Source organism: Oreochromis aureus, linkage group 20, assembly GCF_013358895.1.
Source record: "Oreochromis aureus strain Israel breed Guangdong linkage group 20, ZZ_aureus, whole genome shotgun sequence".
In the NCBI taxonomy this organism is placed as follows: Eukaryota; Metazoa; Chordata; class Actinopteri; order Cichliformes; family Cichlidae; genus Oreochromis; species Oreochromis aureus.
The window spans coordinates 30,678,442-30,964,670 of record NC_052961.1 but is presented as its reverse complement, the minus strand read 5'-3'; the positions used below and the strand labels follow the sequence as shown (position 1 = coordinate 30,964,670).

At 40.7% G+C, this 286,229-nt stretch overlaps 8 protein-coding genes across 10 annotated transcripts; 6 read left to right on the top strand and 2 right to left on the bottom strand.

Annotated features, from left to right (window-relative positions):
- The first annotated feature begins 5,946 nt into the window (after positions 1-5,946).
- On the top strand, positions 5,947-11,377 carry krt8 (keratin 8). Its single transcript, XM_031733953.2, has 8 exons — positions 5,947-6,452; positions 8,118-8,326; positions 8,954-9,014; positions 9,275-9,370; positions 9,658-9,822; positions 9,912-10,037; positions 10,122-10,386; positions 10,518-11,377. The coding sequence occupies exons 1-8, from the start codon at positions 6,066-6,068 to the stop codon at positions 10,769-10,771; spliced, it is 1,563 nt and encodes a 520-aa protein (XP_031589813.2). The 5' UTR covers positions 5,947-6,065; the 3' UTR covers positions 10,772-11,377.
- Positions 11,378-41,677: 30,300 nt separating this feature from the next.
- Positions 41,678-46,240, top strand: krt5 (keratin 5). The gene is made up of 9 exons (XM_031733951.2): positions 41,678-42,339; positions 43,594-43,802; positions 43,902-43,962; positions 44,074-44,169; positions 44,284-44,448; positions 44,537-44,662; positions 44,796-45,016; positions 45,137-45,195; positions 45,328-46,240. Exons 1-9 carry the CDS (start codon positions 41,794-41,796, stop codon positions 45,564-45,566), a joined length of 1,722 nt encoding a protein of 573 aa, XP_031589811.2. The 5' UTR covers positions 41,678-41,793; the 3' UTR covers positions 45,567-46,240.
- Positions 46,241-50,062: 3,822 nt separating this feature from the next.
- zgc:171775 (STKc_p38 domain-containing protein) lies at positions 50,063-63,329 on the bottom strand. The gene is made up of 12 exons (XM_031733950.2): positions 62,998-63,329; positions 61,352-61,481; positions 60,467-60,525; positions 57,733-57,844; positions 55,013-55,042; positions 53,224-53,271; positions 52,995-53,109; positions 52,807-52,878; positions 51,956-52,035; positions 51,694-51,772; positions 51,273-51,446; positions 50,063-51,108 (listed from the first exon to the last, which is right to left on the bottom strand). The coding sequence occupies exons 1-12, from the start codon at positions 63,129-63,131 to the stop codon at positions 51,047-51,049; spliced, it is 1,095 nt and encodes a 364-aa protein (XP_031589810.1). The 5' UTR covers positions 63,132-63,329; the 3' UTR covers positions 50,063-51,046.
- Positions 63,330-97,109: 33,780 nt separating this feature from the next.
- LOC120435230 (ribosomal biogenesis protein LAS1L-like) lies at positions 97,110-100,270 on the top strand. The gene has a single exon (XM_039604348.1). It carries the CDS (start codon positions 98,240-98,242, stop codon positions 98,933-98,935), a length of 696 nt encoding a protein of 231 aa, XP_039460282.1. The 5' UTR covers positions 97,110-98,239; the 3' UTR covers positions 98,936-100,270.
- Positions 100,271-109,143: 8,873 nt separating this feature from the next.
- Positions 109,144-111,714, top strand: LOC116311204 (kinesin-like protein KIF1B). The gene is made up of 7 exons (XM_039604695.1): positions 109,144-109,254; positions 110,286-110,419; positions 110,520-110,581; positions 110,676-110,821; positions 110,980-111,057; positions 111,151-111,301; positions 111,528-111,714. The coding sequence occupies exons 1-6, from the start codon at positions 109,144-109,146 to the stop codon at positions 111,157-111,159; spliced, it is 540 nt and encodes a 179-aa protein (XP_039460629.1). The 3' UTR covers positions 111,160-111,301; positions 111,528-111,714.
- A 25,379-nt stretch (positions 111,715-137,093) lies between these two features.
- plxnb1a (plexin b1a) lies at positions 137,094-209,999 on the top strand. Of its 2 annotated transcripts, XM_039604342.1 has the most exons (40): positions 137,094-137,202; positions 137,328-137,433; positions 168,223-168,328; positions 168,968-169,832; positions 171,082-171,321; positions 172,566-172,748; positions 176,466-176,594; positions 178,506-178,606; positions 178,771-178,903; positions 179,077-179,233; positions 179,575-179,683; positions 180,195-180,303; positions 180,638-181,366; positions 183,402-183,500; positions 183,695-183,817; positions 184,156-184,249; positions 184,386-184,555; positions 188,179-188,330; positions 188,415-188,520; positions 191,467-191,603; positions 191,685-191,858; positions 192,533-192,767; positions 192,875-193,117; positions 194,590-194,766; positions 194,888-195,036; positions 195,137-195,237; positions 195,320-195,537; positions 195,849-196,027; positions 196,120-196,186; positions 197,201-197,347; positions 198,312-198,486; positions 199,912-200,015; positions 200,180-200,264; positions 200,823-200,995; positions 203,646-203,806; positions 204,851-204,998; positions 205,892-205,956; positions 206,485-206,560; positions 206,785-206,859; positions 207,639-209,999. In XM_039604342.1, the coding sequence occupies exons 4-40, from the start codon at positions 168,978-168,980 to the stop codon at positions 207,741-207,743; spliced, it is 6,483 nt and encodes a 2,160-aa protein (XP_039460276.1). In that variant the 5' UTR covers positions 137,094-137,202; positions 137,328-137,433; positions 168,223-168,328; positions 168,968-168,977; the 3' UTR covers positions 207,744-209,999. The 2 variants fall into 2 exon arrangements, with proteins under 2 accessions (XP_039460276.1, XP_031584120.1); XM_031728260.2 differs by having other exon boundaries at positions 137,094-137,433.
- A 6,163-nt stretch (positions 210,000-216,162) lies between these two features.
- si:ch211-220i18.4 (SRSF protein kinase 3) lies at positions 216,163-224,761 on the top strand. Its single transcript, XM_031728255.2, has 12 exons — positions 216,163-216,507; positions 217,030-217,133; positions 219,823-219,931; positions 220,108-220,195; positions 220,394-220,481; positions 220,655-220,761; positions 222,259-222,421; positions 222,799-222,875; positions 223,406-223,513; positions 223,751-223,820; positions 223,944-224,036; positions 224,147-224,761. The coding sequence occupies exons 1-12, from the start codon at positions 216,458-216,460 to the stop codon at positions 224,332-224,334; spliced, it is 1,245 nt and encodes a 414-aa protein (XP_031584115.1). The 5' UTR covers positions 216,163-216,457; the 3' UTR covers positions 224,335-224,761.
- Positions 224,762-231,882: 7,121 nt separating this feature from the next.
- LOC116311203 (LHFPL tetraspan subfamily member 4 protein-like) lies at positions 231,883-268,157 on the bottom strand. 2 transcript variants are annotated; one of them, XM_031728253.2, is made up of 4 exons: positions 267,739-268,157; positions 245,196-245,432; positions 239,069-239,085; positions 231,883-236,997 (listed from the first exon to the last, which is right to left on the bottom strand). In XM_031728253.2, exons 1-4 carry the CDS (start codon positions 268,145-268,147, stop codon positions 236,944-236,946), a joined length of 717 nt encoding a protein of 238 aa, XP_031584113.1. In that variant the 5' UTR covers positions 268,148-268,157; the 3' UTR covers positions 231,883-236,943. The 2 variants fall into 2 exon arrangements, 1 of the variants encoding a protein (XP_031584113.1); XR_005609590.1 differs by lacking the exons at positions 245,196-245,432; positions 267,739-268,157 and adding an exon at positions 242,919-242,973.
- Between the last annotated feature and the right edge of the window lie 18,072 nt (positions 268,158-286,229).

Sequence of the window (286,229 nt, the reverse complement as noted above, 5' to 3'; positions counted from 1 at the left end):
AAATATTGTCGGGCATAAACCGGTCCGTGAGGCAAAAAAGGTTGGGGACCGCTGACAAAGACTAATGGACCTCTTTAAGATTTCGTTTGATTGTGGATAGCATAACTCCACATCGCTTCAGCCTGAACTATTCAACTAAAATTGGTGCAAAATTAACATCATTAACATCAACATTAATCACTTTAATCACGGGTGACTTAAAGGATTATGAGGAAACTGCAGCTGTGTTTGTAGTGTAGCTCATCCTCATATCGGAAGATTGGAGGTTTTCATCTATCGTTCCATCCAGTCTCTTTGCCTTATCCACTGATCTGGTACTTGACGACAGTGGGAAGGAAAAGAGAACCGAGCTTAGGAAGGGGCAAATCCTCAGCTCCTCCACACTGAGGTATACGATTTCATAGCTATGAATCAATCTGCTGGGGGCATTTGTGCATTTTACCATGCATTTTACCATGCATTTTACCATGCATTTTACCATGCGAACCAGTTTTACCATGTCAAATGAGTCTGAATCCTGAGCATGCATCAATATTTAAAACTTTGGTCATATTCTGAAACAAACGAATGGCAGAAGAGGACAACTTTAACATTTAAATCTATCTGATACTTACTGGTTGCTTACTAGTGAAGGATTAGCACTACATGCGCATTACAAACTACACAGCATACATGCTTGTTGCCATTACATTACAGGGAAGAAAACTGAATGTGTTGACACTTTTTCCAAGAAAAATGACCAAAGTCACGATTTGTGGGTTAGAGTTAGGGTTATATCTATTATTCCAAGTTATACCATGGAAAACACTGGTTTAACTGTGCAACAGATTATTGTGTGAAGGTTTGCAGTATGTCCTAGACTCCTGACACTTTATATTGTGGTTCACTGCAAAACCTAAGTAGAACTGAAACATTGTTAATATTGATACATTGGTGGTTTCCCTCCCTGACCCTCAGACTCTCTTGATCTGCAACCTTTGATGAGTCTGTGCACATTGTCACTAGTTTCTTATTGTGCATACCTATCGAATCGGCCTGCAAACACTGGTTAAAACATACTACAACTAACATACTTGAACATTTATTGCTTAGCAGGCTTGTGCTGCAAACTTCAGAGGCCGCTTTCTTTAGTTGTGTTAAGACACCCCCACCCCCCGACTTTTCCAGAGGGAACTCAAGTGAAACAAACAGGTTTGTGCAGTCTGACAGGGAGGGTCCTGTTTAACAATTTATGGTATAGAAGGTTCAACTGGAAAACAATGCTCCCTGAAAACACAAAGGGTGGTTCAAAGTGCAAGGCGAGTGCAGGGTATCCTGTCAGGAAGGACTGGTGTGCATTAAGAGTGAAGACAAATCCTCCAGTTAAAATTTTTAAAAAAAGCCAAAAATCCAAAACACAAGTTACACAGTTGGTAAATTTGATTTTTAATGCTTTTAGTGGTGTAACTGTACTTAATGCATTTCGGTGCCGAGTCACAAGTTCACCCTGTAATTCCTGCATCTTTTAAGATCTTGCAGGATGAGTAAGTTTCTCCTCCACCCTGTGTGTCCTTTAAGGTCAAGAGGCACATAGGGGCGAGAGAGTTACACCCATCAACCTGCCCACACACACCCACACACCGAAGTAGCTTGTGACACACTTAGACACGCCTTGTGACAGCTGCGGCTGATGTGACAGCGACGGGTCCATTGATATGTAAGTAGAGTGTTGCAAGTGTTGGTGTAAAGGTCCACCTCTCTGTGCTCTCATTCATCCTGGTGAATGCCTTAGTCCCAGTCAAACCAGAAAATCAGCTGCCTCAATGGCATGTGATTAGCTGGCAGACACAGGGTCAGTTTCACAATGTTGTTGTTTTTATGACAGATGGTGAAAAAAACTTCAAGCATATGCTGGTGATGATGAAAGCATCATTACATCTGGCTTAGGTTGACGGTGTGAATGACAGGCGTAGACTGAAACCGCCTTTTCGTTAAGTAAATAAAACTCAAAATCAGAAAAACGTGTTGCAATTACAGTGTTTTACCGATGTGGGAAGAGAATGAAGCCTTATGATTACCCTCTGTGAGAGGTTTCACTGCAAACAGGTATCTGCTGATGCTGACATTCTATGCCTCTCATTTATCTCTCAGAAGACCAAACAAATGTCAACTGGACTGATCAAAGCGGAAATAGAAAAATCCTCTGTGTTTCAGGTGTCATGTGATTGAAGAAAGAGCAGTGCTGAAATCATCTCTGATGAAGAGGACACTGATCAAATTATAGCTACTCAAAGCTAGTAGGAGTGACACTGAGGAGCAGTCTTAAAGTGATTACAGGAAAGCTGTAAACATCCTTTTTACATAGAAAGTTTTCTTTGTTTTTTGGACTATATTTTTTAAATTTAACATTTTACACAGTCCTTATGTAACAATATTACCTGGAAAACTAATCCATTTATATATAAAGTCAGTATTTTGGGTGTAAATATTTTTTTGAGTGAGGACAGAACATGAAGACTGATCCCTTTCAGTCGATTTGATACAGTTTAGTATCTCATCATAAAGATAATAAAGATGCGTGTAAAAGCATCATTTATTATGCTCCATATATCAGGAATGCTTTAACAAAACTTTAAGTATACTTCATGAATAACTTTACTTATCAGCCAGTTTTATAAGAATGTTAACAGCTATCAAACCATTAAATTTTCCCTGTTATATTTATTGATTTGTCTTAGTGTCAGTGCCTGCAATTTTACATTTCTTTTACCTATTAACAAACAAACAAATCCCTATGACATCACCGTGTGTTATACGGGAATCCTTCTTCATCATGCATGAATTTTTTTTATTAAATGATGGTATGCTAATTTAACACCAGAATACATACGGAAAACATCACGTGGGCAGGTGTATAATGTTAAGAATATTTGCTGTAGAAAAACTCAATAACTGTCGACACCCTCTTTTAGTCAAGGTTTCCTGCAAAACGTTTGGTGGTTAAAACTAGAAATTGAAATAAAATCAAAACCTATGATGCTGAAAAACTTTGGAAGGAGGCAGATGTTTGTCAGCCTGCAGCAACACAGAATGATGTGATTGTGAATGACCCCACTCAGTCACTTATAGTAAAAATAGTACCAACTTGATACAGTTTTCTTGTACTGCTGTTTGATTTTTTGTTGTTGTATTTAGTCACATGGAACCACTGAAAATGAGGATTTTCCTTCTGTTGGTTTTCCACTGTTTTAAATAAATAAAATGATTCGAGTCATACGGCAACCCAACGAAGTTTCATAATTCATGGTGGAATTTACTGAAATTCAATTTACTTCCAGGCGGTCTGAGAGAAAACTGTGACTCACTCCTGTCGATCAAATCGGCATCCTACGTGATTCATAATCTGCTGATACTATACGAGAACTATGATTTCACTGCTGTCATATGACGTACACAGAGCCAAACAGGAGTTCCCTCTTTAGTTTGTATTTGTCGCTTAACAGATTCACCAGCGTGACAACAACAGCAACTCACAATACCATGGCAACATTGCCACATAGCACTTCAGTCCCTATGTGCTTTGCAACTTGGTAGAGTTCTTGAGCTGGCATCGATTTGGCATTTCAAAGATGGTGATGGGACCGCTGTGTTTTATTTCTGCATGTTTCCATGACAGTTATGAGGCCAAGAGGCACTGGCGGGAAAAAAGAAGGCTACAGAAGATGGAGGAGAGAGGGTATGGTAGAGAGGGTTGAATCGGTAATGCCAAGACTCATGACTCATTGTGGCGAGGCACTGAGGGAGGAAATGAATGAGGGAGGAGAAGAACGCAGGGTGGGTATTGGTGGATAGACTTTTGACACAACATCCTGTCCTGTAGCTTGGTAAAAACTGGAAGTTACTGTACTCGCGTTTACACAAGCTCTCTCAGGTAGCAGCTGTGAATTGTGGGAACATGTTTAGAGAGAACAACAATGCATCACAACTGTTTAGCTGAGAAGCATGCACATCATTTAAACAGATGTTAATGTATAAGAGCATGCATGAATAAACTGTCAAGCACTTGTATTCATTGTTTTTAAAAGCCTCAGGCTTAGTGGCGTTAACCTGACATACCTCTTGGTGGATGGTAACAAAAGCCTGCTGGTTTGTGCAGTTAACCTGGTTTGCAGATGAAAGTACACAGACCTGTGATGTGTGTTATGCTAAGGCACACACTGGGGATTGCATACAGGTTCCCTGTAGCTGCAGAGGATCTTGAGCCCTGATGAAAATATTAGAACTCTTTCACTCTTGTTTAAAACAAGGCTGGATTTTCAAAAATGGAATTGTCCTGTCTATTCGTTTTATTCATAAACCACCAATAAGCACCTAGGTGCTTTATTTTGTAAGGTAAAGAGGCTACAATGTTAGAGGGAAAACCCAAACAATCAGTCATTTACCACAACCAGTTTTGGGGTTAGGGGACAAGGACAAACCATAAATAAATACAAAGACCCATCAAAGTGACTTATCTATTAACCTACACTTTGTTGTTGTTTTTTTTGTTTTGTTTTTTTATAAATCACAGTAAGAGCATGAAAGCAATTTTTGCTGGACTCTGATGGTGATGTCTGCAGCAATAGTGATTCAACAGGCCAGCTTTCCACTATTAATAATACAGAAACTAAGTTTTGCTGTATTGCTCACGATATCGTCATAAAAATGTTACTATATTCAAGGTATGCTTTTAAACAATGTATAGTTTTACAAACTTGATTCAAAGTGGGCCAGCTGAGTGAAATGTAAGACTACAGACAGCAGTCGATTACCTTAGCTTAACAAAAGGCCAGGCTAGCCTGTTAGCATGTAAGCTAGGTAATTGTTTGCTGGTAATCTTTGATTTCTGTACAAATTAAAATAAATATTAAAAAAGAAAACATTTCTTATTGAAACTAATAAGAGACCCTTTATAAATGGTTATGCACTGGCCTGTTAGTTAATATTTTACTAATGATTTATAGGTCATGTATCAGAGTAAGGAAAACTTTCAGTTGTATAAGGAATGCAAGCTAAGCTATCACTAACTGGCTGCTGACTGTTGCCGGCTAGCTTGAGGCGTGGGATTAGTGTAAATCTTTGCTGCTAACTCAAAGTAAGAAAATAAAAAGGTCTAACTCCTACAAGGCTGAATTAGAGATGGCCAAGTTTTGAACTGCATGCACAACAACTTGTAGTCCAACCTGTAATATGAATATGTTATAATGCAAATTTACAGTGTCCTGCTAAACTGTGTTTTGGACAGACATCAGAAAGATGTGTACACAGACTTGGTGGAGCTGAATGATCTGTGATGATGTGTTATTTGTGTTGAAGTCACAGAAAGGAGGGTGAAGGAATTCCTTGCAGAATAGACACTGAGCAATTACCAAAATCATCGCAGTGCATCCCAGTCTACATTCCATATTCATTGTTTGTTCCATTAAGATGACACCTCCCTTCTTACACATACCAGTTCACAAATGCCTTATCAATGAATTATAACACATCACTTTTTGTTGTACAGATGTAACTCACGTACATGTGCGAGAACTGCTGAGCTGCTTATCAACCACCAACTCAGCAACCAGCCCCCCCCAAACTAATGCTGCAGTTTTTGTCATACAAAGCTTCAACTAGAATACAATTATTATTACTAGAAAGGATTTCATTTGTAGTGTGCTTGAATACTTTTACTAGGAAAGAGACAGACTGAGGAGAGAAATATCTCCACATTCCTCAAAAAGAAAAGTTTTTTCTTACAACCCAGAGAAGCCTGTAGAAAGGGCAGGTAATGGTTTTGAATGACTGGACAGTGTGTCATAGAAGTGTAGAGTTACAGCCCAGCCCTCCCTGTCATAGACCTGCAGCCAATGGCATCTAAAGCCTGAAGTCACTGAAGTCCCCTCCCACTGGGGAAGGCTTTAAAACTCTTCAGTAGATTCTCGTCTTTCTATCCACTCTGGTCTCTCCCCACTGCTGGCCTGCCTGACTGCCTGCCTTATTTACCGAGCCACTTGGTCTGACCTACCCAGACTCGTTTCATCCAAAAGAAAAACTACTTCACAATGTCTTACAGGACGACCGCGATGAGTTACAAGAGCTCTTCTGCTCCAAGGAACTTCAGCAGCAGTTCCTATGGTGGACCAAGCATCACTGCCAGCAAGAGGTACTCCGTCAGGAGTTCCTATGGTGCTCCTAGTCAGTTGGTGGGTGGTGGCATCACCAGGTCCTCTGCCTACAGCGTGAGCTCAGGCATGGGTGGCTCAGGGGGAATGGGTTTTGGCTTCGGTGGTGGTTTGGGTGGCCAGACCCCCATCACTGCTGTGACTGTGAACAAGAGCCTTCTGGCCCCCCTGAACCTGGAGATTGACCCCAACATCCAAGTTGTCCGCACCCAGGAGAAGGAGCAGATCAAGAGCCTCAACAACCGCTTTGCTTCCTTCATTGACAAGGTAAGAGTTGTAGTAGTGGTCAGATGAGTGTGGCTCAAAGTCTCGGGCTGTTTTATTCTTCTCAGGCAAGAGCTACTTTAGTTGCACTGAAAGCTGAAAGCTTGGGCAAAATGTGCTAAAAAGAAAGAATGCTGTATTGTATGTAATTCAGAGCTGTTATGTTAACACTGTTATGCAACATTTGAGAGTGAGACCCATATGTTCGCCACATGTCCTGTAATGCTGATTTCCTCACTTTTGCTGCATGGGGAAATTTGATTTATTCCTCTCTTTGCTTCCCTCCCACAAACGCTACAAAAGGCAACTCGGGGTTAGGCTCTCATATCTTTTGGCTCTGGCTGCCCTTTTATAGTGATGAAAAACAGACGTGTAGAATGAGAAACGAAGACAAAGAGAGAGAGAGAAGAGAGAAGCGAGAGAAAAAAGTTCAGGGTGTGTCAGGGCAGAGCTCAGGGCTTGTGATACGAGTTACCTTGGGAATGGTCCCTCCCTTTGCTTGGGGTGTGGCTCTCCCTGCTGGCCCCCACCCCTGCCAAATACACGCATACAGTCAGTACTGAGTGCTATTGTTACCTTTGTGACAATGGCGTCTTTCAGAGTGACACACTGTATAAAGAATGCCCACCGGGTGTATCAGCAGATGAAGTTTTTATCTTTCTAATCAGCAGTGAGATCCATGAAAGTTTGTGTGACACTCAGTAGAGTATTTGTCCTCTGAGCTCTCAGGAGTGGGTTAATATTTAAAAAGGCCAGTTGGTTTCATGTTCTTGCCAGTGCCAGCTGACTGGCTGCATATCGACTCTGTTACTCCCAGAGCAATGATTAAGGAAGCTAGAGTGCATTTTGCATGCTTTGACACCAAGCAAACGAACTTCCGCCCACATGTCTTTTATCTTATGTGCTGTATTTGGAGTCATTTCTGTTATCTGATTTCACTCCAGCTCTAATGAAGACAACAGGAGGCTGTTAGGCCTCAGCTTTAGAGCGCACTGTCTCATGGTCCAAGGTCCAATGAGTCACACATCTGCTTTCACTGTTTCTCTTTTTACTGTTCAGACGTATGCAAACCACACAGCTCTTCACTTTGCCCGGTCTAGCTCCCTCTCGCTTCATGTTCTCTCCCTTCATCACATCCATATTGCGTGGTTAAATATTGACCTTTCTTCGTCTGCCTGCTGACAAAACTCAGCTTCACCCCCTTTTTTTATTTGTCACACAAAAACAGGAAGACATGCGGGAGAATGGTCAGCTAAAGCTGTTCCTCCATCACTGCTTTTTTCCAACCCCCTACCTCCTGTCAGGATGCGAGCATGTCATGCGTACCTTCCTTTGGAAAAACAGAACAGCCAGTCTGGCAACAGAGCAGCTTGCAAAACACCAAAGATAGACAAGAACAACAAAGACAATAGGTGGCAAATGGCGAGGTTGATGGTAACTGAATCCTTAGATAAAGCTATTCTATTGCATCAGGGTCCCATTGACCGCACACTCATACTTTACAAGGAAGTTTCATAATAACTCACATGTCTAACAACAAGCAAAAATGTAAGTGACTGACTTGTTGAAAGCCTGTTTCATTTACTGCTTGCTTATATTCATCCATATATGATTGTACACAGTCAGATGCATAACCCTGTCTTTTCTGCCTCTTTCTGTGAACCTCAGGTCCGCTTCCTGGAGCAGCAGAACAAAATGCTGGAGACCAAGTGGAGCCTGCTGCAGGGACAGACCACCACCCGCTCCAACATCGACGCCATGTTCGAGGCTTACATCGCCAACCTTCGCAGACAGCTGGACGGGCTGGGCAACGACAAGATGAAGCTGGAAGCTGACCTGCACAACATGCAGGGCCTGGTGGAGGACTTCAAGAACAAGTGAGTGTGGAGGGAGTGGGTCAGTGAGGGCAAAGAATGGGCCGCTTCAGTCCTGCAGGGCTGATACGTATGTTTTATGTAGGATTCATCTGTTTCCATTTAACTAATATGGAAAAGAAGCCTTACATCTGAGTGAGCTGTACAGACTACTCCCTACATCTGTCCGTTGTTTTGCGTCACACTTACTCGAGGGAATTACAACACTCAGGAAGCATGTTCCAAACACACATTACATTACGTATGAGTGGAGGTAAAGCTCATTGCTAGTGAGTTGGCTGTCAGCAGACCTGTCTATAGCATTACACAAGGGGGAAACAAGCTTGATTGTGCCCATGCTGGCGTGCACATCTCCATCAGAGGACAGCAGTGCTGCATGTGCTCGTTAGTTGTCTGCAGACAAATGGGGCACATCAGCTGAGGGGCTCCTGAGGGAGAAATATCAGCAACACCTCTTGGCCCAGAGTCAACAAACACTGTGTGAGGCAAATGTCCCAAAGGAGTTCACCAATCAGTGATGGTCTTCTTGCACCACCTAGTGTTACTTTAGTTTAAAAACACTGAAATATATTGAGTTATTTCTGGATTTTCAAAATGGCCTCATAAATACTATTGTCTTTTTCCTTTCAGGTATGAAGACGAGATCAACAAGCGCACAGAGTGTGAGAATGACTTTGTCCTGATCAAGAAGGTCAGCACTGTTTTTTTTCTGCTGGGCCAGGGGTTGGGGTAGACTGTTGTTTGAGCCACAGCAGAAATTCAGAAACTAGGACATGTTACATTTCAAATGAAGTCTCCTATAGTCTTTCTGTTAAAAGATTAACCGTTTGGTGTTCTATAAAAAAAGACTCCAACCCTAGGTGGGTTGGAGTCAATGTTAAGAAGGTACAACTTTTCTTAAATTAGCCTCCTGTTCTAACAAAAGTTTTGCTTTTCTTTTTTTTCTTCCAGGATGTCGATGAGGCCTACATGAATAAGGTTGAGCTGGAGGCTAAGCTGGAGAGTTTGACAGATGAGATTAACTTCCTCAGGTCGATCTATGAGGAGGTACGGCACAAAATCAGCGTGACTGCATTGTTTGTTCCCTGCTTCCCTTTTGGCTTCAAAACCTCCAACCACTAAACCACTTGCTGCTTTCATCAGCATTTATCTTCCCTGTCATGGCATTCTTATGATGTTTGTGGTATCCCTTTGGAATATGTTTTGCCTTTGCAGCAATCTTGATTTTTTCATCTGTTTAGCATCTTTTCTTTGAGTGTGTAAGTTTTATGTGTTTCATCACGGGGTTTACATGACTAATCTTTCACCTCTTCTTCTCTTTGCCTTTTGACTAGGAACTGCGTGAGCTCCAGAGCCAGATCAAGGACACGTCAGTCATTGTGGAGATGGACAACAGCCGCAACCTGGACATGGATTCCATCGTGGCAGAGGTTAAGGCACAGTATGAGGACATTGCCAACCGTACCCGTGCTGAGGCAGAGACATGGTATAAGACCAAGGTAACGCATGGTTCCTTTGACGTTTATCAGGTCGTTCTCATGAGAGACTTTCTGGATTTTAATATCTTGCTTTATCAATGTTCATTTAGTATGAGGAGATGCAGACATCCGCCAACAGATACGGAGATGACTTGAGGGCTACAAAGACAGAGATCGCAGACCTTAACCGCATGATCCAGAGACTACAGTCAGAGATTGACGCCGTCAAGGGACAGGTATTTTCAGCCACCACAGTTAGCCTAGTCATTTACTCCCAGTTGATTGGACAAAGTCTTATTTTTTTATCAATCATCTGTTAGCGTGCCAACCTGGAGGCCCAGATTGCTGAGGCGGAGGAGCGTGGCGAGCTGGCTGTAAAGGACGCCAAGGCCCGCGTCAAGGACCTGGAAGATGCCCTGCAGAGAGCCAAACAGGACATGGCCCGCCAGATCAGAGAATACCAGGACCTAATGAACGTCAAGCTGGCTCTGGACATTGAGATCGCCACCTACAGAAAACTCCTGGAGGGAGAAGAGGACAGATTGGCGAACGGCATCAAGGCTATCAACATCTCCCAGCAGAGCAGTAAGTTCCCTTCAGTGACATCCTGCAGCAGTTGTAGGTTGGATTCTCTTGTAGTTTTCAGGTTTAACAGAGTTGAACCAGTTTAACCTATTAATTGAACATTTTTAAGTTAAAGTATTGTCTCTCAACAGCAAGCTACAGTGGATTCCCCATGGACAGCATGAAGAGCAGCTACTCGAGCACCTACTCCAGCGGTTTCGGCAGCGGATACGGTAGTGGATACGGTAGTGGATACGGTGGCGGATACAGCAGTAGTGGCTTCAGCAGCGGCAGCGGCAGTGCCGGTGGATACAGCACCCAGACTAAGAAGAATGTTGTGATCAAGATGATTGAGACCAAGGATGGCAAAGTGGTGTCTGAGTCCTCCGAAGTCATTGAGGATTGAGCGGTCTAGTCTAGAGGTGTAGCTGCCTGTCTGCTATGATCTTCTCTGCCTCTATGGTAGTTATATAGTCACAGTTCACCCCCACCCCAAACAAGTCTGAAACAAAAAGCTTGCCAGCCACTCTTCAGAGCCTTAACATGTTCTTAACCAAGCAATAAATGATTGTAACACTACCAAAGATTTGAAAGGGACCAAAGGATTTTGTTTTGTATGTCTGTTTTCTGACAGTTTGTACTAAAAATAGTTGTTTGTTTGAAAAAGTCAGATAAAACCTGGGCCTACTTCAGCTAGGAATAAAACACAGATGTGTCATGCTCCCTTGAAATCTATGCAACTGCTGTTCCATGCTTAAAGTGCCTTTGCGGTGCATCAAATAGACAGTGGTGTTGTCAGAGGAATGTGAATGTACTGACACAGTGCTCCAGTGTTCATGGTCAAATAATGTCGTAAAATTGCCTGCTACAGTAGGTAGTGCATGTGTCTCCTGTGCGTGCCCTGTAACTGAAACTGTTTGACCCCTTAGGAGGCTGCCCACACCAACCTGTTGTCCTGAGGTGCTGTTTTTGCTACCAATCCAAATAAAAAGTGTTTACTGAAGTTAAAAAATATGTTTGTTTGGTTTTTAAATAAATAGTGGTCCAAAATGAAAAATAGAAGGAATAGTAGTGATAGTAGAGTCTAAACAGTCTCCCTTGTTTCACTGCCCAACAAGTCACAGTAGATTGTTTCTCCTCCATGAGCCAGTGGGTCATCCTTCCCTCTCTTAAACATAAACTGGGACAATAAAAAAAAAAACTGTAACTGCACACCTATGGAGCTTTACTATCATACTGTAACATAGAGTATGGATCATCCTGTCTTTATATGGTCACAATGGCTTAGAAAATACTAAAAGTAATTTTTGATAATGGTAAGGATAAAACAAAAACACAGTATGCATACACATATATGCACAATTACTGACTGGAGCTAATATAACACTGCAGATTTATAAACACTTTGGTTACTAAACAGAATACAATATTGACTAAAAAGATTAACACGCAACTTTTACTGCATATAAAAGTTGTCCTATGTTGAAGATGTAAAAGCTACAAACTCTCAACATTAGCTAGTTATTCTAGTAGTTATGAAGTTTGCATTCACTCCTCAATACCATTAATTTGATCCCAACATATTACCATAAGAAAATAGATATCATATACAAAGTTACTGATTAGATATTCTTTTTATATTCATGCCTAATCTATCTTTTCATTTTGATTATCTGATCTTATAACAAATCCTTTAATTACTCTTTGACTCTTTTTAAGATATAACACTGTTATGTTTATAAATGCATACCATTTTTGTAAATCTATATATTTACAATTTTCAATTATTTGCACATGTACAAAGTGAATATGTAAACATATAGTATTATTTACATACATATAAAGCCTGTTATGTAAACAGGATATCCTTTGGGGTAATTTAAAAGAAGGATTTGTATAGCTTTTTTATTAAACTGTTAAATAGTATATAATAATGAAGGAAGAAACATAAATAGTACACACTGTTTAAATGTAAAAAGTAAGTAGAGATACACTGTAGTTTACCCAGAATCTTAATCATATCACTAAGAATAATCTAAATGTAACTATTTTCTTTCTAGCTTCAGTAATTCAGATACTGTAACAAATCTCTTACAAAGTAGCCAGTTTGACATGGAATAACAGGTAAATAATAACTGCACTAACTATGGCTCTATACAGTACCTTCATTAATGTTATTAGTAATACCTCAGTCCATCTACTGCTTCATTTTAAATGGCTGTTGTAGTGACCTCCCCAACAGTGTACAGACACAGTTTTTCTTAGCATTAAATAATTCCACTTTTGATTATTCTGACATACATTAGCCCATAAAAAGTCTATTAATGGACAAGAAACAGGGTGTTTCAAAGCATTATACTGTGTTGCAGATTAAGGATTTGCTTTAAGGATGTGGAACCGTTCAGTTTCCCCCAAAATATTAACTGTATATGGAAGAATATATTTACTTTTTACAATTTTTCACAAGGAATGTTTATTGGCTACTTTGTGGCATTGGAACATGACTGTATTGCAGTAATAATATTGCACAGTCATTTACTTTAGTTCTAAATGGTTCTAGATTTTGGACCTGGATATGTTAGTAAGTCAGAAGAGAATGCCCAGACTGCAAGTCCAAGGGTTGTATGCACCACCATCAATAGACTCATAACTCCCACTCAGTCTGGTTTCTCTGCCATGTCGTCTGCTCAATGTGAAAAATGTCTTAATATTTTGGCTACATGGTATTAGGTCACATGATTTAAGGCTGGATTCTATCGACCTGTCCAAGTATCTCACCCTACTCTGTTGTCTGAGTTTTCTCTGGTTTCAATGACAGTTCCATGATAATTTCTTAATTATCATGGAACTGTCATCTCCCTTGGCTTCTCTCTGTTCTCTGTAATGTGGTTGCATTACAGAGAATGCAACCACATTACACAGGTCATCGTAGTCCTTTGACTACGATGACCTGGATGACTGAGAACCTTCACAGACATACCAGATTAAAATAGCCAGCATCATTCGTATGCTTAAAAACCCTCCCTAGATCCCATTGCCTTAGGCACAGCTTAAGAAAGCTGTCTCATTCGCTACTTGGACTGGTCAAAAGTAGAAGACCGAATATCTTTGATAAATTCCAATCTGTCTACTGAAGAAACAACAGGATTACTGAAAACTACCCATGATATTCTTAAATGCTCAAATAAAGTGAATATTTGACTTTAGTACTGCTTCACTAAGGGACTATGTGGAGTCCCTCAGGCTCGAAACTTGGTCCAATTCTGCTTTCTATATATGCACCAGTCAGGAATAACATTATGGCCACCTGCCTAATATTGTGTTGGCCCCCCTTATGTTTCCAAACAGCCCTGAACCAACAAGGCATGGACTCCAATAGATCCATGAAGTATGTGGCACCAAGCTAAGAAACACTTAGTTTATCCTAATCCTGCTGAAAGAGGCCACAGCCACCAGGGAACACTGTTTCCATGAAAGGATGTACATGGTCTGTACATGGGACTGTACTGTATAGTATACAGTACTGTGCAAAAGTTTTTCGCAGGTGAGAAAAAATCCCGTAAACGACGAATGCTTTCGAAAATGGAAATTATCAATACAGTGAATGAACAAAAGAGAAATCTAAATCAAATCAATATTTGGTGTGACCACCCTTTGCCTTCAAAACAGCATCAAGATGTATTTTTTTGTGGACAGTGGCAGCAGAGTTCAAGGGGTTTCTAGATACTGTAGTTAGAACTGTCTGGGCTCCCACCACATATTCACACATTCCTGCAAAGACAGCCACGTTACTGGTATTTGATGAGGAGTCAGTGTAAAAGTAGGACCAATATCTGTGGACCAGCGGTCTTTCATGCCTCCAATAGAGTACTAGAGCCTTAAATACTTGACGTCAAGGTCCATTGAAGCTACTCTAGTGACACCTGGTGGCCCATCATCTTTTTTTTTCCGTCTATGGTTATATCGATATCCTATGTGTTATATTGTAACAGACAACAAAAGGAAAATGACTAATTGCACCTCGTACATGTGACCTCTCATCCAGTTTTCTGGATAAGAAAATGTAGGGGTGGATATAGATGTGTTATTGCCCTACACTCTGACGTAATCCAGGCTATTAGATTGGAATCACCATTCTACACTTTACACTTCTTTTGTATTGTTATGGCAATGTGGATATTTATATTTCTTTTTCAATCTTTTGTTGATCTTCTTTTATTTACTAAGTGCTTAAAATCCTGCAATTTGATTTATACACACGTCACAGATAACTACAGAATTTTTACTGCCATTTGACTTCTATACGGTGACACTGAGAGGTCAAACACACTGCAATTTAAGAATACACCTGCAAACAGAAAAATGCTGCAAAAGCACGCAAAACACAAACAGTTCCTCACACACACACACACATGCACACACACACACACACACACACACACACGCACGCACGCACGCAAATGAGAGCATCTCAAAAAACAAGACAATAACACGACCAGCTGCAGAAGTGACAAGGTAACAATAAAAGGCTAATAGCAAACATGTGTCTACAGCATTACAGTTTATGAATCATGTGATTAAAACACACATTATTCAACTTCAGTTGTATTTTGTGTGACTTTGTAGCATTTTTCCATTTCCTCATGTTTTCTTAAATTGCAGTTTATGTGACCTCTCAGGACCACCATACTTAATTTTTATGTATTTATTTGCATGTGATTGCATAAGGCATAAATGTGCATAAACTAAAGAAAACATCAAATATCTCTAAACGATCTGTGATGGACCTTAAGGAGTTTACTTTCACAGTCAATCAGCTGAATTCTGCCTCCCACAGAGAGTTACCTGATCAATTATGTTCCAAAAATGTGTTATAGTGTACCTTAGAGGAACCTTAGAGGAACCTTAGAGGAAAAACTCAAATATCTACAGGTATGTATTCACCAATGCCTCTACTAAATGTGAGATTGTTAAGTGGGAGAGAGCACTCCGAGAGCAAGACTGGAACCAGACCTGACATATAGAACCACGGCTGAGTGGGAGTGACCGGTCTGCATTTCTTATAGAGCTTTTCTAGCCTTATGGAAGACTCAAAGTTTGGGTGTTCAGCATCAGGCCTATAAAAACACTCAAACTCCTGAGCCACAGACCTTACTCTTTTTTTCCCACAAGTTACCACCAGGGGGCAACATCTCATCACTTGGCCTGCAGGTCACTGACTACTTGAAGAGCAATGAGAGTTGATGCTGGGCACACCCTGTGTATGTATATACGGTATGGGTATGTGGTTGTCTGTGTGCATATACTGCTGGTATGCTGAGCAGAACAAAGGAACTGGAATGTGGAACTAAAATGCGAAACATTACAGATCCTGCTTGTTCTGCTCTCCTGCACAGTATGTTCTCCTTAGGGTTAAGTAATATCAAAATACAGCCCGAGCAAAAGCAGCTTAGTTATGGAAACTTTCCATAGTTGTGTAAAAAATAAAGTAGATTTTTCAAATGTGCCACCAAATGCCACCATAATGCCAAATACTATACCATGAGGTTAGTGTTAGTAAATTACAATTACATTACAAGCTTTTACACCAAATATCCACACAAGAGATGTGACATAGATGTCAGACCATACATGTTAATTCTGCATGTCAGGCTTAAGCTCCATTTTGAGACTAGTTATCTCTCTTTTGATGTCCAGACTCAGAGAATGTCACAGGAGTGAGACACAACGGCAACTAAGTGTGTGTACATGCATGTCTGTGCGCGTGTGTGTGTGTGTGCGTGTGCGCCTGTTTGCTTACTTGGCATACTGACTCACAACACAGGTAGTCGAGCTGTCTCTCAGTGACCCTCTGCAGTCCTTCTCCGCAGCTGAAACAATGCACAAATGGAGCAGAAAAATAAGCTCAGCTCATGTCAGCAGCCCTGTAGTCTTACACATTTATTTGCACAGTGTAGTTTCAACCAAAATTATTGCACTTTAATGAAGAACATTCAGCAGGGTGGGGCAGGGATGGCAATCATCTCAGCATGTAGCGACCTGAGATGGTGTTGATTTGGCACGTCACCATATGGAGGCACTGTTTGCCTGTTAGCACAATTGCTCCGTTTTGTATGAGGATTACGTGACTTTTCCATTCTTAGCGATCATATCAAGTTTCATTAACTGTAGTGGAGAAATACAGATAAATTTAGCTCAAAGTAATTCATTATTAGATATATACTTATTAGAAATCAACATTTTACACACCTTTAGAAAAAGTGTGAATCAGATGCAACAGTTCCACCCTGAATGTGATCATTGAGGCCATGAAGTGAATCATAATCATTTACGGGCATGCAGAGTGGGCGAGGTGGCTAAGCAGGGAGGAGAAAGTGTTAGCCCTTTCTATTACCTTTTGTTTTTAAAGTCTGAATCATCTCCTCTGTCTGCAGATCTTTGAACATGCACAGATGTGCAGAGACTTAGTCTAGCCAACATCTATTGTCAAATGATAACACTCATCCTGGTATGGGTGTAGAGGAGAAATGCATGACTGCTGAGATTTTGGAGCAGTGCATGTCACCTTCTCTGCCAGCCGTAGTACCAAAACGAACAAAATACCCAAGTTGAATGTTGAATGTTGCAGTGAAATACTAGCACATGCATGTCTGTACACACACACATGCATGCATATATATATAATATATATATATATATGTATTATATACATATACATTACATATATATATATATATATGTATATATATCTCATCCAAGGTAAGCCCATGTGGGTGTGACCCGACTTTTCCCTGAGAGAACTCGTTGGCTTGGTGTTAACCTCAGCGTAGATGAGGGTGTGGACGTTTAGTAACCACCCTGAAAAAACACATGCAGCATTAATAACCATTACTGTCCTTCACTGAACTGGCATACAAAAAATGATCTGTATGTCCAAGATGGAAGTGTTATACTACTTTTACAGCTCAGGTATTTCCCATGCACTTCACCCATGCAGAGGATTTTCACATCCAACAAGAAACAAGAACTGCAGCCAATCAACTACGTGCCAATGCTCAAGAACAAAGGAAAAGCAAACAGGAACGAAACGCGAGATGACAGTACATGACAGCTGTTTTGTTATGCGGCCACATACTATTTCCACAACAACATTTGTTGAAATAGGACATGCACGACAACAACTTTCACTCACTTGACTTTTGCTGCAACATCAAAATGTGCTCAAAGTAGGAGTTTGATTAAACGAATGACAGGATCGCACCATTACTGATACATTACATGTAAGTAGGAGTTTAACGTCGTAGTTGGTTGAGACTATATATTAATATAATGGGATGTGGTATTTAGGGCTTCATTTATTGACTGTGCTGCCATAAAGCCGGTGAACAAGCACAGGAAATCAAGCTGATCCCTGGATTTTGGGTTTGTACAGAAGTGAGGAAGGGAACAAGCCTAAAAAGGACCACTCTCCATGATTAACACTAGTGCTGTACAATACTGCAAATTTTGGTAATGAACGGATACCAAGCCAATACAGGGTCAATCTTGCTACAGTATTGCAGTACTGTACCGATACTTCTGTCTTTTATAATTAAACCTTTATGACCCACCATAGAACCAAGTCCGCCAGAGCTTATATTATATTTTTACATGCTGTAGTGCCATTTTTGGGAGCATTTCAAGTTGCTATACATCAATACAACCATTACAGCCTAAATTTTAATAATATGTATGCATTAAGTGCATAGTAATTACATAAATTGCAAAAAAGTGCAATAAACTACAAAATAATTGAAAATCGTTTTTGTTTTTTTTAACATATATTTCTACTTAGAGAAATTTAAGAGGCTTACCCCTCAAAACTGTAAATACAAAAAAGTTGCACAAAATAATTTCCCACCACAGGAAATTTATTTTGAGTGTCTTCATAGTTTTATTTTTGAAATACACCAATTTTTATATACTGCAGGAAAAACGAAAATAAATATTATAGTGCAAATTTGCAAAAAAGCAGCATATGCATCAAAATAAACTATTTCCAGCAGTGCAATATGAGTCCTAAGCATCCCAGAAACGACACAGGAAGTCATAAAGTCAAACATAAGTTTTAAAAACACCAGTATAGGCTCATGAGGCCCTGATGGTAAAAAACTACATTTCCGCGAAAATGACGTCACTTCTGGTTTGGGGCAGGTCATGGCGGACATGCGATAGTTGCGCTGACGTCTATTCCAACGTAGGAAGTGTTATGAACAGCTGATCGGATCGGCAAAGCGTGTTTCTGGAATATTATGTTTTTGTTGCTGCAAGCGCTTTTTATGCAGTTTTTGCAAAGCTATATTTGGAAGGAAACTGTGACCTAGGACAAGCTGATGGCATAAGATGTAAGTACAACTCCTCCGGTTTCATATGCAAAAAAAATTATTGCGCTAACTTTGCTACCGGTGTTCTGAGAAACCATCCTAAACACCGGGATTTAAAAGTAGTTGCACAAAATGGAGCGTGCCTGCTCTGACCGGTTTTAAAGGGTTAAGCATGGGAGAGCAGTGTGTCAGGACTTATGACATTAATCAATCAATTATCAATTTGCAAATGCAATTGTGCCTGTCTCTAAAGCACTATGGGTCAACTTCCGTTGTTTAAATGTGCTATAGGCTATAGATAAAATAGATGTGACAGTCAACACAGAAAGGCTGATTTCATAGTGCATGTTTGAGATATATTATATTAGATAGATATATACACTCTTCCCTCCATCAGGGAAGGGATAGCTCAGTAGGTAGAGTGGTCGCGCCATGATCGGAAAGTCGGAAAGTTGGGGGTTCGAATCCGCTGAGCGGCTCCCCTGATGTACCCCTGAGCAAGGTACTCAGGTGTGTGCGTACAGTAAGGTCCCTTACTGTACGCACTGCTCTCCGGGCGCCTGCTTAGTGGCTGCCCACTAAGCAGCACTACTTGCCCACTACTTCACTGAATGAATGGGTCAAATGCAGAGAAAGTAAATTTCCCCACAGGGATCAAGTATAAAGTATACATAATTATTATTATTATTATTATCACGGACATTTATAGCACCCGCTCCATCCACAAAGCCACCAGCATTGTGGAGGAGCCCTCACACACTCTTCACCCTGCTGCCTTCTGGAAAGAGGTACCAGAGCATCCGGACCTCACTGCCAGACTGCAGAGCAGTTTCTTCCCCCAGTCCGTCAGACTCCTGAACACTCAGTGACTGGAATGACACACACACACGGACCTTCAGACACAAGTTACTTTTTGCACAATACTCAGTATTTTGCACATTTCCATTGCACTGTCTTGTGTCGTCCTGTTCTGTCTAGTGATACACTGTCTTGTCTTGTTTTTTTGCAATTTTTGCACATTGCACTTTACGTAGTCCTGTGTTTGTCTGTTATATGTCTTATGAAGCACCAGGGACTCGGAGGAACGTCGTCTCGTTTCACTCTGTACTGTACCACTGTACACGGTTGAAATGACAATAAAATTGAATTTAGAAGCTAGAACTAAAATATCACTGCTAGTATCAATCCAATACCATTACCAGCACTAGTATTGATATTATCAATATTTGGATTAATTTGCCCAACTCTAATTAGCACTTTAACTTGAGGAGATTAGAAGTGCATGGTTATGCTGAAACATTTGTACTATTAGGATACTTAAGTAGGATTATGGGTTCTACTTAAGTAAAGAGTATTAATACGCTGGTTTAGCAAAATAGTCAATGCAAAACAATAAGTGTCACAATACCTTCGTACAGAAGTTATTGTGTGATAAAGTACTGCAGATCGAGTAGTCTGACTTACTGTGCCCCTTCGCCCCACCCTTCACCTGACTGGCTGCCCCTCCCTGTGCCACACCGCTGAAAAAATTCAGGACACACCCCCCTCCCCCTCGGGTGACGTCACCCTGACTAGGTCTATGCTCCGTCCTCAGGGGGCTTTTCCATGACAACAGCATATGTTTTCAAATACATTTCTCCCTCTGTCACAAACATACGTTTTTATGGCGGCGTTCAGCAGAGGTCAAAGTCTCTCGTTGTGTCGTGTGCTATTCATCTAGTCTGTAATCCTAATCAGTGGCTGCACAAGCAGCTAGAATTCTTCGTTTTTTTGTGTAACATATTAATCACTCTTTTTTCGCCTGTTCTCCTCTACATGTTTGGGCCTGTTAGGTTGTAGGCTCCAGGTTGACTCCAGCCCCCCACCTCCAAAAAAAGAGAAGAAAAAATAGAGTGAACTTAAACTGAGGGGCTTCTCTGTGCTGATTCCTGGAGATTTTCACTCAATCTTCTCTACTTGCTTGCTCTGTTCTGATTGGTTGCTTTAGGCAAGGCTCGTTTTAAACCACTGCCAGGAGAAAGCAGGTTCGGGCAAGGCAGCAGCATAACTCACCGAGTACAAAACAAATCAGATTTGACTCCATATTACAAAAAAGAGAGAGTCCGCCTTTTAAAGGAGTTACCAGTAGGCTCAGATCTTGTCAGAGCCTGTCTCCATGCATACGTTTCTCTGAGCTGTACAGACTGTTCAAAACAAAAGATGAACCAAAACTGCTCATCAAGCCTCAACCAAATCTCACATGATCTAACTTCACCGAATAATCAACCACACAGATGAAGGTTTGGTTCTGCTGGGGTTGCGCTCGGAGCAGTCTGAGCATGTAGTGGGGCTGTGGGTTTGAAAATGACGTGGTGAATCAAAACCTCAATGAATGCAACTTCATTCAGATGCAAAAGCTTTTTTTTCTTCTTCTTTTTTTTCTTCTGCACGTTTGATTATTTCTCACACCAGTAAAAGCTGAAGGATGTCATTTAAAAGCTGGGAGTAGTTTCAACACAGAAAGCTGAACATTTGATCACATGGGTCTGCTTATATTCACTTATGGTACAGTGAGAAGATTCAGAGGTCAGAAGATTTATTTTTCAGTTCACATCAGAAGTCCACAAAAAACAGAAAGGAAACAAATTACATCATTTCATTCATTTTTATCAAATTTGCTGCACCAAGTCTCTTCTTTCATGCATACTGCTCACAATTGTGAGCATGCAGCTAGGTTTCACCCTGCATGTATCATATGTGTGCAAATAAGTGCCCAAAAGCAGACTCTGAGGCTGAATTTGGCAAGCAAAAAAACCCCACAACCTTATTCAGGTGGAGCAGGAAGTCAGTAGAAACACACAAAACAGATAAGCTATTGCGGGGCACACACAATCTGACACTGGATAGAAGGGTGATTGGGACAAAGTGGAAATTAACAAGACATGGGGAAGTGAAACTTAAGCATGGCACCAGAGACAAATTACTATCAAAATAAGGCCGAAGGTAAGAAGACATAAAGACTGCCTACCTAATATGAAACAATAAAGCTGGAGGATGAAGGCTAACCTTTTTCCACTCGATAAAAGTTAATGTGAGGGTTCCAGATGGTTAGAGACAAATGCAATCACATGGCCGGATGCTGTAAATGGACCAAACTGCAGTCAGGAGAACAACTGAGATAATCCATCCTCAGTACGAGGTTAGTCATTAATATACTGCTGCATGGCCTGGGCTATAGTTACATCATAAGGTTTCAAAAACTGAGCTTGGGTTTTGGACAAGAAGGAGTTGCACCACCACTTGGTGGTACAACTTTGAAAGCAAGGCGGTTCACCACCTGTTGCATGTTGTTTGACTTTTTTTTTCACGTTTACATGTGGACGGAGATATTATTTCAAAACTGCACATGTGGACAGGATTGTTTTTTTAAACGAAAACGTTTACAAAAATACCCGTGTACGTGTGGACATAGCCTAGGACTTAACAGGATACAAAGAACAAAAGGACTTAAATATGAACTAACCACACACAACCATGAGTGGAATTCAATAGCTAAAGGTTTCACACAAATCTCAAACTTTGCACAAAAACCCTCTGCGCTCTGATACAAGCAGAGTGACTCTGCAAAAAGTAAAATAAGAAAGTTAAGAAAAGAAATATCTACCAACCCATGGATGATGTCAAGATGGCAATGTTCCTTTCTCAACAGGTTGTGGTATTACTTAAACAGTGTGTCATAAAGCAGACAACACAAAACTGGAGAGTTAAAACAGCAATTGAGGCAAAAGGAACTTTCGCTTGTTATTAGTCACTCGCATCCCACATCATCCTTTCTTCTTCACATCAATTACTTTTTCTTTTTAATGCACTTGTTCAAGATAATACATCTTCATTCTGTACACTGCATGTGAGTTGGCCAGCCCGTTCTCACTCCCGAGGCGTAATATACTGACCATTTGTCAAGTCCCGCGGCGTTCCTGAGGAACGCGAAAGGTGACCTTATGCTACATGCCATGTATTCCAGCCCTAACCCTAACCTTATCCCTAACCCTAACCAGCACTTTAATGATGTTAGATAGTGTTTTCCAAAGCGATTTAAGTAAAACGAACACATGTGTAGATTCATTCCAAACGGTTCTCGTGTTTCCTGATTTTTCCGATCTCGTAATATAGGGACGTAAAATATTACGCTTTGGGAGTGAGAACGTGTTGGAGTTGACACTACACAAGTGATAGCAAATTTACCTATGTGTACCATTTTATGAGCCAAATGAGCAAAGTTCCCATAAGCGGGATTAAAACAGCAATAATATGACCTTTATATATACCTTAATTTTCAGGAAATATAACATCTGTTTTCATTCTTATGCCGACGACACTCAGATATATCTTCGGCTAAAGTAACACCTCCGCTTCGCTGGAATCCTTATTTCAGTGTCTCGGCGAAGTTAAGACCTGGATGGCCTCAAATTTTCTTAATTTTGATGAGGAAACAACTGAAGTGATCATCTTTGGACCAAGCTGCAATTCTAGTACCCCAGATCTTGACCTGTGCAGTGTAGCACCTTTTGTTAAACCACATGCAAAAAATTTGGGGGTTATACTGGATAGTAAGTTTACCTTTGAGAAACAAATTAACTCTGTTGTACAGTGGTCCTTTTTTAAATTGAGGCTCTTATCCAAGGTAAGATCATTTTTATCTTTTAAAAACCTGGAACGGGCAATTCATGCTTTTATCTTATCTCAACTACTTAATTCTCTATATGTAGGTGTTAGCCAGTCTTGTCTAGCAGGGCTCCAGCTGGTCCAGAATGCTGCAGCTCGTTTCCTGACACGTTCGAAGAGACACGAACATATTTCCCCGGTGCTCGCCTCACTTCACTGGCTCCCAGTCCGCTTTAGAATTAAATACAAAATTATGTTCAGGGGTGCACGTAAGTGGTCCGCAGGTGCGCATTCGGTGTTGCAACGCACGTTTGCGTACATAAGATTTTCTGGAGGAGGACAGACATTTGTTTAGAACTCTTAAAGATGTCGAAGTAGCAAGCTCCTTTAAGCAATTACTTTGGTGTTCCTCCACCTCCAAAGAAATGTCAGAAGGAGTCCGAACCGCAAAAGAAGCGCGTATTCTCGGAAAAGTGGTTGCAGGAGGTGAGCTGGCTTCAAACAAATGATGAACGCACAGAGATGTGGTGCAGAATATGCCGTGAAAATCCCACTCTAGTGGACAAAAACAGTGCCTTTTATATGTATGCAAACGCGCGCTGCAACTTCTTATTTGGTGCGTGTCTTTTATTTTGCACCTGCAGACCACTTATGTGCACCCCTGATTATGTTGATGACTTATTAAGCGCTGAACGGTCAGGCTCCAGAATATCTGTCTGACTTACTGCAGCCATATATACCCCTTAGAGCTCTAAGATCAAGTGATCTCTCGCTCTTGGCCACTTCTAAGTCGAGGCTGGTTCACAGAGATGACCGGGCATTTGTGGTTGTGGCGCTGAAAATGTGGAACGATTTACCTCTCCACATTAGAAAGGCCCCGACCGTCAATCTTTTCAAATCCCATCTTAAAACACATTTTTACTCATTGACTTTCAAACCGCATGAGAGTTACCTACCTATCCATCTAGTCATCTGTTACCAGGTAATTGTTATTGATGTTATTTGTTACTGTGTAATTTTTTTTATTTTTTCTTATTTATTTATTTATTTATTTAATCTTTGTACGGCACTTTGGCCAACATTTTTTTGTTATTAAATGTGCTATATAAATAAAGTAAAGTATATATGAAATCACCAACTTATCCTTGGAAGATGTCATGCGTGCCATTCATCATGACCATAAACATTTAAATAACTGAATGGGGATCTCGATGAAAGTCACCCCAGTGGCAGGTTTTTAGTTGCTTTCTCTCTGTTGTTGAATCTGGTTGACCTGTTCAATTGTAGTTTAGGTGGCAAGAATCACTTAGGCTTGGAGTTCTGCTTTAATGTTGATGTGGATGTTCCTTGGTACTGCTCCGTTTGACGCCCCAGGGAGCCAAGCCTTAACATAGAGGGTAGGGTGAGAAAGAGAAAGGAAAAGTGACCATAAAATATTCAAAGTATACATTTCACAGAGATGACACGTTAAAAAGAGTGAGTTAAGGTGTGTATGTTGATATCCCTGCAACACAGATACTTTCCCCTGAAAAATGATTGTTTACCAAGTATCAGTCAGACTGTATAATTTCACAAAACCTCCCTCCAAGTTTTTTTTGTAGCAGTCAGTAAGACTGGAGAACAGGAAGAGAACATGAGGATGCTCTTTGTGGGCTACAGCTCACCGTTCAACACCAGACCCCTACTTTACGACCTGTACATATATATATGATTGTAACCCACCAAACCAACATCATCATCAAGTATGCCGATGACACTACTCATGACACCATGGTTGGGCTCTTCTCTGATGGAGATGAGACAGCATACAGGGTGGAGGTAGAGAACTTGTCTTGTCCTCAGAAAATAACCCGAAGCTGAACATCCTTAAAACCAAAGAACTCATGATGGACAGGCACAGACAGATCCACTCCCCCCTCATTATAAATGGAGAACAGGTGGGTACCTCTGGCGCCGGTGCCCACCTCTCAATTGTAAATCCATGTAGACATTGAGGGTTCTCGGGAGGGGCCGTGCTAACACCTGCTGCTCTCTGGCAGCAGCACCATGCCCTCCCTTGTTTTAAATGCACTTTAGAACAACACGCAGCAACACTACACATGAGCGGGAGGAGGGAGGTATGGGGTCTTCACACACCCCCGTTCTCTACTAGCCATCGGGGCGGGGGGCTGGGAGGAGGTGTTGGCTGTCCGATTGGCCTCCCTGCTGCTGCTGCTGCGGAGCCTGGGGCGGTCTGCTTGCCTCCACCCCGGGGGAAAGGGTCACATCTCTTGGGTCTGGGTGCCGTTTCCCCCTCTGGGGGCGAGGGTACCTGGACCCGGGGCATAGAGTATGTTTGGGGAGTATGATTGTGGGTACATGTCTATGTATGTCTATCCCTACGTTGGGTGAGTGCTGAGTGTTTGTATATGTGTGCATGAGGGTGGGAAAGCATGTTTATGTCTGTGTGTGCCTGTTTGTCTGTGTCTATATGTCAGGTCGGGTCTTAGACTCCACCTCCCTGGGTACTCCCAGGCCCTCCAAGTGTGGAGGCCTATCTCCCCTCACCACACTCCCTGCTGGTAACTGATGCCCTCAGGGGTTGGTGCATTGGTGGTTCTTGGTGTCTGGGGCTGGGCGCTCAGGTATGCACCAGCTCACTCCCGGTGGCTACTTGGCGGGGCCTGGTGCCTATCGCTCGGTCAGGCCTCTTCCGGGCAAAGGGGCCCTCGGGCCTCCGGCCTCGGGCCTGCAACCGGTTCACTCTGGCACAGCTGGCTGCCGGCAGAGCCGGCGGGCACGCCGGTGCAGCCCCTCTGGCTTCTGCTCCGTGGCTACTGGGTGACCCCTCGTCTGGGGATCTCCTCAGCCCTTCCCAGGAGGGTGGCACGGATGCCCCTCCGGTGGTACTCCTTGGGCTCTCGCACTCTGGGGCCTCTGGATGTCTGGAGCCTGGATCTCCTCCATGCCTGCTTCATGCCCTGGGGACGGGGCTATGGGCCTCCACACCCTCTAGCAGACTGTTACATGGGGAAACCTTTTTTTGTATACAAGCGTTGATCCACACAGGTGTGCACACGGGTGTTCACTGTTCGTAGACATAAACTACACCTTTCTTAGCTGCTACTTCAAAGCACATTGTACGCTGTCTGTCCTGCGTGCTGCACAACAACTTTCAATATTTAGTATTTACTGCTGTTCACACTCAGCTAGATTAACGTGATGGTGTTGTGTTTAGTATGTTGCTTTGTTTTTGTTTTTGTTTTTTTGCTTGTCTTCTCTTCTTTTTCTCTCAACAGGTGATCCAGGAGATTTTTTTTTTCTCTTTGTCTTTGTAAGTGCCCTTTCTCACTGTCCCTTTTCCCTTCTGTTTTTCTTTTCCTCCCTCTCTTTCTTTCTCCCTTTCCTATCCCCCCGTCATGTCTGTCCCATCTGTAACAACTGAAAATAAAATAAATAATAACAACAAAGTTTGATCAAATGGACCAATACGGCAATGCCATGATGATCCATTTGGCAAAATAAATCCATTTGGTATCCTTGTTGGTCTTCAGACAACAATTCTGACGGCTAAAGAACCAAATGGGACAGACAAAAAATAAAAAATAAAAAAAATAAATGGAGAACGGGTGGAATCTGTCTCCGCCTTCAGGTTTCTGGGCACCAACATCTCTGCTGATCTCACCTGGACCCACAACACCAATTCACTGGTAAAGATGGCCCAGCAGTGGCTGAACTTCCTCTGTGCACTGGAAGCTGCTGCTGGCCTTCTACCGCTCCTCAGTGGACAACATGTTCTCCTGCTGACCAGGTGTTTGGTACACAGGGGTCAATTTAATTCAATTCATTTACACAGCGCCAAATCACAAGAACACTCGCCTCAAAGCGCTTTATATTATCAGGTAGACCCTGCAGTACAATACATAAGAGAAAAACCCAACAATCATATGACCCCCATTGAGCAAGCACATTGGCGACAGTGGGAAGGAAAAACTCCCTTTTAACAGGAAGAAACCTCCAGCAGAACCAGGATCAGGGAGGCGGCCATTGGGGTTGGGGTGAGAGAAGGAAGACAGGATAAAAGACGTGCTGTGGAGGAGAGCAAGAGATTAATAACAAGCAATGATTCAATGCAGAGAGGTCTATTAACACATAGTGAGTGAGAAAGGTGATTGAAGAAGAAGTGCTCAGTGCATCATGGGAATCCCCCAGCAGCCTACACTTATAGCAGCATAACTAAGGGAGGATTCAGGGTCACCTGATCCAGCCCTAACTATATGCTTTAGCAAAAAGAAAAGTTTTAAGGCTAATCTTAAAAATAGAGATAGTGTCTGTCTCCCAAATCCAAACTGGAAGCTGGTTCCAATGAAGAGGGGCCTGAAAACGGAACACTCTGCCTCCCATTCTACTTTACTCTAGGAACAACAAGTAAGCCTGCAGGCAGAGAGCAAGGTCCACTAATAGTTCTACTATGAGGTCATTAAGATAAGATGGGCCTGATAATTCAAGACCTTGTACCACTTCACTTCTGAGAACAGAAAGGCTGCTCAGAGGGTAAATTACCGCTGCCCGAAAAACATTGGCTGCCCTCTGCCACTCCTGGAGACCATCGCCATATTCTCCTGTTTTAGGAAAACTAAGGGCATCACAGGTGACCCCTTGCACCCCGCCCATCACCTGTTTGACCCGCCTCCCTCTGGCCGACGCCTCAGGTCAATCAGGTCCCACACCTCCAGACTCACAGCTTCTTCCCCTGGGCCATTCGGACTGTCAACAAACACTATCCCTCCACACTCCACCCCTGCCTACCTACCTCTCCAATCTGAGCCATGGTCTGAGTAACCATCACTCAGGCCACTCACACACCAAAGTGCTTGCACTGCTTCTAAGCACTTTGCTCTTCAATGTGTGCCTTTCTACTGTTTTTTTTTTTATATATATATATATATTTCTCTAGACTGTATATATCTCTTTTGTTTGCTATTTATTCCTGATGTCTTTACTTTTTAGACAGCTGGTGTGGAGCACCCATAATTTTGTTGTACAGTGACAATAAAGGACTCTTCTTCTTCTTCTTCACTGCACAGCTTGCTGTAATTTTCTTATATACTTAGTGCAAACAGCTAAGTATTTACTTTTTAGTCCTTGCTTCACTGGGGTTTGATCTGAGTCAGTGTGAAAAAGCGATATCAACAGAATGCATGACAATGACTGACCCGTCAGAGGCTCACAAGTCATGAAGTAAAAACGAGGGAAATGTCTGGACAAACCGATACTGTGGTCCAGCATCGAGCTGCAGACGCTCAGCATTAGTTTAGCAGCAGGTATACCACCGTGTGCTGACCCTTAAATGGTGTGTTAAGCTTACCTGCGATAGTTTGAGGTAACAGTTGTGAGTTTTGTGGGAGAAATTTTGATGAGCTAACCGCTAGATCCCTGGGGCAAATAAGGTTTCAGGATATGTTCATGTGTTTACATGATGTGATAGATCATGACTCAGTCTTTCAAATTGTAAAAAACAAGTAAATTACATCACAAATGTAACATTTTATTTTTCATTTCTGCAGCACGGTTTTATAGTGCAGCGAACAGTAAACATCTAAAACCTTTGATTCCTGGATTCAAAGGTTTATTGTGGACCTGCCATGCTATCTGCAAAGCTAGAAACCAGCTTTACACCCAAGTGAGGGCAGAATACATCCTGCGTTCTCACTATAGAGAGAATGGCTGGGAGGCATGCGGCAGGCTGAAGCGTCAGCCCAGGAGGGCATTTAAATAACAAGGCATCAGCTTGTCAACACCTTAAGCGTCTCTATTTTGTCTTTGTGAACTGAACTCAAGAAATGTGCCAACAATAACAAAGATGCATTGTTTGTTGGAAGCAACTCCAATAACAGGGAAATCACAGGGATATATTGTTTTACCCCTTAAAGATTCATTATCTATATGTGCCAAATGGTCTGTAAGCACAGTTTCATCACCAAGTATGACTTCATTAAATGTTAAACTCTAAGTTTAGGAAAAACAGATTCTATTTTATTCTATAAGTTCTACTAAAATATTAATACCATCTCGCTACTGGGAGCATGAATGTACCAGCATATAGACATAGCCAGCACACCTCTCATCCTTCTAAACTGAACTCAACAATCTCACCACAGCGGACCAGGCTAATTCTTTAGAGCAAAAAATCCAATTTTTCTCCTTTATGAAAAGTGCACCATCAATTTAGTCTGAACTAGTTATTTGTGTTATGTGTGTAGAGTGTTGCAGCCTTTGCATCATCAGCATTTCCACTAATCTCTGTAAACAGATACCAGCAACAGAACTACTGCAGGTGTGTAACTGTGAGGCAGCAAAACATTTAATAAGAAAGTTCAAAGACTGATCATCTGTAAGACACATTCAAACCAGTAAACTGGTACAGCATCTGGAACAAAGGGGCATTGCATATTTTCAATTAAGCCATAATGTCCACATAATAGCGGCGATAAAATAAAAAAAAAAAAATACAGGTTAATGTAACACTAGACATTAAATGGATGGGTACTTATGCTACAAGCCTCATTCAGCCAATCATACAAGCACTTTTTTGTCTAGCATCCATCCACACACACACACTCACACTCCAGTGGTTGCACGATCACCTCAGGGCTTAATATCTTGTATCAGGAAGCATTGATGTGCAGACTAGAGTAGTTGGTTGATTTTTGTTCCTGTTTTTTCTAGAATTTCCTAGATTTCTCTCTCTCTCTGTTTCTGTCATATTATTTTGTTTGTGTTGACTGTGGGTTATAAATGGTTGAGAACTAAAAGATAAACTATCACCACAAACACCTCATGCCAAACAAAGTGAAGCACGGTGGTGGAGGAGTGATGATTTGGCCTTATTTTGTAGTCACAAGACTTGGGTACAATGCAGTTATTGAGTTTAACATGAACTCCTCTATTTAACAAAGTATTCTAGAGTCAAATATGAGGACATCTGACTGCTAAAGCTTGGTCCAAACTGGGTCATGCAACTGTGCACATCTGACCTTGCTACACAAGGAGATTACTTCTGATTGGATCACTTCCAAACTCGTCCCACCTCTCTACATTTCCAGATAATTTTCATCTCGTTTGGTTTGTTGACGAACTTTTACATCTAGCTTTTATCAGACAAAGAAAGGTTGTTGACAAAAACTATTTGTAAATAAAATTAACATTGGCAAAATCAAATGACTGAAACATAAAAGGTTCTCCAAGACAATGTGAGAGACTGATATAGTCATGCAGAAAATGATGACTTGTTATTGCTACTTGCTATTGCTGATTTATCAGCCAAGCTAATTTATCTTCTTAGTACCAATTGTCTAAACAAATACATTTCTGAAAGTGCTACTGACATGAAATTCTCACCAGATGTCTGTAACAACCCATCCAGTCTACACATGCAAAGAGATCAAATCACAGATGTCTATAAATTCAGTTGTGTAATAATGACAAATGACACATGAAGTAAGGGAGGCGTAAAACAGGCACAGAAAGTCATGACACCAGCTGAGTAAGCTTAGTAATTAGAAAATAATCTTCCAACTTAGTACAAATGAGTAAAATTCACAGAGAGTTGGGGAATGTCTGTGGAAGAATGGGCCAAAATCACACTTGACCGATGCGTGCACTAGTTTCTCCATACAGGAGGTGTCTTGTAGCTGTCATCACCAACAAACAAAGGCTTTTACACCAAGTGTTACATACATTTCTGTAAGCGTGTTCAATACTTTCCCCATTGATAATTATTACACATAATTCATGGAGCTCTATGGTTGGAGTTCTTTGTATTTGTGGATTGGATGCATTGTTACTGAAATCTGGTGAGAATTTCATGTAGATAGCAACTTTAGAAATATATTTACTTAGATGTGTACTTACTGAAGAAAAAGGATGGGATTTATCTGAATATGAATGCTAATAAAAGAATATTGTGAGTAAGCTATATACACAGATGCATAAGACATGCAAAAACTGAAGCAGTTAGTTGCATACTGCAGGCTTGCAAGCGTCTACACAACATGCATTATTTGCATTTACAGTGGTGTGAAAAAGTGTTTGCCCCCTTCATTATTTCCTATTTTATTGCGTGTTTGTGACACTAAAATGTTTCAGATCATCAAACAAATTTAAATACCAGCCAAAGAGAACACAAATAAACACAAAATGCAGTGTATAAATAAAGATGCTTATTATTAACATAACATTAACATAAATGAACTGTGATATATCATATCTTTGGAAGCCTGAGTTTTAGTGTTTTAATGAGGCAAATATCTCCAAGTCAATACGCTTTCTACATCCTGAGTGACCTTCAAGCAGAACCTTATTTGAATTTATGTGTACAAGTAACAACATTCAGAATGTCACATCAAATCCTTTGAACTCTGGGAGGGAGTGACATAGTGACAACCTGGAATTAATAAAACCACGTAAGAGGACTGATAAAACTGGCTGTGAATGTTCACAGTGAAACCCAGAGTCTCTCTCTCATGGGTGAAGCATGGCTCCGGGGCTCTAGAGAGCGCTTTAATTATCTAACGGCCAATGAGGAAAGGCATTATATAACAGCTGAACAACGGCAAGTAGACTCATGCACTGAGAGCGAGCAGAACATAAAGCTTTCTGTAACTCATCTCTAGGGTACACGTCAATCATCTACACACAGACGCATAGAAATGAAGAGTTAAATAAATGATTTCCATCTGTAGTGTGCACATTCTTGGTAAAGTTTCATGCAGTGTCCTGACCTACAGTGTGTGTATAATTTATGGTTTGGAACATGCCTGTAGGATTGCCTGAGGTGGTGACACTGCACACCTGTGATACTTCTTATGACAACATGTCAGTATGTTGGTATTGCCTCTTTATGTTGTTATATCTGGCATTTATGCATTTGGAGCTCACTTTTTAAAAATCTCCTCTCCATAACTCTCTGCAGCTTGCACTGATGCAAGGTTGCATTTTCCTACATTCAGTTCACTTTTTGGAAAACTTGAAACACATCTGTGCCTCAAGGCAGTGAGTAAAATTTGCCCGCAGGACTTTCTGCCATAAAGCTGCTCGGGTGTACAGTGGATGATTGGATCAAACATGACTTTTAGTTCACTTCTTTTTTCTGCTTACTTACATATGGAACTGCACTTTACACAGGTAGAGTCAGTACCTGATATTTATAATGAATATATGTTTATATGATGAAACAACAAAAATCCACTAGTACATCAGAAAGATGGCTGTGCGTAGTGAATGGCTGGACAAAGCTGGACTGAAAGACAGCACAGAGGCTCTAATCATGGCAGCACAGGAATAAACTCAACACAAGACTGATAAAGACTGGGACATACATGGAACGCCGTAAACACACAGGTACATCTGTGCCAAGTATGGCCTGGAGTTCCTGAGGTCAAACTGGGACACACCGCCTAGAATGGTTTACAGTGACCGACCTAAGATCCTATGGGACTTTCAGATACACACGGACAAACTGGTGATGGCTAATCAGTAGTGGTGGACAAACAGAGGAAGACGGCTGCTGTGTTAGATGTAGCTATACTGAGTGATAGCAATATCAGGAAGAAGGAACACGAGAGAAAGAAGCTCAAAAAATACCAAGGACTGAGGAGGAGCTAGAGAAAATGTGAAAGGTCAAGCCAACAGTGGTCAAACTGGAGCACTTGGGCAGTGATCCCAAAGCTGGGCGAGTGACTCCAGCAGATCTCAGGAACAACATGTGAGATCTCTGTCCAGAAGGGCAGTCCTAGGAACAGCAAAGATATTGCGCAGGACCAATATATCACAGCTGGAATACTGGAAATTGTGTTGGGTTGGTGTTATAGTCACTCATTTGAACATTTAGTATTACATTATTAGTAAACAATCTTTTTTTTTAAAGGAAAGAAAAATGCTGAGTGTAGCAAATATGTCGGTGTGTTGGTGTGTTTTTCCGTGCCTGCTCTGGTTCTCTGATATCCTTCGATATGGGATCAGAAGCTTGTTTCCACACCTGCATCATCCACCTGCGATCCATCAGCGGCAATCAGCAGGCCGTGATTTAAGACCAGCTGAGCCTTCCACTAACCTCCCATGGTGGTCACGTGCCTCTTACTGCTCTTGTTGTTATGTGCCTCGTCTTTTCTGATTGCGGTTGCCTCGTGTGTCCAGTTTTTTTGCCGTTCCTGGAACAACTCTGAACTCACCTGCAGCTTACTCGGCTGGTCGTCTGCCACTACTCACCTGCTCAGGCTGCATAATCATCGCTGGCTATCTGCTATCACTCCTCCACTCAGGCTACACCTTTCGGCTACCGACTAGAAACTAGAATTCAAAATAAAGAAATTTCCTGATAAGATGAGAATTTTTATTTTTTAATTTACAGCCAGAATTACTAAATAAGTTAATTAGGCTTGTTTGAATCTTTGTTGATAAAGAGTATCATTATGTGGAAAGCCCACGCAATTCCATATTACTGGGAGGGACAAAGTATTCTGATTGTCAGTCATGATATTAATTTTCAGACTAAATGCCTTCCAGTCATCTTGTTCGTTGTTTTGTTTTTTGTCCGTTATTAAAGAACACAAGTTCTGTTGATCTAGAGTTCAATAGAAACCCAAAATCTTTGCACAAACTGCAGGTGCACCGCTTCCAGGGTGTGGTTTGCATTTCTCTTTAACAGACTCTGCCTGCATGTAAACTACAAATCTAAAAAAAAATACACGTTTATGCGTTTTGTACCGTGTGACGTTCTTTACTCCTACTTATTCCCAATTACCTTCACCTAAGATACATAGCTAAATGCATCACCCACACTTCAGGTCAGCCCTTACCTTAACAGGTAAGGTCTAGTCTTAACTAAAGCCAGGTGTTAAACCTCCAGTGGCCCTTTCAAAATAAAACGACAAAATGATCTCACTTTTTGCAGCCCTGTTTCCAAAAAGGTTTTAAAATGCAAATAAAAGAAGAACAGAGTGATGCAGAAAAAAAAAAGTCTTGGGCAAGAAAGTTGCATCACCTCTTTTCTGTACGTGCTTTTGGGGAATAAACGCAACAGAAATCTGTAGTTTTAAAAGATTGTTCTTGTTACATATAGTATTTGAGGTGTTCGACAGTCTGAGGCCTCCTTTGTTGTGTTTGTGCTTTCATAATGTGCCAAAAATATTTCAGTGGTGACAGGTCTCGAGTGTTTACACGAGTTAAAGCCCTGACTCGATTGAAATATGTTTAGAAGGTGGTTTGGCATTGTCTTGTTGTAATAACCAAGTTGTTATGCACGCTGACCTTTTGGCCTCGTTTTGGAAGAGCTGTCTTTCTCTGTGCACCACGTTTGTTTTCAGGCTTTTCACACCTTACTGCCTGGCCTCCACCACGCCTGAATGTCACCACAGCACACGCTCTGATTGTTCAGTGGTGGGGCTTGCATCAATCATTGCAGTTTTACAGCTTGGCTTTGTGCTCGATGCTGTGATTCAGCTTCATCTTTAATATTGCTCAACATGCGTTCCCTGAAATGAATGTGTTGCAGACCTGCTTTTTCTTTAAGGTAGAATAGGCTTTGCAGTGTTTGTCTGGCAGTGTATGTTACAGGCCATGTCCACACTAATACATTTTTGTTTGAAAACGCAGATTTTTCTCTCCGTTTTGGCCTTCCATCCACACTGAGACGGAGTTTTCGGTCAAGGAAAAAGCAGCGTTTTGAAAACATTTGAAAACGCTGTTTGGACACTGGACAGCGAACCCAGAACCTTTTAGAAAACGATGACACATTTTAGTCATGTGATGCAGTCATGTGACCAATTAAACAAAGATAGCGGAGGGCATTATACAGCGGTTGTTTTGTTTGCTCTCAATTTTGACAGCCCCATTAAAGATTAATATCAGTTTGTACATGCTCCAGATGGCTTTTCTTCAAATTCTTTAATTCTCACTCGCTTTTGCAACTTTGTACTTTTGTGTTACTCGCAGCAGCAACTCCACCTCATTGTTAGTCCATTTAAAAAACTCGGTGCTTTTCCTCAACATTTTGCCGCAACGTTTCAAAGAGCCGGAAAGTAAATAGACAGATACGAGGCAGTTCGTCTTGTGTTTCACACATGCGCAATACTGGAACATAAGCGTTTTCAGCCGTTTCAGTGTGGACGCACAGCTCTGAAAACAACTGAAAACGATGGTGTGGGCGCGGAGCGTTTTCAGACGAAAACCCCGTTTTCAAATTTATCCGGGCTAGTGTGGACGTAGCCACAGTTTTTACTCGTTACTCAGGCTTTAGAGGCCAGAGTAACCTCCACTGGCCACTTCTATATTTCACATTAAAGGTTGTAACACAGAGCCACCCTTGAAAACCATCTCACCTGTGGCAGTGATAACAAGCCCGCTCCTGGTCCCTTTCCTCTTTAGTCTGGAGGGCATGCACGATGCAAGAATTTTCCTCATCTTCAAATTTTAATTTGCATTTGCATAAAATGCTCATTTACTCTTTTACTAAGTCACAAATTTCTTCACATATGTATCTCCACCTCAGCCTCTCAGGCCTGTTTCACTCCCAGTCATGTAACTAAGCTGTGATGTGCTCTGTCTGATATGTTTTATGAAGCATTGCACACATTTTCCAGTCTTTTTTATTTTTGTTTTTTTAAGGCGTTGTTGGCCTTCAAATCCAAAATGAACATTCATGTTTCACAAAAGAAAGATAAAAAAAACAGAAATTCAAATTCAGTTACAGTCAAGTTTGATATGTTGTCTTTGCAGCCTAGGAATGTTTAAGTTTGTGTTCTGCGCTGATACCCACAGGTTTAACCTTGGCTCCACTGTGCCAGTTTGCCCGGTGGCTGTTGTAGGACTGGGTGTGGTTGCGGAGGACTGGAACTGTAGAGAGGTGGAGCTGAGTGAATGGCATTTTTTTTTTGTCAGATGCTGCTTGTGCAGCAAATTTGTGGCTTGCTAAAGGAGCTGTAATGCTGTGAGTTATGTGCAGCATTCGTGCAGAGCAATGGTGTGTTTTAGCCCGCTCTGCAGTCTTTAAGTTTTGAATGTAGAAAAAAATAAGTTTATTAATTTATGACTATCTAAAATGTGCAATACACAGATAGTGGAAGACACCTGCATCTCTCCCTGCGTGATTCCCTCTGCCACAACTTCATTTTATTTATATAGTGCTAAATCCCAGCATCAGTCACTTTAAGGTGATCTATACTGTAAGGCAGAGACCCTACCTTCCTGTTTTGACCTTCCCTGGCTTTGTTTAATTGAGTTTGCTCCTCACTGAGCGACATCAAAGGAAATAATTTTAGTCTAAAAATAAAGCTGCAAGGGACTGATTCCTAATTGTTGCATTTTCATTGAGTTGAACTGGTAAAGGCCATGTGTCCTTCAGGGACAGAACATTACCCTCCCTGCATTCGTCCTCATACTGCATCTTCCTAATTCATTTTAAGGTGTGGCAGCTAGCTTAATCTTTCCATTATACAATCTGGTAGAATTCCCCTCTGGCTTGATGGACTCACTCCACTAACACTCCCTTGTAGTGGCTTTTGTAGAACAAGCATGTGTACGTGAAAGAAGATTAGGGAGTAGTAAATCTGTGTGCAGATTTAGTCAGAGCCACACCTCAATCACAGAAATTTACACCAAGGGCTGAGTAAGACTTCTTTTTGTCCAAAATACCGTTTTCTCTTTGCACTTTTACTGTTTGTCTTACTCCAACAGCTGTTTCATGTACTGTCACCTTTAGTGCATTGCTTTAAGCAGTGAATGGCATTTTTGTTTTTGTTCTTTTGACTGACTAATGTGAACAAAACTGACTTAAAACACAGACAATATGCTGCCGTTTCTATGGTTGTGTGATAGAAAAACAAAGTGATTGCCAGAGAGTTTTGTGCTTATACAACTGATCAAATCCAGTAGCGTGCATCAGCTGAATGAGGTGGATAGACTATATGATGGGTTATAATAATGCAGTTCATAGATCTCTACTTCTAGGTTTCAGGGTCTTTCTTCATTCCTGCACATGCAATGTCTCAGTAATTAATCTTTCATGGACAGATTATGGGAGCAAGAAGCAGGGCAAAAATCTTAAAGTTAACTAGTGCCAGGCACTGTGACATATGTATTCCCCTTGCTCTAAGGCCGATAACAAGGAAAGAGTTAGAGGTCCTCTGCTTTTTTTTTATTTATCTCTGTGCTTGCAAGATAATGCAAAAAACTGCAAATCTAATGTACATTCTCAAAACTTCTTGTATAATCTTAGGAAAATGCTGTTTTGAGGTAGATGCAAAAACTTTAAATGAAGTTTTACCTTATTTCAAATTTTTGTATCTATCAAGTTGTTTTTTGGTTTTTGCTGGATGTTTTAAAAAAAATTTGATAAAGTGCAAAATTCCCCTCTAGTTAGTGCAGCCCTAAGTCTCATTTAAAGCCTGGGACAGATGACATTTACTACATTTAAAAAGAGAAATATATAATAATAGGAATAATAGAATCCTGTTGTAATGCATATGAAGTTGTTTTTCCTATAATATTATTTTCTTTTCCTAACATATTGCAGGCCTATGCAGGCAAATACAAATCTGGCATCTGTCCACCGTTTGTCAAACACTTTATGGATGTCAGTATTAGTGTGAGAGAACACTAAATACTTGTCATATATTAAGCAGAGGAATAGACTGGGATACTTGTCATTGTGTTTTGTATAGGTTCAGGTTCAAAAGGCAGTTTGACTATTTGATTTAGCTCCAATATGTCAGTTCATGAACTTCTGACAGTTTTAGTAAAGTTTAGGTTTTGATTCGACCCCACACCGACTCTTTCTAGGTGACATCTTCAAACTATCATTTTAACCAGACGGTATGATGCCTGACTCACCTGATTTTATCACTAAAGTGTAAGGAAGTGTAAATAACTGAAAAACTGTTCATGTTTTTGGAAAACTTAACAACAAGACCTTTTTACTAAAGTTCAGTGGTGAAGGTTGCCAGCAATTCAGATCCGAGATACAGTTAGGTGTAAATTGTTAAGTTTCAATGTTGTATAATACAAAAGCTGTCCTAATTGGCACCTGAAACTTAATTATGCTTTCTTCCCCAGCGGTCCCTCTTGCCAAGTTTCAGTAGAGTAAACTCCCATCTCAAGCTTGGTTCTCACAGAGTAAATGAGCTTGTGAACATTCCACTACATGTGCTGACTAGAAAGCTTGAAATACCACCCGTCACATCATCTGAGATGAAATACAGTCTTGCAGAGTGTAGGTGTCACTGCCCTGAGTTTAGTTTTCATTTCAGAATCCAGTCTCTGTCAGTGTAGTTTATTCTAATGATGGTCAGGGTTTTTTACATTTGATTTTTGCAGCTTTTTTAAGGTCTGGGTCCTCGTAGAGTTCTATAGCTTTTAAATAAATATGACCTTTCTGTTATCAAATATCCTTCTAATTTCTAACACAGTTTCTTAGTGTTGCCATCAAGAACAATAAATATGCTGTTAGGTGTGTGGTTTGGGAGATGTCAGATTTGTCATACTTTCTTCATGGTTTTTGATCATCTAATCAGTTACAAGCCTAGGCCAATTGAAGCCCTTTTTCCTGGAAGTAAGTTGTTGTTCGTTTTTGTTCTAAAGTAAGCAATACAATTTCATCTTAAATGATCCAATAAATCACTCAAAGACAGCATAAAGCTCATTTGATAACTGCTGCAGCTTGCACAGTGTGCAGCTCATCCCTACAGAGATAGGGAAAGGAGTTGGAGTCTTTGCCTGAAAGGAACCAGTTATGTTGGTCTGAGCATGTCTTTGCCTCCTTAGTGGCTTCAGCTGGAGGTTTTCCAGGCACGTTGAACTAAGGGAAGACTCATAACCCGCTGGGGAGTTTTTAAAATTTCCTATGGAATAACTGGCTTAGCTTGCTACTACTGTGAACTAGCTCTGGGAAAGAGGCAGAAACATGAAGGATGGCTTGAAGAAAGTTTCAAGTGGAAGTCCCCACGATCTGCACCACATGGGGAAACCAACAGCAAAACCTAAAATACTGCAGCTTTCAAATGTTGGGTTAACGTGTCTGACCTCATGGACCTCAGGCAACTAATTAGGCCGTGACTCTTGACTAGTAAAAATGACAAATACTATTATATTTGACCTGTCGTCATCGTGTTGCACTCTAAAATCTAAAACGGTCTATTTGGCAAATACAAAATATAAATTTACTGCTCAGGTAGTGAAGTTAAAATGGATAAACATTTGATATAAGATACGTTTGATAAGTTTCACTCTGTATTTATCTTGCATATTCCTGTACACTGATACAGCGATTAGCAGCATTGTCGCTAAAACAAATTTACCGCTTTTAGAGCGACTTATGGCCCCAACCAGAAACATCTTTTTCAGGGAAGGCCTCACATATTTCACCAAGGCGATGCTGTTTTCTGGAACTGTGATTATAAAACTAACGGCATTGGCAGTGCTAGAAACACACATGTGTCTACATATCAGATAAATCATGGGTCCTTACGGTTTCAAACTATTTAGACTTCACTTTGTAGAGTTGTGCTCTGTTGGAGCATTACATCATGTGACACACCCAGGTAAGATTGGATCACAGCACTTTTTGTGTGCTAACGGAACCTAAAGTTGAATACTTAGAGTGAAGTATGATCAGCTTTGCAGCTGCAAAATAAAGCTTGAAATAAATCCATAGTTATAACTTCCTTTTTCAGGTCTATTTGAGCATATGCAGCCTGCCATGACAAATTGGCTCATTCGTCATGGTGGTGGCTGGCGATGGTGGGAATTCTTGTGCCAACTGTTCTTCAGTTGATGCATAATGAAGTCCATGGATTGCACATGCAAACAGTGTTTGCAGCAAACATTTTGTAGGCACAAAAATATTTTTTGGCATGTTTACCTCCTGACTAATGCAAATTTGTGAATGTGCAGCAAGTGGCATAAGAGCATAGTTCTTCCACTAGACAGTGTTGGAAGTGAGAGTGAACCACTGGTATTTTAATTTGGGGTGTGACTCAGTTATGCCCTGGAGCTTGTTTAGAAGCTACTACAGTACAGAGGTTGGGAAGCCAACACCTATACTGGAGTTGTTAAGATGGTTTTAAACAGGTACCAACAGTTCCAGCTCTGTCGGAGCAAGAAATCGACTCTACTTTTGGCTTCTCGTTCTTTCAAGCTGACATTAAGTTAAAAAAAGGACTTGCAATGGCCCTTTTTCTTAAGATTGAAATGTCTAAACCGATGCAATACATTTACTCAACAAACCTGGTTGAGTAAAGAATGGTATGTGTATTGAAGGCATTGTGCACAGTAGCCTCAAGCACCCGCAAGCTGGAGGCCTGAGCACATAAGCAGCACGGTGGTTGATTTCTTTATATGTTCACTGTGTAAAATGTGCAACCCATGTTTCATCGAAATGACCACCATTTATTCTCAGATTAAGCTTTTCTCTGTGTGTATCTGTGGGATTTTTTGCAGTGGGTAAGTACTGTACTGTCTGCAGGGAATCTCCTGTAAAACCAGTTTGCTCGTCTCAAGGTCTCCACTTTATCTTGGAAAATCAGTTTTATCCTTCAGCCGACTACCCAACTAATTATCTTTATGTGACTTTGTTTTTTTGGTTTTTGGTTTTATTTTATGTATTTTTTTTACTCATACTTTGGTGCTCTGTTGCAGATCTTAAAACTCACTTTAAAGATTCTTTAAATTTAAGGTTTTCCTGTATATCTAAAAACATACCCAGGAGAATGTGCAATGCATTTTGACAAGCAAAAGCTGGTTAAACTGCTTGCTGAAACATTTTCAGCGTAGTTAAAGGGCAATTTCACACAACTTAATCCTATAGATAGCTTTGTCTTCATTTCATGTCCACAATCCCAGTAAAATACAAAGATGTGATCAAAGATACAGAGAAAAAATTCTTTGAAAAAGTCAAAACTTTTGTTGAATCTTGCCAGAAGGTGAAAAGTAGAAAGAAAAAAAAAGGTGGCACAGTGAGTATGCAGGTCCCCACCCTATACACAGAACACCCCTAGCTAATCAAGAAAACGAGTCTTTGCCAAAATGCCTTTCCTGCCCTCTCAGCTCTGGCTCTGATGCTGTTTCTCTACAAGCATCTGGGTGTGTCAAGCCCGGATCGCTTTACAGGGGTGGCACTATTACCTGTCTGACAGGCTGAGCCAATCTACACTGCCTGCAAGCTTACCTTCCAGGATCCAGGTAATAGGAGGAGGGTTGAGGGGAGGTGCAGAGGAGGCTGAGCTTACTGGGACCTCCTCCTTAGCTGGAGACAGATAAAAATCCATCGTAGACAGAGACAAGACACTTAGAGGGACTTGACTTTCCTCTTAGTGTGCTCCACTACTCTGCCAAACCTCTCTCTCTTTGCTCTTCTCTTTGAATCCTTCCTCTTAAGAAGAAACCAGCCATGTCGTCGTCTAGAGTGTCCACAAAAGTTGTGCGGACCAGCTATAGTGGAGGTGGTGGTGGTGGTGGTGCTGGTGGTGGAGGTGGTTTCAGCAGCCGTATAGGAGGAGGAGGAGGAAGAGCAAGTTTTTCCTCAAGATCTGTCAGTCTAGCGGGGCCAGTGACAATGTCATCGTCCTCAATGCTCAGGTCAAGCATGGGTGGCGGCGGCGGCGGTTATGGTTCTCATGGAGGTGGTTTCAGTAGTTATTCTGTTGCCTCTGGTGGTGGCGGTGGTCTTGGTTTTGGTGGTGGTGGTGGTGGTGGTGGTGGCGGTTTTGGTGGTGGCGGTTTTGGTGGTGGCGGTTTTGGTGGTGGCGGTTTTGGTGGTGGCGGTTTCGGTGGTGGAGGTTTTGGATCAGTCCCTCTGATCACAAGTGTCCAAGTCAACCAGAGCTTGCTGGCCCCCTATAACCTTGAGATCGACCCCAACATCCAGACTGTCCGCACCCAAGAGAAAGAGCAAATCAAGACTCTCAACAACCGCTTTGCAAACTTCATTGAGAAGGTGAGTGGCACTTTTCCTGTCTGATATTGAAAAAGGTTTTGTCTAGCTTTCATTTTAGTCTCACAACATGTCAGTAGAATGAAAGTCCTGTAGCTGGTTTCTGAATTGACCTCAACATATTAGAAAGAGATGCAAAGGCAGGCTTTTGTTAAAATGGCCCTTGAGCTCATTAAATATTATGCAGCAGCTCAACTAAACTTGGAAATGCTAAGTGAATGCTGATGAATGCCGAGAACTGCTGGGTGATTTGCCTATAATTCACCCCTCAAACTGAGCAACATGATGCTCCTTAAAATTTCATTATGAGCACAGCCTGCAAGCTGTCTCTGTGTAGAGTGAAAGCAGGGAAACAGTAGAGCGGTCATATCCAGTTACTGCTGCCTTATCAGGTGAGAGGAGCGAGGGATCTGGTTATCACCTGTTCCCATGGCAGCAAGAAGTGACAGGCTTTTACTTTAAATTCTCCCACATGCAGTTTCATGTTTAATTAAAGACGATGCATTGATGAGGGACCGTTTCTCTCAGGCAGTAATGACAGTCACTAACCACACCCTGTGTGAGAAAATGCTCAGCTAGCTCTTTCTGCTATGTCTACATGCCACACCTTATCTGTCTTCAAACAGGTAACCTGATCCCATCCTATGAAGACTCCTTATTTAAATCATTTTAAACAAAAAAATACTGCAATAAAGCATTAATAGCTGGAAAGAATGGCTCAGATGTTTAAAGAACATTTTTGTTAGGATATATATTTAAGTAAAGTAAAATGCGCATTGTACATTTGACATGATAGCTAATATCTTTAGGTGTGACACATTAATTGGTGAGGTTTGAGGCAGGCAAGTTCAATCAGTGAAAGTATGCATCCTGGAGGCGAGGGAACGCTAATGTCAAGTAGTTGGAGGAGGGTGCTCGGCTCGGGTGTGGCACTTTAAAAAAAAAGACCTTAAAGACACACCCAGAAATGGACTTTTGGGCTCTACTGTTTAATCAAACAACAGTGGATGGTCTATCTTCTAAGTCTCACAAACAAGCTCCACAGTGCAGTGTGTCTAGAACAGTCCTGCATTGTGAGGAATTTTAATATGACCGTTGGCATTGTTTTGCCTGCAAGAGTTTTTAATGTGGGAAGGTTACACATGATCCATGGACTGATGGATCACCAGAGAAAAACAAACAGGCGTAGGACCTCAAGGCGAGCGTTGCTAATCTGTGACTGCAGATCTAAAATTGTCAAATTCTTTTACCGTTTAGGTACGCTTCCTGGAGCAGCAAAACAAAATGCTGGAGACCAAGTGGAGCCTGCTGCAGGAGCAGACCACCACCCGCTCCAACATCGACGCCATGTTTGAAGCTTACATCGCCAACCTGCGCAGACAGCTGGATGGGCTGGGCAATGAGAAGATCAAGCTGGAGTCTGAGCTGAAAAACATGCAGGGACTGGTGGAGGACTTCAAGAACAAGTGAGTTCCCACGAGTCACGTCAATGAACAAAGCAGCTGACTTTCAATAGATGATGCCTGATCGTTCTCAGCTCATTTTTCTTCTGCTGTTTGCGACAGATATGAAGATGAAATCAACAAGCGTGCTACTGTCGAAAATGAATTTGTGCTCCTTAAGAAGGTGAGAATGGATGCGCCTTTAAAAAGTTGTTATAATGATGATAGATGATGCATGAATTATTATTTCCACATGTGCCATGACCAATGCAGTCTACTTTATCCTCCCTTACAGGATGTAGATGGAGCCTACATGAACAAAATTGAGTTGGAGGCCAAGGTTGATGCTCTTCAGGATGAAATTAACTTCCTCAGAGCTATCTACGAGGCTGTAAGAAAAAAAAACATTTTATGGCACTGTGGCACACACAGATGTGTTTATTTTGTACTATTTTTTAAATCTTTCAGTTCCATTTTTAAAAAAGAACTTGTGTCTTGTTCGCAGGAACTCTCTGAGCTTCAGGGACAGATCAAGGACACTTCTGTCATTGTGGAGATGGACAACAGCCGCAACCTGGATATGGACTCCATTGTAGCTGAAGTCAAGGCACAGTACGAGGACATCGCCAACAACAGCCGAGCGGAAGCTGAGAAATGGTACCAGAGCAAGGTAGGTAGAGAGAGTCTGCAGAGTGAAATAAAAGTGGATTGGTCTGTGGAATCTGCAATAACACTTGTTTTCAATCTGATTCCTTCAGTTCCAGGAGATGCAGGCCAGTGCAAACCAGGCAGGGGATGACCTTCGTAACACAAAGAGTGAGATTGCTGAGCTCAACCGCATGATTAGCCGCCTTCAGAATGAGATTGAGGCAGTCAAGGGACAGGTAATGCATGTTTCTGCATAGCTGATGAGATTATGCCTTACATATGTGTTAAACATTAATGCTTAACACATAGATAGCATTGTGAATGAGAAATATCACATTTAAAGCTTCTGCTAATTTTTCAACCTCCCAGCGTGCCAACCTGGAGTCCCAGATTGCTGAGGCAGAGGAGCGCGGTGAGCTGGCTGTGAAGGACGCCAAAGCCCGCATCAAGGACCTGGAAGATGCCCTGCAGAGAGCCAAGCAGGACATGGCCCGCCAAGTCCGCGAGTACCAAGAGCTCATGAACGTCAAGCTGGCTCTGGACATTGAGATTGCCACCTACAGGAAACTGCTGGAAGGAGAGGAATCAAGGTAAAAAATAAATTAATAAATAAATAATCCTCTAAAACACAGGTGAAGCTAAACAAAGTTTCCATGGTGAAAGTGACATTACCAGCTCATCAAATTGTTACATTTTGTTCTTCTTTGTAGGATTGCCTCTGGTGGTGGAAGCGCAACCATCCATGTGCAGTCCACAAGCACCAGCTTCGGTATGTATTAACATATTCAGCATTTTGGGCTTTTTGTTGTTGTTTGTTTTGTATTAGAGCTCCAAAGTTTTACCTTAAAAAAAACTAAATTTAAAGCCTTTCTCCTGACAAATGTGTTCTTCTCCTCACCAGGTGGTGGAAAAAGTGGCGGCGGCGGCGGCGGCGGTGGAGGCTTCGGTGGAGGCTTCGGCGGAGGCTTCGGCGGAGGCTACGGTGGCGGTTTCGGTGGCGGCTTGGGTGGCGGTGGCGGCCTGGGCGGCGGTGGCGGCCTGGGCTACGGCGGCGGTATTTCCGCGGGGGGCTTTGGCAGTGGCAGCACCTCTAGCGTCTCAAAATCAAGAGTCAGCACCTCCTATTCCAGCCGCCGTTAACAGAACCAGTGGCCATCTTCCAATCCATTTTTTCTTCTTCTCTTATTTTTCTTCTCCTCATCATGACCTCCATAAACCCCACCCTGTTGTTCCCTGCATGCACAGAGCAACCTCAGAAACACGTACGCTTGACAAGTCAAAGACAGCCGAGCCATGTAATGGCACCACATGCCCAAAGAGCGTTAGAGATATTAAATCCAAATTCAAGCAAAACAGTAGAGAGATTGTTGTGAGCAGCAAAGATGTGAGTCAGTCCTGTCTTTCTTTGATCAGTCAGCCTGGCTGTCTTTTAGTTGTTGGATGTGCTGTTGTGCAGACAAGAGGATCCTTGTAGTGTCAGGACAGAGAATCCCTACAAAGCAACTACCATTGTATACAAAATGGCACCACAGGAAGTTGGACAGGAAGTTGTCTAATATCTGTGATTTTGTTGTGCAGTTTGACATCATCAAAAGCAGCCACATGTAACACTCTCATATTTCTTCTCCTGTTTTAAGAGAAAAATGATTTCTCCACTGCAGTAAATAAATGGTGTTGTGATCATGCTTTACTTCCATTTTCACTCTGAATAATAAAAAATGTTTTAAAAAGGATCAGGCTGACTGGAACTGCCAGGTTTATTGGGAATTTGTACCAACAAAACTGAAATAAATCTGTGTTCACATACATTTGCAGATCTTCTTCCTGTGAATTTTTACTGGTGTAATATTTGAACATCCCAAACTTTTTACTCATGATTAGCTGTAGCTGAAACTGGTGAAATAATGCTGTTGATATAACATGACACTAATGTAGTGAAGCAAATAACAGTAAAATAGGGATGAACTAATGGAATATTATTTACATTACATTATACAAATGTAACTGGTTTTGCTCAGTTATTATAGAGCAACATAGTGTTAAGCTTCACTTTAATTGTAAAGTGAAAAGTGAAGTGAAGTATTAATAAATAAGAAAACATGTAGGTATAGTAAGAAGTATTAGTGGATAAGAGACTAGCAAGCAGAAACCTCCAAGGCTAAAAAACCGCAGAAGCACACACACACACACACACACACACACGTCTGGTTTGCTTTCTTCATGGGGACATCCCATTGACATAATGCTTTCCCTAGCCGCTTACCCTAACCCTAACCATCAAAAATGAATGCCTAACCCTCAGCCTAAACCTAACCATGACCTAATTGTAACCCTGACACTAAAACCACAGTTTGAGTGTGAAAAATGCCTTCAACCCCATGGGGACCTGGATTTTGGTCCCCACGAGGACTGTTGGTCCCCGCCAGTATAGTAAATGTCAGATATTGGTCCTCACCAAGATAGTAAGAACCCGTACACACATACAATGGACTCATTATCTCAAACTTGGGTCATATTAACACAGAAAAAACAAATAGGTTTCCTTTATAGTTTTTATAGTGATCTAAAAATGCAAAACAAAAAATCATTCAGCTCCGCAAAATAAAAAACTACCCAAATGACACAGTTGGAATTCTTTCTATTATGAGGACAATGATATGCAGTATGTGCATAATTATATTGTTTCACTTATCCTCCTGAAGGTTTTTACTTTACATACTGTATATCATGAGGGCACTCATTCAAGCCGATGGATGATCAATTGTCTGGCACCATCTGGGACAGATACATGCTAGAAGGATATGTTAAAAACTCATTAAGCTACATTTTCAGCAAATTTTGGGAAACCCTGTGAATATGATATGCGGCCCACACCTATGACACGGCAGATATGTGTAAGCAGGTCTGCCAAAAGTTTGAGTAAGGTGAGATGAATGCAACAAGCCCGTGCAGAACCGTGAAACAAGAGAGCACACAGGACTACGCTGGAGTGGTGACTGGGTGTGGCATGATAGATGTGTGTGTCTGCAGTGGAGGCTTGTATGGGGCTAATGGGGCTAATGGGGCTAAAAATCAGGAGAATCAGTAAAGCAGTCTGCAGCAGTTCATAATAGGAGTAAATCCCACAGTATCAGTAAAACACATTTGCTTTGTTCTTTATGTAAACTTTTCCTTGGCAGCAGCCAAGAAGATAAGGAGCACTTATGTTAACAAAGCTGCACTTCCTGATTGAAAGCAGTACACATGGCCCTCCACTACCTTCATTAAATGCTGTGCATTGCAACCTAGCTCTGCTGCAGCACTGCAGCACATATTAGACTGATTGGAGTTTCTTCAATTTCTCATGTTTTTTTTTTTAACTGGGAAATCCTGTGTGCCACATTTTCACTGCTTTCTTTTTATTATCAGGTTTTCAGCTTTATTCTGCACCACAGTGCACACACAGATCACATCTATATTTTAGTACTTACACTGTAACTTCAAAAGAGGTAAAACTGAAACAGTTTGGACTGTTGTGGGTTTTTTCATCTTTTTTTATGATCATGATTGAAGTTTTAAAAAACAGTGTTGTTGCTCTGCACCTCAGACTGTGGATTAAAGATGGAGGGAGCCCTCACCTTTTGAAATCTGCACTACCTGCACCTTTATAAGGAGGAAAATAAATCAAAATAAATCCATTTGTTTGAATTACACCAGTGCACGCACTCTTTCTGAACTGAAAACATGTGTGGCTTATTTTCTCTCCATCTCCACTGGCCCTCTTTTACAGCTGTTCCTCTGATGTACTGATGTTTCTAATGTTGTCTCTCCTCAAAATCTTAGCATCTCCAGCTCCACGTCCTTTCTAGCACAGCTTGGATTTCTAAATCCAATCTCTTGACTTCATACTTCATACAGAGAAGATATATCAAAGTCTGGCTCACAGCAAAGTTTTGTCTCTGGAGCAGCCAAGCACTCAGCTGTAAACCAAAACAGAGCAAACTCATAAACTTCACTTTGCTTCATGCTACAGCAGAGAGACTTGTCCTGAAAGCATTATAAAGAAAAATTGGGACATTATTGGGACAGGGTGGATGAGCATAGATATTGTTGTGTTTTGAATAGTGCTATGGCCAAAAGTTAGTGATGAATCAACCATAAGAGTATCGGGTATATAAACTGTTGGCTTTGATACCAGAGGGGGGGATTAAGTCAGACAACGCAAACAAAAACAAGTATATTGTATTTTTGCCCTTAAGGTCAGCAGTTACCTTAGCCTCAATGAGTAAGCTAAATAAAACAGTCGTGAATATATACTAGAAATATTCCTACAGAATGTCAAACACATGCTCGATCATCTCCATCAGAATTCCCTATGAAGGTGAGATCTGCAGCTTCTTGTTCCAACTTGTTGAATTGCTGTTATTCACCACGGCTGCAGTCTGTGACATCCTGCAGAGGGAAAGCTGTCCTGTGGCGATTCCCTGAAGAAATGTTACTTCCAAGATTGGTGGGATTTGCTCAACCCTCATTGACCAATGAGGGTGAGGTACAACAAGTAAGGTAAACTGCATGTTGGGCTGACCAGGAAATAAAGCTGCATTTAAATTTTTTTTTTTTTTTAATGGCCAGCACAGTGAGTTGAGTTAACTGCTACTTTCAGCTCTTTGAATAGAAGATCATTTTGTAGATCAGTCAGACATGAGGATGAAGTATTGGCTCACAATTAGAATACTTCATCACAAATGAGCTTGCAGTATCCCTCAGTTTTACGCAGTGACACCTGATTTTAAAATGTTAGCAGACACAATGTCCATCGTTTATATACATTCTATAGGAATACCTGCCCGAGGATGCAAGGCTCCTCCTCAGCTCTTTTCTATGAGGGTGGCGAGGATGCCCCTCTGGTGGTCCTCCTTGGGCTCTTGTGCTCTGGGGGCCCTCTAGATGTCTGGGGCCTGGTGGTTCATGTCCTGGGGAGGAGAGTTATGGCTCCCCACACCTTATATTAGATAGTTACATGAAGAAACCTTCTGAGTACAAGCGCACTCACGCACACGGGTGTTCACAGACACACACTATCTTCCTTGGCTGCTGCCTCTAAGCATATCGTCCGTTGACAGTCTTGTGTGCCACTCAGTAGCATTCAGTATTTATTATTTGCTGTTAGTTATGCTTATCTAGGTTGCTGCTTTGCTTTCCCTACCGTGTTGTTCTCTTTTTGCTTTCTTTTGTTTTCCAGCTGAAAACATCCAGCAGATTTTTAGTGTCTTTTCTCTCTGTCCCGCTTCCCCTGTTTTTCTTTCCCTTTCCTATCCCCCAACCATGTCTGTTCCAATTGTAATAATTGAAAAGTAAAAAATAAATAAATCAAATAAATACTAAAGATCAATCAAGTGGACCAGTATGGCAAAGCCGTAGTGATCTACTTGGGAAAATAAAATATGTTGGACATTTTTATTGTCCTTTAATTCTTAAACAGTGCTGGATGGGACAGGCAAAAAAGGGGGAAAAAGTATTATTATTATTAGTAGTAGTAGTAGTAGTAGTATGTGTAAGATATGAAACTTCAGGTATAGGCCACCATGGAGTAACTTTGTGCTTCGTACCTGTAATGCTATACTGCCCTCTACAGAAACCAAACTGAAACCACAATAGAAAACAGACAGCTCCTTTTATTTTTTTATTGAAATATTTTTTTTTCTTGAAATCAGAAGAGAAGTAACAAAAAAAACAAACATAAACACAACAGTGTAAATGATTCGGATCATTATGAAATGAAGAGAGTAACACTGCACAATATACCCATATTTGTTGTGAATACAAGACACAAAAACATACAGAAAGACAAATACACCCATGTAAAGTGACTGTAACTAGCTTTTAACCATAAACCTCTGTACTTATGAACCTTATCTTGACTTTGTCACACGTCTGTTCCCACTGACAATTCAGTGATAAGTGAAATAAATTGTTATTGAATGTGAAAGGAGTCTTGGACTGGATCTTCTAAACTTATTAATTAGCATTTCCTTTCCAAACATTCTGACACAGGACGTTTTACAGATGAAAACCTTGAATTAAAGCTATACGCCATAAAAAAAAAAAAAACCCCAAACATTTCATCCTTACTGAAATGAGCAGACACCGCTTCAGCGTAACAAACAAATGTTGCAATGTTGTTAAAAGGAAATATGTTAAGTATGAACTGCTTTTCATGAACTTGTATTTTATTTTGTTTGCCTTTCATTCTAAATGTGGTTTAAGTTATTACAAACACCACAGATCATTGAACAAATAATATCCACATGCACCAGTTCCAACATAACATTTTTGCATTTCCTAAAGCTTACTTACATTTGAATCACAAATGTATTTTACCTGCAGCAACACTTGCAAACACATTTGTTTTCATTGCATAGTGAAGGTACCAAAGCAATCCACAATGAAAGAATATTACTCTTATCGTTACTTCTTACAGACTCTATTGTCCTGTAGAGGCCGCCATACAAAATAAAGCTGCCCTGTATTGAAATGCATTTTAACTGCAATACACATCAGATGCACCAAAAACACGTTTAAGATGCTATATGACAAATTTTCACTTTGTGCATATATTATACCTAAACAGTTGAAGGGGTCTACATGGCCGTCATACTAGGGTGGTCAGGGTCAAAGGTCATGATCTCCATGTGGATCAGACCTGTTCGGAAAAAAGAAAGGAAAGCAGTGTTATGAAAATATGACTGAAATTTGGATAGTATTATAATTCTGTTCATTTCACACACACAGTACTGATAAATTATGTCTTCACATGTTGTCAAAGTTTCCATCATCTCCATTCTCCTACATAACACCTGCACTTACTCTTCCACTCGCCAATGGCGAGCTCCAGGCTCTCGAAGGAGTCGTCATAGGGCTCAGCGTCTGGTTCGCAGTCTGGGTCGTGATATTCAGCCAGGTAAGGGTGGGACAGTCCCTGCTTAGCTGTCAGCCTGGCCTCAGGATCCAGCAGCAACATCCCCTCCAGCAGGTCTATAACTGGATGTATCAAGACACAAAACACTTTAAAGCTGATTTTTTTTAATTCAAAGATTCACTGCAGTAAAATCTACTCATCACACATGTAAAATGTGCGTCATTGGATTCAGCAGCCACGCTCTCCATATACACATATGCATACATTGCATACTTTAAATATCTGGTTTGAGCTTTAATCTAAGTGGAGTGTGAGGGTACATCTTTGTAAAGAAAACTATTCAAGATTGAATAAAATAAAGCAGCGCACCACCGTCATCCAAGCCTGGAAACGCTTCCTTGAAGTTTTTCTTCTTTTGTGGAGGGAGACCTCGCACATATGATTGTGCCTGAAACACACATTTGTTTCCATGTTAGAGCTTTATAAAACAGAAAAGATCAGCAGCAACAGCCAAACTGAAATCTCTGCAACACATGGAGAGTGTAAAAAGTAAGGCACGCAGACAAAGCCCTTCCAGAAACAGCTGTCGCAGCTCCACAGCCTTTTAAAAACACCAGACTGCAAAACTCACATCTTTACTCTGCATCTTCTGCACCAGGGAGGAGTCTGGAGTTCCTGTTAGACGGAGGATCTTCTTCAGCTGATCGATACCTGAACAAGCTCGTTAAGAAAGGCCGTGAACATTCAACATGCACGAGGTAGATCTGTTGGCAGAGTAAGCTTGCCAGCATTAGCTGAAAGCACTCTCAAATAAATATGGCTCCAAAACACTAACATGGTGCTAGTGAAGCTTTAAAATACAAAGTCCAAAACAAATGGTCAGTAGCACGATGGCCACATCCATCCTTTATGTACAGTAGATCATTTATCTAAGGTAAAAACCCAGTTACCTTTAAGACTTCCTATTGTGTCCAGTTCTCTGGGAGCTGTTCATTAAAATGTTTAAGGGAAGTATTAAAGCGTGCTATGTTCTTCGAAGGGAGGCCAGATTTCATCATCACATACTCAAGAGTTCAGTGCTGTCCTTCCTCAAAAGGGACTATTAAAAAATATATCTTTGTTGTTCCCGCAGTCTTTTCTTCCCTTATCATTATTATTATTATTACTACCTTATTAAAAGTTTTAGCATTAGACTTGAGTGATGTAAGTTGGACTTAATAGATAAAAAACTGACTAAATATTCCTGCAAACATCACCAACTCTTGAGTCAAGATTGGGGCAATGACATAATATAGACGTAGATTTTAGCAATAACATACTCTCAGTTTTTTGGTCATTGAGACACCAGGAATAACAAACCTTTACAGTGCTTCACCTGACTTTTTTTTTATTTTCTTAACATTAAAATAACCAGAAAACATGCTGGGTTGTGTCTCCCATAACTGAGCATCCAGAGTTTCATTAAAATATATGTGTGGATACTGTCCTGTCCTCGGAAAAGCACCTGGCCAGTGATCATTTCAGCCAGTATACAGGCAGCTGACCAGACATCCACTGTGGAGAAGAGTTCAAAAAAGGACCTGAGTATTAGCACATCGTAGCATGTTGCAACAGTCTGTTTATATCTTAAACAAATTACTATTTGCTTTGAAGGTAGACAACATCATTACCTGTCTGGCTGTAGTGCATCCAGTTAAATATGACCTCTGGTGCTCGGTACCACCGTGTTACAACGTAACCAGTCATTTCACTCTCTGTATGTCTTGCCAGGCCAAAATCCAGAATCTGAGATCAGAGATATTTTGTTGCATCTTCATCTACAGTTAAAATGAAATGCTTTGCCTATTTTATTTTAACTCCTGATTTTGACTGTATACACATTTTTTTCTTTCATCTTACCTTTAATTCACAGTTCTCATTCACAGCGAGATTACCAGGCTTCAGATCCTACAAGACATTAAGTTAAAATAATACAAAAAAAAACCCAGTTCAACATGTTCAACACTCTGAATGGCTTCTTTACTTAGAGAGAAAGGAATGTTTGCATCCTTTTTGGGTATTAGCAGTTACTGTGGGCCTTTCTCATTTCTCTAAGATATAACTCCTTGTTTCCTCCATTGACCTGGAAATTAGTAAAGTCGGTGTGTGGTCATTAAAGATGTTCAAAGAGAAGGCAAATGTTAAAGGAGGAGCTATAATAAAGGATGCACAGGGATGAGAAAGTGGCCATGTTTGTATCAGGTAATGTTTTTCTGTTTAGTGGGTCATTCCAAGAGCTGTGTACACCTTGTACTTACAGTTTTACCTTAATGCTGGTAAAAAGCAATGACATCTCAGAAATGTCTACTTTTCATTTTCATGTGGAAGAAAATTATTTCTGAAACACTGCCAAAACACAGAGGACAATGTTTTTAAATGTAAACACAAAAACTGATTCACATGTTGCCTTGCAAGACTATTCGCATGAAATGAGTTACTCTCCCTCTTTTATTACTCTTAATTATTTTGCTCCATTTATTTTTATGTATACAAAATTGTGCATTGATACTTTGGGTTAGGTAGCTTCATTTTTAATGCCTTTGAGCAGATTTCAAAATGAACCTGAATTATTAGATTCCTCAAAGACAGTAGGTCTCAAAAATGAAAAATGTGCATTTTTTTCAGTCTGGCATGAAAGTTGAATGAAAATGGAAAAATAGTATTTTTTCTCATTTTACGTCTAAGAATTTCATGTTAAAAATTATTAATACAATACAACTTTATACCAAATTATCTTATACATCTTTTTTTAATGTGAAGTTTGTGCTCAAATGTCATTATCTATGTCTAAACTCTGGACTGTAGCTTTAAGGCTAACAGTGCCTGTGTGACAAAGAGTAAATATGCCAAAATCACTTCACTGGACAATTTTCAGAAACATAAAGTAGCTCAGTGTGAAAAGGGTTACTAAGCTCTTCTTGAAACTGTTTTCACACATGCACTCCAGCCCTAAACTTTTCTACACTTTACCCGACCCGATAGCACTGTGATTGTCCAATCCTGCAGTGTGACAGAAGGGATAACTGTGAAAAATATCTGAACCCGACCCCCCCCCCCCTCCTCCTCAAATTGTCAGGAGTTATATGTTAAAACGGCCTAAGGTTCCAGCGATCCACAAATTCACAGTGAAACATTGAAACATCCAAGGAGATGCAGGCCACTGTCATCTCAGTAAAGAGTTCTGAAAGATCTGAAAATAGGTTAGGAATTGTGATGAAGTCTACTCTCATGCGACTTTTTTAAATATTGTTTGATTCAGACACTGCTGTCATTAAAAATAGAGGTGTAATGTGTTAAAATCAAGTAGAAAGGCTGAGTTGTTAGACCACATACTACATGGGTGCTAACGCTATGAGCAATGAGTCCTACGTTTCATTATGCTGGCTGCAGGTCTCTGTCCTCTTTGCTAAAAAAGAAACAAAACAAAACAATGACACTGACCCAGGTAAGGTAGTTTCTGCTGAATATTTCCAATCTTTATGCAAAGCTAACTAAAGTGTTAGCTAGCTCGAACGTCATACTGGTCCAGGATGAAATTTAAAAAGTAGATTTCCCAAAATGCCAAACTATTCTTCTAACAGCACTTTAGAGGCAAACATGATTCTGAGAATGCAGCAAATCTAACATTCAGTAATGTTCATATACCCACCCGATGAATGATCCCTGCAGAGTGAATGTACTGTGAAGAAAGAGAAGAAACAGTTTACACCCACAGCATAATACAGCATGTGTAGATCAGCTGAACACAGACAGTAATGTTTAATATAGCAGGCAGTTACTACTCTGTAAACAAAGCCTCCACCCACACCCGCAAAACCCAGTTGCTGTGATGTCACAGAAGCACTGATAACAAGAAGAAAACATCTTGCTATCAAAGATTCTGGCAGTTAAATTCAAAGACACAAAGCTGGCATTGTTTCTCACTTTGAAACCAGAATTCACACAGGCTGGGTGTGCTCCTGAGTGTTTAAAATAAACACAGTTTACATTTAAATAATATAGACTGCAGAACTGCTATCTTAATTTGCAAGATTTATTTCAGTTTGTGTAGCGCAGAATAAAGATTTATCAAAGGTTTAACAAATATGCCATTAAGTGTTGAGGAGACATCATATTTATATACAGTCCTCCATTTTCAGTGGTGATTGGAAAATTTTCTGACAAGTAGTTCATGGCCAGGTGAGGCCGATTAAGCAGATCTGAATTTGATTCCAACTTGTATTTGATAGCTGTTCACTGGACTCCCAATATGAGGAAAAAAGAAGTAAAGGAAACCATCATTAGGCTGAACACAGCAAACCTGTCAGAGAGACATCGAAAACCAACAATCTGGGTCATTCTTAAAACCTAGGAATCCCCTCAGCTCAGTGACAGCAAAAGGCCTGAGAGGACGATGACAACTACGGTCTGAAGACATAGAGACTGTTCATGTTTCTCAATAAATATCTGAGAATACAGAGTTGAGCGAATACATTCATGTCGTCATGTTAAGAAACTGTCTTTCTTTTTCACTCTGCATGTTTCACCTTGTGCTGCTGCTGTTGATGCAGTCTTTTATTACCTTAAAGCATTCAGTTCAGACTTGTTACTTGCTGACTGCGGCACAGTGGTGCAGTGGTTAGCACTATCGCCTCACGACAAGAAGATTCATGCTTCAAACTGGAGCTTACACGTCCTCTCTGTGCTTGTGTGAATTTCCTGCAGGGACTCTGGGTTAATCCGACAGATCTCAGACATGCATGCTGGTCTAATTAGCAATCCTAAATTGGCCATGGATCTGAGGCAGATAGAGTGTTTGAAGTGTTTAGCCTAAAGCACTTTGACTGGTCAGAAGTACTAGAAAAGCAATATATAAATGTCAGTTTATTCTATTCCATATACTCCTAAGACCCAGCAATTCATTCTTGTCCTCTGTGAGCGACATGAGTCTGAAACCTCTCCATCAACCAGAAATTATGCAACGTATCAGAGTCCTACTGTAGTGTCAAGAGGACATCCTGGCTTTCCTTTTGATGCCACATTTTGGGGGGTTGGTGCAACAGAGCGCATCAACTTTCATTTAAAAATCATGAGCATTGCAGCTTCTGCATTTCATGGCTGCAAGGGAGGTTAGCTGATGGTTTCTTCAACCTTAGGTTCTTATCTTCAGTAGTATTTCAGCTTGTAGAGTAATTTAAACTCTTTCAAAACAAAACTTTTGTACAATGTCTCTTATATTGGTCAGCAGAACTTACTAACTCCTATTTGTGAGTGAGACAGATGTATAGCCGTCTGGGGATGATGTTGAGGAGGGCCAGAGCAAGAAGGTGAAAGCTCAAAGGACAAACCAGCTTTCAGGGAGACTGAGCAGGGTTAAAGTGACTGCACCCAGTGCCCATTGTGGATGAGAAGCAATTTGTGAGCAGGGACTTTTTCACAAGAAAACAGAACAACGCTAGCCACAACCACAATGACCGCAGGCAGTCTGATTACATCAGGCAGTAGTTATGCAACCAGGTTGCATAGTTAATTAAATAATAACAATAATAATAACAATGATAATAATAATAATAATAATAATAATAATAATAATAATAATAATAATAATCATAATGATAATTTGGCAGTCGATCAAAGTGACCAATCATCTTAATGCCCTTGATAAGGGTAAAAAGAATAATGTCTGCAGGGGAGTCAAACTTACAGCTGTCAGGTGAAGTCATGGAGGAGTAGGAGGGTGAAAGCTCAGAGGAGCTTACAACTGCATTAAGCTGTACCTCTCCTTTCTTTATCAATTCAATGTTAAACCTACTATAATTGAGTTTTTAACATGAAAACAGAACAACACTGCTTGCAACTAGCAAACCTGGTGATTTCATTAAAACACTAATTAGACAATCTGGCTTTTAAAAAGTCACAGCATACAAACCACAGAGAGGCGCTCATCTCGGAAAGCATGTTCATATGTTCATATCTATGGCATGACTTGGATCCAGATATACTGCATCCTAGTTATAGACAGTACAATAAGTTGAGACAGATTCTTCAAGATTAGGCCGTCTATCAAAGTAACAAATGAGACTGATGCCTCTGATGAAGGGAAAAAAACAGATGCGGAATTAGCCATTTTCAACCTGCCGTCATGATTTTACTAAGACGTCAGCATGGAAAGAAGTACACCTCAAAAAGCAGCACCTCACAGCTCACCTTTCCACAAGTGTTACACAACACTGGCACTGTCACTGGTTTCATCCCTCGCTGCTTGACTGAGAGCGAGATTACGCTCCAGTAAACACTTTCAGCTCAATGTATCACACTTAAACAGCCTCCCGACTGAGAAAATGTTATAGTCTTCATTAAGCCAGTGATAAAAATCAAGGAAGCACTCACCTTCAAGCCTCTTAGAAGCTGGTAGAACAGGTATGTGACGATGCGATTGCTTAATCTCTTGGTCTTCATAATGTGGCCCAGATCCTGGGCTACAAAGGGCATTACCATATAACTAGAGGGAAAAGAACAAGAGTGAGAGGCCAGTTGTTAAAAGCAGCGGTTTACAAATCATTTAAAGCACAAAGACAATGTAAACCAGCATGTGGGGGGTGCGACACATTTACCACTGTGTCGCACCCCCTCTTCCTGAAACAAATGTGTTTAGAAATGTGGAAACTGAAATGAACAGCAGTGACTTTGCAAAGTGAAATGTTTTTAAATTTCCCTGGCACTGTTTGCTGTGATGGGTTTTAGTCATTGTAATTTTCTTTCATTTCAGTTCATGCTTGGATGTTACTGTTATCTCATGACCTCAGGATCTGCGCCTTTTGCCTACCTTTGTCCCGTCTCTGAGTGAGTGTTTTTGTCCTCCTGTGTATGCTGTATAGTCATAGCCTTCGTGTCTCAGTGTTTGCTGTGTTTTGGTTATTCCCTGTCTGTGGCGGGGCGTGGTCCGCAGTGCCGCTGCAGGGGAGATAGATGCACCTCGCCAGCATAAAAGGCTGTGCTGTCTGTCAGTATGTTGTTGTTGTGGTGGTGTATGTGTCAGCTGTGAGCTGTGGAGCTGTAGCCGAGTGTGTGAACAGCAACCAGAAGAAAAAATGTGTTAAATGCTCAAAAGCATGAACGTGTGGTCATCGGGTCTGTCGTGGTATTGCTACACTGTCACACTTAGCAGGTTAGTTTTCTCTTGTCTGTACATCAGACAGACAGCAGTCAGTAAACAGGGTTTATCAGTTAAAGTTAAGTTGTAGTGAGATTTGGAACAGTACTGCAGCTGTAACTCATGTGTGTAATGTTATATGTTTTTATTTATTTGTTGTTTTGCATTTCATTGTATTATTTTGTGTATTTTTTTGTCTGGACTACATTGTTGTACATTGTCTGATGGTTTGCTCAATTCTTTATTTATTGTTTTTGAGATGAAAGGTAGCCTTCTGGCTAAGTCTGGCATATTTACATTGATTTGTGTTCAATGTTCAATAATATGCAACGTTTTTAAGCAGAGGTTTGCTCTCTGTTCATTGTCCTGCATTCATTGTCTTCACCTGTCGTTGACTGCTTTCAGCTGCGTCTTCTCTTTTGCATCAACTTTGGCCATTGGCTGCTTTTTCACATATTTTCAGTCCAGTCCTTATAAGTGACTGGACTGAAAATGAGCACAAAAGCAGAGGAATGCTTTTTTTGTTCGTTAAGACACTTAACACTGACCTATGAGTCATTCAGGCATTAAAAAAAATCTCAAACCAGGATGAATTAGTGTTGTGTCTACAGACAACTGAGCAAAGAACTCATTTTAAATTGTTATATGGACCAGCAGCCTGTCACAAAGTGCATTATATGCTCTAATGTTTTAGTTGGCCTAAGTTGGCTTACACAGTTTAACAGGCATAAAATAGTATTTCTGCACTAACAGGGTGAGTCCCAAAGAGCCTTTAGCTGAAATCCTGACATGATGTGCAGTAAGTCCTTAAAGTTTTGAAGAAACTGAACAAGTGGAGGACAAAGGACAAAGTATCTGAAAGCGAAGTCGTAGGAAAAAAAACACCAGCAAAGACCTGACACAGTACCTGAGAGATGGTGCTGTTTAAATTGATGGACTAGAGCACTGTGAGGGATCATTTTGACAGAGAGCAGAACGAAAGGCAGCCAATGTACAAAGAAGAGCTTTGAACGTCCTTCAAGAAGCCTGGAGAACTATTCCTGAAGACTACTAAAAGAAAGCTTACCTAAGAGAGGTCAGGCTGTAAATGCTGACAGTTTTTTTCATGTCTGTTGCTTAATAAGCCCATGCTCTGATTTCCTCTACACAGCTGTGCCTGCTTTAAATCTGCTTCTGCATGGGAGCCTGAAGATCCTGGCCATTTAATATTATTTTTCCAGTCCCATCCTTAGATACTGAGAAGTACCCAGACTCTCTGAATGATATTATGTACTGTAGATGATGAAACACACAAATTGATAGCAAAATACACTGAGGGACATTTTCTTAAACTGTTGAAGTTGCGTCTTACACAGTTTGTCACGATGGTGAAGCCCTTTCCAATCTTTACTCCTGACAGACTTGCACTCTTTGGGATTTTTTTTAACACAGTTGTGTTACTGACCTGTTGCCATGACAGTGTCAGATGTTTCACCCAGTATGTTTTTAACATTATAGATACATACTTTGCTGAAATGTGTTGCTAGTGTCAAAATCAGGTAATTCTTTCTTTTAACATTCATCAGGTCCCAATCAGCCCAAATAGCAAAGAGAAATTAAAGATGCATGCCATGGAAGAGTTCAGGTCTTAGGAGGTTAATAATCAAAATTACTTACTTTTAGCATCTGATATATTGTGTTTGTATTATTTTGGGTTTAAAACACAGGGTTTGTAAGTCACTGCATTCTGTTTTTGTTCAAATCAACGGAGCTGAATAGCGCATTTGAAGCTTTTTACATGTGGAGACACAGTTGGACAACTGCTAAAAAGACAGCCAAAACAAACAAGAATCAGCTTGCTCTCACACTAGCTTTTTTGAACTTTTCACACATCCATCCACACACACGCACATGCACGCGCACACATGCATGCGGGGTCTCAACAAGTTGCAACAACTAGCGGGAGAATGCTACTCCTGACTTTCAACTTACAAGGTTTGGAATTTCTCCAGTGTGGGGTCAGGTGTGAAGACATTAAGAAGGCAGATCACCTTTAAGGAAAAACACAGTGAGGAAATTAGTAAAACACCAATAGCTCAAGAACAGACTTACAGTGTATGAAACACTTCAGGAGCTCTATATTTGTCAGGGGGTCACATACAGTTCAGTGTTAGTAGTAGGATAGGTAGTAAAATCTACTAGTTCTGGGTTTTTGTGACTTTGTGACTCCTGTTTTCAAAGCTGTAAATAAAAGTAAAATCTTTGTTACAATGAGTCATTTAACATCAAAGGGATCCAACTTTGAACATCTTTGCATTATCTAAAAATAAAGTGTGATGGTTAGAAATTGTTAAAAAAAAAAAGCCCCTCTGTTGAATTAAAAACAACAACAACAAGTGATTCACATTTTTAAACATGTTTCCACATGTCAATGGAAGCAAAGCTGAAACTCATTTAAATGTTTTTCAAGGAAAATACTGAGCCATGAGGGTTCCACCAATACACAACAGTCTCAGCTCATCAAGGCCCACTGATGAGATTATGGGGCTTTTGTTGAAGGGTCAACAAAGTGTGCTTATCCTCAAAATTGACCTTTTTTTCCAGACAGGAGAAGAAAGAGCAAAGGTTATAAGTAACTCATCTGTATCTTTCCCAACAGAGTCACTTTGACAGCACTAATTTGATATACTAGAGTTCTTCTAATGTCATTCAAATTACAAATTTACATCTTAGAAAAATGACAAATTCAGATGTTTCTGTCATGCTAGAGTCTGACCTTCCTGTCTGAGTAAGGATTAAGCATAAACACCTACTGTATGACAGGGATTATAATGCTTCATGTTAATAAATCATCTTATTTTCATTGACTTTTCTTACATTTTCATGCTGTATGTGACGGAGCAGCCTGAGCTCTCTGTAGGCCCGCGTGGCGTGGATGAGGGACTGAAAAGGCCGGTAGAGCTTCTTGATGGCCACCTTCTCCTTGGTCTTCTGGTCGATGGCAGAGCTAAATGGGACCAACCACAGACTCAGTGATTGAAAACACAGTGGCCATTGTAATCTAGCACTGCTATTAATCTGTACTAATTTCGGTGCTGAATATTCTAATCTAATCTAAAAAAATCAGTGAGCTGATAAAGTCATTGAACTAATAGAGTCATACATTGACACAACAACTAATACAATACATGTATTTCATATGGCTGACCAATCCATTCATTAACTAAACACTGATAAGTATTGCTGCTTTTTGGAAATGAGCTCTGAATGAGCCATGAAAATTTCCCAAACATAGAGATGAATGTTTGGTCCATATGTAGCCCACATTTGCAGTTTCCTATGCAGGACATCTGGTTTTGACTGACTGTGGTTTAATTTCAATTCAATTCAATTCAATTCAATTTTATTTATATAGCACCAAATCACAACAAAAGTCACCTCAAATCCATTGCAGGTCTGCCTTATATATGCCAGCGGTCGGGTGTGTTGGGATATTTGGGCCACATGTGGTCCAAATAACACTTACCAGCGCTGTACTGCACCGTAAATGCCTAAAAAATAACCCAGAATAGGTCCAACCCTAACATAACTATCTTGTTACATAATGTCACCTTATGTCATGTTACCTTATGTTACATTACATTATGTTATGTTACATTAGATTATCTTACATCAGGTCATGTTACGTAATGCAACATTACATTGTTACGATGCATTGCATTAACTTACATTATGTTATGTTGCCTTTGATTATGTGACCTATTTATCTGTAAAGCCAGAAATGCAGCGTTCGAAAAGTATTCACGTATTCTGCAACACTAATCAAAATCTTTATGATAATATCAGTAATACGATTCTGTCTGTCAGTAGCTTATCATTAGCTAGAGCCATGTCTGGGATATCCTGGATTCCTGCAGGCTGGGTTCTTCTGTGTTAGTGGAGAGATTCTTGTCATATCAGAGAACCTGCATTGACTTGCTGAGTGGCCTCAGGGGGACAATTGTGTTTCTGTTAACAGATGAGAAAGCCAGCTAGACCCATTCAGGGAGCCAAACGAATTTCCAAGAAATTCAGAAACCTTAGTGAAAAACATTTCAAGAAGATAATTTAAATATATTCAGACTAAGCAGAGAGAAATGAAGCCACACTAAGCCGTTTTTAAAACGCAACATTACCTAATGGAAAATCATTATATTACCACACACTTTAACATGTTTACCAGTTTTCCAAATCATTTATGATTGTTGGAGTTGGATCTTTTTGTTATTTTTGTTGTTGTTGTTTTTACATTTTGTGTTTAAAAACGCCATAATAAATACTTCCCTAGAGGGGATGAATTCGTTGTTGGTACTAAACCACGTCAAATAATAGTTTAATATGTTTAGCCTTTTATGGCAGTTTTAAACTTAATCGTAGGCCACCAAAAAACACAACAAAAACAACTTTATAGTTTTCTGTACACAGTAGGGAAAGGAGCGATACAAATTATGTCTGCACTGTCGCCATCGCCCGGGTAAACTCACCACACTGTCCCGTAAGCTCCGGAGCCGATGGCCTGCAGGTTCGCGTATCTATGCGGGACGTCCCACGTCGTTTTCTGGATCTCCATTCTGTGGAAACCCGGTCTCACCGGGGAATCCTTCACTGGAGACTCCATAGCGCTGTTTTGTTTTGTTTTCCAGTCGGGTTTTGACCAAGAAAGTTCTTCACAGCCTCGGTCTTGCAACCTGACAGGTGAGCTCTAGGGTAGGATCCGCATAGAGACACGCCCACGCGTCCTAGTAGCCTGCCCCCGGTCACGTGAGCAGCTGAATCGAGGGTTATCTGCTCGTGCCTGTCTGACCTGAGCTGTAAAACCATATATACCTTTTCAGCCGAGCCAAATCTGGACCTTTATATATGCCACTGTGACACAGAGCACAGCACCCCCCAGGACGAGACAGAGATAGCGAGCATTAACCAGAAGTTCTTTGTGTAGCAGGCTGAAGCAAAAGGGGATTAACGGCATCTTTCATGGGTGTGTCGGCTTCTTTTTACCGCGCACCTGGAGGACAGGCCCACCAGTTTTTGCCTAACTGGCACCGAATGGAAAACCCACATACCGGCAGTGTTGCCAACTTAGCGACTTTGTCGCTATATTTAGCGAGTTTTCAGACCCCCTAGCGACTTTTTTTCTATAAAAAGTCGCTAAAAAAAGACGTGAAAGCGCGTATCGCTTTTACTCTCAACAAGCAGCGGGTGCTGTAACGCAGTCAGTTCTTCTTTTAATCTTTTACTCTTATGCTGTTTTGTGGATCACAAGGTTTAAAACTACTTATAAACACACACACACAAAGTAACTCCACCAGAGTGCCTATTTCGGGTCACTTTTGCCGGTCCAAGCCCGGGTAAAGGAGCAGGGTTGGAATTGTGACATTAAAAAAACAATAATTGCTAAAAGAAATTTAATTTGTAGTTCTAAATAAACTCTAAATGCATTTAGGACGTTTTTTACTCACTTTATGTCTCTTCCACGATGTTATTTCTCTCTCCAACGACATAGGTTACAATTATATTAGCGTGACCAATTATGCAAATTAGGTGATGACGTCATTTAGCGACTTCTAGCGACTTTTAGGACAGCCAATAGCGATTTTCCTTACTGAGGAGTTGGCAACACTGCATACCGGGTAGGCCATCGCCCGCTGAATTGATCAGAGTGCGCTGTAAGGGAAGAGACGGTGCTGCTCGTTGTAACAGATAACGGGGCCAACATCATCGAGACTGTTCGGCTTGTACCAACGCTTCTCAGCATGAGCAAAGAGCTGATGCGGAGGGCCAGGATGAAATGTGGATGGACTCTGAGTCAGACACAGAGTCTGAGGTAAGGGGAGCTCTCGGTGAGTGTTGTTATAGGAGCAAACACATTGTTGTTGTTTTTTTCTTTTTACTTATGTAAACTGTGCATTAATCAACAGCATTTGCAGCTATAATGTTCGAGTTCCCTTTTGGCTTTTCTGATTCATATGAATATATAGAAAAAATCTCTGCATGGCCCTTGTCTGAAAGGTGGCACCACCAACAAGTTCACAGTGGAAACCAGGTATTTATGAAGGATTCATGGTGAAGTGTCACAAACCTGTTTTCTGTAAAACTCTATCATCTTCCCTGTGCAGAGGAGCAGGTACTGTTGGCCTTGGTCTACCAATGGAAAGTCCATCTGAGGCCAAAATGTCCTGAACTGACAACAAGGATGGCAGCTGCAGTGTGGAGTACATCCCATATGAGGCTGGCACGTACAACCTCAACATCACGCATAGAGGACAACCTATCACAGGTGCTGAATGGTATTTTAGTAGTATTAAGAAATACAATTGTGAGAGAAGAGCGTCTTAAGTGTATAGTGTTGAAATGTACTCCATCTGCTGCTGTTAAAAAGGGGGAGGGGGCTTAAGTATTTCTTCTAATTTTCCCTCATGTCTTGCCTGAGCCCAAGAAGGCAAATATCCATTACAACCATGATGGGACCTACCTGGTGTGTTATGTGCCAGACATGACTGACAGATACACAATTCTCATTAAGTACGGAAGAGACGAGATCCCTTATTTACCCTACTGAACCAGGCTTCTGTATACCAGAGATGCCAGCAAGTGCACTTTCACAGGTATGTACTGGACAAATGGGCTTCTGCAGTCATAGCAGTTATAGAGGTTTTGTTGTTGTTGCTGTTGTTTTCTTTACTTTTTGTGGTTTTTCTACTAATTTGTCAAAGTCAGTTGTACTGCTGATCAGCTTCTCATTTCCGTAGGAATAATTAGTAAAACATAATGTGTGGGGGGGCAGCACGGTGGCACGGTGGTTAGCACTGTTGCCGCACAGCAAGAAGGTCCTGAGTTCAATTCCACCATCAGACCGGGGTCTTTCTGTGTGGAGTTTGCATGTTCTCCCCGTGTTTGCGTGGGTTCCCTCCGGGTACTCCGGCTTCCTCCCACCGTCCAAAGACATGCAGTTTGAGGGGATAGGTTAATTGGATAATCCAAATTGTCACTAGGTGTGACTGTGTGAGTGAATGTGAGCGTGAATGGTTGTCTGTCCCTGTGTGTTGGCCCTGCGACAGACTGGCGACCTGTCCAGGGTGTACCCCGCCTCTCGCCCTATGACAGCTGGGATAGGCTCCAGCGCCCCCCGCGACCCTGGAAAGGATAAGCGGAAGCGGATGGATGGATGGATAATGTGTGGAATACTGATACAAAATGCACCTAGATTTCAACATCCACATCTGATTCTTATAAACAATATATGCCCCTTTTTCCAAATGTTGCTTTCTATTGCTATTAAAGTTCTTGCAACCAGGAGAGATCAAAGGGTGTTTTGTGCTGGTTTTCACTCAGAGCGCAGAAATCCATAGTTGCTCATACAGGATGTAATATATTTCAGAAAATGTTAAACAGATTTACAAATGGGTAAATACCTATAAATATGTCTCTTTAGAACACGAGTAGGTATTTCTCAGACAGTATAAGTGGCTGGGTTAGTGATATGAAATTAACTCGCAGACTTCTTGAGCTGTTGTCCAGTTTCATACATACAATGAACTGAGGTATTCTCTTTGGTTAATTACTTGTTTGACAATGGCAACGATTGCAAGTATTCCTCCCCAACCACATCTACTAAGGGGACACCGAACTTATGCTCTCCAGAGATGATTATGTAGGTGTTCTGTAAGGATGACGAGTTTTGAAAAAAGTCATGTGATACAGATTTTCTCTCAGTATACCTGCTGCTCATATCTCATCATTTTTCTGTGCATTGGTATGTGGTATTCCTCACACTGTGCTCCTCAGTTACACCCCCTGCCCAATCCTCACACTGCTTCCTCTCTCATAACTGTGTGTCTCCATTTCCATTTTATATTGCACAAACTAATGGACTGACAGAGTAGGTAGGAAAGCGTGGTGAAATGGCACTTTGGCTAATCTAGCTTTCTGTTTATAACGGTTATACACCCTGTGCACGAGAAAATGCTAATTTCTTGTTTTAAGACCGGATGTAGGGTTGTACATTTCCAGTAGCTTTATTTTGCGGTCAATCGCTACTGCGAAGGTGGACTCCAAAATCATGTCCAAAATACGAAAACGGAGAGATCGCGTTAAGTTCAAAAGAGCAGGAGGTGTGCTGTGTCATAAAAAACCAAATGATCAATTTTGACGTTTGAAGCGTGTAGATCAATTGGTTGTTTACATTACTCAACACAAGCAAAACTGCATTACAAAATCAGAAGACACATCATCCACACTCAGAAGCACATCTCTGTATAGTGACAGTTCTTATGATTTAAAGAGGGAAATGTCCAGCATTCAAACTACAGATGAACAATAATCAAAGCCAGATGTTTCCCAGATGTCTCTATATATTTGTATTTACAAAGGGTATGTTGTGACTTATCTTCACAATTACAGTGGTCCCTCGCTATAATGCGGTGCACCTTTCACAGTCTCGCTGTTTCGCGCATGTTTTTAGTGCAATTTTGCATGCTTTTTTTTTTTTTTAAGCGCAGTGTGTCCTGATCAGCTGTAGATCACTGTCGATCTCCTCCGTGCCGTCTCGCCTGTACAGTACAGAATCGCTACATCAATCGCTAGCAGTGTGACTCTGAAGTGCTGTACTGTATGTTTGTAAGTTTTCTCCCCAACAAAAAACAATGTCTGCGAAACGTTTTGCACCGTCATAGGCAGCTGCGGTAGCACCCAAAAGGCAGAGGAAGATAAGCATCGCACAAAAAAAGTTGGACTTCTGGGACCATACGGCGCACCGGATTATAAAGTGCATTAAGCTGAAATTAAGCAATTAAGCTTAAAGTTAAATTGATTAGTTCTAAAATCCGTCATTATTATTTATAGAAAAAAACATATATACTGTATGTTTATTTTTCAAATAAATGTTTGGGACTGAAAACTGGTTTTGATCTTCGGTTTCATTCTATAATACTGGACTTTTTTTTCTTGAACTTTGAGAGTGTTTAAACGAGAGAGAAAAGTGGGACAATGTTGATGCCTGTCTGAGAAAAGTGTATAAAGTGTGTAGTGAGGGGTTTTACAGCCTTAAAACATATAAAATAATTGTAAAAAAAAAAATAATAATAATAATAAAGTTGGCTACTTTGCGGATTTCACCTATTGCTGGTTATTTTTAGAACATAACCCCCGCGATAAACGAGAACACTATAGACAAGTATCGGAAAAGTATCGACAAGTCGATGAACGTCATCTACAGATGTATTCGGTAAATGCTCAAGACATCTTGAGAAATGTAAATCACCGCTTGATTCATCCATTTGGTTGACTTTTTTGCAAAAAAAACAAGGTGCGAAAATCACACCGAAAACGAAGCGCCTTTATTCTTTTAAAGAACTTTATTTGACAAACAATGAGTATACAACCTATGAACAGATGAAGTATACAAAAGAACAGAACATGAACACACAAAACCAGGGGTAAAAAGAAAAAAACAATAATTATATGAATACACGCACATATATATCACAGATATATATTGTTTTGAGAGCCTTTTTGTTGGTGGAGTCTGATATTGATTGTATATACATTTCCACATCCTTAAGAAAATGACAGAAATATGGTGTTTTATTAGTAAACTTGCATTTATGGATAAAAAATTTAGCTAAAAGTATTAACAAATTTATTATAAAAAAACATTTATCATTCTTCTTGGGGAACTTAAAGAAACAGAATAAAACATTTTCCCATCATAAAGAAAACTCCCTCAAAATATGGACAATAACAAACCTGCTAAATTCCTTCCAGAATCTCTGTGTAGAAGAACAGTACCAAAAAATATGTGTCACAGTTTCTGGATGATCCTCACAGAAAGTACAATTAGTATTTATGTCTCTTTCAAATTTTACCATGTAGTGACTGGCTGGATAACATTTATGTAGAATTTTAAATGAAACTTCCTTCACCTTATTTACAATCAAATATTTATGGGGGATCATCCAGACTGTCTTCCACTTGATATCTGGAACATATCGGTTCCAGTAAGATATTACATATGGGAGAGAGACGATATCTTCTTGGAATAAACTACGTATTCTCTTATTGCTGTTACCAAGTTCCTGTGAAAAGCAGATTTTTCCCACTGCTGACTCAGCTGGATCAGGGAGAGTGACTGAGGTAGATATTGAGAGGTCAGTGTTTTTATATAACATTAAATTACTTGAGGGTATGGCACCAAGCACCATTGAGAATTCCTGAACACTGACTGGAAAATTATATAGTGCAAGAAATTCGTTGTAAGTAAGTAGTTGTCCCCCTTTATTAACCAGCTGAGCCACTAATAGGATCCCATTTTGGACCCAAATTTCCAGGAAAAGTGATTTATTTTTAAATAAAATATCTCTGTTGTTCCAGATGAGGTATTTGTGTGGTGAGAAGTTGTGTTTATAAATGAGGGTCCACGCTAAGAGGACCTGCTTATGGAAGGATGAAAGTTTTACAGGGAGTTTCTCAACATTGTAATTACAATTTAAAATAAAATGAAAGCCACCAAAACGGGAGAAAATATGATATGGTATAAAGTTCCAGATAGAGGTAGGGTTTTTAAGAAAATGTTTAGCTCAATTTATTTTGAAAGTGTTATTTAAAGTAGAAAAGTCTAAAAAGTTAAGCCCACCTGATTCGTAGTTATTCATCACAACAGTTTTTCTAATATAATGCGTACAGTTTTTCCACATAAAATTAAAGAGCATGCGGTCAATATCTTTACTAATTTTCTTATCCAGGTGTAAGGAGAGAGCAGCATATGTTAATCAGGTTATCCCTTCAGCTTTAGTAATTAACACTCTACCTTTCAAAGTTAAGTCCCTTTGCAGCCACTGGTTGAACTTTTTTAGGGTTGGAGTGAAGTTTGAAGAGCATTTTGATTTTTGGTCTTTGGATATTAACAGTCCCAAGTATGTGACTTCTTGTTTGACAGAAATATTACAGATAGTATTTGCAGGGCAGTCTTTATTTGCTAGTAACTCTAAAAGAAAAGCTAACATTTTTTTAGATTTAGCCATAAACCAGTGGCCTCAGAGAAATCACTAATCACACTAAGGGCTAGAGGGATTTGGTTTGCATTCTTCAAAAAGAGTGTGGTGTCATCAGCTAACTGGCTGATGATGAGCTCCTTATCAGCTATGGTGATTCCTTGTACAACACTGTTTGAAATATTAGTTGCAAGAATTTGTGTACAAAGTAAGAATAAATATGGAGAAATAGGACATCCTTGGCGAATACCACATTTCAGGTCAAATCTCGGGGTGGAGCCGTTAATCATTTTAATAGAACTATTGCCATTTGTGTATAAGGTTTTGACAGCTTTACAGAAAAACTCTCCAAAGCCAAATTTTTCCAAAGAGTGGAAAATAAATTGATGTTCAATTGTATCAAAAGCCTTATAAAAATCCAGGAAGAGAATGAAGCTATTGTCAGGTACCAAATCAGAGTAATCAAGTAAATCCAAAACCAGTCTAATGTTATTAGAAATGTGTCTATTTCTCATAAAGCCTGATTGTGTCTCATTGATAACTTTGTCCAAGACCTCTTTAATTCTGTTAGCAAGTATTAAACCCATAATCTTATAGTCATTATTGAGCAGGGAGATGGGTCTCCAATTATCAATAAAAAGTAAGTCTTTGTTTGGTTTTGGAATAAGTGTTATGAGACCTTGAGTAAGAGTAGGAGGGAGGGTGTTATTCTCTAAAAAAAACCCAAAGCGCCTTACAGGAGTTTCCCCACCGGAAGTAGCATATGCTAAGGTCAGTGTTGGGAAGGTTACTTTTAAAATGTATTCTGAATACATGCCCCAAAATGTATTCTGTAACGTATTCCGTTACGTTACTCAATGAGAGTAACGTATTCTGAATACTTTGGATTACTTAATATATTATCATGCTGTTTACAACTACGTGAATGTACTATTGCTGTGATTTATTACTGTTACTGAAGGTCCGCGGCTCCGAACCGTATTAAAGGGACCTCTGGCTAATACGGTGGGTTCCGTGTCGGGCTGGTAGCCGAAAACTAGCTTTACTTTGTTGTCTGGGTCAACTTTGCTTGCCAGAGACAGAGAGAGGCGTTGAAAGGCTGCTCCAACGGAACTTATTTTTTCCGGAGGAAAACACGAACACAGTGTACAGTTGAGTCTTAATAGCTTACTTACAAATGGGCTCGTCAGGCACTCTTCTTGGCTGCAGTGGTTATTATTATATTTACATGCTTCCAGCTCCCGCTTTTTGCTCCGTGACAGCTCGGACTTTTCCTTTCTCTCCTCCCTCGCTCACAGACACATAACGTGTATGGTAGTCCATTCTCGCTGCAGCACGGACTACACTGCCCATGAGGCTACATTCTTTAGGGCCATGCCTGTAGCATTCTGCCTTTAGCTTAGCACAACAACAACAACAAAAAGCGCCTCTCACCCAGGAAACACGCAGAGAGAGCGCGTCACCCTGTAACCATGGCAACCGTAACGCTGCCGCCTGGAACAACAGAACAGCTGTCAAACAAACCCAAACAGTCCTGACCCGCGACAATATGAAACAGGAAAGTACCGCCGTGTAATCCATTTATTTCAACAAAGTAACTGTATTCTGAATACCACCTTTTTAAACGGTAACTGTAACGGAATACAGTTACTCATATTTTGTATTCTAAATACGTAACGGCGGTACATGTATTCCGTTACTCCCCAACACTGGCTAAGGTGCACATAGTCTATTGACCGGTTTGTGAATCGAGTCTGGCTCTAAGGTCTCTGATTGTTGTGGTTATAATTGGTATGGCTGTAATTGACACAGGTGATGATATATATATATATCGCGGCCGGGGTTTACAGTCAGGAGGTTATTTCCGGTACGTGAAGGTCAGGCTGAGGAGAACTTCCGGTCATTTGGAATCGCTGGGGTTGAGCGAGGCTGTGGGGGGGTCATAACCCTCCAAACAGGTCTTATAGTTTTCTGAAAGTGGTTTTAATGTTTTTTCTCTATTACTTCTTTGTCTATTTCCCCAGTCATGTCTCTTTTTACTTTCCCTTTGTGTTTGTTAAGTCTGTATCTCTGTCTCCATGGTAGTTTCCTGTTTTATTTTTTCGATAGGCTCTTGTCCTGTTTGTGTTATGTTCTGTTTTGCTTCCCCTGTCATATGTGTCACTTGGTTCACCTGTATGGGGCCATTTGTAAACTGAAACATGCTGAAACTAACAATACAATAAAATACAACTTTATTTATAGAGCACATATAAAAACCAACGGTACACCAAAGTGTTTTACATAAAAGACAGAAAATAAGACATAAATATTATAAATATTAAATAAGACCACAACAAAGTGTCAAGTATGCTAACAGGTCAGTGTCACTAATACACAGTAATAGCATAAAATGCGTATCAAGTAAAATATGTTAGCACAAAGCCATAAAAGATATGTATAAAAGGTCAAATAAGTCTAGGGCTCAGATACAGGCATCAACGAGCAGGAAAGGCAAGGTTAAATAGGCTTTTAACCGTGATTTAAATGATTGGATAGAATCAGACGTGCAGATAGCAATAAGAAGGTTATTCCATAAATCTGGTGCAGCCAAGGCAAACGCCCACTCACCTCTCAGGGCTCTAGAGTGCGACCAATTTGGTCGCAAATGCGTCTCAAATCTCTGTTTTCTGCATTATTCATTTGCTTATTACCCACCAGTCTACCGTTGTTTACAGCGCTGTGTTTTCTTTTCTTTTCTTTTTTTCACTTAAATGTCCTCGGACTAGAAAGCCTAATTTCTGCTGTTCAATACTGAAGAAATTTAAACTTTTAAAATTATGCAAAATTGCAGAATATTTTTAAGGTTATCTGCTATAAAACGCCAGACCAGGAAAATCTCCTTCATGTTTTTCTGTGTTTTATTCTCAGTTACTTTCACACAAAGGCATCTGCTGTGATGTTCACAATTCTGATGAAGTCTCACATGTATCAGTACTGATAAATGATCAGAATTATAATATTTCTGACTGTCTGAGGAAAATTGAATCGAATCAGGACTTTGAGAACCGGAATCAAATGGATTATAGAAATCAGTGATGATACGCAGCCCTAGTGAGCAGCCTAGGCCCGACAGAAGTGGATGTAGCTGTGGGTAATAAGAAAAGATGAAAAGAACTATTGATAACTTTTGTGTCAAGTTAAGGCCTGATCCGTCTGAAATTCATAGCCAGCTCTGACACGGTGCCATCAATCTTTGAATGCTGAAAAAGCAGCAGTGTATCCAGAAAACACATTATATGCTGCAATAAATGCACTGCCCAAGTGTCCCTCTCCCACTGCCTTTCAGCAGCATGCAACAGCAAACAGGTCGTCAGAAGAGCCAAGATGATGATTAAGTTTAACATTTTCTACAATATTGACAAAGCACTTTAAGCACAAGATTGTTAGTTAATAATTTAGAAATGAATATTGTCTGTATGGACTGCAATTTCCCCAAAAAGTGCACATGTAAAACTGCAGTGTTAAGCGATGCGGTTGAAAAAATTTGAGTGCGCCTAACTTTTGTGGTGCGCCCATGGCAAAAAGTTAGTCTAGAGCCCTGCCTCTGGACATCAGCCAAGATCTTGGCTGCACCAGGAGTAACTGAGTAGATGATCTTAGTGCTCTAGCGGGAGTGTACGATCTGAGTAATATTTTTCCACATTCAGCAACATTTTTCCACATTTAGCTCAAAACCGGACAAAAACATGTGTTTTGAGTTATTTTTTACAACATTTAATAAAATATTTTCAACTTTTTATATTTAAAACACAATTTTAAATGTTAAATATTAAATCAAAATGTTAAATCTAAATATTATTTTTAAATCTAAATGTTAAATCTAAATATTATTTTTAAATCTAAATGTTAAATCTAAATATTATTTTTTAAATCTAAATGTTAAATCTAAATGTTACAGGAAACTAAATATTTAGCTAACATGCAAATTTATTGAAAGGGTCAAGGGAAATGCCAAAATAAAAGCTTTACAAAAATCTCCAGCCTAAAGTGTACCGGTAGTGGTCAGGTTTAAAACCAAACCCGACCTGGGAACGGAGAAAAATATATTTTCGTTTTGTTTTGCTTGCTTTATATGTCTTCTAGTTTTATTTCATTCCTTCTGTGATTTGGATACGATTAATGTATGCATATTCTGCACACACACAAACACACATGTGGCTACTACCCATTTCTTGTTTTTATACTTAAGATGGATTATTCTTGAATGAAGACATTGATCTGACACATGTAGTATTTGGCTAATTGACTTTATTGTTCCTCCATCATCTCTCTACCTTGTGTTCACTTTAACACAGGGTAGAGAGATGATGGAGGAAATGAAAAAGGTGGGTAAGGAAAAGGTAGAAGGGAGAAAAGAGGTGAAAAGAAGGGATAGAAAAAGGAAAGAGACAGAGGAGAGAAACCCCCAACAATCCCCTCTGAGCAAGCACTTGGCGACAGTGGGGAGGAAAAACTGCCTTTAAGCAGAAACCTCCAGCAGAACCAGGCTCAGGAGGGGCAGTCAACTGCTGGGACTGGTTAGGGGGTGAGGGTGAAAAGAGAGAGAGAGGGGGAGGAGATAGGAGAGGTGTTAGGAGAGAAAGGGAGAGGAGAGGTAAAATTAAGATGGAACAGAGGTTGAGAAAGATGAGGCTACATCAGGTGAAGAAGCAGCAGTGTCCCTCCTCCGGAACAAGCAGAAGCGTTTTTTCTTCTTTTTCAGTTGCTGTTCCACGAGTGCTTTTTTCTCTAGGATGAGGGTTCTCAATTCATTGATTGTTTCTGCATTTTGCATCTCAAGTTTCTTGCATCTTTGCTCCACTTCTTCTAATTTTGCTTGTTTTTCTTCAAGCTTTTCTTTCAGTTCTTTAGATGCCGCCTTTTGGGCCTGCATTTCAGTGTTTTTGCACTTTAAGTTGTTAGAAAGTTCTTCAAGCTCTTCTGTGTTTTTTCTCAGCATTTCATCGATCCTACTCTGCATCTCTGAGCATTGTTTTTCCAGTTTTTCCTTTGCTACTTCCAGTCCAGTTGTTTTGTCCTTCATTTCAAAATAAAATTCTTGCAGTTTTAGATGTTTCCTCATAAAGTCCTGGGAAATAATTTTTCTTCTTTCTGTATTTCTTCCTGTTGCGCTTTCTCTTGAAGTAACCCTTTCATTTTGTGCACTGTGTCATCAAACCTTTTTTTCCAGCACTTTGTATTTTCCTCCACGTGTTTGAGTTTGTCCTGCGTGCCTCTGTGCTTTATGTCCAATTCTTCCTTCTCATAAAGAATTTCTTTATTTCTTTCCAGCGCTTCATCAAAATTTCCTTGGAGCTTCTGATTCTTTATATTCATTTGTTGGAGGTCACACTGTAACTCCTTATTAATAGCTTCCCTGTCTTGAAGCTGCTTGGACATTTCTTTCAATTCAGCTCTTTTTGCTTGATTTTGTTCCTCAGGAACAGAATCTGCTCTTGGGCTTGTGTACTGTTGTTAGTTTGTTGGTCCTTGATGTTCTGAAGCTTGCGATCCATTTCTTTCTGTCTTTCTTGTCGTTGCTCGTTCTCATGAAGTAGCTGTTCATTTCTATGCAGTGTTTCATTAAGTTTTTGTTTGAGCTCCTGATTCACTGTGAACATTTGTTGGACTTCACAATGTAACTCCTCATTAAGAGCGTCACTGTCTTGAAGCTGCTCGCCCATTTCTTTTAATTCAGCTTTCTTTTGCTTGTTTTTGTCCATCAGGTTCATAATCCTCTCCCGGGTTTGACCAAATAAAATTCCCCAGCCTCATTAATAATCTTTATGTCAGGCTGGCGCCGCTTATCGTTAGTTTGTTGGTCCTCTGTGTTCTGAAGCTTGCGATCCATTTCTTTCTGTCTTTCTTGTAGTTGCTCATTCTCGTGAAGTAACTGTTCATTTCTTACCAGTGTTTCATCATGCCTTTTTGGAGCACTCTGTATTTTTCCACCATGCCTTTGAGTTTGTGTTCCACGTCGCTTAGCTTTATGTTCAATTCTTCCTTCTCAAAAAGAATTTCTTCATTTTCTTCCAGCGCTTGATTAAGCCTTTGTTGGAGCTCCTGATTATTTTTGTCCATTTGTCTACAGGGAGGAGAGTTAGTGTGAACTTTTGGTCTTTTCTGGTGTTTTCTCTGAGACATGTCGTGGTCTGTAAACAGTGACTCTGAAAACAATCCAGATGTTTCAAAATACTTCTTGAGCAAACCTTTGTTTTCTTCAAGCGCTTGATTACGCTTTAGTTGGAACTCCTGAATAATTTTTTCCATTTGTGTCAAGAGAGGAGAGTTAGTGTGAACTTTTGGTCTTTTCTGGTGTTTTCTCTGAGACATGTCGTGGTCTGTAAACAGTGACTCTGAAAACAATCCAAATGTTTCAAAATACTTCTCTGGTGAACCTTTGAAAGCTGCGAAAACAACTTCTGCTAATACAATTGCTGCAAAAATACTGACTAAAAGCTTGCCTTTCTACCCTATTTAAGGAAAATTTTCAAAGGACATTCCAGCACATCAAAGCAGCAAAGGTGATGTCACAAAGGTCCATATGACATCATCATTCCATAAGCCAATATTGTTGTCACATGACATTTTTGAATGGGGATTTTTTTTGCTTGGACAAATTATCAGTAAAGTTTCAATCACATACAACAGAAAATAAATAAATAAATAATTACAACAAAATAAAATGATACGAACAAGACAAAAACGGGTCTTTTGTAAATATAATAATAAATGTGAATTCACTGTGTAAATATTCCTTATTAGTAGCGTCCTCCTGAAATGTGCCAACAACATTGAGAGTAACATCCTCCTCTCTGCCCCTTAATGCTCTCTCGTCGCTATGGGACCGCTGTGGGCAGCTGGCCGAACAGGACACGTAGAGCTGTGATATTGATGCAGTTTAGCACTTTTTCTTCTCAGGCCTCAAATGGCTATTCAACACTTTCATATTTAATTTAAATATAGCTCGTAATGATGTTACCGCCGTGAAAAGCAGTTATAGTAGCAGCCGATTTAAATCAGCATTTGTTTGTCTTTTGTTAAGCTGGTCAAGGCCGAAATAAAGCGTGGACAGTCATTTTCTATAGAATATTGAAAGATAACCGACTTATCTTCACAATTACAGTGGTCCCTCGCTATAACGCGGTTCACCTTTTGCAACCTCGCTGTTTCGCGCATGTTTTTAGTGCAATTTTGCATGCTTTTTTTTTTTTTTAAGCGCAGTGTGTTCTGCCTCCTGGTCAGCTGTAGAGCATTGTCGATCTCCTCCGTGCCGTCTCGCCTGTACAGTACAGAATCGCTACATCAATCGCTAGCAGTGTGACTCTGAAGTGCTGTACTGTATGTTTGTAAGTTTTCTCCCTAACAAAAAACAATGTCGGCGAAACGTTTTGCACCGTCATAGGCAGCTGCGGTAGCCCCCAAAAGGCAGAGGAAGATAAGCATCCCACAAAAAAAGTTGGACTTCTGGGACCATACATTGTAAAATCTAATATTGTGTTTAATTAAAAATATTAAATGGGCTGAACTCAATTTTTATCAATTTGTTATTAGAACTCAATTTAAATAAGTTACCAGTACTTTTATGCAAAACGCTGATAAACTCAATTAATTTGAGTTGTCTTAACTTAGAAAAACTAAGTAAGCTGGAAGTTTTGCATCTCAGTGCGGAAGGATGAAAGATGTGTTTTGAAAATGCCACGTCACTACCGTCCTCCGCATTTTTATGGAATATGTTGAGCAAACCTGGAGAAGCGTCAGCTCAAGGTATTATTGTTGTCATTGCTGTGGATCTTTACCTGATACACTGACTTGGTGAGTAAATGTTTACTCTTATTCAAACTGATTTGTGGCTTCTCTTAGTTTAGCACCAGGTTTAAAATCTTGCTAGCTAGTTAGTGTTAGCCTAGTGTTGTTGCTGCCGCTGGGCTCATGTTACTTAAAAATTAACACCACAGCCTTAAAACCCTTATATATAAACTATGTCTGTGAAATTTTCTGTTGATTGTTTGAAATAAAAAGTGAGATAAGAGCCCAGACAAAATTCTTCGGGAGGTGTAGCCGTTAGGGGTGGGGTAGGTGTGGGGGTGGATAACAGAGCTCCTCCAGCGTGGAAGAAGCACTTTTGCAAATATGTGATATTTTGATAAATTAAGTAGATATTTGAGCATTACATAGCTACATTGTCGCCTGAAAATATCTTAAAAGGTTATTTTGTGACCCAGAAAGGGTAGTCTGGGGAAAAGGAGGATCGCATTTGTCGGCCTTGTAAGTGCGGCAATGGCGGAGGAGCACAGCTAAAAAACTTATTACTTTTTCTGGATCACAGAATAAACTTTTAAGATGTTTTCAGGCGAGAATGTAGTTGTGTAAAGTTCAAATATCTGCTCGATTTATCAAGACATCACATATTTGCAAAAATGCTCCGACGTTTTCAGAGACGTCCATTTTTTTTTTCATGCTTTGTGGCAGCTTTTGAACATCTGTGGCATCTATTAATGTCAAATCTAGCCTTTATTTAACAACATAAGCAAACTCTATGTTACAATGATTGCACAGCCATTAAGGATCAAATCAGTTTCTGAAAAATGTTCTGTTTTTTCTCCCTCTGCTTGCTTCTTACTGTCTTTGAGGCTTGGGACCAGCACTCCTGCTGTTGGACAGAAAGACATCAACTCAGTGGTAAGTATTTTGGTTTTCCAATATATTAGCAACTGTCAGTGACATTTATGCTGTTGCTGGTGACTCCAGTTAATTCTACAAGGCATGCTGTGTAAGTAAACAAACAACAACAGTTTGATCTTTCAAGAAATGCAGACCACATCCCCAAACTTAGTTTAGAGCAGGGGTCTCGAACTCCAGGCCTCGAGGGCGGTGTCCTGCAGGCTTTAGATGTGTCCTTGATACAACACAGCTGATTTAAATGGCCAAATTACCTCCTCAACATGTCTTGAAGTTCTCCAGAGGCCTGGTAATGAACTAATCATTTGATTCAGGTTTGTTGACCCAGGGTGAGATCTAAAATCTGCAGGACACCAGCCCTCGAGGCCTGGAGTTCGAGACCCCTGGTTTAGAGGGTCTACACTGTATATAGTGAAGTCTGCAAGTTTTCTAACAGCAAAATTTGTTTTGTGCCCAAAATCATTTTGCACATCATTAGAATGAAAGTTATTGGCCATGTTTGCATAGCCCTTTTAAAATGATGCTTTCATGACATTATTGTGTGTTGCGTGGTGGTCACGGCTATCCAGACTGACAATTTGGGACATTGAATGTCACCTCTCCGGTGGGGAGGGAGCCTGAGATTGTCTAAATTGGAGTCTGTTTTATACCAAATGCAGAAAAAATGTTTTAAGAAAGCAATTAAGTTCATGTTCCAAAAAATATGATTGTTTGCTTGCAGGACAACAGGAGAGATGAGTCCTCCGTCACAGATGGTGTGGTCAGTGAAGATGGTTGCCTGCAGGTTCAAGCTCATTGCATCTCCAACCCACATCCACTGCCACTGTACTTAAGGGAAGTTAAAGACTTTCTTCTGCACCTACATTGGATCACCTCGATCCATGATAGTCATTCAGGCAGTAATGCCTGGACTGGAAACAAGCATCCTTAAAATAATACAACATTCCAGCTCCTGTGTTGGAAGGAAAAACAAATGTGTTGTTTAAATTAGAGACTGCACTTGTGACAGAACAACAAATATTTTATTTTGATTATATAAGTAATGTAAGTACAAAACAAACTTGTGGTAGGCCTAAACTTATTTTCAGAATAATTAAATCTGAGACTTTGTTTCATTGTAAGATTATAACAGTGATGGCAATATAATTGTTTGTTGTTCAGCAGAACAGTGTCCGGTATGTTGGCTGTTATACCTTGTGGTGTTTGAAAATAAAAGTTGGGCTCATTTTAACATCATTACAAAAATTGTTGTTAATTATTTTTAATCATATTCATGGTACCACAAATTGTTTTTTCATTTAGTTGAACTTGAAATGTTTGTCAGTAGGTAAACAATTAGTATTGTACAGTCAGAAATACCAAGTTATTCTTAATACTGCAGACTTGCAATGTATAAGTTGTCCTAACAGTCATCTTAAGTAAGCTTTACTTAGTTTTTTGAGGCAACGAGTTTCCATAATTTTTTTGAGTTCTGGGAACTAACAAGGCTGTACAGTGTACTCAAAATGAGTAAGTTGCCCTAACTTGGTCATCTTATGTAAACTTGATCCAATTTTTTTGAGTTCTGGGAACAAATGAGCTTGTACAGAGTACTCAAAATGAATAAGTTGTCCTAATTCAGTCATTTTTAGCTAAGCTTTACTAAATTTTTTGAGTAAAGGGGTGTTGCTTTACTCAATTTTTTGAGTAAAGCAACACCCCTCCCCCACATTGGACAATCGGACCATCTCTCCCTGTTCCTCACACCTAGGTATTCACCACTCATCCAACGTGTGAAACCTGCTGTGAGGACAATTAAAGTGTGGCCAGAGGGGACAGACGCAGTGCTCCAGGACAGATTTAAAAAAACAGACTGGAATATGTTCACCCACACAGACCTGGACCAGTACGCCTCATCTGTACTGGATTACATCTCCAAAACCACAGACAGTGTCACCACCCAGAAACGGATCACCATGTACCCCAACCAGAAGCCTTGGATGAACCGGGATGTTCGTCGTCTCCTGAAGGCCCGCAACACTGCCTTTAGGTCAGGAGATGCACACGCCTACAGTACAGCCAGGGCTAATCTAAAGAAGGGCATCAAAAAGCCAAACACCATTACAAAAGAAGGTAGAAGAACACTTCTCCAACTCCAACCCCGACGCATGTGGCAAGGACTCCAGACCATTACAGACTACAGGACCACCAAACCCTCCCCCACATCCTCTGATGTCTCCTTCCTCAACGAGCTCAACAACTTTTATGCTTGTTTTGAGCGAGGGAACCCCACAACCACAACCAAAACAGACATGACGCCAGACCACCAACCTCTGACTCTCTCCCCCACCGATGTAGGAGCGGTGCTGAGCAGGATCAATGTCCACAAGGCTGCAGGTCCTGATGGCATCCCTGGGCGTGTTCTCAGAGCTTGTTCTGGGAGCTTGCAGGAGTGCTCACAGACATATTCAATCTGTCCTTGGCCCACGCTGTGGTACCGGCCTGCTTCAAATCCACCTCCATCGTCCCGATACCCAAAAACTCCAACCCATCTAGCCTCAATGACTACCGCCCAGTAGCACTCACCCCCATCATCACTAAGTGCTTAGAGCACACTTCAAATTCTGTCTCGACCCCCACCGACATGTTTTTGCACATGTCGAGGATCGTGTCAGGATACATTTCACTGTGTGTTATACTTGTATAACTATGCATGTGACAAATAAAGAACCTTGAACCTTGAACCAATTCGCATACCGCCAGAACAGGAGCACAGAGGATGCAGTCTCCATCGCACTGCACTCTGTCCTCTCACACCTGGACAACAACAACACCACCTACGCCAGAATGCTGTTTATAGACTTCAGTTCAGCATTCAATACAATCCACCCCTCCCCTCACAACTCATCAGGAAACTGACAGACCTGGGCATCAGTTCCCTCATCTGCAAATGGTTACTGGACTTCCTGACCAACCACCCCCAACATGTCCGGCTGGATAACCGCTGCTCATCTACAATCACAATGAACACCGGTGTACCACAAGGCTGTGTGATGAGCCCTTTCCTCTACTCCCTCTTCACCCATGACTGCAGACCTGCTGATGGTTCCAACACCATCATTAAGTTTGCAGATGACACCACGGTGATTGGCCTCATCAGTGACAACGATGAGACCGGCTACAGGGAGGAGGTGGATCGTCTGGCTGAGTGGTGCGACACAAACAACCTGCTGCTTAACACCGAGAAGACTAAGGAGCTCATCGTGGACTACAGGAATGCTGACCCACATCCACCCACCCATCCACATTAAGGGGCGGCTGTGGAGCGTGTGAGCAGCTTCAAGTTCCTGGGAGTCCACATCTCCGAGGATCTCATCTGGACGACCAACTGCTCCAAGCTGGTCAAGAAGGCTCACCAGTGCCTCTTCTTCTTGAGGACTCTGAGGGAGAACCACCTGTCCTCAGACATCCTGGTGAACTTCTATCGCTGCACCATCGACAGCATCCTGACCAACTGTATAACAGTCTGGTACGGAACTGCTCTGCCTCGGACCGGAAGGCGTTGCAGAGGATCGTGAAAACTGCCCAACGCATCACCGGAGCACCACTTCCTGCCATAAAGGACATCTACAGGAAGCGCTGTCTGAAAAGGGCTGGGAAAATCATCAAAGACCCCAGTCATCCAGCACATGGAGTCTTCACCCTCCTGCCCTCTGGGAGGCGCTACAGGAGCCTCCGGACTAAGACCACAAGGTACCGAAACAGCTTCTTCCCCACAGCTGTCAGACTCCTGAACTCTACCTCCTGACATCTGACCCACATTAAACTCATGGTCTGAACATACACACACCCACAACCACCTACACACACACACACAATGGACAACTGTACCCTCATACACACAATCACACTCACCCATTTATTTCAACAAAGTAACTGTATTCTGAATACCACCTTTTTAAACGGTAACTGTAACGGAATACAGTTACTCATATTTTGTATTCTAAATACGTAACGGCGGTACATGTATTCCGTTACTCCCCAACACTGGCTAAGGTGCACATAGTCTATTGACCGGTTTGTGAATCGAGTCTGGCTCTAAGGTCTCTGATTGTTGTGGTTATAATTGGTATGGCTGTAATTGACACAGGTGATGATATATATATATATCGCGGCCGGGGTTTACAGTCAGGAGGTTATTTCCGGTACGTGAAGGTCAGGCTGAGGAGAACTTCCGGTCATTTGGAATCGCTGGGGTTGAGCGAGGCTGTGGGGGGGTCATAACCCCTCCAAACAGGTCTTATAGTTTTCTGAAAGTGGTTTTAATGTTTTTTTTCTATTACTTCTTTGTCTATTTCCCCAGTCATGTCTCTTTTTACTTTCCCTTTGTGTTTGTTAAGTCTGTATCTCTGTCTCCATGGTAGTTTCCTGTTTTATTTTTTCGATAGGCTCTTGTCCTGTTTGTGTTATGTTCTGTTTTGCTTCCCCTGTCATATGTGTCACTTGGTTCACCTGTATGGGGCCATTTGTAAACTGAAACATGCTGAAACTAACAATACAATAAAATACAACTTTATTTATAGAGCACATATAAAACCAACGGTACACCAAAGTGTTTTACATAAAAGACAGAAAATAAGACATAAATATTATAAATATTAAATAAGACCACAACAAAGTATCAAGTATGCTAACAGGTCAGTGTCACTAATACACAGTAATAGCATAAAATGCATATCAAGTAAAATATGTTAGCACAAAGCCATAAAAGATATGTATAAAAGGTCAAATAAGTCTAGGGCTCAGATACAGGCATCAACGAGCAGGAAAGGCAAGGTTAAATAGGCTTTTAACCGTGATTTAAATGATTGGATAGAATCAGACGTGCAGATAGCAATAAGAAGGTTATTCCATAAATCTGGTGCAGCCAAGGCAAACGCCCACTCACCTCTCAGGGCTCTAGAGTGCGACCAATTTGGTCGCAAATGCGTCTCAAATCTCTGTTTTCTGCATTATTCATTTGCTTATTACCCACCAGTCTACCGTTGTTTACAGCGCTGTGTTTTTCTTTTCTTTTTCTTTTTTCACTTAAATGTCCTCGGACTAGAAAGCCTAATTTCTGCTGTTCAATACTGAAGAAATTTAAACTTTTTAAAATTATGCAAAATTGCAGAATATTTTTAAGGTTATCTGCTATAAAACGCCAGACCAGGAAAATCTCCTTCATGTTTTTCTGTGTTTTATTCTCAGTTACTTTCACACAAAGGCATCTGCTGTGATGTTCACAATTCTGATGAAGTCTCACATGTATCAGTACTGATAAATGATCAGAATTATAATATTTCTGACTGTCTGAGGAAAATTGAATCGAATCAGGACTTTGAGAACCGGAATCAAATGGATTATAGAAATCAGTGATGATACGCAGCCCTAGTGAGCAGCCTAGGCCCGACAGAAGTGGATGTAGCTGTGGGTAATAAGAAAAGATGAAAAGAACTATTGATAACTTTTGTGTCAAGTTAAGGCCTGATCCGTCTGAAATTCATAGCCAGCTCTGACACGGTGCCATCAATCTTTGAATGCTGAAAAAGCAGCAGTGTATCCAGAAAACACATTATATGCTGCAATAAATGCACTGCCCAAGTGTCCCCTCTCCCCACTGCCTTTCAGCAGCATGCAACAGCAAACAGGTCGTCAGAAGAGCCAAGATGATGATTAAGTTTAACATTTTCTACAATATTGACAAAGCACTTTAAGCACAAGATTGTTAGTTAATAATTTAGAAATGAATATTGTCTGTATGGACTGCAATTTCCCCCAAAAAAAGTGCACATGTAAAACTGCAGTGTTAAGCGATGCGGTTGAAAAAATTTGAGTGCGCCTAACTTTTGTGGTGCGCCCATGGCAAAAAGTTAGTCTAGAGCCCTGCCTCTGGACATCAGCCAAGATCTTGGCTGCACCAGGAGTAACTGAGTAGATGATCTTAGTGCTCTAGCGGGAGTGTACGATCTGAGTAATATTTTTCCACATTCAGCAACATTTTTTCCACATTTAGCTCAAAACCGGACAAAAACATGTGTTTTGAGTTATTTTTTACAACATTTAATAAAATATTTTCAACTTTTTATATTTAAAACACAATTTTAAATGTTAAATATTAAATCAAAATGTTAAATCTAAATATTATTTTTAAATCTAAATGTTAAATCTAAATATTATTTTTAAATCTAAATGTTAAATCTAAATGTTACAGGAAACTAAATATTTAGCTAACATGCAAATTTATTGAAAGGGTCAAGGAAATGCCAAAATAAAAGCTTTACAAAAAAATCCCAGCCTAAAGTGTACGGTAGTGGTCAGGTTTAAAACCAAACCCGACCTGGGAACGGAGAAAAATATATTTTCGTTTTGTTTTGCTTGCTTTATATGTCTTCTAGTTTTATTTCATTCCTTCTGTGATTTGGATACGATTAATGTATGCATATTCTGCACACACACAAACACACATGTGGCTACTACCCATTTCTTGTTTTTATACTTAAGATGGATTATTCTTGAATGAAGACATTGATCTGACACATGTAGTATTTGGCTAATTGACTTTATTGTTCCTCCATCATCTCTCTACCTTGTGTTCACTTTAACACAGGGTAGAGAGATGATGGAGGAAATGAAAAAAGGTGGGTAAGGAAAAGGTAGAAGGGAGAAAAAGAGGTGAAAAGAAGGGATAGAAAAAAGGAAAGAGACAGAGGAGAGAAACCCCCAACAATCCCCTCTGAGCAAGCACTTGGCGACAGTGGGAGGAAAACTGCCTTTAAGCAGAAACCTCCAGCAGAACCAGGCTCAGGAGGGGCAGTCAACTGCTGGGACTGGTTAGGGGGTGAGGGTGAAAAGAGAGAGAGAGTGGGGAGGGAGATAGGAGAGGTGTTAGGAGAGAAAGGGAGAGGAGAGGTAAAATTAAGATGGAACAGAGGTTGAGAAAGATGAGGCTACATCAGGTGAAGAAGCAGCAGTGTCCCTCCTCCGGAACAAGCAGAAGCGTTTTTTTTCTTTTTTTCAGTTGCTGTTCCACGAGTGCTGTTTTTCTCTAGGATGAGGGTTCTCAATTCATTGATTGTTTCTGCATTTTGCATCTCAAGTTTCTTGCATCTTTGCTCCACTTCTTCTAATTTTGCTTGTTTTTCTTCAAGCTTTTCTTTCAGTTCTTTAGATGCCGCCTTTTGGGCCTGCATTTCAGTGTTTTTGCACTTTAAGTTGTTAGAAAGTTCTTCAAGCTCTTCTGTGTTTTTTCTCAGCATTTCATCGATCCTACTCTGCATCTCTGAGCATTGTTTTTCCAGTTTTTCCTTTGCTACTTCCAGTCCAGTTGTTTTGTCCTTCATTTCAAAATAAAATTCTTGCAGTTTTAGATGTTTCCTCATAAAGTCCTGGGAAATAATTTTTTCTTCTTTCTGTATTTCTTCCTGTTGCGCTTTCTCTTGAAGTAACCCTTTCATTTTGTGCACTGTGTCATCAAACCTTTTTTCCAGCACTTTGTATTTTCCCTCCACGTGTTTGAGTTTGTCCTGCGTGCCTCTGTGCTTTATGTCCAATTCTTCCTTCTCATAAAGAATTTCTTTATTTCTTTCCAGCGCTTCATCAAAATTTCCTTGGAGCTTCTGATTCTTTATATTCATTTGTTGGAGGTCACACTGTAACTCCTTATTAATAGCTTCCCTGTCTTGAAGCTGCTTGGACATTTCTTTCAATTCAGCTCTTTTTTGCTTGATTTTGTTCCTCAGGAACAGAATCTGCTCTTGGGCTTGTGTACTGTTGTTAGTTTGTTGGTCCTCGATGTTCTGAAGCTTGCGATCCATTTCTTTCTGTCTTTCTTGTCGTTGCTCGTTCTCATGAAGTAGCTGTTCATTTCTATGCAGTGTTTCATTAAGTTTTTGTTTGAGCTCCTGATTCACTGTGAACATTTGTTGGACTTCACAATGTAACTCCTCATTAAGAGCGTCACTGTCTTGAAGCTGCTCGCCCATTTCTTTTAATTCAGCTTTCTTTTGCTTGTTTTTGTCCATCAGGTTCATAATCCTCTCCCGGGTTTGACCAAATAAAATTCCCCAGCCCTCATTAATAATCTTTATGTCAGGCTGGCGCCGCTTATCGTTAGTTTGTTGGTCCTCTGTGTTCTGAAGCTTGCGATCCATTTCTTTCTGTCTTTCTTGTAGTTGCTCATTCTCGTGAAGTAACTGTTCATTTCTTACCAGTGTTTCATCATGCCTTTTTTGGAGCACTCTGTATTTTTCCACCATGCCTTTGAGTTTGTGTTCCACGTCGCTTAGCTTTATGTTCAATTCTTCCTTCTCAAAAAGAATTTCTTCATTTTCTTCCAGCGCTTGATTAAGCCTTTGTTGGAGCTCCTGATTATTTTTGTCCATTTGTCTACAGGGAGGAGAGTTAGTGTGAACTTTTGGTCTTTTCTGGTGTTTTCTCTGAGACATGTCGTGGTCTGTAAACAGTGACTCTGAAAACAATCCAGATGTTTCAAAATACTTCTTGAGCAAACCTTTGTTTTCTTCAAGCGCTTGATTACGCTTTAGTTGGAACTCCTGAATAATTTTTTCCATTTGTGTCAAGAGAGGAGAGTTAGTGTGAACTTTTGGTCTTTTCTGGTGTTTTCTCTGAGACATGTCGTGGTCTGTAAACAGTGACTCTGAAAACAATCCAAATGTTTCAAAATACTTCTCTGGTGAACCTTTGAAAGCTGCGAAAACAACTTCTGCTAATACAATTGCTGCAAAATACTGACTAAAAGCTTGCCTTTCTACCCTATTTAAGGAAAATTTTCAAAGGACATTCCAGCACATCAAAGCAGCAAAGGTGATGTCACAAAGGTCCATATGACATCATCATTCCATAAGCCAATATTGTTGTCACATGACATTTTTGAATGGGGATTTTTTTTTGCTTGGACAAATTATCAGTAAAGTTTCAATCACATACAACAGAAAATAAATAAATAAATAATTACAACAAAATAAAATGATACGAACAAGACAAAACGGGTCTTTTGTAAATATAATAATAAATGTGAATTCACTGTGTAAATATTCCTTATTAGTAGCGTCCTCCTGAAATGTGCCAACAACATTGAGAGTAACATCCTCCTCTCTGCCCCTTAATGCTCTCTCGTCGCTATGGGACCGCTGTGGGCAGCTGGCCGAACAGGACACGTAGAGCTGTGATATTGATGCAGTTTAGCACTTTTTCTTCTCAGGCCTCAAATGGCTATTCAACACTTTCATATTTAATTTAAATATAGCTCGTAATGATGTTACCGCCGTGAAAAGCAGTTATAGTAGCAGCCGATTTAAATCAGCATTTGTTTGTCTTTTGTTAAGCTGGTCAAGGCCGAAATAAAGCGTGGACAGTCATTTTCTATAGAATATTGAAAGATAACCGACTTATCTTCACAATTACAGTGGTCCCTCGCTATAACGCGGTTCACCTTTTGCAACCTCGCTGTTTCGCGCATGTTTTTAGTGCAATTTTGCATGCTTTTTTTTTTTTTTAAGCGCAGTGTGTTCTGCCTCCTGGTCAGCTGTAGAGCATTGTCGATCTCCTCCGTGCCGTCTCGCCTGTACAGTACAGAATCGCTACATCAATCGCTAGCAGTGTGACTCTGAAGTGCTGTACTGTATGTTTGTAAGTTTTCTCCTAACAAAAACAATGTCGGCGAAACGTTTTGCACCGTCATAGGCAGCTGCGGTAGCCCCCAAAAGGCAGAGGAAGATAAGCATCCCACAAAAAAAGTTGGACTTCTGGGACCATACATTGTAAAATCTAATATTGTGTTTAATTAAAAATATTAAATGGGCTGAACTCAATTTTTATCAATTTGTTATTAGAACTCAATTTAAATAAGTTACCAGTACTTTTTATGCAAAAACGCTGATAAACTCAATTAATTTGAGTTGTCTTAACTTAGAAAAACTAAGTAAGCTGGAAGTTTTGCATCTCAGTGCGGAAGGATGAAAGATGTGTTTTGAAAATGCCACGTCACTACCGTCCTCCGCATTTTTTATGGAATATGTTGAGCAAACCTGGAGAAGCGTCAGCTCAAGGTATTATTGTTGTCATTGCTGTGGATCTTTACCTGATACACTGACTTGGTGAGTAAATGTTTACTCTTATTCAAACTGATTTGTGGCTTCTCTTAGTTTAGCACCAGGTTTAAAATCTTGCTAGCTAGTTAGTGTTAGCCTAGTGTTGCTGCTGCCGCTGGGCTCATGTTACTTAAAAATTAACACCACAGCCTTAAAACCCTTATATAAAACTATGTCTGTGAAATTTTCTGTTGATTGTTTGAAATAAAAAAGTGAGATAAGAGCCCAGACAAAATTCTTCGGGAGGTGTAGCCGTTAGGGGTGGGGTAGGTGTGGGGGGTGGATAACAGAGCTCTCCGAAAACGTGGAAGCACTTTTGCAAATATGTGATATTTTGATAAATTAAGTAGATATTTGAGCATTACATAGCTACATTGTCGCCTGAAAATATCTTAAAAGGTTATTTTGTGACCCAGAAAGGGTAGTCTGGGGAAAAGGAGGATCGCATTTGTCGGCCTTGTAAGTGCGGCAATGGCGGAGGAGCACAGCTAAAAAACTTATTACTTTTTCTGGATCACAGAATAAACTTTTAAGATGTTTTCAGGCGAGAATGTAGTTGTGTAAAGTTCAAATATCTGCTCGATTTATCAAGACATCACATATTTGCAAAATGTCCGACGTTTTCAGAGACGCCCATTTTTTTTTTTGCTTTGTGGCAGCTTTTGAACATCTGTGGCATCTATTAATGTCAAATCTAGCCTTTATTTAACAACATAAGCAAACTCTATGTTACAATGATTGCACAGCCATTAAGGATCAAATCAGTTTCTGAAAAATGTTCTGTTTTTTCTCCCTCTGCTTGCTTCTTACTGTCTTTGAGGCTTGGGACCAGCACTCCTGCTGTTGGACAGAAAGACATCAACTCAGTGGTAAGTATTTTGGTTTTCCAATATATTAGCAACTGTCAGTGACATTTATGCTGTTGCTGGTGACTCCAGTTAATTCTACAAGGCATGCTGTGTAAGTAAACAAACAACAACAGTTTGATCTTTCAAGAAATGCAGACCACATCCCCCAAACTTAGTTTAGAGCAGGGGTCTCGAACTCCAGGCCTCGAGGGCCGGTGTCCTGCAGGCTTTAGATGTGTCCTTGATACAACACAGCTGATTTAAATGGCCAAATTACCTCCTCAACATGTCTTGAAGTTCTCCAGAGGCCTGGTAATGAACTAATCATTTGATTCAGGTTTGTTGACCCAGGGTGAGATCTAAAATCTGCAGGACACCAGCCCTCGAGGCCTGGAGTTCGAGACCCCTGGTTTAGAGGGTCTACACTGTATATAGTGAAGTCTGCAAGTTTTCTAACAGCAAAATTTGTTTTGTGCCCAAAATCATTTTGCACATCATTAGAATGAAAGTTATTGGCCATGTTTGCATAGCCCTTTTTAAAATGATGCTTTCATGACATTATTGTGTGTTGCGTGGTGGTCACGGCTATCCAGACTGACAATTTGGGACATTGAATGTCACCTCTCCGGTGGGGAGGGAGCCTGAGATTGTCTAAATTGGAGTCTGTTTTATACCAAATGCAGAAAAATGTTTTAAGAAAGCAATTAAGTTCATGTTCCAAAAATATGATTGTTTGCTTGCAGGACAACAGGAGAGATGAGTCCTCCGTCACAGATGGTGTGGTCAGTGAAGATGGTTGCCTGCAGGTTCAAGCTCATTGCATCTCCAACCCACATCCACTGCCACTGTACTTAAGGGAAGTTAAAGACTTTCTTCTGCACCTACATTGGATCACCTCGATCCATGATAGTCATTCAGGCAGTAATGCCTGGACTGGAAACAAGCATCCTTAAAATAATACAACATTCCAGCTCCTGTGTTGGAAGGAAAAACAAATGTGTTGTTTAAATTAGAGACTGCACTTGTGACAGAACAACAAATATTTTATTTTGATTATATAAGTAATGTAAGTACAAAACAAACTTGTGGTAGGCCTAAACTTATTTTCAGAATAATTAAATCTGAGACTTTGTTTCATTGTAAGATTATAACAGTGATGGCAATATAATTGTTTGTTGTTCAGCAGAACAGTGTCCGTATGTTGGCTGTTATACCTTGTGGTGTTTGAAAATAAAAGTTGGGCTCATTTTAACATCATTACAAAAATTGTTGTTAATTATTTTTAATCATATTCATGGTACCACAAATTGTTTTTTCATTTAGTTGAACTTGAAATGTTTGTCAGTAGGTAAACAATTAGTATTGTACAGTCAGAAATACCAAGTTATTCTTAATACTGCAGACTTGCAATGTATAAGTTGTCCTAACAGTCATCTTAAGTAAGCTTTACTTAGTTTTTTTGAGGCAACGAGTTTCCATAATTTTTTGAGTTCTGGGAACTAACAAGGCTGTACAGTGTACTCAAAATGAGTAAGTTGCCCTAACTTGGTCATCTTATGTAAACTTGATCCAATTTTTGAGTTCTGGGAACAAATGAGCTTGTACAGAGTACTCAAAATGAATAAGTTGTCCTAATTCAGTCATTTTTAGCTAAGCTTTACTAAATTTTTTGAGTAAAGGGGTGTTGCTTTACTCAATTTTTTGAGTAAAGCAACACCCCTCCCCACATTGGACAATCGGACCATCTTCCCTGTTCCTCACACCTAGGTATTCACCACTCATCCAACGTGTGAAACCTGCTGTGAGGACAATTAAAAAATGTGGCCAGAGGGGACAGACGCAGTGCTCCAGGACAGATTTAAAAAACAGACTGGAATATGTTCACCCACACAGACCTGGACCAGTACGCCTCATCTGTACTGGATTACATCTCCAAAACCACAGACAGTGTCACCACCCAGAAACGGATCACCATGTACCCCAACCAGAAGCCTTGGATGAACCGGGATGTTCGTCGTCTCCTGAAGGCCCGCAACACTGCCTTTAGGTCAGGAGATGCACACGCCTACAGTACAGCCAGGGCTAATCTAAAGAAGGGCATCAAAAAAGCCAAACACCATTACAAAAAGAAGGTAGAAGAACACTTCTCCAACTCCAACCCCCGACGCATGTGGCAAGGACTCCAGACCATTACAGACTACAGGACCACCAAACCCTCCCCCACATCCTCTGATGTCTCCTTCCTCAACGAGCTCAACAACTTTTATGCTTGTTTTGAGCGAGGGAACCCCAACCACAACCAAAACAGACATGACGCCAGACCACCAACCTCTGACTCTCTCCCCCACCGATGTAGGAGCGGTGCTGAGCAGGATCAATGTCCACAAGGCTGCAGGTCCTGATGGCATCCCTGGGCGTGTTCTCAGAGCTTGTTCTGGGGAGCTTGCAGGAGTGCTCACAGACATATTCAATCTGTCCTTGGCCCACGCTGTGGTACCGGCCTGCTTCAAATCCACCTCCATCGTCCCGATACCCAAAAACTCCAACCCATCTAGCCTCAATGACTACCGCCCAGTAGCACTCACCCCATCATCACTAAGTGCTTAGAGCACACTTCAAATTCTGTCTCGACCCCCACCGACATGTTTTTGCACATGTCGAGGATCGTGTCAGGATACATTTCACTGTGTGTTATACTTGTATAACTATGCATGTGACAAATAAAGAACCTTGAACCTTGAACCAATTCGCGTACCGCCAGAACAGGAGCACAGAGGATGCAGTCTCCATCGCACTGCACTCTGTCCTCTCACACCTGGACAACAACAACACCACCTACGCCAGAATGCTGTTTATAGACTTCAGTTCAGCATTCAATACAATCCACCCTCACAACTCATCAGGAAACTGACAGACCTGGGCATCAGTTCCCTCATCTGCAAATGGTTACTGGACTTCCTGACCAACCACCCCCAACATGTCCGGCTGGATAACCGCTGCTCATCTACAATCACAATGAACACCGGTGTACCACAAGGCTGTGTGATGAGCCCTTTCCTCTACTCCCTCTTCACCCATGACTGCAGACCTGCTGATGGTTCCAACACCATCATTAAGTTTGCAGATGACACCACGGTGATTGGCCTCATCAGTGACAACGATGAGACCGGCTACAGGGAGGAGGTGGATCGTCTGGCTGAGTGGTGCGACACAAACAACCTGCTGCTTAACACCGAGAAGACTAAGGAGCTCATCGTGGACTACAGGAATGCTGACCCACATCCACCCACCCATCCACATTAAGGGGACGGCTGTGGAGCGTGTGAGCAGCTTCAAGTTCCTGGGAGTCCACATCTCCGAGGATCTCATCTGGACGACCAACTGCTCCAAGCTGGTCAAGAAGGCTCACCAGTGCCTCTTCTTCTTGAGGACTCTGAGGGAGAACCACCTGTCCTCAGACATCCTGGTGAACTTCTATCGCTGCACCATCGACAGCATCCTGACCAACTGTATAACAGTCTGGTACGGGAACTGCTCTGCCTCGGACCGGAAGGCGTTGCAGAGGATCGTGAAAACTGCCCAACGCATCACCGGAGCACCACTTCCTGCCATAAAGGACATCTACAGGAAGCGCTGTCTGAAAAGGGCTGGGAAAATCATCAAAGACCCCAGTCATCCAGCACATGGAGTCTTCACCCTCCTGCCCTCTGGGAGGCGCTACAGGAGCCTCCGGACTAAGACCACAAGGTACCGAAACAGCTTCTTCCCCACAGCTGTCAGACTCCTGAACTCTACCTCCTGACATCTGACCCACATTAAACTCATGGTCTGAACATACACACACCCACAACCACCTACACACACACACACAATGGACAACTGTACCCTCATACACACAATCACACTCACAACCACTAGCACTTTATATAGCCTCTGTAGAAATTATCCACATATCTCACTTATCCTAACTGCACTACTGTATAGTTCTGTGTAAATAATCATTCTGTACATACGATAATTTTTAATCCTACAACTGTTCATAACTTGCATAGTTCACATTTCTGTATAACTGTATATCTCATATTCTGTATAGTTTTTCATATTTATATCCTGTTCATAGCCTGTACATAGCTTGTACTCACTACAGCCTGTACATACTTATAGTTATAGAATATTCATAACATACTTCATACCGTGTACATTATAACATACCATAATAGACCCATTTCTGTAATATACTTACACATCTATATTATTGCTAATATATATTGTAATATATCTATATCATGGCTAAAGAACTTCTGGATGGATGCAAACTGCATCTCGTTGCCCTGTACCTGTGCATGTGCAGTGACAATAAAGCTGAATTCTATTCTATTCTATTCTATTCTAAAGTGTGTAGTGAGGGGTTTTACAGCCTTAAAACATATAAAATAATTGTAAAAATAAATAAATAAAGTAGGCTACTTTGCGGATTTCACCTATTGCTGGTTATTTTTAGAACATAACACCCGTGATAAACGAGAGAACACTATATACAAATACTGAGAAATATAAAATTTGAATCCTTTCTCTATTTTGCTCTGAGGCCAGGGGGAAAAGTATCGACAAGTCGATGAACGTCATCTACAGATATCTTCAGTAAATGCTCAAGACATCTTGAGAAATGTAAATCGCCGCTTGAGTCATCCATTTGGTTGACTTTTTTGGAAAAACCGACCGTAAACAAGGTGTGAATATCACACCGAAAACGAAGCGCCTTACAGGAGTTTCCCCACCGGAATTCACATATGCTAAGGTGCACATAGTCTATTGGTAAAAAAATATATAAGAGATGGTAATAACACAACTAGATTTTCATTCTTTAACCTGGTCTGATGGTTGTAGAATGTGAAAAGCAGTGTGTTTGTGTCTTTGTAACAAATGACTTTAAAAATAACAATAAATTAACCCTTTCACACAGCTATTCAAAGGTTGTTTTCTTGTATTTGTGTCAGTGTTGCTGGTGTACTTGCACATAAACCACTACATTGGACACTGATGTGTCACTCCATACCTTGCCTCCCACTGGTCGTCTAATGTTACTATAGACGTATGAAGTCTTTCATTGTAATTATTGTTATTTAACCCTTTCATGCATGAATTATGACAACCTCAATCAGGATTTTTTTCTTAGGTATTTTTATTCATCTTTTCATGCCTAAAGATGAATGGATTACATGGATTACATGAACAGTGCCTATGGCCCTGGCCTTATCAACGATCCATCTGGCGATCTTCCAAGACTACATGCCTGGAAACATTTTGCCCAAAACCCACTGCTTCATCCCTCCCCTGCAGCTGAGCCACAAACCACAGCCCACCACAATATGATAGAAAAGGTGCATTTATGCCATTAGCGTGTGCCCTAGGACTCACTGCTGGATCTCTAGGTGACGATTCCATGAGGATGTACCATCTGAAGATGGGCTCAGCTGCAGATATTCCATTGGACATAGGAGAGCTTGACTTCAGCCAGGGGACAGCCTCTTACAACACCCTCGGGGCGAGAGGAGAACCTGCCTGCTGAAGATGCTGCGTAACACTCACGTAACACTAAGTGAGAAGTTTGCCAAACAATGAGACTCATCAGAATCCAAATACTTTATTAATCGCTGAGTAAAAGACAGAGAGGGAAAGTAATAAAAGTTAAAGCATGGAGAAAGAATCAGGAGCAACTGAGACAGGCTGCATGCACACACAAGAATAAGCGTTGTTAACATCTGTTTTGTCTGTTTGTCTTTGGAATCTCGTTTGTTCCCAAGGAGATTGGTGAGCACCTTGTTAACATCAAGAAGAACGGTCGTCATGTTCCCAGCAGCCCAAATGCTGTTATGATCAAGCAGTCAGGGATTGGTGATGTGAGCCGTGTGCGTGTGAGTGGACCGGGGCTGACCGAGGCCAGGACTTTTCAGCCTGCAGAGTTCATCATTGACACTCGTGATGCAGGTATATGCTCAGTGAAAGCATAGATAGGTGAGATCCTTTGGGGTGAACAGGACTCTTCTAAGGACATTCTACGACACTGTGGTGGCCTCTGCTGTCTTTTATGCTGTGGTCTGCTGCAGTGGTGGAATGGCAGAGAGGAACGGGGGAAACTTAAAAAACTGGTCAAGAGGCCCAGCTCTGTCCTGGACTGTCTGCTGAAGTCCATTGAGCAGATTGTCTAAGCTAACATCCATCATGGACAGCCCCTCCCACCCCCTGCATGAGGCTGTACGAGCATTGAGCAGCTCCTTCAGCAGTGGACTTTTACACCCACAGTGTAGGAAGGAGCGCTACCGCAGGTCATTCTTACCAGCAGCTGTCAGACTCTATAATCCAGTTTAACATGGTTATCTGACTCATCATCTGTTTAACTGACATATCAAATGTTTTTAATTGCCGCTTTGACCTGTTTTGACCTTTGATGTCCCTATATGGGCCCAGATGGACAAAATTATTCTGGATGAGTTTTCTAAAACCTGTAGTGGTCCAGTTCTTTAACCTGAGCCCCAAAGGGTTTTCTGAGCTTCCTGCTCGAAAATGAAATGCCCAAAATTAATTGAGTGCAATTACAAACTCTGTGTATACAATCGTGGTATCAAAAGAAAGCTAACACTTGTGAAATGTCATTAGAGGTGTAAATATTGCAGCAGATAGGGTCCTATCACCCTTCCTCTTCACTCTCTACACATCTGACTTCAGGTACAAGTCTCAGTCATGCCATCTGCAGAAATTCTCTGGTGACTCTGCCATCGTGGGCTGTATCAGGGATGGACAGGAGGAGGAGTACAGGAGTGTGGTGGACAGCTTTGTCGAGTGGTGTGAGCTAAACCACCTACAACTTAACATCACAAAGACAAAGGAACTGATGATGGACTTTAGGAAGCAGGCTCCTCCTCCTACCCGTCACCATCAGTGGGGCTGATGTGGAGATCGTTGAGGACTACCGGTACCTGGGGGTACACTTGGACTGTAAACTGGACTGGACCAAGAACACCAATGCTATCTTCAAAAAAGGGCAGAGTCGGCTTTTCCTACTGAGGCGGCTCAGGTCCTTCAATGTTGGTAGGAAAATGCTGACCATGTTCTATCACTCGGTGTTGGAGAGCGTCCTGTTCTTTGCAGCTATGTGCTGGGGAAGTGGGGTGAAGACAGCTGATGCCAACAGGCTGAACAAACTGATTAGAAAGGCTGGTTCTGTCCTGGGTGTCAGACTTGAGAACCTGGAGGAGGTGTCTGAGAGGAGAATGCTAAAAAAGCTTCTTTCTATCATGGACAACCCCTCCCACCCCATGCATGCCCCCATGATGGACCATCGGAGCAAACACAGCAAAAGACTCATTGCCCCGAAATGCAGAACTGACCGCCACAGGAAATCTTTTGTACCGGTGGCAATAAGACTGTATAACTCTTCCTCACTCTGTAGGTGATTCTCCTGAGACTATTACCTATGTTATTCTGTTCCCTCCCAGACCGTGCAATATTACCCAAGAGTACTTATTGAATATTTGTTTTTCATCCCCCCATCATATGCTGCTATTCCCTTTATTCTATTGCACAATACTTTGTCACTTTCTAGAACCGCCTGCACTGATAGTTAAGTTATTTATTCACCAGGATATAGTTATATATATTACTTTGTTAGTGCAAGACATAGTATCAGATAACTCTATCCTACTGTATATTACTGTACACTATTCTTATTGTATATATTGTATATCTTATTGTATATCTTATATCTATTTCATCTGTTTCTCTGTCTCTCCTGCTGCTTTGAGCATGTACATGACAAAAGAATTTCCCTCGGGATAAATAAAGTTCTTATTCTTATTCTTAAAAGATATTACTGTGTCAAAGTTACTGAGACTGGAACACAGAAAAAGTGAGTAGATTTTATCCTCGCCTAATGTTTTTATTTATTTTTTAACATATAACCCTTTTAAAAACATGCTTCAGTTCACATTTCACAACAAAGAAACAAACAACCTTTATTTGTCACATACACAATCATACAGGGTACAACATGTAGTGAAATGCTTGTGTCTGAACTGCAGACATTTAATTCCAGAAATTCAGTAACCAACGTATAAACATCATCTGTGCAAAGTTTTATGTTTCTAAAGTGAAACAGTTAAAAACTTACAGCACTGCCAATACATAAATATCCAGACGTTGAACAAAAATGCCCAATTTTGGCACACATTGAACACCATGTCAGTTGAATTTTTTAGGTGTTAAAGAGCAGAAATTATTTAATTTTATTAACAGGCCTAAAAATACTTTTTGAGCCAATATTTTTTTCTTTTCTAACTTTTTTTTTTTTAAGTTGAACAACTAAACAACAAATATACATAATAATGCAATTATAGAAAGGGCAGGAAAAATTTCACAGCTTGCAGTATCTTTTACAACTCATGTATACAAATACAAGTCGGTAAACAAAAAAGGAATACATTAGGAGAAAAAAAACAAAATAAATGATTAAAAAAGAAAAAAGGGTGCTCGAGGTATAAATAAACAACGTATAAATCAAGTGAAACATTCGACACAGCTCTTGTGTTTTACATGCTTTGGAATTTGTGCTGTTCTTTAGATTCTCTAGATAATTGTGGTCATTTTTGTGGTCTTCTTTTGCGGCTCTTTCAGTGAATTTTAGTCAGAGCGTGGTGAAACTTGGTGTTTGGAATCGGTGATAGCTCTGGAAGATAACCAGCCTTTCTTTATCCGGTTACATGAGGTCTGATGAATTTGTGGTTCAGTTTTGTTTGTTTAGTGGACTTGGTGTGCATTTACGTAACTGCTCTTTTAATCATGGCTTGTTTTCGTTGTGTTTGGTGGTTGTAGAAATGGTTTATATGAGATTTTAGCTGAGATGTGCCCACAGAGTGAATGTAAAATGCAAATGAAGCAGTAGAAACAGTCTACGTCATTTCCTGGATGCTGTACGAAAAGAAACGGTAAGAAATCGAAGGCGTGACCGTTATGACTTGGTAATATAATATCTGTGTGTGCGCTGAGTAAGTCCTCTGTAAAATGGCAGAGTGGGATCAGGTTCGCCACAACTTGTTCTCCAGGGACTCCTCTCTGCAAAAGTTAGCCTTACAGAGGATATCGGCTTGGAGGGACAGGTGTCCTAAGGTATCTTCTGTGGAGATTGACTGCACGGCAGATCTGGTTCGCTGCCAGGTGCGTGACCAGTCCGGACCGCTAAACAAGAAAGAGATGGCGATGATGTACGAGATGGCCTTGGTGAGGTTTGTTAGCCTCATCACAGAGGGCAAAAAGAGGAGGAAGCCCCGGACGATGAAGACCGGGGCTAAAAAGCTAAACATCCCAGAGTGGTTGGTCGATGTGAGGCACAGGCAAGTTCACCGGAAGACTCCTCCATCCCTGAAGTCATTGCTACAGGGATGTGAGGCGGCCCTGGAGTGGCTCAAAGAAGAGTACTGGGCCAAGTATAAGGAGACTGACCTCAAGCGGCAGGAAGGTGGCATATTAAATAGAATCAGAAAGTTTGCCATGAAGTTCAGTAATCTGTTTATTGATGTGCTGCTGGAGGATGGATTTCTGGTTCCTACAGTTGAACAGCTGGAAGAATTGTGCTGTGACACCTCCAGTGCCAGTCTGAGCCCAGATTTCCTAAAAGGTTTCTGCGCTTTTGGCTGCCCCTGCTCAAGATGGTCAGCTCACCATCATTTATTCAAGTCTTCCTCGAGAAGCTCTTCATGAAGCAGAAACTGCTCACCAAAGAGCCCAATGGTCACAGGGCTTTTTACATCGCGGCCTGGATTGTGCAATGGGAAGAAAGGTGCCAGGAGCAAGGGCAGGATCTTTAGGAACTGGATCCAGCTAAAGTGGATGGACTCAATATCGTTGTGCATAGATGTCCCCTCCATCAGCATGCCTCACCTGCTCCAGTTAATCCTGGATGACATGGAGCACTGAAATCAAAATGTAAAAATAAAATGTGTTCAGAGATATTAGTAATGTTCATAGTTGAGGTGGATCAGTCTTTAAGTTGATTATTTCATGTAACATATATCCCTATGTTTTTATGTCTTTTAATTATCTTAATTGTACAGCACATTGGTTGATGTGTTAAATGTGCTATAAAAATAAATTTGACTTTGACATTTCTGATTTGAAGAGCCTGTTTTTTTTATTTTGATCATTTCTGTACAGCTGATCAGAGTTGATTTCACCCGAGGTCGTTAACTAAAACAACAATTTGTTCAAAAGACAAAATTTTGTGAGAGATTTAACAAAGTAAAAGGTTTGATTATTCTGTTCTCTGTTAATTCAACTCAGTGTTTACATGAGTAAACATAAACTATGGGGGTGTCCAAATTCAGAGGCTGCATCCTCCTGAGGCCACATTTTTTATTTTTGTTATTTTTTATTTTCAAAAATACGTAGGACCATGGTTAGAGAAGTCAAATATACCAAATATCCACAGATTCATCAGCACACTCAGGTAGTGCAGCTGTAAACTGCCGGGCTACTAGCATGTTTGAAATACAGAGGTTGCTGTTCAAAACCACTCTGTGGCTCATCAGCTAATGGGGTCCTGAGCTGTGCTTAAAGAACCGGTAAAGTGGCTCAAGGAGGAGTTCTGGGCCAGGCAGTTCAGAGGAGAGGATGAGGAAGCTGACCTCAAGCAGCAGGAGGATGACATCCTACAAAAGGTCAAGCAGTTTGGTTTGGAGTCCAGTGATCTGTTGACTGATATGCTGCTGCTAGATGGATTTGTGGTTCCTGCAGTGGAGTAGCTTTAGGAACCGCTGAGTTCCTGTGCTTTTGGCTGCCCCAGCTCACCATCTTCCTCAAGCAGCTCTTTATGAAACTGAAGCTGCTCACCAAAGAGTCCAAGAGTCACAGGGCTTTCTACATATCTGCGTGGACTTCAGAAGTCATCCTCTGCAACTGCAACAAATGTGCCAAAAATAAGGAGAGAATTTTCACAGACCGCATCCAGCTGAGGTGGCTACGACTGGTATCGCTGTGTCTGGATGCCCCCTGCATCAGGATGCCTCACCTGCTCCAGCTGATCCTGGATGACATGGAGCACTGAAATCAAAATGTAGAAATAAAATGTTAAGAATACAAAATTGTCCAAGAGATATTAAATGAAACATACCAAATATCCATAGATTCTCTCAGCGCACTCAGGTGGTGCAGCCGTAAACTGCCGGGCTACTAACACGCTTGAAATACAGAGGTCGCTGGTTCAAAACCACTTTGTTGCTCATCAGCTAGTGGGGTCCTAGACTGTGCTGAAAGAACCAGGACCCTGTCTGTGGGGTTGATTTTTTTTTTCTTTAGTTGTTTTTTTTGTTTTGTGTTGTTTTGTTTTGTTTTGCGGGGGGGGGGGCTGTGTGCATGTTTCTGTATTTAAAATAATGCCACATGCTGTTTCTCTCTTGTTCTCTGTTCTGATCAACACGGTGCAAGAATGAGCTCTTTGAAGCGCTGAACAGCCTATCTGAATCTGCTCTTCATGTCCAAACAAACACTTCCTACTCACTCAATTTCACACATTTGAACATTGCCACATCTGTTCTCCCACTTATTTCGCCACTATGGAGTGAGGGGTACAAGTTAATCTGTCCAGGGTTAACACAGAAAGACAGCCATTCACATTCACACCTACGGTCAATTTAGAATCCACAATTAACCTGATTCTACATCAAAAGCAGTGTAACTGAATCGGATACCCTTATTGTTACATTACCTGCATTAAGGCTTTGGAAATCCTCTCCAGATGTGCAGCAGAGTTGAGCACCACAGTGCCAAATGGTCCTAAGAATTTCAGATTCCAAGTATGTGAGGACAGAGAAGAATCAGATTTAATTCACATTTGACAGATAAACTTTATATTTCAAGTTTGTGATCATTCTGTTCTCCTTGTGATTACAGGAGCTACCCTCAGATTCAGACCTCAGCACCACCCAGTGACAACAAAAAGACCATCCAACATGTTACCATGTTCAGGGTTCATACACCTTTTTCAGGGTCAAAATAAAGCACTTTTTAAGCACTTTCAAGATTCATTTTCAAGCTTTTCCAGCACATTATAAAAAAAGAAAGCAGTTTCACTTCGCATGCAAAATGAAAAGATTGCCTTATATACATATAGTGTATAAATACCAGGGCTCGCAAAATCGCTAGCCCGACGTCCCGGGGCTAGCGATTTTTCCAGCCGGGCTACCAGAATCTATCTCAGCCCTGCCCGTCGGGCTATCATAGGAAGGAAAAATATATGTCAATGCTTTTGCATTCTATCGGAAATGTAGCTGGGTAATTATGTCATTGGCATCGATGAGCCTCTGTCAATATGTGATATATTGAAATCGCGTTTGAATTTGCGCTTGTTTTTTGCTTTCACTTTCCAATCGCGCGAACTGTGTGTAGAGAGCGGCAGTACTGATTGGTAAGTGACGATCATTTGCGCACCAATTCCTCTGACATCGTCTTATCAATCGTTAGCTTACTGTGCAAACATGACAAGTGAAATCTCCCACAGCAAGCTTAAACATGTGAGAGGTTGATCGCGCAGAGAATCGCTGACCGTTATGTGAGTGCGTGTGTAAAAGCAGCAGGATATATATTTTAGTTCTGCTGAGCCAAATAAGACAGGTCAGGGTGAAGAAGTGACAGCCAAAGAAAAGCCGACCACAAAACGGAAAAGTTATGACAAATCAGACTATAAGGCAAAAAGAAAGTGCAGCTTTATAGTTTCATGGACAAAAGAATTTCTGTGGCTGCAATATGACAAGCTAAATAACCAGGGATGCACATAAGTGGTCCGCAGGTGCGCATTCACTGTCAAAATAAAAAACGCGCACAAGAGAAGAAGTTGCAACGTGTGTTTGCGTACATAAGATTTTCTGGAGGAGGACAGACATTTGTTTATAACTCTTAAAGATATCGAAGAAGCAAGCTCCTTTAAGCAATTACTTTGGTGTTCCTCCACCTCCAAAGAAATGTCAGAAGGAGTCCGAACCACAAAAGAAGCGCGTATTCTCTGAAAAGTGGTTGCAGGAGGTGAGCTGGCTTCAAACAAATGATGAACGCACAGATATTTGGTGCAGGATGTGCCGTGAAAATCCCACTCTAGCAGACAAAAACACTGCCTTTTATATGGACGCAAACGCGCGTTGCAACTTCTTATCTGGTGCGCGTCTTTTATTTTGACAGCGAACGCCACCTCATGGACCACTTATGTGCACCCGTAAATAACATAATGTTCTGCCGGGTGTGTTGTTGGTTTCCCTCGATTTCTGAGTCAACAAGCGCCTTTGTTACTGGGACCAGTAATTTTAAGAAAGGCCCCCATTAGAACCCATGAGAAATGCAAGAAATGCATTATTGCTCAGTCTGCAATATCTTTCCCAGAACAAACACCAATTGCAAATAACATACTAAAAATAAACCTAAAAAATCTGTTTAGAACAGCGTACTATGTTCCAAAGAGTGAACTACCATTGGCAAAATTTAGCAGTCTTTGCAAACTTCAAAAAGCAAATGGCCTAGATCTTGGTTCCACTTGCCTCTTACCCGTGACTTCAGTGGAAATTTCAAATTGACAGACTGACACAGACTGATTCATGTTCTACACAGTTCTTACAAGTTCATAGAAATTTCTGTTCAATTAGAACCAAGTATTTGAGTTGATGATTGTAAGTTTTATACAATGTTGTAATTTGTGTTTCAACAATTTTTTGATTAATGTTTTGTTTGCGTTACAATATTATACTTTAATGTATAATATTGTAAAGGAAACAAAACAGGAAACAAAACATCAATCAAAAAATTGCTCTCTTTTTTATTCGGGCTACTTAAATTTATTTTGGGCTACCAAAAACTGAAGAGTCCCTGCCCGAAGGGCTACCAGGGATTTTGAAATTTTGCGAGCCCTGAATACAAAACACACATCTCACTTAAAAACGTGCAAATGTGAACAAATCAACTTATTAGAGATATTCATCTCCTCTTGAAACCCGCCCCCAAAACAAAAGAAAACTGCACCAAACAACACAGATGAGTAAGGCCATATTAATAGATCTTCTCATCAGATATAAATAGGAGATTTTTTTTTAAAGTTCATTCCCAATAAAACTAACTGTAATATGTTTAACTACATTAAGTACTAAATGATCACCTTCAAAGTGTTAATGCTAACTTAGCGCTAATAACATCATGTACAGTAAGACAGGCCTGGAGAACAGCACTGACTGGGAGAGGCTTTGAACAGATGACATACTCGGTTCTATTTAACATAGAAGACTTTAATGCACAAGCATCTACCTAAAATCTATTAATCTATAATCTGTGGGGTTATTATGTACAGTCGTAATGTATTTTGTTCATCTCCCTTAAATAAACAGGCAGCCTTAGGTGTTCCCAAAGGCACCAAGTTAATACTTGAAAACACTGCAACAATACTCTCCAAAAGTTGAATCTGTTCATCTGGACGTAGCGTTTTGTGGGAGAAACGTTTCGTCACTCATCCAAGTGACTTCTTCAGTCTCAGCTGACTGCAGGTTTCCCCAAACCTTATAAACAGTACATTTGCATAATGACTGAAACCAGCCCACTGAAGGAACAATGGGCTGTGAGGTCAGTTCCTTAATCATAATTATGCAAATTCCCATGACCATTGATCAACAATCACTGACCAAAACCCACTGATCAAAGAACACTGATCAATGGCCATGAGTACCATTCACAGAGAGTTGGGGAATGGCTGCAATCACAGCATTGTAAGATGGCGAAAGATGTACCCTTAGGCCCCCTCCTCGATTCAGAGATGGTCTTTCCCTTTTCACGTAAAGGGAAGAACGCTGGTTTGAGCGCGGAGTCAAGGAGGCCATTTACGTGAAAAGGGAAAGACCATCTCTGAATCGAGGAGGGGGCCTTCTTTGATCAGTGGGTTTTGGTCAGTGATTGTTGATCAATGGTCATGGGAATTTGCATAATTATGATTAAGGAACTGACCTCACAGCCCATTGTTCCTTCAGTGGGCTGGTTTCAGTCATTATGCAAATGTACTGTTTATAAGGTTTGGGGAAACCTGCAGTCAGCTGAGACTGAAGAAGTCACTTGGATGAGTGACGAAACGTTTCTCCCACAAAACGCTACGTCCAGATGAACAGATTCAACTTTTGGAGATTTACTTTCCTGGATGATTGAGAATGCATCAAGACGCTGCAACAATACACAAAAATAAAAACAGTATTCTATTTACTTTACCTTCAATCAGAAAGCCTTAATTTGGCTAGTTATCTATGGTGTTATTTTTGTGCCACTATTCTGAGCGCACGTAAAAAAAAATTAGCATTTTGAAGAGAAATTTATTTTGAGCGAAAAAATGCTAAATTTGAGTGAACATCTCCAACAACGTTAGAGCACTTTTGCAAATATGAGATGTCTTGATAAATCGAGCAGATATTTGAAGTTTACACAGCGCCATTCTCGCATGAAAATATCTTAAAAGTTTATTTTGTGACCTAGAAAGAGTACTATTTCAAACTCCGCCACTCTGCGTTCCTCCGCCACTGCCTCGTTTGAGTTTTGGACGAAATGAATTCTGGGATATTGCATTTCGTCATTTCGAGCTGATTGGAGACCAAAACAGCCAATCAGATTTTTTTGCATCCAAGTCTGTGATTGGCTGGTTTTGTGGCACAAATATAACGGTGTACAGAAAGAGTTGAACGCGCACGGGCAGAAATGTTGAGAGCGCAAGCAACACATTGCGAGCAAGCCAAATGCAAAAACTGAGCGAGAGGGGCTGCTATTGTGTGTGTATGGACAATAGCAAACACTGAAATACATTTTTTGCACGCAGTTATGAATCTTGTTCACTCAAATTTAGCTTTTCTTCGGTCAAAATAAATTTCTCCTCAAAATGCAACACTTGCGCTCAGAATAGTGGCACAAAAATAACGCCATATTTATGTAGCGGGCTAACGTTTAAAGCTTTCACTGGAGTGAAGTGACTCACATTACTGCTACTCCTACGTAATTTTAGCTTAGTTCACACAGGGTGTTCCATAAATCATCGTAACTAACCGCTATAATAGCTGTATTGCATCACACTCGGTGCATTTCAATCATTTATCCCGCGAGTTTTCTAGCTAGCAGAAGCTACCTAGCAAAAGCTAGCTAGCTAATAATAAAAAAATTTAAATTTAGCATGTGTAACATGCACACTCTCGAAAATTATTAACTGGGACTCACCTATCATGTGACTAGAGAGCGCAAACTCCGCTATTTTCGTTTTCCATCAAACACCCATTAGGACAGCAGCCTCCAGGTATGTTAGCACACTCATCCCGGACTGTTAGGGGCGAGGGGCGGGGTCACACATTGACACAGACCGGGTGCAAGGCAACCCAGGCGCAGAAATTTTGCTTACACTTTGGAACTCATTTTATTTCTCTGTTTTGTTTTGTTTTTGTTTTGTTTTTTGTGGTGAATGAAATAAAGTTACAGTTTCAAGCACTATTAAGCACCACATCTGAAATTCAAGCACTTTTCAAACTTTGAAAAGACAGTATTAAATTCAAGCATTTTCAAGGATTTCAAGCACCTGTACGAACCCTGTATGTTAAGTGCAAAATTAACTGATGAAAACAGTACAAAGGTTAAAGTATCACATGTGCTGTCAGTGAAAGCCGCAGCTGTTTTATTGATAAAGTTAAAGACAAAAAGTCAAAGGGATTAATCACGCATGTAACTGTGCCACTATATTAACACTACCTCAGTTTGGTGCTTCAGAAAACTGCTGATCTCAGACCTGCACAGCTTCTCTTTTAAATACTGAATATGCTCAGCTAGTCCCACGAACATGTTTTAAGCCTGGATAATAGTGCTAAATAAATAAAAGTTGTGATTCTTATTATCATTATTATTGTTCTTTTTATTATTTACTGCTCTTGTATTCAAGTTTGTCTCTTAGTGGCAGGTGGATCACACATTGATTTTTACACTTTGCATATGACTGGGTAGGATGAGCATTTTATAACAGCCTGTGTTGTTTTTGTTTATGTAAGGAAATACATCAGTTTCCCTTGTATTTTAAATTTGAGTGAAGATCCTAAATTGGCACAGCCAGGTGAAGGCACAGCCATGAAGTCGTCCACTAGACAGTCCCAGATGGCCGTCGCTACCTGGGGGGTGATCTGGCACACCGACTCTGAAACTGAACGCGATGGTCCTGAAGGAGTCCCTGGTGGCAAGGAACCTAGACAAAATGTTCAAAATTAGTATTATGTGTACTGCAGTTACAAAATACATTATTCAAATTCCAAAATACTTTTGTGGTGTCAGATTTAAATTACAAAACATAAATCTTACATAAAACATTTTGTAATTATAAGGATAATTACATAAGATATATATTAGATATAATATAAAACAGTCAGTTGTGTTTTGTTTTAACTTTAACATATCATAATTTGATTGGTAGCAACTTTTACCACTACAGTGAGCCAATCACTCATAATTCCTAGACATGTCAATCAGGTAGGAATGAAGTAAGACATTAATAGAAATAAAGAGTTGTATGTTGACATGTAGCCCTTTCCTTGCTTAAATCATTGTTAATATTTTTGAAAAAAGTGAGAGTCTGAACCTAGTGAAAAGAGTGCTCGTTGTGGAAACGGATGATGACATGGACTATAATGAGTTGATGAAGGAATATGGTGACCTATTTCAGGAACTTGGTTGTCTTGCTGGAGAACATACAATCAGAGTTGATGAAAGTGTAACACCAGTCATTCATCCATGCCGCAAAGTACCATTTGCACCACAAAAGTCACTAAAAGCCGAGTTGGACAGGATGGAAAACCTGGAAGTGATTGAAAAGATCGATGAACCAACGGAGTGGGTGAGTTCTCTTGTTATTGTGGAGAAAAAGACTGGAAAGCTCAGAGTTTGCATGAATCCTAGAGATCTGAATAGAGCAATAAAGAGAGAACATTTCAAACTACCTACAAGAGAAGAGATAATGTCACAGTTTGCAAAAGCAAAGTACTTTAGCAAGCAAGACGCTTCATCAGGATTTTGGCAACTGAAGGTGGACAAAGCAAGTTCAAAACTGTGCACGTTCAACAGCCCATTTGGCAGGTACAGATTCCGGCGACTGCCATTTGGCATTGCTTCAGCACCTGAGGTGTATCACAAGACAATACACATGATCTATGAACACCTGGAAGGACTCGACACGTCAATGGATGACATCATTGTGTGGGGTAGCACAAAAGCTGAACATGACATGAGACTGAGAAATGTTCTTGAAGCAACCAGAAAAGCCAATCTGAAGCTGAACAAAGAGAAATGTCAGCTTGGGGCGAAGGAACTGACATTCGTTGGAGATATCCTGAGCAGTGAAGGCATCAGACCAGATCCTCAAAAGGTGTCTGCAATTGAAAACATGCCGAGGCCGCAATGCAAGAAAGATGTGCAGAGATTTAATGGCATGATAAACTACATGGGAAAATTCATACCCAATCTCTCAGAAAAAAATGGCGCCACTGAGACAGCTAACTGAAAAGAGAATCGAATGGGAGTGGAATCATGAACATGAGAAAGCATGGCGTGACTTGAAAGATCTGCTTACAAAGGAACCAGTTCTGAAGTTTTATGATCCAATGAGACCTATTAAGATCTCATCAGATGCATCACAGAGTGGGCTTGGAGCTGTTCTTCTGCAGAAGTAAGATGAGTGGCAGCCTGTTGCATATGCATCGCGATCCATAACAGACGCAGAGACAAGATATGCACAGATTGAAAAAGAACTGCTCAGCATAACATACGCCTGTGAGAGATTTCACCAGTTTGTGTCCGGGCAGGCCATCAGTGTTGAAACTGACCACAAACCACTGATAGCATTGTTCCAAAAACCACTAAATGACCGTCCGCTGAGAATCCAAAAAATGATGATCCGGCTGCAACGTTACACGCTTAACGTGATGTACACACCTGGCAAGCTGATGTACACAGTTGACACATTATCCAGAGCTGTTGATCCGAATGAGCCAGCAAACACCAAGATGGATGATGATGTAGGAGCATATGTGAGCATGGTCACAAGTGCACTTCCTGTTGCAGAAGGGAAGATGGAGCTCATAAGAACGGAGACAAGCAAAGATGGAACGTTACAAGCACTGTAAAAGCGCCTGTTTTGGTTGAAAGCATTGCAGCGGCTGCAAACCACATCATCTGTAAATTATGCCGGGCGACAGTAATAGCAAAGAGACGAAGCACTTTTGGAAGATGGGGAAAGCCAAAAACTGTGCTTCCTCCACTTCTGTACCATTGATTCATTAATGCTGAATTCTCTCGCAGCTGCTCTATTCTCATGTTGTTGCAGTATATTAATGACTAACCTCGTATTGTGGATGGATTATCTCAGTTGTTCTCCTGACTTAAGTTTGGTCCGTTTATAGCATCCTGCCATGCGATTGCATTTGTCCCTAACCACCAGAAACCCTCACATTAACTGCATGCTGAGGATCAAGTGAGATTCAAAGACAAAACCAGCACATGGGCACAGAAAGCGACTGTTCTAAAGAAAGATCAACCACGATCATACATCATTCAGACAGAAGATGGAACTATGCATGTTCAGCTTTTGTGCTACGAGGGGTCACCCAGTAGCCACAGAGCAGAAGCCAGATGGGGCTGCACTGGCGTGCCCGCTGGCTCTGCCGGCAGCCAGCTGTGCCAGAGTGAACCGAGCCGCAGGCCCAGAGGCCGGAGGCCCGAGGGCCCCCTTTGCCCCGGAAGAGGCCCGACCGAGCAACAGGCGCCAGGCCCCGCCAAGTAGCCACCGGGAGTGAGCTGGTAAGCAGGATAAAGTTAAAAGTTTGACCCATTGTGTAAACTAACTTGATCTATGAATGATCAACAACCAGGAGGAGGCAACGATTATGGAGGCACGGGAGGTGAGGACCACGCAGGTGGAGGAAGTGAGGAATGTGATGGAGAAGATTGAGCTCAACAAGGGACAGGATGACCCACTGAGCACTTCAGAGTGGCAAGTGGAGCACGCAGGCAACAAGACCAGCAAAGGTAATTTGTATGTTTGTATGGATTGTATGCTTTATATTTGGAGTCCAAGCTGAATTTTAGAGGAGTACCTGATGGCTGAAACAACAGTAATTTATGTTCCCTGACCAAGGATCAAGGAACATGTATTTTACACCAGTTGATACATGTACAGTCAAATCTATTGAATGTTGATATTATTACATTTAATGTAACCATTTAAAATGATTTTGTTTTTGTTTTTCTCCTAAAATCACATACGTCAACACAGGATCCACCAGGGGGAGAGTTTTTGGTGAAAGCCACAAAAATGATAGAACTTCATTAATCCCTCGGTTGGTTCCTCCGGGAAATTCACTTTCCAGTAGCAGAACACTGACAGAAGTTGCATATTACAGAGTTAGAATATCAAGTAAAGGGGAATGAGAGAGTACGAGCATAAGCATAAAAATATAGCACATATACAGATTTATAAATACAGAATATATAATAGGAATAATAGTGAAATGTACTCATTAATGAGATGAAGACAGCTAAAGTCTGTTGCACAGTGAGAAAACACTACAGCTTAGTTGTTCCTGCCCTCCTTTGTCCTCCTGTTTCCCCTCCCTCTCCCCTCCAGCGAGGAATTAAACAGTTTGATGGCGTGTGGGACAAAGGAGTTTTTAAGTCTGTTGGTCCAAGACCAACCTGTCGCTGAGCAGACTCCTCTGGTTGTTTATGAACATATGCAGAGGATGCCCAGCATTGTCCATAATGTCCAGCATTTTCTTTAATGTCCTCTTCTCTGCCTCTGTCACCAGAGTGTCCAGCTTCATGCCAACCACAGTGCTGCTCCCCCAGCACACCACAGCATAGAATAGCACTCCGGCAACCTCAGGAGCTTCCTGCAGATGTTGAAAGACCTCAGTCTCCTGAGGAAGTACAGTCCTACTACTGGAAGTACAGTCTACCTGTTTGTATGTGTTTTTAAGTCTCTTGATGTCATCGTGTCTAACACACACCCTTTATCTCCTCTCTGCAGCTGGACCATTGCATCCAGCCTGCCATTATCACCAAAGACATCTGCATGGTCTTTTACTCCCGAGACCCCAACATGTCCCCACCCCGTTCTCTCAAGAACCTCTTTGGGACTGGATACTCCAAAACTCCTGACTGGTAAATCTGGGCTGCTGCACTGTGGCCATCTCTGTTTCACAATCAAAGATATCTGCCCTGTTACAAAGTTTCCTTGTTCATAACTTCTGCTTCATTACAGCAACCGAGTGACTGGGATCTACGAGCTGAGCTTGTGTAAGATGTCTGACACTGGAAGCCCAGGTGAGCGGACATGAAACATGTTTAAAGAACAGCAGCTGTTTTATGATAATTCTGCAGAGAGCTTCATCCTAATGAGGGCTCATGTCCTGAGCAGGGATGCAGAGGAGGAGGAGGAAGGTCCTGGACACATCAGTATCTTACGTGCGTGGAGAGGAGAGCCTGGCTGGCTGGAGGCCCAGAGGAGATAGCCTCATCCTAGAGCACCAGTGGGAGCTAGAGAAGATGGAGCAGCTGCAGGAGGTGGAGCCTTAAAAGATTTATAAAGAAATGAATCTCTGTTTAATATCGTAGAGGGAAAAATGACTTTTCAACTCAAAGACCAAAGTGCTATTCTAAAAAGTTTTTTCTTAGAGTACAGACTTTACAATACTAACCCTCCCCTCTTCTCCCATGACGAGCTTCAGCAGTGCCACCCTCACCCCTTCCTCTACCTGCCCCTCTCTGTCGGACTCCCGCTGTGGCTCCATGGACCAGAAGTAAACATATTTTTAGGAACATTGACCTCGATGTGCAAACGGTTATTGACAGGTTATCTATTTGATTCTAACTTGGTGGTATTTGTGTTAAAGGACCCCTGAGAACAGCTCACGTGCCTCCAGTCCCTCCTGCTCAGACTATGAAAATTTCCCGATGGTTCCCACTCTGGAGACCTCCTACCTTGCGCGGGCTGCAAAGAACGAGTTCCTCAACTTGGTGCCTGATATTGAAGAAATGCGACCAGTGAGTAATGCCATATTAACCCAAATACTGTCACTATGACATGTGTCTCACAGACCAAATGTAAGTCGACACTCATGTTCTCTAGTTCAAGCAGAAATGATGTGGATCGATTCAAATTCCTGAACCTGGATGATTTCAGCTGGAAACAAACCAACTCTGCTTCTTCCTCAGAAAAACAAGTGCTCTCTTAAAAAATAAATAAATGAATAAAATCTCTTCTTTTCAGATCTGTTGTGTCCAAGAAGGGTTTTCTAAGCTTCATGGAGCCTCGCTCTAACTCATGGGTGAAGCATTTTGTGGTTGTTCGCCGGCCCTACGTCTTCATCTACAACAGCGACCAGGACCCCGTGGAGCGAGGTGTCCTCAACCTCTCCACAGCACAGGTGGAATACAGCGAAGACCAGCAGGCCATGCTTAAGGTTTGAGGCAGGATAGAGAAAGGCTGGATGTTACACACTTGTCTTTAATGAGAATTCATTCAAATTGTTTTGGTGCACATTGGCCAGTTTTGGACACATTGATTGATGAAATGGCAAATGGACTGGGATTTATCCTTTGAATGAACAAAAATATGGAGGCATCCTCCTGCAGGCCAACAATGAGAACGACATGAACGACTGGCTGTACGCTTTTAATCCTCTGCTAGCAGGAAGGATAAGGTACACACACACAGACACACACACACGCTCCTCTCACACCACAGTCAAACATGCAGCTTCTGCACCCTTCAAAAACATTCCCTTCTCCTCACAACGTAAAACTCTCCCCGCAGATCTAAGCTGGCGAGGCGGCGCACCGGCCTGACGAAGAACTGAGCGGGCGGAGCGGTTCCACTGTCATCCACGTCATACTTAGATCCTCCTCAATCTGTGTACATACGCCGCCTCTAAACCCCCGATAGTGCCAGAGTCAGTTAGTGAGTCAGTAAAATACTCATGCATTTGTGTTAACATAAAAACTGCAGACTAACTAGAGACAAACAAGCGAGGATCGCTTCATATCTCAGCAGTTTAAAAAACAAAACAATGACCGATTGTTCCTGCAGGAGTAGATTTGGGCCCCTTTTTGCTTTTTCATCCCAAGGAATAAAAACAAGGTTACAAGGAGATGAGGAGGACTAGGAGGATGAAAACGAACTAAGGAGAGAACTTGATGTGTACATGCGGTCTGTTCTGGGATGAGTGTGGTAGTTAACCCTCATTTAACACATCCCTCTCTGCTCCTCTAGCTCGCTCTATCTCACTGAGAATCAGAAGCCTTGACATTTACTGCTATTAACTTTACACTCTTGTTATAAAGACGCAAAGAAAACACGGTGAAAAGGTTAGAAGGACGTATGGAAAAAAGAATGAAGGTGCAATGTTTCTTTAGTTTTTTTTGCTTTGACGGCAGCGGTTAGCCAGCAAAGCTGCTTTTAAATGGCCCACAGGACAGATTACGATGTAGTCACATGACTCCCCTCGCTGTCACACCAGCGTCGGCTGAAATCTCTGAAGTGAAGTACTCATGTTCAGCAGCATCACAGGGAACCATGTGTTCATTTTTCTATTCTTATTCTTGAATGAAAACCTCATCTAACTCTCATTGTGTTCATATTTTTTTATTTTAACATTGTTATTTTTTTTTTATGCTTTTAAACATTCCACAATGAAGGTTTCTATGAAATGTAACAGAGGGCATTTATTTCTTAATTTTTTAACCTTATTTTGCACATGAACACATATCTATAGCAAGGACAGAGACACAGCCACATATGTTGAGTCCAGGATTGTATCTGAGCATCAGGAACAAATGATAAGAGCTCATATCAGGAGTACACTGGATAGCTGTTTCTCAAAGGGTTTAATAGAAGGAAAGAAGTTAAAGGGACTACATATTCAAAGGTCTTATTTCTGATTCTACCCCATGAAAATATTTGTTCTGTGTGCCGTGCTGCAGCTGCTACATTCGGCTCCGGATTCACTTTTTGGCACCTACGCCTCTCGAGATGTGTTAATGCAGACAGGCATTGAAAAACTCTGGTCAACCAACCAGCAGTCTGCCTGCTGTGTCGTATGAAATGCGTGGAAGGAGAGGTACCAACTGTCTGTTACATATAGATGAAAAATAAAGCTCTGACGTGACCTCAGGTCAGCCAGCCTGACGGTCAGAGAAACAGAAACGTGCTGGATTGTGGATCTCTGAGCTGCACATCAAAGATGCACCTATGCACAGATCAAGTCTCAAAAGTGCAATGTACCTCATATACATGTTGACGCGAAGCGCTGCCAGAGCAAACGTTTCCACTTCATTTGCAGAGGTGTTTTTATTTTGGATTGTGTATTTATTGTTTGCAATGTGTATATATTAGTTCGCAGCTCTTTGCAGATATTAATAAAAGGTTGAACTAACTGATCAAATAAAGTCTGTGCGGTTTAGTTGTTCCACTCACATTAAACCAAATGATGGTGTGGCTGTTCGAGTGTGAACTAAGAGAGGGTTTGAATGTAAGAGAGGGGGGACCTAACATGTAACCCCTGCACCTCGACTGAGGAGGTGAGTTACATTAGAGCTTCCTCTTTATTAGAAAGCGGTTTGAGTGAATTAGAAGTCTGTTGGTTTTTTCGGAGGATATCTACTCATTAGTCATGCGAGGCATCCATCTGAACTCTATCAAAATAAAGGTGTATTTTAACTCATTTTAATTTTTTCTAATATCAGAGATATAGGACTATACAAAGTAGCTGGTGACATCTAAAACGACAACAGACTTATTGTGTCTTTCTTCACCTCATCACTTTTTCTGTGTGTTTTTCTGTTGATGCCTTTCAAACAAAGCTAGCCATGATATTTTCCACCTTCCCCCTCTGAAATTTAATATCAGTTAACCCCAGATGTGTCATGCAGATATCCTAATTGTGTGTATGGTAATCTTGCACCATTGAACTGTTAGTGAATGAGGCAACAATAAAAGTGGGAAACGTGCGTTAGCAGATGAAGTGGTGCCTGCTTATTTCCTGCTTTATGCGAGCTTCTGCTGTAGTTTATTATGTGCTTTAGTCCCAAGAAACCACCCTTTTACTGTGGCGCACAATAAGATCTTCTGATGTTTGGTGTCATCTTCCTGTGATCTCCTGTGAACAGGTGGATTAATTCACTTCAAGTTTATGTATGTAGCACCAAATCACAGCAGGCGCTGAACACTGTAAAGACTCCAGAATAATTATGGAGGCACAACATTTAAAGCTCCCATCCTTCTATCCCACATATACCTAAAAGTTAGTTATATGATAAATAGCCCCGTGTTTGTATAATTGATTTGTAAAATGCAAAGTGGTGACTTTTTCTTTTCAAGTACGTCCTCATATGGAGAGTTTTTTTTTAATGGCCCAAAACAAGTCATTGTTTACAAAAATGTGTACATTTTATTGGGCAGAATGAGGTAAACATTGAAGAAAAGTATGAGAAAACAGAGCATAGGATCTCCGGAGACTGTGGCAACTAGAATTATTAGATACGTGTGTGTACTAAGGACTGACACAGACAAAGAGTTAATCATACAATGAAGCAATGTCATTTTAAAATGTTTATTTATAAACAGGATAAAACCATTCAAGAATTGAGTCATGAATAAAACAGCAACCTCTGATCTGCTAATTGGGAAACAGAGGATGTCAGTGTATTTTTCAGTGCTAGTTGTCCAAATTGAGTGAGATGACTTCACATTTGAATAGAATCGATTACAAGTTATATTTGGTTTTAATTGAATGCAGTTCAATTTGATTTAAATCAAGCCAATTCACAACATATAAACGTGAAATATATGGAAAGATAAAGGTTGTGCAATAATACAGAGAAAGCCCCAACAATCAAATGATCCCCTATGAGCAAGAACTCGGCAACAGTGGGAAGGAAAAACTCCATTTTCGGCAGAACCAGGCTCAGGGAGGGGCGGCCATCTGCCTCCACCGGTTGGGGATGGGGTAAAAAAATGAAACTAAACTATAGGAAGACAAAGAGGAAAGATGTTCATGATATATATGAAACTTTCCGCTAGCCCTGACTAAAATATTGTTTTTGACAGGAAAGTATTGTTTCATTCATCCATGTAGAGACCATCTGAACCATTTAAGGTGAAGGATTAAGCCTCAACCTAACCCGATTTAGTACTTTGATTTGCAAAGTACTTTTCAACTCTAATAATTGCTAAGAGTATATTTCTTATCATCTATTGGTCATCTGACCTGATAAACTTCAGTTAACATTATAACACAGAAGTGATTGTCTGATCAGAAACTGTTTATTCCACGAGGTGGACAGCAAGAATAAAACAAACCAGATACTAAGAAATAAATTATACAATAAAATATTCTCAATATGCTAAAATTCCCACTGAGACTAGATAAGATTATTCTAAAATTGGTCAAAATACAATTCTCTTCATGCACAAAAATCCCACCCAGTCCCACAACCCAGGACGAATATTCCTTGTGTTCTTGAGCTGGACAGAAATTCCTCTTGCTGAGCGGGGTCCACGCCAGCCGTGTGCCAGGCAGACGAGGAGCCTCCTGTCCCAGTCTCGTCCGTCCACTGGGCCCATCACATCCCAGCCCAGTTAGCATTCTGCATTGGAGTCTGTCGCTCGATACCACCGCGGCTCCCCTCACGTCATCACCTGTAAGTAAAAACAAATAGGAGCCAGAACCATCATCCCGGAAACTGCCCTGGCTTATAGCCATGGCGACCCTCTCCCAACAACACGGCTGCACCCAGAACAACAGTGAGACACTACTCACAAATGCAGGCAGTGTTATACATCTGCCCTGATGTCTATCACATGCATTGTCTCCTACTGTCGCCGTTCCTGCTGTCGGGACTGGGTCACCACATCACGCTGACCGGTCTCCAGACGAGGCATCACACCCCCCACGATCACGCAGCGGCTCCCTCTTTTCCACCTGGCCTTCATGCGTTCCTCTTCCAATCTAGGGCCTCTCTCCTTCCAGTGCTCAGCTTGCTTCCTTTTAATACGACCTTTAAACAGCTGAAAGGACACCTCTGGATACACCCATGCCTCAACATGTGATCAGTATCAGCTAATTTTTCCCCATGCCCAGCCAATCCACAGTGAATTAAAGCAACGTAAAATGACACACTAAAAATATGCGATACCACCAGAATAAAATCATGCAAAACAAAAAAAATACACTCACAAATAGATACTAAAATCAGAATAAAACCAATATAAACGATGAATACAAATTTCTACTGTGTGAAAGTTTCAGTCTTTGAATGTTTTTCATTTCTTACAATCAGAATTCTCCAATAGATTTTTAGAAGAAAATTATTTTCTTTCATGCATCACCAACTGAACCTTTTATGTTAACGTTTCAAGTTGCAGCCTAACCTCATTTAATTTTGCTTAGCAAAGTACTTGTAACCGGGGCGATTTTAGCCATTTTTGGGGATGCTTCAGCATTCACTTTTCTTTTATTGGTCGGATGAAATATGCTAATTTTTTGAGATAGGAATTTTGGGTTTTCATGAGTTATGTATGCCAAAAATCATCAATATTAAAACAATGAAAGGCTTGAACTACTTCAGTTGTGTGTAATGAATCTAAAATATATGAAAGTCTAATGTTTATCAGTACATTACAGGAAATAATGAACTTTATCACAATATGCTAATTTTTTGAGAAGGACCTGTATTTACATTATTAATATCTCTGAACAGATTTTGTATTTACATTTCAGTGCTCCATGTCATCCAGGATTAACTGGAGCAGGTGAGGCATGCTGATGGAGGGGACATCTATGCACAACGATATTAAGTCCATCCACTTTAGCTGGATCCAGTTCCTAAAGATCCTGTCCTTGCTCCTGGCACCTTTCTTCCAATTGCACAGGAGGACCTCTGAAATCCAGGCCGCGATGTAAAAAGCCCTGTGACCATTGGGCTCTTTGGTGAGCAGCTTCTGCTTCATGAAGAGCTTCTCGAGGAAGACTTGTATAAATGATGGTGAGCTGACCATCTTGAGCAGGGGCAGCCAAAAGCGCAGAAACCTTTTTGGCAGTCTGGGCTCCGTGAGACTGGCACTGGAGGAGGTGTCACAGCACAATTCTTCCAGCTGTTCAACTGTAGGAACCAGAAATCCATCCTCCAGCAGCACATCAATAAACAGATTACTGGACTTCATGGAAAACTTTCTGATTCTATTTAATATGCCACCTTCCTGCCGCTTGAGGCCAGTCTCCTTATACTTCGCCCATGTCACTACCCGATCCGTACCGGAAACCCGATCGGTACCCCGCATGCGCGAAAGGTGTCTACTTCCGGTCGAAGCATTTTACGATAGTTTTTTTTTTCTCGAGTTATTAAGTTTAATAACATAATAACAAAATAAATAATAAGACTCAAGAAATAAATAAAAAAAAACCTCAGTGACTGAAACAAGGTTCCATGCATTACCAAGAGCATGACGCCCCCCCCCCCCAGAAAAAACAAAAACAAAAAAAACCCCTCAAATCCTTTCAAACGCTCTTCCCGCCTTCATCCAGCCATTCGCTTCCGCTTATCCTTTTCAGGGTCGCGGGGGCGCTGGAGCCTATCCCAGCTGTCATAGGCTGGAGGAGGTGTCACAGCCAAATTGTTCCAGCTGCTCAAAAGTAGGAATCAGAAATCCATCCTCCAGCGGCACATCAATAAACTGATTCCTGGACTTAATGGCAAACGTTTTGATCCTTTGTAATATGCCACCTTCCTGCCTTCTTCTTCTTCTTCAGTCAAGTTTAACGGCAGCTTGCATCCAAAACTGTTGCATTACTGCCATCTCCTGGCTGTTAATCGTCCGTCACTCCTGAATCCTTAGATCCTCTTGATGAAACCAGTATTTCTCAAAAAACGAAAAACCACCACTTTCCCTTCACCATGACTTAACTTATTAACCACTTGTTCAAACGTAAGTTCCCTTCCACCACTCATTTCACCCCACATCACCCTCCTGTGACTTACATACTTCCTACAACTAAGGAGTACATGCTCAACCGTCTCCATATCAGTGCACACATCACACAACCCAGTCGGATGTTTACCTATCCTAAAAAGAGTACCATTTAAAAACCAGTGGCCCGTTCGTATTCTACTGATAACAACCTCCTCTTGTCTCTTTAATCCGCTACTCCTCTTAGCTTCTATTGTGTTTTGCACCCTATCTAAATGTCTCCCTTTTGTTTCATTATCCCATGCCATTTGCCAGAAGTTCTTACTTTCTGTCCAAACTACACTTTTCCCTTCAGATTTTGACAATGGTATCTGTACATCTATGTCGACTCTTTTAACAGCTGCTTTGGCCAACCTATCTGCGCTTTCATTACCCAAAATACCCACATGTGCCGGAGTCCACATTATTACCACATGTTTATTTTGGTCAGACAGTCTATGATGAGCAAAAAGAATGTCATACAGAATTTGCTGATGGGTAGTTGTGCATCCTTGTTCAATACTTAATAATGCAGACAATGAATCACTGCATATCAGGACTTTGGAGACTCTGCTGTCTTCCAGCCATTCTAGAGCCAGCAGTATGGCATACAATTCAACTGCATATACACTCAGACGAGTTGATGTTCTTTTTGCAATCTTGATATTTAACTCCGGAATTACCACTGCTACACTAGTTGCTTCAGTCTTAGGATCTTTTGACCCATCTGTATACACCTGTAAAAAGTCACTGTATTTGCTGTCCAATCTGTTATAGAATTTTTGACAAATATCTGTGGTCACTTTCCTCTTTTTAGTGTCCATTAATGATTTGTCTACGTCAATATATTTCAATATCCATATGGGTCGTAAAGGCCACAACACTGTCTGATTGAAGTCTTTGTCATACACTTTAAAAGTTCTTGCTCTATCATCCCCAACCCACCCAAAACTATTTTTAAAAACCTTTCCTCTTTCCCAACAAGTCCCTAACACTTTCTTAACAGGATGGTTTTCGTCATGACCTTTCAAATTTATCCAATAATTAACCAACAGCTGTTGCCTTCTAATATACAGTGGCATTTCTCCCGATTCCACTTGTAGAGCACATATTGGTGTTGTTTTTACTGCCCCTAAGCAAAGTCTCAGTGCTCGAGCTTGAATTACATCCAGCTTCTTCAAGGAAGTCTTAGCCGCTGATCCATATACCACACACCCATAATCCAATCTTGATCGAATCATCGTGAGATAAATACTCTTAAGTGCAGCAAAATTAGCACCCCATGTCAGTCCCGCTAAACACCTCAAAATATTAAGAACCTTTTTACTTTTCCCCACAACGTGCTCTATGTGATGTTTCCAAGTTAATCTCTTGTCAAAAACCACACCCAAAAAACCTTTCTAACTGTTTCCCATACAAGTATAAGCGTTTATTTCCCCCAATTTTCTTATTTGTGAAAAACATTACTTTAGTTTTCTCAACAGAAAATTTAAAACCCCATTCTACACCCCACTTTTCTACTTTACCTATCCCCTCTTGAAGTTTCCGGACGAGATGGTCAACATTCTTCCCCCTCACCCATAATGCTCCATCGTCAGCAAAAAGTGATTTACCATAACTACCAGACACATCTTTAAAAATATCATTGATCATAAGTGAGAAAACCGTTGGACTAACTACACTTCCCTGAGGAGTTACATTTTCTATCACACACGGCTCAGAAACATGCGACCCTATTTTAACTTGAATTGTTCTGTCACATAAAAAGTCTAACACCCAATTAAACATACTTCCTCCTACCCCTGCTTCATGTAGCTTAATCAGTAGACCGTCTCTCCAAAGCACATCATATGCCTTTTCTACATCAAAGAAGACAGCAACCACCACCTCTTTATTAACTTGCGCCTTCCTGATATCATCTTCCAGACATAAGAAGAATGTCTGTGAATGTGTGTGTGAATGGGTGGATGTCTGGATATGTAAAGCGCTTTGGGGTCCTTAGGGACTAGAAAGCGCTATATAAATACAGGCCATTTACCATTTACCATAAGACAGGATCCATCGTCCCTCTTCCTCTACGAAAACCACTCTGATAGGGTGCTAAGACATTTCTTGACTCTAAAAAGTGAACCAATCTCTCATTCACCATCCGTTCCATTAGTTTACACATATTGGAAGTCAGAGCAATGGGCCTATAATTTCCAGGATCGCTATGGTCTTTCCCTGGTTTCTTTATTGGTACAATCAGCGCTTCTTTCCACCGACGTGGGAGACGCCCTACTGCCCATACCTTATTAAACAATATTAGCAATTTATTTAATGCTTCATCACTTAGATGTTTCAGCATAACATAACATATCTCATCCTTCCCTGGAGCACTGTTCCTAGTTCTGCCCAGAGCTCTTTTCAGAAAAAGGGACAAAAGGGACAACCCATTACATCTGCAGTACTTTCCTTCCTCCCTAAAACGTCAAGATGTCTTTCTTTAGTTCTCCCTCTTCCTCGTTTACTTTCCTCTGATAAATTTCTCCCACTATGTACATCAACAAAAGTACTTGCCAACAAATCAACTTTTTCCCCATCAGTAACAGCTACTTGATTATTCTTTTCAAGAATTGGATAACTCCAGTCTCTTCTGTCTCCCCCCATTTTCCTGATCATCCCCCACACTTCCCCCAATTGAGTACTACTACCAAGTGTACTACATAAATTTCTCCAGTACGTTCTCTTAGTTCTTATTGTACTTCTGACTCTTGCTTGTGCTTTTTTGTAGTCAATTAAGTGTTGAAAATTATGAGACCGTTTGACCAACTTAAATGCTCTATTTCGTTCTCTAACTACTAACTGACATTCAGCAGTCCACCATGGGACTGCTCTCCTTCTAACTCTCCCTGTTGTCTTTGGAATAGCCTCCTCAGCAGCGCTTAGAATACATTGACTGATTTTGTGAGTCATATCTTCGACACTCAAATGATTTTGAACTTGTAAAAGCTTCCTCTCACAAACCCTACTAAACTTCCCCCAATTCGCCTTCCCAAACACCCACTTCCCCCCTAACGTTTCAGGTACCTGCATGTGACCAAACCTTATTTTACTCACAACCAGATAATGATCACTACCAAACGACTTATTGTTTACTCGCCATTCACATAATGGCGCCAAAGAACTAGAAGCAAAAGTCAAGTCTAATACGGATTCCTTACCAGAGCTAATATCAATTCGTGTCTTCCTCCCATCATTCAAACATACAAGATTTTTACTGTCCAGAAATTCCTCTAACACTCCCCCATTGTAGTCTGTTTTGTCACTCCCCCATAACAAATGGTGTGCATTAAAATCCCCACACCATGTAATATTTCCTTTCATGTCCAGTTCCTCCAGCTTATTTAACTCTAACTTTTTACAAGGATTATAAAAATTAACAACCATAATCACCTTCCCTCCCATCCAAACCTGTATCACTACATACTCCAAATCCCCTTCCCTGTCACCTATCTTGTACGGAATACCTTCCTTAATCAACGTAAGACACCCAGCACTAGTCCCTTCTTCCCTATCATATCTAACAGCAATATACCCATACACTCTAAAATCCAAAAAAGGCTTCAACCATGTTTCCTGAATACAAATTAGGTCAGGTTTTTCTGTCTGTTCATATATAAACTGCTTAAAATCTTGACCATTTGACAAGAGACTCCTGGCATTCCACTGTAAGAGTAATATGGTTATAAGAACTAACCACCACATTATCCCTCTTGACTTGCCTGACTAATTAGTTCACCTCTTATATCCTCCCACCTGATATTCTTCATGTCTAAACTATGACATGCCGCCTTCACAATAATCTGGATCCTCTCTGTCTTGGACTTCACATCTGAAGTTGCATTTATTACCCCCGCAACCAATGTCACCATCTTCTTCTTCTCTTCTTCTATTTTCCTTTCAACCATTGCCATAACCTTCTCCATTACTTGTTTCTCCTCTACCCTGTGTTTCCCAATCTGTCTCTCTTGCTCCACCATTTTACATGCCTCTGCATATGTCACTCTCTGCAGTACCCTGGTTTTTTGAACGACTGTCTGCTGCCTCAACACTTCACATCCCCAAAAAGCAACACTGTGCTCCCCTCCACAATTACAGCATTTAGGTTTTACTCCCACACCACACTTCCCATATTCATGATCACCAGAACATCGAGCACATCTCCTCTTCCCTTTACACACTTTGGCAATATGTCCAAATTCTTGGCAATTGAAACACCTCATTGGTTTAGGCACAAACTCCCTCACACTGAATCTTATTAATCCAAAGAAGACCTCTTTTGGTACCTCTTTCGTGTCAAATTCCACCACCACAGTTTCTGTTTCTACTTTCTCTGGACCTCTCGTCATTCTCCTTGCTCCTTTAACTTCCCCATTTCTCAGTTTCAAATTCTCCATCAGGTCTTTCATATTTACATTCAACAGCACACCCACAATAACTCCTTTATTTCCACTAGTGCTCCTTTCCCCTACTCTTGCAGTAGTCTTCACTTTGACTTTGCACACCCCCACAAGTTTCCTTGCTCTTTCCACCTGCACTTCTGTGTTACAACCCACCAGTAAATTTCCATCTCTGAGGATCTTAGCATACTTGATTTCCCCAACTTGTGCCTTAAGTGCTCTTGTCAGCTTAAGTGGATCTATTTTCTTCACACCCTCTTCCTCAAACCTGACAATGACATTCATACTCGGATTCGTTCCTTCTTCATTACCTTCACTGTCAGTCCCTTCCGTACTACCCTCACTTCTCTTTTTCCTCTTCCTTTCACTAGCTCTGCACCTCTTCCCTCCCTTTCCCACTCATTCTCGTCACCCTGACCGCCAATCTCTTCCTCTTCACTACCATCCATACTATTCCACTCACTCCTCCCGCTCTCCATCGGGCGCCAACCCTGGTCTATGAGAAGAAGTCTGCAGGAGACCGTTACCGGACCTGTACAGGCCTTCGGCCGACTCTCCTACTTACCTCACTCACACACCAAACCACCAAAAGACAAATCACAAAACACGCCAGTTAACTCAGTGAGGAGCAGACCCTGTACGCCCGGCGTCCACCGCCACTGCCCCCCACCTTCCTGCCACTTGAGGCCAGTCTCCTTATACTTGGCCCAGTACTCTTCTTTGAGCCACTCCAGGGCCGCCTCACATCCCTGTAGCAATGACTTCAGGGATGGAGGAGTCTTCCGGTGAACTTGCCTGTGCCTCACATCGACCAACCACTCTGGGATGTTTAGCTTTTTAGCCCCGTCTTCATCGTCCGGGGCTTCCTCCTCTTTTTGCCCTCTGTGATGAGGCTAACAAACCTCACCAAGGCCATCTCGTACATCATCGCCATCTCTTTCTTGTTTAGCGGTCCGGACCGGTCACGCACCTGGCAGCGAACCACATCCGCCGTGCAGTCAATCTCCACAGAAGATATCTTAGGACACCTGTCCCTCCAAGCCGATATCCTCTGTAAGGCTAACTTTTGCAGAGAGGAGTCCCTGGAGAACAAGTTGTGGCGAACCTGATCCCACTCTGCCATTTTACAGAGGACTTACTCAGCGCACACACAGATATTATATTACAAGTCATAACGGTCACGCCTTCGATTTCTTACCGTTTCTTTTCGTACAGCATCCAGGAAATGACGTAGACTTTTTCTACTGCTTCATTTGCATTTTACATTCACTCTGTGGGCACATCTCAGCTAAAATCTCATATAAACCATTTCTACAACCACCAAACACAACGAAAACAAGCCATGATTAAAAGAGCAGTTACGTAAATGCACACTAAGTCCACTAAACAAACAAAACTGAACCACAAATTCATCAGACCTCATGTAACCGGATAAAGAAAGGCTGGTTATCTTCCAGAGCTATCACCGATTCCAAACACCAAGTTTCACCACGCTCTGACTAAAATTCACTGAAAGAGCCGCAAAAGAAGACCACAAAAATGACCACAATTATCTAGAGAATCTAAAGAACAGCACAAATTCCAAAGCATGTAAAACACAAGAGCTGTGTCCAGTGTTTCACTTGATTTATACGTTGTTTATTTATACCTCGAGCACCCTTTTTTCTTTTTTAATCATATATATATATATATGTTTCTTTTTTCACCCATATCACTGGAAAAATGCTTACCTGTTGACAGCGTAAGCCAGCCCACAATACAGCGTGTTATTCTGCCTATTTTACCCTGCTGTGCTTAACTGGGGGCACCATTTTTTCCTGAAACTAAAAAGAAATTTACTAACCTGGACAGATATGTGTAGAAGGGACACTAAAATAACAAATCTGAGACCAGATTTTTAAAATATTTTTTATTTGGTTCGAGTTTAAGAAAAACTTTTTTTACTATGACAGCATGACTTTGACACTTCTTTCCTTTTCAGATGTTATATTAATAGGAATAGTGAAGTGCATTGAACATACCACTGGATGGCACCAGAGGAACTTTCAGCACTCATATTTTACTGTTAGGGTTATGTACTTTCAGTTCACTGAGGCAATGAAACCTGAAAACAAACCCTGTGTTTGAACATAACACCAAAACTGAGACTGTGTGTGCTGTTCATGAAGGAGTCGTATCCTGTGCTGTTTGAGTGCCAGCTTTGTTGTTGTTAAAGGATGGAAGGATGAGGATGTGTTAGTAGTAGGATACACAGAAGAGCCACCCGGAGAACATAAGAAGGTGACAGATGAAGGTGTGTGTGTGCGTACAGGAGCAAGTCCTGGAAAGGTGTGAAAACGAATGAAAAAAAAAAGGATTTTAGACAGACAGGAAGTGATAATTATGAACTCAAAGCAGTGTAGCTGCATTTACTATGCATTACTTCCTTACTTATATCACAACAACTAGTGGGGAGAGCTCCCTTGTGTGCCTTATTTGGGAACACTGAATATGACGATTAACATTTTGATTTTTTCCAGAACATAAACTTTTCCTGATAGAGGAGGTAAGCTTAACTGGGCCCTGAACTCACTCTAGCTTAGCTTTTTGTTCTTTTAAATATTATACAACAACATGTTTTTTTCTAAGTTTATATATAGCGCTTATATATATATAATTATATATAAGTGCTATATATATAATATAAGAGAGTTTATATATATAATTTGATATAGAGCTATATATATAGCTCTTCTGAAAATAAATGTACCGGCCACTTTATTAGGTACACATTGGTCCTGTGTACTCTGTATATGCGTCGCATGGATGCAGTCTTGTCTAATCGGTGGTTGGGAGTGAGATTCTCACCGTCATGTAGGCACCAGTTTGGTAATTAACTGTGTCATGGCCTTGAGAAAAGCTTACAGTTAGAGTTTATGAAGACTGAAAAACAGCTACAACTTTTTACAAGAAAGTTACAAATACATATGAATAGTACACAGAGGTTAGAGAAGGTGAAACACAAATTTTCCATCACATTTGTCATTCCCCTTCATCAAGACCAGGTATTTAAGGAGTGGCTGTGGCAGCAGTTGGTTGCCTGATCATTGTCTCCTCTACGGCATTTACTCATGCACGCATCCCTGCGGTGATTATCACTTTGTTATTTTGTCCTGAGTGAATGCCCCTTAAAACTCACCTATTTCAGACTTACAGTTTAATACTATGCAATATAACACAAGAGCGATGCAGCAAACCCAAACCCAAGAGGGAAAAACCAGGGACCAAATGAGTCGACTCCATCTGCCAAACCAAAAGGTGAAAATAAGAAGAAAATGCAGAAAAATGCAAACCCCAGAGCCAGAAGCCCTCGACCCAATCAAGGCTTTGGCCACATCAGCCCAATGCCCACTTTAAACCCAATAATGGGCGTGGGCAACATTGGCACAATCCACAGTATTTACCGAATCGAGGGCTTGTGCAACATCAGCCTAATCCTGACCTTAGAACCAATAATGGGCCATCTCAACCACAGCCCAATCCTCACTTTATACCAAATGATGGCAGATGTCCATGAGACTAATGAAATGGATGCACTGAGATTCCACCTGCAGGAGGCTCAGCACATGTGGAAAACCAATCTTTACAAAATGACAGCTGCAAACCACAAAGTTCAGTTCAATCCATTTGTATGTAAATACTGTTGAATTGAATTGAACTGAATTAAAGATGATTTGTAGGAGACAGAGTAAGTCACTGAGTGAACCAGGGTATTATAACATCTTACCCATGAAAAATTACGATTGACCAATCAAATAAAAAATTGGATATACCAAAACATCTGAAGTGTGAACATTTAATTTTGTCTCATTTAAAGCACAATAAAATGTCAAATTACAACAGTCTAACAGCTGAAATAAAAATGTTTACATCCTGCTTGAAAACATTGTTCTGTGAATGATATCCACTGTATCTGTGCTGTTGATGCCTTTTGAAAGCATTCCTAATAGCATCTATCAAATGCCTTGCTCAATGGTAAATGGAAGTATTAACAGTTTTCGTAACTGGCTTTGTAAATTGAAATTTTACAGCCTTATACTAGTAAACGCTTGTGCTACACGTGGAAGACAGGTATAGTCAGCTCAGTATCCAGCCAATATTATGAAAGTTTTCTCTTTGGCATCCACAGATGCAACAGCTCACAACAAAACAGTGCAAAATGATTTGTGGCAATCAATCTTACACCATTGGAAAGCCTGTTTATTTCCCTTCAAATAGTGACACGTTTGCAAATTAAATATTTTTATGGATTAAACAGCAGAGTTGAGTACGTGGGTAACCCATGTTTAATAATTAAACCACGTACTCAACTCAGCTAATCAGCAACACTTGTGCGATTGCGCCCCCTCCCTCCCCAGCCCCAACTCCCAGTAAGCTGAAGACAACCATCTGTCTGTTAAAAAATAGTAACGAGTCAACACCGCATTTTCTTCTTAGTAACGGCGATGTAACAATAGAAATAACAATTATTCAGATTACTAGTTAATGAAAAAAGTAACGACCATTATTCCCATCACTGATAATGACACGATTATTTGGAAATAAAGGACACGAGATAAGCACAAATCTGACTGAGAACGTAAACTTGACCTTAATTGTTCCGTCTGTCCTGCTCACATCTCCAATGTGTGTACACTTCGTCATTAGCGTGTCTTCACTCCACATCGGCCACACCGCTTTGCCAGCTAAAACACCGGTGTCGGCCATTGACTGTACAGTCAATGGTGTCGGCACATAAGGACGCCGTCATAACCCGTCAACGACGCTGATTAGCGTTTATATGAATGTGAGTTGCATCATGGGCTGGAGTCGCCAGTCACCAGTCACTCACTGACTCACACAGCGCACAGAATCAATTGTTATGTATTTACTTTAATTTCAATCCAGGTTCGATTTTTACTATTATTATTATTATTATTATTATTATTATTATTATTATTATTATTATTATTATTATTTTGTAGATTTTCTGCACTGCGCACTCCTAACATATTTTCAATTCAATTTCATTTATATTGCACCAAATCAAAACAACAATTGCCTCAAGGTGCTTTGTATTGAGGTGAAAGTGAGAATGTATTGTATGGATCCCGCCCCCAGCAGCCAGTGGCGTGTCTAGAAAATTTTTGTTGGGGGGGCCAGGTAGGGGCACAGATTTGGAGAAGGGTGGCAGATGTAATTGGCAGATAATGTTAAAAAAAAAAAAAATCTACCAACCGTTAACCATCATTCAATAACCCTGTAAACCTAATAACTGAATTTGCTTTTGACTCTTATTAGAATGAGGTTTTAACCACTACGGTGCAAAGTTTTTAGATACTGCATTGATGAAGTACAAGAGATACAATCAGTGCTTTGTCAGTGTTTACTCAGCATTCAAGGACAGCAATATTTGCGTAGTATTTTTACTGACATATAGGGCACATATGTTTTGGGCAAAAACATTTTTGAATATTAAAATACAAACATTTTTAACATAAAATTGCCAAATTAGCCAATGCAAAACTTTATCTGCCTATTAAAAAAAGAAGATAATCTTCTTACAAACTGGTGTTTGATTTTGAAACAGGAAAAAAGTGGGGAAACAAATGAAAAGACTAACATTTGAATGAAACCTGAAAGCAAGTAAATACTTTCTATGCTGCCTTATGATAAACTTTGGTAATACTGATGTATAAAGAACAACACTGGCTGATGATGAAATACAGTCAGCTGGCATGGTGACACTGCCAGTATTAACCTGCAGGGCTGGACTGGTACAAAAATTGGGCATTTTGACTACAGACCGCCCACCAGGTATTAAAGCCATAAAGCCTTTGAATGAAAACAAACGCTGTTGTGACAGTGATGTACAGTCTTGTTGGTATATGTATGATTTCTATCAATTTTACGTCAGATAAAAACTGTTCGCAAGATTCAGATAATTATTTAATAAAAGCTAGATATTTTAAATGAGAATAAGTAAGAAAAGTATTTCTTTGTGCCCCCCTTTCCCTGTTAATGCCCTACCTGGCCCCCTGGCATAACTTTGCTAGACCCGCCTCTGCACAGTTACCAGCTGTCAGCTATGTAGAAAAGGATCCTGGTGTTATTGGTCTCTCAGAAACAGCTCATAACTTCCCTTCAACTCATCCATGTCACCTAAAATGTAAACCTGTTTCTCCATCACCTGTTCAGCTCTGATGATTCAGTAAGGACATCTCCTGGTTTCATCTTCATGTTTCCCTCTCCCCACATGTCCAAACCGACATCATGACCAGCAGCTTTACAGCTGTGGCTCCAGCAAACATCAGCTGATACTAGAAATTAATATTAAATAAATTCTAACAACAGCTGATCAAGCTTAAACGTGCTGCTGTTGTTTAGCGCGACATCTGCTGGTTTCCTCTTTCTGGCGCAAAGTGGGCGATAAACAAACAAAAAGAAAAGCCGATCAGCTGATCATTGATCAGTTTCATGATTGAAGTAGCAACAGGAGAGGGAGGGGAGAGAATGAGAGAAGAGGAGGCAGCTGTGCAGCAAAGACACAGAATAACTCCAGCTTTGTGTCTTTTTTTTCATTATAGCGAAAATACGGGACAAACTGCGTCTCTTCTCAGCTCAATACAAAACCTGTAATATTGTCTCTGAATGAGGGACCATTCAATTTTTAAGGAGCCGTTGGCAACTCTACTAACTAACCTTATGAATAAAATAAAGTTCACCATCAGTAACATCACAGCATCCGCCCAGCTGTATAGAAACTCCATCATGCTAGCTAGTACGCAGTAAGAGTTATTGTAACTGACTGTAAAAAGTCAGCACAACGAAAATAAATTCCACCTAAACTTGGTTTATATCTGACCCAGATAGACTGCAGGTCATAACTTCTTACCTGAAGTTCAGTTCTCCTGACACTCGGACTGGCAGCTGCCTTGGGTCTCTCCTCCTCCTGCCTACCCTTCCCTCATCCACCTGCTAGCCGCCGTGGAAGCTCCGCCATGCTCGATGGCCAGTCCAGCTATGTTAAACTGTTAATCTTTCACGAAAAACTGTTTTCTGTGGTGCTGTCTTTCGTTCTTGGCTCTCCTACCTTTGCTAACATGATGCTCATAGCGCAGAAGCCGATGCTGCATTCACTTACACTCGGATATCTGAGCTTCACTGTGAAAACATAATCGTACATTTGATATTTCATTGGATTTTATTGTTTTGGCTTCGGGGTGGCACCTGGGGTGGCCAGTCTGGTTGGGGGGGTGGCCTGTGCCCCCCCAGGCCACCCCGCTGGACACGCCACAGCCAGCAGCCTACACCTATTGGAGCATAACTAGGGGAGGATTCAGGGTCACCTGATCCAGCCCTAACTATATGCTTTAGCAAAAAGACTGCCTGTCTCCTGAATCTAAACTGGAAGCTGGTTCCACAGAAGAGGGGCCTGAAAGCTGAAGGCTTTTATCTTTTATGTATTGTTGAATAAATACTAAAGAGTTAATCTGCTGTTACAATTACTGTATACACAAAGGTTATTAGCGTTAACAAAAACTAACGAAATAAGAAAAACTACAAGTAAAAAAACACTTTCATTAACGGAAATAAAAATAAAAATGAGACTTTGCAAAAAAAAAAAGGAAAAACTAAAACTAATGAACGTTCACAAAACTAACTAAAATTACCTGAATTTAAAGAGAAAATGTTTTTAGTTTTTGTTTATGTGTGTGTGTAATACATTAGTCTAGGGTGAATATGAAGTGTAAACCAAACAACCTCTGGCGAAGCGGATGGCACAACACAGAAGAGCCACCTCGTCAGGCCAGGACTCTCCAGTCTATTTACACCTACAGGCCAGTGGACACTCTTCCAATGATGAGGATGAACAGAGCCTGGACAGGGAGGAACGCTGGTTTGAGTGTGGAGTCAAGGAGGCCATTTACGTGAAAAGGGAAAGACCATCTCTGAATCGAGGAGGGGGCCTAAAGATTCAAGGAGCTTTATTTGTCATTGGCATCACATGTTAATGTCACGGATTGCCGGGGCAAGCCATGTGTGAATTATTAAGGACCCAAGATGCGGCAGCTCTGGTGCAAGTGAGTTTATTACCCAAAAGTAAATCCAACAGAGATGGCGAGGATGACCGTAAAACTAAGAAAACCTAAACTGGGAAAAACTAACAGAAACAGAGATGCAGGGAGGCACGGGGAAATACACAGAATGACGGACGGAGAGACGCAGACCATAACATACCAAATAACGCAGACGAACCAGCAACTACAAAGACAGAAGACCCGACTTAAATACACACAGAGAAACACAGGGAGATTACACAGAGGTGGTGGACACAGCTGGGAGTAATTAACAAGACGAGACAACAGGTAAAACTGAACACATTCACAAGAGACGCAGACCTTCACCATAAAACAGGAAACAAGAGAACACTACACGAGGATGCAGACAGGACACTGAAAGAGAGACAGAATAAAACACATGGAACCTGAACTAAACATGAGGGCGAGAAAACAAAACCTAAACCAGAAGTAATAATCATCATCATAATCACTAATAGCACAACAAGAGAATACGAGAACAAATCATAATATAATAAACTCAACATACTGGGTCCAACGGACCCAGAGCCATGACAGTTAACATGAGGTGGAACGAAATTATGTACACATGGTCCAGAGTGAAAAGAAACAAAAATAATGAAGAAACAGAATTTTTTCCTTAAAGTTATAATAAATAGTTGGGTTTTTTTGTTTGTTTTTTGCTTTTGTTTTTTTAACAAACAGAAATGACAAGTAATAAGACAATACAATAAATAATACTATAACTAGAGTGCAACAACCTGAGTACCAGTATGGAGCATGGGTATGGAGTGTGGGTATAAATATAGGTGTAAATAAATACTTTAGCAGCAAAGGGCATGATGCCAGCATTGATAAAGTGACAGTGTCAGTAAGTGTCAGTAGTGGTTAAGGTGCTACAATAGCAGTTCTTGTCCATTTATGCACTGAGAAGTCTCACAGCTTCTGGAATGAAGCTGTTTCTCAGTCTGGTGGTTTTGCATTTAATGCTCCTCAGCCTCCTTCCTGAGGGGAGCAGGACAAAGAGTGTGTGTGCTGGGTGAGTGGGGTCCTTCATGATACAGGTGGCCCTCTTCCTGCATCTGGAGGTGTATATGTCTGTGACGGTTGGGAGGCTGCCTCCGACTACTCTCTGTGCAGCCTTCACCACCCTCTGTAGAGCTTTCCTCTCTGCCACAGTGCAGTTTCCGGGCCACATGTTGATGCCAGAGCACAGAACACTCTCCACCGCACATCTGTAGAAGGAGATGAGGACTGAGCTCTCCATTCCTGCACGCTTCAACCTCCTCAGGAAGCAGAGCCTCTGGTGAGCCTTCCTGATCAGGCTGGAAGTGTTGTTTTTCCAGGTGAGGTTGCTATCCAGGTAAGTACCCAGGTACTTGTAGCTGGGTACTACTTCGACTGCAGATCCTCCAATGTGCAGGGGTGTGTGTGTGTCTTCCCCTCCTGAAGTCCACAATCATCTCCTTAGTCTTCTTCTCATTTAAGCAGAGATTGTTTTGCCTGCACCAGTCCTCCAAGTGTTCCACCTCCTCCTAGCCGGTCTCATCATTGTTTGTGATGCAACCAACCACAGCTGTGTCGTCCGCAAACTTCACAGTATGACAGCCTGGATGGTTGGGTGAGCAGTCATATGTAAGCAGTGTGAACAGGAGGGGACAGTGCTGAGGACTATGGAAGATGAGGAGACGTTGTGGATCCTCACAGACTGCGGTCTGTTGGTCAGGAAGTCAGGACCCAGTTACAAAGAGAGGAGCTCAGTCCCAGGGTCAGTAATTTGTCAACCAGTGTCTGCGGGATAATTGTATTGAAAGCGGATGAGAAGTCCACGAAGAGCAAACGGAATAGGAATTCTTCTGCTCCAGGTGGGTGAGGGTACTAAGGGTACATCTTTCGCCATCTAAGGCTACGTCCACACTAGCCCGGATAGATTTGAAAACGGTGTTTTCCTCTGAAAACGCTCTGCGTCCACACTGTTGTTTTCAGTAGTTTTCACAGAGTTGTGCGTCCACATTGAAACGGCCGAAAACGCTTACGTTCCAGTACTGCGCATGAGTGAAACGCAAGACGATTCAACCTGCCTCGTTTCTGTCTGTCGTTTATTTACTTTCTGGGTGTTGTGCCAAAAAGTGATTGCCTGCCAAAAAACGGATTTCCAATGTTTCTGTGTATTTTTTATGTGTAATATCTTTACGTATGTTGGTAAATAGACTTCGGTGAACAGGGTTTATAAAGGGGTTATATATAGAATTTAAAAACTATCTGTTTTTCAAGTATCTTTACAACTCTGTGTTATTGTACTTACATTATAACCAATCCGGTCCTTTATCCCCACTTAAAATATTTTTACAGAACTATTGTAATATTTGCTGTCATTTCTGCTGTCCTTTTGGCCAACTTACTCATTACAAAAGACATTTTTAATGTTAATGAGATTTTTTTTAACTGCATAAATAAAGGTTATATAAAAGTCACTGCCAACAACTGATTGCGGCTTCTACCTTGTTACACGAATGTTGTTTGTGGCTCAAGATGACTTTATGTCATCCATGAGGGATGCATTTGACATATGTTTCACATATTATAGCCCAACAAGTTACTTATAGAAGTTTAAATACGAGCAATCAGTTTTTGGCAAATACCGGAAATCAGTTTTTGGCAGACAATCAGTTTTTGGCACAACACCGGCTCTTTGAAACGTCGCGGCAAAATGTCGAGGAAAAGCACCGAGTTTTTAAAATGGACTAACAAGTAACTGCTGCGAGTAACACAAAAGTACAAAGTTGCAAAAGCGAGTGAGAGTTGCAGAATTTGAAGAAAAGCTATCTGGAGCATGTACAAACTGATATTAATCTTTAATGGGGCTGTCAAAATTGAGAGCAAACAAAACAACTGCTGTATAATGCCCTCCGCTATCTTAGTTTAATTGGTCACATGACTGCATCACATGACTAAAATGTGTCATCATTTTCGAAAAGTCTCAGTTTTCGCTGTCCACACTGTGACACGAAAGCACCGTTTTCAAATGTATTCTTTTTCGAGAGCGTTTTCAAAACGCTACGTTTTCCTTGAGCGAAAACGCCGTCTCAGTGTGGACGGGAGGCCGAAACTGAGAGAAAACGATGCGTTTTCAAACGAAAACGCATTAGTGTGGATGTAACCTTACAGTGCTGTGATTGCAACCATTGCCCAACTCTCTGTGAATGGTACTCATGGGCTTTGATCAATGGGCTTTGATCAGTGGTTGTTGATCAATGGTCATGAGAATTTGCATATTAATGATCAAGGATCTGAGCTCCCAGCCCATTGTTCCTTCAGTGGTGCTAGTTTCAGTCATTACTGAACTGTACAAATGTACTGTTTATGAGGCTGGGGAAACCTGCAGTCAGCTGAGACTGAAGAAGTCACTTGGATGAGTGATGAAACGTTTCTCCCACTGAAAATACTACGTCCAGATGAACAGAATCAACTTTTGGGGATTAACCAGAAGATATAAAACAGAAAAAAACTGGTTTAAGCCATTGTTTTAAGCCAGGCTAGGAGAGTAATTTTTATCTGAATAATTAAACACTGTTATTTTTTCTTTTGTCTTTCTTGCAGCTACCCTCATATTCACATGGACAAACAAAACGGCTAAAACTTTGAATAGATTTTTCAGCTACATAAAACAGGAACAAAAAAAAGGTTGGGTAGAGGAAACACTATAAACATTTACAACGTTTACTATGACAGGCTGAGGGTATCATTATCTTGGTAAGGATAGACTGTGGGTTTGTAGCTTTGCATAGAAGGGCCTTCCCCAGAAATGGGGCCAGAGACAGCCTACACCCTGGACAGGTCACCGACCTGCTGCTTGGCTAACACATAGAGACAGACAACCATTCACACCCCATTACACCCACGACCAGTGACTTAACATGCATGTCTTTGGAGGCAACCTGGAGAGAACCCACACGGGCTGAGGGAGAACACTGTCTGAAGGATTCAAACCCTCTTGCTGTGGCTATGCTAGGTCACAGTAAATGGAAAATGGTTCTTATACAGCATTCACAGATTCTGTGCTTAAGTGCTTTCTGTTCAATATTCACACTCAGGGTTTGCATCTTAGCCAAGGACATGTGGGACTGAACCACCAACCTTAACTTTCCTAAAAGTAGCGTCAGCTGTATATGACATCTGAGAAATCACAAATATTTAATCATGTATTATGGGAGACTCTTTAAAGCAGCACCAATGTAGTGGGATTCATAAATAATTGTTTGTTTTGAAAAATATCTACATTCCAACAAATGAATAAATATGAAAAAAAAAGTCATATTTTGACTAAGATTTAGTTTGAAACTCAAAGATTATTTATCTCGTAGTCTCCAGCAGTGATATACGACTGCCAGCATAAAAGAAATACAGAGCAATGCTTACCAATATTTCATAGTCTGCAAGGAATCTATGACTTACCTTAATCAAATACTATCTGAATGTGGGCTAACATGTTGTTTACTTTGTCTGCGCACAACAAAGGACAAGTGTTTGAAAAAGGTAAACAAACAAGGAATATGTGGGAGAGCTCCAGATTCGACCTCTGTTCTTTTATGAAAATATCTCAGCACCAGAAACATTCAGGCACACGTCACACTTGGGAAGTAAAGCTGACCCTCTGCCAGCAGAGGGCAGTCACACATCGTTGTGGTTGGTGCAGACAAGGGGAAGAGTCCCGGCTTTTGACGTCACTTCATTTTCATCCTGAAGGACTTACAAACTCGACTTCACTGGAGATTTAAACAAACAACAACAACCACAAAACTTCCTCAAAGATTCGTGATGACAGCTTTCGTCATCATGATCATCTGAACCTTAGTGAACCCTGGTCACATACTGTTATCCAAACTAATAAGTAAAGGTAATCCCAATTACAGATAATACTGAACTGTCCGAGAATATATACTTTTCTCTCAGCATGTGGTCTGATCAAGTTTTAATGTACATCCGTGCTACATGAAATCTGTCACCACGCTCCATGAACTTACACCCTGCTGTCAAGCCAACAGGAGAAGTGCAATACGTCTGATGTGGATTTTCAAAATAATCCTCTCATGTTATAGAGCCTCGATATAGAACACGGAAGTAAGGATGAAGTTACTGAAGATGGAGACAGCTATAAGCAAGATAAAGTGTGTGTGTGAGAGAGAAAGAAAGAGAGTTTTGTATTCTTCTGGTTTTGCTTTTTTGAGGCAGTTGTGCAGGCTTTCCCTCCCTATTTCCCTTTCTCTCTAGACATTTATCAAGTTGTTATTAAGAAGCTTGTTTTGTCACAAAAAAAGCAAAAAAGAAAAAAATTAAGGTGAAGTTGAGTCCACACTATACACATCATGTGAGATCTCAGTTTTGCTCCATTCCTGTCCGTCATACACCGCACAGCTACAGCAACACTTTAGAAAAACAACGTCAAGTACAAACTACAAACTGAAACAAGTCTGCACAACTATGCTCCTTGGTATATTTGGGCAAGAAGTACACTTAACTCAATATCAATAAGTGAAGTTTGAAAAACTACTTTAAATTAGGTTAAATGCACTCATTTAAACCAAGTAAGAACATAATTTGGGTTAGACCGTGGTAGGTGTTGTTAATGTTGTTAATTGAACTTACCAGGGCACTTTTGAATTATTTCCATATTCCAAGAACATACAGCTTGTATATAGAAAGTATATGCAAGCACATTGTGTTATCCACAGCCAACTGCAGAAAGAAGCAGGTGAATGTAAATACAAATATCTGTTATGATCCTCAAGACTTACACACCTTTTACTGACAACTATTTCTACTTATAATAACAGCAATTATTATTAGTTAGGCTCGAGGCCTGAATTACGCACGCACAGGTCGCGGCCCTCCCTGAGCCTGGTTTTGCCGAGGTTTCTTTCTGTTAAAAGGGAGTTTTTCCTTCCCACTGTCGCCAAAGTGCTTGCTCATAGGGGATCATATGATGGGGTTTTTCTCTGTATGTATCATTGTAGTTTCTACCTTACAATATAAAGCGCCTTCAGGCGACTGTTGTTGTGATTTGGTGCTGTATGAATAAAACTGAATTGAAATGAATTAACTTTATGGACTCTTCCGACAACTAATTGAGGGATTTGTTAAATTTAAACATATTTTCAGTCATCCAATCCACAGTGAAAAAAAAATAGAAGTGGAGATATTTTCTACTACTACTAAATAAAATGTCTTTTCCGGTATAAAACAGTCGAGGCTTTTATTTTCTAGGCTAGGCTATCATCCGGTCTCGCGGGTACAGACTCGGACGTTGACGCTCACTCAGCCGCAAAGCTGTTGAACCCTCTCAGCTGAGTAGAGGTCCCCGTCCTGCGGTCAAACAACAGACCGCTCCTGGTTCTGAGGGTAACACCCACACACACCCACCGGACAGGACTGGGACTTTCTTTCTACGTTCAGTTGTTTTTTCTAAACTGCGCTGAGAAATTCTTTCTTTCTCTTTTTTCCTCCCCGTCTGAATCGCGAAGTAGAGGTTAACCCCAACAGATACTTTCTGCTTGTTAGCGTGGATGTGAGTCTCCGTTTCACTGCAGTCAGCACTATGGACGGCTGATTCACCAGCTTTACACCTAACAGGTAAGTTCAAGGCCATCCTTGATTAAAATTTAAAAACATGCGGGAGTTGTGGCAAAAGAACCTCTTGTAAAATTAAGAATAATAGCTTGTATTCTTATTCAGTTTTTCTTTGTTAAAGACAGAAACCTGCTTGGTGGCATAATGTTGGAACATTTACAAGTATTATTATAACTTGAACTCATATTAGGCACTTGTTTGACATGGAAGGTGGGCCTGCTTTGTAATTTTGCAGTATTGTGCTCGCAGTTTGTTGGGATATAACAGAATTTGTCAGCGTCACGCGCAGTCTCCGTGCCAGCTTACCCAGCACACTCAGACCAGACTGCTTTACAATGGACACAGAGCGGGACCACCGTGCGCACCCTCTTTGTCAGCTGATGTAGGAATGTGCATGAGCTGTGCGAGCCAAATGTCAAATGCCTTGCTCACCTGCTAACATTCTCCCGGACATATGCGGCTGCCTCTTTACTGCCTCATTTGGAAAACAGAAATCACGCACTTTGTGTTCACTGAACTTGACGGAGTTCACCGGCGTTTAGAGGCGTGAACATGGACTCCCTCTCATTGTTGGATAATGATTGTGGATGTTGTTTATGTCGCGTGTGGTGACGAGAAACATCTAATCAGCCTTTAGACAATGAGGAAGCTCGCCCTAAGACAGAGATGTTTCTCTCATAGATTGATGTTCTTGAGTGCGGGGTGAATGCGTGGTTTGGTTGAAATGGCTAAAAAAGGAAGCTTGACTGTAGCTCAACAGCTGGTTCTCCTGTTTTAAAACAGCTGTCAGATTTAATCCAGCAACATGAGAAACAGCTTAGATTGATTGAGTCAAATCAGAGCCTCCAGAAAAACTCTCTTCTAAGTCTTGTGAGAGGTCAGTGATGGAGAGCAGGCTTTCTTCCCATTTTTTTTAAAGGGGTCAAATGTTTTGATAGGACAATTCATATGCATTTTTAATGGCTGCATAGCTCGGTCTTGAACCTTACTTATGTAGGTCCTATCATCCAGACACTTTTGGAATAGCTGGCCATCTGCTTGCTGATGGTCTGTTCCAAAGCACGATATCGCATTACCCACGATGGACTGTGGGGGATGAAAGAAAGTGCTTTTTATTGCTTTATCACTTTGTAGAAAAGTTACACTGTTCATAGATTTAAAGCCAGTTTGTCAGTTGTGCCATGTAAGCTGACTGTGTGCTTGAATGAAAAGTTTGCAAAAGGCAATATAAAACTTTATGTTACCTTGAGGGTTTTTATCTTACAATATAAAGTGCCTTGATGTGACTGCTGTTGTGAATTGGCACCCTATAAATCGAATCAAACAAATGTAAATGCTCTTTGAAGAAATATACCAATATAGCTTATGGTTGCCAGTATTGGTTGGTATCAACATTTTTGCGTGATATCAGACAAACTGACTGATTGGATTGCCTATTGGCAAACAATATATTACCAATTATGGTGGCTAACATTTGTGTCACAGTGTCACAAAATAAGGTGTTGAAGACCTGAAAGATTGTAATGAATATTAGAGCCAAACTGCTATAGACATTTGAGGACAATATTGATATTTGGAGACTTAGCATTTGTTTTAAAATATAAAATGTGTTATTTATTCACTTGCTTATGCATGTGTGGCATTCCAACTAACTGTTGTCCTCATTAGGGAAGTTGCAGAGTAACTTCTGGTGGACAAACTATGCAGCATCAATACTTGTATCATGGCTGAATGATGATTTTCCCTGTCTCTTCTTTGCTTTTAAAATTTTTATTTATTGGCTATTAAAAATAATGATATTGGTAAATCATCATCTAGCTAATATCAACTGATAACATTAGTCTGTAAGTAAATTGGTAGAGCTTTAATGAATCATGTTGGTTTTGCCTAACGCTAAAAGTGGAATAAAAATAATAAAAGAACATGGCATTGTCGTTCATAGGTTTTTCTAAATACTGGTAACCAAACTTTAACAGTCAGTGCATCCATGATCCATATACTGCTGTACTGCTTTGAGCTGTAGCTAGTATAACCTAGCAAACATTTTAGCTTGAATTAGCTAATGAGAACTTGCATATATTCATATATTGTCTTCATTTTTAGCAACATCTTTCTTGTCTTTATCAAAGTTGACAGTAATAATAAGTTGTGTTTAATATGTTGTAATTTTCTGAACTAACATAAAAGTCTGAAGTGACATTAGCTAGTGTGTTTGATAGCTTTAAATTTTAGGTTACATTGCTTTAGCTACTGTTTCAGGAGTTTCTAATGTATGACTGACAATAGATAGTGAACCTCATTACACAAACACACCCACACACAGATCCAAAAGTTAAAAAAAATACAGTGGACATTAAAAAATATAGGAGTTTAAAATTATAGTAAAAAGTGAATGATAATAAAAATCAGGAATGGTTAAAATAACATGTAATGTTTTATATTCTTTCAACGAACACCTATTAATTTAGTTCTGTTTTTCACTTATAACCTTTTGTTAAATTTTGTTAGGTTTCAGACTCCATACAACAAGAAATCTTCTGGGTCACACCCAAAACAGTATCGCAGGGCTGCTGCCATTTCTACATGGAGAGCTTTTGAAATCAAACTGTGGCTCATTATGCTCATTATATGTGGCATACAGCAAGCATTTAGGTTTCTTCCGGAGCCCAAACCTCTCAGACACAGAGAGGAACGGGTCGAAGGCCACTTCAGCTGCAGCTGGTCATTGAAAAAGTGATGCTGCTCAAACCACCGCTTTCTAGCCCTTTCTGTGAGTCACAGAAGCAGGACTGCTCAGCACACATGCAGCAAGGACAGAGCTTTTTGATTTATAGGTATCAAGTGTTGACTGCACTGTAGGTTAAGTAGTTTGCCTTTCAACAGCGAGAAAAGTGGAAATGAGTGGGAACAGTAAAAGGAGTGCTTTTTCCTTTTGAAATCAGACGCCTCCTCAGCAGGCCGTCTCATCCATAACCTTCATCTCGGGTGTCACATACCGTAGTAGGATGTGAGATATATTTTTAGCAGCATTTTTAGTAACACAGGCATCAGTTGCTTGGTGCGTAATCATAAAAACAGGAAAGGATGTGATCCCTTGCTGAGTTTTGATGAGCGCTTGTTAATGAGTAACTGTGTTGTTAAGTTGTTAGGTGATTTCAAGGCACTTGTTTGCTTAATCATAATCAGAAACATGAACTCGCATGGAAAGAAATGAGAGGGCAAACAGCCTATCCAAGTAGGTGCATCAGTGTTTGAGAGGGGGACAATGTGCACACCAGATTCTGATGATAGAAGTATTAGGGCGTTCCCCGTATCGGTCACTGCAACAGCTGGTGGTCCCTTATGGTACATTCTTCTGTGTGTGTGTGTGTGTGTGTGTGTGTGTTTGTGGTAGTAGGGTGTGGGAGTGGAGAATCTGCAGAGAACACTTGCTGGGGCACCACTGTGGCCACAGGCATCCCTAGGAAGATAAAGGAAACTAGAAGGCATTGTTCAAGCTCTCGGCCTGTATTTTCCTCTCTTCTCTAACTCCAAGCTGCTTCTTTTATCGGTTTTCCAAGCTTAGTTAAGACAACTCACATTTGGTTGACCCTGCTTCAGATACGCTTGCTATCTCCTGGCTAGATTGGATCTTAGGCCTCAGTAAGCCCTCGCGGGAGTTGGCTGACAGTCAGATTGGCAGCCTAATAAATACTCCTTTTCATTAGGAGCAAGCTTTCATTCACCGTACTTAAATGGAAACCCCCTTTCAATTCCCTCATCCTATTGACCATACAGGATTTACAATAGAGGCACAGGGCGTTTGTCAAGAAAAGCGCGCACACACACATGTGTCACATACTGAACCTTGATTCATATCTTTGGTTCCGCTAGAAGGGTACAATATAATGAGTGAAAAATTCAGCTTGAACTCTTCTTGGTAGAATCAGTTAACTAAGCAGATGGATGGGGGTGCCCAGATAACCACCAATCCACAGATAAGGTTTCATTTCTTGGCAGTGTTAGGAAGCGGAAAGCTGGTTACTCATCGTGGTTAGACTGTCTCACTTCTTTGTCTACAACACCTTATCTAACAATTTATCTCCTACGTTTTAGAACATGCCCCTTGGAAAATGTAGGAAAGATTTTTTTTTTTTAATGGGAAATCTAACAGGTTTGTAGAAATTTGAATTAGATTCACTCAAAAAGGTACAATTTCATTGTACTTTGTTCTGAGGAACTCCACAAAGAAAAGTAGTAATATTCTAGAGTAATTTAGAGAAACTTCAAAGGCAGACTTGGTGTTTTGGAGTGCTTGACTGACAGTGTCCTAAAAACGTTTCTGCAGTGTGGTGTACAGTATCTAGTATTTCATCTGAGTTTAGAAGAAAGCATAATGCGTCCTATGTGGTCGATTGAAGATGTGTTACTGCCCAGGTGTCGGGAATATTTACCACACTTACCTTTATGTTCATGGACAGGAAACAGCATTTTGTATACAAATGAAATAATCTCACTATGAGTGTAGATGTGACAGTAACTTCTATTACTAATAATGTTTATTTTACAAAACTTTCGTTGAGCAAGCTACTTACCTCATCGCAGAATAATGCTGGTGGATAAAGGAGTGCCTCTTGTTCTCTTTGTTGTGTTAGCAGCTCTTTCCTAGCTGATATTTTATGAACATATATTTTGCTGTCCGCCCTTTTTTCTTCTTTCTTATAAACTTAAATAAATGCTTTTAATTGGGTTTTTATTTTCCATAACTAAATTATTCATCTCCTCCCTTTGTTCTTTGGATTGCTTATCACACCTGCACATGAAGCTGGAAAGCTTGAATATTATACTGATGTTTTCTTGGGGGGTTGATATTTCCGTAATTTTGGCCTGTAGGTGTTTGTGTACCGTGGCTGAATTGTAGCAATAATATTGCTATCCCTTTATGCCGGGCAGCCTCATCTGAGAAGACGGTGTTCAGAATGAAGTATCAAAATTTGGATTAAAAAAAATTCAATATCCGGAATAGCATAGAATCCCTAGCTAATACAACAATAAGGTCAACATTAATCCTCATTCATGTAATCCTTTTTGAAAAGGTAATCTTCTTACAATAGGTCCGAAGAAGGCATGCCTTATTAAACCCAGAGGGTGTGGCTTTTATTGTTCTGAAGCAGCCCTCAGCCGTGGGACAGTTGTGCATGTGCCACTATCCACCAGTGCCCTGCCTCAGCCACATCCCTGGTCCCTTTACCAAGCTCCCTGGAGAGCCTCAGCTCTGGCTGCAGCCCATGCTCTAGACAAAACCTTAAACCCCCAGCTGCCCCATTCTGTATTACTGCTTCAGGCCCCTAACCCTCCCTCTTCACTACAGAGTTACAATACATATAAGACACTCTTGCTGAATTGGGTTAATTCATTACAACAGCTAAAAGGAAATGACATCTTGATCTTGTTCATGTCAAAACCCAGAAGGCTTCAGAAGAAATGTGACTAATAAGCATAATTTATATTCTGCGTTGAAGGTTCAGTGAAATGACACTGCTGTGGGAACTCGATCTGCATCACCCTCATATATCATTACAGGGACTGTTCAAACAGCATCTTTTTGTTGTACATAATGCAACCATTTTCATTAGATTTCAGGTTAGACTTTCTGCTCTTTTCCAGTTCTTCGCACCGGCTTGTGTCTAAGACATCACTGATGACGTTGGATCTGCCGATGGTAATCAGGGGTCTGACTGATTGCTGAGCCTAGTCCTTGGTGGCGCTACAGAGAGTTGTGTGCATATTTGAGTCCATGGTGCCTAAACTATCAGACAGTTACATGTATGTCCAGTTGCTGCAAAGCTAGAAACATAAACCCTCTTCCCACTAAACTGTTGTCCCTGAAATCCAGCCCTAGGCATCTGGACAGTTGCCTTTGGACCCAGTAGAGTTATGCTAGTGATGTGGCTGACTCACAGGTGGAGCATTCCTTTTTTATAAGACATGCCTGAGCTGCTTGAGCTCTTTGGTATACTGGCAACTGCCTTTTACTGCCATGGGTGTTATCATTCCTTCACTGTTAGTTCTCAAGATCGGGCTAGAATTAATGACTAATAACAATTGAAAATCACCAGTGGTCAATGAATGATCAATATCATTTGCACAAATGTCAAGATAAAATTGTGGGAATTGGCTGATCAAACAAACCCAACTTAGCTGCTTCACTCTGCTGTCAGTTGAGCTAATGGATTACTTGTTTGTATACTTGAAAAGTAAGGTCCGGAGGCTTAGTCAGCTTTGCTTTCTTCATTGTCTGCAGGGGTCTGCTGTTACTCGGCTGTTTGTCTAATCCTCAGGTTTATCAGCAGTGAAAGGGATTTTTAGCGTGTCAGTCTAGATGTCAACAGATAGTAGATGGATTAAATCCCCTTAAGCTACTCAAGAGAGGGGATGAGGGCAGAGCTGTAACTGTCCAAGGCTATTGATTATCAGTAAACCATACTGATGCCATTTATTTTGTCTGTGTTAAACAGTCACTGGTATTAATGAGGTTATTTGAGCAATAGCTCTTTGGATTTGAAAAAGTTGAATTTAGTTCAGACCTTACTGAAAATGCAACTCGCTACTTAACTGCTTCCTTGATTGGACAATATTTACATTTGCTGCTCTCGATTATTCTTTCACTTTCAAATCAGCGCACTTGGCACTTTAGGTTTTCATGGTGGATAAAACTAAAATCCTCTTACGCTTCCTCCTGATTAATGAGAAACTGGGGGAAAGTAAAAAAAAAGTTGAAGAGTAAACCATAAAACCTCAAGGACCGCTCAGTATGAAGTCCACTTCAGGCTGAGCGTAGGGAAGATAAAGCTGGCCTTTGCTAATTTAAAAACAAATCACAAACCACATGAAAGTTTTGATTGATATTTGGACAGTCGCATGTGACAATGAGCCTTCCAGATTACATGTATGCTAGCAAGATGTCAAAAAAGTCAAGGATATGGAAGAGCTACAGTCTGTGGTCTGAAATAACTTAAAACGTGCAATAACGTTCCTCCAAACATTAGGTTACCAACCATAGCTAGTTGTCTTGGTATTATTGTGTTGATGTACCTCACAGTCCCATCCTTCATAAACCAAACAATGCAGGACTTGAACCCTGTTGAATATATTATTTTCCAAGTTCTACTTTTTTTCTCAATAGTCTGTTGGAAGTAATTGGCCCCACTTCTGCTTTTTTAATGAATGCAAACATCTGGGTAGCCTACTTCCGTGATTGCCATTGCTTTTTTGTACAGACATTACTTGATTTCATGTGCAGCACGGATTCAACAGTTACAACTGATCTGACAGCTAATCTGCAAATTCTGGATAGAATTTTTTAATCTGTCTGGCGAGTAAATTCAGAAAGTTATGTTCTACAATCTATTAACTTAGTTTCTTTGCGTTGAATATATGTTTTGTTTAGTTGTGCAATAAATGCTGGCCTTCCAATTATGCTTAAACACAGTAAGTCAGCAGGAAATGCTGATCTCATTCTATGTGCGATTTCTCCGGAAGGCTGGTATTGAACCTGAAAAGTGGCTTTAAATTACCCTGTTCTCTAGCTCATGGGAACTGACAGAGAGATGCTTTTCTGCCAGACTATTCCGAGCGTTTGAGTGGCTGCTCACTCAATGTTATATTAGATGAGGAGACGAGCAGAATGGTATAATTTAGTAAAGGATCTTGGCCTTGTGGGCGGAGTGTAGCGGAGAAAAACTGGGATTTGGTGTGTGCTTACTCCAAATGCAGCAGCTGCAGCAGAAAGAGGAGGAAATCATTTAGATGGTTTGTTTGACCGGTTCGACCATGGCGGTCCACTAGTCTGCCGCATTTCTATGATCCAGTTGGCAGTCGGCCATAATCAAAACATGCCTGCTTATTAACATAAAGCCAAGGCTGTTGATATAAGGAAGCTAGAACCCTAGTGGAAATTGTTTTTTTTTGCTTGATTTGTGTATGTTCATGTCTAGGTCAGTGCTGAAGTTATGCACTGTAATAATCCTATAGTCAAATCCATTTTGAATTGGCTGAGATTTTTGTTTTTCCCCCCCTGCTATGGTAGATGCCACATTTCACTTTAAAATGTCTGTTACTCTGCAGCTGGCGTTTGGAATCACTGGATTAAAAAGAAAGTCGTAATACATTTTTTGCCTTTTTTAAGTAATTTTACGTTTGAAAAGGAACAAAAGGAACTGAACTCCTGAACCCCTTTGGGGAGGTTTTACAAAATATAGGCCCTAAAAGGAAGGACCCATATGTCACGCAAGGAGTATAAAGTAAAGTCAGAAATGGTCTGCTTAAGGAGTAAAGCTCCTACTGCTATACTGCTTCACTTAGTTAAGATTTCTCCCTCTCCTCACCCCCAGCCGGTTGCAGCAGATGGCTGCCCCTCCCTGAGCCTGGTTCTGCTAGATGTTTCTTCCTGTTAAAAGGGAGTTTTTCCTTCCCACGGTCTGAGAAAACCCTAATAATCAGATGTCCTCCTATGAGCAAGCATTCAAAGCGGGTCAGCTGATTGTAGGGTCTTTACTATATAAATCATATGGAGGTGATTTGGCGCTATATAAATAAAACTGAATTAAATCCAACATGTGGCTGCTGTTATACATTTCTGCTTAACAGTGGCTGCAAGGTGTAGTGGTTTACACATTCACCTAAAAGGTAAAAGATCCTTGGTTTGATATCAGAAGGAAACACAGATTCCTTTGGGGTGGTGTCAGGAAGGGCATCTGGCATAAAAACCTGCCAAATCAAATACATGGAGCTACCTGCTGTGGCAAGCTTTTGTGATTAAGCTTTAGTTGAGTCATAATTTGCTCCACGACACGTCACAGCATAGTGAATAATGCCTGCCAAAGCAAACTTTGAAATTTGCTTCATTTATGTGACCAAAAGCCCCAAACTTTCCAACTTGCACTGGTTGATTTTGCATGATTTTTTTTTTTTTTGTCTTCTGATAGTAAACCCTTTGAGGTCTAAGCCAACTCTAACCCTAACCATGGCCTAGCCGCAGACTTTGTTTTGGAAATTTGTGAATTGTGTTGATGTGTGCCAGAATTATGTTTTCTTTTCTTCTTGCACAGAAGAAAAGAGGATGACAAGTGCATTAATCATATAGCAGTCATACAATTTAAGTACCACAAAATAAATTATTTGTAGCAGGATAAAACAGTATCAGTGTTATTTTCCTATCAGTCACTTCTGCAAGCTTAAGATCTCAGTAGGGGCTTGAGTCATGGTTCATTAATAGATGGTGATCAACAATAACTCTTGTACGTATAATGGATAAAATATACATTGGGTTATTTATTTATTTATTGACATGGAGAGCTGAAATGTAATTTCCTGTTGCAGGAAACAAATGTATGGGTGCTCTGGGCTATGTTTACTTTATATGTATGTAACAGAACAAGTGATGTGGCAGTGGGGAGGCTAACCAAAGTGAGCACAGTGTGTCTGGGTGTAGTCGGGGAGTATAGATTTTCATAGTGGTTACAGCATAGTCGACCACACAGTAAGTGAACAGGAGGAAATCATCCAAACACAGTAACTGGATCTTTATAGACACCTGAATGTTTGATGTGCACCTCTGTAGTTCTGTCACACTCCGGGCTCACCTGCTCTGTTGGTCACAGCAAACTAAGTATTTGGAAATTAGCACAGTGTAAGAAAATTTTCCCAACATGAACGAGTAAATCTGTTTCTTTGCACGATTCACAGGCTGTTGGTGTGAAGGAAATGAAACTGATATAAAGATTTTTGCACCGCAATTCAGCTGAAAGCAAGTGTCTCTATTGTGGGACTGTTTTCACTTCTTCAGAAAAATGAGTTTCATGTTCAGCAGCACATTGAAGTAGTGACGCATTTTTATATAAAGATTCTTACCACACTGGAATACATAGAATGAGAATAGCTAATAGTTTAAGAAGACTTCTTTTTATATAAAAATAGTCAATTTTTCTCCATGCTCAATGCTGGAGCAAGCACTCTGTTAGATTTAACAATTAATAGGTGTGTTTGTGATATCTGATGATTCACATAATTTAGTAACTCTAAACTAGGGAGTCACTAAAGCAAAAAGTTATTATTTGAAAGACGAGAGGATAGGCTAACCTCAGAGATGTTAAAAAAAGAACTTCACCTGCACATAGTGGGGTTTTTTCTTTTCTGTTTCTTGGCTAAGTTATTTAACGTGAATGAATTTGCAACTTAAATGTTGCCTGCTAACCAAGGTCGCTAGCATTACCTGATAACTCCAGCCTCTTGTCCAAATATAGTAACTTGTAGTTCCAAAAAACTAACATGGTGCCAGGCAAAACATTAACGCTGAGGGTTCAGAATACACAGAATAGCAGCGGGTGACTGTGTCCATCGCGTACAGTATAAGAATGAATCTTGGAAAAAGGAAGCTGCTTTTGAGTCTCATGTCTGTGTGTTGGAGGTTTAAGTCAGAAATCAGTACACAGCAACACAACAATGTAGCAAAGTATGGGCACAAAACAATTTGAATTTATTACAGATGGAAACATAACATAATAAGTACAACATAACAGACATAACATAATACATAAAAGAAAATACTGCAGCAAAGTTAAATCTTGGTGTAACAGTAGATGTACATGCTGGAGTTGACAGAAAGATACCAGCACCCTTATTTTTGCACCTCACCTACCTTTGCACCTTCCCTTTGGATAACATCAGGCTTGCTGTTTTTCCCAAGTTCATTGCCACAGAGACATTTAATACATAGAGCTTGACTACATGGTTGTAGACAGATGGTAGCTGCTACACGGCATCTATCTCCAGGTGGGGTCCTCTGCCCCTTTTATTGTTCTGAGTTTACACCAATGATACCTCCCAACAGGCTCAGCCCACAAGCTATGCAACCTGCTTATTATTCTAAGATCAAGCTTTCACATAAAAGAGGGTGCTGGCATTATGAGAAACGGCCCACAAGTTGTTGTTATTGAGCCTGTGTGTGTATGTGGTCTCCATTAGTTGAACAGTAGTCAGACCAAGTCTGTTTGTCCAGCTGCTGAAGCGCCCCCCCCACCAGACTCTAACTCATACACACACACACACACACACACACACACACACACACACACACACACGCACACGTTTGCACTGGCTACAGTCATTCCCAATCCTAAACTAACTTTAACCCTTGACTAACCAAAGCTGATTTTTTAACATTTAGTATGCATTTATGCAATTTTACCTTGAATATTGAACTGCTTTTTACAGACCAGATTATTCTTATCCTCTCACCATCACCACCACATGAAAACACACACACACACATACGCATACACACCTTGGCCTTCTGGCTTTGTGTTCCATTTAAATGGATCTTCCTCTACCCCCTCTTCTTACAGAGCCATATCTATATAGGCCATGTCTGCCTGCCTCTCTCTCCTCCCTCTGTCCCTCCCTTCTGTCATTCTTTGAATCTTTTCTTATCCTGGGGGTCCACAGTTTGACCCCAGTTGCCCTTGACACATGCACTTCTAAAGCTTCAGCCAATCAATAGAGAATCCAGTGTCCCGGTGTCAGATGTTGCCTCCGCTAATTGAAACCAACAACAACCCGTAGTGAGCGCGAATGAGCATTTTTGCCTATGTGTGTTGGGATGATGAATGAGGAGGATGGAGGAGCTGCCACATTCACATGGTGATCACCCAGTCATCAGCTATTGTCAGGACCTTTTATTTTTGCAAGATTAGCGAGAAAAATTGTACCCCAGTCATGTCAGCTGTATGACAGCCAGACAAATGTGGCTTGAGAATTGTGGTTTTAAGGTAGCAGCAGCACTCTCACTTGCAGGCTGAGGCTGGCACTATTCTGCATTCTTCTTGTTTTCAAAAATACCTTAAAAACGCCACTTCTTTACACCTCTGTATAAAAGCTGGGCACAAAATGAAAAGTGGAGGAATTGTTGATGCCAGGTTGGAGCTGTGGTTTGATACACACTGCTTATAATGTAGAATGCCAGGAAAGTGGTTTTGTTATTGATAATTTTAAATAATCAGCAGTGTTATAGTTTGCTATCATGAACAGTGCATTTTTACTTGTTTTTATTAATTTTACTAGTTTTTCAGCAAACAGTGGAACTTTTTGGCGTGACATGACAAACGTGCATCACGCTTATTGGTAGTTTTTGACTTTTCTTGGAATGTAATCACATTCAGTTGTACACAGTGTAAAAGCGAAGCTATCAGTTTACCAGTGAATATACTTCCCTATCACCTATGGTCACAAGATCTGGGTAGTGACCCAAAGAACGAGGTCACGGATACAAGCGTCAGAAATGAGTTTCCTTTGAAGGGTGGCTGGGTTCTCCCTTAGAGGTAGTGTGAGGAGCTCGGTCATTTGAGAGGGACTCAGAGTAGAGCCGGTTGAGGTGGTTCGACTATCTAACTAGGATGGCTGCTGAAACGCCTCCTAGGTGAGGTGTTTTGGGGCCAGGGGCAGAAATTATATCTCTTGGCCGGCTGGGGAAAATCTCAGCGTTCCCCTGGATGAGCTGCAAGAGGTGGACAGGAAAAGGGAAGTTTGCTTGTCTGCTTAGATTGCTCCCCTTCGACCTGAACCTGGATAAATGTTAGAAAATAGTTTGATGGATGAGTAATGCTTTGGCTCAAACAAGGAATTTTACCTTCTTTCCCTCTCCCTTTAAACTAGGCTTCTTCTGATTGACTGCTGCTCTCAACCGAAAGATTTGACCAGCAGGTCGGTGGCGCCTTTGTGCTCACACCAACAGCTGCGTGCTCGAGATAACAATGTTAATATCTGCTCTCTGTGAGATCACACAGAGCTAAGAGTAAAAAAAGGCATTTTATTTGATTACAGTAAATGATTATAAAGTGTGACAGCTGCAATTACCTTTAGTTATAAACTTATATATATTATTTTATTGTAGTTATATAGGTATAGACCTGTTTGTGTGTTGTTGTTTCTTTTTCTTTTGCTATTTTTTGGGAGGGTTGTTATTTTTATTTCAGAGGGAAAAATAATCCAGACATAGGGAGCCAAATAAAAGAGCAGCATATAAAGGTAGTGATCTAACCTACCTCAAATAACTGTAAAAATTCCAAAGAGGAACTCAGACTGACATGAGAATGATTTATTGCCTCATGCCGTTCATTTGGAGCATTTATTGCCTTAAATGAAATGATTCATAAAGCACTTATAAAAGCAAAGTTCTTCTCACTGAGAGAGCTGGCTGTGGTATTGTGATGTATCACCCAGCTGCATTATCAGGGAGCCTATTAACAAAAGAGGTTACAAGTGGTCTACAGGGAAAGGGCTCTCAGCTTTTTAGTTCTTCACCATGTGACCAAGCAGGTGACAAAAACGCAGCCAGTGCAACTGTTGCTCTGCAAAGTGTAGAAAAATAAGAGGCGTATGGCACGCTTTACAGAGTGTGGAGTGTAAATTATCTAACCACACGGTAATGTTTTCACTATCAAGACTCTTGTAAACCACTTGCACTGTTTAATTTTCATCTTGAATGAAAAGACAAAAATTATTGCTGGGTTCATTGTTCTGACAAAAAAGGGGAAGGGGAGGGGTTCCTTTCATAGCTACTGTAATTAATCCCAAGCATCAGTCAGACTATTCTCATTAATAATGCATTTCTTAGCAGCAGTGCTGACACAGGGAGTGGATTTGAGTCTTTATTCAGACATTCAGCAACAATGCCAGGCAACCCTCGGAGCCAATCTGCTTTACTCGAAAGCCAGCCGCCGAGACAAGCAGGTTTCACTGCTCAGCCGTGCCCTACGTTTCCAAACAATGACGATTACAATACACGTGGAGCTCAACAACAACAGTCCCATAATCTGTCTTCTAAATAAAAATACACCACCCTTCTAGATTCAAGGTCTTAAAAATATGTGGACTCTTCTTTCTACTTCCCTTTTCTGTACTTAAACCACCTAATGTGTTAAAGGTTCAGTTTGCAGGACTTTATCCAATAATACATTCAGCCCCAGTTTTACTCTTAGTTTTGTGTAATCAGACCCAAATACTGTATACATTTCACTGAACCCAAGAGTACAAGATTATCTGCATTTGGATTTTATTAGATATTTGAGTCACATGTCTAGTTTGAACATAGTACCAAGCAGAGCAGCCAAGTAGCTAATGTAAGCTGCTATGCAGGGGTCTTTAGCAGTGGTTTGAGGTACTCGGATCCTTCAAACGACTTCATCAAATAAAGCATATTTAAAAATGCTCCATCTACAGGAAGGTGAGCCTTTGACTCGGGTACACATCACTGGATTCTTGATACTGTGCCAGCCTGTATGTATGTATGTATGTATGTGTGTGTATATATATATATATGTGTATGTATATATATGTATATATATATATACATATGTTAGTGAAAACTGGCATATACATATGCCAAAATAACAAATAAACACTAATGCTAACTACAATTCACCAAGTGTAACGTTGGTAGCCCTTTCCTTTGCTCTCTCAGGTGTCTGTCATACAGATGTGAACAAAATATACACAACCAGTCAAAAGTTTCAGAATGCCCCAATTTTTCCATTTATTTATTACAATTCAAGTCATTCAAGTCCAATGAATAGCTTGAAGTCATACAAAGGTAAGTGGTGAACTGCCAGAGGTTAAAGAAAGGTAAGGTTACCCAAAACTGAAAAATAATGTACATTTCAGAATTATACAAAAAGGCCTTTTTCAAGGAACACAAAATTGGTTAACAATTTAAAGCTGTTCTGCAGCAGTGAAGGTTGATCAAGCCTTTAAAGCTGGTGCTACTAATTCCTACAGGTGTTCCAACTTTTCTGGATTACTTACAACCCCCTCTGTCTGCATAAAAGCAGTGTTGGAACACACTGCGGTAACATACCCTCGTGACCATCACTTAAACAGTATTGTACTGCAGAAAGTAGTGTCTTGCTACAAAAATGGTGAGAAAATGGCAATTAACAATGGAAGAGAGACAGACCATCATAACACTTGAAATGTAGGTCTTTCCTACAGAGAAATTGTAAAGAAAGTCAAGGTGTCAGCGAGTACAGTTTCCTTCACCATCAAAAAGCACTCAGAAACTGCAGCAAACTCTGACAGGAAGAGGTCTGGCAGACCCAAAGCCACAACTGAATCAGAGGACAAGTTTCTGAGAGTTAACAGCTTGTGTGATTGGCGGCTCACAGGACAACGGCTTTAAGCACAGCTTAATAGCGGTTGTAAGACTTCGAGCTGCTGGCTTGACAGGACGAGTTGCAGCAAGAAAGCCATTGCTAAGACATCAGAATAAGACAAAGAGGCTTGCCTGGGCCATGAAACACCGCCACTGGACTACAGAAGACTGGAAGAAGGTTTTATGGACTGATGAATCAAAATTTGAAATTTTGCTCCATCACATAGGATCTTTGTAGGTTGTTGAGTAGGCGAAAGGATGGATCCACAGTGTGTGGCATCAACTGTCAAACATGGAGGAGGAAGTGTGATGGTCTGGAGCTGTTTTGCTGGATCCAGGGTCGGTGACTTGTACAGAGTGGGAGGCACCCTGAACCAAAACGGCTACCACAGCATTCTGCAGCACCATGCAGTACCCTCTGGTATGCACCTAGTTGGTCAGGAGTTCATCCTACAGCAAGATAATGACCAAAAACACAAGTCCAAACTATGTCAGAACTATGTGAGGAAAAAAGAACAAGACTGTAAGCTTAAAAACATGAAGTGATCAGCACAGTTTCCAGACTTAAACCCCATCATACTGGTTTGGGATGAACTGGACAGAAGAGTGAAAACTAAGCAACCTACAATATCTGTTATATCTGCCAAAGTTGGCTACTTTGAGTCAAAAGTTTTAGAATACATTTTGATCTATAAATTGATTCCATGATTTCTTTTTTTTAACTCCAATTGCTTATTTGTACTATGCTTTTATTTCAGAGTGCAGTGAGACATTTTATTGCAAATTATGCAATTTAAAACTGGAAAAATTGGGGTGTTCTAAAACTTTTGACTGGTAGTTTATATGTTGACCTAGTGCAAATAAAATGTAATTTATAAGTAAAAGTAATGTGTATGTACTTTACATTCAAAATATTAGAAATAAATGTCTAGTTTCACTCATTAAAGCTAAGAAAGATCAAATAATGTGACTTAATTTAGTTTTATTTTGAAAAAATGTCTTAATCAACTTGAAATATATAAAAATAAAGCAAACTTTATTATAGAAAGACCCATCTTGTTTTGGAGTTTTAGAGTAGTTGTTGGGAGTTGCTCATTACTCATAGACATGTGAACATGACGAGGGGCACAAAGGAAAACCACTGTAGTCTTATTATAGCAGATTTTGCATGGTAGCCTTTGAAATCGAAACGTAGTACTCTATTTGTGTAAATGGTCTTACCTACTTTCAGCCGCTGGGGCCTTTTTTAAAGCTGGGGAAAGTAAAATGAAATTCAGTTTTTTGTTGTTGTTCTAGTCTAACCTGTCCAATGATGTAGTTTATATCTATATAAGTTACTGTGAGGGCACTGTGCGTGCATGTGTGCGTGCGTACCTAGCATTATCTTCTAGCCCATACAGATCAGTCTAAGATTCTGTTTTCCTTTCACTGGTCTGAGCTCAACCAAAACCATGTGGGCAGGCAGCAGGGTCTCTTTGGAGCTGCAGCGGTTTGGCTTTGATGGGGATGTTTGCTTCCACAGCGGCCTCTCTTAGATTCACATACAATGAGCTGAATCTGGCTTTCCTTTATCCTCTCTTTTGTTCTGGGGGTTATTTTTTTTTTCTTTTTGGCCACTTTGGTTGTTTTTTTTCTGGTCTTTTCTGTCCTTTGTCTTGTTAGAATTTGCTTTCTCTCTTTCTCTTTTATTATCACACATACAGGCACTCACACATAAAACAGATTTCTTTGTATTTCTTGCCTCTTCACCTCCCCATCCCCTTCCTTTTTTTTTTTTTTTTTTTTAAAACCCACCTCTCCCTTTGGTTAAAGCATCTAGTTTGATCAATCATTGATGATCCCAGGTGTCCTAAGACCTCTGGGGAAATCCTGATTGGCTATACAGTCCCTATGCAGACTCCCCACCCCACACACACACACACACACACACACACACACACACACACACACACACACACACACACACAGACCTGCAAGGCCCAAACATGCATGCGCTGCACACACACACACACACACACACACACACACACACACACACACACACACACACACACACACACACACACACCCTCCTTGCTGTTTCAAGATTTGAGTTAAATCTTATCCTAACCTTCTCCAGACTCTCTCTGGGTCTCGCCTTTGCTCTTTCTTATCTCACCCTCTCCTCTCTGTACCCCACTGGATGTCAGAGAGCCAGCTTCAATTAAAGAAGCAGTGGGGTTCCTTAAGCCATTAGCCATATTAGTGTTGGGTCCTTGCCCGTGCCCCTTCTTGAACAAAGACCTCTGAATGCTTCCTGCAGTAGGTTGGTTGGCATTTGTTTAGATTTACTGATTTGCAGCCACGTACCCTCTTGACGACCCAGTCGGAGGCGGTTGTGGCGTGGCCATCTCATTATGGAGCACATTGTCTTTGTGGCTCCCTACATATTAAATTATGCTTTAACACATGTTAAAGAAAGCATTGATTGGATCACACTCTAAACCAAGGCTCGAGGGCTGGACGTTACCACAGTCGATGTTACTGCAGCTGATTACCACAAAATGTCAATGACATTGTTGGTTATTGACTGAAATAGAAGACATTTGAATATAAACAGCAGTTCTTGTGTGATTAATGATATCTAGGATCCTCCTCTTGCCTTCCTGAGAGTTTTGTCATATGCTTAACCTTTGGCAATGATTCTTTTGTCCCCAGATCACAATCACACACCTTAGACCTTCAACACAACCAGACTCCACTCATCAATCATCTTTGATTTTCTGCCACCTATTTAGATAGCAGGGTAATGTCTGCAAGTATGGACACTCTCAGTGTGTGTGTGTGTGTGTGTGTGTGTGTTTGTGTGTGTGTGTTTGCATGTTCCTGAGGAAGATGGAGAGAGCACAGTCTATTAAGCATTTGACAATTGAAGACCTCCCACTCTAAAAGACCTGCTCAGATTGTTCCCTTGCCCTATCCCAGGAAGCTGGGGGATGGGGGTGGGGGTGGCATAGGCGTGTCCACGAATTGGTGGTGCGGGGGTGGGGGACGTCCATTTTCTTTCTAATGAAGCTGTCCTTCACACGGCTTGTTGACAGAAGGCAAGGATGTTCCTTCCACCTGTCTACACTCCAATGCCACTTTTGAAGCTAAATGAGCCGAAGACGTTTTTGAACATAAAGGAACCAACAGGAAATGGTAAACTGTCAAAATATTATGACTGAAGCCTTCAGTATTTAGCTCCTGCATTAAATGTATTCTTTCAATTGTTCCTCACCAGTGGGCATTTTCTAATCACTTACTAAATCCTGCTACAAGCTTTGCAAAGTTAACTCCATGGTAATCTGGTAATCTGATGGTTTTTACATTGCACACATACATATTTAATAGGTATTTCGTTGAAAGAATAACTGTTTCAAGTGCAAGGAAAAAATAGAGCTGTGAGAATATTAGAGCAATTTTAGGGTATCAGGAGATGAGGGAGGTTGCAAAAATTGTGGGGAGAGCAGCTTTTGGTAAATGTTCTGTAACAGTTCTGACAAAGCATACTGGTGTTCTGGGTAATGTTTTATAATGTGCATCTTTTTTTATGCTTTATTACAAAAATATTTGCATTATCATGTTCTTTTTCATCAATGTCAATAATGACCATCAATGAGGCATGACGTCACGTTTTGCTGAGTAAGATCTTTACTCCACTCGTAACCACCGATACCTAGTTACGCCTTCCTTGGTCACATAGCTCAATCAATTACTTAGATTTTTTTTCTACTTGGATAGCTGCCCAACTATCTTTTGTTAGTGTTCATGGCAGCGTTTTGATTTTAGAGCTGTTTAACCAGCCATTTCTACCTTCTGTAAAGACCTCACCAGGATCAGGAAGTGCCCACCAGTAACCACCCAATGGACAAAAAAACCCTGCTGGACTGTAGAGCATGATCCAGAATGAAATGTGAATTAGGAACGCCTGTCACTACTCCCTTTTAGAGGCTTCAGGGGGATTATGTCAGCATGGGTGCCCTGGCTGCAGATGAAACACGTCTTAGATGAAAGTAGACTGCCTTTGCATGCATGCAAGGTTACTGACCATTCCAGTGACTTATTAGGGACAGGCGATGACATGTCAGGTGGTTCCTAACAACCAAGTAGCAGCAACAAAACAACATGTTTTTCCTCGTCTTCCCAAGGCTGGGAGAAATTAATGGAGGAATGTTTATAGTCACCATCATTTGACATCCTTCATTAGAATCCTTTGCGTGAGAGCCTACACAAGTAGCCTAAAGGTTGCTGATATTTGATTTGTGCAAACATACAGAAGACTCAGTGTGAAAGCAGAAGTGACCCAGCTCATTTATCAGGCTGCCAGTAGTTTCATATTTCCAACTGATTTGACCATATTTTCAACTAAAGTTTAAAATGGGCCTGCCTAACCTCTGGAAATGATTTCTGTTGTTTTTAAGAACTGATATAATGATTTAATGGTGCAGGACAACGGCAGCAAAGAATCCCTCACCAAGCATTCAGAAAATGTGCGGCATTCAGATAGGCGCCTGAGATACCAGCATGGGGGGGGGGGCTATGGTGAGAGAGAGAGTGAGAGAGAGCAAGAGACACAGGCGTGAGTATATATTGAGATGGGTGAGACAGGAGGGGATGCAGGACTGGCTCCACTTAGCATGTTATGAGTCAAGGGTTGGATAGGGGTCATGAGCTGCATGAATAAAACAGATCATGTTCATGGGTCTTTCTTTCAAACTCAAACATCCAGCAATAAGTTCCTCTGGGAATAGAAGAGGGTTACTTTCAGCTTCTTCTGGGTCGCATCTGAGAAGACACACTGCATGTTTCATAACCATAAAGCTTATTAAACTGAAGGTTTGGCACAAAGCAGAGCAGATTTTCTGGTTTCAGGCCAGGCATATTAACTGTTATTGGTCTCGTGGCTACATGTGGCACTTTCTTCTGTCATTGTGAGCTCCGTAATTCAATAATCCAGCTGAAAATCAGGGCTGATGTTGACCAGAGCCTCTGAATCATAAAATAATGGTGGAAAAAAAAAACCTAATAAGAAGCAACTCTGGCTTAAAGAAGGGCAGAGGAGAGCTCAAGTGTTCTTAGTCCACAGACAGTGTGACAAGCTGATTAAAATGCCCACAGACTGGGAGAGCTGGACCTACACTCTCTATTCACTGGATCCAGGCACGTCGTCACGACAACGAAGGACGACAAAGGACTTTTTCTTAGGCTATTGAGTGCCGTGAAAGAAGAGGCAGTTATATGTGTGTGTGTGTGTGCGTGCGCGCAACTTCGAGTAGCGATGTGGTTGTACAAGCTGTAGGTGGTAATGTATGCAGGCCATCCGCAAACAAATGAATACACATGCACGTCCCATTGCTGCCTGCTTAGAATTCTGCCACACAATGAGCGTACTAGCGCGTCCTTGATGACGTGATGCTTCATCCGAGCATATGGCCGGTCTGAAATGAGACCCTCGGCTGGCACAGGGATGCTATTCAAACGTCCTTTGTCTGTTTGTTGACAGAATGCTAATGGCTTTTTGGGTCAGTTTTTGCCATAATTTTCAGTCTTTAGTATGATAATGGCTTATGAAGCAAATGGAATAGAGCCCGTGTGTTTAATATAAAATATTAATGCAACTCTGCTATAGAATCAATTCTTCTTTCTCTCGCCATTAAGGAGTAGCAGCTCAGCCTAGCAATGGTCTTGTTACTCTTTAAGCTTTAGAGACATCTACAGTACGCTGAGACTGTATAACAGATGGATCTACTCAGTTCTGGACTCTGAGTTTTGAAGCCTCAGTGTTAGGTTTTGGGTGTTTCCATTTTGTGTGTGTGTGTGTGTATGTGTGTGTGTGTGTGTGTGTGTGTGTGTGTGTGTGTGTGTGTGTGTATTTTTCCATATTAAATTGTAAATTTTTTTTAATTTAGTTTAATTTTTTTGAGCTAAGAATGACCACACATGGGTGAAAAAGTTAGCAGGGCATAAACTGCATTGCATACATACACTTTTTAGACAACCATATTGGGCCACACACATCTTTGAATTCAGGTGTTGCCGTCACTACAAGCATATCTTGTCATGCAATCTACTTAGACAAACATTTGTGAAAGGATAGGCTGTTCTAAAAAGCTCACTGAATTCCAGTGTGGTACTTTAATGGTACTTTACCATTCCAATAAGCCAGTCTCTAAAAATTTTGGAAATCTTTGAGGGAAGGGCAAAGTGTTTAATGAACCACAGTATGTGCACGACACATCAAAGTTACACTCTGTAACTGGAGTTCCAAACTTTTTCTGGGGTTAACATCAGCTCAAAACCAGTGTACCGGGAGCTTCATATTTGTGGTTAGTCTGGTACTTCGTCCATATCGTGTACTTTCTAATAACGTTAAATAGCACACTTCAAAAAAATACATTATGATGAGCACATTTCTAGTAACTTCTTGACTTGACTGTACCTCACATGTCATATTATTTGTTAGATAATTGTATTAAAATGCTCCAAAGCCACCAACAGCAAATGCAATGTTGAGAGGTCCAGTTCACTGACTCGAGTTAGTGGAAATGAGGCCTAGCACACTGTGACTGGCTACAGCTGCTCCTCTCATCACATCTGTCCACCAACTTTTTACTAACTTTACAGCCTGAACAGTGTTCAAAAAGATGTGTTATGAAAATTTTCATACACTTTACAGTTGTTATGAATGAGGAAAATATTAATAGAGGCTCAAACTGTGCTTTGTACCATACTGTAGAAATGCTTATTGAAGCTATCAGGTTATGCATTTTAACAATGGAGTGTTTGGGCTTTAATGTACTTTTAGAGCCAGCAGGAACACTTCCCACTTGCAAGGGGCAAGTCCCAATAATACAAAACACCCTACAATAATAGTGCAGTGTTCCAGTTGACTCAGAATTCATACCTTGGAACTCTGGAGTGACGTCAGCCACGACGTCAGTCAGTGTGTTTTAGTTTTAAAGGTGAAAAAGCTTAAAAAAACAGGACTTGTTTTGCTTCTGAGCAAATTAGAGCCATTCATGCATCATTAGGAATACATTTTTTGTCACTTAAAAACACACCTGTGGCACATTCATTGGTAGAGCCTGGTCAGAGTCACAGATACATAACACTGTCAGACAGATTTAAATCCTTAAAGTTTAACTACTATTTATGTTGTATGTCTGTGAAGGTTCTCAGTCATCATAGTCTAAGGAGATTAGAAAGAAAAGCATCTGGACTTCTTTAAGTTGCTTGAAGATGTTTCACCTCTCATCTGAGAAGGATGAGAACTGAACTGAAGAAGCTTCTGGGATGAGAGGTGAAACGTCTTCAAGAAACTTAAAGAAGTCCAGATGCTTTTCTTTCCAAGCTCCTTAGACTACTGTTTATGTTCACTGCTGTCATCTTGGATTGTTAACTTGTGGGGCTGCTACAGCTTTCCAAGTTGGAAATCTGAGTTTAGGTGGCCTTACAGCTGAAAATTCCAGACTCAATCTGGAACACAATTTGTTAGCCTGTTTCAGCAGTTTCATATACTGCTTGAGTTCTGGTATTCACTTTAGATTGTCTTGAGTCTTAAGAACTAGTTCAGTACTTGGAAAGCTAAACGAAAATGTAATACCACTTAATAATACCTGTCCTTTGTTATATATAAGCTGCAGATGACAGGTGGTCGGCCTAACCGAAGATGGGTTTTAGTGCAGTTTTTGTTTTATCATCCTTCCCTGACTTTTTTTCCCTCATGTTGTCATTCCCGGTATGGGTGACTGACTTACTCTCCTATGGAGGCCAGAGACTTGAGGTCTGTAATTGTGGCAGCATTTGTTGGCTGCTGTCCATGCTGTTGTGGTACAGCCCTTTCAGCAGAAGCTCCTTCTAAGGATCTGACCACGGGCCACTTAACACACTCTCTCTCACACACGGGACAATGGAAGCACACACTTCTCACTATTATTATCTTCATTTAACTATATGGTCCAGTTTCAGTTTTAGTTCAAAGTGTACCTCTTGAGATAGACGGGATTGTGGAGGCTGTGTATTTCATCAAAAACTATAATCAAATATCCACTTTGAGATTTATAGCAGACGTAGTTATTAAGAAGCCATATTTTACTGCCCTCCAGAGCCAGTTAGGTCCCACAGCCGTTTGCTGCTCCCCGATTAAAGTTAGAATTGAGTCTCAGCTGCTATTGTCAATCACTCTGTCCTGTCTTTCTCTCCCTCCCTCTCGCTGAGCCCGTCTACCCCCTGCTTCCTTTTGACTGTTTTTTGATCCTTCTGCCTGTTGAATGTTGAACTGAAGAATTGCAGCACCATCGGTTCCAGTCTGTCATATGTCTGTGACAGCACTAGTTGCCCCTCTCTCCCACCTAGTCTACGTCAATAGGTCAAACGAACTAGTTACACCATACAATGGAAATGTCACTCTCTCTCGTCAGAAGCTGACATGTAAACATTTTCCACAGTGTGTGACAATATAGATCTATTTATAAGAATTTCCAATGAGCAGAGTATAAAAAAATAGATGAAGATCAATGATTGATTGATTGCAACCTGTCGACAATCATCTGTGTTTATGAATTAGAAGACAGGTGTTTACAAACCTCAGACAGTCTAAGAGTGATTGTAGTCAGTCTGAGTGTGACAGGGATTGTTTGGAGGCAGTTTGCCTCCAAACAATCAAAAGCGGTCGCCACAACTACTCTCAATCAGTCGTCGACGTGAAAAAGTGATTGCTATACTATTTATTTATTTTTTTTCTGTGTGTGCGACTGTGCCATTAGGTGAATGAGTTGGCTTTTTTTATGAATTAAATAGCTGGATGCTGCTTAAGCTGTGGCTCTCAGTTTAACACTAGGTAGCACAGCAAATTGGCAAGTAAAGACAGTTAAGAAAATCTCTACTGAAGGCTTAGCTGGCTAAAATATCAGAGCTTGACTGCCATTGAATTGTAGGTGCTGATGTCAGTACGTGTAATTCATCTCAATTAACTAATGACACATCTTTAAATGAGCCTTTATATTTTTGTGCTCCATGTTGAAAGAAAACAAAATCCATGTTGGATTATGTTGAACAATAGTTTTTTCCTTTCTTAAATATCTGCTACCAGTTCAGCAGCAAATGCAAGTTGTTGAACTTTTAAACTTCTAATGCTGAGTTGTGCTTTCATACTTCACAAAGTAATTGTTTTTTAATGATGTATACTGTTTAAAGGTATTTTTTATTTCATTATTGCCTCATACACAAAAGACATGTTGACATTTTGTAGCAGGAAAAGCTGCTGTACTGTTAATGGCTCTTATATTCTGCTGTTTTAATCTTACACAGTGTGAGCCAGTAAATAGAATTCAGCCTGCATTGCTTTATTTTTACTGTGATGTGTTGTTATATCTTCTGTTAATGCCAGTTTAATTGTTTTTTAAAACACTTTGGTGATCTGATAAAATAAAGATCAAATTAGATTTTCTTTCTTTCATAGTGGCATCAAGCTGCTATATTGACATGAATAGTCTTTTTTACTCATAGACCAGTTTTGTTAATACACTGGTGTGGCGATCATGTATAGCAGAGGTAACAGGAGATCATTAGTATTAGATTTGGCAGATGAAAGCCAGTTGCGCTTACAATGCATCTCAGGTTGAGGGGGACACGCTGGACCAAACAGCTAGGCTCAACACCTGCTTCTTCCGGCCAGAGCATTACTGCCTCCAGGGTGAAAGGATCCTGTCATAAAACGGGCTAAGTAAGTGCATGTGTGGGTAGACTCTCTTTTTAAGGGAAGTGGCTTTTATCCCGTGTCCGTTAACTGTAGCCACTTGGTCAGAGAGCTGTGAAAGGGACACTATTCCCTGCCGCAGCAGACAGAGGGCTCCTTCAGCACACCGGAGGGACAGAGAGAGAGACCCTCTGTGTCTGCATGTGAACTGCGGGGGGGAGAAATGGCCATTGACCCTAAAGAGGGCAACGGATATGGAAAAAGGCCAAGCATGTGTGCATCTGCCTCTCATAATATTAGTGATCTAAACATACTGATCTAACTATCTAAGTGGAGAGACACAACCAGCAACCACACTCTTGTTCCAGTAGTTCTAGTATGCTATGCTTGCAGGACACACACTAGACAATGGCATCTTGTCTATCAGAGATCTGCTCCGCTGTTGTTCATGTTGATGGTTCATTGGAAGACTCCAGCTGTCAAACCTTTGTTCTCTTCTTTGACAATCTAATCATCATTTGTATGAAAATATGAGCATCATGCTTCCAAGTACTGACACAACCATGACGCGATCCAGAACTTGCGGCAAATAGTTTAATGTTGAGTCATGGATATTTTCACATCTGTTTCCATGTTGTGGGGGCAGGAATCTAAGCAAAAATGCCCAGACCTCCCCTCTTCTTTTGTGGGTCCAGAAAGCATCCTAATGAGATTCTTCAACCATCTCGACTGAATAGCTGAGCTCCTGTCCGTAGAAGTTGCCTCTAAGTCTGAGTGCAGATACTCTCGTAAGATAACTAATGTCCCCTGATTGTATCTGTGATCTACCCTCCGTTCATGGTCATAGGTGAGCGTAGGACTGTAGAACAGTAAGTCCACAGTCATACATTCATTCTCAGATTGCACTTGACCACAACTGTGTGGAGACTTTCTGCTCAACCCTTCCCCTACTGGTGAACGTGATCCTGAGATACTTCTAGTCATCCACTTGGTAATAGGAACCCACTCTTTTTAGACTGAGACAGTCACTGAGTGCTAATTCTCATTACAGATACTTCTCACTTGAACACCTCTTGTTGATGCAGATTTTTTTAAATTGTTAATTTACCCTTGTTCTTTTCTTCTTCTTGTTGTTGCTTCTACCTTTATGTCAGGCCAGGGGTCTCCAACTCCAGGCCTTGAGAGCCGGTGTCCTGCAGGTTTTAGATGTGTCCTTGATCCATCACGGCTGATTTAAATGGCTAAATGACCTCCTCAACATTTTTTGAAGTTCTCCAGAGGCCTGGTAATGAACTAATCATTTGATTCAGGTGTGTTGACCCAGGGTGAGATCTAAAACCTGCAGGACACCGGCTCTCGAGGCCTGGAGTTGGCCACCCCTGGGTCAGGGAAACTAGTGTACCCTACACACATTGTCAAAGAACTGAAGCTACTTCCAGCTACTCTCTGCTTCTCACCAGGATGCTGCTGAATTTGCTGTTTGTTGTTTATCTTTATCTGGATGTCTGCAACTGAAAAATTTCTGTTCTTCTTCTCCACCATCATTAGAAACCTCACAAACACTGCAAGTGTTTCTCATAAACTTTGTTTGTAGTGAGTGAGTCTCACAAAGCTCTCTGCAGTTCTTTGTCATAAATCGATTTCAACATTTCCTAATAAATGCAGGTTCCTGTTCTGTATATTCTCACTTGCGTCCTATTTGCGTGTGGTCACTGAAAGCCCTGCTGATCTCTAACAGATTCTTTGCCACTTCCTCTACTGTATTCTCTGGAAGGGATCCACAGATGCTACTGTTGCAGAGCCCGGGGCCTGGGGCGAGACGCCAGCCAACCCACCACTACATAACAATGCAAGGCAGTGCTCCATGGCTCCGGGCCCAGTGTCCCCCACTGTCTCTGCGCTGTTGAACTCACATATTTTATGGGGTCTTTGGTGGTCAGTGGGCTGTCACGGCTCATTAGGAGCTTTAGAAATGAACTTGCACAGCAGACTCTCACAGTGATTAATAAACATGGACAGAGAGAAAGAGCGACAGGAATGGGTAGGGTGAAAGTTCACAGATGAGACCGCATTCTGAGACATTTATAGAGGTCATTAAATATGCTGGGTAGCACAAACACAGTACAGTATATCACCATTTATCTTACAGTTTATTAGGTTAGAATAATTATCATCTCTTTAGTAGCCAAACCATCCAAAAAGAAACATGAAAATATTACATTTGTGAGAAAATCCCTGATAAACTTTTTACTTTTGCTTTGCTTACATGTCACAGTTTACTTCATAGTTTCTATATGACGACTCTTTCCCCTCCCCTTTTCAGCTGAAATGGGCCAACAAGAGGTTATTTATAGGTTGCTGGACTGCGTCCCATGGCTGAATATGCTGCATACCAGACACAACTAATGAACACTGGAGATTGTTGATGAAAGGCATGAGAGAAGCCGCCCCTTTGCAGCTCTAAAGGGTGTCACTGGTATTTGTTTGACTACCAAGCACTTCTACAGACCAGATGTCATGAATAAAGCAGAGCTCAAGGACAGGAAACTTTTAAAAGTTATGAAATGAAGGTTGTTGGATGAATTGGAAGACACAGAGTTAAATGATTTTTAGAAGAAGCAATTCAAATTTAATGAATGCTCATTTCATTGATGGATGAAGTGAAAATGTTGCTTATCCTTAAAAGGTCTTATACACTGACAGAAATTTCCCAGATCGGACTTCCCCTCTTCGACTTTTACATCGACTACGACTGTATTTCTCACATCTCTGTTCCTTCCCATCCCTCTCCACTCTGCCCCACACCACAGTCACTCAGTTTGATCTCATGGCAGCTTGTAGGAAGACATCACTGATGACTAGTAAGAGGAAGTTCCCATGGCAATGGGGTCGCCGTTAGCTATAAATATGTTGACCTCGTCATGTTGTCCGGTCAAAGAGCAGGTGAGGACGCCTGTTAAGAGTGGCAGTGAGAATTTGTGTAGAATTGTTCCCAGGCTCTCCATTACAGAGGCTGGATAGGCCTAAAATATCCAGCTTAACAAGTTATTAGCCCTGACACAGTAATTGTTTTAAGTTAGTTTTAGATTGGAGTAGATTAAATTAGTCTCTATTGTCCCTCTTAAGAAAAAAAATTGTTCTGGGAAACGGCTGGCATGGTTCCATCCAAGTGCAATCAAATGCAGCATGCTGTATCACAACTAGATCTGTAAACACTAGACAAGAATACATTTCACAGTACCCTACACTGTACTTTACTGGACCCACTGAATTATAGTAGCTTCATTATTCCGTTAAACTGTAAAATAAAAACAAACCCCTTTTAGTCTGAGCACCGCAGTGTTTCTATGATCCTAATGTGAGACTTTCAATGACAGCAACCATTCTCTTACAGATGAAATCCCATTCATATGTAAACAAAGATAAACCCCCCCCCCCAAAAAAAACTGAATTTCGAAGCTTCCTCAAAGATTTTTTATGTTATAGCTCATTTAGTACAGCCATTAGCAGAAAACAGCTAATGTTGGCAAACCTTAGCTTTGAAGTTATAGGGAGAAGTCGTAAAGTCAACTTTATGACTGTACTATGACTCTTTATGACTTATGCTTTATGCTACCTTTGAGCATGTATTAAGTTCATGCTCATGAAGCCAGGCATTGCCGTTCACACTGAGCACGGCGCCCACTAGAGGACGTCGGGGCCTCAGGCCACCCTCAGTGTCCTGCTAGAGGTCATTTTTACAGCCTTGGCGGTGCTCATCCTGCTCCTCCTTGCACAAAGGAGCAGATGATGTCTTGTTGATGGGTTAAAGATCTTCTACAACCCTGTCCAGCTCTCCTAGAGTAGCTGCATGTCTCCTGGAATCTCCTCCATGCTCTTGACACTGTGCTGGGAGACACTGCAAACCTTCTTGCAATGACATGTTTACTGATGTGCCATCCTGGAGGAGTTGAACTACCTGTACAGCCTCTGTAGGGTCCAGGTATTGCCTCATGCTGCTGGTAGTGAGTAAACAGTCAGCAAAAATATCAGAGGCATCCATGTGTAAAACCATTTCTGTTTTGGGGGTTGTCTCATTGTTGCCCCTCTAGTGCACCTCTTGTTAATTTCAATAACACCAAAGCAGCTGAAACAACCTCTGCTACTTACCTGACCAGATCAATAACTCACAACTTTAGCCGACTTAATGCTATATTCTGAAGTGTTCCTTTCAAATTTTCTTGAGTCGTACACATGTAGTGTTGTTAATGTTATTTCAGGACAAAAAAAACATTACACTTCACCAAGAAAATTAAAAAAGGAAATGTGCTTCCATTTGTAACATGGTCTCATGAAGCCAAAACATACATGAACACTTTTGATGGAAGTGTTTTGAATGCATCACGTCAGTGTTTATGTAAGCATATGATAGCAGCGCGTGTTGTTTCAGTGGACGCGATCATATTTTCGAGTGCCGTATTTCATTTTGCAAGACGTGTGTGAGGTTATGACAACACAGATGCTTTGGGAAAATGATCCACAGTTTCTTGTAGTTTCTGTTTTAGATGTTTGAGAAAACCCGTCACATACATGAACACCAGTGACACTGGTCATACTGGACAGTTCTATTTAAGAACCATTCATCCAGTAACCGAAAACTGTTGGACTCCTGACATTGCCCATTGGCCACATTGCCTTTTACTTTTAGGATTGCTGCTTACCTGATTGAAAACAACATGGATGTGAGCGCTGTAGGCAGTGTGACTCAATAAAACATGAGAATTTGTTTGTTTTATATGCATATTTCATGAAGACTATTCCTCCCATGTCTGTACAATTTTGAGCCCTGTTTAATAGAGTGTACTCGTTGGCTTCTCACACGCAGTGTATAGTATTAGTGTATAGTGCATCATAAACCAGATGCAAATCCTTTGACAGTGGGCGTGGAGGTTATTCCTTATAATACTTCTTATTCTGCTCATGAATAAGTAAAGAGGAGGCCCTGAAACACACTCACCCACTTACCACACACACGCACCTGCTCCTGGATGGCCCCTGGTTATGCGGAGATGTGCACAGATCCACACCCATTCCCAGAGATTCCCCTCCCCTCCCACCTCCCTTGTCTTTGTCCTGATTGCAGCCCCAGGGGGTAGACAGTTAGGTGAGATGGCACTGCATGTCTAATCTCTTAGAAATCTATTTGCACTTCAAGGTAATGCTGCACAAAATTGCATTTTTTTTTATATCACACTCATATTTTTCAGAGTCTGTCATTATGCTGTGTGTTTGGCCAGAAGTAATACTTGCCAGTGCTCAGTTTCAGTATTCTTCATGTCCCTGGTTTAAGGTTTATACTTGTGTATTAGAGTCTATACATTTTTAGTGTTTTAAATTTTTTTTTGTTACCAGGCTTCAAATTATTGATGTTTTCTTAAGACTAGACGTGTTTATAGTAGCGATCATGAACATAAACTCTTCCTTTAGGGTTAAAAAGAAGGTGGAAAGAGCCACTATTGTGTAGAGGAGTTGTTTATTTAATTCTATATGACCCTTTCCAGGGAGGTCAGTGAAAGGTCTGGGGAACCTGTTCAATAATTGAAGGAGTTTTATCTGTAATGTGAAAGCTCTCAGTGTCCATACACCACTTTCCTCAGAGGTGTTGAGTGATGGCTGTGGAAATGGGAAATGATAGGAGTTGTTTTGAATGTTTCCAGTGGTAAGGGATACTGTGGCTGCTGGCGTTTCGATTCCATTAAATGCACTCTGCACAGCGACAGAGTTGAACCCTATGCAAGTAATCTTACACGCTGGTGCTGTGACATTTTCAAGAGGGGATGTAATAAGAGTCACCTTAAATCTTGCTTCTGTATGTCATGTATTTGCCATTCTTTTCCTGCTTTGTGTGCAGATCGGATGTCCCATGTGTTGCTGCTGTTCAGACAGATGAAAGGATGGGGATATGATTCTGGATGATAAGGCGAAGAAATTCTTCAGCTGAACAGAGAACATAAATGGTGAGATCCTAATTTTCTGAAGAAAGTAGCATTTTAAAAAGGCTAAAACCAAAAATGTGCTAGTCAGACATTAATAACCTGTCTGCACCCAATGGACCCAAATCAATTTGTTCATACAAATTGATTTGGGCAGATATCACTCAAAGATAAATAAATAGTGCATTTGCTGTGCTAGCTTTATATAAATGTCTACAGGTAATGGTATAAATAAGGGGAATGACACAAAATAATAATACAGAGCCCATTTCTGTCAGTGTGGCAAAGAGGAATATCCTGTTTCAGACATAAATAATACCTGCTAGTGGGTCCGTTTGGTGTTGGCTTTGGTCATGCATTTTCTGCAACTGTCATAAGAAAGGTACAGGATATTACTTGAAGACATTTAGTTAAACTGTGCGCATGCTTGGAATAATCAGCACTAGTTAGAAAAAAGAGCATTTTCTTGCTAGCTTAAATTCTTAAGAGGTTTTCAACACATAATATTTCTGATCTTAAACCTAAGCTCTATAAAACTCTTAACTTGCACTTTCTTTAGCTATATGGAAGCAGCTTTTAGCCTTATTAAATGCTGATGTTCAATCTTAAATATCCGCTAGTGCAAGCCTTTAACCCTTTTTTTTTTTTTTTTTCCATCCTCAGAGTGTTTGCCATGCTACATGGGAACTCCACCCTGGTCTTACTCTTCATCCTCACCATTTTTGCCACTGCCTACGGTCGCTCCTACCCCCGTTTTTCCCGTAATGACACTGAGTTCCAGCACCTGGTGCTCCACCCCGACCCCTCTGTGGGGACTGTGTACGTGGGGGCCAGGGACCACCTTTTCCAACTGGATGGCTTAGATGGACTGCGATTGGAGCAAGAAGAGAGGACTGGACCTGTAATCGACAGCAAAGAATGCCTTCCCCCAGTCACTGACACCAATTGTCCCCAAGCCAGAAGAACCAGTAATCACAACAAATTACTGCTGGTGGATCCAAATGCACTGGAGTTGATCGCATGTGGCAGCGTGCACCAGGGCACCTGCCAGAAACGTAGTCTGGTGTCAGTCAGAGAGGTTTTGTTCTCTACCGAGAGGCCTGTGGATACCCAGTATGTTGCAGCCAATGATCCATCGGTGTCAACAGTTGGTTTGGTAGTGCGGCCAAGTGGCGGAGATAGGACGGTGATGTATGTTGGTCGGGGCTATACCGCCAGCCACCCACCCATCTCCACACGCCACCTTTCATTAAAACCTATCTTTTCCTATGAAGAGACAGCTAAGCTAGCTGTGGCTGGGCGTCTGTCGGAATATGATCATCATTTTGTGACGGCGTTCACACGGGGCACGTATGTGTACTTCTTATTTTACCGCCGTGACATCAAGTCACCATCAAGGGACTACCGGACATATGTCGCCAGAGTGTGCATTGAAGACACTTCCTACTATTCATATGTGGAAATTCCTCTTGTCTGCCTATCACAGTCCCATTCACCTAGGAGTTACAATCTGCTCCAGGCAGCCCAGGTATTGAGTCAAAACATTATGAACACTTGTGTCTGATATCTTGTTGGTTCTTCACATTGCATCACAACCAGATCTCCCCAGATGTCAGCACTACATCCTTTATGTCTTGAAAACTGGATTACATATACAAATGTAATTGAAGTCACTGTGGGTCACATTTGTTCCAGTCATAGACTTTATTTAAAAGATGGAGCATGATGTCACCCATTGGTTTCTGAATTCCATGTTTTGGTCACTGTTAGCATTTTGGATATAATTGTGCTAGTTCTTTTGTAGCCACATGTGCCCACATTTAGACCAGAGTGTGTGTGGATTGCTAATTTATCAGCCAATGCTAGGAAGCTTAGCAAGTTGCATTTATAAACTGTTTGAAATCCACAGACACAGTAAAGTATGTGCTAATTAACAGACTAAGACAAAAATAGGAATTTCTCTCACCAAAATTATAGTACAGATTTCTTAGATGGACTATACTCCTTCCTTCCTTCCTTCCTTCCTTCCTTCCTTCCTTCCTTCCTTCCTTCCTCTTCTCCTTATCCAATTCAGGTTCTCGGGGGTCTGGTGTCTATCCCAGCTATCATAGGGTGAGAGGGTGGGGTACGCGCTGGACAGGTCGCCAACATTTCGCAGGGCTAACACAGAGAGACAGACAACCATTTGCACTCACTTTCACATCTGTAGGCAATTTAGAATCACCAAAACAAATTATTATCCAGAAAATGTAATAATTTAAATGGTTTATGTACCTGTGCAGCTAAACTCATCTACAGTCCAGTTCTATATAAAGATAATTATGAGAAGTGTTAGGAATTTGAAAAAAATTCAGCCCTTATACATTTGATGGGACAGGTTGGCAATAGAGACCAAAACCCTTTGTTTTTTTCCTTGGTGAAGTTGAATATAACAGTCTATGTGAATTGATTCATTTTTGGAGACAAAAATCAGAAGTTTTAAAATTTTGTTTGGTTTAAATATGTGCCGATTTATTAGTGATATCATTTTTAATGACAGGAAATTAACTAGGCATATAATTCTTTTCTTTCTCTCTTTTTTTGACATATTTATGCAAGTAACATATATTTGACAGCAGGATTATAAAACTGGAAATTCTGTTTTTGGTGTGCCACCCAAATATTTTTAGTGGTCCGCATATGGCCACCCCATTTTTTCCCTTAAATAAATGGAATCAACATTTAAAATTGTACTTCAGGGTTACGCTGACGCTTTTTCTGTGCCTTTGTTGGAACAGGTGGGACACGGGCCGGGCCTGCAGGGCGAGGATCTGCTAGGAGTCTTTTCCACCAGCACCAGCCCCACAAACGACGATCCCTCACATGAATCGGCTCTGTGCATTTTCTCTCTACACGAGCTGGACAGATACATCAACTCAACCCGTGACCTCTGCTACACCAAAGATGGGCGGGGGGAGGGAACAGGAGAGGCCTACATAGAATACGAGGTCAAGTCCAGCTGTGCCAACCTGCCCGTGGTAAGAATACAGGAGTAAATGTTTTGGGGATTAAGCGCTGACCTGCTTTTGATGTCGATTTTTCCCGTGAAAACAAATATTTTTTTGAGCCTTTACATGCTCATGTGAACCTTTCAGATTGCTGAGAGAGAACATCCTTAATGCTTTGTGCTCGTTATAGCAGGAAAGCCTCACAGTAGATACATTAAAACTCTCTATCATAAGGAATTATTCCCTGATGTCTACCCATACCTCAGCTATATCGACTAATCTGATGTAAGTGTTCAGCGGAAGCCAAAACAGATACAGCCGTGTAACGAAGAATGCCAGGACTGGTAAGATTAAGCGTAGTAACAAGAATTACATATAATGGATGGATGAAAGTCAAGTAATGAGGTCCTTGTTGAAAAACCCTAAGATCTCTAAAGCCCCAGGAGTAGCTTTGCCCAGCTGCAGCCATTCCGAGACCCTCTCCACTGCCCTGCAAACCGCTCAGGTCCTGCCAGCCCACAGAAGCATTTAATGGGATCGTTAGGGATCAATAAACCAAACTACCCCTGAATCATCTGTGCTACTGCTTAATGAGCTCTGACATGGAAGGACGAGACTTCTTTTGAAAGCCATGGGCATAAGAAAATAGAGAGGGAGAGAGGGGGGAAAAGGGAAGAAACAGAAACGTGAAGAGAAAGCCTGTGGAATATAGTGCAAAAGAGGAGGAAATGAAAGTAAGGAAATAGATGAATGGGGAAGATAAAGTTGTATTAAATCATGAAGTTCCCCTCCTAGCAATGATGAAACGTTATCATTATTTTCTTAATAAACAAACTGAGCATACTAAAAAAAGATCTCTCATTCTACCCACTCCTCCTCGTCCTCCTCATCCTCCTCCTCCTCCAGGGCCAATTATCTAGAAGCAGAGCTCGGAGACTTAGTGGAAAAGCGGAATTTGGAGTGGTTGCTTTGCAAAACCATAGGAGCGAGTTGGTTGTCTCTGAATGAGTCTGCTTTAATCTATGGTGCAATCCTCTTACGATGTATTAAGAGGATTCAGAGACTCTGAGGCAACTGTGGGAATATAAACTTATTTGCTCTAAAGCTTTAGATGTTTGGCATGACTTAAAACAACAAGGGAAAAATAATAGCTGTATTTGAAATGTAATATAAAAATTAAAATGTAGCTTGAAATTGTAGCAATAAAAGTCTCTGTTGTGTTTATTGGAGGATGAACCAGCAAGCCAAACTCTCTATCCTGTCACATGTTTTAGAATACCCTGAAGGCATATCCCTGCGGCTCCGACCACACCCCAAGTCCAATGGCAAACCGGGAACCGCTGAAAACTAAACCCGCATGGCACACCTCATCTGGCCGTCTCACCGCCGTGGCAGTCAGTGTCAGGGATGGACATAGCATCGCATTCCTGGGAGACTCCAGAGGGACCCTTCACAAGGTAGCTCAGACTTTTAGTTTTTGTTTCTGTGTGACCTTGGAGAGCCTCCCCCGGCGTGCAGAGTGGGAGGCAGGGAGAAACCCCTGACTCATGGAAATATTTCTACCACTTTCTTATTAACCCGGTAGTCTAATTTTTCATTCACCTCGCTCACAGAAGTGTCAGGGATTAACTGGATCTGTGTCCACGCACGCCTGCCTTTGTGCTCTAACTTGTCTATGATTCACATCTCAGCAAAACACACCTTACACCACATAAAACACACTGAAACACACAAATCCAATTTCAAAGATATTTAATCCAAGTCCACACGAGTTCCCATATACTTCTACATCACTGTGTGACTCCGGCCTGGAAGATTCCCATCATTCCAGCATTCACAGTGTTCCAACAAACACAGGCTAGCATACCTTTGTGATCCCACGCTTAATGGGTTTGCTTTTTGTTCTGCACACTGCAACATGTTGGAGACAGGGTCTTATTTTGGGTTTTTTTGTTTTTTTTTGTTGGAAAGTTTTGTCCAGAGTAGATTTCTAATTTGGTTCTCATAGTTTTTATCAAAGTCTAAGCGACGTTTTTAGCTCTTCTGTACAAAACAAAACAAAAAAAGAGATCGCTTCTACCTTCTGAACAACATCTGCATAGATGTGATAGTTACACGAAGGGATCAAGATAAGAGGATTGCAGACACAACCTGTTTTGCTCTGTTTGTGTGTGTGCGTTCTTGTGTCAACTAGAGAGAGTGAGACACAGAGCCAGACTTAGTACTTTTAGGTAGCAGATCAAAGCTGCACTCAACGTAGTCATCTGAAAAAAGCTATTGTAACAGGATTAGCGTATCACAGCAGGACAAATTCCACAGCATCCAGATATGGGACTCCATATGAGCGCGTGTTTGTGTTTCAGAGGAAAGAGGGTGACAACTGGTGACCCACTTTAAATGTAATACTGCAGTATGTTGATGGTGTGTAACTGGTGTAACTGACTTGATTTTTGTGGTTGTAGTCAGCAGGCTTTACCTGCGCTGCTTTGTTGGAATTAAAAGACCGTTTCAGCATTTGCCTAACTGCACATATTTGTTTTCACACCAAGGTTTCCATGAAACAATCGATACCGCTCTTACGTTGGTACATTAACTGTGGAGCTAGAGCTGGAGGTTGTTTGGCTTACACGAGCATTAAGGATGGAAGCATAAAATGGAAAACATAACAACGACCATCTTACTGCTTCCTTGTTTAACTGGTACAAAAACCACACTGAATGCTGAACATTGGGAACTCGAGTGCAGGAAATACAGTACTTCTTTTCATCCATGCAGATTGTAATTATATTTACTCTGTTTATAAATTTTGCAACTTTGCAAATCTAATCTAAGCTGTGCTATCGTGTTCTTTTTAGAGAGAAGACGCTTTCTCACGGCAACTCTTCCAAATAAGCCGTATTTGTTCAGTTTTTTAATTATGCTGTCAAGAACTTCAACATTTACCTGTAGAGTCTGAGATGAAGCTCTTTGGCTCCTTGCAGTTTGCCTGAGCAATGAACAGTCTGACCTTGGGATGAGTTTGCTGTAATGTGCTCTCCAGTGAAGAATGGCAGGTGTCTAAATGAAGAATGAGGGACTCTAAATTGTCTGTAAATGACCTTATGACCCTTCCCACATTGATGGGAGCAACAATTGCTTCTCTAAGATCATCGTCGATGTCTTTTCTCCTTGGCAGTGTGTTACCCACACACATCTGAATACTTCACACCAGCAAACTGCTGAAACCTCTGCTTTTATAGAGATGCTCACACTTGCTAATGATTCATTAATGTGCATTTGATTAGGAGCACCTGCCTGCTACCTACCCTCTTATTTCCTATAGAAACAGTAAAGGTGTGCTTAGGTTGTCAAACAACACTTTTGCACTTTGGCTTATTTTTTTTTTAATAATGAATAATGAAATGTGTGGTTGTCCAATCAGATTGTCTAAGGAGCCTGGAAAAAAGGTCAATGGACTTAAAATTAAATGAACAACCCTGAAGAAGCCTTAGGGTGAGAGGTGAAATCTCTTTAAGAAATTTAAGACTAGATTGTCTGTTATTAAGTTATAAGTGTGTGAAGAGTGGGTACATTTTTTCCCATGACTGTAGATTCAGAATTTTTAAAGTTCTGTTGGGAGTTGGTGCTTAATTTGGCTTATAGTCTCTTTTCAGAAATGTTTAAGGATTTTGTTGCTGAATTAGTAAATAACAGTCTCAGGGTATGAAAACTTGTCACAGAATTAGGACAGGACTCATTGTACAAATTATGTTATAAAGATGATGGGACTAGTGGATGAATAATTCTGAATGAATAATGACATTTTTAAGAAACAGTGTTTGTGATTTCTTTGCTGGCTTGGTTTTTAGAGCCACAAGTGAACGTATTTTTGTTGAGGGCTGACTACAGCTGTCTACTGCAATAGACAGACACAGACACCTATTAATTGGTGCTAAAAGACTAGAATTTCACTAAAGTGGAGCCAGAGCATCTTGGAAAGGCTGCACCACACAGAAGGCCATGATATTTGTCAGATAATTCCATTAATAACGATCCACCACAAACACGGTCAAAAGGTCCAGTTCAGTGAACGAAACAGCTGAGATGAGTCCCATCAGACAGGTGTTGGCTACACATCCCTAATTCTAAGTATTAACAAATGGGTAAGTGATTACAAAAAACATCTCCCTTATTGATGTCACGAAGGGGGAAAATTAGGTATAGACACTTTAAAAATGGATGTTGGATATTTTAACATGAAGCTCTTTGGAGATTGACTTGCTTTTAGAGACAGCCTTCAGTGTGCATTAGATGCTGCTCTGGCCAATTCAGTATTGGCTTTGTTTTTCAGGCCTGATAATTGCCACTTAATACCTTAAAGAAGCATTAGCGTGGTGGAGATACAAGCCACCACCTGGATGTCTTGATGATTAACTTCCTTGTTTTGAATGAGCAAGTGGAAGAGCAGTGGTGTTCCTGCCTGTCTGAATTGGTTTATGTCAGAAGTTTCAAAATAAAAGTCAAAACGGGATGTTGTTGGTCGCTATCCTGGAAGAAGTGGGGTTTTTTAATCCCAGCAATAGTAAAATGACAAATAATGGAGAAACATTTAATTAAACATTGGTTTACCATTAAGGAGCAGCAGGCTAGAGTCAGGTTGTTGCTCCTAGCTAGCTGTTTCCAGAAGATGGCCTGCCATTTTCAGCTTAAAAAAAAAGTTTCTATGGTGGACACATCTCTTTAATGTTCCAAAGTCACAGAGCATTACAAAGCAGCTTCCCATGCCATTATGTGTTGAGTGCATCCTCTTAATGGGATAACTGATTCTCCATTCTGTCCACAGTGATCTCATTAACATGAAGTAACATGAGAGTTTGAATGCCTGGGAATTGCTTAAGCCAGAGGTGTCTTCCTGTGCTTCATATTAGATTTGACTGTGTGATAATCACATTCATGCCCACTTCTGCTGCGATCCTTTGCAAGTCTGATTTGATTTGTGTTTGAGTTGTAAGCTGAAGAAGGTATTCGTTTTGTCTTTTATTTTTTTCCCTGTCTCAGTTTAGTCCTGCAGTGAGGGGAATAGATCACGCTCATCCTTTCTGTCCTGGAAATTCAAAAGCAAGTTGGACTGATATTTGCTACGTCATGTATACCACGAATTCTATGTCTTGTGCTTTTCTGCTATAAACGTCCAGGTTTATCTTGGCCGAGATGGCACGGTGGAGGTATACGAGAACACAACGATCCACCCCAACTCTCCCATTAACAGTGACCTTTTGCTGGATCAGAATGGAGGACATATCTACATCATGACCAAAACCACGGTAAGTTTACAATGAACTATAAACACTTTAGGATAGTTTTAGGTTTAACATATTTTCAGTCCAAATATTCAACAGCTGCAGGGTTTGTTTTTTTTTGGCTGAGTATCCTCATTCAACCACTCAACCAGATGTCTCCATACACGAGACTGAACATGGATTGTAATCCATCGTCAACACTATTTATAGTTTGTCAGAGTTTTTCAGGCTTTGCTTCTTCCTCAAGCTGTTTCCCTCTCACTAATAAAAGAGGATAAAAGAATATAAGCCAAAGAGTAAAAGAAAACACAGAGACCAGCTGGCTGTTGAGGTCAAAGGTCACTAACCCCACTGTGAGTTGTACAACAGTCTGCAGGAGGTGTAAGGTCACTTTTAACAATGGTATTGATCAGAGAAAGTGGCCTCCATTGTGTTGGCACACTCCCTACAGAGTGTGTGTGGGTAGCTATAGATGCTGATAAATGGACTTGGGGAAACTGCAAGTCTATACACAAAATTGATTGTGTCAGTCCGAGACCACGGAGCACCTGAATGTAGCGCAGCAGATCAAGTTACGTTTAGCATACACATCTGAGGCAAGTCCAGTTTCCTCATATACATCGCATTTGTCACGAGACTGCTGGTATACTTGCATGTGAAAAGTGAAGTTCAGTTTCTGGTAGTTAGAAAAAATATGATGTGATTAGCCAATGCCAACAATAAAAGGGATAAAAGACAATATGTAAATAGGAGAGCTCCTACTTCCTAAAGTTCCTTTTTCATAGTAATGTGTGCCAAAGATAGCGTTAGCGTTCCTAAATCCAAGCTTCTTTTTCTGCATTAAGTTAAAAAAGTACATAAATAAAAACACACAGGACAGCATCAGCCTTGCGTCAATGAATAGGTAATATAATAAAAAGTAATACTATCTTTAGTGCCTGAATATCTAGTTAGATTAAGTTTAGCTGTCTTATTGTAGGGACATTAACTTACAATATAAAGCGCCTTGAGGCAGCTGTTGTTGTGATTTGTTGCTATATAAATAAAACTGAATTTGATTGAACTGAATTAAATGTCCAGTAGATGTTTGTAGGCGAGCAGCCAGTGTAAATATTTGTTAGCTAGTCAGCTGAGCTAACTACTGACTCATATTGGTCTGGCTTGAAGAAACAGGAAATATAAAGGGCCATGACACTGTTATTATAGTTACTGAGACAAACATAGTTAAATTTGAAGCTCAGATTAGAGAGCTAGAGATTAAATATCTCGCTTCGTATTTGTCGGTAAGTATGGCAGATTTATTTTGTAATGAGCAACTTGGCTATCTTTATTAGTCTGACATCAATTTAAAAAAAAAAAATAAAGACAATAAAACTGTCATTACAAGCTGAAATAAATATTGAGTATAACATTCAAACTAGCTAGCTAGAGATTACATGTATAGATAATTAGATGTTTTAGAAATTATTTTATGTCATTTTGCCATAATTTGTCTTTATTTCCATGTTCACTAAAGCAAAGCAATTATCACATTAAAAGTCAAAGACAACCTCTTCAGTATTTGCCACAGTAATGCAATAAAGCAAATATCAAGTCCAAGTTATTACATTGTGGTTGCCAGTTAGATGAGTTCCCAGGGACTCTGATGCAAGTTAAAGTCTTTGTAAAGCCTTATGCCTATAAAAAGCATTCACATTTTACCACAAGATTATTGACTTAACTCATGATTATCCATGTTCACATATAAACAATTTTTGCTTTATTTGAAGCTGAAGATTTTATATAAAAAAAGATTGGTTCACTGTACTTACTTATTTTTAGAGGCTTTTAAAGACTTCATAGGATATGGCAGTCTGTTACACATTAGTGCCACTGTTATCTACTTTAGTCATCTCGGTAGTTTAGCCTTACTTCCTCTTTCTCTCTTCATTTCAGGTGGAGAAACGTCCAGTGGCAGAATGTGGGGATCACTTAGACTGTCAGTCCTGTCTATCTGCCAGAGACCCCTATTGTGGCTGGTGTGTCCTGGAGGGACGGTAAGAAATGTATTATTATTATTATTATTATCATTATTATTATTATTTTTATTATTATTATTATCATCTTAATTTTCCTTTAAGACATGGGGAGTAAATGTGAATGCATCTTTATTGTGTCCATGATCCTCTTATCTGATTTTCTTACATGTAACATTTCTCAGCTGTGGTCAGCGGTGGGAGTGCCAGCGAGGATCTGAGCAGGGTCATTGGTTGTGGAGTTTTAACCAGACACAGCAGTGTCTCAGTATCCAGCACCTCAGCCTCTACAATATCAGCCGTGGAGAGGAAACTGATGTAATACAGGGGGAAAGGGGCAGCAGATCGAAGCACAAGATTACTTTGTTGTTTTCCAGTTCTTGAATTAAACCCTCAGTGGGTAGAGTTAAAAAGTAACCATTTACTTTAACCAAATGCCCTCTTTGTCTCTTTCCCTCCTTTCTTTCTTCATACTGTCCTTTCCTATGTAGATTACCGTGTCAGTAGAAGGCCTACCCAGTCTAAAACAAGGCGAGGCCTACTCTTGCTTCTTCCAGGATACAGAAACACCGGCCTTGCTCACTACTGCTGGTGTAATATGCTCCACCCCTGATGCCAGCAGTCTGCCCCCCATTAGCCATGGAGATGGTGGGTGTTGCATCCACTCATGTAACTCATGTAAATACAGTGGCTGGAGTGTTTTTGGACTGATTCACAACTTGCATATATTTGTTTTTAAGTGGCAATGTCAAAGCTACTTCCTTCTATAGTGCAAACAAAAGCTAGTCTCAGATGACAAATATTACTTACTTTTCTCTTTGTAAAAGCAAAGTTGAGGCTGCCCTCAAATAGTGTCAATAGATGTGCACTCCATCCTCCTCCAGTCACTCACTGAGAATTTCAAAGAATTTGTATGTAGTTACTGTGCACATTTTTGATTTATTGATCAGTCAACTTGAAGCTAACGTGTCTTGGCTTACTTGTTGCAGAGTTTGTAATGGTTACCCTATCGCTGCGCTTCATAAATGTCACGGTAGCAGAGACAGAATTCACCTTCTACAACTGCAGCCTGGTGCAGCAGCTGTCTGGACGCAGGCCGTGAGTACCTCTCTACCCAAGACACACATGCGTACACACACTCACATTATTAAATCTAATTTGGCGAAATGCATTAGATGCTAGTAAGGTGTTTCCAGCTTGTTACTGCACTGTTTGCACATTAGGTGTCTGAGTCTCAATTGTTAGCACTTTGGCTTAATTAACCCTGTTGTGGATACGGACATGGACAACTGGACACACCATGGCTAAGTAGCTATTCCTGGTATAATTCTATGAAGTCCACCACCTGGGCCACTTGTTTGGTTGGTGCATTGTAACAGAAATTTTTCTGTGAAGTCTGCATGGTCACAGAAGTAGCCCTAACCCAATATTTCCATAGGAATTGCTTGGAAAAATTCATAATAATTTTTATATGTTTCAGTAACAATGATTGTTTGTATAGTAAGTGTAATGTAGCATCGGGTCGTCTGAAAGAGTCTGATTGTTGTCATAACAGCCTTTTCAGAGATTGCGATCATGTTTTTTTTAACATTGCTGTGTTCTCTCCAAGATGCCAAGGGTGTATCAGCAGTCGTTGGGGGTGTAACTGGTGTATCCACCAGCATGTCTGCACACATAAACACGTCTGTACCGAAGGAGTGACTATCTACAACCAAAATGTGAGTCTGCACGACACACAGAGGGCTTTTAACTGTGCTGTGTATATAGATTCTATAAGGGGGATGAGCATTTATCATGCTGCTTTTCGCACCACACATACCAATTTTTGCATGCATTTTCTGTTGTTTGTTGTAGTTCTGTTTATTTTTTTATTTACTGTCCCTGTTCTATTTTTTGTTTTACCATGAATGTTTTTATGTCACTCATAAGTTACTCCTTAATGTTTTTTGCTTTCACCTTCTGTTTTATCCTAATTTGTCTTCCCCATGCTTCTTTTCCCTTCTCCTCCCCCTCCCCCCTTTGCTTATTCACTTGTGTTTCCTCATCGTCAAGTTCAAACCTCCAACCCCCACCACACCAACACCCAGCAGAAAACTGACCCCTCCACTTCCTACTGTCCCGACTGCTACAACATCAACTACTGCAACAACACAGCCACCACCCACAGAGACATCCGCTCCCACCACTACAGCTGTCCCCACCACTACAATCAAAGTAATGCCACCAACAACCCCCAATGCTGAATCCATCACACCTTTTGGCCTCCCAACAACTTCTCCCTCTGTCAGGACCTCCACCCAGGGCACCACGGAGCACACTGAGGTCACCACCATAGGCTTCTCCCATGTGGGAAGAACAACAAAGGGTACTGATGGACCAACCAGAGGTTTTTCAAAGGATCGGCTCACTGATAGCTTAAATATCACACAAAGACACACAGTCACTACATTACCCAGCAGCACTAGTCACCACACAGACTCTCATTCTTTTGAACCATCTGGTGGATCGTCCTCTGAAATGAGCACAAGCGCTTCCAGCGAAGTCACCCTTTTAGCAGACCCTAGAGATTCCAAAGAAGCTGTTCTTCCGGCCAGAACTGAAGAGAACAATTCACCCCTGTGGCTGAACAGGTCGACGAACCCAGAGAGTGAGGTGGTCTCAACAAGTTCATCTGTCATTCCTACATTTGTATTGACTCAATCACCTGAAACAGCTATTGACCTCAGCTTTGATTCTGGAGAGAACTCCCAATCTGATTCTACAATTGACTCTTATTTTCTGGTGAGTGCCAAAGCCCGAAAAAGAACTACTGTCACAAGTCACCGAAAGGAACCACTCTAATCAATATACGTTTAGGGGAATATACTTATTTGTCTCCTGTTGACGGGTGAAAAAGATCAGTGCCATGCACTGTGAAGCTACAGGTATCTGTCAGTTTGCTTAGCTTAGCTGAACAGACAGATGGAAAACAGCTTAAGTTACTCGTACTCACTGATTTCTGGCTATTAAAGCCTCAATATTAGCATTTTTGCTACCACCAGAAGATTTTGAGAAAAGAGCTGTCAGCCAACTGTAGCTAGCTTAGTTAGAAAGGTGTGTGTGCGTGTGTGTGTGTGTGTGTGTGTGTGTGTGCGCGTGCGCGCGTGCGTGCGTGCGTGCGTACAGGTACAACGCTGATGATTAGTGCTGATCAACAGACTCCCTTAGCACAAAAAGTTCATTTACTAAAACCGCAGCACAAATGTCTTTGTCTATGACCCAGTAAGCTATAATTAATTGTCCGATAATTGTATTAAAATGTTAGAAAATAAACATAAACATGTTGAAGAGGTTTCATTCAGTGACTCAGATAAGAGCAGTTGTGGCCATAGCAGTGTCAACACACATAAAACCTAAAGCCTTATACGGACAACTTATACAAGGAAAAGCCCACGCTATAGTCATTACAAAGGTGGAAACTGTCCATCTATCTTTGTAGCAGGCTGTATACTTGCTGTTTAATAGTTTGTTATTCTAAGATGAGTTTTAAGGGTCAAGAAGGATTAACTTGTTTTATAGCTGGCTTCTAGTGGCTACTCCAGGAATTGCAGTTTTTGTCACTTCTGCATTGACTTTTTAAAAAAAAATCCTAGATAATAAGGGTATGCGTAGTTATGTACACACATAAGAAATACATTTCTCAGCACATCTTAACCACTGTTAAGTACAGCAATACCTTAACGGGCTAATCTGAGTGCCAGACTAGCTGTTTATCCTGTTTCCAGTCTTCGTGCTAACATTCTTCTAGTTATACCTTCATATTTAACAGAAGCTTGTCAAATCTCTCATTTGATTTAAAAAATAAATAAATAAATGAATACAAAAAACTCAAATCGCATCTTCCAAAAATACGCTTTAATAAGGCTAGCTAAGCAAATTGCCTAGTTCTTATATACTCTATCTTGAGCACTCAAAGTGCTTTACACAACTTGTGCATTCACCCATTCGCACTTTTTTCTAAGTTCTTCCTAACAGACTAGGATCGAACTACCAACCTTCCAGTTAGTAGGTGACCTGCGCTACCACATGAGCTGCAGCCACCCCGAGTTTAAGTTTAAAGCTTTACTCTAGATGGTCTGCAAAAGGTGCCAAACCAGCAATGACTGACATTACTGGAATTTTTTTGAGGTTCAGTGGATTGTCTATCATCATATCATAGCTGTTAACCTGTTGAGCACTAGCATGATATTACAGTGCTACAAGCTAAGCGTCCCTCCCTGTGCTTTACTCATACATCTTATGCTTCACTGTGGGACATGTCTTTGTGTTGGTTATCGTCTTTTTGTTTCTCTTAGTTTTACATTTTGTTTGCATTTTTTCAAGGATAGCAAAGTTTTTTTATGGGATTTACTTTTCTTTGACAGCTTGTATTTCAAAGATGAACAGAAAAATTCTTAAACATAATACACATCATTATCTATAGTAAGGGCACCATCTTATTTTTTAAATGGACAGTTTAGTGGGGTCGTTCTTAGTTTGGTGGGTGGAAGTAGAATGTGGCTTGTCCCATACTACCTTTGGCCCATTGTCTATATTAAATTTGTCCAAATCAGAGTAAAAAATACGACCTTTTAAAAAACAAACAAACAAAAAAAAAATGTCAAGAGCTGGAGGATTTATTAGGGTTTATTAACCCTGAAGATTTTAGTTCTTATAGATGTTCAGTGAAAGAAAAAAGAAATGAGCAGGTGCCTGCGTAATATTAAAAGTTGAGGGCAGGATGCACGTGCAATGGCTGTATTGTCTGTATGTGTAAATGATTTTACCGTGTCCTCAGGAATGCCCGTGTGTGGAGAAAGTTCAGGATTCTCCTCTTCTCCCTGTCAATGTGGAGCGGAAGATCACTCTGGTGGGACAATACCTAAACCTGTTTCAGGTTTGTCTCGTCCTTAAATCTCAACATATATTCTCTGTTACATATTTTAAAATTGAGATTTGTTTCACGTTGTCAGTCAAAAACACTTTTAGAAACTCTTTTGTGTTGATACCAGGACAGATAAGTTAATGATGTGTTCATTTTGGAATGTATTTGTCAGTGAACTTTTTTGTGGGTCCACTCTGTACATTCAGGATGAAGATTTAAACTACGAGTGTGTACTGGAGATTGAGAATAAGTCGGTGGTAGTGGATGCCTCAGTGCAGCCGGATACTGCAAAGCCATCAGTCTTCTTTATCACCTGCCAACCGCATCAGGTCAGATTACTGCAAGTCTGAAAGACTGATAACTACTCTGATTGTCTGTCTCAGTGTAATTGAGTAAACGGCCTGTTTCAGTAAAAAGCTGCCTTTAAATGATGATTTATAAATACTTATTTATTAATGATAACCTGTTCAGCACAGCCAACATCACAACTAGTCCTATGTTATACAAATAAACAAGGGACATGTGCTGAGCGAAGCCTGTTTTTACATCAGTGAGCTTCATTAGCTCTGAACCCGATAACTGGACGTACGCTGTAACAGCTGTAGGCATGGTTTGCATCACACGAGCTCGTACACATTATTCTTTTTGACTGCTTGTCTTGTTTCAGTATGTGTACTCCGTGTCGCTGGAGGAATACCCGACCACAATCAATGTGAGGAGAAAAAACAACTTCGTCATTGACAGCGCTGAGGATCTGTATGGTGGGTTTGCATAGCTGTGCGTAGTTGCAGTATAGACAATTGTTGTTTAGAATACAGTAGTTTTGAGTATAGTGCATTCATTTCATATTTACTACTATAGTGCTCTCTGTTTACTTTATACCCTCTCTTGCTTCAGTGACTCTGTTCAATTGTTCGGTGGGGCGGTCAGACTGCAGCCGGTGTCGCACAGCTGACCCCAAGTATGGCTGCGTTTGGTGTGGTGGGGCCAGCAGTTCTCGCTGTGTGTACAAAGACTCCTGCACCGATGAGATCAAGCACACCTGCCCGGCGCCAGTCATCCACTTTGTAAGATATTTCTACCTTCTTTCCAACACTACTCACTTTCAGTAAGAAAGTAGGGGGGAAAGTAAAAACAAAGTCTTTTGTCACACATGGGGCTTTGTTAACTCTCATATAACATAAAACTATAACAATGTCCATTCATTGTTTTCTACTTATCTGAGGCTGGATTGTGATGGCAGCAGGCTAACCAGGCTATTTTAGACTCTCTTCCAGCCACACTTTCCAGTTCTTCCTGGGGGAGCTTAGAATGAACTGTTCTATGGACACAGTTCCCAGACTAGACTACATATAATCTCTCATATATACTCTCATGTATAGTGTCTCCTTTCACGTGATCTGATCCCTAAAAAAAACTCCAAAGGAGGCTCCCAGGAGGCATGCAAACCAGATGCTGAAACAACCCAAACTGGCTGCTTTCGATATGCAGGAGCAATGGCTCTACTCCAACTCCTCACCCTACCTCTAAGGCTGAGCCCATTGGATCTCATTTTATCTGCTTGTATTCACAGCCGCACTCTTTCAGTCATTACCCATATTTCATGACCATGAAATACGACTTATACATGGACCTCCATCTGATGTGGAAGGTGCCTGATCCATGTTATATTTTCTTTTTTTTTTTTTTTTTTTTTTTTTTTTTTTTTTTTTTTTTTTAAACCTGTCCCGTTTGGTTCTTTTGCCATCAGAATTATTGTCTAAAGGCGAAGAAAGATGCCCAACGGATTTACTTTACCAAATGGACCATCCCAGCCTTGCCGTAATGGTCCATTTGATTCACCTTTATTGTTTATTTTATTTTGACTTGCTGAATACGGGACAGACTTGACTGGTGGAAAGAAAGGGAGAAAGAAAGAGGAAAGAAAAACAGCGGGGAAGAGGGACGGGGAGAAGGGCAAAACCAAAAACCAACAGAATAAGCAGACAAAAAATACATATATCGATCACCTGGATCACCTGTTGAGAAAGAAAAAAAAGAAAGCAAGCAGAAGAAAACGAGAGTAATAAACAACATCACAATGATATATGGAATATGACAGTAAATACTAAATATTAAACATTATTGTGCAGCACGTGGGATCGACAGCGCACAGTGTGCTTTGAGGTAGGAGCCAAAAGGGTGTAGTTTGTGTGTGTGATCACCCGTGTGTGCACCTGTGAGCATGAACGCTTTGTTTTTAAAAAGGTTCCTTCATGTAATGATCTGCTAGAGGGTGTGGGGGGCCACTGCCCCGTCCTCCAGGGCATGAAGCAGGTATGGAGGAGATCAAGACTCCAGACATCCAGAGGCCCCCAGAACACAAGAGACCAAGGAAGACCAACAGAGGGCAGCCGCGCTACTATCCCAGAAAGAGCTGAGGAGAGTCCCAGATGAGGGGTCACTCAGCAGCCGCGAGCAGAAGCCGGGGTTGCAGTGACGTGCCCGTGAGCTCCGCCGGCAGCCAGCTGTGCCTGAGTGACCGAGCCCCGGGCTGAGAGGCCGAGGGCACCCCATCCCCGTGGCCCGGCGAGCCCCAGGCTCCAGGCCCCGATAAGCAGCCGCCAAGGAGTGAGCCGGTGGGTACCTGGGCGCCCACCCCGGACACAAAGAACCACCAACGCACCGATGTCTGAGGGCGTCTGCCACCGGCAGGGGAAGTGGTGGGGAAGATGGGCCTCCAAACCTTGGAGGGCCTGAGATGTCCCCAGAGAGGTGGCGTCTGATACCCAACCTGACATAAAGACACAGACAAACAGGCACACACAGATACAAACATCTATTCCCACCCTCATGCTCTCATATACAATTACTCAACACTCACCCAACGTGGAGACGGACATAAAGAGACGCTGTACACACAATCACACTCCCCAAGCGTACTCTAAGCCCCGGGTCTAGGTACCCTTGCCCCTGGAGGGGAAACTGCGCCCAGACCCAGGTGATGTTACCCTTTTCCCTGCGGTGGGGAGAAGCAGACTGCCCCGACTCCGCAGCAGCAGGAGGCCCCACATTCCAGACCCCAGTCGGACGGCCAACTCCTCCTCCTAGCCCCCCGCTCCAGCAGGCCGCAGAGAGACGGGGTGTGGGAAGACTCCAAACCTCCCTCCACCCGCTCTTATGTAGTGTTGATGTATGTGTGTTCTAAGGTGCATTTAAAACCCAGGAGGGCATGGAGCTACCTGCCAGAGCAGCAGGTAAGCGTATAGCCCCTCCTGCTAGCCCTCAATGTCTACGTGTATTTAAAATTGAGAGGTGGGCAACGACGCCAGGGGTGAGGTGTACACCCTGATGGTAATTGGAATCCGTGTAGCGTGCCCACCCCAAGATCCTATATGTATGTGTAATGAGAGTGTGAGTAATGTGAATGTCTAAGTTGTGGGATAAAATTGAGGCAGAGGCAGCCAGAAGGGGACAGAGGGGGGGGATGTCTCCTCTGCACCCTGGTGACACACCCCTACCCCAAGGCCCTGCATGTGTGGGTGATTGTGGTGGAGCGGGAAGAGGGAGGCAGCTGGAGATGGGGAGGGAAGGAAGGGAGGGGCAAGTGACCCCTCCCTGGGGCCAGCTCCCCCGCTCCATGTTATATTTTCAAGCATGCCTGATTGGACACAGGCCTGATCAGCAGACACTTGCTTTCAAGTTCCCCTTTCCAAGCTGGGTTCCAGGACAGGTTCCCATTTCCTTGCTTCCGGGCAAGGTGGTTGAGCTGCAAATCTTCCTCTTCATTTGTGTTTTCCGATTCGCTCGTTTTGCCAGTGGGAGACCATACCAGTGGCTAATGCCCCAGAAACAATGGCTCCCAGGATCACACGGAAATGCAAACCCCTCCACTACTGAAAGATTGTGATTTGTTGAGGGGGAATAATAACATGTGTCTCATATGTTTTGATTTTTTATCATAAAATCAAAGTTGAAATCAGATTTAAGGTGAGCACACAGATAATGTCCACCTTCAGCAGATGCCTAGAGAAACTAATTTACTGTGTCATAATCTCATCATTTTATGCCATTAAAGGCAAATATCTACGTTCCTCGCAGTATCTTGAGAGGTGCTTGCTCACAACACCTGTGCATTAAAGCAGACTCCAAACCCTCATCATTTCATTTCTTCCATTTGGATTCAAAATAATGTACAAGATAACAACTGACCTTAACCCCCCACCACCACATAAATCCAACAGTCTGATGAGCCCCACTTTATTGCTGTTGTTATGTTGCTGATGCGAATCTGTGCGTGCTCACCTTCTGCTGTTGACACAGTTCATGCTGGCTCTACTGGTAAAGTTTAGAGCCAGTGTTTCCCCTATCTTTGCCCTGCCACCCGCAGCAACAATTCTTGCTTCAGGAAATAACAAAAGACTGCAAGGAGATAAAAAAAAAAGAAGTTTTAATTCATTACTTTGTTACTCTGTTTTGCTTTATGGTGACATTAGTTCCTTTTCTATGCTCAGGGTTTCACTGTGAGCTAATCAGATGAAGTAAATGACAGTTACTCCAGCTGAAGAACCAGTACATATGCGTCAATCATATTGAACCATGAGAACATCCTTATGTCCCCGCTGGTCCCTCATTTCTGTCCTCCTATCTTGGCCACTGAGACATATCAGTTTGGATCACACACAATATTCACTTTGTTCTTGTGTTTCAGCTGGACCCAGAATCCGGTCCCGTCGAGGGAGGGACAGTGGTGACCATTTCAGGCTCCAACCTCGGTCAGAGAGCCGAAGACATCCAGGGCTCAGTCACAGTAGCAGGTGTTCCTTGCAATGTGATCCACAGCAGATATGAAGTCTCCTCAAGGCAAGTCAGGGGCACACCTGTGTGTACACAGTTCTCTTATGTACCATACTCCCTTTGTGACAGTTCTGTGACTGTGTTGTGTAGGATAGTATGTGAAACTACAAGCAGTGGACGGGAGGAGAGTGGCCAGGCCTCAGTCACAGTGAGGGGAGGAGGACTCGGGCTGTCAGCTCACAGGTTCAGCTTCCAGGTAAATTAAGCAGCCATCAGTGTTTTCACATTAAACATTAAAATGATTGAAGTATGTGTGTGTACAGCTCTGTTTTTCCTGTCTTCCTTCTTTCACCCCAACCGGACGCGGCAGGTTTCTTCCTTATGAAAGGGAGTTTTTCCTTCTCACTGTCGTCAAAGTGCTTGCTCATAGGGGGTCATATGATAATTGTTTTTTTTCTCTGTATGTATTGTTGTAGGGTCTACCTTACAACACAAACGCCTTGAGGCGACTGTTGTTGTGATTTGGTGCTGTATAAATAAAATTCAATTGAATTGTTTAGTCCAAAAGCCAGCATTTGCAAAAGAGGGACAAAAGGAGAACAAAACAAAACAAAACATAATAATACATTAGGTGGTGTGTATGCACACACATTCAAACAAAGGCAATGCTAAAGAGAGATTTTAGGAGAAAGGCCTTGCAAGATATGTGTCACAAGCTATGAGAATAACAAAGGATGAAGTCCACAATTAAGAGGCTGAGGTTGGCTCAGTCAGCAGCCTGTTTGTTCTGTATTTAATAAATTGAACATTTTTTTTCTGTTATCATTTATCTTGATTCGTGTCCATTTTGGTTATTTAGAGTTGCTTGTGCAGTATTGAGTCAAGCCCAAACTGTTCAGAAAGAAGCCTGTTCACACTAGAGCGGGCTCCAAATTCATATTACCCAGCTACCATAAACGGGTCAAAAGGAAAGAAATAATGCACTTAAAAATTTCGAATAAAATGAAACATTTCAAAAGTTTATACTTAAAATGGCATTTAACAAAGTAACAAATTGAACAAAGCGCATAAAGATCCAAAGTAAAAGGAGTTGTTTCCTGAGAACCACTGTTGGGTTTATAGTGGCTCAAGCACCGTATCAGTCAGCAGGTACACCTTCCTGACGTATTGTACTTATGTGTCTACATATTCTCATGATGTCAATGTATATGAACAACAGTGTGAAGCCCTTATAGATAGCTCAGGCAGGCACCTCCAGCTGCACTTCCTCACACACTCGCATACCTTTCATCATGTAACCTCCCAATTTGGCAGTCTGTTTTTATCTATCTACAGATTTTCTCTCTGACATGCCTGCACTACCTGCTCTTTCAACCCCTCCATCATTCACCTCGGCCTCAGTGGAAGGGGGAATATTTATGCATCGCTCACTAATGGTAAATGGTAAATGGCCTGTATTTATATAGCGCTTTACTAGTCCCTAAGGACCCCAAAGCGCTTTACATATCCAGACATCCACCCATTCACACACACATTCACACACTGGTGATGGCAAGCTACATAGTAGCCACAGCCACCCTGGGGCGCACTGACAGAGGCGAGGCTGCCGGACACTGGCGCCACCGGGCCCTCTGACCACCACCAGTAGGCAACGGGTGAAGTGTCTTGCCCAAGGACACAACGACCAAGACTGTCCAAGCTGGGGCTCGAACCGGCAACCTTCCGATTACAAGGCGAACTCCCAACTCTTGAGCCACGAGCCATGATTTACTGCATGTCCTGATAGCTAATTGTAGGCCTGTTGCATGTTTAGCTATTATTTCTCTTTCTTTTCCACGGTCACCTGTTGCATGTTTAGCTATTATTTCTCTTTCTTTTCCACGGTCCTCTGATTGATTGGCTCAGAAGCCAAACACCTAAATTCTGTTCTGTTCTATTTTAACATTTTGAGATCAAAAATCTTTTTCCTGTGTGTGTCCTAGGCCAACAAAAGCACCATTAACCTGTCAGTTAAATGTGAGCTTTCTGGATGAACTGTTATAATCAAAATGATGCAATGATGCAGACAGCGGTAACAGTTCTATTCATAGCAGTAGAGCTGTAACTACATACTGATGTAATGATGTAACGGTATAGCAGTCCAGCAACGTTCTTTAATTCAAACAAGTCGGGTTACTTAGGCGTTACACACGGTGAAGTGCTAAACACACACACACACACACACACACACACACACACACACACACACACACACACACACACACACACACACACACACACACACACACACACACACCTACACACCTACACACACACAGTCTGCATATGTGAGAATCAGATAAGACATTGCTTTTCTTTGTGGAGAAATCTAGCTGCCAAGATCACTTATGAGGAAAACTGGGTTATATTCATACGTGATGTTAAATGTTTATGTGCCCATACACACCCTTCTTATCTGCAGAAACTGCTGCAGCACAGTGCTGCAATCACAAGCAATTAAACAAGCATTTAAAAAAACCAAACAAAACCAGGCCATCTCAGGGGCATTTTCACACCCAGATCACAGGCAGCAGTTATTTAGTTTGAACTCTGCTGTGATTCCCCCTGAGTTTGCTCCAGTTGCACATGCAAGAACACGCTAATCGCCCTGGGGTGTGGACCAAAGCAGACGGACCCAGACCTGACCGAGATGGGGCGGGAGCGGGGGGTCCCCTGGTATTTTTCAAAACGCCTCGTTTGGAGAAAGTGATGAGGCTGCGATGTGTCAGCACTCGAGTGCGGCATTAGGAAGAGTCGTCCACAACTGCTGCTGTTTGTGAGAGAAGAAAGAAGCTTTCTCACAACAGAAATCTGGCCAATTACGGAAACCTCAGCTCCCACATGGATTTTCTTAATAAGGCCTCAAAGTGTGTTTGAAATGCAAGAAAGGCACTGCAATACAATACAGTAGGAGTGCATCTGCTTATTTACATAGCAGAAGGAGGACTGAAGCCCTGATGGTAGACTTAATTAAGTCTACCATCTTTGCAAATGACAAGCAAATGAATTGCTACCCTCAACGGCCGTCAGGCAGACTACCAGTGTTTCCCACAATGCCCTGGCCTTTCTTTTTATCTTCCCTATAAATCTTCATCTCAGTATCGAGTTATCGATTACACTTTTATTCTTTGCGTCTCATGCTTTATCTCTCTTCTCTCTCCAGAATCCCGTACTAAGCAGCATCTTCCCCCACAGAGGGCCCAAAGCAGGTGGCTCCTCTCTCACCATCACAGGCCAAGCACTGAGGACGGGACACACGAACGAAGTCAGCGTCCTAATTGGAGGAATACCGTGTGATGTGTAAGCACTTCCAGAATAAATGCTGTTCACGCTGCTGGATTTGATTATGGGTTAAAATCTAAAAGACGTTCCTCTTCTCAGGCGCGACATCCAGAAGGATCACATCAGCTGTCTGACCCGAGGCAGCAACAGGACGGGAGAACACGGCATCACTGTGCGGTTTGGTGGTGCAGAGCGCCACCTGAAGGGCTCGGTGTATCATTACACCCCCAACCCAAACATCACCAAGGCTGCTCCGTCCAAAAGCTTTCTTAGGTGCGTAACTGTAATATAATTGTATACATCTAGTCCAGTAATGAAGTCAAGTAAAATGCTTTTAATATTATAAAATCAATTTTACTGAATCACCAGTAAAATGGTTCATCATCCATATTATCTATTTGGTGAGCTTAAAAAGATTAGTTTCTCTTTAGACTCTGAAACTAAAGTGTTTTTTGAAACAAACCTATAGAAAGCTATAGAAAAGGGACACACACGGTTTATAAAACAGGCCCCGATCCAAGATTAACGCAGTCACGTCACAGCAACAATGTCCATACTTCCAATCTGCTGGCCGGTCGGGGCCTTTCTGCATGTGCTCCCTGTGCCTGCATGGGTTCTCCTCCCACATGTTAGGGATTTTAGTGATTCTAAACTGGCTTTAGGTGTGAATATGATTGTGAGTAGAGGACTGTAACTCTGTGTTAACCCTGTAATGGACGGTCAGTGCGGCCGGGGTGTGGTCTGCCGCTCCTCTCACCCAATGAGAGCTGGGGTAGGCTCACCCCAGGCTGGGTTAGCCCCTTAAATTACACTTGTATCCATGCATGTGTAAGGTATTAAGCAATTCAGTATTAAATATTGCAGTATTGAGTAAAAGTGACGACAGACTTATTAAATTAACACAAATCCACTGAACTCATTTTCTCTCCTGCTGCTTTCCCCCACAGTGGAGGCAGAATCATTACAGTTTCTGGTCAGAACCTGGATGTGGTCCAAGAGCCAAAAATGAGGGTTACCCTCAGTCCTCGTGATACTCTCCCTCCCAGGAGGCGGAGAAGTGTGGTTAAGAAGAAAGAAGGAAGCCTTAACCGAGGACGGGATCACCAGGGTCCTTTGAAGAGATGGAGGAGGATTGTTCCAGAGGCGGACTGCCCTGAGGGGACGCTCTGCCATGTCAAACAGGTGTCTTCATGGGATTGTACAGAAAAGATTATTTGCTGTACTGATTTTGTTTAAAATATGCATCCAAGGATTATCTTCTTTTTCACTTGCCCCGTGCTCTCTTCCAGTACGAGTCTCGCTGCACGGTGAACAGCTCCTCCCTCATCTTGTGCCCGACCCCGGCCGTGGGCCCAGAGGCCATTAATGCAAGGGTCAAAGTTCACTTCCTGTTGGACAGCCTTCATTTTGACTTCAACACCGTGGGTAAGGAAGCCTTCAGATATGAGCTCAACCCCACGCTCTACAAGCTGAACCGGAATGATCCCAGCAAGCCGTACCATCACAAACCCGGCAGCATCATCTCTGTCGAGGTGAGTTACGGGAACTGGCACCGCTTTGTTTCTGCTCAAGACTGTGTTAAACAAACAGTCTCACAGTGTTGTTGATGTCAGTTTAAAAAAATAAAATAAAATAAAACACCAACAATGAATTGTAGTAGTTGTTGTGGTTAGATGGACAAAACTCTCTGGTGACAGGTCTGTCATTTCCTGTTTCTGTACTACTTTCAGCAGTGTGGTAAGTTTTAACAGTCAGTTTCTTTAGTAAGGTTCCTAACTGAGAGAAGCAACCTGGAAGTACACTGCACTGCAGGCATGATAATAGCTGTCTGAATGCTCCAAATATGGAAAGGAAATTGGATAACACCCATATAAATCCCACATTTAATAATTGCACACTATCAAAATATTCATAAAAACGATCATCGTGATTGACAAAGTAATGCATATAATGTGTTTTCTATTTCATGTGGCCTGGAGTCATTCTCAAGTCACACTCAGGCCATATGCTGTATGCATACATTGCCTCCTTGTGGGCACAATATGCAATGTTACGGGTTCGAAATTGAGGATGAGAGTAAAACAATGATGGTCCAGAAGAGGTCAATCAAACAATTGATTTTAATGAATACACGCAGCGTGGAGAGGTGTAAACTGCAAAACAGTTGTACATCTCTGCCCAAAATACACTCTAGATTGCTTTTATAACATCAGGGTATTGTAACGCCCCTTCTTGCGTTTACAAGCACATAATTTGCATGTACAGAACATTCATGTATTTTAAGAATTAAATGCAACATAGAGGTTCCTCCTTGTGGCATACTCTTCCGAATATGGTGATGACCTAAGGCCTTTGAGGTCACCCTGGACTGGACCTCCTTCCGTCACCTGTAACTAAGCAAACTCAAATACCACAAGAAGCTGAATACATTCAGGCCTTTGCTCCGCTACTATTTTACTGTAACAATATACTCAGCATATGAGTTATGATACATATATATTTAACTCAATCATTTTAAAGTAGTTATAACTGCACCTGTAATAAACATGTTAATATTTGATTATGATAACCCCTATAATATAAATTATAACATAATGCCAGCAGCTTCAATAAACACTTTGATGAAATGATAATTAATGCAATGATAAGATGATGGTTATGTAAAATAATCCCTGTAATTCCACAGCAACTACATCTTTAAATAACAAAAGGCTTTAGAAGCTCAAAGTCTTATATAATCTGCATATCCTCCTATTCTCAGTAAGTCTTTCCACTTCAGGTTCAGATTTCAAAGAACATATTGAGAAATAAATCATATGAATGTCCTTCTATAAAATATAAATAATAATAACATTTTATGGAAAGCTGTAGCTGAGAGTGGTAGAGAAAAGGGAGATTACATCCTTTCCCCAGAGCCTGGTTTTCTTCTGACTAAACACATGAAATGCTGTTGTGTTTTGTCAGAGCTGCTTTAGAAAAGTCATAATCTGTTTTTTTAATCCAGGGAGAACATTTAGATCGAGCCATGTCCAAGCGCGAGGTGGAGGCTTGGATAGGTGACGGCCTGTGTTCAGTGAAGACCCTGACACACAGCCACTTGTACTGCGAGCCACCAGCTCAGCAGCCCTCGGTCAAAGGTAGGAAGAAGCAGGATGGCGTGGACAGTCTGCCTGAGTTCACAGTGAGTACATGATACAAAGAACTGTGAATTTGAGTTCAGTGAATCCTCTCAAGTTCATATAGTAAGGACTTAGGATTTTTAGGTGTAGTGTTAAACTTGTTCTTTTTCACCTGCTTTTCAGGTGAAAATGGGAAATCTGAACTTTTCTCTGGGCAGAGTAGAGTACGACAGCCAGACACAGTCTACATTTCCTCTAGAGGCTCAGGTGGGAGTCGGTGTTGGAGCATCCATAGTGGCTCTCATTGTGCTCATCATAGTGCTCATATACAGGTAAACATGTTCAATTCACGGAGCATCAGTTTCTCATTTGATCAACATATTGGTTGGTTTTGACCTTAATATTGCCTCTTCATCATGGCTTGTGGTTCAGGAGAAAGAGCAAACAGGCCATGAGGGACTATAAGAAAGTCCAGATCCAGCTGGAGAACCTGGAGACGAGTGTCAGAGACCGCTGTAAGAAGGAGTTCACAGGTAACTTCTTTTTCTTCTGGACTTTTAGAGGATGCATCTTCTTAAAATAAGACCAAACTAAGACCTTTATTCCTCTTTTTAGACTTGATGACAGAGATGATGGACATGTCCAGTGATTTGGTGGGCTCTGGGATTCCCTTCCTGGATTACCGAACGTATGCTGAGCGCATTTTCTTCCCGGGGCACCAGGAGTCCCCACTCAGACGAGATCTGGATGTTCCAGAGAGTCGAAGGCAGACGGTGGAGCAAGGGCTGATTCAGTTGTCCAATCTGCTGAACAGTAAACTTTTTCTCACCAAGGTAAGCCGTCACAGCTGCTTTTTATTAAATCTGTATTTATTTATTTACCTGCATTTGCTAAGCAAGTCCCTTTGCAACTCACCGACATCCTTGTGTCTGACTTCATCCATATTGTACATCTTGATTCACGGTTGGTTCTATTTTGCTGCTACTACTCTCCAATGTCAGCCTTGTATGTATGTACTAGAAGGACGGGGAGGTCCCATACTAGAGCTATACTGCCAAGGTTTACTGGTCTCGACAGAAACAAGCGGGATTTTTCACACACAGATTAAGTAACTTCATATTCTCACCTTTTTTTGTTTTTCCAGTTTATTCACACTCTCGAGGTGCAGCGGACCTTCTCCCCCAGGGACCGGGCCTACGTGGCCTCTCTGCTGACTGTAGCTCTGCACGGTAAACTCGAGTACTTCACAGACATCCTGAAGACGTTGCTCAATGATCTAGTGGAACAGTATGTGGCCAAGAACCCCAAACTGATGCTGAGGAGGTGATGGCGTTTTTTTAACCTGTCCTAGTTGGCGAGTAGGAGATATTTTTCATCCACGGATCGTTTACATGTGTTTTATTTTTTTCTCCCAGAACCGAATCAGTTGTTGAGAAGCTGCTGACAAACTGGATGTCCATTTGTCTCTTCACGTTTCTGAGGGTAAGTTGTTTTAAGGTTGACCAAACATTAGCTGGCTGGACACTGGCACCAGCATCGGTGAATTATGACGAACATCAGTTACTACTATAGTGTTATTTGAAGTTATAAAAAAGGTTTTTACTGTCTCTTTACTGTGATGTTTTTATGTCAGGAAAATGTTTTAAGAACCTGAAAAGGGGGAAAATCTGCTAAAATTGTGCTTTCAAGGTCATTTTTAACAACTTTGGTAGAAATTTCTTCCCTTTGAAAAGCACATCACAGTCTTGGCAATAAGGTGATCAGAAACATTCATTCATTTATGTTTTCTAAAAGAAAAAATTGTATTCAATTTGATTTATTTAATTTTTTTTAACCCTTTAAGGGGTATAGTTGGTGGAGTTTACCCTTCCTCTTCCTCTAAAAGACAGTGTTAGAGTTTTATCAGAAAACTTTTCTGATAAGATTCTGAAAAAAGAAAAGATAATTCTTGTTCTAAGAAATAAAACAAAAATTTGACTAAAATAAAAAAAATCACACAATGGTGTGTACTATTCTCTTCACAGTATTAAAGAAAACTGGCTTTAATTTCTGATTTCTTTTTTAAAGAGCAACGGGAGGCTCCGGTGCTAAACTAAGCAAGAAGACAAGTCCATCTAAATCTCTAGTTTGAGGCCTGACGGTTCCTCAACAAGCAGTGTCGTTAAATAGTACCCACAGCGTAACAGAACATAACAGAAGATGCCATGGGAACACAACTGTTTGATGCTAAAAACTTCATCTTCATATGATTAGATACTCCAATAAATGTTGCAAATAAGCAGGAGGGAGTTCTAACTGCAGCGCTGCATGAATCTGCTCTCAGTTGTTGAATTATAACATTAAAACACCTCATTACAGGAGGAACAGACGTGCTGTATTTAAAGTACATTTCACAGAAAGTCAGTGGAGATCAAATGTCGCTCACCAGTAAGACAGTGTGACTGATCAGAAGTATGAAATACCACTTTAATGAATCAATTCTTCATGCCTGGCCAGGAATCAGCAGGGGAATCTTTCTACATGCTGTTCAGAGCAATAAAGCACCAGGTGGATAAGGGACCCGTGGACGCTGTGACTGGAAAAGCCAAGTACACACTTAACGACAACCGACTCCTGCGAGAGGACGTGGAGTACCGCACACTGGTTAGAACACACACGTCCTTTGATTGCAGCATTGTTAATGTTGGAAGGAGAAACTCATAGAAACACTACAACTCAAACTATTTGGTTTATTATCATATGCTGATATTTAACTGAATAAGCTAATAAACTAAGTACGTCCTTACTGCTCCCACAGGAATTAAGAGGTTGGCTACACTTCAATGTGTTGATGATAAATTGATCATCAACACGTGTGAGAACGTTTATAAAAGCAGATTTTTGTCACTTTGGTCTGGAGCATTCAGGGTTGCATAAAAACAATACAACAGTCTTTCCAGGAGTGGGTGTATCAGGAAATTCAACACAAAGTGAGAACGGTCAGACAAACCTGAACAAAATTCAAGAGCTCCTCAGTTTAAAGTTGATGACAGTACAGTTAGAAAAAGGATGAATAAGTCTGGCTTATTTGGAATTCCTGCCAGAAGAACCTCAAATTGGGTCATGTGATAGGACAGTGCTCCCAAACGCAGCAGCAGCTACAGATTGGATGAAAAAGACAAGAATCAAGATGTTGCAGTAGCCTAGTTGAAGTCCAGACATCAACCTGATTGAAAAGTTGTGATGGAGCCTTAAGAGAGAGCTGTGCATGGAAAAAATGCTCACTAACCTCAAAGACCTGATGTGAGAGTGGGACAAAGAGTCTAAAAAGAGGCTAAAAATGATGACTTATTGCTGCTAAAGGTGGTTCTACAAGCTACTGAGTAATGGGGTGTACTTAGGTTCCCTGTGAAAAGTTTACTTTTCACATAACTTTGACATCTTTAAAATAAACATGACTGAAATTAATGTAAACGTCAAACTGTTAAGATTTAAGCTTAAACAATTTAAAGTCAAACCAGTGTGGATGGTTGCACACAAGTGAACACTCAAACACTCCTCCACAGTGCTGTGTGTCCTACAGTGTTATCATTTTATCCATAACCAGCACTTGTGTACATTTGTCCAGACTCTAAATGTGGTGATGCCAGCTGCAGCTGCCAGCGGCGGCACCACAGCGCAGACGGTTCCTGCTAAGGTGCTGGACTGCGACACCATCACACAAGTGAAAGAGAAACTTCTGGAACAAACCTGGAAGGGAACATCTTTTTCTCAGCGGCCGCACATCGACTCGTTACATCTCGGTGAGTCAGGTTCATTTCACAACAGCATAACTCAGTTTCAGTCTTCTCTTATGTGAACATTTTAACTATAGAGATGCAGATGTTTTTATGTGTGAAGTGCATAAAAGAAAACAAAACAACTGTCATCAAGTCAGTATTTAAACATTAAACAAAATCTCACCAGTCATCTAAACAACACTCAGTTGTGGTTTAAAAAAGTAAAAGGTGAAAACGCATCCGCTGAAAAGATATCACTTCTAAATCTGTAGAAACCAGTGTATAATTACATCTTCCAACAAATTCATACATTGTGATAAACCTAGAATTAATCCATAAAAATTAATAGGAGCAGAAGCCGCTGTATTGGTCTGGCATCTTGAATACAATGGCCGAGATGGACATCGCCACTACAACTAGCACGTTTCATGTGTGTCACTAAAGACCAGCCACATACGTAGTACATCAGAGGTGGAGGAGAAGAGAACTTGCAGGTATTACTGTGCCATAGAAGTCAAAACACTTTGTTTAATGTTTGTACCTTTGGACTCAAGCTATGAAGGATCATACCTGTTTCATCATCAGAGAAATGAGCGAAAGGCCGAAGGAAAAGAGACAACGCCACCAGCCTGAACAGATGTCAGGGATCTAACACACAGAAATGTGCAACAACATGCTCATTAATTCCTGACATTGTCAGCAGATTACACATCTGACCCTCCCGTCTCCGAACAGCTGACGACGAACCGGCTAAATAACATCAATAGCTGGTTATAGGATCATATTATTCCAGCTAATGTTAAGCTCAAGTGTCCCGAAAATCACACTTTCCATCTGATAAACAGTTTGAGTCATTCTCACACACTCAAGTCAGCAGTGTTAGATCCATTTCAAAGAATAGCAGGAGCAACTAACACTGGCAGTAAAAGCAGCACTTTCTGACAGACAAGTTCAGGATATCATCAGCAACTCCTCAACATCTGTCATCAGTGAGAGGTGAACGTCACGCGCTCATCAACTCGTATCTGTTTAAATTTTACAGCCTGCGCCAGAGTAAATAGACATGGACACATTGACAGTTGAGGGAAACAGGAGACTGGCGGCCAGAGATGTTTGTCTGCTGTTCATCTGTAATCTGTCACTGCCTGCAGTTAGTGACAGATTACAGTCACTGTAGCTAGGATCATGCACTTGAATTGGTGATGGGTAAGAAAACCAAATTCAGCTAACTGCATTCTGCAATCCACTGATGTGTATTGTGACATTTTACACAGTGCACCTTTAAACTAGCAAAGCTGCCATCTGGTCTACCAGAGTCAACCCAGGAAATAACATCTGTGGATGTGTGGTCCCTGAGGGTTTTTGTTTTTGTCAGTCCTCAAAGTTTACTGTCATAATTCTGCAGCTGTAAGCACAAGCTCAAGGTTACCTGAACATTTCTCCCTTCAGAGTGGCGTGCAGGTGTTGCAGGTCACCTAATCCTATCAGATGAAGACCTGACATCAGTAGTGCAAGGTTCATGGAAGCGCCTTAATACACTGCAGCACTACAAGGTGAGTACTGACACACACACACACACACACACACACACACACACACACACACACACACACACACACACACACACACACACACACACACACCTACCTCAACTCATTAAAGTGTTGGAAGCCGTTTTAATCACAGTGTGAATGTTGTCATGTGACTGTGTAATCAGGTCCCCGACGGAGCAACGGTGGCCCTTGTTCCCAGAAACAACAAACATCACCTCCACGACAGCCACGATTACATGCCAGGAGAGAGTGAGTTCATTATGATGTGTTACCCCTGTGTTGGTATTATTTCTACTGTGTCATAATTATTGTTGCTTCAGATCAGTGCAGCCGACCAGTCAGGTTGTTGTGATGTCAAAGCTTTGACAAATAATGTTTCCATATAAGACAAATCATGACAAATCCAATTAAGAGGTAAGAGAGATAAAGTTAGTAAGGGCAGCTGACACTGTGGGGGATTGTAATTTTTCTGTTCTTTAGCATTTTCTTCTATTACATTAATACGTTGCTGTCTGTGTGTAGACAACTGCATCTAATGGCAATGGTTGGCGACCTTCATTGAGACGCGTGTTCTCTGAGCAGATGAACTGAGTTTAAATAACCAGAGGAGGGTGCTGTTTGACTGTTTATGCATATCCTATTTTACAGTGGCCGTGACTTAGGTGTGAAGATGAGTCTGTGAGGGGAATAAAAGCTGTAATAATGAACAAAAACCTCAGTTTTTCCCAGCGTACAAACATTTTAAACAGAGAAATGTAGTGACCTGTTTCTCACCTACTCATCCAACTGTTTGTCCCCTCCTACCAGAGACCCCTATGCTGGATGATGGGGAAGAAGGAGGCGTGAGACTGTGGCATCTGGTAAAAGCCAGCGAGGAGTCCGAGCTGCCCAAGCACAGGAGAGGTAGTGTGAGGGAGAAGGGCGGGGAGCGAGCCAAAGCAATCCCCGAGATCTACCTCACGCGCCTGCTCTCCATGAAGGTAAAACACATGGTCTGAATGGGGACCAACAAGGTGGTGGTCACTCACTAATATCTTAATAGGTTTTGTATATTTAAATTGAACACACATCACACGGTACATATACCTCTTTTTTATTTTTCATAAACAAAATGTGTTACTGAGTGTTATTCAGGTTTGTGTTGCCTCCAGGCAGCAGAGTAAACAGCTGGGAACACCAAATGTAGTGGTTTTGTTGTGGATTCTCCACAGTGGATATACAAATATGAAATGAGTCAGCAGCAAGAAGGTGTGATGTGCAGAGACATTAGAGACGTGTTCACACAGGAGATGCCACAAAAACCTGCTAAACTCGATACAATCCAACAAATCTACGTTTTTTCACCCAGAGATTACATAATTGAAAAACATATTTGCTCATGTTCCACGTTTTCCTAATGAGCCAGCCAACACTGAGTATGTGAACATGGTGGCCTTCGTGACTATGGCATGGTACTATTTTGAGAAACCTTTGTCAGTTAGGAACCAGCGTGAGTCTAAATTATTTAGAGCTCATGAAATATTTATCTTTATAATGTATGTTGACCCAACACATTATGTAGTAATGATGAACAATGAATAAACTGGGAACAAAAAGCATAGTGGGTTTAAGCTACATGTTGGATTATGCTGAAAGACAACTGTCGAATAAATATTTGGCTTGTTTTTGTCGTTGCTATTACATTAATATTTAATTGAACATGTTTCCATAGTTTCATGTCAGCGGCTCTGGCATATAACCACCCCTTTTACACAAATACCATCCAGCTTTGGACCTCTGCACACCTTGAATGTGCATGTGAGGAGCTGCTATACTGATGCATCAAAAAACAAGAGGAAGCAGAATGGATTTCTTTGTTCCTTATCAGTGTGATACTGTCACCAATGATGAATGACTGACGCCTCTCACTCCATGACAGATGCCATGGAGACCCTGAGCTAATTAAGGGGTTAAGAAAATAGATGAATGAAGTGAGGATAAGACGAACACACAAAATAAACGTATGGTATCGTTAAATACCCAAACTCTCTGATCTTTGGGCTGAAGGAAGAACAACACTCTGTGTTTAATGCTTATTCAACAATCACTTTAATCAATTCAATTCTCTTTATTCCATACAACACTTTGAGCATTACAAACGTCCGGACGGGAGATTTGCACAGGAGGGTGTCTGGCAAAATCTTGAAGTGTCTGACCGTTTCTCACATTCTTACAGCTTCGGCCCCCCTCCAAACTAAGCATTCACATTCTTTCTCTCTCTGTGAGCCTAAGTTACGACATTGGCTTCCTGCTTAGTATGTTTTGTTCTCCCTAATCAGAGAAATGAGGTCATAATTCTACACAAACAGCATTTCTTCTAAATCAGCAGTATAATGCATCATAGAACAGTGTAATATTCCATTCCTGTTTTTTCTCAGAATAAACAATCAATTAATTTTATTACATGTACTTTGTGTCAGGCCCTGACATCAAAATCCACTGGGGCAGTCCCAGCAGCAACAACCTTTGTCTCTGAAAACTAGGTGCCTGCTGGTCCCTTTCTATCTCCTGCCTCCCTATCTCGTATCCTTGCTGCCCACTTCCACGCACACTGTGTTCTCCTTGCTTTGGCTTACCAACTCCTTATCCCACTAACAGCAGCTCTGTCGTCTCTGCTTCTCACACACACCTCTGACCTATTCTACCAGTTCTATGTGCTTTATGTGTGAATGTTTAGCAGCTTGACCTATGACCTACTTAAATGAATAATGAATATAATGCTTTGCTACCGTTAATACAACTAAATCCCTAATACTACGATAGTCTATTCTTACAATATATTGCATAAGTTGTAATGTATGCCTGTGCTGCTTACTTGCAGAATTGTTTCAAGAATTTATAATTGTGCATCCATGATGGGAGACTTTAAAAAGTCCCCAAACAAACAAAAATAAAAAATCTATTTGTCAAATTCTGTACATTAGAGGTCAAAATAATGCACTTTCAGTTTTAGATTTAAAGCTCAAGAAACATAAGATCCTGTATTTCCTACAATTCACTGTTTCATTATTAAGCATAACCTGTATATAGAAGATGGTGATCAAACTTGTGTACAGCATATAATTTTTTTTTTGCTTTAAAAAATGGATTTCATTAAGTAGAAACTTCCAGAAAATTGAATTTTACATGAATCAAGTTTGATTTCCTGATATTAACCACCTGAAGCCACATTTCTGACTGATTTAGAGCAGGTTGACCTAACCCCCTGCATATTCATCCTCGTGTGCTAGTTTTCATTTTTTGCACCAAACACCATGGTTCATTATTCCATGGACCATTAATATAGAATCTTATTTATTAAATATGACAGAAACCGCTGAGTTCAGAAAGGTGCTTCAAGGGTCAGTCCTCTGGGCTTTCAAGGGGTAAAGGGTTAAATCCAAATTGAGAAAACCCCCTGTGACATTGGGATGGGGAAAAAATAGACGTGGGCTTGTTCAGAGCGTCAGGAAATGTTACATAACTGTTAGATGACACATGCACCTTAACTCAGCTTCATGTGTATAATCTGTGGAGTGCCCCTTCAAAGAGAGCATCCCCTCTTTGTTTCATGGTTTATTTATCTCTGTCGTTTTCTCTGCTCTGTCTCAGGGCACTCTGCAGAAGTTTGTGGATGATTTATTCACCGCCATCCTCAGCACCAGCCGTCCTGTACCTCTAGCTGTCAAATACTTTTTCGACTTGTTGGATGAGCAGGCTCAGCAGCACAACATCACGGACCCGGAGACCATCCACATCTGGAAAACCAACAGGTAACTGGGTGGCAGACTCCTACATTGGGTTTGGATGTTGAGAGGCAGAGTTGGAAGCCAGGAATGGGTCATGGGCCGTGGGACATATGAAACACAGCATAGATATACTTCAAGGGGAATTTCATCCATCCAGAGGTTGAAGAAGCACCCCACACAGAACATATGGACAACAGCTGGTTTTATGGTGTTACTGTACTAGGACTTTACTTGAAGATCTTCTGGAAACAGCAGAGATTTGTCAGGGTTTGCCAGGGCTCATGAACCTTGCCAGAGACTTATTGAACTGTTTGTTACTTTGAAGCATTTGGTTGATACACGAGGAACATTTGACATCTTAGATTTTGTCAGCTTTGTATACATCACTGCTATGTGGGTCTTCCGGGGAAACCCATTGTCACTTACTGACAGTAGGTCCACCTGCACTTGGCTGCATCTTATTTGTTTTCTTTGTACTTGTAAAGAGCGCACCAGAAAAAGTGGTGATGATTTCACAGACCGTGGAGCTTACATATTGTGAATAATGACAAATAAATATACAAAGGACACAAAAAGAAGTGTGTTGTATGTTTGTCTTATTGGTGGTAACAGCCATTCCTGTGTGTTTACCATGTTTCTCACACTTTCAGCGAGTGTGTAAAATATATTTTCGTGCAAGCTTGTTAACGCAATAACTCAAGGATGAGGCGATTATTTATATGTGCCATTTCTTTAAGGCTTATCTAGTCAGCCATAATATGCATAAATGTTATGGCCGATCTTCATTGATTCATGCCGTAACCAAACCTCCTCAGAGCAGTTAGTTTAGACCACACTTGATCTTTGAGTTTTCACCACATCCCAGATACACTGAACAAAAAGGCCCAGGACACCAGAGTTTGTTAGAATCAAACAAAAAGGGTGAAAGCACCAGTAAAGAACCTGCACTTCTTTCTTTTTCTGCATAAAAAAGCATTTGAAGCATTTTTTAAAATCTGATGTATAACTTTACTTTTACATTACAATCACTGCTTAAATGTGTAAATTCTTTCTTGCCTTACCAAACAGCTTGCCACTGCGGTTCTGGATCAATATCCTGAAGAACCCACAGTTCATCTTTGATGTGCAGACGTCAGACCACGTGGATGCTGTGCTGTCTGTCATAGCTCAGACCTTTATGGATTCTTGCACCATAGCTGACCATAAACTGGGACGGGTGAGCTTCTTTTGTAAAGAACAAATCTGAGACACTTACAGAGGGAAGAAAAATAGCCTTTTAGCCAATTCTGGCACATTGACATTGATTTGTAGATTATTATGGATTGCCCCCCCCCCCTTTTTTTAAAAAAAATGAATTTGAATTAGATTTTAAGTTATATCCTTTTGTGTTTGTGAGCCCTGTGTTAATTATGTATGTTTCATTTTAGGATGGTCCCAAAATTAGATTCCAGAGAATTAAGCAATTGTGTCTGCTGTGACCCTCCTTGCAGCATTGCTACGCACACTTTTTGTCTTCATAGCACTTCAGTCGTCCCCATAGTGGATGTGAGAGAAGCCTTTCATTACTTAGAGGTTAACCAGGGTCTCTTTTTACCTCAGAGACGATAACACACCTTGTTATTAGTGTGCTGTTTGTTGGGTGCTTTTTCTGTGGAGCATTTTCCTAGACTGTCTCACTGTGGACATTTCAAAATCTTTAGAGATGTAAAAAATACTTTTTTTTACGATCCAAAGATCCTGTGTCTTAATCCTGCAATATACAATTGCACACTTTCAAACTGTGATGGTCAGAGGGTTTCACACCTGACTGATTCACAGCCGACTCTAATTAAACATAAAGGAGCATCGTATAGTTTTCCTCAGTACGTAAATGACCAAATCTGATAGTCTGGGCTGGGTTCTGTCTACTTAAGACTTAACACATAATATGTAGCAAGGATCAGATATTACACATCATCTTGTGTGTAATAGGAATGTGAGTCTAATGAGCCCTGCAGCCTTGTTTTGTACCCAGTGCATGCTGACATCAACAAAATTATTTGTGCATATTATTCCTCCTTGTTTTACATGCCTCGTTACTCTTATGTGACATCTGTCTTCCTTACTCAGGACTCTCCTATCAACAAGTTGCTGTATGCCAGAGACATCCCCCGCTACAAGCAGATGGTGGAGAGGTAAGAATATGGCAGCCGGTCGTCCCACTGACCCCAGGCATAAAAAACACTCTGGAAGAGAGGGGAGGGAGGGGTGGAAGGAGAGAGCGAGGCCCAGGACGATCTGTCAGCGCCAGACAGAGGGTAGACTAAGCCCGCGAGGCTCCATGCATGGATGGTCTGAGAGCAGACTGCTACACTTACTACTACCTTCTGCACATTAAGCTCGGCATGTCGCCCTGCTGAAATATTAAAGTGTTGCTAGACAAGATTTTAGGTAACAAATGTGCTTGTTTTTGAAGCCTTATTAGCCTGATCTGCATTTAAAAAGGATCGCTTCAGTGGTCTTTCTCTACACGTTTTCCCCACTGATACACCATAGACTCATAATTTGTCATATTTTCTTATTTAAAATGAAACAAATCAAAAATGAACTGACAGTAATCAGCGGAGAGAGTGGCGAGCTATTAGGGGTAAACATCTCTATTGCATTTGGGTTCAAATTTCTGTGGATTTAATGTAAAAATCTGTGATTCCCTGTACCTCCAGGTACTACGCAGACATCCGTCAGACCATCTCTGCCAGTGACCAGGAGATGAACTCGGCCCTAGCAGAACTCTCCCGTGTACGTTACCTACTCTTGTTTTCCCATTTAGTCAAAGTAACCTTTTTTTAGACAATGGCTGAACACATAAATACTTTTAGGACCTGGAAGTTTCCATTTGGCTGGGAGAATAACAAGCTGGATGTGCAGTTTGAAATAAAATATGAATAGCAACCGATGCAGTTTTTAACAGCTTCCCACCACTGACGTTTCTTCGTCTCTCTATTTTTACTCTCCCTGAACAGAATTACGCTGCTGAGGTCAACTGCCTCGTGGCTTTACATGAACTTTACAAGTACATCAACAAATACTACGATCAGGTGAGTATCACAAAAATACGCAAACATGTTGCTTGCATTGCACAGTATGCTGTCAGAGGAGAGATTTACTAGTTGAGAGCTGACAGCGATTTCATGTAATCATTACTTAAAGAGTTGGCTATGTGCATATGTATGAACTGTCAGGAGTGTAGCTCAAGTTACTGATTGAAAAACTGATTGAATTCCCTGAAATATTTGGATGTCTGATCTCTGAAGTCCACAGTTGTCTCATACAAAACAGCATTAAATACTCAACAGAAACAGTATTTGCTTTTTGTAGTTCTTGTTATAATTTGAATCTCTGGATGTGTCACACTGTACGCTCAAGGCTCCACTCATAGAGGCTTAGAGACAAGTCCACAATGATCTGGCAACCACTGAAAGGAAAACGTGTATTCCCAACCAGTTGATTCAAACTTTCTCTGAACCGTTTTGATTGCTAGCAGATTTCCAAAGTTGTCTGTAGTTTGCATGGAAGATGCCGTCTTGTCTGCAAATATGCACCAAGGAATATCCTTAACCTTGAAAGGGTGGATTCTCCACCTCTGGTTTGCATTGCACTGTTTCAGGTTTTCCTACAGCTTGGCTAGTATATGGCGTGTTTTTGCAGACAAGTTGGGGTCTTCAATACAAACTACACTTGACGGCAGCAATCTGCTAGCAGCCCAAGCATGAGAAGCTTCTATAGGAGTGAAATCTTTTCAAGGAAGTTAGAGCAATGAGCTAACTTTAATATGTTAAGTAAGAATTTTAATTGAACTCTTTTCACCTTCTATCAGATTATCACAGCTCTGGAAGAGGACTGCACAGCTCAGAAGATGCAGCTTGGATACAGGCTCCAACAGATAGCAGCTGCCGTTGAAAACAAGGTTACAGACCTATGATTTCCAGGGCTGGGATAGACAAACTTTTCTTAACATCTCCTTGGAAAAAAAAACAAAACAAGAAGAAAACGTTTTTTTCCCTAAGAAAAAGGACTATTTGGTCACATACTGTGATTCTGCTGTCATTTTGACAGACTAAATTGTTAGTGAGGTGAGAGATGCTCATTGACACTGACCATGTTTCTTGTGCTGAATCGGTGTGTACACTTACACTCCTCTTTTGTCTCATTTTGGGAGCAAAAAGAGCGCCACATCGCTGAGGAGGGGAAAAAACTGAGAAAATGTGAAACCGAGCACATCAAAACAAAGGAATTTCTTCTGAACCTTGGATTTCTGATGTTTAAGTCACCTAAAGGGAAATTAATAACAAAACAAACGAGATCATTTTGGGTGTTTTTCTCTTTCTCGATGGACATTTTTCAGAGTAACTGCACAGAACATTCCTGCCCCGAGTTTAAAGGTAGATTTGTTGTGGGAAAAAAGAAAATCTAAGTGTGCTGGAGACAAAACAAAGTGGCAAAAGGGAAAAGGAGGATTTGACCTTAAACACCAACAGCTTTGGAGTTTTCTACCATGTTTTCTCAAAGTCTTACAAATTGATAATGACACTGTCAGTGGTCTAAGTTACCACTTATTGAATCTGAAGTATGTTTTCATTCTGTTTTTACCTTCCTGAGATCAACCTTCCAAGTCTTACTCTGTTGTCGTGTTCAGTTAGCTGTTATTGGATGGGTTCACTGGGTATATTTCATTTTTTAAACTCGTCATTACCAGTTCTTTTACTGTAATTTGTAGCTGCTGCCTAATTTAGTTTAAATCTCAGACTAATGTTTTATAAAAGCTCTCAATCTGCTTTTTTTTAAAAGATAACCTACAGCTTGGGGAATTTTCTTTTTCAGGTAACGTTTCACAAATTTTGTTTCATTTTCAATCTTTGCTTTTATTTGCAGACGCAAAGCAGTTTGACAAAGACATTTGTAGCTGACTTAAGAACAATCCGTCAAATCTTCTCCACAAGTTAAACTACATGCAGACAAAATCTATAAGAGATCAAACCTGAACTTAACTAATAAAAGCAAAAATATTAAAAATAAAATGCACAAAAGAACTGAAGAACATTTTTAGAAATGTCAAATACTGGGGTCATTTACTTTTGATTTTAGAGGTGACTCATAGGTTGTTATAGAGAAACAAAAAAAATAAAATAAAATGTAGAATAAACTAAATGAATTCTTGATTTGTACACTAAACTATGATGAATTAATTTTCCATTTAAAGTCATCCTGCATAGATCAGCTGATTGTTGCGTCTGCCGTTCCAAACACGTTGCCAACCCTTACAGAGTGCCCTCGGGTCACCAATCGATACACTGTCACTACATAAAATAGTTGAATGGTGTTTCTCCCGTCTCTGTTTTACTTACTTTTTAATTTTCATTTATTGGCCGTTATAAATCCTGACACCAACAGATCTGTAAATAGCTAATATTGGCTAACGACATCGGCCCACTCATAAATTGGTCAGGCTCTACTTTATATATATTTTCATAAAGACCTGTTTTCTCTTCTCTGTGGTCACATGACCACTGCTTAAATTCAGTGTTTCAGGAAAAATATGTTTTTGCTGAATCTTTTTACACTGACCAAGCAGCTGTTTCCTAAGGTCGTTTAATTAGCATTTCTGTTTTGGTGTCGGTGTACGTGTCATTTTTATTTTCCTTTACAAAAAGGGGAAAAAGCTCATCTCTGAGACTTATATCACACATTGTAATTGCCTAACAAAGGTGCCTGTTGCTTTGCCACGCCTCATGTGAGAATCCTTTTATTTTCCCAGTTTAATTTATTGTTTATTTATTTTATTGCATATGTTGTTGGATTTTTCCTTACAGATCTATGAAACATTTATTCCCGTCACATTCAGATGTTTTTGTTTTTCTTTTGTACATCGAGTTGGATTTGAGGAGTTTCAAACTTCAAACTCAAATCCAGTTGTCCTCAGATGCTGATTATTTTTGAACATTTTGGACCCATTTTAAATGTTTCAAGCAGTTATCTTGTAAATTAAAAAAAACAAACGAACAGGATTTTTTGTTTTTACCATGCGCATTGGTGTTGCTTGTGTAAGCAAAGCTCAGTTCTGATGTTTGTTCTGTACATACTTTTCCTAAGTAATCATGACTTTAGCGTTCTCTAACCAACAGATAGGATGAACCTAACAACAGTTTAATGTGATGCAATAAACAGGTCCAGATGTTAACAGAAGTCTCATTTTTTTGCATTATTAAATTTGTGTGTAAATATGTTCTGAACATGAGTGAATTTTGGGTTCTTTTGAATGAAAGAGGATCTTGATGTGTTTTCTGGAGCAAATATGGTTCACTTGTACAGTTCAGTTTAATTCATGTCTAGTTCATTTTCACTACAAGGTGCCTTTTTATAATTTGAGGTAAGGATCCTAAAATATTTCAAAAGTTTTAGTATATGTGATTCTCTCTTCAGTAAAACACTGTAACTGAACACTTATCTATCCAGACGCTAGTGAGCCAGCACAATATATATATAGCCACAGTTTTGTTTTTTTTGTTTTTTATTTTAGTTTTTTTTTACTATGACATTTAAAGATGGTTATCACACTAACACATACTTTAACTAACACAATTCATATTTACTGAAGAGCAGCTGAGGTTAACAAGTTTTTATCTGCTGTTTAGTGTTAGTTAACATGACAAATAAAATACTAGAATTTCGCTGACTTCTTGGATTGTCATTTATCAGACAATTCCAATAAAATGCTCAAAAAAGGCACTAACAACACAAATACAATCAACAGGTTCAGCTTATCAGATTGATTTGGTGAAAGTAACATCAGCATGAATGCTGCAGATGCCTGTTGGTGCACTTTTTACGTGAAACGGCCTACCCCAAACACCCCTAAGCCTCAACATACAGAGAAATGAGCTACAGAAAAATATAGAGAGAAATGCAATTGTTACAAAGAGATTAATTAGCAATAAAGACGTGTAAACTACAGTTACACATTTCAATATGGGGCAGGCTGCAGGGACTGACTGGCTGTTGGGGAAACAGCAGGTTTTAGTAGTGAAGTGTTAAGTTCCACTTTTAGTCCCACACACTGTAAGTAAGTAAGTAAAATTTATTTATATAGCGCTTTTCACAGATAAAAATCACAAAGTGCTTTACAACACCGGAAATGGGAATATAAAAACAATATAACAGTAAATAAAACAATGTAAAACAATAAAACTATAAAAACAGCATAAGAGGAAATTAATCAAATGCTTTTCTAAATAAAAATGTCTTCAGCTGTTTCTTAAAAGAATCAATGGAGTCCGTGCAGCGAAGAGACAGTGGGAGAGAATTCCACAACCGTGGTGCCACAGTCTGAAAGGCCCGATCACCACGAGTTTTAAAACGAAGTCTTGCGGGTACCACCAGCAGTCTCTGATCTAATGACCTTAAAGCCCGAGAAGATGTATGTGGTTTCAGCAGGTCAGATAAATATTGGGGAGCCTGACCATGTAGGGCCCTAAAGGTTAGAACTAAAATTTTAAAATGAAACCTAAAATTTACAGGCAACCAGTGAAGGGAGGCCAAGACTGGAGTGATATGCGACCTTCTCTTGGTGCCTGTTAAGAGTCGTGCTGCAGCATTCTGCACAGTCTGAAGACGATTTAAGGCTGATTTGTTAAAACAAGTAAAAAGGCCATTACAATAGTCTAAACGAGAAGAAATAAAAGCATGAATAATCATCTCAAGTTCAAGCTTTGATACCATTAGTCTGAGTTTAGAAATATTCCGTAAATGATAAAAACAGTTTCAGACCAGCTGCTTAGAATGTTGCTCAAGCGACATCGAGCTGTCAAATATGACACCGAGGTTTCTAAGGCTTGATTTTACATAAGGGTCTAAGAAGCTGATATGCTGTCTAATTTCTGGGACCATGTGGTCTGGAGCAATAATTAGAGTTTCTGTTTTATCAGAGTTTAGTTGGAGAAAATTGTCATATAACCATTAGTTAATTTCTGTCAGGCAATTACTTAAATTAGACAATTTATAAAACTCAGACATTTTGAAGGAACAGTATAGTTGGATGTCGTCAGCATAGAGATGATAGGAGATATATTTATAGCACTTAATAATTTGGCCTAGGGAAATACATAAAGTAAAAAGAGAATTGGACCCAGGACAGATCCCTGAGGTACCCCACACGGCAAAACTGTTGATTCTGATGTGACATGATTCATGCAAACAGTAAAAGATCTCTCAGACAGATATGATATAAACCATTTTAAAACAACACCAGTAATCCCAAACAAGTTCTCGAGTCTATTTATCATGATACTGTGATCTACAGTGTCAAAAGCAGAGCTGAGATCCAACAGGACCAGTACTGTGTATTCTCCAGAGTCTGCTGCCATCAAGATATCACTAGATACTCTAAGTAAGGCGTTTCAGTGGAATGCAATTTACGAAAACCAGACTGGAAAGTGTCCATAACAGCATTTTTATCCAGGAAATAGTTAAGTTGTTCTAGTACTACTTTTTCTAAAATTTTCGATATAAAAGGCAATTTGGATATTGGCCTATAACTGTTAGGAAGAAATGGATCCAGGTGAGGTTTCTTTAATATTGGCTCAACAATAGCTTGTTTAAAGAAGCTGGGGACTGAGCCAGTATGAAGAGAAGTATTTATCATTTCCACAATACAGGGGCCAATGGAATCAAACACACTAGTGAAAAGTGAAGATGGAAGGACATCAAGGGGGCTTGAAGTCTGTTTTATATGACAAAGCAGGCCTCTGATGTCTTGTAATGTAACAGGAGTAAAAGAGGACCAAGTATCAGAGGAGAGCAAGTTGAAAGTTTGATATTCAGAAGATGATGGAGAGATATTAGACCTGACCCTTTAGACCCTTTAGAAAAAGTAAAGAAAATGCTGTCCTCACCAAGTGTGTGGTAAACACTTGGGTCCGTGTCTAGTACTCATGCAGTATTGTAGCAGAGAATACTCAGGTCTCAGCCAACATGTCACAGTCCCATTTCCATTGCAAGATGAGCTATTTCTAGAATGAGAGCGTTAAAACCTGGATGGATCCAGCTCACAGATCCAGTTCAGTTATTGTCACTGCTATTAGTGAGATCGGTTACTTTATCTGTCTAAATGTTAAACAGGTGGCAGCCACAGGCCTTTGTTGGGAAGCTGAGTGTATCAAACACAGTGTTATCATAGACTCAACAATATACAGAATGTATTTCACTTTCAGTGTTATTGACTGGACCCGTTTTTTTTTGTTTTGTTTTTGTTTTTTTTAAACCGCATCCCTTCAGCCCTGTGACAAGTCCCTGGTTCTTGATAGCGATTAGTGCAGTAGCTGAGTGTCAGCTCGTATATTAACTGCTTCCTGTCATCAGTAATCCAGGATAGAGACTCCATATTTAGACGTCTGTAAATCTACGAGTATGAGCACCTGTCACATATAGCTGGTAATGCCACACCATGCTTCACACAGAGATAGCAGCAATCAGTATGATTGCTCAGATTGTCAGTAAAACTACTAAGTATTTCTATACTTAAGCTGCCAGTCAGTGTGGTGTTTTCTTGTGGCAGGCGGGCGATGAAACGTAGTCACCCCTGAAGATATTTAATGTGTGCGTTCTTTGTATATGCTTCAAGTTGTAAACCGAAGACAGGCTGGCTGATTGTGGTCATAGCAAAAAACAGAGCAGGTCACAGTTCAGTCTGTGGTGGGCAGGGGGCTCAAATGCATGAGTTAGTATGTATACTTTAAGGAAAACGTTTGTTGCATTATCTCTTTTCTTACCTATTTATTTATCCCCTACTAACCCAATGATCTAAATTTGTGCAGGTGCTATTTTGATTTCTCTCCACACACACAGACACACACCGATTGCTCCTGTGGGAAGTGTGTTATTACAGCTCAGTGAAACTGGAGAATGGTAACAGCCAGCACAGGCTTTTAGGCTTAAGATTGGACCAACATTAGAGAGTAATACCAGGACATGAGAGGATGGGCTGGAAAACAAGAATGGACACCTGCTCGCTCCGACGCTGTGCAACAAAACAGCCTAGCGAGAACTTTAAAGAAGCTCTGGCTTGAGCTTTGTTTGTTCTGCAGTCCAACCAGGCTTGGAATATGTTTCAAGAGATCAGTATAACAGCCTATATTTGTAAAAGTACTCAGTAGGCTTAATCTTACATTCTGAACCTGTGAATCTCTACATGGGCTCCATGGTCTTCTGAGCGTTTGGTGGCCTGAGCTGGAAAGCAGTGCAGATGGAGTTTGTTGTTTTGGACCAGAACTGGTAGAACAAGTGTTTAGAAGATTTTGAGTTTTGGCTTGAATGTTTACAGTGTTACCTACTATTCTCTAGCAATTGATTTACTTTTTGCACTATAACTTTTTTTTAAACAGACACATATTGTGTCAGCACATAACAAACACCTTAGCAAAGTTCACATCTTTTGGCACCTACTAGCAGCCTTTTGCAAAAACATATAATTTGTTCCCATTACTTTAGTTACAATCTTTGGAATCTATGAAAAATGCCAAAGATAACAGCTTGACAGACTTAAAATAGCATTTTTGCACCAAAAATACTATTAACTGTTCTTACTAGCTATTACCTGAAAACCATGTCGGCATGGTGTGCAGCCTCCATCCATTCACTTCCGCTTATCCTTTTTCAGGGTCGCGGGGGGGCTGGAGCCTATTCCAGCTGTCTTGGGGTGAGAGGCAGGGTACATCCTGGGCAGGTTACCAGTCTGTCACAGGGCTGACACATAGACACCCATTTGATCTCAAATGCACGCCTATGGATAATTTAGAGTTTCCAATTAACCTTTCCCCACTAACTGCATGTCTTTGGACTGTGGGAGGAAGCCAGAGTACACGGGGAGAACATGCAAACTCCACACATAAAGCCCCCGGCCTGATGGTGGAATTGAACTCAGGACTATGAGGCAACAGGACTATGAGGTAACCACCATGCTGCCGTGTGCAGCCTGTCCTTAAAAAGAGAACTGAGGAAACTAGACAAGTGGAGGACAAAGAAGTCTCAGGCCTAAAAACGATCTACAGCAGATGAACAGTATCTGAAAGTTATGCCCTTTAGAAAAAGTAAAGAAAATGCTGCAAAGACAGGAGCAAAGAGAGATCTTCATCAGAAACGGTCTCAGTGAACGACTGGCTGAGACTAAAGGCTGAAGTATGATAATATCATCAGGAGGGAGGTTAGGATTGTCTGCAGTCCTGAATAAAACACGGTGGCAGCTCTGTCCTGGTTTGGGGCTGCTTTTTCATGACATCCTGTCATAAACTACGAATGCAGAAAAGTACCATTAGCAGACATCAACGTGGAATATTTTGCATTTTCATTACTATCCAGTAGAGAGAGGAAGAAATATCATCATTTATTTTCCACCTGCTGTTTGTGGGTCCACAGATACACTGAAGAAAACTGGAAAGTGAAAGTATGACACTTGTCACTTGCATGAAAATTGCTGACCAGGACACAGCAGGATAACATCCACTTCAGATTATCTGCTGGAAATAGCAGGTGAATGAGGCCGGACTCACTGGGCTTTTATCTGCAGTATTGCCACATCACACCTTTGTGTCACCCAAAGCAAATGCATGCATTTTTAACACTCAGAAATCTTGTCTTCAGTAATATAAACATTCTCACAGTAAACACACTCCAGCTATAGTTTCGTGTGCTTTGCAGATGGAAAATTTCACGGAGGCGCGATGCCATCATGTGTCATCTGACTATTAACAGTTATTCACGTGAGGTCGACAGGCCTCTTGATATCTCACATCACACACACCCAACCCTCATTCCTCTGCCTTCAACACGCTTCCCTGTTTTACGAGCCAGGAGCTCCTTTGCTCCACGGTATCCACTATAAAATGCGGTGGCATGTAAGAGTGTTAACAGCATTGTGTTGGCAAGAAAAAGCAGACTCAGCCTCTGAGACGTGAAGGAGGCTGAAACATCAAGTGTACAATATATTTGTCAAGATTGTGCCAGATGCTTCTGTTAAACTTCTTCCTCAAAAGCTGAGCTCATCTGAATGTAAAATCCTCATGCAGAAAGTGCTTTGAATTGCAATCTGTTTTTAACAAATGGGACTTTCAGCCGACCTCTGTTCTAACAACTTTATTTTAATCCTTAAGAATGTGCTGCAGGCAGGTTTAGCAGTCTGTGATCCCTGTAGCAGCTGTCATTCCCGCTCTTCCCTCACTCTCTTCGGCCTTGTGTGATGTTCGGCTCATCTTTTAGGGGCGCCTGCTCTCTTTTATAGCTTTCCCAGCGTGCACGAGACATCGAGGAACAGAGAGAGAGAGTTTAATCTGAGGCTGGTGACTGAAAGATGCAAGTCCTGCAGGAGAGCAGGTGAAAACCTGACAGACTGTGAGCCAAGAGCCTGCGGGGGGATTTCCATGCTTAGACCCTGCTGACTGCTGATCCCAGCCTCCTGAGAGACCAAGCAGACCCCCCACCACAACCCCTTCTACCTCCAACACCTCCACCTCTCAGCTGCTTAACTAGATTCAAGTGCAGCTACTGTAATCAGGGCTACTTGCTTTTCTCCTGCGCCTACCTCTCTTCTCACTTTATGCCAAAAAATCTGAAATTTTAAGGTACTGGCAACATCTGCTGAACCGCACCATGCAGAGGAGCCCCTGCCTGCCTCATACAGAGGCTGAACAGCATCGTGTGTGAGTATAAAACTTTCTGCATTAGTATCATTATTATTATTTTGTATCTTCTTTCATGTTTTTATGCAGCCTTGCATTCTTGTGTGACCTCAAGAAAACGCAACTCAGCTCCTAAATGCTTTTTTTGGACATTATCAATAATTATTTAACGTTTGCCCCGAAATCTTTCACATTTGTTCGCGTCCAGCTCTTAAAACTCTACTGTATATGTCCCTCTGCTGAAAACAGACCTGTGATCAGTATTTCCAGATATGACGTGACTCCGACTCCTCGGGCCATCTGTGTATTGGGAGCAGCTGGCGTGCAGTGTTATCAGGTTGCACGGAGATGCTTCTAAATGATTTACAGCTGAGTCAGAAATAGTGCAACTTCCGGTGCTGCTTGTCCACTCTCAGCTGGGCAGTGGGGCAAACCTCCACGGCAGGCTGAGTCTGTGGGAATCTCCAAAAGTAGTTCAGCTCACAGAAACTGACACGCATATGAATACACTGTTTGAATTTCTGGGTTTGTGTGTGTTTGCAGGAGTGAGGGTGGCGTGTCTAACAGTTTCAAAGCCCTTGGATGCTACGAGCAGCTGGATCCCAAGGACAGTCAGGTCTCCGAGGACCCCCGAGAATACTGTTATGGTAACTCACACATGTATCCTAACTTTTATCCCGAGCCTCTCAAAGCCCTCAAAGCAGCTTGTACCAGGATGTAATTAAAGATTCTTTCAACATGCTGACTCTGTTATTCAGAGCCCGCTCCAGCTGGAAATGATGCAGTGTTTATGAGAATGAGCCGCTGTTGCAAGCTAAGTTCCTGTTGGCAGCATCATTTTGAGACATTGAGCTTTGCTGCTACAGTTTACAAATAGTTTTCGGATTTTTGCCAGAAGAGTTGTCCAAGTACGAGGAGAGGAACGCTTGGGCGGTGGATTGGACAGCTTTAAAAAGGAAACAGTTAACAGATTCTGGTTTGTTCTAAAGATGGTGGAAACAAGCTTGGATGAGTCTGTGAATATGAAATGGAAAACTGCACACCGAGCTGTTTGATAGAAATCTTAACATGTCTGATACCGGACAGAGTAAAGTCTCCTTTTAGCTTTGTCAGATTCACTACATATATTACCTGCTTGCATATTAAACACACGCCTGATATCATGTACTCTCCATTGTGCCACCATGATGTAGTGCACTCTGAGACATCTCAAGGTGATGTCTTGAGAGCCTTTGTCAACCCCTGAATAATCTGTCATGTTTATCAAACTCTTCCTCTCTATCAACCCCTCTGTCCACATTATATAAAAGAAACAGTGACTTCAGTAGTCCAGTTCACTTCAGTAGTTGCCCTTTTACAGATACTTTGACCAAGTCACCAATCCATCACAATTTGGCCTTTTGTCAAAGTAGCTGAGGTCTTCTTGCATATTTCTCTTCACTCCATTGCCCATTCATAGAAGATATATGCATATAAAAGATGGCTATAGTGCCTGAGACCTAACCCTTTGATTATGGTCTCCTCAGTTTGATGTCTCAATGTTAGCAGTTGTTAGCTTGCTACAATAAGCTTCAGTCATAAACCATATGGGTGCAATATAGAGACAGATAAATGTGAATTAGTGCTAAGAAACAGACTAATAAAAGACTAAAGTCTAACTAACTGAAGCTCATGCAGTGTAGGTAAGACTTGGTAGGCCGCAAGAACCATTTTTGTATTAGTAAACCTACATTTTAATGTTGTTCAGTTGAACATTTTAACATGAAGGTTTGCTATGATTGACTTGCTTTTGGGGTCGGCCCCAAGCGAACATTAGAGTGTGTTTAGCATTGGCTTTGATTTTCAGATCAGGAAGTTGCCGGAACTGTATTTGCCAATATTCACTGCATCTTTATAAGGTCACGGCTATAATTACCTCCATCAAGGAAGTTTTGTTTTGGTAGGGCGACACGCATGAAAATGCTGCAAACACAATAACTCAAAAGGTTTGTAGGGGTGTATATTGGGGTCATGTTAACAATCCGTTAAAGTTTGCCTTTTATCCACCAAGATGATGAAAAGTGAATATATACAACAACAAAAAACACTATTGCTTTAAAACTGCCAGGAGAGAGAGCTGCCTTGGTGGAGGTTTGTGCTCTTGGAGTGCTTCTTGTAGATTTAATGTTTCAGGCTCCATTTATTGAAATGCAGCAGTTTGAAAAGGAGATTTTGACTTTGGGTCAACTTTTTACAGGTCAAGAAGAAGGCATCTTCAGACACAATTAGAACTAGACAGCCTATGTATAAGAAGAGCAAACCACAAACACTGAGAATATAAGATTACACACCTACTGTATTGTGAGTTGACTATAATGTGAACATTTATTTAAGTTTCATCCCTAAGGTGAGCCTTTTCCCCCATAAAGACAACATTAGACGATCTCCACTGTACCCTTATTGACAAATTCTGACACAATAAAGATCTGGTTTGACAGACATTAGAATAGTTTCTGGGCTTTTCCAAGGGTAGCTACATAGGTAGAGACCACTCTTGCTAACTTCTGATGTAAACACAGTCATTTTATTCTATTAGCAGCCTGAATTATGACAGAAACTGCTTAGCTCAGAAAACAGCTTTGAGGGTTACTCCTATTTGGCTTTTGAGGGGTAAAAAGTCAAAGACGATCATAAGAATTCATGCATATTTTTGCTTGTGTGAATCCAAAGAGTGGCTTCTCATAAGCCTCATAGCTGCACTAAGCCTGTGTGCCTGTCTCATTATGCATTGCTTTAATGCGCAGTATCTAGTTGCCAATTTGCCGGTCTGACCTTGGTCTTCGCTTCTTACCTGCCAGCTGTGCAAGTCTTTGTGTGTACCTCATATATCCTCTGCTGCGTATGTGATACCACCGGTGCCTGACACAGTAATAAATCATAGGCTGGTGTATCTCATGCTTAAATTTAATAGACGCAGAAATTCGGTTTCAAGAGTCCTGACAATGTCCAACGACTGTGTGTCATGCATGCTGAAAGAGAAGCGATATAGGCGTATGCCTCGCCATTTTTCTTTGTCCCACTAGCAGATCTGAATGTATTACTCACTAACAGACATGTTATAGCTTATAGGAAGTTGTAATGCCAGAAATGGCTTTAGCGGCTACATTTTTAGTTGTCTTTGAAAGCTCTCTAAACAGCAGATGGAAAATGCTTAGCGAATGATAACAAGGTTTCAGATGGCAGGTCATACAGAGAGGTGCCTAATCACTGAAACTTAGAATAAATTCAACCATATAAGCAGTTCAACTAGAAATGGGACTTTGTTCATTCATGTCATTCTACTCTTATCCCCCCCAGGTGGGTACCACCCCATCCAGATAGGGGACACCTTCAACAGAAGATACCAGGTGGTGTCCAAACTCGGCTGGGGTTATTTCTCCACTGTATGGCTCTGCCAGGACCTCAAGTAGGTTCATTTTAAGACCGTGTGATATGATCAGGGTGGAAGCAGTGGAGACATTTTATCTTATTAGGCATCATATAATAATATAATAAAAACTGGATTAAACAAATATTTAGTTTGAGTCTTTTACTTTGTCCAGTAACCAGTATGCAGATCTGAGCTGGTGTCTGTGTTGGCAGGCTTGATCGGCGTGTTGCTGTGAAGGTGTTGAAGAGTGGGGCTGGCTTTACCCAGGCCGGAGAGGATGAACTGGCTCTCCTGCGATGTGTTAGTGACCATATGCTTGTGTATCTCCTCTCTAAGCGCTCTGTCTGTCACATATTTTTCTCTGTCATATCTTTGGAGCATCACTCTCTGCCAATCTTTTAGTAAAGGACAAATCATCCCCTCCCTCTTTAAAAAAACAACAACTCTTCTTGCTCTTCTTCCTCTGTTTTCATCCTATTGTCTCCTCTTTTTCAACAGGCCAGTGGTTCTGTGGGCTGTCACCCTTTTGGCCAAACGATTGTTCGACTGCTAGATGAGTTTAAGCTGGTTGGGGTCAATGGGGTACGTATCCTTTTTGGAGATGGGATTTCTTGGGTGCATATTCCAGAATCCTTTGAGCTGTTTCATTACATCATTGAAACAGTCAATATCAAAGTATTAAAATGTGAACATGTTGTAGTGGATGTAGTTTTTGCAGCAAAGTGGTTTGGGAAACTGACCTTAATGTATGGTGGTTAGACATTTGCCTGGTGCTGGAGCTGCTGGGGCCTGACCTGAGGAGCTTGCAGCTCTGCTTTGGGAATCCAGGACTGTTGCAGCCTTGGGTCAAACAAATACTTATCCAGGTAAGACAAAGCAGACCGGAAAACTCGGGCACCAGAAATCAAGTTCATACAAGGCGTGTTTAATTTAAACTGCACCTCTTTGTTCAAAATTTGTGGGATAATTTTCTAACCAATAAGTTTTTGTACAGTTTCTCATTTGGGGAAATTTGGGGTAATCATTTCTGAACAAACAGTTACCGACCTTGATCTTAATGAGATCTCTAAAAGTTTCAATCTGGTTTTAAATCACTACACAGCACTGAGACAGCATGTTTAAGGGTTTTTAATGATATTCTTTTAACTCTGGTTTCTGGCAGCCCTGCCCTCTTGTTGTTGGACCCGACAGCAGCCTTTGACACGTTGACCATGATATCCTGCTATCACGGCTGGAATCATGTGCTGGCCTAAAAGGGTCTGCTCTTCAGTGGTTTCAGTCCTACTTATCTGGAAGGGCTTTTTATAGCTACATGGGCCCCCACAGCTCCAAAATAGCCTCTCATAATTATGGTGTACCTCAAGGCTCTATTTAGGGCCCTGCCTTGTTTGCACTGTAGTCTTGTTTGCCACTGGGGTCTATTTTCTCATAGAACAACCTTTCATTTCACTGTTTTACAGATGACTTGCAGATCTATCTGCCTTTAAATGTAGGGACTCACTTCAGCTATTATTACTTTGCCTTGATGACGTTAAACAGTGGATGTCCTTACATTTTTTAAAAGTAAATGAAAACAAAAGAGAAGTTGTGATTTTTGGCAACTTCATTAATAAAAACATCCTGTGTTTAATAAACACACTTCCTGTTCCTTACAGGATCCAATTTAACACTTTTTCTTTTTAAATTACTAAACAGCTGATTCTCTTCTTTCCTGTCTGAGCTCCTATTTATTTATGCTCCAGAAAGAACCGTGAGTCTTTCTCTACCTCTTAATATTAGATCTGCACAAACGCTTGAACTTTTAAAATTGTTACTGAAGACACATTTTTATGGTCTGGCTTTTAACACATGTTGACCTAAACATTTTGGTTTTAATGGCTTTTGTTGTTGTTTTTATTGTTTTTATTGACTTTTATTGATTTTATTTATTGATTGATTTATTTTATATTTTCTCTTCTATATTATACTGCATCACTGTTGTGCATTTTATTTACTTTAGTGGCATTTTACATTGTTAAGCACTTTGTGCAGCATGGACTGTTGGTAATGTGCTATATAAATAAACTTGACCTTGACAGTGGAGATGAAGAACTCCCTTTTAACAGGAAGAGACATCCAGTAGTATGAGACTAAAAAACTGTATCGGACTATCAAAAACAGATCAAATGTGATACATCTTGTTATTAAACTTGTAGGTGTTGGTAGGTAGAAACTTCACACAGAGCCATGCAAGCTTCCCCTCACTTTCCTGTATTAGTGCTATGCTATTCCAGGCTAATCTTTCTGGCTATATTTTAGTCATTTATAACATTAGGAGCAGGAAAGGAAAGGAAACATCATCAGATCTGTGTATTTTTCTGTAGGTCCTGCAGGGCCTGGACTACCTTCACTCTCAGTGTAAAATCATCCACACAGACATCAAGCCAGAAAACATCCTTGCGTGTCTGGAAGAGCAGTCCCACAAAGCACCAGCAGGTGGCAGCAGCTCCTCCTCGATACAGACTGGGAAGGAAGCCAGTTTACCAGGCACGTTTTATTTTGTCCTTCATTGCTACAGATGCTTGAGAGTGTTTAAGAGTTTCAGTAATAAAAAGGTTCAACGCCAGATATTTTTATTTCTGATGGGCCGTATAGGCAACCATGCAGCTGTAAATACATAAATAAATATTTGCTTCAGTATTTGTGGTGTTTGTTTTTGTGCTAGAAAAAAAATAATGAAACTAATTCAACATGTAATCAAGCAAATACATGAACCATGCCACCCCAGCTATTAGAGCTGGACAAAAACAGCTGTGTACTATTTAATTTTAATATAAAATGTTTTTCTTAGAAATCCAAATTCATTATCATTATTATTATTATTATTATCATTAATAATAATGTTTTTTTTTTTTTTTTCTCAGAATGGAGGCAGGTAAACCCGTACAGCTTAAAGGAAATTGCAGTGAAGATTGCTGACTTGGGGAGCTCCTGCTGGGTGGTTAGTATTTACACTTGCTACACTTATAAAACTTTTGGTTTAACATATTTTATTAGTGTATTATTAAATTGTATAAAGGGTCAGCCACTTTATATTTTTGTCATCAGAAGTTTGCAACATCAGCCTGAAAGGCGACAATATTAAATGTCAACATTCTGTTCCAAAATGCTCTCTGCTGCCTCCAAGTGGACAAAACTACTTAATTATCTTAATAGCTAAAGTATTTAAGTGGTTCCCTTAAAAAGCACTATAAATCCTCCAAAGCAAAGAGGAACTGAGATTTTGTATTGTACCTCCACACTCAAAGTAAGAACTCGAGCCAGATTTGGAAGAAAAGGGCAAAGTTTATTGCAAGATGTTTAAACATGATGCTTCAACTCTGCTGAGAAGCCACACTGTAGAACACAAGTGACAAAGAAAATAAAACAACGAGAAAAGGAATAAAGAGGAATCGATCTTTCTCTGTCTCTGACACATGCACGCGCACACACACACCAAATCACCTTTAAAACCTTGTCTGTCATCACCAGTACAAACATTTCTGTGAGGAGATCCAGACCCGACAGTATCGCTCACTAGAGGTTTTGCTGGGATCTGAGTACGGCCCACCTGCTGACATCTGGAGTGTCGCATGCATGGTGAGAGACAAACCAAACTAATGTGATGTTCACACTTTGGAATATTTAATGCCATAATGTTATGTTTATATAGCATTCCATCAAATAGGAATTAAAGTAATTTTGCACACTTCGTAGCTAAAGCTATGCTACCCTGTAGCTAAATAACCTATAGTGAAACCTTTCTGATAAAAAGCTATCTGTGCATTCTGACTTATTCTGTGCGTCACCTCTAAATGTTCTCCTGAATTCTCTCAGGCCTTTGAGTTGGTCACTGGAGACTCACTGTTTGAGCCCAGAGCCAGTGAGTCCATTTCCCTGGAGGAAGGTGTGTTCAGATGGCTGTGTGACGAGCACTGACACGGGATTAAGTGAGATTACATCGTGCTTTCATTGTAATTAGGATACTAATGCATTCTGTGCCATGCTTGTATGTGTTTATCCACCTCAGATCATATTGGCCAGATAATGGAGCTGCTTGGCAAAATCCCAGCCGCTGTTGCCTTGTCGGGTAAATACTCTGCCGAGTACTTCAGCTGCAGAGGTGAGCGTCTGCCTTCACTTCCAGATGAAGTCTTTCCTCCTTTGTTAATATGGAGTTATTGCTGCCAGTGAGCTGCTCGTCAGTTGTAACAGTTTATGGCTTTCATCCAGGTGACCTGCGTCATGTCGGTCCGCTGAGGTTCTGGAGCCTCTATGAGGTTTTGGTGGAGAAATACCACTTCCTGTTGGAGGAGGCCTCTGTGTTCTCTGACTTCCTACTTTCCATGTTGAATTATCACCCAGAGAAGAGGGCCACTGCTGCACAGTGTCTTCGCCACCCTTGGTTGACTTCCTGTTAGCTTCTTGTTAGGCCTCTTCAGCCCTTATAGTCAGATGCTTTAAGTTGCTGCTAGACTTTGTTGATTTCAGGGCATCTTTGCGTCTTCACAGCATCTGATGGGCTTCTTATACAACACTGAAAAAAGAAGAATTTGAACTTTGCTATAAGAGCCCGACATTGAGCTTTTTCAACTTCCTTGCGATTTGTTGATCAACCCTGAGAAGCTCAGCTCTGACACTGCTAACCAGTGTGAAGTTCTCAATCTGCAACCAAGGGTGGAGTTTTATTCTTTAGTAATTTTGAATATGATTTTCTATCTGAGAATGACTGAAACTGTAATCATTTGTTGATCTTTTACAGTGCATGTGCTCTGTTAGTTTAAGTTTTGTACAGTAAAGTGAAGCACTTTAAAGAATAAAGTGACGTTAGAAGGAGTGCGAATCCAAGTCAAGACTATTTTTTGTTGTTGTTTGTTTTACATGGGTTACACAGACCTGGGGGATGGTCAAAGGTTATGCAATCGGTTGCAAAGCTCTGTAGGGTGAAAATCCCAGATCAGAGAAAGAGATCGTCATTGAAATACACTCATGTTGAGTGGAATAACTGGAAAAGATCATGCTAAACCAGAGTGTTGGATTATTGTCAAGGAGAGCACAGGAAAAAAAGGCACAGAAAGCCACACATTCTAACAACTTGACCTTATTCCCCGTAACCACAGGCATCAAATAATAATCTGACTTGTCCACATGAAAACTAAACACAGTAACATCAGCAAAGTTGCACTGACCAGGACTCTCGTGTTAGGACTGCACAAAGTTTTAAGAGTGTATGTAATTTACATATTTGATGTTTTCATGTGAGTTCTCCTGTAGTGTTTCATCCTATCCAACTGTAGGCTCGACACTCCACCAGTGGCTTTTCTTTATAAACGACCGTGTAACCACACTCTGTCCTAATCCGGCGACACTTCTTGGGCCACGAGGTGGGTTTCATTGGGCTGCAAAGGAGAAGCAGGGAAGAGAGAGGTGCTTTCATGAGGCTACAATCATTTTAATAAATCAGTGGCCTGAAATGAGCTGAACTGGAAAAAACAATCTACTCACGCAAAGCAGTAGAAACCAAGTGCGTGACAGAAGCACTTGTCGCAACCTCTCCGGAAAGAATCTCCTGCTTTGTAGTTCTTGTCTTTGGAGGAGCAGATGCCTGCGAAAAAAATGAGAGCCACGCTGTCAGATCTATCTCATCTGACTTTACATTTCTAAGCTCTTGTCTTTAGGTGAGCAGGTATGAAACTGCTGGGTAAAAATGCACTTTTTTCCCCAGGACATCATAACTTTGCAAAGGCTATAAATGTCCGTCCTCTGGGCAGAACACATAAAGGCCCGCTGCAAGGGGTCAGGCACATTAATGGCTAAATCTGGCATCCACAGCGAGTTTCCCCAGCGTTTCTGCAGGCTGCGGGTAGCTATCCTCATGGGGTTTGTCTGTCACCTTGAGAAAGGGATCAATAAGAACGAACTGATGCACTGTGAAGCGCTCCCAGGGGAATGAATGCAAGGTCAGGGTTATAAAGGACAGAGAGTTTGCGGTCAGCCAGTTTGTGTTGGTTTAACAGCCACAGCTTCCATAAATCACAAGTGTTGATTAATGTGGAAAGTAGCAGCCCCTGAGCTGGGCAGGGTAATGTGAATACATTATCTTGAACAGTGGAGGAACAGAAGTGGTTCTTACCTTTTTTGTGGTAGACTGAGGCTTCTGAGCGTCCATCGCTCAACAGAAGGATGAGGGACACGCACAAGGCAAACACCAGCACTGAAGAGTAGCTATCATTTATTGGATGTGACATTGTGAAATTTATCAAGAGAATTACCTGTTTTAAACTGCCACTTTCACTCGTTTAAATCTCGTGTGACTGTCTGGTGGAGTCCAGTGAAGTCCCTGTGGTGGCCGTGTTGATGCTGGCTAATATTTATAGTCTCACAAGTCTACTGGAGACACAGAGTGAGAGAGAAAAGAAGAGCATCTTGTGGTCTCCCGGTTTCTTTCCACCGTCCAACTTTTGTTTCAGAGTTTGAGTGTTTAGAGTTTGGCTGTGTAACCATGCGTCCCTAAATATTACCTTTGGCCATCAGCTGCTGCGTTAAGCCTGCATGGGTGAAAGTACGGGCCGGTGTTTTGACGTGACAGTTGATCAGCTCAGCGGTGGTCCTGAAACATTCCTAACCTGCCCGTTTACCATTTATTTCAATTCATCATTTATTCATTTCCTCCTGATACACGGAGGTGCTGAATAGTGAAAACCCCCCCTGCTGATACCATTAAAAAGAAAACAGCTGTTTGTGCTGACGTTGCCCCTTGTGTGAAGGGACAAATAATGAGAAAAATGCATTCTGAAACATTTTAAAAAGCTTGTGACTTCAAAAATTGCATTTCGTCTGGGGATCCAAGGTCTGGCCAGTACCATACGATGAGTTTTTAGCCCCAGATTGTTTGTACAGGACATTTTTCCCCTTCTTTTGATTGTTTACATATGCTGCTGTTCACACAGCGTGATGTAAAGACTGCAGTATTGCCAGAAATGTATGTCACATATAACTTAAGCTGTGTGATGTCTGGGGGAAAGACCCCTTAAACATTTAAGGCAAGGATCAGAAAATTCACATATGTGAGTGTCATGTCAGAAAATGGACCAACAGAGAAACACAGTCATATCCCCGTGTTCATTTGACACACACACACAGATGGATATGGCTGGATGTTTGACCAACCACAGGACAGCTTGTGGCGAGTTCCTTCCTTCCTGACAGCCTCGGGCCAATAGCCAGTCAACACACCACGCTCTGACAGAAGGCAAAACAAAACAAACTACAACATCAAGGGACTAGAAAGAACTTGTGGTGTCCTAGGGCGCCACTGCTAGCTTCCACATAAACCCCTTTAGTCACACCGGAACACTCTGAGAGCTGTGGCCTGGTGAGACACCACAATAGGGTGAAATGGAGATGTTAACCCTGCTGTAGGTGTTGGCGGGATCCAATGAATTTTGGATTATACAGTCGATCTTCGTTGGTGTCCATAGCCAGCGTTGAATACACTGTAGAGATTGGAGGTCAGCTTGGCTGATAGACATACTATTGTTTATTGTTTAAATTCCACGTAGGATAGATTCAGTCCTGCCACAGATGTATAATTAAAGTGTTATGTTTAACTTTAACCACTTCTCTAACCACATCCAGCTTTTTTGTTGTGCCTTATTCCCATAAAACCTGAACCATAAATAATTTGCCAAAACCATAATTTCTTTAACCTTCACCATGACCTATTTGTCCTGCAAAGATATTTGCAAAAAAAGTACCAAGTCAGAAAAATGTTGGTTTTGGACGGACTTCAGGGTAATAACAATGTTCATTGCTGGGTGCTGGGATAAGCTTTTGATCTCTGTGAACCTGCACGTAATTTGTTTCTGTATAAAATACCCACATCCAGCTGTATTTGCTGTCTCCATAATTCAGTTTGATCCTTTTGGACAGATAACACAGTGCTTTTAGCTATGTTTTATACTGACAAATGTTTAGAAGAAGTAAACAAGGGCTCAACCTCCCTCTAACCAATTTATCTGCTTCGGAGACAGTTCTGGGTGATTTCTATTAAAAAAGCTCTTGAAATACCCCTGCACCACTCTTCATCCAGTGCCATTCAATTAGCCAGATGTACTGCAATGAGATGACACTGTTGCATCAGCTGGTGAAAATTTCTTCCCCCCTAGATATTCCACGATAAACTGCAAGTGGTATTATTACAAAGGAGAAGTGTTTAGGTGTTAAGTGTTTACCACAGCAACACAGCCACAAAATGTCAGACCGCGTACAGTTACAGAGCGGGTTCACAGAGCGCTGAGGCACACAGTATTACATAAAAGTCTCCAACGCACTGCTGACTCCATAACTGCAGAGTTTCAAACCTCATCAGGCATTAACATCAGCACAAAACTGTGTGCCAGGAGCTTCATGGCAGCTGCTGTAGGTTTAACTACGTCCAATATTTTTGTTTATGCCCAAAGATGTGTAAAACTGACAACATTGCAATAAGTTTTAGGAAGCTACTACATCACAATAGGAAGGCAAACATGAAATATGTGATCAGCCAAACCTTAGCCGCTCAGATTTGTCATTGTGTGTCATGATTTCTGTTCTTGTTGTTTTTTTCCTGCCCAGTGCTGTTAGTCCTTATCCGATCTCTCCCACACACACTGGCTCTGCAGTAAACCCTGATCTCCTGGTCTTTCCCGCCCACTCATAAACCTGTCCCACATCCTTGCCCTGTTTCTTCTGTCATTTCTTGATTACTGTGTCCATCATATCCAATGTCTTCTTGACTCTGAATGTTTTTGCGCTGTAGTTTTTGCATGGTTGCAGTTTGGTCCTCTTATTTCCTTCCCTGTAGATATCACTATGACGATGCAAATGTTAGCACGATTCAGTAAGTACATGTGAAATAACCAAGAACTCTGTTTCACTTGGTGGTGGCATGCACAAAGCAGGTACCACAGGAACTATGCCAATCACAGTCAGTCAATTTTTGTGGTGGTGCAGAATTGAAGATTTCAAACTAGGACAACTGAGTGTGTAAGCTATGTTGGACTATTGCTGTTGGGCTTCTTATTATTACTACTTTTCTTTTCTGGTAATGTATAATAACGTGATAGAAGTCAGGAAAATGGTTGAGGCATTTAGACCTCTTCTGAAAAACAACAGTAATGGACAGATTTCTTTAAGGGGGTTTAATTGATGTTCCTTGGCTTCTTGCAGTTGTATAATTATAACTGTCAAATTAGATTTGTTAAAAAAACAATTAAATACCTTTATATTTATGTTTTTATAGTTATAATTCATTCAATAATAATTATTAAATATTATTATAATTTCTTAAAGCAATGCATTAAATCCTACTGTAATAGTTAGATATTGATAAGTTGTCTTTATATGTACATTTACTATTGGATCAGTAAATATTAGAACAACTTGGAGCAGTTTGCTGCACTATGCACAGCACATGATGGCTGATTGTTTGGCAGAAACATAACCATTGATCTCAGAATGACATAATTTTTCCTTATGTGTCTGGCGTGCCATCAGACTGTGTGGTAGGTTGAGGTCGGCAGATTGAGCATAAGTGGGGCTGACTGTGGTAGGTTGGATTCTAGTATGTGAAGAAGTATTTGCATCTGGACTGTGGTAAGTCCACAGGCTGCTGTCAGAAGCAAAGCCTTGGCAGAAAGACCACACAGACATCCAAATAACACATGATCACAGCCATATTAATTTTTCTATTAGCTGCAATACAAATCTTCCAACATCCGAATCAACCACTTAGTTTCAGAGATTCCTCTGTATTAGCTGTGTCTTTATTGATACAATGTGAAAGAGCTAAAGATTACTGAAAATGATTCCAGGAACATCTGTATTCCAGCTCTCCATCATTTCAATTGCAACCTCGATGGCCTACAGAATAACATGACACCCATGAACTGCACTGTCTCTACACAGTGTCTGGCTGACATCTTTGATGCATGTCACTCTTCATTACTTTCTCCTGTTCCAGCTGTAAATGCCTAAAATACGTACTATATACATATATATATATATGTGTGTGTGTGTGTGTGTGTATGTATACTGCACATGGCACCACACCATTCAGTGACACACAGGTGTCGTTGAATGGTGTGGTGCCATGGCTTTTGTCACCACTTCTAAACCCATATGAACTCAAAAACAATTCCATGGCTGGTTGGTGAGTGGTTGGAGAAAGTTCCTTATGTCATCAGGTGAAACTAGGCACAACGAGGAAGGGAAAACCTTGCAATTGCTTTGGTCTTTAGCAGGCTGCCAGAATCAGCTGAACTTTGTCTGCAAAACACTGACTCACTAACTAACTTAAAATTACTTACAGAACAATTTGTGTCTACCTGTTTCTAAGCTATGGAATGCTTAGAATTACTCATACACGACATAAATTACTTGCACATTAGTTAAAATTATTTACAGACTTCTTAAATTTACTTAAAGTATAACCAGACTTGTAATACTATTTTTCTACCTAACTCAAGGTATTTGCAGGGAAATTTAATTTAATTACAGGCTGTTACGGCCTCTGGCCTCAGGTGGCCCCGCCTTCCTCTATAGAAATCACAGTGTTCCAGGACTCATGGGGGATTGGCTGGCCCCGGACCTATGCCCGCCTCAACTACATGCAGATCGGAGTGTGCCAGACCACTCACACCATTGGCTGCTGCAGGAGCCTTGAACACAACGGACCAATGACACGGCTGCCTGCATTTACCGGGGAATACAAAAGGCTGGAGGTCCTTCACTCAGTGGCTGCTGCTTAGGACTGAACATGCAGTTTGCCCTTCGTGCCTCTCTCGTCAACCTTTGTTGAACTTGTTCATATTTCTGAACTTTGTTAAATCCTGGTGTATGCTTGAACTTAGCCTGACTAGAGCTTTGAGCTGCTAGCTGGCTGTGAGTAGAATATTGTGATGCTGGCTCGCCTTAGTTTACTCTTAGCTTTTATTTTGTGTGCCGCCAGCTTGCCTTAGTTAACCTTTAGCTTTTACTCTTGTCTTTTCTTTTGTCTTTATATAATAATTGTTTGCCCAGCGGTCTGTTGAACAGCCCTGTCGGTTTTCTGTTTAAAGTTTGTTATTAAAACCCTTCTTTACTCAGTTTTGTGTTTGGGGCTTGTGTATGTTACTCCTCCCCTGACGCCTAGCAGAGGGGGTCGTAACACAGGCGAATTATGACCTTAGTCATGAGCTTAATTGTAAAGTGTATCCCATTTCTCCTTAGCAACTAGATTTTGTCAGGAAGTCAATCTTTAGGCCTGTGTGACTGAAGCTTATCAGGACATGGTGAAGTTTAAAAACTTGCTTAGATACATTACATTAGTTTGTCTTTTGTCACCTGCACATATATATTGACTATAAGATTATACAGCATAGGAGAATAATCTTCTTGAAAAAGTCACCTAAGCAATCCTATATGCCAGTGAAACATTTGAGGTTTCTATTACTGTATTGTAGTGGATCGAGCCATGCAGTATCCAAGGGTGCATACACATTCAGCACAGAATTCAATACATAACACTGTGGGTGACCAATGTGGTAGCTGCTAAAAGCAGACCACACAGAGAAGGAAGCCACTGATGAATTACAGGTACTTACTGTGACAGGTTGTGGGTTCTCCAGTCACAGGCAGTCTCGGGCTATGCCACCCTCTTCGTGTGCATCTGTGTGCAGTGGCTCCGTGTGATATTATTGGTTGTGTGACTCACCCTGAACACTACAGCAGAGTCGGGTGCACTAGTGTGTGGCTGTTAATTACATAAATAGTCCTATTTCAGCCAGAACTTTATGCACAGTGATGGATCTAGGCCTCAGGACTCTGTCTGGGAGGTGTGTGAGGCTGTACGCGCAAGAACAGCGTTTACCGCTTTGCTTTACATCCGCATGCTAAAAAACAGTCCACTGATCCAGCCGGGACAGTATTTTTTGAATGTAAAATATTTTTATTCGACCTTCTCAAAATGTGTTTCAATAACAGAAATTGTCATCATGGTGAGTTGGAATACTATTCACAAATAGGAATTCATTCAACATTATAATTTTTTAAATCAAAATCAGCATGTCATCATAATCCAAGAAAGCAACAAGCCTCTTTCACAGTCTGCCCACTTGGCCACCATCAAGCAACCCTATAAACAGATTTTTGTACATGTTTGGGTGTTGAAATTTCAACAAGCATCCGTTAGTAACACGAAACTGAGTCTGAGATGTTAAGCCTGATGTGACCAAACAACAATCATCATACATCATACTGAAATACACTGAAAGTAAAGCATAACAGAAAGGAAAGAGTCTGTAGTTAACACATAAAACAAAGATCTCTTCAGAAATACTTGACAAATATCAGTATATCATTCTTTTGTTATACAAAACGAAAATCAAGTGATTCTCTTTTTTTTTTATTTTCATGGTAACACATGATCATTGATGGTATTTTGGCAACATCTGCATTTCAGGAGTAAACAGAACTATTATCATAACATAAGTCACTGGACATTACTCATCTTTGCCCCCGTCCCATCCCACCCCCAAACACGATGTCTTTATACATGATGTTACATGATAAAAAGATGATGAAATCATTGACATATCAATGGCATTTACAAAGTCCACAAAGCTTTCGTTTGTGGCCAGAGATTGGAAATGACTTCTCATTGACTCTTTTATTAGCTTTTCATTCTTTTTCATGTCTTTAGATGATGTAATCGAAGACTGAGGTGAATTCAGTCCAATCGCACACTGGAAAAAACCAACCAAACAAAAAAAAGAAACAAATTTTAAATATCAAAATGTTTCCCCAAAACAAGGTAAATAATGGGGAAAACTAGCCATTATTATTTTAGCTATAATTCTTTGACTTGAAACTGAATTGATCTCAAATCTGCAATAAAACCCACCTAACGTCAGAGCTCAGTCTGAGTATGTAGTCTTCAGTAGAAAAAACTACAGTGTCACTACTTGTTTTGCTGGTTCTGCACCACATCTGAATTAAATCAAGAGTTCTTAGAGGCACCTGAAGTGGTACAAATATGTGCTCATCAGGGTTAAGGTATTGTCAGTTCCTTGTTAAGGTATATTTTCAGTTCGTCGTCAAGTTCTCAGGAACAGAGTACCCGGAGAAGAGACCAGACCATTGATCACGCAGGTAATGATGCTTGGTAGCCTGACTCGACCATTTAGGCCTCAGGGCTTTTTTTTTTTTTTTTTTCCGTGCTCTTTTTCTTTATGTAGATTTGTCGTTACATACATCCTGGGCCTGTGAAAGTATTCCCAAATGAGAGATGCACACTATAGGAGATATTTAAATCCCAATATATACTGCATGAGAGACATTACTGCCTGCTTTATGCAAACTTTAGATACAAAAAAAAGCATTCTGTTTCTCTCAAATGATCACACACATATAAAAAGCAAACACATATGTTTTGCTATACCAAATGAATGAGGTCTCTTTCAATCATTTGTATTTTTTTTTCTTTTTCTCGTACAGTTACTTCATGGTTAAAGTGAAAGAACCGTTTCTTGAATGAGGGCCCGGCACTTCTAGCCCGGGTGGGTGATCGATATAGGCCAAAGGGTCTGTGCAGAGCCTGCATGGACAGCATCATTAGAATCAGCATAAGGGCTGTTGTCATATTGTCTTAAAGGCCCAGCTTGGAAAATCGGTACTATTCTACTCTAAACTCTACTAACGAGGGATGCAGCTGAGCAATGCGTCATTTAAACTTTGACCTCATCATAAGTGCATCAATGAAAAGACTTTAATCGCATATTTGACTTGCTTGTGTTTGATCGTTTCCACTTGAGCCTTTAATACAGTACTATGTACACAGCTTCCTGAGAGTTAGCTAGCTACCATTCTAACAAAAACACTGTACAGTCTAGCTATCTGCTCATTATATAGTGATAACATACCCAGGATAACCTATTGAGCTGATCTCAAACCCATATTGGGCATCTTCCCGTAACCCATTCCACAAGTGTGATAGGTTAATTAAAATTCTTAGCTGTAATGGCATAGTCTGATTTTTGAATCGCATTCTTTTACTGGTCCACAGTGATTGTGTTAGCACTGCATCCCTAACAGAGCACAACATGAATTCTAATTACCTATAATGCAGTATAATGTTCCCCTCACTAGGCTGTACTTTGGCCTGGTGTGGATCACTTCGTGGTGGATGAATTGCTCCCTCAAATAGAATCAGTTACTTCGTAGGGTTTACATTATGATCTTAAAAGGGCAAAGCGTGCCAATATCTCATCTGAAACAATTACCCATGTGCAGAGCTAATTCTATTCTTGTCTTGACTTGAGCCAGGCTTTACGAGGTTCATTTACAGTATGTCAGCCTCAAGTGCTGCTCTGAGAGGGATAAGAGCCCCACGGTGCCTTGGATTACAGCAGCTTGCTTTATCATTCGTCGCAACTGCAGCTTGTCACGCTAGAATCCCACTTGTCGCTGGTATCATGACGATCGGTGTCACTGATGCAGACAAATCAATTGGCTATAGCTTGTGGAAGTTATAACAGCGCACACGGGTACAGTTGTGAGTCACAGAGCTCAAACCCGAGTACTGAATGCTCTTGCAGATGAAACAGATTCATGTCTTTAAAATCAGGAGACTACAGACTTCCCCGGTTATCACAAAAATTGGCAAAGGATTCATCGCTATACATATGATAGTTTTTAAGTTGCTGGTGTAGCAATGATCACTGTCATACATGTGTCAGCATGGATAACGACCAATGACACTTGCGTGTCTAGTGCTACATCAAGTTAGTCTGTTGGAGGGACAAAATCAGGGTGGGGTTGGTGACACGTCACGGTAACAATGTTACATGGATAATACTTTCTTTTTGGACAGTGGAGCTCGGAATAGTGATCATTGTAACATTGTAACTAATATGCTGATCCCAATACGACTGTTCTCAAAGGGCCATTACAAGAATCATTTATAGACAGCAGATTGAACACACATCTTGTTTTTAAATTCACAAACATGGTATTAGTTTGCTTGTCTTGCCCACAGGGACCTGCAGAGATTCTTCTTAGAGACCACAGGGACTCTACTATAAAAGGTTCTTGCGTGAGGGCCATTATTACAGAGGGCACAGCATTCACAAAAGAAAAAAAACTGGAGCTTTCATCTTATAAACGTGACCTACTGTCTCAAGCAGTCATCATTGTACTTCAGAGAACAGGGCAAAGGCAACATCTGACCTACATATGCTTAAATATCAATATTTGTTTTTCAAAAAAGCCACATTGGCTGTTTTTGCTAAGCAGAATTACGATTTATTAGAATTATTTAAGAAATCTTGATGATTTTCTTGCCAGTTTTAAATTGTTGCTGCCACATTAATGTAAGATTTAACTGTAGATGATTTTTTCCCTCATAAGATAAGCTCTCCATATTTTCTCAGATGCATTGGACAAACATGTGTTATGTTTGAATTTGGCAAATATTTTATGGAAGAACAGGAAGTGCCTTGGTGGGATTTTAATCTTAAGCTCTCTACTACGAAAATCCTGGATGCAGCCCTTCCCAGAATGACAAGAGTTTTAAATCTAGCACGGGTGGAAGAATTAAATGGTAGGACACCGTGTGTCAGTAGTTTTTGCTGTCTAACAGCCCTGTTAAGACTTAATGGTCTGAAGTGTTTTAGTACTCTTTAAAGTCTTTTTCTTTTATTCATTTGTTTATTTTTTTTGCTGGGATTGAGACCCTCCTATCGGTCCTATGGCTACTACAAAACAGTGTTGTTTATTAAAAGAGGCATATAAGTGACATCACCTTTTTAACATTGCACCACTTGGGGCCAGCAGTCCTACAGTCATATTCATGCAGCCTTAAGACATCTGTAGAGTAAACTCATCACTGTATGCTGGAGCCATAAACTGGAGTAAACTGCACACTGGAGAAGGGGATCGTGAAATAGCGCGAGGAGAAAAGAAAAAAGGTTAACTCTGAATTGACAGCTGCTGTTAAGTTAAACAGTTTAAAATGTACACCATACTCAAGGGGGACATACTACAACAAGGGGCTTCTGTTGAGGCCATGCTAATGCGGGGGACGTGTCTCATTTCCTGTGCCATTAAAAAAGAAATCAAAGCGACCATACATGATTACTTTGATTCACGTTGCTCTGCTTCTCTGGTGAATATTTAGCTCAGGAATCCATTTTTAAGCCCATCTGTATCTTCAGAAGGGAGGAGTCAAAGAAACACAATGAGTTTGCACATACTCTGATGCTCTTCCAGCACGAGGAACACTGAAACCAAGGGTAGAAATACTATACTCGAATGCATTAGAGTCAGATGAGGTTTTGTTGTCGGCTGTTGTCGTCAGCAGTAATGTTATATACATCGTTAAGTATGTACAGTAGAGAATCTCCCAGAGATGTTAGGTTCTGTAAAGCTGCAATGGGGTACTCCTTTAAATTTCTCACATTTGAAAGTCCTTAGATGAAGAGCCATACAAGTCCCTGTTGAAGTGTTTTAAATATTTAATAATGGACTTGCTGCCGTATTGCGAGTCTCCACTCTACCAGTGTGTGAGGAGTATTGAGAATCTGCTCTCTGAAAGCTATGAATGGACACAACACACAAACTCAACATTGGTAAATAGCAATAAGTCAAATTAACCACAATAAAATCATAAATGGGCATTATGGTTCTTCATCTTAAGGATTGAACTTTTCACAAAAAATCAAGACTTTAAATACAGTAAATCTTTTTTTTTATATCATAAAGGTATTCATTGAGAAAGTGTTAAATGCACTGTACAACCTTGTATAATTATTTTTTTTCCAAAATATAGTTTATCCCAGTGTGGTCTGTTGTTGTTGTTGTTGTTGTTGTGTTTATCTTACAGAATCCTGTACACTTGGTGTCTGCATTGAGATTGGGTGATATCCTGATCATTGGAGAGGAGAGACGAGAGAAGAGAAGAGAAGAGCAGAGCAGAAAGAGAAGAAGAGAGAAAGAGAAGTTGTCCAGTGCCCTCAGTGAAGACGCTGCACTCCGTATCGTGGTTCTCTTCTGTCCCGCACCTCAATCTGAAGGAAACAACACAGAGGCTTCATTACTGTGCTCAAAAGGAATTAAGCTGTAGGTGAGATTTAAAGGCGAAATCAACCCAAGTTATTACCGGTGTGGGCAGGAGTGTAAAAAAAACTTAAAGTAGAAAATAACTTTTCTGTTACAGTTTTTTCAGGCTTATGTTGGTTTGGATTTTAAGCAAAGCCTTGATAAAATTGAGAGTCTTGATGTATTAAATGCAATAATGTTCAGCAGCACTAAAAGCATACTACTACTGAGCAACATCGTGGAGAGCTTCTCTTTTAACTTTTCATCTATTGCAACAGCCCATCAATTTTGTTGAAAAATAATATATATAATATTATATATATATATATATATATATATATATATATATATATATATATATATATATATATATATATATATATATATATATATATATATATATATATATATATATATATATATATAGGCACGGTGGTTAGCACTGTTGCTGCACAGCAAGAAGGTCCTGAGTTCAATTCCACCATCAGGCCGGGGTCTTTCTGTGTGGAGTTTGCATGTTCTCCCGTGTTTGCGTGGGTTCCCTCCGGTACTCGGCTTCCTCCCACCGTCCAAAGACATGCAGTTTGAGGGGATAGGTTAATTGGATAATCCAAATTGTCACTGGGTGTGAATGTGTGAGTGAATGTGAGCGTGAATGGTTGTCTGTCCCTGTGTGTTGGCCCTGTGACAGACTGGCGACCTGTCCAGGGTGTACCCCGCCTCTCGCCCTATGACAGCCGGGATAGGCTCCAGCGCCCCCCGCGACCCTGGAAACAATAAGCGGAAGCGAATGGATGGATGGATGGAATAATATTATATGTGGGGTTGAGCAAAAATTATTACAAGATTTTATTTTATTTTTTAACTCTTTAAAGCCTGAATCATGAAATAATTGCCAAAAAATTAATTTTTTTTTTGAAAATAGTGTTTATTTAACCTTCTTTTGCTTAATTTTTTCACACTGATGATGTTGAAGTCCCCCAAACTGGCAAAAAAACTGTATGTATCATATACGATACACTAGACGTTAAATGGTTAAATAACCCTTTAAGGTAATTTTGGAAACACTAAAACTAGACCTGTGGGGTTTTAGGGCTATTGTGGTAAATCTATATTCATATCTACAGAAAACATCATCAATACTAATAATAATAATAATAAATACTAAAGATTATTATTATGAAATAATTTGCGTCTAAATGTACCATTTCTTTACATTGCAGTAGTAGTGTACTGTATGGTTGCCGCTAAATTCCTAGGAAAACCTGGACCTGTCTCACATTTTTACGTGGAGCTTCTCTAAGTTCAGCTGATAAAAAGAAAGAGTCAGAGGCCGTTAAGAATCTTTGCCTTTGGTTTAAAACTGTTTTGAATAAGCCCCCAGAGTTGTAAACCACATGATTCCTTGTTCTTTGGAGAATAAGGAGTGGATTGTTTCAACTGTGCCCTAATCTGCTAAATAAGTCTAATTAGATTCAATTTAAGGTTAGATTTAATCCTACTTTGTGTTTTGCACGTTTTGAACATTTCAGCGTTTCTGTTTAAGGTTAGCAGGGAGGTTTTTGTTTAGAAACTGGGCCGCAAAATGAATACTATATAAACTGGGAGTACTTTTTTACTGGTTAATCTGGTAAAAGCAAAGTGAAATGGTTTGGGGCTTCTGTTGAAAAAAATGTGTTTGGTTCAGTGTGTGTAGGTTGAAGTTTGTCAAGGCGAAGAGCATCAGGAGATTCTGATGTATGACTACGAATCAGCTACCTCCACGAAAAGAAACTGCGCTGAACTTTTTAAATATTCCTGTGAGAAATATCCAACAGAGTTTAATATTTAAATGATTCAAACTAAGAATACCTAACCTAAACCTGAACTGACATAAGCTCTGCTGCTCGATCAACTAAAAACAAATATTTAGAGTGAAATAATAAAAATAATTTTTAAAAAATGAACTGTTTTCTCGAATATTATGAGTGACAATTCTTTATTAGGAGATACATTCTGCAGACACAATGCACATTAAATGTATAAAGAAACTCAACTCACCCTCGACACAGCAAAATCTGCAAGGACAGAAAAGAACAATAGTGTTGGCATAAACACAGTGGGGCAGGAAAAAGTGCATTTGTGCATTGAGTGAATATGCTTATGTAAGTATGAGCTAAGCTAAGGTCATCACTTACAAACAAGCAAAAAGAGCACAAACAGAAGGACATTCATTTACTATCAATGTCTGTGCCATGTTCACATTTTCTCTGTTATTAAACTTTAAATATTAACACTTGAGATATTGTGATGCAGTAAACTGAGCAGGTTTTACACTAAAGGTTTCAAAACAAAAACTTAAACTTACTCTTGGACTCTACAAAAGTAGCTTTGCATGATTGTTAGTATGGAGATGCTCAGTTCATCCTCTGTCTGAAACAAGCTGCTTTATGGCACTTTTATTCTTATTCATTTTACTCTTACAACTACTTTTTGTGTAAAAAGTGCTTCTTGGGTAACTTTACTCACTTACTTTAATAAGCAGTTAAGTTTCTGTTGAAGGATAATAGGATTTAATGATCAAACAAGAGGCTTATTTCATTTAAAGTTAAGAATTTTATCCAGCTCTGAATTTGGGAACTCAAATCTGTATTCTGTATTTCCTTGAAAATAAAAAGTTAGTTTCTCTTTATTTACTAACCCTAACTCCAGGAATACCACAACATGGTACGAAGTGCTTTACTCAAGAGGGAACAAAAAATATGAACAACATAGATACAGATTAACCCTCCCCCCCCTCCAAGGTCTACATTGTTATGATTCCAAGTTTGATTATAAAGGAGCCCATCTCTCTCCACAAGATGGCCTCCAATGGTTTCTCAGAAACAGGGAATTCTGAGAAAAGAAGTGAATCAGCCAATAATTCACCGAACTGAAGTGCAGGCTGCAGGGCAAACAATTATAAAAAATCCTCCTTCTTGATTTCTTTTCAGTTTTTTATTTGCATATTTCAGAACATCAGCAGTCATAACCAGAGTAAATACAAAATGCAGTTTTTAAATGATGGTTTTACTTAAGGAAAAAAAAAGAACCATCCAAATCCACCTGATCCTACGTGAAAAAGTAAACTTCATAACTTGGCAGCAGGAACTGGGAATGTGACCTCTGGCAGTGAGTCTTTCACATTGCCGTGGCCCACTCTCTGCAGCACCAACTCTTTGTTTTAATTCAGCTACATTGAAGGGTTTTTAAAGAGGAACGGCCATATACGGTCACAACGAGGTTTGGATAGCTTTTCCCTTTAATTAATGAAATTGTCATTTAAATACTTCATACGGTAGTGCTTTGACTTTTGATGTAGTTACTCAGGTTATCTTTGTCTAATACTAAATTTGTTTGACAAATATGTAAAACAAACAAACAAACAAACAAAAAAAACCAGACAATAATAAGAAACCAGGAAGGGGACAAATAGTTTTTCACAGCATACGATAATATTTTCATCTTCATTTAGCCAGCGGAGGCTTTGTATTAAACCAAGATTGAGATTCAAAGTTATCAGGCCTGGAGATACTGGAGAAGCTTCTAACACCCAAGCAAACTGTAACTGATATTTATGCCAGTAAATCATTTTCAAAGTGTGCACTGTCTATGCAAACATAACCCTTAAATAGGCTTATTATTGATCCAGTTTTCCCGTTGTACAGCTCACTTTATTTTGTCACGTGTATAGCCAACAAAGAGTCCCATGGTCTGTTCCCAGGCTATAATCTACAGGGACATTTGTTCTTTTATGAAAGAATGTGCGTGACAAGAGAAACTTTACACTGCTGATGAACCATTAGAAGCATTAAATGGGTAAAATCACTAAAACTGTCAGTGAGGTTAATCAGATAAGAAGAGAAAGACACGCCCACGCACTGGAATATCTCCAGTTACCATGGAAACCATCATGGAGATAGATCATCAGAGAACCGAGACATCTTATGTCACTATTCTCTCTCTTTATCTCTCAGTCTCTTCCTCTCCCTCCTCCTCTCTCCTTTACTCCTTTACTCGTGCTCCCTGTCTCTGCGTCGCTCACACTCTCGGTCTACTATCCACCGTCACAGATCGTCTACTTTCTGTCTGTCTCTCACCCAGTGGCGTGTCTAGAAAATTTTTGTTGGGGGGGCCAGGTAGGGGCACAGATTTGGAGAAGGGTGGCAGATGTAATTGGCAGATAATGTTAAAAAAAAAAAAAATCTACCAACCGTTAACCATCATTCAATAACCCTGTAAACCTAATAACTGAATTTGCTTTTGACTCTTATTAGAATGAGGTTTTAACCACTACGGTGCAAAGTTTTTAGATACTGCATTGATGAAGTACAAGAGATACAATCAGTGCTTTGTCAGTGTTTACTCAGCATTCAAGGACAGCAATATTTGCGTAGTATTTTTACTGACATATAGGGCACATATGTTTTGGGCAAAAACATTTTTGAATATTAAAATACAAACATTTTTAACATAAAATTGCCAAATTAGCCAATGCAAAACTTTATCTGCCTATTAAAAAAAGAAGATAATCTTCTTACAAACTGGTGTTTGATTTTGAAACAGGAAAAAAGTGGGGAAACAAATGAAAAGACTAACATTTGAATGAAACCTGAAAGCAAGTAAATACTTTCTATGCTGCCTTATGATAAACTTTGGTAATACTGATGTATAAAGAACAACACTGGCTGATGATGAAATACAGTCAGCTGGCATGGTGACACTGCCAGTATTAACCTGCAGGGCTGGACTGGTACAAAAATTGGGCATTTTGACTACAGACCGCCCACCAGGTATTAAAGCCATAAAGCCTTTGAATGAAAACAAACGCTGTTGTGACAGTGATGTACAGTCTTGTTGGTATATGTATGATTTCTATCAATTTTACGTCAGATAAAAACTTTGTTCGCAAGATTCAGATAATTATTTAATAAAAGCTAGATATTTTAAATGAGAATAAGTAAGAAAAGTATTTCTTTGTGCCCCTTTCCCTGTTAATGCCCTACCTGGCCCCTGGCATAACTTTGCTAGACCCGCCTCTGCACAGTTACCAGCTGTCAGCTATGTAGAAAAGGATCCTGGTGTTATTGGTCTCTCAGAAACAGCTCATAACTTCCTTCAACTCATCCATGTCACCTAAAATGTAAACCTGTTTCTCCATCACCTGTTCAGCTCTGATGATTCAGTAAGGACATCTCCTGGTGGTTTCATCTTCATGTTTCCCTCTCCCACATGTCCAAACCGACATCATGACCAGCAGCTTTACAGCTGTGGCTCCAGCAAACATCAGCTGATACTAGAAATTAATATTAAATAAATTCTAACAACAGCTGATCAAGCTTAAACGTGCTGCTGTTGTTTAGCGCGACATCTGCTGGTTTCCTCTTTCTGGCGCAAAGTGGGCGATAAACAAAAAAAAAAGAAAGCCGATCAGCTGATCATTGATCAGTTTCATGATTGAAGTAGCAACAGGAGAGGGAGGGGGGAGAGAATGAGAGAAGAGGAGGCAGCTGTGCAGCAAAGACACAGAATAACTCCAGCTTTGTGTCTTTTTTTCATTATAGCGAAAGTACGGGACAAACTGCGTCTCTTCTCAGCTCAATACAAAACCTGTAATATTGTCTCTGAATGAGGGACCATTCAATTTTTAAGGAGCCGTTGGCAACTCTACTAACTAACCTTATGAATAAAATAAAGTTCACCATCAGTAACATCACAGCATCCGCCCAGCTGTATAGAAACTCCATCATGCTAGCTAGTACGCAGTAAGAGTTATTGTAACTGACTGTAAAAAGTCAGCACAACGAAAATAAATTCCACCTAAACTTGGTTTATATCTGACCCAGATAGACTGCAGGTCATAACTTCTTACCTGAAGTTCAGTTCTCCTGACACTCGGACTGGCAGCTGCCTTGGGTCTCTCCTCCTCCTGCCTACCCTTCCCTCATCCACCTGCTAGCCGCCGTGGAAGCTCCGCCATGCTCGATGGCCAGTCCAGCTATGTTAAACTGTTAATCTTTCGCCGAAAAACTGTTTTCTGTGGTGCTGTCTTTCGTTCTTGGCTCTCCTACCTTTGCTAACATGATGCTCATAGCGCAGAAGCCGATGCTGCATTCACTTACACTCGGATATCTGAGCTTCACTGTGAAAACATAATCGTACATTTGATATTTCATTGGATTTTATTGTTTTGGCTTCGGGGTGGCACCTGGGGTGGCCAGTCTGGTTGGGGGGGTGGCCTGTGCCCCCCCAGGCCACCCCGCTGGACACGCCACAGCTCTCACCTGCGCTCTATTTTCTGTGTGTGGGATTGAATCAAACACCTAAACCTTATTTAAGGACATTTAATGAAATGTTTTACAGTATCTTTTACTCTTCCCCCCTCCATTTCTGCCTTCTGCTGTTCCTTCCCTCCTCTTCCTCTCTTTTCATACAGCTGAAACAATGCGATTTGACTGTCCTGATGCAACATCATGCAAACTGTCAGAAATCCTCTGGAGGACTTGCTCCCACTCTTAAATTCAGCACTGAATGCAATTTGGCTGAAGATACTTAGGTCAGGTTGGAGTGTACTCAATTTTCAGCAGGACAAATTTCATGTTAATGGACAAAAAAAAAGGCCTAAAAAAATGAGATTTGGAGAAAAAACAATTGCCTTTCCTAACTCACCTTTTGAGTTGATTTACTTTTATGAACTACGCTACATGTATCTGTTTGTTTTTCTCTGTAGCTAATAACTGTATTACAGTGAAATAAATCACGCTGTTTGATTTAACTCGAAAAACTAGTTATCACAGATCAGCAGGTTTAAAATGAAAATTTGCGCTTTGAGTTACAGTAACAATGATACACTGTGTTTAAGTGTTAGGAGAGCTACTTTTGCCTTCCGTTGAAGGAATTAATTAAACAGTGGGTTTTCAGCATTTTATAATAAGATTTAAATATTAGCATAACGGGCTAACAGGTTAGCTAGAAAACTGCCATTATTCCTAACAGGATCTTATTAAGTTAACTATATGGACTGTAGTGTACATAACTGGCTTGTGGCCATCGCTATATTCATTTTTTGTTTTGTTTTTTAAGAATAATTACTGAAAATTACTTACTGGTGTAGAAGCTGACTAAGAAAACAAAGGCACTGAATACCAACTTGAAAGCAAGTTGTTAATCATATGAGTGATACTTAAATTATATCATCATCTATTTTATTCTGATCAGACTATAATTTAAAGAACAAACATTGTCTTACTATACTAATAATAGCCTATGCATGTATATATATATCTATATGAACCAACATCATAACATATGATTATATTAATGTGATTATAATCACATAATATGATAATATAATTATTAATATCAACATTTATTTTAAAAACTTTAATTATAATTCCGAATTCCTTTGATTTTCCCATTCATCATCCCCCTGTGAATGTAATCAAACAGTCACGAATATTTGTATCTGCAGTGGAGTTTTCTTTGAGTCACCATGTAATGTGGTATAATGAATTTTAAAAACAGTCTGCAGGCGGTGTGTTAAATAAGACTAGAAGTAAGCTTTATGTTTACAACTATAGGAGCCCCCACTGTTGGCTATTAGAACAAATGGAAGTTTAATACGCTTTTGCACTGGCTTCAATTTCAGAGGCTATGCACATCTTTTTATAAACAGTCTCTCTTGCAGCAAGCATACTGGGTGGAGGGTTGGCACTACCAGATTTGATGCACTGAGCTCTGACATTTCCATAGTTATTCACTATTATTATTTTCTCAAAGTCAGGATTACGATTGATTTGTAACCATTTCTAAATTCAGTAAATGCAGTAAAAGAATACCTGGATACACAATGAATCATTATTAGTCAAGGATTGGCTTGCTTGGAGTCCGAATGTCCATATTATTGAAGCAGTTTGGGATCATCTTGACTGAGATTGGAAGAAAAGGCAGCCAACATCTAAAAAGAGCTTTGAATGTTCTTTAAGTAGCCATCCTGGAGACTGTTTCTCAAAGTCTACTTAAAGAAATAAGAAGAAAGCTTGCCTAAGAGAGTTTAGAAAATAAGTGAAATAATTTCATAAAAGACATGTTGTCTTTAGTTCGAATGAATCCTTTTTAAAGCACGGCTTTTCATTATTCCTTTACTTACCCTTGTTGTCTGTTTGCAGATCATCAAGATAGAAATCCGTCTGCCGGTTGCCCAGGACGAAGGCCAAGAAGGAGAGGATGAGGGCATCCAGGATTCCCATGATGGCCAGCATGTAGGCCCAGCGTACAGAGCAGTCGCCCAGGGAGTATTTTCCCGTCTGCTCCCCGCACATGTCACGGATCACCTCGGCGTCCCATCCATCGGGGAAGATCATGCAACCCAGCACGAGGCACACTCCTGCAGAGGACAAAGAGGTTAACAGACTTTAAATGGAAACATGGATCGATCTGGTAAGTTTACAAAGAGATGAAAAAGCAGGAGAAAAAGATACACATATCCTATGAGTTTTATACTAACTCTCTCATGTCTGGATCTAGAACTAAGTGGTATCACTGTGTGTTTGCATCCTAAGAGTTTGTTGAAATGTTGGTGTGCTACATGTGCATACATGCAAAAGAGCATGTGTAATTTTTGCTTGGAGACTGATCTGGAATACCATTTTGTGCACTTCCGAGATCCTGAACTTGCAAACTTGCAAAACAAAATGTTTGTGAGTCCAACAAAGAAGAAATTGTAGTTCCATTTGTTAGATCCATATTTCACATATGTTGCGATAAACTTATAAGATTACTAAAATCTGACAGTCTGCAGGCATCTTAAAGAACATCATAAGCTTTGAAATGAATTCATGTTAAAGCCTCATTTGAGTTGTGCTCCATCAATAGCAGTCTTATGTTAAAATGTAATTTTAAGACACAACTTTCTGCCTACGAGCAAATTGGGAGATCAAATGATGCAATAATGTGGTTAATCACCACCCACATCCCTGATGTGTTTAGTGTGCCTAATAGTGTTATTACGCTCACTGATGCCTGTTTCATCCAGCTGGACCAGTTTGGTGGGTGGGATAATCACGGAAATGTCATCTCCCGTACCTGGTTACAGCACTAGATTTAATTACTTTTAAGACCACTTGGGACTTAAAAAAAATCTTTCTACTAAACTTTTAAATACATTTTTGGACTTTCATTAACTGTTCCACCTTTCATGAACTATTCTTCCTTAATGGGTAAGCATTCATAGCGTACTCAGTCAGCCAATCAGCAGCCACTGATCACTGCTTATCAGTAAAACAATTTTGTCATTTAAATGTAGTTTTATTTCTGCATATGTTACAAGATAATCAGTTAATGACAGAGTGGCTTCACAGTGTATTGGTTTCACGTTTGTTTAACGAGCAAAAGGTTCCTGGTTTGATCCTGGGAGGAAACGTAAATTGCTTGTTGTGTGACGAGTTGGTGGGGGCGGGGCTGGCACTGAGAGTCCATAGCCTGTGTACATTCACCATGAGACAATTGAGAGAGGGGAGGAATTTAAAACGTAATCACTCCAGGAAATCTGGAAGCCCAGACACAAGAGAGAATATGCAATGCACAGCACTCAGATGCACACACATAATACCAAGCCCTCTAGCTAAAGACACACATATATATCTTCAGTGCTACAACAAAAATGGTAATCTATACTTTACACCTCAGCTCATTCATCAAAGTGAGTATCACTGAGGGAGCTGATTGTGCCATATTCCTTGCTCACCAGCACTGTTTAAATAGCAGTCAGTCTGTGCCTGAGGGGCTGTAAGTAAAGCACTGGGCTCCACTGGGAGATGGGGAACATACAAGGCAGACGTCACACTGGATCTTCATTTCAGACCAGACGTGTCTTTTCCACGGGCAACATCACTTGTGATACACACGAAAAGTCAGACAGATCCGGCTGAGTCTGTGATTATTACGCTTCGTTCCAATACATGTTGAAAAGATTTAGCGTCTGGAGCTCAATTGGTGTGCATATGTGAATATTTTATTAGTGTGAATATCTGTGTGTGCCTCGTGTGTACCACTGAAGGATGCTGGGCACCATTCAAGCACAGTCACTGTTGTGTTTGAATGGTACCCAGTCAAATCTGTGCACACAGTCACACACAGATCACAGGGGATAATAGCACCAGATTGTGCTGCTCAATATGTAAGACCCAGTCTTTGCTTCTTGGCATCAAGATATCCACACTCAAAAAGGTCAATGCACCTTTCTGAATGTGGCCATTTGCTTAGTAGCTTGCACAGTAATACAAAGTGCGGCACATAATGCTGGTAAGTTTGTGAGCTGGAGAATCTAAATGTCAAATAAAATTTAAAGTTTTCAGATATTAGTCAATCCACACCTTTTACTTTGTGCTGAGAGGTTGGAATGTTATGTTTCTTATCAGGTTTTTGAGTAGCGTGGGTGTCAACTTTGTACTATGGCAATTAAAAAATTAAACTACTTGAATCAAAATACAGAATGCTTATAGGATCCAAACTGTACCATCTAGTCTGCAGTCAGCCAGGACTGTGTGAAGGGCTGATGACTGCTAAGGAGACCTCTGATGTTCGTCTGTTCGCTGACTTCTTTTTAGTATTGTTTGGTTTGGAAAGGCCACAATTCAGTGTGTACAAAGTAAAAAAGAGATTGAAGAAACACCCTTCAACCATGAAGTGATTACTGATATCACATAATTTCACTTGCACAGTTCACTTGCATTTCTACAGCGCCTCAGCCCTATATACTGTAACGTAAAGACCCTAAAGCATTCGAGAGAAACCCCAACAGTCAGACAATGCCCTATGAGCAAGCACTTGGTGACAGCGGGACGATAAAACTCTACCAAAGGGCTCTGCTGTTCTGAGCAGAGCAGAGCATAAACAAGTAATCCACTACTTGTTGGGACAGTAAAACCAAATTATTTTTAAACTGTATTGTCATAATTTCTTAGTAAGTACTGCACAGCACACAGTTTTAGGAAACCCTTGTGTTTTTGTGTGTCTGAAAGAAAAAAATATCGGCCAATTGATCAGATTTTGAAATCAGCAAATACCGGCTAATCTTAAGGAGCCTATATCACTCAGGCTCTAAGTAATCTGAATGAAGAGAATATACAGAAAAAAAGAACTGATGCATTGTACTTACTTAAAGCAAGCTAAACTCACCCAGTACAGTTTGGTGCACTGTTCAGTGTTGGTAGGTAGGTGGGAGAAGGTAAGACCTTTTAACGCAAGACTGTGGCTACTTCCTGGAAGCACTGGCTACAGCGCCCACTCACATCCTGGGCCTTCTGACCTCAGGAAATCACATGATAGGGTGGGGCTAGGTTTCACACAAAACCTTGGCTGATTGTGACCTACACCTGTTTTCACACCTTGGCTCGTGTGATTAGGTAGAGGATGATTAGGGGGTTCTTTTGTCCCTCTTTGGAGGGACACTCCCACAGGGCTTAAATCTGGGACTCTCCACCATTTGACCCTAGAACTGAAGAAGCTTCTCGGATGAGAGGTGAAACGTCTTCAAGCAAGTCCAGACGCTTTTCTTTCCAAGCTCCTTAGACTACCTACAAGCAATAACACAATGAGCCTTTCCGTCTTTGTTGAGACAGCTTAGTGCATAGAAATGGTCAGGAAAACACGGGTCTCAGACTAAAATGTCGATTTTTTTCTGATGGGAAAGGCTAAATGTAAAACATTCAGTTTGGTAAAACAATACAACTTAGAGGGTTTTAAAACAAATGAATTCCACCAAAGCTGGAAAAGAAGTGGTTTTCTTAAATGTCCTGAAGGTGATTGATCTGAGTATATTAAAGCCACATCCATTAGTCATTTGGTTGAACCCTGTCACATTAGGGATTCCCTCTGAAGATCCTGCTTTTTATATACTGGCAATCCATCATGAGAATATGGTGGGTGGTGAACTCACAGCAACAGATGAGGGATGATATGAGATTAGTCACCACCTCTCTGTGTAAACATACAAACACAAGGAGTCCTATTTTGAGCTGAAATTTACGCCATTTAAAAATGTGACCGCTCCTCTGACAGAATGATTGCAGGCGTAATGGGGGAATGTAATGAGAAAGAATATAATGAGGATAACACAGTAAGTAATGAGAGAATTGAAGAGCAAAGGAAGTAATCATCGTGGGAAATCACCACGTTATTAGCTTCTTTTATGGCCTTTATGCAAAATATTAACATAGATGAGAGATGGTAAAATCATTAACTGAGTAATGAGTGTCAGGTAACATGTTTTATGGATTCTTGATGAATGTTCCCCATCTGGTAAGAAACACCTTTGTAGTTATTGAGTGTGGGCTTTTTAGAAACATGGCTTGCAGAGCCTGACGGGCACCATACTTGAGCCTCATGGCAACTCATTAACTAGCCCATTTCCCTCTGTAATACATGTTATTTGTTTACCACTTAAAGTTTATTTGTGCTGTAAGCAATTATCAAAACTTTTTTTAATCTAATATTTTGGCAGGAAATTAAATATTATCACATCTCGTGTTATGCCTTACTATAATTCAGTGTTTACAATCATTGTTAAGACATTGGCTTGGTCAGTAATTTTAAATATACAGTAGCCAAAGTTATTGCTTTGAGCTCTAATAACCATGCAACATTAATGTAGAGAGCAGGAGAGAGAGCAAACAGTAGTTTCCCTTTAACTCTGCGGTTTGCTTTCTCCATTTGAATTCAAGTGAATGTGCACATTTCATCAAAGTTGCAACATGAACTCTGAGAATTACAACATGAGATAATCTCTGTGCTCATTTTTTGCATTACAATGAAATGCTATGCTTCCAACCCACTAAAAGTGGTGAACTGATTCACAATTTCCAACTTACATAACAAATGCTCACAAATTGCTTTTGTGAGCAGGCACAAGAATGACTGCATGCTGTGACTTGCAACATCTTTTTGGCGTGTTTAACTGTTTGATGCTGGGACCAGGCTATTACTAACAAAACAAATGTAGCATTATGCTTTCAGTTAGATCAGATTTGGTGGAGCTAAAGTTATTTCACTGCCTTGTGATTACTTTTATGCACTAGCAGATTTCTGTACTCACCAGTAGTTTGCATGGAAGACATGAGTTTGTCTGCAAACACTCTCCAACTGCTCTTTGAGCGGTATAAAACTTGAAAACGTCTGACACAAACCAGAATCAGGAATTCTTCTTACAGACAATGTGAAAGATTATCGAAGCTGTTGAAAAAACGGCTATCCATAACTTGAAATTTAGGTCTCTGAAATTTTGAAATCCCTAAAAATGTTATTTTCAAAGTTTTTGAGTTAGCTCGCCCAATCAAGAATCTCTGTGAAGGATGTGATTGCCTTGTTAACCAGTAACAGATGGCGCAGACACATTTGGGTAGTAACAATATCAGTGAGTTACCAATGTATTGCAAAAGTGAACACATTGGTGCCAGGTTCTTCAGCTTTGAATGCGATGGTAATTGCGAGAAAGGTGTCAATGCGTTTATGTGGAACTGTTGGACAGCTGATGCCTTCCACCTTCTGCTTCAGCTTCGTTGTCACAAGGAAATTATATACTTTCACAGAGCCTCCTGACTGGCAGAGCTAACTCGAAATTTTGGATGAGTTTACTTTTGTGGTGGAAATGACCTTCCATAAAAGATTGATATAGCTCCTGGCTTTGACAAGTGAGGCTACTGCAAAAGTGCCCTAAATATGCATTCTTTTTAATGTCTACAAGGGATCAAAAACCTGGTTGACAAAAACTGCTGATCTCAGTGAATTCATGTTTCTGATGAGTTTATTATAAATTTGTACATTTTTATGCTTTCAGTGTATGCTGACTGGCTGACTTGTGATTGAGTTTGTTAGCTAATGACTGTGCGGCATCATAGTGTGATCTGTACCATCTGGTTTCTAAAGAGCACAATGACAAAAGTGAAAACACCAAGCTTGAACCTTAATAACAGGACTTTACAAATAAATTATGGAGGATGCCCCATCTACCATACTGTCTATGATGGACATGGACCCACATTTGTTTAGCACTTAATAATGTTTTTTCTTTGGTTTGGTGTTTTAATAGATTGAAGGTTAGCGGCATAGACAAGATTTGGTTCAGTTTCACCTAAAATATGTAATCTCTCATCATGTAATGCATCTTCTTTCTAAATCAAGCCTCTATTCGAATGTAATTTAGTAACTTGTGTTGTTAACATACTCAGATGTAGTTGGTAGTTGAGTTTAGCAAAACGTGCATGCACATGCACGGTTTAAAGCATCAGGAACTCAGCAGCAAACTGTTCAGCACAGTACATGCTGCATAAAAAGACATTTCTTTGTGAATAGCATGCCAGTATGACAGCAACGATCATGTGGCATGTACTCTCTGTGCACTCTCCTCTATCTCCCCTTTTTCTTTCATCTTCAACTCAAGCCTTTAAGTGGGCACCAGCAGGCTAAAAATAACCCCCACCTTCCCACAACCCAAGAAAAGCCCTTTGAAGTTGTTGGGGTTTTTCCTCTTCCTTCCTCCCCTCCACTCTCTCAAGACACTGCATTCTGAACTTGGAAGGAAGGAACTTCAAAGGCAACAAGCGGAGGGATCGAACAGAGAAGGCGGATGGGAAGGAGGCGAGAAGAGCAGAGCTGATGAGTGAAAGAATAAAAAAAATCAAGTCGCATGGCTACTGATGCTTCACTCCATGTCTTATGTCATTTCTCCCCCATCTCAGTTCATCACCTCCTGTCACTTCTTTTCAGCTCAGCATTCACGGCCAATCAGCTGTTAGGAGGCATCAAAGCAGATCAAACCAGGGAAAACAATTGGAAATGCACCACCTGGATATGATTGTGATCCAGCTCATTAAAATGACCGTGAATCATTTTTATTTTTAGTGTCTAAAGATATTTATAGGCTTGTTACGTAACAGTTTTGTCAGACTGTCTTATCTACAAGTCTTCACGGATTCTTTCTTCATTCTTGACAGCCCAAAATGATTATATAAGTCCTCTAAAAATACCATGAGTGTGCTAAATATAAAAGTGTGTGTGAAGTAATTTTGACTTGAGTAGTTATAGGCTAAACACCACCATCACATGGTTGTGACATCATCCAACACCCTTTTACCCCTTAGCCATAAAAGGCTGTTTGGGGTACTGTCGTCACCCCGCCGAGCGGGTGGGAGGGCGGCATGGACACTCAAGTTGGGGAATGCGATAACTTACCATGTAGGTGATGTAGGATTTTGAAATTGATACCATAGGTGTGTCTGCTAGGGTCCTGAGGGGTAGAACTGGCAGTCGCCAGTATTTTTTCAATTTTTTTTAACCTTAAGCATTGCTTTATAAGGAAATTGGAAGGTACAGCTGATGTGTTTAATTGGAGATAATTTATCTAAATTTTAAGAGCGGGACCACACCTCATACACTCCTTTTCCAGTTCTTCATCTATACACAACTCCCCTTCTCTGCAAGCTGTTTGTTCTCTTTTTGTTGCCCCACCCTCCCTCCCTTCTCAAATTCATTCCCTTCTCAAATTCATTCCCTTCTCAAATTCATTCCCTTCTCATTAGTACATGGGGCTCATACTTACTCCAACTGCCATTAACTACTGGAAATGCTGTTAAATCTTAATGAGAATGTGGTGCTAGCTAGAGATCAGAGGGCAATTACAAGCTTGTTTTGTTTCACATTTGTTTCACAAGTTACTGCACACACTGAGGCCAAGAAAAGGTGAGAATATGTTTGATATTTTCTGATAGGTTGGCTTATGGATGGCCTGTGGTCAATGTTTTGAGTTTACAGTAGAGGCAGTGGATAACAACAACTTGTAGTCAAACGAGTGACATCACCCATTGGTTTCTACATGTCATACTGGATGAATTCAGTGATTCAGTCATATTTGAACCAGCAGACCTACCAATTGGAAGGTCAGTGGACGATTACCCAGCTACAGCACTCAACATGTCGAATTATCTTTAGGTAAAATACTGAACCCTGAGTTGCCCCCAGTGCATTTGTTGGAGTGTGTGTGTCTGTGTGAGTGTACTTAGGTATAGGAAAAAAGTGTTTAAATCAGGGATGCCAAACTCCTTTTAGACCATGGGCCACATATGTGGCACTTTGATCTTAAGTGGGCCAGACCAGTGAAACACCTGTTTCTGTCAGTAGTTTAACTGCACATTTAATCTCTGAGATATCTCACTGTAAGAAGAAGAAGTGCAGTTTCAACAGTATGTCTCAGTTTTCTCTTAATAATGAAGAAATCCTTTTGGAGTTAATGAAAGAAATCTGTCAGCACAACTCTTTGGCCTTAAACTGTAAGAACTTAATTTTTTTAAATTATGGAAAAAATTCTTCTAGTAGCCAAACTGTCCTGTAATTATAAAGCAGAAAGATTTTGTAACACGTTGTAAAAAAAAAAAGAAAGAGAGATTTATATAGTAATGAAGAAACAGGAACTTTTCTGTCACATAACTGTTTATCTACTGCTACATTACTCTGGTGTAGTGTGAATGGCTGTGGGGGAGGTCTTTGTCAGTGTGACAAGCTGTAAAATACATAAAAATAAGTTAAAAGTTCAAAATGTATGCCATCCTTCACATTTTCCAAAACCATCCAGTGGGCCAGACTGAAGTCTTTGCTGGGCCAGACTGAAGTCTTTGCCGGGCTGTTTCTGGGCCCCAGGCCTTATGTTTGACACCTAGGCTGAAATGAATGCGTTGTTACGAAGGGAAAACTGTCCATCGAGGCCAAAACAACATTTTTTTGGACCAGGTTTTAAAACGCTGTTTAATGCGGTTTAGTTGACTATTTTAACATATACTGTATGGTCAAAAGTCCTGAGCCACCTGCACATTCGAGTGGGTATTGGGGAAACTACAGGTTTTGGGCCTCAGCTTCGTCTGTTGGCTTTGTTCCCTGCTTTTGGGAGCTCTCACTGAAACATGGTTGTTCAGCACTTCTCAAAATCCAAATGGAAAGCAAAAACCTTCTCATAGTCCTTTTGATGGTTCATGTTAATTTGCAGATACCTGCTTAAAGCGACTAAAGGGGGCCTATTACTCTCACTACCTCTTCCACTCTATATGAATAGCTTTCTATCGCAGGGCAACAAACTTTATTCATCTTACACTGAGCCTATATCATGTAGTCCACATTTACTGCAACAAGCTACTTTAAACTCTCTCACTTTAAGCCAGCATTGTTCCAATTGGTTGCCCCTTGTGGACAGAAGTTTTAAACAACAGGAGGAGGCTGGAGCTTTTGTGTGCTGGAGATGACCATATTATAGAGGTCCTCTCTCTCTGACATCACACAGAGCTAACAGTAGAAAGCTGTCTGAAACACAGCATTCAGAGCAGTGTAATGCCTGAGCTAAAGAATCACATAACAGGTTCAATTTAAATATGGAGGCATAACCATTACGGTACTGGATTAAGACCGCATGTTGCTGTCACTTTAAACAGTGTAAAAATGTTACCAGTGAGCTATGTAATGGTGTAGAATTAGTTGATATGGATAACTGATATTTAAAAAACAATATCCATCAGTTATTGTTGATCAGAACTGGAAATTAGTATTACATGTACTATTATTAAATGAGTATTAGTACATAATGTTGCAAAATAACAATTTAGCCATTTCGACATCCTGATGGTGCAGAAACCGTTTGAGGCGAGATACTAAAACCCCCCATAAATAGTTCTAACTCCTGGCATCCATGTGGAAGCAAACCCCTGCAGTTTTCAGTCCAACACAGAGCAGCGGAGTGAAAAGGTGTGAACATGGCTGCATTGAGAGATCACCATGTCCTGTCTATAATGTAATAAAGCTGTTTGAGGTCTGCCCTTTCCTCTGCTACTGTGTCTAAACCTTGGCCTGCTGTACTCCTATATAATGGACGGCCTGGCTTGCTGATATACAGAGCTTTTATTAGTGCTGAGACCAAGCCTGCTTTGTGTGTGTGTGTGTGTGTGTGTGTGTGTGTGTGTGTGTGTGTGTGTGTGTGTGTGTAAAGAGAGAGAGAGACTGTCAGTGTTAGTGTGTGGACTGCTGAGGGGGCACTTTGCAAGATGTTGCTGCCGCCAGGGTTCACTGGCCCACTTGGCACAGAGCTTTTCTTTTTTATTTCTTTCAGTTTGGTCGTTCACTGTAAATTCTCTCTGTTTTAAATGTAAATTTGTTGCTTATTAATGTACTTGCTGTATGTAAGCTGCATATGGTTATACGGTACCGTGTGCTTAGAATTGTACACATTTTACAAAACTGTAGACTTTGTCTTAAAGATTAGGGTTTACTGAACAGGGCAAAACAATGTGTGAGTACAATGCCCAAATAGCGCTCATAGTAGAGCTGCCACAAACGATTATTTTGATAGTCGACTAGTCACTGATTATTTTTGCGATTAGTCGACTAATCAGATCGTGCATTCATTGGACGTAGAACGTACAGCTTATTGCACCAGCATGCATCTGCTCTTATATAACTATCATTAGCTTATAGCTTGAAGTGTTTAAGGTATGTGCTAACTAAAAATAAAGACAAGATGATAGCTTGTTAAATTTTTAATGAAATTTGCAGATTGTCTCCGTGAAGTTTAATAAACTCAGCCGTCTGCTCCTTTCTATCTAAAATATAACAGGACACTGGAGTAAATTCTACCATCTCACATTTCTGTTTAATCAGATTTCTGTATGACATTTATTCAGCTGTGTAAAAAATATAACTTTAATGTCAGCCAAACCGATTTACTCAGGAACAAATAAAACATTGAAAAAAGCCAAACAATAACATTTTCAAGTTATCTAAGTGACTTATATATCATGTTTAACCTGAGTAGCCAAAGATGGCGGGGATCTGAAAACGATTTGCCAGGAGTTCAGTGTTATCGCCGGCTCTAGTGAGCCTTGAACCCCCGGCTAGCTATCGGGCCGGTGGGTAACAGATGTCTCCAAAAACGAGCACCTTTGCAAATATGTCATATCTTGATAAACCAAGCAGATATTTAAAGTTTACACAGCTACATTCTCGCCTGAAAATATCTTAAAAGTTTATTTTGTGACCCAGAAAGAGTAATAACAGTAATATTTAAACTAAGTAGCAGCCGCCATTGTTGGAAACTTTAATTGGCTGGGCCGCACTATGAATTCTGGGATATGGTGGGGCCATGGAACCCAACCCATCCTTCAAATCTGGGGAAATGAAGGACGCATTTGTCGCCTTCGTTGCGTCGCTGTAACGTAAACATAATAGGGCTGCCAGGAGGCCTGACATAACCACCCTATGAGACTGGCAAGCCTGTTTGCCCTGGTGTCAGCAGCACACTGGAACCAGAACATGTGGAAGAACATTATGTTCAGCGATGAGTCCAGATTCAAGTTTGGGTGTAGCAGGCATGTGGTTTGTGCCAGAGTGACCAACACAACCACATTGGCTTATTTGCAAGAAATAATGGTTCAAGAATGGGATTCCATCCCACAGCAGTGTGTGTCCAAGCTGGTGACCAGCATGAGGAGGAGCCAGGCTGTTGTGGCTGTGTATGGCTCTTCCACATGCTTCTGATTTGTTAAATGTTTGTTAAATTAATGATTTGTTAAATTACCAATGTGTCTTGTTTATTTAAGCTTCGATTGTCCAATCCAACAAACGACATCAAACAAGAGTCAGTAGCAGAATAAGCTGTTTGGCATTAACAGAAAAGATTTAGCAAGTTGTTCATGGCCATAACCCACATACTCAACTCTACTGCTCAACCCACAAATGCTTTTCCTTGTAAATATGATAAGATAATGCTTTATTACCAAAAAGCATTGTTACAACAAACAATCAACCAAACACAAAATTTCCCTCCTTTTTTGGGCTAAGCCTACGTTGTTGCTACTAACTACACATCAATGAGATTTAAGACTTTGTTTTTCACTCCTGCACAGACACACACACATACACACAGAGCGACAATGATGAGAAGGGTCAAAGGAATCCATTATTCAGCTGTCAGGATATTTTTAGAAACACCCCAGTGACTTTGGAATTATTTATTAAGTGCCTGATAATTAAAACATGTACGTTTGGTCGGGAAAGCCAACCAGAAATCTCAGAGAGCGAAAGACACAGAGAAGGAAAGAGTGAGCAAGAGGCAAGGATATCCCCTGGGGAGACTTTTTCTCGCTACATCTCTCTCTTCCTCTCTTACACACATACACAGACATATATATATCTATATCTATACATAGATATAGATATATATATGTAAAACACTCGACCACTGCAGCATTTATTTAAATCCAGCTAGAAACACACACATGCACACATGTATCTACTGTGCATGTGCACACATGCTGCATGGATGCACACAGACACATTAACTGCAGCAGCAAAAACAAAAAAAGAAGAGAAAGAAAAAATAAATACATAAAAAATACCACACTGCCTCAAGAGAAGAAAAGAGAAAACGTTCTCATTAATAATTCAGCTCTCACACCATCATGTACACATTTACCCGTTGTCTCACACACTCACGAGAACAGATGTGTGTGTGTGTGTTTGTGTGTATGTGTGTGTGGGGCCACGCAAGATACACACAAGCATACCGTCAGCACGCACATGCAAATGAATTTGCTGTTTTGCTCCCTCGCGTTCTGCCTCTCCTTCCATCACATGCACACACTGTTACGCACTCTTTCTGCTGCTCTCTTGCTTTCCTTCAGAATCCTTGTAAGAACAAAAACGGACAACAAGGAAAAACAGAGAGAAACCGAGAAAACTCAAGCTGCCTCACCAGAAAAACAACTGTGTTCACTGTTTGTACAAGAAGAAAAGAAACAACATTTTTCCTTTCAGAGACATCTCATGGCTGTGCAAATTACAACTGCTGTCTGTCAGGACCAACAGCATATGTAGGGTGACATTACTCGAACTCTAGTACTAACTCTAGTAGGGTCTAGCACCAAAATCGTTTGCAGTGCTCTGGGTTTTTTTTTTACGTGTAGTGACGTCAAAATTGATTGTTCCTGCATCTGTGGCAGCCCATGAGATAGAAAGGTCATCATCTGCCTAATTCTGCAAGTCCCCAAGGACCGAATCTCCTCCAGCAGCACATTACATTATGTTCTTGTAAGTATTATATTCAGTGTATTATTCTGTGCATATTATTATCAACACGTGTAGCTGTATTAAGCAGTTGCAACATAATAAGCAAGGAAATTCTTCTTCTGCATGACTGGAGTTCAAAACTGCATTTTTCTATTGCAGATGTGAAGCAAGTATGAACCTCAAATTTAAAAGTGTTTCCAAAATAGCTGGGTGGCATGAGTGAAAAGAGAACGCACACACAACGTGATTTCCTTTCAAAATTGTAAACATGTTAAAATAGAAAAAGAAATGAAATTGAGTTTACATTTTGAACAGCATGTTCTTAGTTTGCTCTGGAGACCTAACCTCGGTGTACTCCAGCTTTCATCCAGAGTCAGCTGAGGTAGGCTCCGCCTCCTCACTTCTCTGAATTGGACAAGACATTAACAAAATGGATGAATAGATGTATATTCTCATTGTGAATGTAGATTAATTTGACAGTTTTTTTTTAAGTTGAGCCTGGACATGCTTCCTAACAGTTTTTTCTTATTATAAGAGCAGTTAGAAAAAAGTCTGGAGGAGCTGAATGAATTTCCATTATTAATCTAAAGATCAAGATTCAATGAATATTGGAAAATTTCAACCTTCCTAATTTACACCCAATGCAGAAGCACAGCAGTGAGCAGTGAATGTAATTACTCAAGATTATTTATATAAAAGTATATCTCCTATGACCATTTTTATTTTTTTTTAGATTATTTGCACAGTGGCTCCACCTCTTCAGATGAGCTTTTCTTCACTTCCTTCAAACACCTCTGCTTTTTCCCTGAGTATCTGTTAGAGTAACTCTACAGGTCATTTATTTCCATGACATTCAGACTGGAAGCAAAACTATACCCCCATAACAAGATCTTTACCACAGAGCTACCCCCACACACACACACAGTTATGTCGAACAGTCCCTGACAGGTTGTTTCTCCCTTGACGGCTCCTCCCCTGTGCCACAGCCCATGTCCTGCTTAGTTCTGTTTAATATTGCAACAGCCAAGGTCAGATGTGAAAGAAGGATGGTGGACTGAACTGATGGAGATGGGAGTGAGAAAGGGAGCAGTCGAGCTGTACGGTTACCTTGGTACTTTCCTGTTCCTCCACCTCTCAGTGCCAGAGGGATGCAGGAAAACAGGAGGAGGGTGGAGTGAGAAGATAGTTGATGGGTGAAGCGACCTCGCCATCTCTGTGAGAACTAAACGCTGAAATCTTGTTTGAATTTCCTCGGAGGTTCTTAGACTAAATTCATCTTTGTTCAAGTAAGGTGAATTAAAACTAAAGTGCTAGCCATTTTCCCAGGAGCATTTTCCACTGAATTAATCTAAATCCAAGCAAAGGTGTGAGCAGCGAAGCTATTCACAGACCTACGGTGCTTTGGGGAAATCTAGCCCTCCACTTGTTCCTTTGTGTGAAGAAGGAAAAAAACTGCAGTTTAGTCTAGATTCTAAGTGTAAAATGATCCCATTATTCACATTCCCATCCAGGTGTGACACAACTGGGGGAAGATGGGAGGAAAGTCACCTATTAGCATGTGGCTGTTGATTCTCTATTGGCCCTAACCCACTTCTGGAGCTTTTGGTTTGGATTGTAAACTGAACATTTCTTTGTTTAAGTGCAGTCCCTGATCAATTATCAATAGGGTCTGTGTAACAAGAGAAGTGGAACTGAGATGCCATTTGGATGTGATTTGTGATGGTGCATGATTTCAGACTAGTCTGAAGCACGTGTCACTGTCAGTAATATTTGTTACATCTAAATTCACCTACACTTTTTTAAGCCAACTCTTCTGTAGTTTAAATTCTGGTGAGTTAACTGACCAAATATGGAAATATTTTATCCCCCACTTCTCCCCTTAGCACCCTGATGAAGCTCAACCCAAGCATCAGAATGATTAGGAAAGGTAATGTAAGTAACTTTGGATGTGGCGTGGCTGTTAGTCCCGGGTGACTGCTGATTGACTGGGATTTTCCCGTGCAACCATCTCAAGGGTTCTTTCCAGTAGCTTGTTGAATCTAAATTATTGTGATGTTACCCATTGGTTTGTAGACTTTTTTCACAAACTATGACGAGCGAGGGATGGATTTGAATATGAAATCGAGACACTTCAAGCTCCTTCGTCCCAAAAGGAGCACAGGCCATTGCTGGCTCTCTACCAGTGGTCTCGGCTCTGCCTGATTTCCCCACCTGAGCCTCTTTGCTTTGAATTTGCCCTCAGTGATTCTCTAATAGTCTTGTCTTCTGGTCTAGATGTTGTCATACCATCCCAAACCCTTATCCTTGGAGAGAAGTGGTCCAAATTTCTTTGGCCTCTGGTAGAAGGTGATCACACATGCAAACTCCACATAGAAAAGCCTCGATTAGATGGTGAATTTGAACCCAGGAACATCTTGTTGTGAGGCAAAACTGCTAACCACCACACCACCCTAAAAACCATATATTATTAAATGAACATGATGCTGCATTAGATAAGACCTAAAATCTATGACTGACATCATAAATTAATAAGAAAAATTTTCACTGAGGTCATAGATCATGTGATCGTGCACTTATCTAAAATCAGGCTTATTTTTACAGCCAGAAGTGCTGCCACCTGCTGGTGATAGAATACAGAACACACATTTAAGTCCCTGCACTGGTTTCACTTTTCACACCCTGAGACTACATCCATGATTTCTTTAATTTATATATATAGCACATAATTCTTCACTAATTACATATTCTTATTCCATAGTAGTCTTAGTTGGTACACGATAAATAAATTCCTAAACAGAAGCCAGTTGAAGCTGTTTCTTTGGCCAAATCATGTCAATTCTTAATTCTTGATGGCATTGATCCAACATGGTGCTGGAAACATTCTTTAGACATTTTAGTCCATACTCACATGATAGTATTACACACTGTATTGTAGATTAGCCCATAGAGAAAACTACAGTTCTTTAAGAAAAAAATACAGTCACCTTTCTGTAAATGCTTAGAGTTCTTGGAATCGTTCTCATACAGCTATGGAGCACTTTTTCAATACTTTGCATTCAGCTGATAAACCAGTAGCCAAAGTGCTTTTCATGAAATGCTATGAAATGCTCCCAGGCTAACATCAATCAGCTTAGCAGTGGATGAGGTTTTTGTTGTTCGGCCATCTCTTGAAGCAAGACCATCAGCAGGATGTGGACATACTTGATATTTCCAGTCTTCTTTGTCAGTTTAAAAGCCTCTACACAGTCAGGATAGTTCATATGCATGATTACATACACAATATAACACAATTAAGTGGGCCAGCTTTGTAGTACAGACTTAAGCCCAAAGATAACTGAATAACAAGCTACTGTGACATAGTTTTGCTTCACGATCCAGGCCCCTGTTTTAGCACAGTAGGATTTTGCGGTCAGTTCCTTTTGCGTGTAAAAGCTAAAGATGCTTTTTGATTTGGTTCCAGCCAGAGAAGGAGTTTTCTTCTCTGTTGCACTGCAGCGTCGCCAGCAGTTCTATAATCAGCGGTTAACCTTTTTCCAGTTCATTTAGCTGTATTGGTACACACAGTCACGCTGCATTGCCAATAGTTATGAGCGCCATCTTAAAGTTCTCTTCAAGTACATTAACCTTACTCACATTTGGTCAGTTCAATGTACGCAAAAGACAACTCTGGCCTATTTTCAGCTTATAGGTGCCAGTACACACTGTGTCAGTGTGCTCTGCCAAGACTCCCACATCTCAGTGTTTTGAACCATGTTCCAGTTTCTCCTTTTATCTTCAGTTTTTTCAATACTTAACCAGTAGCTCCCACTAGTTTCCTGACTGGACTTAACACTCACCCAGAATATAAGACAAAGCCACAGCGAGAAAATCGCTGACCTGTGTAGATGTGCGAATGTGTCTGCAGTTTCAGCTGATGGAAACACGAGGAGATGTTTCTATTTAGTCTTCTCGTTCCTATAGCACACTCTAGGCGACCACCAAAATTCTGGCTCACACTGCTCTCTTTTGGTTCATTTAGCCCAATCTGAGCCACCAGCGGTTCAGATTGGCTCTTAATGTATTTGCTGTGGTACAGTCTGTCACTGTGCTGTGCCAGCACCTGCTGCTGCAACCAGCAGGGCAGAGGGGATGATTAAATGATCATTTCCAAGGTGGTGAGTGGCATTCGGCCAGCCTTCTAGACGACTTACATTGGCCACACATCATATGAGTCCACAGGAAGGATAAAAAAACCCACTAAGTAACTTTGATCTGTGCTCACAAATTAAAAGCAGAATATCAAAGAGAAAATAAAATTGACATTTTATAACTATATATAACCATATTTATATATAAAACCATATTTTATAATCTTACCATATAAGATTAGCTATCTTATATGGTAAGCCATGATGATCTAATCTTCCATCCTTTTTTTATAGGACTTACAAAACTAATGTATTTAGATCTTTGGAGAGGGACATACAACCCTTTCACCACAAAAAACAACCTTTATGTAGCAAATCTTCAGTTTTTGTTAATTTTGTTCAACAAAGATTTCTAAATCATCAGGAGGCCTGAGAGCATTGGATGGTGGAAAGGAAGGGGCGTTTATTTGTTGTTACAGTAGACTCAGGACTGCTACATTGATTTGATGCACTTGATTCCTCATACTGCTTAATTCTTATGTACACCGCTCAAAAAATTAAAGGAACACTTTGAAAACACATTGGATGTCAACTGGGGGAAAATCATGCTGGATCTGTATACTGATATGGACTGGGTAATGTGTTAGGGAAAAAAAAGGATGCCACATCATTTGATGGAAATGAAACTGATCAACCTACAGAGGGCTGAATTCAAAGACACCCCAAAAATTAAAGTGATTTTCTCAAAGTTTCTCATGTTGACAACATGAGACAATAGATGGAGTCCTGGGGATCTCATCTCCAGATCTGGACCAGGGGATCACTGAGCTCCTGGACAGTCTGAAGTGCAACCCGGTGGTGTCAGATGGAGCGAAACATAATGTCCCAGAAGTGTTCTGTTGGATTTAGGTCAGGTGTGTGTGGAGACCAGTCAGTGGTATCAGTTCCTTCATTCCTTCATCCTCCAGGAACTGCCTGCATGCTCTTGCCAAATGAGGAAGTGCACTGTTGTGCACCACCAGGTACCAGTGGAGGATCTGACAGTAAGTCCAAGGATTTCATGGGCCTGTGAATAGGGCCCACTAGAGGATGTGGGGCCGTCAGGCCAGCCTCATAAAATCTGTTTCAGATTATTTGGTCAGAGACATTGACACGAGTGTCCTCCTGGAGGTCATTTTGTAGCTTTGGCAGTGCTCAGCCCGTTCCTCCTTGCACAAAGGGGCAGACACTGGTCCTGCTGATGGGTTATGGACCTTCTACCGCCAGCTGTCCTAGATTAGGACAGACAGTTATGTCTGTCTCCTGGAATCTCCTCCATGCTCTTCAGACTGGGAGACACAGCAAACCTTTTAGCAATGACATGTATTGATGTGCCCTCCTGGAGGAGGTGGACTACCTGTTTCAGGTAACTTAGAGGGAATGCTATAGAAATGTGTATTTTGTAGTACTTTGCTTCTGTAACTTTTTTTGTTAATTTATACTTCTGCTTTTTTAGATCTTTTTTAGAAATGCCACTGTTGATATTACAAACCCACACCCTATTAAATCGGAATGTTAATTTTTAACTCATGTGCCCATGTCTTGGTAATCAGGAGACAAAGAAATCAAACGTTCTGACACATAAAAAACTTTACACTTTTTCCTAAGTGCTTTTTGCCTTTCTCTTAAACAAGGTTTTAGTAGGGTTAAGATTAGGGTCATTAACAATGATAACTTATATCTCACAGAGTTAAGAAACATAGTTTGAGGTGTTTTTAGGAAAATCAGCCAGTCTCATTTCAGTTTTTAAAATGTATTTACCCAATCATCTCTAATAAAAACATTTATATCTGCCTCACATTCAATTTTCTTAATAGCTCCACTAACCTATTTTTTACAATTCCCCATTCATAACGTGACACCCACAGAACACAACTTCTGAACTGTAAAAGGAACCACTAAGTGTACACTCATCAGTCACTGTATCAGAAACACGTGTTCAACTGTTTATTAATGCAAATTTCTATTTAGACAATCACATGGTGGCGACTCAGTGCATTCAGACATGCTGATGACTCGCTGAAGTTCAAATTGAGCACCAGAACAAAGAATGTTTAAAGTGGGTTTAATGTGGCATGTTTGTTGGCACCAGACACATGGTCTGAGAACTGCAAAACTGCTGATGTGCAGAGATTTTCTCGCTCAACCATTTCTAGAGTTTTACAGAGAATGGTCTAAAAGCTAAAATATACAGAGAGTGACAGTTTGTAGGCAAAAATGCAGTGTTGGTGTCAGAAATCACACAAGAATGGCCAGACTGCTTCAAGCTGAAGGCAGCAGGAGCTCAAATAACTAGTAGCTACAACCAAAGTATGCAGAACAGCATCTCTAAACCTTGATGCAGATGGGCTACTCAGCACATGACCGACTGGGTGCAGCTGCTGTCAGCTGAGAACAATAACTGAGAGGAGATTCACATCAACCGACAAATCTACAGTAACTGTATGATGCCATCACATGACTATGGACTAAAATCTCTAAAGAATATTTCTAGCACCATGTTGAATCAAAGCCACGAAGAACTGAGTATTAGTGTTTGCTAATTGGTTAGCAGCTGGTCTTTAATCCATCTATGAACAATATTTGGATGATAAATCTGTAACTGATACTGATGAAACTACGTAAATGTTTAGAAAACAGGCACCCTGTTGGATAAAAATGAACTGACTTGCTATTATAAAGTTGTATCTGAAGAGCACATAAACTGCATTAGATGTATTACACTCCTTGATCTTTCAATTGAGATGTTTTCAGTAAAATCAAGCACCTATTCATGCTGTCTGTTTTTACAAAAGTGTGAAAGAACAAGTCGTTCTAACAAGCTCATTGGAATAGGATACCACTATTGCAACAAGCAGGTTTATGAGGTTTCTTGTATTATTACAAACAAGTGAGCCATGAATGAGCCAACCACGTGAAGTTACAGAGCAGGGTTGCAGACTGCTGAGTTACATTATTCATAAAAGCCATGAAAGCTCTGCTGACTCAATAACTGAAGACAAACATCCTCTGGCATTAACATCAGCACAAAAGCTGTGCACCAGGAGTTTCACAGCTTAGCACCTCCTGTAGGTGGTGTGGCCCAGGACTTTTGTTCATAGAGCTTAAATTCAGGAAAAGATTGTGGTTTGTTTTAAAATGTCATGACTTAAGAGTAAGGCCACCCTACCACCACACGTGTGTCACCGGACCAGATGTACATGAGACACGAGCAGCAGTGACTGGACAGCAGTGTTCACTGATCTGTGATTAAACCTTTACAAGACAACAACTACGAAAAGCAGATTTCCCTTTGCCCACATTCTTATGTAAAACATTAGAATCCTTCCTCGTAAAAAGCTCCTTGCTGTTGTTGTGCCTGATTAATTGTGTGCGGGAAGACTGAGGTTCAATTTCTATTAAGCCATGCAGGTTTTGATAAAGAAAGCAAAATCTGTACCTCTGCTATTGTGTCTGATTCCTGCTGATTTCGACACACTCGGCACAACAGAGGACAGAGTGGGCAGATGAGGATGAGGAAAAGAACAATACAGGAGGAAAAAAAGTGCTGATCTCTTTCTCTCTGCCTCCCCGTCTTCCTCCCTCCCTCTCATTCAGTATGCTGACTGTTTCTGTACAGAAAACTGACTCCCACGCTATTCTGCCTGGCCTATTTATCACATTGATCAGCTTATAAAGAAATCAGATATACACAGGAGGCTCGCTAGGAGAACTGCTTATATGAGAAGGATCATGAATTTTTCTTCTTTTTTTCAGCACCCTCTGAGATACACTGCACCGAGCTCTCTTTACTCATTGCTCCAATCTTGCTAACGTGGTCATCACATCATAAATGTGCTGACAGTTTTTCTTACACAACAGTCCTGCAGTTTTTTGGAGTCACAAACAAAAAATACAAAATACAAAATTTCTAAGTGTATATTGTTAGCCAGAAGACAACAAATGGGAACAAAATTAAAAATGTGACCCAAAACACAATGAAGGGTCTGTGTTATGTTAGCTAAAACACCACAAATAAGTAGCAAATTCACGTTAGATAAGAGGCTGTGGTTTCCTTTATTGGTTTATTTTATTTCGATTTATTTTTTTTATTCCAGTTTGTAAAATGTAAGTATTTAATTTGGATTGCCTCATGCTGCTCTTTGGACACCACTGGTCTCTTGTAAACGCCTTTTATCGTGCATCTTTTGTTGTTTGCTCTAAACCAATATCACTGATAGGCTCATTTAAAAATCCTTCCATAGGCTAATGGCTAATGCCAGTAAATGTCAGGAAACATGCAGTAACGCCTGGAGATGAACCTCTGGTAATCGCAGACATCCTGATCTTCCTTCCAGTGACGGGTGATATTTAAGCGATTCCAAAAAAGAAGAAAAAAACCCCTATTTCTACTACAGCACCATCTCAGTAAGCATCTGCAGTTGTGGCAGCCACACAGATCTAAACTGAACCGTCGAAGCTACGTCTGTTCTTCCACATCCCAAGAAAACAGCAGGAACTCAGTGTGTCCATGTGTTTGGAAAAGCCACCATTTGTCCCTAATCATTTCTACAAAGTGTAATCTAACCACAAGAGCAGGGGACAAAGCATCGCAGTAATCCAATCGACCTGGAATCATCCCTGAAAATAGCAACAGGGCCTGTTATAAGCCCTCAGTCACAGCAATTCACATCTCCGTCGCATCGCACATATCACACCCGCCCGCATCGTATCCTCTACAAACGGGTGGAGTGAATGAGTGAATGAATGGCATTTGCATTACATCGGCATAAAGCAGTGATCCTGCTGCTTTCCTTACAGATGCAGTGGTGTATCCTCAGAATATCAATGCTTACGTTGTGGGGAGCTCCAGCTGCCTGCCTTATTGCTTCCAGTGCGCTTCGCTAAAATGTATTCCTACTGTCTCCCTGTTGTCATTGCAGGAGTTTAAAAAGAAAGAAATAAATTAGAATAAAAGCTGTATTTCACCTCTATTAAGATGCAGAGCGAGACAGAGCCTATACACCCCTAAAGACTACACCTTTCACCTTTCTCATTCGAGAAGTCAGGAGATTTTCCCGAGTCTACGGAGGCTTGAGCCGCTGACTTTCGCACGCTGACCTCACACGTCTCCCTTGTTTTGTAATCGTTTCGAACATTTTCCTATAAGATTGCATTGTTACGATACCTTCTGTTATCTAAGAGAGTCCAGCGGATTTTAAGTGGCTATCCAACGTGGACATTATCATTATTATTTTAAAGATCAGAGCCTTGATGAATCCATCCTTGCACACAGCAACACCAACACCAGTGGTTGCTGCGAATAAAGCAGAACTGCCAGATTGGTTTGGGGGTGTTTTTCACCTGATTACGTTTCTTTGGTTCTCTGTGACTCCAAACACACTTTCCATTCTAAGCGACACATGGCACAAACATTGGGGGGATGCCTACCGCACAGCAGCTGCATCCAGGCGCAGGTCTTGTAAACGGTGGAGGTGTTGCAGAAGAAGAAGAGCGCCATGCAGGCGATGCAGCTGAGGATCAGCACCATGGACAGCAGCACGAACACAGAGGCCGCCTTGAAGGCTCCGGACGGGATGGAGCTGAAGTCGGAGAAGCTGCCCACGCAGGTGAGCTCCCGGCTGGGCGACGGCCCGGTGCCCACGCAGTAGTGGAAGAGGCCGAAGTAGCCGGCCTGCGGCGTGTTGACGCTGTCGCCGATCCAGTAGGGCTGGATGAACACCACCACGTTGACGATGGCGAAGCAGATGGTGAAGATGGCCCACAGCACCCCGATGGCTCGGGAGTTGCGCATATAATTGTCATGGTAGATCTTGGAGGCTTCTTGGGAAGGCAACATGTTTGGTCGTTTTTTTCTCCCCTCTCCTTCTTCTTAGATCTTTTTTTTACACCCCCGTCCTGCTTCTTCTTCACACTCTCATATATATATATATTTAAAAAAAAAAAAAAGATGTAAAAGATGTAAAAACCCCCGAACAACTCGACACACCTTACTATTCAGATATTCTCTTCTCTTCTACACGAAAGCTAATGTTTCCCTCGCTTTGGCTGTTTCTTGGCTGTTAAAAGGGCCTACATGAGCACACGATAAAACCAGACCTGCACATATGTGTGTGATCTTACAAGACTACACATAGTGGGGGGAAAGAATAATGGGAATGCTACATTGAAGCAATACAAAAATCATAGCCTACCTATACTCCTAATGAATAATTTACCAACACCAGTGATTCACCATTGCTGTCTAAGGCTCGTTTCCCTTAGGGCTACACTATAAATGATTAACAATTAAAAAAATCACAATAGGATTTCCCCCCTTTATTTCACAGTCGCCGGGTGGAGGGGGTTAAAGCTGCTTTTCCATCCTCATCCATCAGTCCAGAGCTGTCTTCATCAGGATGTCCTTTTATTACCATCCGTGAGATGAGAAGCCTGTAGCGCCAGCGGTGGACCCCCGTTTTTAGCTTCCCAGGGATCCGCGGGGTGCTCCCCTTCCTCTGCTCGCCTCTACTGTCCACGCAGCATGTGGGGGGAGGGGGGGAGGGGGGGGCAAAAAAATCAAACGCGGTGAAACGAAAAAGGGAAAACCAAAAAAAAAAAAAAAAAAAAAAGATGGAGACCAGCCTTTAACACGAGCCCTCTGTCAAATTTCAACAGTCCTTTCTCGTAAATCCGACATCCTCCACCGCCTCGACTCCATTATCATCGTGCTTTTTGTCGCCTTTATCCAGTGTGTCTCAGCCCTCTCTCTCTCTCGCTTTCTCCGTCCTCCTCCTCCTCCCGTCTCTCTCTCTCTCGCTCTCCCTCTCTCTCTGCGCGCCCCCCGGAAGATGCTGATGTTGTACTGATGACAGCGATGGAGCGCGTTCACGTAAGCGGGCGCAGCAGCAGCAGCAGCAGCATAAGGGGTGGAGAGGCGTGGCGGACGGATTTGCATCAGAGCGTGTCTCAGCCTTTCTTCACCTTAAATTTGAAATCACACCAACAAATATTCTCTCACGTTTGGACCCACAGTGACCACCACGATGGTGGGTGGTGTCAACCACGGATTCAAACCATTCCAGTTCTATCATGATCGGGCTAATTTGCAAAATCTAAATATGAAATTTGTTCATGTTACATAGCATTTTTTTCTCTGTTTTTGTGCTCTTGGGGTGTTTCAGGAGGTAGAGCAGGTCACCTAGTAACGTGGAGGTTGTTGGTTCGACCCCTTAGCCTACTGCCAGGGTCTCAGTGTCCAAGTATCCTTGCGCAAGATACTGAACCCTTAGTTACTGCCGATGCTTTCACGTGACTGTGGGTGAATGTTAGATAGAAATCAGTTAAACGTAGAACAAAAAGTGTTTGGGTGAAAGAGGCATGCTGTTTAAAAGAAAAGCTATATAAGAACCAGAGATGTAGACTCACATCTCTCAAAGGCATACATGGCAATAGTAGCTAAGCATATTTGAAAAGCTTGTAGTAGATTGATGTTTGTTTGTTGGCTTTATTATTCATTGTTTTGATAGTTTTTGTGTATTAATCTGCTGTTTTTTGGTCTGTTCTATCTGACTAACCAGCTAGAAATGTGAACTCTAGCATTTTAACCCGTTTGAATGTTATCAGACAATTGGTAAGGCCAAGTAGTGACACATACATAGGAATTAGAACAACTATAAACTGTATCTAAAAGATGGACACAACAACCTTGCTGTCAACCACTAGTTTCTGGACTGTTTGATTTTTTAAAACTTCAGCATTAGCCTTTAAGCAGCCACCAAAAACTGTGATGTTGATTTATTTAATTTTTTTTGAGGCAGAAGTGTTGGAAAGGTTGGAATACTAAGCACAGTCAGTTAGCATCTGTAAATGGAAAGGATATAACACACAGGTGAAAATATGTGCTAATTATTGCTAAATAACTGATCGATAAAATATTGATTCTACAGAACTGTAGAATAAACGTCTTGAAGTGTTTGAACCACATAGGAAGCCATCAGCGACTACTACTACTACTCAGCAGTATGCAAATGGGGTAATGGAAAAAAAACAGGATTTAAAAAAACATGATTTTAATACTGTTAACTTGGGCATTTTAGCAGGGAGCCTATGGGGACTAGAGATGGACCGATCCGATATTAGGTATCGGTATCGGTCCGATACTGACGTAAATTGCTGGATCGGATATCGGTGAGAAATAAAAAATGTAATCCGATCCATTAAATATCAAAAAAGCATCTCACAAAACTTGCGACACGGCGTAACTCGGCTCATAACCTTAGCACGTTGGAGCAGTGCGCTCACGTCATAGAGCTGCTGTGTGTATTTGTAGCCTCGCTAGCAATCCAGCATTTCATCTCCGAGGAAGTTATCCCAGAGAGAGGTAAAGCAAGTGTGTAAGTTCATCTCTGAATGTTTGTAAAGCGTTCCCACGTTAAGCTTAACAACCGATATATGGAGCGACTGCCTCTCTCTCTCTCTCTCTCTCTCCTGCCGCTACTTCAATCGTGAAACTGCTTAATGATCAGCTGATCGGCTTTTCTGTCGCCAGTCCGTCTCTCTTGTTTGTTTTTGGCCCACTTTGCACCAGAAAGAGGAAACCAGCGGCTGAACAACAGCAGCACGTTTAAGCTTCACAAGCTGTTGTTAGAATTTATTTAATATTACTTTCTACACCAGGATCCTTTTCTATGTAGCTGACGGCTGGTAACTGTGCAGGGGCGGATCTAGCAAAGTGTAGCCAGGGGGGCCGATAGGGCATGAACAGGGAAAAGGGGGCACAAAGACATACTTTTCTTTCTTATTCTCATTTAAAATGTCTAGCTTTTAATAAATAATTATCTGAATCTTACACCCAAAGTTTTAATCTGATGTAAAATGTATAGAAGTCCATTACTGTATATAGTAACTGTTAAGTCCTAGTAAGCTATAGTACTTTTTCCTTTGGGAAAGTACCATCTGTGCACTCTGCAATTCTGTTGAAGAAAGATGTTGAATCTATTTAATTATTCTTGAAAAATAATTTAATTCTGTGCATTTTTTTTCACACTGCATCAAATTAAAGTTGATTACGTTGATTAAGCATCATGAGGTGGAGGGTGGGGGGTGTTCCCTATTTTTTTTTTTGCTGGGAGTTTGCAACCCTATTAGTTAGGTTGCTTAATATTTCTGCTAAGTACTCTTTAAAATACCAGAATAGGGAGGATGGAGTAGGTTTAAGTTTATTAGATTGATCAGTGTTGCTGAACTATGAAATATTTTGGGTGCAGTGTATTTTTACATACAGGTATAACAGAATAGCTTTAGTGTTGTTGTTTATTTAAACTTGAGTATGAACTTATACAAAATGCAGCAAGATATTAAAAAACAGTTTTATTGATTAAAAAAACACTATATCGGATTAATATCAGTATCGGCAGATATCCAAATTTATGATATCGGTATCGGTATCGGACATAAAAAAGTGGTATCGTGCCATCTCTAATGGGGACTGACTCGCTTTGGGAGCCAGCCTCAAGTGGCGACTCCAGAAAACTGCTGCGTTTTTCAGAGCCAGGAGTTGCTGCTTCAAAACAACTGATAAAAGCCACATAATGAACTATTTCAGTAAGAACTGAAGCAAAGTTTGATTAGTGTCTTTGAAAGAAATCTATTTTATCTTTAGGGAACTATACATTTTTAAAAAAATTATGGCATTTCATCAATATGGTGATGAAATGTCTGCGAATGCACCAGACTACCATAAAACATCTGGCAAAGTAAATAAATCTCTTCCTCTAATCGCACATGCAGTGATCATTTTAAGCTACGTAACAAATTACCACAGCCATATATCTCCACATAAGAAAGCACAATATTGCTCCTGCATAACAGAATCACCCACATTAACGGTCATTTGTTGCATTTTCTTTATTCAGGCATCCGGCTTCTCCAGAGCCAGATGTTGCCTTAACTATTGAAGCCTTCATTCTCTGTCCATAAAAAGCTCCGTTACTCACTGGGGGGAGAAACGCATCTGCCCTCAAGCTTTCACATTCATGTAAAACTAGGCCAAGACAGAGGTCTGTGAGATCATGCTTTAGAGGAGGGAGCAGACAAAGAATGTTGCATACAGTGACTGGTGTTAAGGCCAGAATAAAGCCTTCAAGGAAGTTGCATTTGAATTAGCATAGCATTATAAAATAAACCCACAGAGAGAAACCTGGAGAAACAAAAGGGCACTGCTTCCTGTTTAGGCATGCCTAATAATTTTCATAGCAACTGGATTACAGTGCAACCGGTTCATTCTTCCTTTCAACATCTTCTGGCTGCACCATATGCTCAGAACACACATAGCACATCTGGATGCTGTCTAAACAAACATGTATTTTTGCCCTGTGCTTCCACAGCACAGCACTGACTGTCTTTCTTCATCCTGAGGCCTCCTGTCATCTGTTAGCAGCAGTGGGGAGTTGACAAGCTGTGTGTGTGTGTGTGTGTGTGTGTGTGTGTGTGTGTGTGTGTGTGTGTGTGTGTGTGTGTGTGTGTGCGCGCCACTAGCATGTGTACTTGTGTGCTAACACTGGTAGAGTGAGTGCAAAAGGTGCAGTGTAACTACTGAAGTGAGGACATGTGAGTGGAAGGAAAGAGACTTGTACACAGCTAGGGGATGCCTCTTGAGGAATGAGAGGAGTTTTCATGGAGGGCAGCAGAGGGTTTGTGAATTTTGTGTCTAAATCTTTGTAAGGCTGCGTCTATGTCGGCCTCACACGGCAGTAAAACACCACCGTGGAAGAAGAAGACCAGCTTCTATCTTTATCTGTGTTTTTGCTATGTCTTGTAACAATTTCATTATAACTATGCATAACACATGTTTTTTAGACCTCACCAAAGATATCTTAAACACACAAATCTTTCATCCGTGCCTCCATGTCATTGTGCAGTACTCCATCAGTGTGCACATGATCTTGTATTAGGGTGCCATCTGTTGCAACTATAGTGAATTGCAAGTGGGCAGTGTGAAAGTAAGTCGAAATGCATGTCAGTTAAGTCAGTATCCTCGAGACTGCTAGCACATTTTTGATTGTTATTCTCAGTAAATTAAAAAGAAAAAGAAAAATCATGCACTATACTAAACTGTCCCAAACCTATTAGGTCCTCTCAAAATGTGATTCTTCATCTTCAATAAACATGAAGCAATAATTCTGAGTAAAATGCAGTTTAAATATGTGAAATCAAATTTTCATTTATTCAAATAATTGTGCTAAATGTGCTTGCTATAAACTGAATGTAAATTACATTTGACCAGATTCCATTAAATGTAACATTTCACATGGCACTCATGTAACAAAATTTTATGGAAATTTTACATTTAATTAAATTAGCTAAAATCAGGAATTTGAGCTTCATTTTTAATTAATTCATTAATTTATTGAGTAAATGACAAAGTTGAGGGAAGTAAGAAAATGTCTGTAGCTAAATGTTTTACTTACTTGTTATCGCCTCACTCAGCTGAAAGAGTTTAATTTCTTTGCGTTTTCTTAAACTAGCCAGCAGATCTATAAACAGTCGAGCTCCTCTCTTCCTTCTAGATATGTCCAACAATAAGAAAGTAACAGAGTCACTAGCATGACGACTCCATAAAACGCTGCCAAGTAAGTTTAAATACATGAAATCTTAAAAGTTAAGTTTGTTATTATAACTAATCTATTCTGTTATTTGTATCTCATTCTGGTTCCCCACACTTCATGTTCATTTTTATGGCCTCTGATTGTGGACTTGTCATGATCTCCGTTCTCTTTCTTTCCTTTGTCTATGTGTGTGTGTGTGTGTGTGTGTGTGTGTGTGTGTGTGTTTATAATTCTGCTTGTGCGTTTTGGAAGCGGAGCCTTGTCCCGGCTTGTGCGCTTCTCCTGCCTGCATACCTGGAAGCAGTTCAATAATCACTCACCTGTGTGCAATCTGATGATTACTCACCCACTACCTAAGGCTAAATAGTTCCCTCAGTTGCTGCCAGATTGTTTTACCGGCTGTGGTGGTGTTATCTGGCTCCTCGTGCGGTGTTTTTTTTTTTGGTCCCACTTAGTGGGAAAATCTGTTTTTGCTTTAGACTAACCTGAATCTGTTCTGCACAGATGCTTCCAGCCATCACGGGTCTGCAGAGAGACACCTGTCTGCAAGAAAAGGAAACCTGCTGAGAAAGAGTTGAGAAGAGGAAGAGATGTGAGAAGGAAAGCTGTCCATCTGCTTGCCCAGAAAGAAGACATTCAAACAGTTCTCTTGTTGCAGTTCAGTGTTTATTGCCTGTGAAACATCTGTGTGTAAAAACATCTGTTGAAGATTTATTCTTGGTTTCTGCTTTTGAGCCCAAATCTTGTTCATTTCATGGCAGTACTCAACTTGTTACTGCTAACCGTCAGTACAGCGTTCATACAATGAGAGGGACTTCTACACATATGAATTATCGTATCAGTTCCACAGATTTCTGTACCTGGACAAGCACTTAACTACACTTGCTTCTTGTAAGAAATGTTATTAGAAGACATAATATGCATATGGCACAAATCAACGAAACTACAGGTGTGTCTTGAACACATAAAAACCTGGATGTCCTGTAATTTTCTTCTCCTAAATTCAGACCCTAAAGGTCTTAGAAACATGATGTCTGTCGTGCTCTGAATGGCCTTTACCTTGATGGAAAGAACAGGTTCTTCAGCGTGCACATTAAATAAATATGCAGGATGTCTTTCTTTAAGCTGCACCACATCATTAAAATTAGAAACATCCTGTCTGAGAGCAATGTTGAAAAGCTAATCCATACATTTATTAATTCTAGCCTGGACTATTGTTATTCATTATTATCAGGTTGTTCTGAAAGCTCCTTGAAAAGCCTCCCTCTGATCCAAAGTGCTGCGATGAGAATACTGACAGGTGAAACAGAGAGAGACATCATATTTCTCCCATATTAGCTTCTCTTTACTGCGACCCCATCAAATCCTTAATTGAATATAAAATTTTTCTCGCATATAAAATCTTTAATAATCAGGCTCCATAGTACCATATCATCCTAACACAGAACTTACTTTCTCTCAGTCAGCAGGCTTACTATTGGTTATTAGGGTTTGACAAGTTAGCAACAGCTATAAACTCCTATACATCCTGAGCCTGGTTCTGCTGGCACTCTCCACCATACGTCGGTGAAATAACACATAGAAGAATGAAATATATTATATATGAAATATAATACTATACATAGTTATAACTATACAATTTTCTCCTAATGCCAACCTATAAAAAACAAAACAAAAGTAATGTATACAATTCTCCAATCATTTCAGTTTATTCATACAATTTATTTGATAATTATTTTTATTCAGTGTAGCATAACCAATTACCCTTTTTCTCCAATAGGAAGTTAAAGTATAAGGCAGCACTATGATGACATTTGCATTTGAAATGGATGTACCTGCTGAAGTGTCAAGACTTTAAATTATATATATAATTTAAAGTCTTGACACTTTGATTCCACTGTTGCAGGCTTGCTCTAAGATGTGGGAGCCAGCAGATGTCGCTGTACCTGCTGTTTGACACCACAAAGCTTCCATTTGTTTTCTGACACGTACTGAAAAGACAGCTACAGAGCTTTGCAAGGCTTCCTCCATTAAGATGGGAAAATGTGTAGAAAGAAACAAAATATCACAAATTAGCATCTCAGCCACATGCTAATAAATGATGTATTTTCATGAACATAATGATATTATATTAAACTCAGATAAGATTATGCGGGGTGAAAATATAATAAGATAATATGGTGAAAACAAAACCAGGGTAAATTTAAAAAGAAAATCACAGGATCATCATGAGAAAGATTGTGGATCAGCCCTAAACTACACAGGAGGAGCTTGTTGAAGAACTGAAGGCAGTTGGGACCATAGTTGGGTTGGCAACCTTTTAACTATCGAATAAGGGAGATTCTGGGGTGCCAGAGGCACAATGCACAACCAGCTGGGCATAGTGTAAATATGGAGTGTATGTGACATTGCAGGTAACGGTCAATATACATGACATTTAAGGTAGAATAAGGGACAGACCAATTTTGCTCATTATACAGGATGTCCCAGCTGAAACAGGACAGTAGGCAAAGGGAGTGTTTAAAGGGAGAGAAATAGTGAATATGACCCAAATAACACCAGTCAAGCATGTCGGTGGAAACATGCTAAGGGTATTGGATGACTTTACCATGTGAAGGGGCCATGTGCATTAAAATCTTGGACTGATCCATACCACTATGATCCACAGTAATGATATTAGAATGTCATTCGTACTGGAGAAGTGTAGTTGGATGGTAACAAAGACAGCGAAAGTCAGAACTGAGGGGACTGCACTACCAGAAGGAAGATAGCTATGAGTACCTCGGTATCCCACAGGCAAATGCGAACCATGAAGAGGCCACTAGAGGAGCCGCAACCACAACAGACCTGAAGAGACTGGCTGAGACTGGAGGCTGAGAACTAGTGAGGGTCAGAACCACTATCCAGGATGAAACAACATGCATCCATGAGTTAGGAAGATGGCCACTACTGATCATGTGCCAAGTGAAGACCTCAGGCAAGGAAACCCTAGAAAGAAGAGGAGCAAGGAAAGGAACCATCATGGAAGGACAGACTCCTGCATGGGATGTAGCACCGGCTGCACCGGCTGTGCACAGTCTGCACAGGTGCAGGCTGTGCAAAGATTGCCCTCAGACAATCCAGCACATAAGGGTAGGGTGCAAGATGCTGGCAGACAGGGCATACATGGAACGCCATAGTGTACAGGAACATGCTGAGTGTGAGGGAGGACAGCAGAGAGAAGAGGGTAGTGACCAGCAGGAACATAATCTGAGATCTCTGTCCAGAAGAGTCTTAAGAACATCAAAGATACTGCACAGAACCCTCAAGCTCCCAGGCCTCTGGTAGAGGACCGCAGCTGAAAGAACAAAGAGCGCCCACAGGACAAGAGGGATACTTTTATTTTATTTTTTTAACATATATAAAATACAGAATGGTTCATCAAAATCTTTATCAAATTAAATTATTAAGTCATTCAGAAGATAGCAACGTTATGACAAATGAAACTAATTCTGGACTTAGTTTATTGGTTTACTAAAGCTTTAAATTGTGTACATACAGCCTGTAGTGATGTGGAAAAGTGCTCATAATTATGATTACATTCACATGAATTTCAGTACTAGTATCCAATCTAAGGACTGAACTCGTCTTCAGTCATGACCAAGCATGACGGGAGGCTCCTCAACACGCTCACTTACAAGCTCTTAATGAGTCCTGCAACTCCTCCAGCGCTTCTCGTTAACGATCTTCTTCATTCATTATAAGTCTTACCTTCAGCTGCAAATAGTTTTCACTCACCCCTTACAAGGCTCACTCGCTATGACTAGTAAACAAGAGCAACTTTCCACACACGTCTGAGGAGAGAAGAAGACAAGTGAACAACATACCACTAAAAATTTGATTAACCAAAATTTTCCATGTAAATATCCGTGCTCAGGCCGTGAACCTTTGAAAGACACATCTGTTCTCTCATCATTATATACAGTGCTGTGCAAAAGTTTAGGTAGGTAAGAAAAATGCTGTAAACAATAATGCTTTTAAAAATGGTTAAACATTTATTTTCATCAATCAAGAAAATCCAGTGAATGAACGAAAGAGAAATCTAAATCAAATCAATATTTGGTATGACCACCCTTTGACTTCTTCTAGGTACACTTGCACACAGGTTTTGAAGGAACTCGGCTGGCAGGTTGTTCCAAATATCTTGGAGAACTAACCACAGATCTTCTGTGGATGTAGGCTCACATGCTTCTGTCTCTTCATGTAATCCCAGACACACTCGATGATGTTGATATCAGGGCTCTGTGGGGGCCGTACCATCACTTCCAGTACTTCTTGTTCTTCTTTATGCTGAAGAGAGTTCTTAATGACTTTGGCTGTGTGTTTGGGGTCATTGTCCTGCTGCAGAATACATTTAGGGCCAATAAACAATCATTTATATTTCTGAAAGCATTCTTTGTTTACAGCATTTTTTCACACCTGCCTAAAACTTTACAGTACTGCATGTGCAATTCAAGATGAAGTTCCTCCCATTTATTCCCCTAAACTGTAGGCAACACACAATAGATGAATACATTTGGTCTCTTATGTTCTCCTGATTCATAACTAACTCCACGGATTTATTTATTTTTATATGAAACACTTTAATTTACTTCCAATATGCTAACTCAAGTTAGTTTTAGTTTTTTTCCACACTATTTTAAAAATCCATGGTAATAGAAGGAATGTCTTTGAACTGCAATGTCACATACTGAACACAAGATGGGAGCATTCCATCAAACATTACATAAACGTAATGCTACTGTTACAGAATGCTTTTCATTGTGTATCACTTTTTTTTTCCCTCTTTCATATATGGACAACCAACAACTTTAGGGTCTGTTTATCCCAAAATGCTGAAGATTTCACACCAGTTGATGTAACATCAGTTATGATGAAATTCCTTAATAAAAAAGCAGAAATCTAAAGGAAACCTGAGCATGTGCCTGACTGCATGGGTGGAACTGGAGATGCCGACAGTGACTTTAACTCATTAAACAGGAGGGAAATACGTCATACCCGACTGATGTTTTTATCCCTCTGCTTTAAACTCAAGTCATATTTCAATCATTGTTTTTTTCGGCCTTGTGGGTGAAATTTGTAACCAGTGAAATTAAACTGTGGAAAGCAGGACCATTTGAAGATGACTGTTATTGTTAGTCAGCTCCACGACAATTAAACCAAACATGGGACAGTCTTTTTGTGAAGTGATGTGATGAGTCCCATCTTCATTTAATCAAGACGAAAGAAATGATTATTGATTTTAGAAGACACCCTCATCCACACAAGATGTCATGTCCATTAAGAGTTAGACTGTGTGCAATCCTATAAATATCACAGAACAATTACTGACTGAGAAACCATGATGACCTCTTATTATTGTGTGTTTAATGGGTCTGTTTTGGCCCTTGGTGTCATGGTTTGGATACATATTTGTGAAGAATAGAAACTCACTCGAATTGTTAAATAGCCTGGCAGGCTGACTGGTGAGCCACGGCTGAAACCAGCATCCCTGTACGTCAGACAGTTTGAACTTTCAGTTTCACCCAGAAGGAAGAAACTGAATAGTATTGTTTGAAAATAGCTTTGCACCAGCAGCCTCACTTAGATAAAAGAAATCTTTTATTACTTGGATCAAATGCAGGCAATTTTTGGGCACTGTGTTGTAATATGCTCATCTGCTGTTACGGTCATTTTGAAAAATGTGTAGGTGGGAATGGATGACTACCCTACTGTAATCTGAGCCTACCTACGGATAGAAATAAAGTAACATGAGCCCATACGTTGTATAGATTTCAAACACTTAGAAAATCCTCTGGACTTAGTAAATGCTTCTCAGATGGAAGTGTCTTTTTCTCATTCAACAAGTGTTTTTAAAATATGAATATGAATATTATCATATTATTATTATACCTCCACTGAGTCGTTTGTGATAACCTTAAATTGAAATTAACACCACACAAAAGCAGAGAGAGTCTGATCTGTTTTTTTGTTTCTTTGTGTTTTTTTGGTCAGACTCAGTAGCAAAACATTACTCCTTAAAATCAATTCAATTCAATTCAATTCAATTTTATTTATATAGCACCAAATCACAACAACAGTCGCCTCAAGGCGCTTTATATTGTACAGTAGATCGCACAATAATACATACAGAGAAAAACCCAACAATCATATGACCCCCTATGAGCAAGCACTTTGGCGACAGTGGGAAGGAAAAACTCCCTTTTAACAGGAAGAAACCTCCGGCAGAACCAGGCTCAGGGAGGGGCGGCCATCTGCTGTGACCGGTTGGGGTGAAAGAAGGAAAACAGGATAAAGACATGCTGTGGAAGAGAGACAGAGATTAATAACAGATATGATTCGATGCAGAGAGGTCTATTAACACATAGTGAGTGAGAAAGGTGACTGGAAGGAAAAACTCAATGCATCATGGGAATCCCGGCAGCAGCCTCGTCTATTGCAGCATAACTAAGGGAGGATTCAGGGTCACCTGGTCCAGCCCTAACTATATGCTTTACCAAAAAGGAAAGTTTTAAGCCTAATCTTGAAAGTAGAGATAGTGTCTGTCTCCCGAATCCAAACTGGAAGCTGGTTCCACAGAAGAGGGGCCTGAAAACTGAAGGCTCTGCCTCCCATTCTACTTTTAAATACTCTAGGAACAACAAGTAAGCCTGCAGAGCGAGAGTGAAGTGCTCTAATAGGGGGATATGGTACTACAAGGTCATTAAGATAAGATGGGGCCTGATTATTTAAGACCTTGTATGTGAGGAGCAGGATTTTGAATTCAATTCTGGATTTAACAGGAAGCCAATGAAGGGAAGCCAAAACAGGAGAAATATGCTCTCTCTTTCTAGTCCCTGTCAGGACTCTTGCTGCAACAAATCCTTCAGACATGAATATGAGATTTTGCCAGTCATTTAAATTCAGATGCTTTTAAATAAAAACAAATGAATTGATTCTTGACATGAACAGGTGGCACATGCATATTTAAACAGGTAAGCTCTCCAAAAAAAGGACACAAAATCAGCCTGGTGTGAGAAAGCATTTTCAACTGTCTTTCTGGACCGACGCAAACACGAAAGAGTGTAGACAAATAAAGTGTGATTTTATGTGTGTTGATTTAGCAGTAATTATATTAAATGAGAAAATAATTATTTTTATATAAACATTTGAGGATGCCTTACAGAGACAGCTTCCCTGCATTATATTCCAGTTCATGCTGCCACCTGGTGCAAATCAATGCATATAAACTCTCTCAAATGCAGGAAATTGAGTAAATGAACTCCTTCACCACTCCTACACTATGCACTTTACTATTCCAGGTATTTACACCTGAAAATGGAAAGACACACTGAAAGTTGAACTCTGATTTTCCAACAATTACCCTGTCAGGTCTAAGTGATCATCAAAGGTGAGTATCTAACCCCAATGTTTTCACAGTGTGTGACTTCTGCAAACTGCTCTTCAAATAATGGTAACTGGGTGTAAATAATAAACATTTTTACCAGTTACTTTTTTTATTCCCAGGAAAGTCATTTTGGTTAGTAGTGGAGTTTTGGGGTTTAACCGTTTTATTTAATGAGGTTCAACTATTTGTGGAGGCCTAAACAAAGGTCACAGGGGAGCATTCAGGAGTATGACGACCTTTGTTAATTCTTATACTTTTATACCTTTTATTTTTTAAAATTCTTAGAACTTGTGTGTTTACCCCTTCTTCTTGATATCAAGAGATATTCCACAAATAAAGCATCTGTGCTTCACAGTATTCATCTGTGTGTTGAAAACTTTGAAACAAGATCATTAAGGTTCACAGTTCACTGAGCCTTGACACCGAAACACATCTAAGAACGGGTCATGAATATGCCATCTCCTAAGCTAGATGATTCTGTTTGTGTGTTCGTTTCAGATGGTTTATTGAACATCCAGCACAGGCTGTTGTTTCTCTTGTCTCCTCTACACAAGGCTGGTCCAGATGATCACAGTGTGCTTGCTGGCAGCGCCTGTGCTGAGTTTGGGACACTGGGGAAAAAAGGCTTTGCAAATCAAATATGCTGTCACATCATCAAAAGGTGTTTCAAACTGTGATTTGAACCAGAAATGGGAAACGATTGTATTTTACAATGTAAGATACAAGCAAAACTGAATAAATAAATTTTTTTTAAAAAGCCCAATCAGAGGTTCTTTCACTTGTCTACTCTTTTTTCCCTGTCATGATGGCTATGCACTTCTTTTAATGTTACTGCTTTTTATATATTTTAGCGACAACTCAGTCACACAGTCATGCAATACGTGTAACTGCTCGCCTCGCTATAATCAGCATGGCCTTGTGTGCATTCATGAGTAGATATATGGTGGAAGCAAGAAGCATCTTATTTAGCATCCTTCGACAAGCTTATCATGTCCTAATCAGAGAGAATTGTGACTGTAGATGGAATGAGGCGGGCTGCGATTCACAAGATTTCTTAATGCTGGTTGATGAAGTACCGCAATAGATTGGACTAGCTTGATTTCAATTGCTACAAGTTAGAGAAATGTCCCTAAACATAGACTAAAATATCTAAAATCACCTCAGTTACTGTACAGAGCCAATGACTTTTTATGACCAAATGGGTTGTAGAGTAATGTGCATTTATTGCACTGTACAGTTTTTCAGAGATGTAGGAAAAATGCATATATGATAGTGTTCTACTAAAGATTATGAGACTGGGTATCCCAATGTGTTTAATAGTTAGGATGTGAAATATGAAGCAAAAAGGGACAAATATATAAAAATGACCAACATGAAACAAACAAATTAATTAGCTGAAGCATGTCTTTTTGTAATGCTGCAGTCAGCTAGGAAAAAACAATGGTTGAAGATCGTGACCAAAATTCCCATGGCCTTGAGCAATGAACTTGCAATTTTATTGCCTATGAAATGGTCATTTCCAAGATGGGGACCCAGTCTGCAACCAATCAGTAACCAGCTTTAAAGCAACTTTGTTCCACACATAAGCGATCAGACTACATTTAAAATGGATCAATCTGCTATCACTCTGAAGGGTTCTTTCTGAATCTAAAATTGACTACAAAATATTAGCAATAATTTGCAAATCTTCGTCAATCTATCTGAAAGTGATTGCAGTCAGCTAAACAGTATTTGACTGGTTGCCTTTCTTCAGGCAACTGCAACTGCGTTGTAGTTGTCCTAATGTTAAAGTTGTTGGACTCCAACCTCCTGTTGACCAGTTGGCTGCCGGAACTTTGTAATTGGCTGCTGAATGTGAAAAAAGTCAATACAACCACAAAGAAACTGCTTTTCCTTGTCATAAAGAAGTTATGGTCATATGCTTGCTCGGACTAAAATATAAATTCTATGTTAGTGACAGTAAATAAAACCTTAAACATGAAAAAAACTGGATTCAGCTGTGTATGATATGATTGTACTAAACGCAGCTAAACTGAGAAGTCCAGTTCAACAAGGAACAGTATTTCAAACAAAAAGACATTTGACAGATGATGTCACAACTAAATAGTAACAGATGACAAATACAGAACATGCAAAACTGCCCAAAGTTACCACAAAGCTGCACTGTACAGAGACAGAACAATAGGAAGTGTTATTTACTGTGTCAAATAATTCACTAATTAGCTGACTGATGTTACAAACAAAACTTAATCTAATGTAAATTCTTGATTCATATTCAAACAGCAGTGCAAATAAAAAAAATGTATTTCAGTAGATCACAGAAAATCCAAATATTGAGAATCATATAGAAATCACAATGTTCAAGCTCATAATTTACCAAGCAGTTCTTGAAATGAGATTTGAGGATATCATGGCCCACCTAATAGCTGTGGAGACATTTTAATCTAAAATGTCAACCTGCTGGTTACTCTACAGCGGGAGTCTGAAAAGTCAATAGACTTGGGACGCATCTGATTGGGTCTCCAATTCCTTCTGGAGCATGACAACAACAAATCCAAGCATAAAACCATAGTCAGTCCCCAAGTAACCACATACTGCAAACTCTAGCTGTTAGCTCTATTTATTACCTCCTAACTCAGAAAAGAATTACCCTGAAAGCTAAAGAGCACTGCGACCTAAGGCTGGACAGCAGATTTACTCAGAAATGAAAGGAAAGCACACCGACACATTCAAGCACCAACAAATGAAGAAAATGGCTCTCTTTCTCTGTTTATATTATTGCATCATGCTTTCACTGTTTGTCAGACACCTGCTTTGCTCTGCACAATGAAATGGAAACTAAGCAGGATTTCTCCTCCTCGGATAATTAGCTTCAATTCCACACACACAAACACACACCCCTCGGGCCAATAACCCCTTTGACGTCTGATTACACCTCCTGGTAGAGATCATCCAGAGACATGAGAGTGGAAATTGGGTAAATAACTAGACTTTTTCCCTCTCTACTCATCATCCTACTGCCATTCTACCCCCTCCCATCCTTTTTCATTTCTCTCCATTTTTTCCTCAACACCGTTTTCTTCAGCCCATGAAAAATTTCAATTTCTGCCTGATCAGCTGCAAAATTGAGTGGATCTGCAGACACACATGCACACGCATGGAGACATAGCTGAAAATAAACTCTATTTGTCATTACCTGTCTGTGACAATGCCAGTGGAGAATGATACACTGATACTGTCACACTCACTGTCCATTAACTGTGAACCAATCCATAGATGAGTCGATGTCGGACAGATAATGACTCAGACTGTATGTTTTACAGGAGGCTGCGCTTCCACTGACTCGCTTCAGTGAATTTCCCGACAGCCTTTATAATGCGAGCCCTTCCACCACCTTTAATCTTATATAAATGTTTACATTTCCTTTTATTTGTAGTCTGTTTCTTTTTGTATTTACCACAAATTCAAATACACCTTTGTTCGTTTTGTCCTCAGAGCGATTCTCTAAGACCTTTGTTGCTTTGTTTTCCAAAAATAATGTCTTTGAGAAATATGGCTCTTTGTTTTGCAAAAGAGGAGATGATGAGGTCACAGTGGGAAGCTTCAAAGAGTGTGTCATATTGCTTTCAGGAGAACTGAAATGGATAAATGACTAAGAAGCCCCTCTAGATTTAGAAGTGCAGAGATCTCATTCGAAGACGGTAGCTTGTTTCTTCTGTTACCCTAATTGGGCACGGGTGTACGTGCTCGACTTTCTGATTACCGGCTCCAGTGAATGCATGCTTTATATGATGCAACTGTCCCTGTGAGTGCAATTGTGAGAGGGGGACCCATACATTACATTAGATTAGTGCCCTTTATGCATTTCAGTCTTACTGAAGTGTAGTTTTATTTTTATTCATTCAGTGGTGGCCTTGCTGGTGTGTCTTGGGTCATTGTTTTGCTGCATAACCCAGGTACACTGGAGCGTCAGGACATGAACTGATGGTCGGTCCAGTCTTTGTACCTGACCATTTTCAGAGGAATGTTTGTTCAGCCACTTAAGTCACAGTAATGTTTTGTCTTAGCTACAATTAATTATTCAAGCATGAAGAAAGATGCCTAACTTGAGGCACCAGTGTTGTGTCTACACATAATAAACAACTTTGCAAAGAATTTCAAGTTGCTTCCGTAGGCACTCTGTTACTAGCAGTATGTTACAAGAAGACATTTGTTCCCATTTCTTTAGTTAAAGATTCTTTAGTGAGATTCTGAAAGCTCTATTAGCTTAAAACTTGGTATATTTTAGCACAGTGTGCAGTGTGTCCTTAGAAATTTGGGTAAACTGGACAAGTAGAGGACAAATGAAGAAGTGTCAGACCTAAAAGACTATAATAGATAAACAATATCTGAAAGTGATGTCCTTAAGAAATAGGATGATGTCAGCCAATGTCTGACACAAGCCCTGAGAGATGCTTTTAGCCCTTCAGTTGATCCGTCTGCTCTTTGCTTGCTTCATCAGAAATGGTCTCAGTGGAAGAGTGGATGCTTTTACATTATATCTGGATACGTGGGGACAGAAGTTTCCTCTAACAAAGCCTGCTTATAAAGATTATTTACTCAGACTAATCACAAAAAACATTTAATTCCATCATCTTTACCTACTATTCCATAAATGCAGTTTTAAAAGTTACAGATTAGGTGCAAGTCATGAAAATCCAGCAAATATTTCATCTTTCTCAGGGTCTAGTGTTTGAAAAATAATTCCAAAATTAAAGTTTGGGAATTACTTTTTTAATAAAGTGGTTATTTTTGTTTTGTTTTTTAAATTTTACAGGGCATATAGTCATAGAAATCTGTGTATGTAGAGTGAATGTTGGCACCATCACAACCAATTCAGAACTAAGAAAGCTGCTAACAAGTATCAC

Excerpts from the sequence above, each read along its gene's own strand:
- krt8 (XM_031733953.2), top strand. The coding sequence starts at position 6,066 with ATGTCTTACAGGACGACCGCGATGAGTTACAAGAGCTCTTCTGCTCCA. Across the intron at positions 9,371-9,657 it reads TCAGGTCGATCTATGAGGAG|GAACTGCGTGAGCTCCAGAG; the intron begins GTACGGCACAAA and ends CCTTTTGACTAG. Across the intron at positions 10,387-10,517 it reads CAACATCTCCCAGCAGAGCA|CAAGCTACAGTGGATTCCCC; the intron begins GTAAGTTCCCTT and ends GTCTCTCAACAG.
- krt5 (XM_031733951.2), top strand. The coding sequence starts at position 41,794 with ATGTCGTCGTCTAGAGTGTCCACAAAAGTTGTGCGGACCAGCTATAGT. Across the intron at positions 44,663-44,795 it reads TTGAGGCAGTCAAGGGACAG|CGTGCCAACCTGGAGTCCCA; the intron begins GTAATGCATGTT and ends TCAACCTCCCAG. Across the intron at positions 45,017-45,136 it reads CTGGAAGGAGAGGAATCAAG|GATTGCCTCTGGTGGTGGAA; the intron begins GTAAAAAATAAA and ends TCTTCTTTGTAG.
- zgc:171775 (XM_031733950.2), bottom strand. The coding sequence starts at position 63,131 with ATGGAGTCTCCAGTGAAGGATTCCCCGGTGAGACCGGGTTTCCACAGA. Across the intron at positions 60,526-61,351 it reads GTCACATACAGCATGAAAAT|GTGATCTGCCTTCTTAATGT; the intron begins GTAAGAAAAGTC and ends TTTTCCTTAAAG. Across the intron at positions 53,272-55,012 it reads CTGCAGGGATCATTCATCGG|GATCTGAAGCCTGGTAATCT; the intron begins GTGGGTATATGA and ends AATGTCTTGTAG.
- LOC120435230 (XM_039604348.1), top strand. The coding sequence starts at position 98,240 with ATGGCAGAGTGGGATCAGGTTCGCCACAACTTGTTCTCCAGGGACTCC.
- LOC116311204 (XM_039604695.1), top strand. The coding sequence starts at position 109,144 with ATGGAGGCACGGGAGGTGAGGACCACGCAGGTGGAGGAAGTGAGGAAT. Across the intron at positions 109,255-110,285 it reads TGAGCACTTCAGAGTGGCAA|CTGGACCATTGCATCCAGCC; the intron begins GTGGAGCACGCA and ends TCCTCTCTGCAG. Across the intron at positions 110,420-110,519 it reads TACTCCAAAACTCCTGACTG|CAACCGAGTGACTGGGATCT; the intron begins GTAAATCTGGGC and ends GCTTCATTACAG.
- plxnb1a (XM_039604342.1), top strand. The coding sequence starts at position 168,978 with ATGCTACATGGGAACTCCACCCTGGTCTTACTCTTCATCCTCACCATT. Across the intron at positions 178,607-178,770 it reads TGGTGTGTCCTGGAGGGACG|CTGTGGTCAGCGGTGGGAGT; the intron begins GTAAGAAATGTA and ends AACATTTCTCAG. Across the intron at positions 183,501-183,694 it reads AATACCTAAACCTGTTTCAG|GATGAAGATTTAAACTACGA; the intron begins GTTTGTCTCGTC and ends CTGTACATTCAG.
- si:ch211-220i18.4 (XM_031728255.2), top strand. The coding sequence starts at position 216,458 with ATGCAGAGGAGCCCCTGCCTGCCTCATACAGAGGCTGAACAGCATCGT. Across the intron at positions 220,482-220,654 it reads GGTTGGGGTCAATGGGGTAC|ACATTTGCCTGGTGCTGGAG; the intron begins GTATCCTTTTTG and ends TATGGTGGTTAG. Across the intron at positions 224,037-224,146 it reads CGAGTACTTCAGCTGCAGAG|GTGACCTGCGTCATGTCGGT; the intron begins GTGAGCGTCTGC and ends GCTTTCATCCAG.
- LOC116311203 (XM_031728253.2), bottom strand. The coding sequence starts at position 268,147 with ATGTTGCCTTCCCAAGAAGCCTCCAAGATCTACCATGACAATTATATG. Across the intron at positions 245,433-267,738 it reads CTGGATGCAGCTGCTGTGCG|GAGTGTGCCTCGTGCTGGGT; the intron begins GTAGGCATCCCC and ends TGTCCTCTGCAG.